At 46.0% G+C, this 284,452-nt stretch overlaps 5 protein-coding genes, 1 long non-coding RNA gene and 1 pseudogene across 16 annotated transcripts; 5 read left to right on the forward strand and 2 right to left on the reverse strand.

The window, feature by feature from the left end:
• The first annotated feature begins 37,414 nt into the window (after positions 1 to 37,414).
• Positions 37,415 to 39,360, forward strand: C3H21orf62 (chromosome 3 C21orf62 homolog). The gene has a single exon (XM_058661235.1). The coding sequence runs from the start codon at positions 37,695 to 37,697 to the stop codon at positions 38,355 to 38,357; it is 663 nt and encodes a 220-aa protein (XP_058517218.1). The 5' UTR covers positions 37,415 to 37,694; the 3' UTR covers positions 38,358 to 39,360.
• Positions 39,361 to 46,839: 7,479 nt separating this feature from the next.
• Positions 46,840 to 83,408, forward strand: PAXBP1 (PAX3 and PAX7 binding protein 1). Its single transcript, XM_004588572.4, has 18 exons — positions 46,840 to 48,257; positions 49,359 to 49,487; positions 55,877 to 56,053; positions 57,585 to 57,806; positions 58,260 to 58,363; positions 59,333 to 59,550; positions 60,060 to 60,249; positions 63,720 to 63,843; positions 67,860 to 67,959; positions 68,047 to 68,162; positions 70,671 to 70,870; positions 71,076 to 71,220; positions 71,876 to 71,997; positions 74,072 to 74,148; positions 74,503 to 74,569; positions 79,008 to 79,154; positions 80,222 to 80,376; positions 83,168 to 83,408. Exons 1-18 carry the CDS (start codon positions 47,930 to 47,932, stop codon positions 83,283 to 83,285), a joined length of 2,739 nt encoding a protein of 912 aa, XP_004588629.2. The 5' UTR covers positions 46,840 to 47,929; the 3' UTR covers positions 83,286 to 83,408.
• Positions 83,409 to 90,456: 7,048 nt separating this feature from the next.
• SYNJ1 (synaptojanin 1) lies at positions 90,457 to 169,120 on the forward strand. Of its 9 annotated transcripts, none has more exons than XM_058661701.1 (30): positions 90,457 to 90,591; positions 91,334 to 91,479; positions 111,407 to 111,493; positions 114,653 to 114,920; positions 119,124 to 119,349; positions 119,729 to 119,812; positions 122,044 to 122,105; positions 122,939 to 123,035; positions 124,464 to 124,633; positions 126,590 to 126,671; positions 129,328 to 129,480; positions 132,347 to 132,512; positions 137,737 to 137,928; positions 138,125 to 138,209; positions 139,620 to 139,760; positions 140,010 to 140,202; positions 140,458 to 140,616; positions 141,390 to 141,546; positions 142,717 to 142,834; positions 142,922 to 143,137; positions 146,024 to 146,102; positions 149,292 to 149,454; positions 152,622 to 152,831; positions 155,859 to 156,002; positions 156,529 to 156,567; positions 159,753 to 159,791; positions 159,931 to 160,007; positions 162,128 to 162,236; positions 162,468 to 162,673; positions 168,016 to 169,120. In XM_058661701.1, exons 1-30 carry the CDS (start codon positions 90,494 to 90,496, stop codon positions 168,826 to 168,828), a joined length of 4,779 nt encoding a protein of 1,592 aa, XP_058517684.1. In that variant the 5' UTR covers positions 90,457 to 90,493; the 3' UTR covers positions 168,829 to 169,120. The 9 variants fall into 9 exon arrangements, with proteins under 9 accessions (XP_058517684.1, XP_058517685.1, XP_058517686.1 ...); XM_058661702.1 differs by having other exon boundaries at positions 132,356 to 132,512; XM_058661705.1 differs by having other exon boundaries at positions 90,577 to 90,703.
• LOC101533106 (protein FAM136A-like) lies at positions 153,667 to 154,066 on the forward strand (annotated as a pseudogene).
• Positions 169,121 to 174,830: 5,710 nt separating the features above from the next.
• Positions 174,831 to 182,852, forward strand: CFAP298 (cilia and flagella associated protein 298). Its single transcript, XM_004588574.3, has 7 exons — positions 174,831 to 175,231; positions 176,608 to 176,775; positions 178,600 to 178,667; positions 180,855 to 181,013; positions 181,270 to 181,401; positions 182,155 to 182,250; positions 182,494 to 182,852. Exons 1-7 carry the CDS (start codon positions 175,093 to 175,095, stop codon positions 182,602 to 182,604), a joined length of 873 nt encoding a protein of 290 aa, XP_004588631.1. The 5' UTR covers positions 174,831 to 175,092; the 3' UTR covers positions 182,605 to 182,852.
• A 15,748-nt stretch (positions 182,853 to 198,600) lies between these two features.
• On the reverse strand, positions 198,601 to 269,044 carry EVA1C (eva-1 homolog C). Of its 3 annotated transcripts, XM_012927983.2 has the most exons (8): positions 267,932 to 269,041; positions 230,843 to 231,027; positions 227,233 to 227,356; positions 219,857 to 220,009; positions 208,450 to 208,593; positions 205,491 to 205,562; positions 204,279 to 204,368; positions 198,601 to 199,160 (listed from the first exon to the last, which is right to left on the reverse strand). In XM_012927983.2, exons 1-8 carry the CDS (start codon positions 268,089 to 268,091, stop codon positions 198,784 to 198,786), a joined length of 1,305 nt encoding a protein of 434 aa, XP_012783437.2. In that variant the 5' UTR covers positions 268,092 to 269,041; the 3' UTR covers positions 198,601 to 198,783. The 3 variants fall into 3 exon arrangements, with proteins under 3 accessions (XP_012783437.2, XP_058517693.1, XP_058517692.1); XM_058661710.1 differs by lacking the exon at positions 208,450 to 208,593 and having other exon boundaries at positions 267,932 to 269,044; XM_058661709.1 differs by lacking the exon at positions 205,491 to 205,562 and having other exon boundaries at positions 267,932 to 269,044.
• LOC131479903 (uncharacterized) lies at positions 266,401 to 267,009 on the reverse strand. The gene is made up of 3 exons (XR_009245153.1): positions 266,842 to 267,009; positions 266,653 to 266,748; positions 266,401 to 266,569 (listed from the first exon to the last, which is right to left on the reverse strand). It is a non-coding gene; the product is annotated as an uncharacterized LOC131479903 (long non-coding RNA).
• Positions 269,045 to 284,452: the final 15,408 nt, after the last annotated feature.

Genomic DNA, 284,452 nt, shown 5'->3' on the forward strand with positions numbered 1-284,452 from the left:
CTCCCTTCCCTCAGGAATAAGTCACAGATGACATCTTGGAGGACTTCTCAGATGTCTGAGATGACATCCTCCCAGCCTCCCCAAACCCAAGCCATACACAGAGGGAGCTGGAAACAGGCTTGCAGAATGGAATTCAGTTAGGAAGCCGCTAAGGTGGGAGCAAGGGTGGATGAGAAGGTGCCAAGGTCATGGTTTGCTAACTTGACACTTGGAGAGTTTAGCAGATCTGTGTCCCATCTTTAGTATATCCAGGAAGTGGATCATGGAAATGCATGTGGGTTTAGGATAAATGGCCCCAGTGTGCCAGGACTCAGCCAACAAGGCCATTGAAAGTCTGCTGCCCAAGGGAGTCACTCTACCTGGAATCACCAAAGTGCATGGCTAAAGAGACCTTGAGGCCCTTGCCCAATTCCTTCACCTTCTATGAGGGGAATCTGAGGCCCCCGTGCTCAAAGAGGGATTCTAGCATAGGGCTACTGTCCTCTGGAAAAAAAAACACAGGCCAGGTGTTCAGTTTGGAGGTTAGGTCGCCCATCTCCCATATCAAAGCACCTGCACTGGATCTCTGGCTCCGTCTTCCTGCTAATGGAGACCCTGGAAGATAGTAAAGGTGAAGTTAGGTCCCCACCAACAGTGTGGGAGACCCGCATTGAGTAGCCAGGCCCTAGCTTTAGCCTCCAAGTCATGGTAGGCACTTGGGGAGTGCTCTAGCAGCTGGTAGTCTTACCAGCTCTCTCTGATTCTCAAAAAAAAAAAAAAAAAAAAAAAAAAAAAAAAAAAAAAAAAACTTTCTGAAAGTCAGACTGACTGAGAGTGGAGGAAACAGAATGTATTCCACATACTTTTTCACTCCTCAAATGCCACCCCAAGCCCCTCCCCCATCCAGGGTTGAGTCAGGCCGAAGCCAGGAGCCAAGAGCTCTATCTGGATCTCCCACATGGGTGGCAAATACCTAGATACTTTGTAGAGCATATCTACTACCTTGCCAGGTGCACTAGCAGGGAGCTGGATCAGAAGCAGAGAAGCAGGGATTTGAACTAGCCATACACTACAGGACCCTGGCATCCCAAGCCACGGTTTAACGTGCTGCACCAAGATGTCCACCCCACTGGTCTCTCACGTCTACTAGAATCCAAAGGCGGAGGTGAGCACCTGCCTCGGCAGCTGAAGCATGCCAGAGACGGCCACAGCCTACACTGCAGTGCCCGGGTTTGGCTCTTTGCTCCCTCCTAGCTTCTTGCGCACCCTGGGGAACAACAGGTGACAACTCAAGGATTAGGTCCCTGCCACCCACACAGAGACCCGGATGGAGCTCTCGTCTCCCGACTCGGGCTTGTCCCAGCTGCAGCTGTGTTGGGAGTTTGTGGAGTGTTCCAGACACTGGGAGTGCTCTCTGTCTCTCTGCCTGTCTGATAATGTAAAAATAGATAAATTAAAAAAAAATCTGAATGTAACCTCCATGTGGGACAGTTGTTTGAAGACTTTTTTTCTCCTGATTTTACAGAGAGAGAGAGAAGGAGAGACAGAAAGATCTGTCCACTGGCTCACTCCCCAAGTGGCCACAACAGCTAGAGCTGAACCAATCCAAAATGAGGAGCCAGGGGCTTCTTCCAGATCTCCCACACAGGTGCAGGGTCCCAAGGGTTTGGGTTGTCCTCTGCTGCTTTCCCAGGCCACAAGCAGGGAGCTGGATGGGAAGCGGAGCAGCAAGAAATGTACCAGTACCCTTATGGGATCCCAGCACGTGCAGTTTAGCCACTGAGCCATCATGCTGGGCTGATAGGAGGTTTTCAGTATCTACTTGCTGAGACAGAGAGAAAGATGAATCCAGGATTCCAAGAAAGGAATGCTGATTAACTTTAGGACATGTTCCTACTTTGTGCTTTATTTAAAACTTACTTACTAAGTGGGTTAAATAGAAACAGGGACGTAAAAGGTATCTGCCAGGAAAAATTGAACTAAAACTCCTATTGAATGGAGTCTGAAATTGATCTATGCTATCTTCATTTTACAAATTAAATGCATTTTAATTACATGCCTTTAATTTACAAAATTAATAAAATATAAGAATTAATAAAATTTGTAAAAATCTTATTAAAATTATAAACGGCATGGCAGCTTGCTGTCTGGAAGGGGTCATTTTCATGCCTCCTATAATGAAAAAAATATTTTAGAAAGGCTGTGATATGCATGCATTCATTTTCCCAGAACATTTGAGAGTTTATATTGGAGTTACTTTCAGTGAAGGATTTGTCCAGAAAAAGTGAGGACTTTTGCCTCCTCTCGAGCACAGAAATGAACGGGCCTCCGGGAGCACAGAAGTGAATGGTCTTCTGTCCATTTCTTTTCATAACACCTCTCACATAAACAGACTTCCTCCAACACGAAGGATGGAGGCACCCAAGGGTGCCTCCCAAGGCTGGGGTTCAGGGGTTAGCCTTGAATCAGCTAAAAAAAAATTAGTTGTTCCCTAATTAGCTAGCACTGGAAAATGCCAACACATCCTTAAGTAACATATATTTGACAGTGGAGAATAGAGAAGGATAAACATTGTTTCGAAGATGTTGCCAGCAACAGCATCAGCCCTTCAAACACTTCATAAAGGAAAAAATAAACTATTACCCAGAGCTAATTGTAATAAAGCAACAAGTTAAATGTAGGGACATCAGAAGCTAAGCTTGAGAGCAATAGATGGCATTTGGAGTTAGCTGTCGATTTAATGATATGAGAAAAAACTTTCTCCTGGGATTGCCCCACCACCTTTTGTTAGATTTGCTATTAAGTGAACAATCACATATCTGCCTTCTTTGCGGATATAAGACATCTAAGTCCAGAAAGAACTGATAAAATCTGCAACCATTTCAAGATAAACAGTGCATAAAATACGCATGCTATCACAAGGAAATGTGTCAAAGCCAGGTTCACAGATGCATGAAGCCACACGAACTCTGCTGGTTGGGCCCTGTTCTTTGCATCACCTTAGAACTATGACTGACTCCTCTTTATTGAACAATTTCAAAGACTGACTGGACACACATGGCACACACATCTCCCAGACACACTCTTAGCTCCAAAGCAACAAAAGGTGTATCCTAATGAAGAATTGCCTGTGTCGGAGCGGACCCCACAGAAATGCAGCCCCTACCTCCACCCCTGAGCAACAGGCTGGCTTGCAAACGCGGAACGCTCACCTCGTCTAATGCCCTTGGACGTGATCAACTTCCACCTCCTGTATGAGGAGTCTTCAAAAATTCACAGGAAATACATATTGTGGAAAAAAAATATGCAGGGGTTTCAAAATCTATTTTGTGTTAAAATAAGCTTACCTTTTAAGGTCATATTCCCAAGAATTTCCTGAAAAATCTTCACATGTATATGTAGAAAGCCTGTTGAGTTTTGCATAATGTTTTGTTACCATGCACTTCCTTATCTTGGTTCTCACAGCTCTTAACATTGTTTCTTTAGGATTGTTAGAGCTGTTTAACAGTATCACCTGCAAATAACTGCCCTCCCATGGTTCCAGCTTGTTGGCTCTGGGCCAATCACATGGACCAGCACCCTCAGAACATAACAAGGAATAGCTTCCGTAATGATTCATATTACTTTTGATAATGTGAAGCTGCTTCTAGCATTTTTATGAAGCATTATAAGAGCTTTTTCAGATAATGTGCACACGTTAACATGTGTGTTCACATTGCCAATTCAATATATCCAGAATTGATTCCTAATTATAGCTTTTTAAATAGAAAAGGGGGCTCTATGATTTTGATAAAAAGTTCTTTGGGATACTACAATCTATTTCTAGGGTTTTCCCCTTATTAACTATTAATATAGTGAATTATGACCACAGATTTTACTAAAGCAAGCCATCCTTTCATTTCTATGTCTTTTTAATAAGTTTCATTTTAGGGTCGTGTGATGGCTCAATTGACTAAATTCTTACCTTGCCAGCGCCAGGATCCCATACGACTGCCAGTTCCTATCCTGGCTGCCCCACTTCCTATCTGGCTCCTTGATTGTGGCCTGAGAAAATAGCAGAGAATGGCCCAAAACCTTTGGGTCCTGTACCCATGTTGGAGACCCAAAAGAAGCTCCTGGCTCCTGGTTTCAGGTCAGTTCAGCTCTGGCCATTGCAGCCATTTGGGGAGTGAACCAGAAGATGGAAGATCTTTCTCTTGTCTCTCCTTCTCTCTGTACATCTGCCTTTCCAATAAAAATAGATAAATCTTAAAATATAGTTCATATTCTGAAAGAAAACAGTGTATTGAATTAACAACAGAAAGCCATGACGTAACACTGGACATAGCACAAAACATCATGGAGAAATGGAATGAGAAGAGATGTCTATCTTAGTGCCCCCCAAATGTTGAAATCATGCATACAAGGGGAATTCAACAACTTCATGCATGAATTTTCATGTAATTAAAAACTGTGCATGGATTTCAAAATCTGCTTTCACAAATATGCACATACCTTTCAATCCCACTATCCTACTAGGTTTTGTTTGTTTGTTTGTTTGTTTGTTTGTTTGTTTAAGATTCATTGATTCTGTCTTGGCAATAGGATGCTGGACTGTTTGCCATTGTGTATACCCACAACATCAGGATACACTTAAATAGCAGAATAGTAGACTGATGCCTGCTTATGAAGGGCTATACTATTGTAATAATATGCGAGAAGTCAGTTTGGGGGAAGGAATTTAGGGAGGGGTAAGAGAAATTCCAGAACCTATGGAATTGTATCATAAAATTAAAAATAAAATAGAACAGTGAGCGGAAGGGAAAAAAGAAAATCAGAATTACAGAGTTGGGGAGAGACACAGAGAAAGATCTTTTGGGCTTACTTCCCAAATGGCTGCAACACCCACAGCTCGGCTAGTCCAAAGCTGGGAGTCATGAGCTTCTTCTGGGTCTCTCACAAAAGACCTCGGACCATCCTCTACTGCTTTTCCAAGCCACAAGCTGGGCCCTGGATAGGAGCTGGATGGGAAGTGGAGCAGCTGGAACACAAACTGGTGCCCATATGGGATCTCAGTAGTTGCAAAGCAAGGATTTAGCCATTGAGCCATCTTGCTGGGCCCCTCCTACAAGTTTTTTTTTTTCCTAAGCACCTTTGTGTTTATGTATGATACTAAAATCATTTAAATCTGTTATTTGAAGCCGAGGAACTTGACTGGACTATAAGATGCTGGACTCTATGTTTAGTTTATGCTTGCAAAGAGGGAATCTCAACTGAACTTGAACTTCGGTTATGCAACAAGGTGGAGTGATCCACCATGGGGGGAGGGTGTGGGGAAGGGTGGGGAGAATCCCAGTAACTATGAAACTGTATCACATAATACAATGTAATTAATGAATTAAAAAAAATCTGTTACTTGAGGATAATATTAGCACGCAGTATCTGGGTTGTGTTCTGGCTGAATGACTTTGCTTGAACATACTTGCTCAATTTCTTCCTTTGTGGGAGTATTGCATATCCTTTCCTTTGACACTGGCCTGATTCAAGGAAAGCATACATTAAAAGATATATCTGCAGCATTTACTTGGTGCCTTCCCACATCCAAAGCACTTTGTCATCCTGAACCCTTATTTTTACAGAGGGAAGCAAGGAGACAGGATATGATGTCAGATCACGTGAGCCAGATTCAACCCATTTGAGTCATCTATGTTGAATGGCATTTTATTTTTATCTGCTAAGCACATGCCAGGTCTTGTGTGAGCCACTTTCCTTTCATATATATATATATATGTATTTGAAAGAGTTATAGAGAAAAAGAGAGATCTTCCATCTGTTAGTTCATATCTCCAAATGGCTGAAATAAGATTTGAGTCAGTCCAAATCCAGGAGCCAGGCTCCCAGCAGATGCAGGATCCCAAGCACTTGAGTCATTCTCTGCTACTCTCCTAGACACACCAGGAGGGAGCTGGATGGAAAGTGGAGCAGGCAGGGCTTGTGACCTGGTGCCCCCCTGGGATGCTGGTGCTGCAGGCAGAGACTTAACTTGCCCAGCTGTTTTCTCATGTCATCTAGCCTCCCAGCTGTGAGACCAAAATTACTCAGTCCTGGGTGACAGAATGACACTGAGGTTTGGGGTAACAGAGTCACCCAAGCTGCACTTATGACCTACCCAGCAAAGGATGGGCCAGCATGGGGAAATTCATGTGTGTGACCTGCCTGGGCGCACAGGCTGACATCAATCCCTCTTTGCAATGACTTGGGTGAACAGGGAACACCAGGAGTTCAGCTGCCTTCATCCCACACAGAGTTCAATCCCAGCAGCCACTGGGTTCTGCAGTGTGTGTTTCTGGGGACATTACCCATCCATGGAAAGCAAACCAAAATCCTGCTGCTCACCCCTAGTCAGGGGGCAGGCAGTGAAGAACTACCACCTCAAAGCGGTCGGCCACCTGAGCTGCTCAGTGAACTAGACAAAGGCTTCTTGCAAGCTTGAAGCCCCACCATGCTTGGTCATGGACCGGCTGGCTGCGAACCAGACTCTCTTCTCAACCTGTTGACTTCTGACCGTGGTGTACTTTGTAAAACTTGAAAAAGTAAAGCGATCACCAACCACAGACTTTTCTTCAACTTTTATTCTTTGAGATTAGGTTGTGATTGTTTTTAGACTTATGACTGATCAAGGAACTTGCTTTCTCACACGATTCCAGAGTAATATGTATTCTTTTTCCTTTTTCAGACTTACTCATATTTGGTTATTATGAATGATGTGGATTAAATGCAATGTACCTTGTTCTTCAGTCTTGTTCCTTCGGCACAATGTGGAAAGGTCATGTTCAAGCTATGACAACAACAACTTTGTGCAGAGCAGGTTTTCCAGACTTCGAAAACTTTAACTTTTTTTTCCCCCAAGGTTTCTATCATCATCATCAAATTGGGAGTGTGTGGGTTCAAATCCCCACCTGGCTCCTGACTCCAGCTTCCTGTCAGTGCAGAACTGGAGAGGCAGCCGTGACAGCCCAAGTGACTGAGCTCATAACAACCACGTGGAAGTCTCAGATTGCATCCCCAGTTCCTGGTTCCACCTGCAGCATCCCAACTGCCCATCCCACCCCCTGCCATTTCAGACACTGGGGACAACAGATGCTAGCTTTCTCTCTCTCTCTCTCTCTCTCTCCACAACAATTTTAAAATGTAATCACCACCAAATTACCAGTCTTCCCATATTCAAAGAGACTCTATCAAAATGTCATTTTAAGTTTAGGGCTTGGCCTTGTGGCGTAGCAAGTTAACCCTCCAGCTGCAGCACCAGCATACTGGCTGCTCCACTTTTGATCAGCTCCCTGCTAAGGTGCCTGGGAAAGCAGCAGAGGACGGCCCAAGTGCTTGGGCTCCTGCATTCATGTGAAAGATCCGGAATAAGCCTCTGGCCCCTGGCTTGGGACAGGGCCAGCTCTGGTCATTTAGGGAATGAAGTAGCAAATGGGAGATATCGGGGGGGCATGGCTATGCCCTTCAAATAAATAAGTAAAACTTTTAAAAATGCAATTTTTAGTTACAAAAGGAAGTGGAAGCTATAGCCAATTAATTTTAAATCTGTTTATATTACCAGCTTTTACAATATGGTGACTTTAAAATGTTTGGTCCTTATACCATGTCTGTGATTATCTAAGTCTACAAAAATATTCCTATTACCAGGAGATTTGAAATATACTGAGTCAGGAATCTATTTTGCTAATAAGGCAAGTTACAAAACACATGTTAACCTTGAACTGTGAATGAATAGTGTTTGTGTAGGGGAGAAGAATTAGAGAGAGAGAAGAGACAGAGAGATAGAGAGACTTTCCATCTCTTGGTTCCCTCTCCCAAATGCTTGCCACGGCCAGAGTGGAGCCTGTCCGAAGCTGGGAGCCAGGGGCTTCCTCTAGATTCCCATGTGGGTTCAGGGGTCCACGGACTTGGACCGTCCTCCGTTGCCTTCCTATGTGATTAGTAGGGAGCTGGATCAAGACTGGAGCAGCTGGGACACACACCAGCACCCACAGAGGACGCCAGCGCCACAGGCAGACATCAGCTTGCTATCCCACAGAGCCAGGTCCTAAATGCAGCCTTTCCTAGATAGAGGCTGGCTGGTAAGGCCTGGGGAACCCAAGATGACTAAACACTGACATTACAGTACCTCTTCAGATACTGTACCTGCCTAGTGTTCGCTCCCGCACTTGTCCCCTCCCTGGCTCCAGCCTGGTCACGAGCCTCAGGAGACCTTGGGCACTGCTCTCACGTCCAGTAGCACTGTGCACCTGCAGGGAGCGGCTGCTGGGAGCCTTGTCAGAGCGGCAGCCTCGGTTTGCGGGGAAACACTGCCATCTAGTGGCAGGCCGAGCAATGCTCTCCCTGCCTTCCCTGAGCTTCGTGTGTTAAGTAGTTGAATGTCAGCTCATTGCTAAAGTACATTTAAGCTTTCCTGGAAGAGTAAGAAAAAGTGTCATCGCCTTTCTTAGAAATAATACTTTAGGGAACTGAATAAAATGTAGTTGGGCACGACTTTCCTATGGGAATTCACAGAAGTCTGAGCTGGCCACGAGAGGAAATGAAAGCATAGATGTCGTGGCGATTAATTGATGTTGCTGTTGGCCTCATCCCCACCGTTCCTTCCTTTGTTTTGTGTCTTTTCCACCAATTATTCCACCTAGTGAAGCCCCGTGGCTGATCTGGAGTGAGGTGCTCTGATGTGGTGACCTTGTTTTTAGAAATACGTGATAGATTATGCTCCTGCCAAAGCAAAACATCACAAAGAGAGAATATTTGGTGGGGTTTGTCCCAATAAGGGTGTGGTTTTTCTGAAGTAATTTTGCTATTATACCATGTTTATTGTCATAAAACGTCTTGCTAGATTTATCAGCCAGTTTAACACAGTTGGCGTATTCCCTGCTGTGACAAATGTACCTCAAATATGGGAAAATTTATTTTGAAGAATCTTGTTAGAGAAATCAGTTAGGACCGCAGCTAGGATGCCTGGTTACGTTCCTGGGCGCTGCGCATCCTGGCAGGCGATGGCGTCGGCAGTTGGGCCCTACTGCCCAAGTGGAAGCTGGTTTGTCTCTGCTTAGCTCTTGGGGAAGGTTGATCTGATTCGGCCAGAATCAAGTGTGACCAGCAGGTGACGCTATTGGTCAGAGAACCACCTGCCCGCATTGCCTGTAGGGGCTGTGGCTTCAAACCGACTCTGAAGCACCACTTGCGATCCAGATAATACAAAACTATTGGGGAGCAGATATTTGATTAGCTGGGGACACAAGACTAAGTGGAAAAATGAGGCCTAAGGGGAGGCTGGCACCTCCACATGGGAGTGGTGCCCACAATTCTCTCGCCTCACTGGGCACCCTCAAAGTCCCCTGGCCTTGACCTGTCCACCCCACTGGCAGGTTCCTTGGAGCACATGAGCCATGGAGTGCCAGTGGCTTCTCTCCACCGGCCCCTTCAGCCAGCAATGTGCAGAACCCCAGCGCAGCCGAAGGCACAGGCAGTGTCTGTGCGGGTGTAGGAACTGGGCAGAGTTCGCAGTCACCCGCTGTCCACCTGCATACCAAAAGCTGCCCATCACATTACACGGGTTGGTGAGCTATCAGGACCCGTTCATCTCCCAGATCTCACAGGCTCTTCTCCCACACAGCTCAGCCTCCATGGCTGGGGAGCCCACCCCCGGCAACAATCACTTCCTATTTATCGTCTCTTAAAGATTTACTTATTTTTATTGGAATGGCAAATTTACAGAGAAGAGATGAGTGAGAGATCTTCCATCTGCTGCTTCACTCCCCAAATGACTACAATGGCTAGAGCTGGGCAGAGCTGAAGCCAGGAGCCTGGAGCATCTTCTGGGTCTCCACATGGATGCGGGGACCCACACACCTTAACCATCTTTCACTGATTTCCAAAGCCATGAACAGGGAGCTGGGTGAGAAGTAGAGCAGCCAGGACTCCAGCTGACGCCCACATGGGATGCTGCCTCTGTAGGTGGAGGCTGTCTACTGTACCACAGAGCTAGTCCCGGTCTTTATTGCTCGTTATACGCTATTGGTCCTGTTTCTCTGGAGGACCTTAAGTCATTTCCATCCTGATTTCTTCAATTATTGACTTCTTTAACACTTCATTGAAATGTCATTCATGTACTGTAGAACTCACCCACTGAAAGGGGAAAGCACATTGCTTTCAGCGCATTCACAGAAGCGTCTCGTCATCACCATCCGTTCCTGAAGCCTTCCTTTGCCCCACAAAGCAGCTGCCCCCCATTAGCAGCCACGCTCAAGTCTGTCCCAGCCTCTGGCCCAAAGCAGCTGCCGATCCACTGCCTGTCTCTGTGGACTGGCCCATTGTGGGCATGCCACACAAAGGACATCATGCCACCTGCAGTACTTTCAGGCCAGTTTTCTAAACAGATGACGCCCTCAGGGCTAAGCTCTACCACAGCACATACCAGCCCTCCATTTCTTTTCATTGCTGTGTAATATTCCATTGTGTGACTATATCACCTTTGATGGTTCCATTCCAGTCCTGGGGCATCAAAAATTGTTGTTGTTATACATCTGCTTCTCCGATTCATTTATTTCAATCTTTTTAAAATCATTAATCATTTTTATTTTTGATGATTTTTACATAGTTGATTAGGGTGATTAGGGTCAAGGACTAAAGGAAGGTGGGTGAGATCACCATTTCTACATCATTTTCCTTCCTTCCTGTATCTGGGAGAAAGGGGGGAACAAGGAGAGAAGCCACACCCAGCCTACAAATGCCTCTGCACCCTGGGATGAGGAACAGCCAACCAACACCACTCCAGGGTCCCCAATGTGGGGCATGCTCTGAGGGTCCTGCTCATGAGGCTTCAATGTTTCAACAGTTCTGAGTTACTGCTGATCTCGCCACTCCAAGCATGATGAAATCTCTCCAAAATCCATTGGTTGACATAGTCCACCTCAGTGTCTCCATTTGCCCAGTTATTCACTGCCAACACATGCCTGGAGTAGTTGATCAATTTGTTCTGTCCTCCGTCCTCTGTTGTGGTACCAGGTATCCTCTGCAGACTCCAATGGACTACCACATCCTCCATGTGCACCTGGACATGCTGTCCACTGCTCTGTCTGAGCCATTGAGGCATCAATGTTCCATGCTAACAAACCCAACTCCAGATTCCCATGTGGGCTGGTGCGTGAGTCTGACCCACACAGATCTTCCAGTCTCTCCCCTCCAGATCACCAGGTCTCAGTTCCCTTGCTTAACCTGCAAGCACAGTGGCCCTGTCTTTGAGTGTCCCTCAGGATTCATTCCTCACCTACACGTATTGTGGACTTACCCATGGATGTCCCTAGGCAACAATTCCAGACCCCCAAGACCCCAGAGCTCACCACCGGGCAGCCAGCAGGCAAAACCTAGCTCCATTGTCACTCTGGGCACCCACAAGCCCACAGGATTCAGCCACCACTTGGTAGCGGTGGACGGGAGCTAGGATCCCTAGCAGGAAGCCTGGCCTGGTATGCGTTCTCCCAGCCACGTGGCTGGGAGATCCAGACACCACCTCTGAGCAAACTTACCTGGACTCCCAAGAATTCTTACACTATGAAAAATCCATGTGCAATTTTTTGTGTGAACATGTGTCTTCATTTCTCTTGGTTACATACCCCATGTTGAAATTGCCAGGTCATCGTCATAACTCTATGTTTAGTCTTTGAAGGAAATGTCGGGCTGTTCTCCACATGGCTGTGCCATCAGTCACTTCTTATCTAGAAAGTTCCTCAGTGTTCCGGAGATGGAATCACTGAGCATGCCGTGCACTCTGCACCTCTTTGTCTTCGCTCCTTCTTTTTCCTTTGCCTAGGATGCTCTGCCTGTCTTCGCCACGAGGGAAGCTCACACTCAACCCTCATAGCCCAGGTCTGATGTCACTGCACAAAGACAGGGCTTGCAGGAAGCGATGGTCTAGGGTGAGGACGGAGAAGGCATGGATGCACCAACTTGAGTTTCCATTTGCCAGAGGGTCACTCCATGGAGACAGGAAGTCCCCACTACTCCCAGGCTGCTCTTAAGAGGATGCCAACAGGTCGCAGCAATGTCCCAAGTCACAGCGATGACAGAGAAACAGAACAGGAGGCAAGAGGTGCTTGCAAGTTACTTCTATGTGCAACTAGCAGCAGTGGTCACCGATGTGGTGGCTCAAATCAGACAAATGTAGCAGACAGGATCTGAGAGATGTGTACGGAGTACCTGATCGCAAAGAATGCTAATTGAAGGCCAAGTGTTGGGGGAGAAAAAAACATGGCATGCTCCTGGCTCCTCCCGGATGCAAGGTCTTCTTACAGACACAGGGACATCAGAACAGGGGTGGGTACTTGATGCAAGAGGAGAATTGTGTGAGTCACTAGGCAAGAAGTGAGTGAGGGGTGGGGTGGCTAGTGGGGTTCATTTTAACCTGAGCAGCAACAATGCTTGGTGGTTTGCCTATTTTTTTATACATATTTTATTATTATGCCTCAAACACCAAAAATGATAGAAGCAACATATAAAGTAAAATTATAAAGCAGCTTAACACATAAATAAAGATAGAAAGATTCTTGACAAAATGTTGTTCAGTCTTGCCTGGCAAAACTTAAAATGATAATACATCAAGACAATATATTCTATATCCCCCAAATGGAAGGTTAGTTCATCTTCTAATACCTATCTAATCAACAAAAATATTATCATAACAAATTGGCAAACAAAAACCATGACTTATTTTCTATGTTTGCCTATTTTCTATGCCAAGTAGAGTACATGCCTTAAGAGTAAGGAATGAGCAAGGAGCTCCCGGGAATCAGTCAGGGGATACCGGCCTAGAACCCGGGTCAGAGGGGATGGGTAGGTGTCATATGAACGCGGGTGAGGCTGATAGGAAAGCAGCTTGCCACGGACTCTAAGGGAAACAGGTGAGGTAAGCCCAGAGGCACTGCTGTGCCCGTGAGGAGCATCACAGAGGTGTCCATGAGAATGGAGCAGAGCTGAGGCCAGGGAGGACGTGGGGGCAGCATCCACACCAAGGGCACGAGGTAAGAACATGCATGCCTGTGCCCTGGAGCCACTTGAGGCAGTGGATGTCGAACTTGCCCAAGAAGAGGGTGGGAAGGAGAGCGAGGACCTGACAGGGCTGCTGAAGTGGCCCAGCATGAAAGAACAGAAATGGAAAGAACTGGGGATGGCTTAGAGGTGGTCAAGGAGGTGGTAGTGGCTCCGGTGGGGAACATTTAGGAAACCAGCAGGCTGGTTAGCTATTGAAGGAGCTGTGAAAGTTTGAAATCAGAGCAAGACTAGCCTCGATACCGACATCACAACAGCCAGTATTTCTGCCAGATATGGTGAAGAGGTGTCCATTTTCATTCTTACTTAATAGGCTAAACATAATTTGAGTATGTGATAAGAAGTCTGTGTGGCTTTGGAGGTGAAAGAAAGAAAATTAGTCCAGAACGAAATGGAAATTCAGCCCCATCGTGAGCCAACACCTGTCCACCACCTACCGAGCCGCAGCTGAACAAAACAAGCAGGCGCTCTAAGGTGTGGCTCTGTTGGTCTCCCCAGGCCTCACTTTCACTGAATCTCCTCCAATCACATGACCTCAATAGTACAAAGGGTGTGTGGAAGAAAGACTTGAACATGACAGAGATGTAAAATCAGTAGTAAATGTTGAACCTGGCATACACAGAGATCCCGCCATACATCATTGGCAACTGTCTGCGTGATTTGCAAACTTCCAGGGACGACCCCGCTTTGTCACACTCTGTCTTCAGCCCAGTGGAAAACCGTGCAAGCCATCAGGGACATAGGCACAGAAAGTGACAACGAACAGTGTTATGACAGTGTTATGTCCAGTTTTTATGTTATGTCCAATTTTTATGTACAAGTATATATTAAGATTCATTTATTTATTTGAAAGTGCTATGGAGAGAAGAACACACCGAAAGAGAGAGGGAGAGAGAAAGAAAATTCTTCCATTCGCTGGTTTACGCTGCAAGTGGCCACAGTGGCCAGAGCTGGCCCGGGCCAAAGGCAGGAGCCTGGAATTCCATCCAGGTCACACACAGCGGGAGAGGCAGAAACCCCCGCACCATGTTCCACTGCTTTCCCAGGAACATCGGCAGGGAGCTGGATGGGAAGTGGAACAGCCAGGACTCAAACCAGCTCTCACGTGGAATGCCCGCCCTGATCATGTAGGGAGATGCATGACCCATCTCTCCAGGCAGTGGAGGCTGCAGCCCCCCAGGGGACCGTCCAGAGCCAGAGCATTCTGTGCCCAGCTGTTCTGCCAGGGGAATATGAGTGGCATCTCCCCAAGGCACTGGAGTTAGAAAGCTCTGGACGTCCAGAAGGACCGGGTGTCCCTGCTGTGACTTGGGCCTGCCCCAAGGTCTCCATTAAAGCCAAGGGAAGTTCTCAAAAAATAAAGTGGAAATGAATACTTTGTAAAAGGGACAGAGAATATGGTATCTTTGGAGTGGGCGCAGGTTCATTTCCCTCTGGATCCATCATTAACAGGATACTGGTGAACACGACATTGACAGGACACATCAGGACAGAAAGAGTGACACGAATTGTGAAAACGGAGTGATCAAGGCGGCTCCCTGACCCTCACTGGTTTCCTTCGATTTCCTGCACACGTGGAACGGCCCTCACAGGTGTCTGTCGTTACTGTGGACCTTCAGCATCCTGGGTTTCTCCTCCAGCCTCCCCCTTCACAGTCCCCAGAGAGCAGCCTGCAAACCACCCTGGCAGGTTATGCCCTGCTGGGTGGTTCATGAAGCTGGGAGGAGGCCCTGCTGCTTCCTGGTTGCCATGGCAATGACCAGGTCATTGGCCCTCGGTAAGCCGGAAGAGCACAGCAAGCAAGACCACGCATTCCAGTCCAGCTTGCAGATCCAACCAGCTGGCAAGCCAGGGCAAAGGCTCCATGGCCAGGCTAACTAGGAAGGATCGACTGAGCTGGGAGGAGAGGCGTCTGGGGGCAATACTGACAGGTAAGTGAATTTCATCCCTTCAAAACAACAACAACAACAACAACAAACCTACTTCAGAATTCCTGTGTGGCAGGAGAACCTGGAGAGGGGTTATAAGGTCACCCTCAAGGTCACCTCCTTCTTGGGGCATTGAAGTTGCCGAACACACTCTACATTTAGGGGTAGTTTCCATTGTGAAACAAGTTATTTTTCAAGCTTCCGGGCATATGCCTTGCTCTTGGCTGAGACGCTGCTTTTAAAAGGGAACCTTTTCAGGGCACTGGGCAAAGCATGAAGTGGTCTTTCCGTGAAATCCAAGGCCAGTGTACCCGGCTGTCTCCACGGGAACAGGCTACACTTCTTGGCTGGTCTTCAACGCTAAATAATAATGGCCCACAACAGGGATGCTCCTATCTCTTTTCCTTCCTGTGGGAACTCTCGAAGCATTGCCTTGCACTGGTATGTTCTCCTCTATCTTTAACTTTTAGCTGGATATTTAGTATTTATTTGCTGAAGTCCATAGAGCTTTTTGGAAAATATTCCAAGACAAGGAGACAGTAAACTCAGAGGAGGGCTGGCATTCGCCCATTGAAAAAAATCAGCCCTTTAATGCAAAGTAGAGACAGGGTAAATAAAGGGAGAATAAAGTCAAGGTAAGGCACATATTTTAGTGCCTATCCACTGCCACGGGCTTTTCATTGGTTAATAAGCATCTTTCGGGATAGTTTTCAACCAAATGTGAGAAAAAGACATGGTTCACAAATATTGTGCGCAATATATATTCTTTTAAATCTCATTTTTAAATGCCACAGAAAGGCCTCCATTGCTTGAAAAAAAATTTCAAGGAAAACAGAAATCCTTGAGAAATTTCTGCTTTTATCCAAAATCTATAATGTAATGTGCTTGAAGGGAAAAAAAGATTTTCATTTTTTTTTAATGACAGAAATTGGACATTTTTTTTTAAAAGGACTCAAGAAACTAGTTACAAGTGTTTGGATTCCCCAACATTCTTTTCTGCACTGATGTTTTTCATTGTTTAGAGTTGATGCATGTGTGGTCTTCAGAATATTCATGAACAATGTGTATTACAGGGGAAAAACCCACAAATTTCAAAAAACAATTTGCATGAAAATAAACTTTCCTTTTAACTCCATGGACTTGATGAAGTGCTCGCCCAGGACCAGCTTTACATTCCAGTGCCCGTGGACTTGGGCCTCTGTCTTTGGAGCACTGCAGGTCAAGCCTCCCTGGGAGTGGCCCAGAAAAACTACCCTGCCCATGGACGTGGCCAGAGGGGCAGCAGGCAGAGTTACCGAGTTGAGTCCTGGGATTGAAGCCAGCAAAGTCTGTGAAGTCCTTCAAGGAAAACTCTGGAAGGGTTTGCAGTCATTGGTGAATTCACTCCGACAGGGACTCGTGTCAGGTAGAAGGGCAAACAGTGACAGACACACAGTGGTCAGGACCTCCAGCGTTCTGTTCTCTGAGATCTCTTGGCTCTCCAGGCCCGCAGTAGCAGTAGCCAGCATCAGGCTCAGATTTTACCATATCCTGTTGAACTTCAACTTGTCTTTCAAGTTAATCATAACAGTTCTTAAAAGGTGTTCCTGGAACATTTATGTATAATGGAACACACTTGTTTTCTTTGGAGACATGAAGTTTCCTTTAAAAAATTTTAGTGGGCCAGGCGCAATAGCTTACTGGCTAAAGTCCTCGCTTTGAACATACTGGGATCCCATATGGGTGCCAGTTCTAATCCCGGTGGCCCCAATTCCCATCCAACTCCCTGCTCATGGCCTGGAAAAGCCATGGAGGATGGCCCAAAACTTTGGGACCCTGCACCCACGTGGGAGACCCTGAAGAAGCTCCTGGCTCCTGGCTTCGGATTGACTCAGCTCCACCCATTGCTGCCGCTTAGGGAGTAAATCAGCGTATAGAAGATCTTCCTCTCCGTCTCTCCTCCTCTCTGTATATTTGCCTTTCCAATAAAAATACATAAATCTTTAAAAAAAATTTTTAACTTTTTACCAAAAAGGCAAATTTACAGAGAGAAGGAGAGACATAGAGAGAAACTCTATCTGCTGGTTCTCTCCCCATACAGCTATAATGGCCAGAGCTGAGCTGATCCAAAGACAGCAACCTGGAACTTCTTTGTGGGTCTGTCATTGGGTGCAGAGGTCCAAGGATCCGAGCCATCCTCCGTTGCTTTCTCAGGTAATAAGCAGGGACCTGGATCAGAAGTGGAGCATTGGGATCCACATGGGATACCTGCGCCGTGGGATACAGGCTGAGGACTGACCTACTACGCCACCGTGCTGCCCCCACATGCGTTCTACGTACTTTCAGGATAGGAGGCACGGAACATCATGTGAGCCTGCACACGACCCTGAGGTGGGAAACAGCCCTGTAACTCCCCTAAGCCCCGTTGAAGTGTATTTGGGTTCAAAGGCTGACCTTTACTAATTGGTTATCTCCATTTAATGGGACAAAAATGTGACCATAGTGTCTTTAGCATTATTGCAAGGATTAGGTAAGATGAAACATGGAAAGTTCCTCGGATAAGTACCATGCATCAGATACTCTTTAAATATTAGCAATAAATTATAAATGCATATGACATCATTCTTGATTTGTCAATTTTTGACATAATGTGTCATAATTTTGTTCTGAAGTGCACTGCCAACAATGACTATTTCTTTTTTTTTTTTTTTAAGATTTTATTATTATTGGAAAGCCAGATATACAGAGAGAAGGAGAGACAGAGAGGAAGATCTTCCATCCGATGATTTACTCCCCAAGTGAGCCGCAACGGCCGGTGCTGTGCCGATCTGAAGCCGGGAACCAGGAACCTCTTCCAGGTCTCCCACGCGGGTGCAGGGTCCCAAGGCTTTGGGCTGTTCTCGACCGCTTTCCCAGGCCACAAGCAGGGAGCTGGATGGGAAGTGGAGCTGCCGGGATTAGAACCGGTGCCCATATGGGATCCCGGGGCTTTCAAGGCGAGGACTTTAGCCGCTAGGCCACGCCGCCGGGCCCAAATGACTATTTCTTACATATAGTTCCTTGATCATAGAAACACTGGCCTGGGGGACAATACAAATATTGATGTTGTAAGGCCCCCCAACAGGGAAAAACCTTACCAAATGTCTCGAGGGAGTGAGTTTCCCCAATGACCACCGAAGACGAGACTTGATGCAAAAGCAAGAGGCTTTATTTGATTACCAGCGCGCTGGGGCCGAGGCCAGTTCCTCACGCAGGAGGTAGGCATCGACCCAGAATCATTAGACAGAGGGGTTTTTAAAAGGCTAAGCTAAGGCTAAAATCATTAACATAAGCAGGAAGGGGGAATCATTAACATAAGCAGGGAGGGGGCCATGCAGTTAGGGGCGGATGCTAGTTGCAGGTGCCCCTTATCTCTCAGGCCCCCAGGTTCTATCATGAAATATTTCACTGCCCTTCACTGTCCTTCCAATCCCAAATGTTCCCTTTCATTCCCCCCTTTTTTTCTTGTAACTAAATCCCAATCATGGGATTTCAGTATCTGCATCATTGGGAATGATGGACTGATACTGTTGTCGTAACATAGGAACATGCACCGCACTAATTCTTTCTCTAATAAAAGTGACTAAATGATTGAGAATAAGGGGTCCAAAAATCAAAAGCATTAATAACCATGGGGACTGGTTAAACCAGGATTCAAATCATCCCTGCTTCTCCTAATGTCTATATAAAAACATAGGCCTCCTTACTAAAGAAAGACCAAGTCCAGTCCTCTTTTCAATGATAAGGAGATCAGCTTGAGGCCCTCTTACACAATGGCCAGAGATGCTTCAGGTGGGGAACTGATATGCCAATGTCACCCTTGTCCCTAGGAAGAGACGTGCTCTGGTGAATCCAAGACATGGTGGGGACCCAGAATACCCTAACTGCCTACTATCCAGTCTAACTCCTCTTACATTCCTCCCCCCAGAAGAAGTGACCTTAACTGCTGTTAAGGGGCACAGGGACGTCGTTCGTTCTTAACTGCTTCCTGCTGACAGAGGACGTAGTTCAAGGGCAGCAGTTAGGTACTCCTCTGGGGGTCGGTCTAATGGTCCCCAGCAGAGCACAGAAGTCATCAGAAGCACCTGGCAGAAGTCATCAAAGGTGCCTGGCAGCAGTCATTAGAGGTGCCTGACATGTTGTCTGGGCTCTGGGTGTTTCTTTGAACACATGAAACTCCTTATCATCGTAATTAAAGAAGGGCAGAGTTTGTCTCCAATCAAACCTAGAATGCATGGCAGAATTCTGGTGGGGCCCCCCCTCAGGTTGTGAAACCACTGTAGCACTAATGAGGGGCACAAACCCACATCATTCCACCTTAACAAGGGCCGAGATGACCCTCATTTCAGTTTCCATGCCAAGCAGAGTCCAAAAAGAGGGCCCTTTCTCATTTCCTCCATGCCTATCTTTTTCCGCAGCCCTAACTCCAGGTCTGTCTGCTGCATGGGGAAGGGAAGGGGAGCCCGTGACCATGACTCCCTGAGGCAAAGGCCATCCAGATTCCCTTTACATACTTGGCACAGTTATTCCTTCCCTGAAAATTGGCGAATCCAACAGTAGGGAACAGGCAAGTGTTAAATTTTTCTAAAACAATTATACTTTACCAATTGTTGCAAGCCCTAAGAGATTCAGGATGACACAGATAACCTAGAACATAAAGCACAGCACTGAAAACATTTTATTGCAAGACCTACTAGTCACACTGTAGATGGCAAAAGATTAAAACAGGTTTTCATTTGCAATAACTCAGTAGTTTGTAGCATTCCAACAAGAATTTACAGAACTTTACACACTTTAAGGCAGAGGCAAGCGATCTACTAGTTATAGTCTAACAGGTGAGCAAAGAAATCCCAAACATTTTGGCAAGTGAGGAAGACATGAGCTCTGCTTCAGAGTACTCAGGGTGTCCTACCCCAATAAGGCTTAACTCTGAAGATACAGGTCCTGCATGGGAAGTCAGTACACAGTGACTCTAGTGAATTTTAACAAATTAGCACTCTTATGTGTGACGTCAGTGATCACCTGAGGCTCCGACACACGATGGTTAGGCTGTGGAAGCCTCTTGAATTCACAGCACTCCCAGTATTCTTAGACAAGGCCACACACAAAGTGGAAGTTCTCTCCTCCATTGAGAGAAGAGCACAACCATCTTCCATGGCTGCTGCTTTGCACTGGGGCATGGACCACAGAGGTCCTTCACGGAGCGACACTCTGCAGCAGTGTCCTGGCTTTCCACATCTGATATGCTTGCTCTCTTGCTGGCTCTCTTGTCAGACCAGAATGCCTTTGGGCTGATTCTGAGGCCACTGAGTGCCACTGAGATTGTCAGTCTATGAGTCTGCTGTAAGAACCATTTCCCATGTTGGAGCATTTTTATCCATGAGCTAATTAAAATAGACTATATAGCTTGCCACATTTAGATAGCGCTGTGAAACCACCTGTAGGATTTTGCACTCTCTTAACACCACAACCAGAGGGTCACTTATTGATCAGGAGGGAAGGTTTGAGGAATTTACATAACAACAAGAGGGAGTATACCAGACAATTTGTTCCTGGAGCAGATGCTTTTTCATGGTCTGTTAGTTCCTGTTCCTCTATCTGGAAGAAAAAGCACCTCTTTTTGATCTGTTATCTGAACTGAGGACCCGGGAGTTCCTCTCATGTAAATTTTCACATTAACCATTCCTGGAGCCTTTCTGACAGGATTGCAACTAATCCTGGCTCCTCACTGACAAGGCTCCTACAAGTCATTTCTATAACCAAACTTTTTTACACAATTATCTTTATCAACCAAAGATGTAATCTTTGACAAATATTCTTATGATTTTGAGATTCCTAGGGGCCCATCTAGGAATTCCAAAAATCAGAAGTCAGGTTGATTCAAACAGTAACAGATCAGTTTTTTTAATCACCTATAAAATGACCACACAAATATTTCTTTTAAAAAATGCAGCTCTTTTAAACCATGAAAATTTAACAACGACAATTAAGTTACCTTACTGAGACACAAAATGTGCATTTCTTTGGTCAATCACCAAAGGCAGATATAACCTTAAACACAGGAATTAGTGCATAATCACATTACTTCTAAGAACTTAACAAATTCAAGGGTTGGAATAACAGAACTTATTGAAATGAAGCTGGATAGACAATTGACAAAGTTACCAATTTGTTTCCATTAACAGTCCTCTAAACTTGAAACTTCCACTGTCAGATATTCAGGAGCACTTCCATAGATGTGCACTTCACAGGCATTTTGCAAACAGATTTAAATATCAGCATATATTAGACATTAATGTTAAATACATAAACAATGCTATAGCAATATCTTAAAAATTATAGCCAGATTCATATCTGAAATCTCTTGATTTGTACCTCTTTCTTAACATGCTTAAACCTTTAGATATTTTGCTTTACCTGTCCCTTTGCATCTTATAATAGCCATACTCCTGTAGGACAAAATATTTTAACAGTGATGTTCTTTTCAATAATTCTCCTACCATAACCTTACCAAGAACACATTCTCAGACTTGCCACCATCCTTCATCTGCCAATTCTTTGGATTTACATTCTGAAACATTTAAAACTCCAAACCAAAACATTTTCTAAATAAAAACAGGTTAAATTTTAAACACAATTGCTTCAGGCAATCTTCAATTCTTTCATATATGGCCAATCTATGAAAACATTTTAAAATGCGAACCCACTTGGACACCAGAAGCAATTACCTCTTTCCAGCTAATTTGGGAACTTTTCCTTTTTTAAGAATCCCAATGGCAAGGACAAAGGCCAGGCTCCAAGCACGCCCTTCCCTTTCCCAGGGCCTGGAGCATCTTCTTATCTTCTGTTTTATTGAAGTCGAGGATATGTAGAATTCCAGTCTTGGCTATTGTCTTAGGAGGTTGCCTAAGAATTTACTGAACTTAGTTAGCAGGTTAGTCATCAATAAAACGCTGTTCTCTGACAAGGGATCAAAGTTCAATTTCAATTCTATTGCTTTAAAGGTTAAATACTTAGAAAATGTACACAGTATAAACAATTTTACCACACATCCTTTAAGAATTCATTGTCTTCCTGTAAGGCAAAGAATCAGAAAAGATGCTTTTTGCAAACTAGAACACAAATAATCCCACAACTTGGTACAGCTTCATAATTAAGACAACTTGACCAATAGACATAACCACCACTATATGCATTAGCAGCTTTTGGAACTTTAGCAAGCACCGCTCTAGGTGTAAACACTTAGGCCAGATCTGATCAGAACTAGGATGGCACTATAAACCAGTAGATAGTTAAAACTTCAAGACCAAAAAGCAACAAAAGCAGCAGAGAACATTGCAGAATACTGAGAGCTCATCACTGAAGTCAGTTGCAATAATACAGAAAAACCTCGATTCCGCACATGTCGTAACCTCACAAATACTCACTTACTTTAATAGAACATATGAAGCAACAAACTTGGCACAATTGTATAACACTGTCACATTATAATTAAATTATCCAAATTTCTCCTCTATCTTTGAGAGGTCCAGGGATCCTGCTGGACATCTCAAAGTCAGAAGGCTTAGTTTAAAGTTTTGAGGAACTTAAATGTCCAATTGAGTTTAACAAACAAGCCTTCTTTCGGCCAGCCCATGTTGAAAGTGGGCCATTCCGCAGAGCAGAGAGTCTGCCAAGATCTTCTTTTAACCTGGAGGGAGAGATTATGAGCCCTATCCTTAACTTCAGTCCAGTGGTTAAGAGTCAAATTAAGGGGTGCCATCACAGTCTGTCCCATTGTTATCATCACAATAACACTCAAAAAGACAATTAATAAAACACACAACCAGACGCATCCCAGAGTTCCTTCCACAACCGAAGAAACACATCAGATGGCTTCGGCCCCTCAGAGACGTGACCAATCTGAACCAGACATACAGATGTTGAGGCTTGGTCACTCTCACATACACATGGGGGGTCGTCACCGTGGAGTTGCCAAGCATCCTCGACACCCCTCTCCTCCTGGAGCGTCCTCCAGGGCCACGACCTGTGGTCTCCCAGGCACGTCTACTGACCACTGTTCACAATTCTCACGAATTAGAGAACGGTCGCATACAGATACTGCTGCAGCTACAGATGGGACGCACAGAAAAAACAGAGTTAGAACATACTGCTGTCCACTATTCTACAAATTAGCAGTCGCAAACAGAAACTGCTACAGTTCCAGAAGGGACACACAGACAAAACAGAGACAGAACATAAGGCGCCTACTTACCTCCAAGTCCGAATTCGAGGGTCAGGGGGTAACACACAAATCCCGGACACGAGCCCCCAAAAATGTAAGGCCCCCCAACAGGGAAAAACCTTACCAAATGTCTCGAGGGAGTGAGTTTCCCCAATGACCACCGAAGATGAGACTTGATGCAAAAGCAAGAGGCTTTATTTGATTACCAGCGCGCTGGGGCCGAGGCCAGTTCCTCACGCAGGAGGTAGGCATCGACCCAGAATCATTAGACAGAGGGGTTTTTAAAAGGCTAAGCTAAGGCTAAAATCATTAACATAAGCAGGAAGGGGGAATCATTAACATAAGCAGGGAGGGGGCCATGCAGTTAGGGGCGGATGCTAGTTGCAGGTGCCCCTTATCTCTCAGGCCCCCAGGTTCTATCATGAAATATTTCACTGCCCTTCACTGTCCTTCCAATCCCAAATGTTCCCTTTCAATGTCATACATCTCTCTTCCAGTTGGGAGTCTGAACTCCCTTCGGTCTCAGGAGCTATATACCCCAAGCTGCTGTTACTACACCAAAATGACCGAGACTGGACAATCTGTAATGAAACGAGGTTTATTGTGGCTCACCGTTCTGGAAGTTGGTGAGGGCTTTCTGCTGCTTTAGCTTGTGGCGGAAAGCAGAAAGACAAGTTGGAGCTGTAATGGGCAGACACCCGGGTCTCCTTTTCCTTCCAACAACCTGCCCCCTGGGTGACTAATCCAATCCCACAAGTGCCAAGAGCTCACTAAAGAGAAGGCATTGATCGGTCCTTGAGTCCTGCATTCCTGTGTCCCACACACCGCCCACTGGGTCCTACCTTCCAACACTGTACCACAGAGGACTACTGGTCACAACACATGGGGAACACGTGGCAGTCCCAGGTGCATGTCAGCTTAACCATATCTCTTAGACATTCAGGAAGAGCTGTCAAGTAACCTGTGGCCTAAGAGAGTGAAGGTCAAGGAAGTGGTTAGCAGTTAGAGACCCGTCTTAGTCCAGGAAAACATCTGATGGTCTTTAAATCAAGGGCAATTACTAAGGGTGTGGATGTCCAGGATGATGAGAGCCAGGCCCTGAGCTAGGAAAAGAAGTCTTGCTGCCAACCTAGGAGGCTGAGCAGGGAAGACCATCAAAGTAGCAAGAAAACCAAGAGAATGTGGCATCCTGGAACCACAATTTCTCCCTGAAGAGGAAGAAGGCAGGACCCGGCATGGGAGCCTAGTGGCCAAGAGATCTGAATAATCTACCTGGAGCCGTGTCCAGACCCCATGTCACAGATGCTCAATGAAACCCAAATTATGATGTCCAGATTCTTACCTGGAGCTCTGCCACTCACTGTCGCCATAAAACCTTCAAGGGGTCTTCCATGAGATCGGCTGACAATCTTTTAAAAAAAAATTTAGGATAGTTCTCGGTTTTCCGAACAGTTGTGAAGATAGTACAGAAAATTCCACATAAAGTTAACATCTGAATCTGGCGCATGTGCCAGGATGGATGAGTTGCTGTTGTCCAACTGCTGTTACAAACTAGAATCCACACTGTGTTTGGATTTTCATGGATTTTGCCAGATGCCTTTCTTCTGCTGGAGGTTTCCATTCAGGATACCACATCACTCTTAGGTGCCATTCCCAGGAGTCATGGGTAATCTCTCGAAAACGTTTTAAGAGAGCAACGCAGACCCAGTGGCCTTTGGTTCCACCATCTGTAACTAAAACCACCAATGGAAAATGTAATTCTTTCCTCAGAAAAGAATGATTAAACTTTCACTTGAAACACAGATGAAAGGGAAAGCGAAGAGTTCAAGGCACTTTATGAGAATGGAATGAAGTAGCCCTGGGAGGGGAAGATCCAAATCCCCTTTTTATTGTTCTGGAAGCAGCTAATTAAAATATTAAAAGTGCTGCCAGCCCTTTCTGCTTTCTCAGCTCCCAGCACAGGAATTAACCTCTGACTCATTTTCCTTGGCAACCTCATACTCAGGCTACAGTGACCTTGTAATCTGAGTAAAACTCTCCCTGGGTTGGCTCTGCAAGGCTGGACTTCTCAGTGTCAGTTGTGAGCGAGTTTTACGACGAAGGCTGTTAGAGTCCTTGAACTACGAGCAGGTGGGGCAATGGCTTGTTGGTGCCCGCAGTTGTGCAGTTAGCTCTTCGTCTCTGTTGTGTTCATGCACAAATTCAACAGACCCCAGGTAGAAAACGTTTGAATATGGGCAAGCTTTGCTTCTTTGTCATCGCTCCCTAAACACTACAGTGTTCACAATTATTTACACAGTGTACACATTGTCTTTGGCATTGTAAGCAATTTAGAGGTGATTTCAAATAGAGAAGAGGTTATGCGTAGCTCACATGCGAATACCACACAATTTAACCCGCAAGACTTGAGCACCCACAGATTTTGGCATCCAAGGTGGTGGTCCTAGAATCCATTTCCCATGGCGAGCAGGTGATAACTGTGTATAAACTCTGCTCTCTCCCTTAGAACCTGGGAAGGATATGACATGAGACACAAGGACAGTGACCAGGAATCCAGACGTGGTGTTTGTAGTCCCCTTTCCAGGAAAAAGTGACCCCCAGCAGAATCAAGGCAACTGTGAGCTTAGAGTCAGTTTTTTGGTAAAGTCACAGGAGGTCAGATACCTCTTGGGCTTTCTTTGTTTGTTTGCTTGTTTGTTTGTTTGTTTGTTTTGCCAGATGTCATTTAATGGTATTCACATACCCAGCCAAGGCACAGGAAGATTAGGTAAGATCTCGCACCCTCTAGCCACACACAAAACCACTGTGCTTTGCCCAACACAGCTGAGCCATGCTATGAAAATGGTGCTGCAGTAGGGTGAATTTTGCTGGTTGACTTGATAATACGATAATGCAATGTGCCCTTGCCACCATCCTAGGACCTAAAAGGGAACAGAGGGAGTTAAGGGCCAATAAGCTACTTTGCTAACTGACTTGGAATATCAGCAGTGGAGCACCTATGTGCATAAGGTGCTGGGCTAAGAACTGGGAAAGCCACAGGCAGCCACAGGACCAGGGCTCTGACACATCACCACATGCCAACAGCCAGGCACTCAGCAGCCAGTCAGCACATCAGTATCCAGCTGAGCTCACTTTCAATGGATCTGCCCTTCAGTTGCTTCTTACTCATCTTGGTCTAGAAGCCCTGTGATTCTAGAAGCCCAATTCTGTGATTCCATCAGTCTGAGCTGCAAGCAGGGAGAGGTTTTGGCTTCAGCAGCTGGCGGGCTTAGGGAAGTTAAATTCACATGAGCAGCTTGTATTTGGCTGGCTGTGCTCCCACCTGCCTGATACAGGTTCTTATTGCCTCTTTATCCCAATCTCCCTACCCTATAGAATCTCCTCCAGTTATTTCTTAGCCAGGAGGTTCTTGTTGATGCTCACTGTGGTCCTTTCATGAGTTTCTGTCCATGATGCACATGGGATTTTGACTGCCCTGACCTTTGCCAATGGCTCTTGATGATCAGAGAGTAACATCCAGGGCTGTTCCCGACTGCTTTCCTGCAGGACCCAAACAGTGCTGCCTGTCCCTCGGTCCTCATGGTGCCAGATCCGTGTTGTGTCCAGTGCATAAGTGCCATACTCACACTTGGTCACCTGGACAAGGTCACTTGTACCTCATATGCCAGAGCTGTTGAAAGCACTTCCTGTGGCCTCTGCCCACAGATCCACAGGATGCCATTCAAGGTGTAAGTGGGGCTGACACAGTTGCCTCAGTTTCCATCCTTCCTCTCATTGCTACCCCAGGTCCTCACATATTGTCTCTATTCTTTCTTCCTTCCTTATCTGAGCGAACAACCACCTTTCGGCTCATTAAGACCTACTGAGATGCACCAGGAACACTTCATGAGAGCATTAGCCTGGTGTTGCAGGACTAGCGAGGGAGACCTTGCTAAGCACTGGTTGCTGATTGCTTCACGTGGCTTGGGGTCTGGACTAGTGAGAGGAATGACCTGCACCCAGCATCTACTGCGTGGCCCTGAACAAAGATGGGTTGAGTTGAATGGTTCAAAAAGATGATTTTTTTTAAAGATTTGAATTCTTGATGTGGTCCTATGCAATATTTCAGCACGTACGTATAGCACAAGCTGACCAAATCAATCAACACTTCCATTTTCTTAGCTCTCCTTTGTGTGTGGAGGCTGACAGCTCTTTACACAGAGTATAACCCATGACCATGATCTACACTCATCTCACTGTGCTAAGGAGTGCCCGAATCCTTGACTTGAACCTCACTGTGTTTTGGTACCCCTCATTCGCCCTCTCTGGGTCCCTCTGCCCTCCTGCTCCCTACTCTGCCAACCAACCCTCCAGGAATTACTAAGCTCAGATTTTTAAAAATTCCACATGTGAGAGAGAACATGTGTCATGTTACACTATGTCTGCCTTTCAGTTTTACCTGTTTTGCTGCAAACGTCAGGGTCTCTCCTTCTTTTCATGGCTAGCTAACAGTGTGTGTGTGTGTGTGTGTGTGTGTGTGTGTGTGTGTGTGTGTACACATACACAAGTCAACACATCAGCAGGGCTAGTTCCTACTGAAGAGCGTTCCTTGCCTCTTGCAGCTCCTAGAGGTGGCTGAAAGCCGTTTCTTTCTGATCTCCTTCAGTTGCCTCAAATGCCCTTTGCTCCTCTATCTCCTCTTGTGTGTCGCTTACAAGGACCTCTGTGATTCTACTGCACCTATTCCGAGAGCCCAGGATCTCCTTGTCTCCACATCCCTCACTAGATCACATCTGTATGTGCCTCTCGCCATAGAAGTTTGCATGGTCACAGGCTTCAAGGGTATCTTTCAATCACATTATGATGCCCATTGGAGTGGGAGGGCAGAAAGAACGAGCTGTTCCTCTAAACCCTCACATGCATTTTTATTAGAAGAAATAAGAATCGGACACTTACTTTTTGTTTCCCAGGCTAGTTCACCACAGGTTAAGCATCCCTAATATATATATATTCTGAATCCAAAGACATCCCAATATGAAACATGTCCTGTCCCAAGTATCTTAACTTCAGGGATACTTGACCTGTAGTCATTTCAGGACCTCCCATTCACCACAGTGGAGAGGAGTACCTTTGCAAATCTGGTTTGATTCGAGACAAGGACAATCATACAAGAGACGACTATGTTTTACACTGAACTATTCCCTAGTCAATGTTTTGATATGGGTAATGTATTATCCGAGACAGTTACTGCAGATTTCTTTGGGCTGCCCTGACAGAGAATGCTATCATATCATATTGTATTACTATAATGCGGAAGTTACGAAGCTCCGAGCTCATGAACAGTACTCGAACACTGTCATGTGTAATTCACTTATGAGTGATAGAATTAGTATTTACAGACTTGCATATATTACCGCACGCATCTTGCTTTATTGTGATTATAGGCTTAGATGGTTGAATTAATATCCCGTGCTACTTTGAGAGAAATGAAACTCAAATCCTCTGACTGCCACAATTTGTTGTTTTTACATTGTGTCCTCTTAAGAACCCAACTGCATGCCTGTTACTAATTTTGCCTAAATTCCAACTTACAAAGACTTGAACTTTTACCTCCTCTGTTTTAGATAGCAAACTCATCAGATGCCATCCCACTGCTTAGATCCCAGTGTGTAAATTAAATGAGGTACGGGTCATGTTGGGATCACAGTAAACTGGGCTTCTGTCCCTCTCAGTGATCTATGTGGTTCCCCAACCAAAAGGAAGCTCTTTCTGTCCTCACAGACTGCACAGTGCAGTGACCTCACCAGCCTGTGAAAGCTTGGTGGCACATACCAGGGTTGGGTGATGTGCTGCTGTGGAATGTGAGGAAGAAAGAAAAGACAGCACTTATCACAGGATGAAAACACAGGGGTGGAGAGAGACCCAACTTCACTTTGAACTTGATAAACTTTGACGTCATTCCTCGTTAAAATACACAGTGCCTCTCACTCACTCACCTCCCCATGGTGCATTTCTGGAACACAGCCACAGAGCAGAAAAATGCTGGACATTCTTTTTTCCCAGGAGACTTTTTCCAAAGCGCTGTGCCTTCCTGTTGCACCTGGATAGGCGTACACAGTAGTCAGTGGTTCCCGGAGACTAGCACAGAAGGTTCACCGTGCAGCCACAGACGTGTGGAAACCAGCCTAAGAACTGGTACCAGCTTGCTTTCCTTCCTGCCCTCCACCGTGTTTCCTGTCTAGCCCTTGCTACTTCCTTAACAAGGAGCCCCTGGAAGGAATGGGCTGGGAACATGCCTTGGAAATGAGGGTGTGAACCACTGATAGCACACTGTGACACAGGTTTCCTCTTGGGGCAACCAGAGAGAACCAACAAGGGGATGACCAAGGAATGAGGAAGAGGGCACCGCGAGGGGAATGGGGTGGGTGGCGGTGACTCTTCTTTCTCCACAGCTTGTCTGTGACCATGACCGGGTCCTCACCAGCAGTTGGGCTTCCTGCCACTCCAGAATGCCCTCCAAAAAATACTGCCTCTGAGAGAAGAAACTGCATTTCTCATAGCTACAGGGAGCAGGCTGCTTGCCTCCAGGTGTGGGCTGCCAGCCAGTCACGTTGGGAACCCAAGAATAAGATAGCAAAGGGTCCCCTGTGTTGCCCAGTTGGGATCCACACCAGTGAATCTGCTCAGGGGACTCTAGCAGGTGTCTCAGCTGCAAGCACACAGGATGGAATGGGCCTCATCCTCATCCCTGTTTTTGGGGATCTCTTTACCACGCCCCAAAGATCCCACCTACTGAATCAGATACACCCAGACAGTCTGAGTCAGGAAGCAGCAAATGGAGTGAAGAAAATACAAAACTTGACAGATTCAATCATCTTCCTTTTTTTTTTTTTTTTTAAAGATTTATTCATTTTATTACAGCCAGATATACAGAGAGGAGGAGAGACAGAGAGGAAGATCTTCCGTCCGATGGTTCACTCCCCAAGTGAGCCGCAACGGGCCGGTGCGCGCCGATCCTAAGCCGGGAACCTGGAACCTCTTCCGGGTCTCCCACACGGGTGCAGGGTCCCAAAGCATTGGGCCGTCCTCGACTGCTTTCCCAGGCCACAAGCAGGGAGCTGGATGGGAAGTGGAGCCGCCGGGATTAGAACCGGCGCCCATATGGGATCCCGGGGCTTTCAAGGAGAGGACGTTAGCCGCTAGACCACGCCGCCGGGCCCCAATCATCTTCCTTAAACAAATGTTTGAGTTACTCACCACTGTTATAAAGTTTTACTAACTTGGTTTTGCCTAATTAATGAGACCCCCTACCCCAAAGGGATTCTGACACCAAAATGGGTGCTCAGGGGCCCAGCACAACAGCCTAGTGCCTAAAGTCCTTGCCTTGCACGTGCCTGTGATCCCATATGGGCACTGGTTCTAATCCTGGTGACCCCGCTTCCTATTCAGCTCCCTGTTTGTGGCCTGGATAGCAGTTAAGGATGGCCCAAAGCCTTGGAACCCTGTACCTGTATGAGAGACTTGGAAGGAGCTCCTGGCTCCTGGCTTTGGATTGACTCAGCCCTGGCCATTGCAGCCACTTGGGGAGTGACTCAACAGGCAGAAGATCTTCCTCTCTGTCTCTCCTCCTGTCTGTATATATGACTTTCCAATAAAAACAAATAAATTGTTTAAAAAAGTGGATGCTCATGGCAAGTCAGAAGGGTAGAGCTGAAAATATTCAAAGTTTCATTTTATTTGTTTTAGTTTTTGAGAGATGAGAGAGAGAGAGAGAGAAGCACTCTGATTCACTGGTTCAATTCCCAAATACCTGCAGTGGCTGAGCTGCTGAAAACAAGAGCCGGGAACTCGGTCCGGGTCTCCCACAGAAATGGTAGAAACCCAGTCACTTGTTGAGCCATTGCTGTGACCTTCTAGCTTATCAGCAGTAGCAAAAACTTGAAATCAGAACCTGGGGGCAACTCTCAGGCACACTCACAGGGGATGCAGATGGCTTAACCACTAAGCCAAATGCCAGCCCCCACTTTTTCTTTTACTCATTTTTATCTTAATTTTTTTTTTTTTTAAAAAAAAGGTTGTTTTTTGTTCGTTTGAAAGGCAAAGTGGCCTAGAGAGCAAGAGATGGAAAGATGAAGAGAGAAGGAGATCTTTCACTTGCTGGCTGACTTCCCTAATGGCTGTAAAAGCTAGAAATGGGCCAAGCCAAAGCCACTAGCCTGGAACTGCATTTGGGTCTCCCATGTGGCTGATGGTGGTCCAAGTGCTCAGGCCATCTTTCATGGCTTTCCCAGGTGCATCAGCAGCAAGCTGAATCTGAAGCAGAGTAACTGGGACTCGAACCGTTGCTTGAATATGGGATGTCAGTGTTGCAGGTAGTAACTCGGGCAGCTGTGCCATAATGCCAGCCTCACATCCTGAACTAAAAAAAAAAATCCTACTGATGATATATTACTTACAATGTAGATTATATATACGGCTTTATATGGAAATATATGTGTATCCCAAAGAAAAAAATTTATCTGTTTGGGAGGGATTTAACAATGTTTTCGTGGCTGGGGTGAAAATCAGAGGAGAATGGGGACCAAATCACTACGGATGTAAAGCGCAAGTCCTTAGTTTGGTCAGCAAAGTCTGCAGTCTCAGGCACCCCAAGCCACCTGCACACACCCTGCACTTGCTATAAGAGGTAAGCTTTCTGCCAGCCTAAGTCAGCCACCTGTTTCTGCACCACACCCTACAGCGCCCCCTTTGGGGGGCTCTTTGCATTTCTCTCACCCAGCACTTCACAAGCAACCATTCACATTGTCTTCACCATTGTTACCTTCCACAATCTCACAGAAAATGTATCCTGTAAAGGCAAAAATAATAATAATAATAATAATAATGAAAACTATGCTTGGATTTCGAAATATTTTGCCCTCCATAAAATTATCTTCCAATTTCCCCTTTTCTGTGCATTTTTTGAAATCCCTCATAGTTGCCCCATTATTTGGTCCCAGAGTACATTCTAAGTCCTTCTTGGGCAAATGTTACATCCCTTGTGAACATGAGGACATCTTTCTCTTTGATTTTTGCAACTATTTAGGTCATTTTCCAACTTCAAACAAACATTCTATAACTGTTGGTTGCTCCTTTTCTTTGGAGAATAGAAGACATCAAAATCATAAATTTTAAGACAACATTAGCACCTGCCATATTAGTCAGGGTAGGCAAACTTCTGTGACCAGCCTCAAGATTCCAGTGGCTTACAGTAGCCAAGATCTGTTCCTTCTTATACCACAGTCTAATGCCATCCCATCAACCAATTCAAGATTTTTGTCTACAGCTCTGCTACTTTCAAGGGCCCCATCCAACACAGAAACTCAGATCGTCCCAAGTCACTGCAAGAAGATTGGGATTGAGGTCCAGAAGGGAGAAAAGGATGGACATGGTATTGATAGACTCAGGAAGTGTCTGAAATTCTTAGATCATAAGACACCGTAAAGGTCTTTATGCAACCATGAGAAAAACTTGGTAGGGCAAGGGACTGTAATGCAGAAGGGTAAACCATCACTTGGGATGTCTGTGCTGCATGTTGGAGTGTGTGGGCACTCAGGTACAGCCTCTGCTTCCAGCCTAGCTTCCTGCTGATGCAAAGCCCAGGAAGTATAGATGATGCTTCAAACGCTTGGGATGCTACTCACACCTGGGAGACCTGCAAGAGGTTCCTGGCATTTAACTTTTTGACTGTCTCCACCCCTAGGATTGTGGGCACTGGAGGAGATTACTAGTGGACAGAAGATACCCTGTCTCTCTCTCTCTCTCCCTTTCAAATGAAAACATATAAATAAAGGAACAAATTTTATAAACACCTCAGATGGCATCCATGCAGTGCATTTTTCAAGGCATGATGTGGAAAACTATAAATGATCATTGCATCTTTAAATAACCAAGCATGATTAAAAAAAAAACTAGCAATCCATTCCAACTCAGTTGAAATGTCATTTTGGAGCAGCTGAAGAAGTCTCAGTGACAGCTGATACTGGCAACTAGATGCATGAGTGCCGGAACTTCTGAATTCAGCAGCTACAGAGGTCAGACTGGCTTCAGAACAAATTCCACCCAGAATCCCTCTCAGTCTAGGATTATACCCGTCATTTAGATTATGTTTATACTGGGCTCCAGAAGGAATATTTTATACCGAATCAGTTGTGTTTATAAGAAGATATTACCACGAAGGAGGTACGGAGTCAGTGGGAGAACAAATCTGCCTTGTTTGCTCCAAACAGATTTGCAATATCCCAACACCGGAGACAGAAAATATAATGGTAGAAAAACCTAGTGATCTTTTCCGATTCCTTTGAGCAATTAAAAGTCCAAAGTGATTCAAAACTTGAATTCAGTAATGGATTGAATTTGAAAGCAGAACTGATGTTTATCTTATACATGGAAAGGCAATTACAAGACTCCAGGAAAGAAGCTTGGAAAATCAGAGAGCCAGAAACTGATGAGTTGCTCCAGCAAGGAGCAGTCAGTCTCAGACTTAAAGCTGAGCAACATGGGGCTGGCACTGTGGTGTAACAAGTGTAACCATTGTCTGCCACACCAACATCCTATATAGGTGCAGGTTCAAGTCCTGGCTGCTCCACTTTCTGATTGAGCTCCCTGCTAATGTACCTGGGAAAGCAATGGAGGATAACCCACATGCTTGGGGTTCCTGCACCCGTGTAAGAGGTCTAAAAGAAGCTCCTGGCTCCTGGCTTCAGATTAGCCTGTGGATCAGCCCAGCCTCAGTTACAAAGGCCATTTGGAGAGTGAAACAGCAGATCGAAGATGTCTATCTATCTATCTATCTATCTATCTATCTATCTACCTATCTCTCCCTTCCTTCCTCTCTTTTTCTCTCTCTGTAACTTTGGCTTTCAGATAAATACATAAAAAAAAAAAAAAAAAAAAAAAACCAGTCGCAACAACACTAAGGGCAGGGAGATAGAGGCTGGGGTCTGAGGACCCAGGGGAACACTCTTTGAAGCCAGGGTTCAGACAACTGGGCAAGGACATTTCCCAGAGATGTAACCCACGAAGTATGTTTTTGGAAAAACTCCTGATGACTGCAAGGAAGTGATGAAAATGAGGGGATCTTCCAGCAAGTGGAGTAAATGAAATCAGCTGTATCCCAAACTCACTCGAATAAAAAAAAAAAAAAGAGGCTTATAATGTTTGTAGTTTCGGAAACTAAAGGCCAGAAAAGCAGGATACTGACTCTAGAAAGAGTCTCAGGGAAGACAGTATCATGGCAGGAATACATGCAAGCGAAAGATCCCACGGCAAGACAGGGAACAAGCTCGGGGAGCGGTCAGGTTCACTTTTACAGCCACCTTTTCATGAGAGCTAACCAGAGTCCCACAAGAGCTGCATTGCATTAGTTCCTTCCAAGGTTAGCGTGTTCAATGACCTCATTGCTTTGCTCTAGGTCCCAACAAGCTCTTAGCATCACTACCCCCAGGGTCTGAGCTTTCATCTCATGGACTTCTGCACAACAGCAGGGAGGCATATGCCTGTACTCAGGGTGTGTGTTTTGTTCAAGTGTGCTCACTCATCATCCATCAAACTCAAAGAAATTCAAGCCTAAAGGGAGAAAAATGCCCGATTGTCCTACTGTACCATGTCCTGTACCCATGCTCATCAGGGGTATGTACTCCACTCAATACACCCTTGGGAAGGCTTCTTGTGCCTGTCCCCTGCGTTCTGGCCTTGGGATTTTATGTTGTCTAAGAGGCAAGGACCACACGGAAGTCCAGCCAGGGCTTAGACTGCTGGGACATCTCTCAACCAAATCCCTTTGGGGACTTCTAGTCCAATGTGTCCCAGCACATCCACGTCCTTCTCCCTCTCCGTCTTCTGCTCTGCTGGACTCTGGCCACTCTCGCCGTGGGGAGAATGAGGCAGATGCATTCTCCCAAGTTCTGAGCTGCCATACGTGTGTCCCTCTCTCCTCCCCCTCCTCCTTCTTCTTGGTAAAGTTTTTGTTTGTTTGTTTGTTTGTTTTTGTTTTTAAAGACAGAGAACCCTTCCATCACTTAGTCCATTTTCTAATTGGTCACAGCTGTGATTGGACTAGGCCATAGCCAGAAGCTCCTGGCTCTCCCACATGGCTGCAACACTTGGGCCACCTTCCTTTGCTTTCTCAGATGCTTTGGCAAGAAACTGGATCAGAAGTGGAGCAGCTGGGACATGACCTGCCACCCTTATGGTATGCTGGCATCGCAGCCTGGAAATGCTGGGCCTCAATGCCAGCCCCCTGCCTATCTCTTAAAGGCTGGGGTCAGAATAAGCCCATAGTAATGGCAGGATTCAGTTTTTCATGATAGGGCTACAGGGACGTGAAGTCCTAGAAACCTTAGACGGAATCTGGGTCTGCTGATCATCTAAAATTATCCTGCAGTGAACAAATTATTCCCTGTACCTTTCTAAGTGGGTAGTTGCCACCAAATCGTAAGACTCCTTACAGCTACTGCGCCTCTTCTTTTGGGAGAACACTGTGTCTCCTGTGTTTCTCAAAGTTCTTTTCTTCATTGCAAAGTGTCCATACTAATAAATAAATCCTGTTCAGAAAGGCCTGTGCCAACTTCAAAGTAAGCACAGAACACTATAAACTGCCTTATTCAGTCCTCCAGTGGAATTTACCATTTCTCTGCTTCTCTCTCTTAACTATGTGTTCAGAGTAACTCTTCCCAGTTCAGCCTTGTTTGCTTCAGAGGGTAAGATCCAGATCTGTCTTATCTTTGTTTCTTCAGCCCAGCCTAGACCATGGCTCTAGCACAGAGCCCGTGCTGGGTCCTGCCTGGCTCTCAACTCTCTCCTGTCTCCCCTCCCCTCCCTGCTGCCACAATCTCTTGGTCCTCTTCTGCAAGCCTGGCCCAGCTTTGGGCTCCTAGTGTCACAGATAATTGGGTGGGTGGCTGGATGGGTGGTTAGATGAGTAGATAAATGAATGGGTGGGTAGGTGGATGGATGAGTGGATAAATGGATGGGTGGGTGGACAGATGGGTAAGTGGATGGATGGATCAATCGATCGATGGATACAGCTGTGGTTTCTGTGAACCAACATCTTATCTTCTGCTCCAGTTTTCTCAGTTGAGCTCACCTTTGTCCTCCTACACTCCAGCCCTTGCTGACAGACTTGCATTGCCTTCCTGTGTACCTGATCCTGGACGCTTTTAGCTTTGCTACCCTCAGATTTGTTGCTTTGTTTTGGATCACGTTGTGGCTTCAGTTTGCCTCACAACTATTTTGTGGCTGCCTAATTCCTGTTGCCGTTCTCTCTGTTCCATGAACACCCATTCATCTCTCAGAATGACCCTTCCCCATCATTCTCAGCCCTCCCCGTATGGCCCTATTGATGACTCTGGACCCTCCTAATCACAGGTTGCATCTTCATATCCAGCCCCACAGTGCTCAATAAATACAGATGAACTAAATTGTATTTTTGTTTTCTCTTTGATTAACAAGTATATCCAGAGAAAATGGACTACTTTCACAAAACTGGACTCTGGTGCCCTATGCCATAATGCCTATCTCATTCCAAGCACCCCATAAATGAGGACCACTCATTTGTGATAGGCCTGGCATTGGAGGGTATTTCCTGTCCCCAGCCCGACCTTGGTATTTCTCTTTAGAATATGATTTGCTACCTTAATTTGATCACTTTCCAGTGCTTATATAATGCTTTTTGTGGGACCCTACAATAAAGTGTGTGACTAAATCAATCGTAAAATTTTATTGTAGGGTAGGAGCAGAAAACTCAGGGTAAGAATGAGTACTGATTTGAGTGAACTGACAGGGCTGTTGAGCGACTAATAAACAGAGCTCACGTCCCAGGCAGAAGGGAATGCAATGGCAGGAATTCTCCTCAGGCTACACAGAACAATGTGAAATCTCGAATTTATGAACTGTTCCCAGAATTCTCCATTCAATATTTTCAATTTCCATCATTAGTTAACATGAATACAATGGAGTCTGAAATGATGTGTACACTGGAGTCAGGAAAAAGATGAATGGAGCTGTGAACAGATGCATACAATGGTGGGAGGTGATGCTGTTGTCTGGTTAGAAATTCGAGTTTATCGTTAACAAAAGGCTTCATCGGTGTTTGTGCTATGCTGTCTGACAGGTAGCACTGGGGACTCTGCCTCCTGAACTTCTGGAAGTTGGATGTGGAGGAGGAGGAGGAGAACATGTACATGCTCCAGGGACTCACAGAAATGAAAGGCCAGTGATTGGGTGTGTGGAGGATGCACCAACTCAAACACCGCCAAATCCCCACCCGTTGGAATGACACTGGAGCCCGAGCAGGAAGCATTGCCTGTCTTTATTAGAACTGTGTGAGAGAGAGGTATACTGTGTCTTTCTCATCAAAGACTGTATCTCCTTTCAGGTGAGTTCTAAGGAATTGGCTGTTGCAGAGGTATCACAGATGCCAGGGGTACCCCGGCCCCTGAGCAAGAATGGTGCCCCCTTCTAGGCACTGTCTCCTTCTGATTGGCACTCTAGGTGTCTTTGTTCTAGAGCGTGCCACCAAGGGGCAGAGGTACAGCACACTGATTTTCACTCTGGAAAACACCCTTCGGAACTGCAGCTGCCCTGTAGATGTCCGGGCCTGTGACTACAGTTTGGCCAACCTGATGTGCAGCTGCAACACGGTGCTGCCAGCTGCAGTGGAGAGAAGTGCCAGCTATGACGGCCGTCTCACCATCTGGTTCACAGACGTGTCAGCCCTGGGCCGCCTGTTGAACTTCACATTGGTCCATGACCTGAAGCTCGCCCTATGCAGCTCCAGCACTCTCCCCTCTGCCTACCTGGCCATCTGTGGACTGAGGAGGCTCCATGTCACCACTGAGGCCAAGTCTCTATTCCCTGAGCAGAGCCTGTTCATCCACAGCGGTGGGGACACTGGCTCCGAGGACAAGCTCCTGCAGTCACATATAAAAGGGCAGCCGTGCACATCTGTCTCCTTCTTGGATGTGGCTCTCTTCAACAGGAACTCATCCTTGAAGTCTTACAGTATAGAGAATGTGGCCAGCATAGTCCACAACTTCCCTAGCTTCTCTTACTTTAAAACCTTCCCCATGGCCAGCAACCAAAGCTGTGTAGTCACAGTCATTTACTGATGTCACGATTGTGTCCGGCCACCAAGAACTCTGTCATGTGATGCACAATTTAAACAAAAAATTGGGGGCTAAGGCCAAGAGGTGGGTGCCTTCCCTGCACCTCCAATGCTAGTACAAGAAGGCTGGAAGACATGCCCACAAATCAAGATACAGCCATCACCACTTATCTAAAATGGATACAGACCAAGACCCCTAGGAGATGCCAAAAAATGGCAGGTAGTGCCACACCTGTGGGTGCTGTCCATACACATCTGTGATATAGTGCATAAACCAGGCACTGTGTGAGGTTAGCCACCATAACTAGCAGTAAAACAGAGCAACTTGCACCTTGCCTTTACTGCAATAAAACTTGGGTGACTGTCAATCTCTCTCGTTCTCTCTCTTCTTTTTCTCAAAATATATTGTACTTTTACTGAAGAAACACCGTACAGCTCTTCTTTGCAATGCCAGATTGCCAGAATCATTTTTCTTGTGTCTTGGGGGCATTATAGAGTAAAACAGGGTGATTGGAATGTAAACCCTGGGGGACTGATAACTGAGACGGCTATTGAGTGGCTAATGAATGGGTAGTGGACACAAGGTGTACATGCTGGACAGAGGGAGAGTTTACATCCCAGACAGGAAGGAATGGGATGGCACAAGTTCTCATCAGGCTACTCAGAGCAGTGTGAAATCTCACATTTATGAACTGTTTCCAGGATTTTCCATTTAATATTTTCAGCTTGCCAGGGACCACGGGAAACTACAACGGTCAAAAGAGAGAGAACTCAGGAAAAGGGGAACTTCTGTCCTGCTTTACATTTTTTTTTCTATTATATTTGGAACTGTGTTTAATTACCCTGGGGACTAGCCTTGGAACCTCACATTCATCTTTAGCACCATTCCTGTGGTCAAAAATGCCCATGTTACTAATCCATCTTTTAACAGGTAGACTCTTAGGGCTCATTTGGATGTTAAAAATGGAAATAGTTTTATGTATGCTGATTAAAGGAATCAAAGCAAAATTTTTTTTAGACTCAAACTGGCTTGTCATTGTTGCACATAGGGATCCTTTCCTCCTAGACACACAGAACACACAGAATCTGTGACAATTGTGACCTACCTTAGGATGCCCTAAAGTGGAAGCACTGTGACATTCATGACACTGCAATGATAGGAGTTACCTTTACAAGGAAGTTACAGACTGGTGGGTTGACCACATTCATCACAGATCTCACTCACCACATTTTTCCCTGCCTTAGCTTTAGTGTAGGGTAACTGAAATAGCCTGACATTTCCACAATTGCTTAATTGATGGGGGATTTGGCCACTCAGGCTAATTAGCATGAGCCCATAAATGTCAGTGTTTAAAACTAGGCCAAATGAAGACCAAAGTACAAAATTTAATTGAAAAAGATGATGACCTCACTACTGACTTTGACCTTCAAAAATAACATTAAAATGATATGGGATTCCCTGTCAGGAGCCATGCACTATAGCCACACTGAAGCCATTTTGAATATAGACCTATGGGACAGTGGAAAACCCCCCGTTGGCTAGATGCTTGGGAAAGAAGTTATGAAACTAATCACACGCTTAGCTTCAATTGTTCCTAGCAACTGTTTCAGAATGTGATTGATGCTGTACTTACCAACATCTTGTTACTGATTACCTACGCTATTGTCGATATGTTGGTTACTATTGTTGATATGGTGGCTGTTCAAGAACAATCGGTCTTGAGACCATGGCTTGCGTCCCAGTTTCTCTTTCCCTGAGCCTTAGTTACTGAATAATATAAAAACCCTCAGTTGAAATCAATAAACTGACAGCTTGATCAGACCTACTGTCTTGCTGTCCATTCTTTGTGTCTCTTGTCCCTTCATTCTCTCCTAGGTGGCTGCGACCCTGTTGACTGTCCTGCTGGACGGGACAATTCCCCTGCGTGTTTCAACTGAAAGCTGGCAAGAAGAGCAGGTGTGTGTACGTGTGCGTGTGTGTGTGTGTGTGTTGTATTCACTCAGCAAAGCCCTAGCCATGACTGAACCAAACTGCAATTCCAATAAGCAATTGTTTTCTACTTTATTTTGCAAGCACAACCTTCAATCAGATGCTCCGTACTACCAGTACATTGTTTTAGTTCATGGCGGAAGATTTTAGTTTACCTCTTTCTGTGTCATATGGATCAATTGGCTAAAAATATGTAAGATTATGAGGTTTGAATGATATGAGGAAACTTTATGGTATATGGAAATTATAGTCCATAGAATTGAAGATGTGCTTATTTTGGCACAAGAAGTCTTGAAATCCATGCTTACAAAGTTCAGGAAAAATGTTTATTATGAAAACATGCATGAATTTCGAGATTTGTAGCATCAAAGTCTACACATCTTTTATACATTTTAGTTTATTTTCTAGGCAGAAAGCTGGGTAATTAGAGAGAGAGAGAGAGAGAGAACACAAGAGTCCTCCATCCACTTGTTCACTTCCTACATGCCCACATGGCTAAGACTAGGCTGCAGAAGACGAGAGCTTCTGCTGGGTTGTTGTGGGTTGAGGAGCTGATTTACATTACATTAGCTGAGCACTCAGGAATCAGGCCTAAGGCAGTAGCACCTGGCCTTTGCAGATTCATTGACGTCCTATTGTCCTGTTACTGGACTTGGGGGGAAGAGGAGATAATATGTAATAAGGAGGCTTGGGAGCAGACGGCTCCCAGCACTTCTACCGCCACCATGGTCTCCATGTGTCGGTGCTTTTCGCTTGGACATTGGCCGCGCCTACTATGCCGGCTCAGCGGAAGAATTCTAATCTGTCCAGGCATTTTTGCTATTGTGAGACTGGCTTTTTACACAATGTGAGCTTGGAGGTTAATGTCAATAATAATGTCTTACAAAAGGGCCTTCTATTATTCCTACTGTCTTGGTTGTCTTCATTGACCTTATGTTAATCAAGGGACCTGTAATTAGGGTTTCATTCTTTTCTTAATCTTTAGGTTCTCCTTTTCCTTGTGACACAAGATTAGGTTGTAGGGTAAGAATGGTAGCAGGAATTTCTATTGTTTTTGGATAAAGCAGATGGCAGGGTTGTTCTTAGAAACACCCATTTAATCATGACGTAAAAAGTCTGAGCCAGAGTTTAACTGATTCTGTATAAATAAAGCGGACGGTTTTATTGCTGTGTCCACTATCATCATGGAATCCTAGTGGTCCGTCTCTTTCTTTCTGCGCCTCATCCACGCACCCTTCCCGAGTTCCGAAACCCAGGCTGGAGCTGGACTCCGGCACTGGGTGAGTACAGGAGCCGGAGAACCCGGACCATCCTCTACTGCTCTCTAGGGCCATAAGAATGGAGCTGGGTGGTAAGGGGAGCAGCTGGAGCCTGAAGTGGCACCCACACGGGATGCGGCACTACAGGCAGAGGCTTAACACACTTTGCCATGGGGCCAGTCCCTCAGCTTATCTCTCTTCCTCTTTTTTTAAGCTTGAATTTTATCAGAAAGGCAGATCAGATTTACGGAAAGGAGAGAAAGATTTTCATTTACTGCTTCACTTCCCAAATGAGCACAATGGCCGGAGCTGAGCTGGTCCGAAGCCAGGAGTTTCTTCTGGGTCTCCCACACATGTGCAGAGTTCTGAGGCTTTGGGAAATCCTCCACTGCTTTGCCAGGCCACGAACAGGAAGTTGGATGGGAAGTGGAGCAGCCAGGACATAAACCGGCACCCATATGGGATCCCAGCGTTTGCAAAGTGGGGATTTAGCCATCATAGTGAGTCCAGACTTTACATTCTTTTGCACCAAAAATAAATTTGTCATATAATTCCATGTTCCACCAACTTTTGAAGTTTCCCTCCTATTTAAGTGCTTTGTTTTGATCCTGGAATATTCTTTTCACTGTTTTGTTAGTTGATCAGATTATGCTGTATGGCTTTACAAACTTTCCTAATAGAGATACTCAACAGACCTATAGCCAATATGAATCAGGATGAGTGAAATCATTAATTCAACTCAGAGGCGAATGAAACATCTTTTGCATAATAGATTCTGGCTGGCCCTAATCCATGACAGAGTTATAGTGTCATTGTGCCTATACTATTACCAACAACATGTTTACTGAATAAAATTGCAATTTCTTTGCAGCTTAAAAGATTCAGTGTTTTATTTCTTACACTAGAAAAATCTTAAGCGCAAAAAAAGTTCTATGTGTCAGTTTTGAAAAATAATTACAAAAGTGTTAGCTACACCACTCATTCTTTTCTTTTTAGAATTTTTAACTGAAGTAGAAAATTTGTACAATAAGCAAAAGTATGACAAGTGAAGTGCTAAGTAAATGTCTACTGATTGGTAGGTATAGCTGATGGGGGCTGGTTACTCCCTGGCATGGCTGGTTTTAGCTTGAGTGCATTCTGCTAGGGCTTACCTAGATGGGTCATCCCATCGGAAACTTCAGTTAAGAGTTTAATCCCCACTAATAAGTGGGAAAAGAGGGAAACAACCCCATTAAAGAGTTTTAGTGGTAGACTTCGTGGGAGGTGATTAGGCTTAGATAAGGTCATTGAGATGAAGGCCCCTGTGATTAAGAATCGAGGGAGTGAGACCCAAGGGTGCCCGTACTCACACCCTCCCCCCATCCCCACACTCTCACTGTGTGATGCCTTTCATCATCTTGAGACACTGCAAGTTATCACTGGGTCTAGCCTGTCATCCTTGGACTAAAGGATTGAGCTGAGACTAACCTCCTTTGTAACTTCCCTGGCCAGTGGTATTGTGCTATTAGCGACAGAGTAGATTCAGAGAACTCTTTGTACTTCAAAGTAACCTCACCACTGTTTCTCCAAAAAGTGTTGTATGCGAATATTTGCCTGCAAACATAACAAAAGTTACTATCAATCATGTACTTTTTTCAAACTAATGAAACAACACATTCCATTGCATTTCACTTAGTAGAGGTGGGCTCTTTTTTTTTTTTTAAAAGATTTATTTATTTCATTACAGTCAGATATACAGAGAGGAGGAGAGACAGAGAGGAAGATCTTCCATCCGATGATTCACTCCCCAAGTGAGCCGCAATGGCCGGTGTGCGCCGATCCCAAGCCGGGAACCTGGAACCTCTTCCGGGTCTCCCACAAGGGTGCAGGGTCCCAGTGCTCTGGGCCGTCCTTGACTGCTTTCCCAGGTCACAAGCAGGGAGCTGGCTGGGAAGTGGAGCTGCCAGGATTAGAACCGGCGCCCATATGGGATCCTGGGGCATTCAAGGCGAGGACTTTAGCCGCTAGGCCATGCCGCCTGGCCCGAAGTGGGCTCTTTTAAGAGTTATTTATTTGAAAGAATTACAGGGAGAGAGAGAGAGAGAGCTCATCCATTGATTCACTCCCCAAAATGGCTTCAGTGACTGGAGCTAGGCCATTCCAAGGCCAGGAGTCAGAAGCTTTATCTGGGTCTCCCATAATGAGTGCTGTGGCCTAAGAACTTGGACCATCGTCCATTGTTTCCCCAGACACATTAGCAGGGAGCTGGATGGGAAGTGGGACTTGAACCAGAACCCCTAGGAAACGCCAGTGCCTCAGGCAGCAGCTTTACCAGCGACAGCACAGCCAAACCCAAGGTAAACTTGCAGATTTGGTTGTTGTCTATGGGTTTCTCCTCATGTGGATTGCAATATTATTTACACTTTTCTACTGGACTGTTAATGTTTTTTCTTTCTCACATTTTGAAATGGTTGTAGGGTTTCACTTTATTATTTCCTAATTTAAAATTATGATTTCAGGAGTAAAGAAATAACTTTACATTGTAAGCACTTGCTCTTACGTTATTTCTTGGTTTATGTAAAAATATTAGAGGTTTTTGAGACGATCCAAGCCTACTAAAATCTTGGTAAGGAAACCACACCTTCAAGTGGGTGGCATGGGAATTGCTGAGCCATTTCCTAACTGGCCAAGAGGCCACCAATAAGGAATATCTTTCCCACAGGTTCCAGCCCAGCCAAAGCGGGGTCAGGGTATGCTTAAAATCCCAGGAGCCTTCTAATGTCTTTCCTGCTTTCCATTCAGTAGGCACCCTGTCTCCTGGCCCCACCCAGGAGGTGCCTTCCGCTTCACTGTTCCTGGCAAATAACGTTTCTCTGCCTGCAACTGATACGTGGCTTTTTGTTTCTATATGAAGCTGTGGAAAGAGCCCACAGAGCTTTTCTGGTAACAATTTTCTCTAGCGCAAACATGGTTGTGTGGTTATGCAAAATTATTAAAAAATCTTGATAGAGGGCCTGGTGCGGGGACTCAGTCCGTCCGATGAATCACTCCCCAAGTGAGCGCAATGGCCAGTGCTGTGCTGATCCGGAGACAGGAGCCAGGAACCAGGAGCCAGAAATTTCTTCCAGGTCTCCCATGTGGGTGCAGGGTCCCAATGCATTGGGCCGTCCTCAACTGCTTTCCCAGGCCACAAGCAGGGAGCTGGATGGGAAGTGGAGCTGCTGGGATATGAACTGGCGCCCATATGGGATCCCAGCGCGTTCAAGGCGAGGACTTTCGCTGCTAGGCCACACCGCCGGACCCTAATCTAGTAATCTAAGAAGATATAAAATACTGAATTAGATAAAATGATTTCAATGATTCATTTTATAGAAAATATGCAGAGTTTTTAAACGGAGATATTCTGGAGCTGTAAATTGAAACCACCTTGCAGGAAAATGTTCTGCCTTAATTCTAAAAATTCTTACATGTTTTTTAAAATGGCCATTGGTGCAAAGGAAATAATGAACTTAAAATACATGTTTTTAGATGTGATTCTTAAGAGGTAGTGCCTTATTAATTTCCTTTATAACAGTAATCACAAGCTTCGGGGTTTATACCTGCCAGTCGGCCCCAAGGTCACCGAGGGTGAGGCAGCAGTGTTCTTCCCTGTAAGAACCACCGGAAACAAGCTGCTGAAGAATGTGTACTTTATTATGCACAGGTTACAGCTTTGGAAGGGTGAGAAAGGTGTCTTCTGGCAAACACTCTCCCAGCCTACACACACATATCAAAGACACTGTAATTGGCTATATGACACATCTATTTCCCTTGACCTTCTGGACATGTCAGAGGTCAAGTTCCACATGTATTCCTCTTGACCTTCTAGTCATGTCCAAGGTCATGCTCCACGTGTAGGTCTCGAAGCTGTGTCTCAGGCCATGGGGAGGTAAGCTGTAAGCCACACCCACCAGGTAGCAGACAGGGGCCTGGAGCTGTTCCACTTACTTTCCAGCAGGCTCCTAATGCACTTGAAAATACAATGGACGATAACCAAAGTCCTTAGGCCCTTGCACTTACTTGTGTAGGAGACTTGGATGAAGCTTCTGACTTGGCAGGGACCAGCCCTGGCTTTTGCAGCCATTTGTGCATGAACTAGTGGGTAGAAAGTATCCTATCTCTTTCTCTGTTTCTCAAATAAATAGAGAATTTAAAAAATTTCCAAAACTAGTCACCGGAATGTCATCCATTTTAGATATTTCTCAGAACCCTGGCACCTGATGGCAGACCCAGAGCAGAAAACAACACAGCTGTTGTTTGCTCTTGGGTTCTTAACAGCCTAGCACACACTTAGAATGCCCAAGCTGCTTGGTGACTTCTGTTGACAGCTGAGCAAAAGAAAACCTGGTCTAAAGAGAGGATACACTTACAATAAATAAATAAATAAAATAACCAGGATGAACAAGGTAACTGTTTCAAAAGATGCTATTTACTTTTGCTTTGAAAGCCCACTTGGATCAAGAGAATTTTACTTTCTTTTAGAAGAGAATATTTCACTTTATTTTGATTGGTTATTTCAGAAAACGAAGGCGTGACTCTTACAGCTGGGTGTCCAATATACCTAATGTATTGAATGATTGTAAGCTGGGAAAATACATGTGGCTGAAATATTCGAAGACACAGTAAGCTCAAAGAGCATGCCGCAGTGGGCCTAGCCACAGTTTGGGATACCCACAACCCATAACAGTGCCTGGTTTGAGTCCTGGCTATCCTGTGATCTAGCTTCCTGCTACTGCTCCTGGGAGAGAGTGGATGGTTGCCCAACTACTTGTCACCCATGTGGGAGATCCAGATCAGAGTCCCTGGCTCCTGGCTCTGGCCTGACCCAGCCCACCGGGCCTTTGCACACTCCACTGATCACGCATGGTGAGTGTCCTTCCTTCTGTTTTCTATCCAACCACCACTTTTACAGTGGAAGATCTCTTTGAAGGTTCAAGCCAATGTATGGGCAGCCTCTGCCTCTGGATCTCATCTCTACCACTTGTTCACATCCATTGCTCTGCTGCAAGTCACTGTCTCAGTGCAGAAGTCTGGCGGCTGACCAAGCATCTGTGATTAGAAACGGGGAATCCAATGCAGCAAGAAAACATTCTGTTGGAAGAACCGAGAGCCCATGTGGGTTTAAAGGAAGCCAAATGTTCACCTTTCCTGTTAACTGGAAGAAAATGTCGGAAGGTGTTCTCAGCACCCAAGCTGGGTACAGGTTAGCAGATCTCAAATCCAACAGAACAGCAGAAGAGAGGTATATGTGGATAAAAATTAATTTCTTGGGCCTGACATAATGACTCAATTAGCTAATGCTTCCCTTGTAAGCGCTGTGTCCCTGCTGCTCCACTTTCCATCCAGCTCCCTTCATCTGGGTCTGCCACGTAGGTGGTGGGAAGGTCCAATCACCTGGGGTATCTTCCACTTTTTCCAGGCCCTTCGCAGGGAATCGCATTAGAGGTGGAGCAGCCGGACACTAGCTGGAAGCGCTGCAGGTGGCAGCTTTCCCACAGAGCTGGCCCCTGGAGGATCTGTCTTCAGGTTGATAAGGGGACTTCCGAGCCATCAGTCATCCTGCCAGGGCTGTACTCTGTGACGCTAAGCCTCAGAACTGTCGCAGCCGTGCCCACCCAAGTCGATCCTCCTTCGGAGAGCGTATCCCACCCAGGCCTGGGCAAGCCATGGGTCCTCGGCGGCAGCGTCAAGAAGGCGCGCTGAACGCTTCGGGACACACCAGGAAGCCCTTTTATCGTCAATGAACATCCACGGGCTCGGACACCAAATATCCCTCCCTCGGGTTACTGATAAGGGGCATCCGACGCATCTCACGCCAAAGAAAAGATTATCTCACCCCGAGAAGACTCCCGAAGCCCAAACACAGCCTCTCCAGCAGCCACCCCGCCACCCCGCCAAACTCAGTCCCGCCCAGCGCTTGGCGGGAGGCTTCCGCACGTGACCACTTCGAGTGGGCGCGGAGGACGCACTGCAGCACCTGAGACCACAGAGGACGCTCTGGGCTCTCGTCTCTATGATCCTCTTTGTGACCCGTCGAACGGCGCCGGAATTCCAGAGCTCCGTGCCAATCGTCCTCCCCTCCGACAGAGAGCACTGCAGCGACCTGACTGGTTTTCCGTCACCGTCTCGAGTCCTGAAGACGAGGGCCAGCGTCGGCGCATGCGCGCCCGGTGGCGGGGCACTGTAGCTGGGGAGAAGCCCCGGCACGGCTGGCACTGCGGGCTGCGCGCGTGCGCCGTGGCGATCTCGGCGCTGGCCTGGGCCGCCGTGCTGAGAGCAGGACTGTGAACGCCGGAGAGGGCCGCGGGGATGTTCCGCAAGGCCCGGCGGGTGAACGTGCGCAAGCGGAACGACTCGGAGGAAGAGGAACGAGAGCGGGATGAGGAGCAGGACACGCCGCCGCTGCTGCTGCCGCCCCCGGGCGCCGGCGAAGATGCGCCGGGCCCCGGGGGAGAGTCGCTGCTGGGCCCCGGGCCGCCTTCGGCGCTCACCCCGGGCGCCGCGGCCGAGAGCGGAGGGGCCGCCGGCTTCCCCGGCGCCGCGGAGCCTGGCAACGGGCTGAAGCCGCGCAAGAGGCCTCGCGAGAACAAAGAGGTGCCCCGGGCCAGCCTGCTGAGCTTCCAGGACGAGGAGGAAGGTAAACCGCCGTGCCGGGGACACCCCGAGGTCCCCCCAGGCATGGCGGGGCGCACCCCAGCCCGCCCCCGGCCGTGCGCTCTGGGCGAGGACGCGTTCCCGCACTGCCACCTGTTCTCCGTCCTCCAGTGCGCTTCTGGGGCGTCGGAGCCGAGATGGGTGGTCCTAGTGGCCACTGGATTCTGTGCGTGTTGAGAGTCAGGGAAACAGAGCATCAGGTCCTCTTTGCGTCCTCTCCCAGCCCTGTGTGGGTCGCTGCACCCACGCCTCGTGGCTGCCCAGCCCAGCCCTGCCCAGGCCATCCTTGGCCAGTGGTTGCGGCCAGGCCTGTGCGCAGACAGGTCCAGGCACTGGCAGCTGTCCTGCTAAGCACCCCTTTCCAGGGCGTCCCCTCACAGTCCCTCGGTCCCTTACTGTTGCAGAGAGAAGCTCAGCTCCCCACCCCTTTCACCTCCCAGTCCACTGGCGCTGGAAGTGGCCCCAGCCTTGGCCGTGGAGACCACTTCAGCGTGCGTAATCCAGCCAGTCCCGTGTTAGGAAGAAAAACGTGGGGAGTAGGAAAAATCCCGTTCTTGTCTTGTTGGTTGCAGACACTTTACGGGTTTCTAATCAAGTAGGCGGTGTGGAGTTTGTTGTGTCGCCGTTGTTACTTTTTCCAAGGGATGCTGGTGCTTTTTCTTTTTTTTTTTTTTAGGATGTGAATTAGTTACTGCTCGGCCTAGGCTTGCAGGACTTGACAGCACCCTCTGGTCTTACATGTTTTGTTTCGGATTCCTTAATAGCTCTGTGGTTGGTTAGTTGGTTGGTTGGTCTTTTGGAAACATTTTGGCTGACCCCTGTCCTAACCCCACCCACCCAATGATTTAAGGGAAACTACAGGAGATAGGAAACTTTACGCCTCAAAGCCTCAACACAGGATTACTCTCGGTTGGTTTAAGGTTGTGGTGTTTTTGAGTGTGCACAACAGACTTGGGGGAACTTCGGACATCATGTAGGGATTTTTCGTATGAACTTAGGTTTGGAAGAATTTGGCTGAAGAGCAGGTGGGATTGTGTGGAAGAAGGGAAAATGTTTACAGCAGACTTCATTTCTTTCTTTTAAGAAAACGAAGAGGTTTTCAAAGTGAAGAAATCCAGCTATAGCAAAAAAATAGTAAAGTTGCTCAAGAAAGAATACAAAGAGGACCTCGAGAAATCCAAGATTAAGACGGAACTTAACTCAGCCGCTGACAGTAAGTACCAACCTGAGGGTATTTGGAAATAGCAAAGATGACAGGCTGTTTTTGTTTTTTGTTTTTTTTTTCCTTCGTGGTTCCTCAGGTGTGAACCTGTGCGGCTGGCTGTGTTTGTCCTTGGGGACCACCACAAGTGACAGCCCTGTTCCTCAGCTGCTTCAGAAGTGTTATTGTAAGAGCAGTCGCTGCTGCCGCACTGCAGGGTTGGGGCTGCTGTGACTGAATTCCCTGCCAGGGTTCCACACTGGTCCTGGGCAGAAGGTAGAAGCTTGTCCCTTCGAGGCGGTGTTGTGCACATGGCTCTGCTTGTGTTTATTAGAAAGGTTGAAATGTGTCTGGTGGCACTTCAGGCTGAGCTGGATTCAAGAGGAACTGGTAGGAATGGCCAGGGGTCATTTTCGCTAGTTCACCTCCCGAGGTGTGGGGCAGGTGCCTTACGGCAAAGCTAAATTTACGAATTTAAATGATTTGTTTGTTAGTCTTTGAGAAAGTGAGTCCATTATAATATGTTATGATGTGTATAGTTCTTAAGCCAATACTTTAGGGATACCTGGAGTTGAAGGATTTAAAAGATGGAGCGAGTGTTTTCTGTGAAAGGGAGATGGTGTAGTTGGAAATGTGCAGTCTGGTTGTGGACTTGGCATCCTGGAGATGGTACCGGTGGTAGGAATGGCCAAGTGTAGGCTGGAGGATCCCTAGCATTTTGTTTTTGAAGGAGGAATGATCCCTTGAGGGAAAAATTGGTGCTTGCAGCTAGATGCTTAAGAAGATTCTTTAGGGCCCAGTGCAGTAGTTTAGTGGCTAAAATCTTCGCCTTGCTTGCACTAGGATCCTATATTGGTGCCGGTTCTAACCCCGGCAGCTCTACTTCCCATCCAGCTCCCTGCTTGTGGCCTGGGAAAGCAGTCAAGGACGGCCCAAGGCCTTTGGGACCCTGCATCCACTTGGGAGAACTGGAGGAAGCTCCTGGTTCCTGCCTTTGGGTCAGCTCAGCTCCAGGCATTGCGGCAGCCACTTGGGGAGTGAATCAGCAAACGGAAGATCTTCCTCTCTCTCTGTCTCTCCTCCTTTGTGTATATCTGACTTTCCAATAAAAGTAAAAAAAATCCTGAAAAAAAGATTCTCTGAGAGTGAAGCTATGTGAGTGTGAGGTGTCATCAAGGATCAGAGTGACCCAGTCAGGCTGTGTAGGGAAGGGGTAGGGCAGCCTGCCAGGCCAAAGCAGCTGACTGCCAAGAAAAGTCCCTAAGAAGGTAAGGGGCAGGTTGCATGGGTTGCTCAGCATGCAGTCCACAGTTTACTGTGGCCCACTCCCGGCCTTGACCTCGTGTTAACCTGCTGAGCGATTGGCCTCCAGAGAGGTGGGGCCTGATGCCGATTACACTCAAGGACCAGCTTGGATTCAGTGAGTTTAAAGGTCCTGGCCAAGGACGCTGGCATGGTGGTCTAGTGAGTAATACTACCACCTGTAACTCTGGCAACTGAGTGGGCACCAGTTCGTGTCCTGGCTGCTCTACTTCCAATCCTGCTCCCTGCTCATGTGCCTGGGAGAGGCAGCAGCAGACGGCCTGACTGGGCCCCTTGCTGCCCACATGGGAGACCCAGTGAAGGTTCCTGGCTTCAGCCCAGCCCCTGTGCGCTTCTGGAGAGTGTGCCAGTAGATTCAGCATTTCTGACTTTTAAATAAGTCATTTTTTAAAAAAAGTCTTAAGTACAATTGAGACTTTTCCTAACTTTGAGGAATTTGTCAACGGGTTGAAAAATATTTGGTGTCCGGGCCAAAACAGGGGTCAATAGGTTGGTCCTCTGCTGGCAGTGCTGGCATCACATGGATGCTGGTTCTAGTCTTAGCTGCTCCACTTCCCATCTAGCTCCCTGCTCATGGCCTGGGAAGCATTCGAGGATGACCTAAGGCCTTGGGACCCTGTACCCATGTCAAAGATCCGGAAGAAGCTCCTAACTGTTGGCTTTGGATTGGTTCAGCTCTGGGCATTGCAGCCATAGCTAGAGTGAACCGAGTGGATGGAAGATTTTTCTTTCCTTCTGCAGATCTGCCTTTTGAATGAAGCTAAATAAATCTCTTTTTTTAAAGATTTATTTTTATTGCAAAGTCAGATAAATATAGAGAGGAGGAGAGACAGAGGAAGATCTTCCTTCCAATGACTCACTCCCCAAGTGACCGCAATGGCTGGAGCTGTGCCAATCCGAAGCCAAGAGCCAGGAACCTCTTCCAGGTCTCCCACACGGGTGCAGGGTCCCAAAGCTTTGGGCTGTTCTTGACTGCTTTCCCAGGCCACAAGCAGGGAGCTGGATGGGAAGTGGGACTGCCAGGATTAGAACCGGCACCCATATGAGATCCTGGTGTGTTCAAGGCGAGGACCTTAGCTGCCAAGCCACTGTGCTGGGCCCGCTAAATAAATCTTAAAAATGCATATTTGATGTTGATGTGGGAAAACAAATGTAAAGGAAGATGTAATTAGAGAAACATTCTAAGGGAAGATTTGATAATCTTGATATAACTGGTTTTGCTACTGGATTTCTTTAAGTCAAAATTTGAGCTGCTTTTTTTGGCAAATGATTCTAGGAGAATTTGTTACTGTAGAGTATAAAAACTGCCTCATTTGTCTCAGGCTCTTGAGAAGTGTTCATGGAAACAGTGTTACAGTGTAGCTAGCTAAGGTGCTGCCTGCAACAGGAGCATCCCATGTGGTCATCCTTTAAAGTCTTGGATGTTCCACTTCAGAGCCAGCTTCCTGATGGTGTGCTGGGAGAAGCAGTGGTAGATGGCACAGGTGTTTGGGTCTCTTCCGTCCACATGGGAGGAGACTCAGCAGAAGTTCTTGGCTCCTGGTTTCAGCCTGGCCCAGCCCCAGCTGTTGCAATCATCTAGGAAATGAACCAGCAGATGGAAGCTCGCTCGCTGTCTCTCTTTCTCTCTGTTTTTCTGTTTCTCTCTCTGCTGTTTTAAATTTATGTAGGTAAAATAATGTGTAATAACAACAGCAAAAAAATCAGAAAGGACTGGCCAATCCTTCACACTTTGGCAGCAATATCCCATGTGGGTGCCAGTTTGTGTCCAGCTCTCTGCTTAGGGCCTTGGAAGGCAGCAGAGGATGGTCCAAGGCGTTGGGCCCCTGTGTCCACATGGGTGATCCAGAAGAAGATGCCTGCTACCGGCTTTGGCTTGGCTCAGCTCAGGCTGTTGCTCCCATTGGGAGTGCACCAGCAGATGGAAGACCTCTCTCTGTCTATCCTTCTCTCTGTAAGTCTGCCTTTCAAATAGAAATGAATAAATCTTTTTTTTTTTTTTTTTTTAGCCAGGAAAATTGGCAACAATGACCAATATTGTCATAACTTTTACTGAAAGAATGGTATAATTAAGCAGTTTAGTTGCTCAATTCCTAGTCCACAAATTTTCCTTCTTCTACTTCTTGAGGCCTGAGAGACATATTAATTTTAAAGCAAGAGCTGTGCTGGCTGGAAAGAACTGTGTTGGTGATATTTCTAAAGTGAGGAGTATATTGCTTTACTTGAGTTTAAGTGAAAATACCTAGTGATCAGTTGGAATTATAGACTTAGATCCTTGTCTTAATCTTAGCCAAAAGGCTAAGAAGCTATGTTTTTTGTTTGTTTGGTTGGTTTTTTGAGATTTATTTTTATTTGAAAGATTTACAAGAGAGGGGAGAGAGATCTTGCATTTGCTGGTTAACTCCCCCAAATGACTGCAATTGCTAGAGCTGATCCAATCTAGAGCCAGGAGCTTCTTATTGGTCTCCCATGTGGGTGCAGGATCCCAAGGCTTTGGGTTATCTTCCCATCCACTGCTTTCCCAGGCCACAGTCAGGAAGCTGGGTAGGAAGTGGAGCAGCCGGGGCACAAATTAGTGCCGATATAGAATGCCAGTGCTTGCACGTGGAGGATTAGCCCATGAGCCATTGTGCTGGCCCCCAGAGATGCATTTGTTATAGCAATAGTTAAGTAGGTGGAATTGACGAAGAAGTGGTGTGAAGGAGATATGAGTTAGGACTTGTGACTTCTGCCCTGTTATAATCCCAGAATCAGAAGTGTTACCAGAAAGGCCAAAGATGAGGCTTCAGAAGATTCCGATTCAGGAGCGGCCAGGAGAAGTGAGAACCAGAACTGTTGGTTGGGTGGCTAGGTTTTTCTTGGGAGAAGGGAGTGTGAGTGACGGGCCTTGGTCCAGTGGCAGACTGGGTGCCCACAGGGCATTTCGGAAGAAGGATTGCCTTTTACGCTCTGGCCACAAGCCATTGTATTTGCTGTCATGCTTACAATGGGAAGAGTCAAGGGTGGTTTGCTATAGCTTGGACATGCTAGTTGGTGACAGTGGCAGAGGAGCCAAGGCACTGCGTGTGTGTCCGCCTCCTGTATTTGTGCCTTCCTCAGTCCTAGCTGTCCTGCGTTCTCTCCCTTGCCTTGCTGGTATGCTTAGGAGGGCAGAAGGGAGTGCCAGGCTCCTGGCTTAGGTCCAGCTAGCCCTGACTGTTGCAGGCATTGGGGGAGTGACCCAGGGATAGGGGTTCTCTGTGTGTGTGTCCCTCTCCCTCTCAGAGAATTGGTACATAAAATCGTGTGTGAGGAAATGGAAGGTAGCAGGTTCACACAGCTTCTTTGACTGAGTCTAGAGGGCCATAGGAAGGGGGACCTGGGGGACCCGTGGGACCCGGAAGTTGTTGTGATGAGGAGAAGGCAATGACCCTAAGGACTGATGGGAGGGGGAGTGTGGCAGGTGGAAGGTCCCTGGGGGAGATGGTGAGGGTCAGTTGCCTGCAGTTGGCGTGACTGGAATGGCAAGGAAGAGTGGATCTGGAACAAGGTTATTGAGCATCTCTGGGGATCTGTGGAAGAAGGTGGGGATAGTAGCAGGCATCTAGCTGATTTGATCAGTTGTAAACATATACTGTGAACTTGAGGAAACGTGAATCTTTTAGAATCTGTAGGAAATCGTCTGTCACCTGATTAGCTGAATGAGCAGTTTTGTTTTCAGTCTACTGAAAGTCATTGATTTTGTGTGGATTTAGAATGGAAGGAAATAGGTAGTTTGTGATTTCAACTAACCCAGCATCTGCTAAAGTGAGTTTTAAGGTTGTAAAGTTTCAGAACACAGGTGAGAAGGGAATCTGTGGTTAAGGAGATAGTGTGGTAGAAAGCTCCAAGACCAGGACGACCTTAGTGCTGCTCGACTTCAAAAGAGGGGAGGGATACTGCCTCTGAATCTTCAGTGAAGGGAGCAGATGTGTGGGGTTTAAGAAAGGCGAGCCACCAAAGCAATTTTTGGGAGAAGAACATGCTGGGAAGCTTGCCTATTGAGAATAAATATCTATTCACTCTTTCATCGTGTTCATTGTGTTTATTGAGAGTGTTACCAGGTTCAGTAATGCCAGGTAAAATATTCTCAGTTGTTTGGTGTGTGTATATGTGGAGGGGGTTGTCTGTTATAAGAGAGCAAAATGAGACCAGCTGTTTGTAAGTGATGTAAGTCAGGGAGTTTTTCGTAAGATGGAGTGAGCCTCCTGGGCCTTTACTGCAGGGAAGCAGCAGTCCTGAGGTGGCCCCAGGAGGGGTGGCAGGGTGGCTGCCGGGAGCTTCCCTTCCCCAGGCCGCCCTGAGGTGGTGCCAGGAAGTGGGGGCCTGCAGCCTTGGCCTGGGGGCTCACACATCCATAGTGCCTGTGGTCCCTGTTTCTGTCCCAGTTCCAGGTTAGTCGAACGTCAGTCGGGTTAGCTCTGCTTCTGTTAGATCCCACCCTGACAACTGTTAGGGCGTTGGGGCTGGCCTGCGCAGGTGCAGTGTGACACGGACGCTCCTCCCGGATAGTGCTAAGGCAGTAAGACGGATCTGAGGAAGCATCCATGAAGGTACTTTGCTCCTAACAGAAGACTGCTTTGAAGAGGCTTAGTACATAAAATCAAACCATGCTTAAAAGAAGTAGAATCAGTATTTTGAATATTTTCACTGTGAAGAAATGTTATGTATCTGAGGAGCAAGTTGTTTCTCCTGATTGGACACTACCTACTATATATATCACAAGGTTATCCCAAAAGTGTTAGGTAAGAGTTGTTTTTAATTCTTAAGGAAGTGTAAGTAGTGACCTCTGGTTGTTTAGAAGAAACAGCTTTGCTGAGTGGCTGAAATTTTGCTAGAAAGCCCTTGAGCAGGGCAACCCTGTGTGCTCCACTCTGTTTTTACCTCATGTCTCCTGTGCTGGTTCAGGTACCAGACAGCCGTGGCTTGAGGCTAATTTTTGCCAAAAGTGAAAATACTTAAAGCTTCAGTGAATTGATGCCATATGGTTGAACAAAAAGTACCTTTTAAATTTATGGATTTCATTTGAAATATATCGTAATTGCCATTGACACTTTTAGATGAACAGCCACTGGACAAACCCGGACACGTTAAGGATGCAAACCAAGAAGATGGAGTTCTCCTCGGCGAGCACGGGGACGATGAGATGGACATGGAGAGCGAGAAGGAGGAGGAGAAGCCCAAGGCCGCGGGGGCCTTCTCCAGCGCGCTCTCGTCTCTGAATGTTCTCCGGCCAGGTGTGTGCTTGCTGATGCTTCTCCCAAGTGGGCCTTGATGGGAGGTGGGAGTAGGGGAAGGTGTTAGGGACGTGGTAGTTCTTAGGCCATTTCTGTTTTTTTTTGTTTTTTAAGATTTATGTATTTTTTATTTGAAAGGCAGATATACAGAGAGGAGGAGAGACAGAAAGATCTTCCTTTTGCTGATTTGCTCCCCAAGCGGCGACAATGGGAGGAGCTGAGCCAATCCGAAGCCAGGAGCCTCTTCCGGGGGTCCCAAAGCATTGGGCCGTCCTCTGCTGCTTTCCCAGGCCACAAGCAGGGAGCTGGATGGGAAGCAGCGCCGCCGGGATACGAACCGGTGCCCATATGAGATCCCCATACGTTCAAGGCGAGAACTTTAGCTGCTACACCATCACACTGGGCCCAGCCCGTTTCTGTTTGAAGCCACACTGTTTCAGTATTAGGTGCAGAAAAGATTCCCAACTCCCACATGATAAATAGTATATAAATAGTCTTAAAGTGTTTTTAAGATGTGTTTTAGGATAAGACAATTTTCTAGAACCATTATTAAAAGGAAAACTAATTAGTCTTAGTTTTATGTGCACACTTTCTATAGGAAATAGTTTTCAAATTTATTCCCTAGCTAGGTAATTAACTTTTAAGTACTTAGCAGCCACATTTGAATTGCAATGAGGTAGTATTTAACTCCTGTTAATATTTGTAACAGTCTACGCCACCTCTATGTTAGGAAAGTTGTTATGAACTGTTTACATGCATCATTAGTGGCAGTCTGATGGGTGCTTTCCTTCTGGAAGCTTTTCAGCTGTGTGAATCAATAGGCTTCACAGTGTTCCTACCCCTGATCTGATAATCCATGTGTAGATTTATAGCAGGAAAATATGTTTTCATGGCAACATTATTGCAGTGACCAAAATTTGCACTAATGTTCAGCAGGACGGGAAAGCCCTAGTAAGCTATGGTACATTTACTTAATGGAAAAATTATGTGGCTATTATAGTGATAGACAAGTAGCAAGGTATTGATTTTTTTTTTTTATTATAGGCAAAAGCCAGTTAAATGAGTGTGTAGTAGATTGAGCTATATCTGGGAAATGTCATGAAGCCTTTAAAAACAATGTGGGAGAAGGCCTACTGTTATAAAGAATAATTAAGCATAAAATTATATATTCCACCTGTTTACAGATTAACTGAAAATACTATTTTGGGGTCATGAGACTGTTTATCACTTTTGTTTTTATCTGTTTTCCAGTTTAGTGATATAGTTTCATTACTTTTATTGCTTAATGAAAAATGAAAAAAATGCTTTGGTGCGTGCCCCCCACCAAATGGCAATGGCAAATGTGTTGCCATTAAATAGTCTTTGGAGTTTCCTCAGTGATTTTCGTCTTGAAGGGGAAGGGGACCAGTAACTGCGTTAAGGCGTCACTGTGTGACAAGGCTGTCTGGAGTCTGACTCGCATTGTCCAAGGCGCCAGGACCTTCATCCCCTCACACCTGCTGCACATTCTGATTCTCACTTTGCTCCCCAGGAGAAATTCCAGATGCAGCTTTTATACATGCAGCAAGGAAAAAGCGCCAAATGGCCCGAGAACTGGGAGACCTCACGCCTCATGAAAATGAGCCTGGGAAAGGCCGCCTGGTTAGAGAGGATGAGAATGATGCCAGCGATGATGAAGATGATGATGAGAAACGGCGTATCGTTTTTTCTGTGAAGGAAAAATCACAAAGGCAGAAGATTGCTGAGGAAATAGGTAACTTGATTGAGTCGCAGAGTGAGCCAGTCGAAAGCCAGTCGAAAGCATTTAACTGCTTTATTAGAGGAATGCTCTTGTTTGAATACAAGTGTCTTGAGATTTTTTGAACGTTAGAATGGCTGTGTTTAATGGAATAATATGCGTAAATAGCCACAATCCTCTCAGTATTCCTGGAAGATCCCAAGGCTTGTTCTCCGGTTATTGAGCTGATGTCAAGTTTATGGAGAGTAAGTAACTCATCTATGTTTTTATCCATTGCAATAGTTCTTTCTGTAGCCTCAAGGGATACTGTTTGTAAGACAAGTGATGTCAGGAGAATCAGCTGAGAGAGGAGGTTCTAGTAGAGTTTGGGTAACATTGAGTAAATAGTCATGGTTGTGTGGGAACCAGGCTAGCATCCCTTGCTACCTGTTTTCCAGCTGTTATTTACTGTGGTTGCCATGGTTGCAGGCATTGAGGGGAGTGATGACGACGCTTTGGTAACAGGCGAGCAAGATGAAGAGCTCAGCAGATGGGAGCAGGAGCAGATAAGAAAAGGAATTAATATCCCGCAGGTAAGACCCAAAGAATAAATGTTACATACTACAAATCAGAAGAGAAGCCCCTTTTGGTCTATTCTGTTAAAGCAGAAACACTCCATATTGACGTTTGCCAAAGTGATACAATCAGCAAAACCACGTGAGGTGGTTTTCCAGTAGGTTTCTTGAGGAAACTGCATGATATTTTGTTCCTTTTAGTTAGAATGATGGACGAATTTCCCGTTTCTTAGGTCCATGATCGGAATAGTCCTTTTGCCGGTAGCGTTAGTAGCACCCAGCTCGTTAGGAATGCAGATTGCCACCATGCGCTTCCCAGGGGTGCAATAAGAGACTCTGGGAGACTTTTCACAGACTTTTCATATGCTGTGGAATAAGCTGATAGATATCAGGTATTTTAGTTAATAGTGTTCTGAGGTGGAATTTGCACTTGGGTGGTATTGAGAACATTGTGTATAGCCCTTGTCTAGACTCGTGAGCAATAGTGTTTTTCTGTTTGCTTGTTGAATTCTTTATTGAGTGGAGAGTTCAGCTTGTGATTTAAAGTGGAAAAATTTTTAAAATAATGAAGGAAGAAGGGGAGGGGAAAGTGGAAAGTATCATTATGTTCTTAAGACTATATATGTAAAATTTCTTCCCTTTATGTAAATTTTTTTTTTTTAATAAGCAAATTGGGAGAATCTCGGCCCTGCTGTCAGGAGTGGTGGAGTGGAATCTCTGGTTTCCCTTTTCTGTGACCTTGGGCAAGTCATGTTCCACGGATAACATGATTATCTTGGATTATTTTTAATAAGACTTCTAAGTCTAAACTTTTCTGAAATCTGTTTTCTTAGAACTATTATTAGAAGTGAACTGCTCCCATCAATCCTGCAATTAACTTATTGTTGACTACATACTGTTTGGGAAGTGGATATCATTTTTGTTGTTTGTGTTTGAACATTTTCACTTATAGCCTCTAGTTTTTATAAACATCCCATTTTTTTCTAGGTCCAAGCAAGTCAGCCCACGGAAGTGAATATGTACTACCAGAACTCTTACCAGACAATGCCTTACGGCTCATCCTATGGCATTCCTTACAATTACACGACCTATGGATCGTCGGATACCAAATCTCAAAAAACAGATAATACAGTCCCTTTCAAAACTCCCAGTAATGAGATGACTCCCGTTACTATTGATTTGGTAAAGAAACAGCTTAAAGACAGGTAGGGCAGATCAACCTCCTGAAGACCTGTCTAGCTTTCCGTTCCCTCAGGCCACATGTAGTCTTGGGTGCAGAGTGTTCGCCCAGAAGATGCCCAAGCCCGTCCTCCAAAGCTAAGCCGAAGATGACTGCACCCTTTATTCTGCTACCTTCTTGGATTACTTCTGTGGAAGCCTCGAAAGTTAGAAAAATGCCACTCCATGATCTTGTTGAAGACAGTTCTGAGTTTGTACCCCTTGGACTCTGAAAAAGTGTAGACAAGATATGGGGGGAAGAGAAAAACAGTGAGATTTTGATAACGCCACCAAGTAACTTAATACAAAGTCTGTAAACTGCCCTTTTCCTTTTTTTTTTTTTGAGGAAAAAAGCAGTACAGATGAAAAGATGCCATTCCAAATATTTTTCTGCTCTGATAGTGGCACTGAATGCATTATTGTGTTATTGCAAGCGTCCTGACAGCCTAAACCCTCGGGTGTAAATGTGTTATATTTATCCTTTTGTGTTCCTAAGGTTGGACTCCATGAAAGAGCTGCACAAAGCAAATCGGCAGCAGCACGAGAGACACCTGCAGAGCCGAGTGGACTCCACCAGGGCCATTGAGAGATTGGAAGGGTCTTCTGGGGGTATTGGTGAACGGTATAAATTTTTGCAAGAAATGCGAGGGTATGTCCAAGACTTGCTTGAGTGTTTCAGTGAAAAGGTAAGAATGCAAAAATACTAATCTCTTTGAATAAGACAAAATCACAGAGTTCTAGACAGCCTTGCGTAGAACATCCTGTAGTTGTTAGAAACTGTCCCCTGGTTCCAACTTTGGAAGCGATGAAAAGTCTTGCTTCATTTTCCTCACTTCATTAATGGTGTAATCTCAGGGTGGAGGGGAATATAGTGTCTTTGTCAGGAAAAGTGATATGCCAAAAACACAGTTAAGTGAGATTGTTCAACCGGCACTGGATTATTAGAACTCAAAGGACCCAGCTGGTGGAATATTATTTCTTATGGTTCAGGTTTAAACTTAAATTCAAACTGTTCCTTTAGTCTAAATATGCATAAAATTACAAGATTTTACTGATTTTTCTATTTTGCTCTGGGTAATTGGTCGCCATTCCGTTAAGATTTTTCATCTAAATGCTTCATTCATTTCAGAAACTGTTCATTGGACATAATTTCTTTTAGGTCTCATTTTTTTTCTAAGTTCATTTTAGTTTGAGTTAATTGGCTCGATTTTTGGTATCCTGTTGTACCTTATCTTTTCACAATTTTTAAAAAAGTGAGCTGTGCACAGCTAATCTCTTCAGTAATGTTTTAACTGGTTGTGAATTTCAGGATGGATGTGTTGTTTGATGGCTTGTAAGCATTTCTGGACTCTACAGCTTGATCTCTGATAAAAAGCAAAAGTATAGTCCTGAAATGTCCTGTTCCTGAACTTTGGACTGGAAGCAGTTTGCCCCTTGTCGTTAGCTAGGATTAGCATAGAGTCTATTAGGCTAAATTAGTATTTTAACATTGTATAACTTGATTAGTGGGTACCCTAAAACCAACAGCTGGCAGAAGAATGCCTCCAGGCTGTGTGTTTCTGGCAGGTCTGGCTGCTTTGAGTTGGCTTGTGCCCTTGCTGGCATTTATTACATTTTTGTCCTTATTGCCCAGTTTCTGGTGAAGTAACAACAGTCTGAATGACAGTATCCCTTGTGCCAGATTGGTCTAGTAGAGTGACATGTACGGGGTGGGAGAATCTCCAACTTGACCTCTGGGTCGGGGCTGAAAAGGGCTGAACTGGCATTTCTGTCCTGATAGAGCCACCGCTCTGAGCCTGACGGGCAGAGTGGGTGCTGGAGAAAGGGTCTTGTCATGAGCCATCCTTGTCTGTGAGGAGCACCTCCTGTATTGTGCCTGTGTTTTGTGTGCGCAGTTAACACTCCATGACTTTCCAGTAATATGATCAGTGAGGTCATATGATGCTTGCATTAAAGATAGTAAGATAACTAGTTCAGAGATTAAAGTTGCTGAATTCTTAGTGCATTTCGCTTGGGTGTGATTACCTTGTTCCTAGAAAAATGCTGAATGAGATTGAGTTGATGTAGTTTTTCACAGTCCCCTAGAGTTTTTGGGAGCAGAATTGAAGCCTTACGAATTATACAGTGACTGCATTTTAATGAAACAGAGGTAGATAGATATCCTGCTTTTTAAAGCTGAGAACTTTGTTTATTCTGACATCTTCACATTTGTTTGGTTTCATTAAGAGATTGCTCCAGTGCTGCTGATTTGATTAAATCATAAGCTGTCTTCTGGAAAGCCTGCCACTAGGCAGACTCGAATATTTAATACCATTAATTATTATGCTATAAAAATACCGTGTTTCCGGGTAAACCATAAAAGGAACACATTCTTTTTTCCTCTTTCTTTATAATAATTTGAATGGCTGTGGACTTCAGCTTTAAATTGCTAGTAAATTATTGTAACTTTCCATTGTTTTCCTTTCCCTGTAGTCAACCTTGCTTGTGTGTTCCTTGCCTTAAGTTTGGTCCTAAAATAACAGTAGTACCTTTGAGTTTGGAGAAGGGAAAGAGGTCAGGGTGCAGACTCTTGAACTGAATCAGTGTTGCTAAGAAACTTGAGGAAGAGCCAGGAATGTGTTTTTAGGGCTTCAGTCTCATAGCTTTTTCTGTAGACTCTGTTAAAATATATTTCAGTTCTCCCACAGAGAAAAATTAGATTCTTAATTTAAAATTGGATAACTAAATTCTATATGATTAGCTGTTAAAGTAAAAGATTGTTAATTTCCAGGGCTTCAAATATTTCAGGTACTTTTGTCTGTTCCTGAATAACTCTTTTAATGGGTGAATGGGAAAGTCTAAAGCATAGTGTGGTAGTAGTAACTACTTAGAAAACAAGTGAATGTTAACGATGAGTCTCTGGACTCAGCTGTCTGAGAATCATTGTAGATTTGGGGACATTGTTGCCTATTGTGTGGCATATGAAAGAACAAAATGACTCCAGTTTTACCTTTTTTGTGGACATTTGCTACTTTTGCAATGGAATCATGAAGGTATATAAAATTGCTTTTATTATAGGCATCTTTGTATTCCATCTGCCTTTTTAAATTTTCCATTTGCAGTCTGTTCAGTTCAGGAAGCTGCTCTAACACTTGGTGCCAGTGTTCCCAAAATCGAAATAATGTGTTTTCCATTTGCACTAACCATCTAAATAATGTGTTTTCCATTTGCACTAACCATCAGGAAACTAGAATTTCTGGTTTCCTCAGGTATGTGTAATGGTCATATTAGTGTTCTGTGCCAAGTTTCTTAGCATCTGGTTATAACATAATATATTCATAAAGGAAAACATTTTTTTAAGTTAGGTCTCATGTTCTATATAAAAATTTCATATTCTAGATGGATCAAGTAAATATTTTAGCTAGGGGCATTAAATAACCTGGGGCAAAAATCACTGATTTTGCAAGCTAACAATTTATGTGAATAATTTTATTACAGATTATGGAACAATTTAAACATTTGATAGGAAGAGAAGAGCTTTCTAAATTTGAGATATATTGATTTATGACAGGTTAGTAATAGCTAGGAATTTCATTAATCAATTTGTTTTTTATAATGTGTGATAAAATAGTATAACCGGTTACCATAAGGTACTTGATATATTTGAATGGTGAAGCAACTTAATGTTCAAAATTGGACAGTTAGTCTTTTCCTCGCTATAGGTAGAGCTATTTTCATTTTTCTTTTGGTTTTGGACAGAGATAATGGTTTGCTTTAAGTTAGAACAATTGCATTGCAGATCATGCTGATAGGAAGTTGCAATGGGAATTAGAAAGGCTGTTTCTAAGTACTTAAATGTTTCATTTTAGAAGAAATATTGAACTTTTTGACAGTTCTTCACTTGCACTGTCTATGAATATGGAAGTGTTAACATTCCTTAACCAAACTTTTACTCCATTAACTTAGGCGCTGCACATTCTAGCTCTGTGGATTAAAAGAAGAAGTGATGTTTTCTAAACATTGTAAAACTGAATTGCTGCTGAAACCCTGTTGGGGATTCATGATTATTCTGACCATAGAGAGGGCACTTTTTCAGAAACCCGGAAATAGTATGGAACCCCCAAAAGAGTAAGCGGCTGAGGAGTTTGGTGTTACGGAGTTTGTTGTATTTTTACAGGTGCCACTGATTAATGAACTTGAATCAGCAATTCATCAGCTGTACAAACAGCGAGCTTCCCGCCTTGTCCAAAGACGACAAGATGATATTAAAGATGAATCCTCGGAGTTTTCAAGCCATTCAAGTCAGTCCATCTTGAAGGTTTTTATTATTCATTAAACAACCTTGTTTACTTAGTGCAGCCTAATTAAAATTAGACATCTTGGAGCAATTTTTTTTTTAAATAAGTTTCCTGACTTGTGTCAGGTAGCTCTAATAGTCACTACAGCACGTAGTTGTATTGTGTTTCAGAAAACACGGCTTCGCAGGAGAGCTTGGAAATATGCGCTTCTGTTCTGTCCGTCATCTCCGCACGTGTTTTCTCCTTCTCCCCGTAGAGGATAGAGAAGATGTTGTTAGTAATTTATCTTAAAGCCATTCTCTGCCCTAATTGATTGTCTTTTTCTACTTTCTTCATGCTCTTAACACCAGGACAGTGCTGTTGTTGATCACAGTGAAGGATTTTAGGGGCTGGGACATTTTGGGTGAAAGGTTTTGAGTTGAGAGACTGGAACGTTTGGGTGTATATGAGGGACAACTGTACTGGATAGCGTTAGGAGTTCGGGGTCTAACCCATTGGATAGGCAGTAAATTTTCATTTTATATATTCCTTTCTGCAGTTTAGCTTATATACTGAGTTTTTTAGAAAGTCAGTGATGCCTATAATTCTTGGAAATTTTGTATAAAAAACAAATAAAACTTATATCCCTTTCATTAGGAGGTGTTAAATAGTGTAGCTAAGACTAACCAGATGTATTAAATCTTTTACTTCCATTTTTTTCCCGTTGCTCTCCATGTTCTTGGTGTTCTAATATGAGTGTTTCTGCTGTGGATTCTTAGTGGTTTGCTTTGTCATCTTTTTGTTCCTTGTGCCAGCAGTTCTCAAGTAGAAATGTGCATGAGATCTAGCCAAGATGTTCACTGCAGTGCAGATTTCCTGATCGTAGCCCTAGAGATTGTTACTAGGTCTTACCTGTCCAGAAATCTGCATGTTATACAACCACTCCAGGTGATTTAAATATAAAGGACTCAAATTTATTGTTTCTGAAACATTGCTTTGCCATACACTGTCCTCCAAGTAAAAAAAAAAAAAAAAAAAAAAAAGAGAGAGAGAGAGAAGACAATGGATCGCTGAAAAATCACTCAGGGCTTTAGGGAGTTGTCACTCGAGTGATGTGACCCTCGGAGCTGAGGCCAGCTCAGCTGTAGCCTCTTTGGTGGCTTCCACTTTCTATTTTTGCTACACGAGTCTTAATTTCATTATTGAAAGTGGTCACTTCAGTGACTAATGCATCCTTCCAGGTTCACTTTTGATCTGGACAGAACCAGATTTCTGGGACTAACTACAGGTAAACACTGTATGACTGTGAAGGAAAAGAATTTCCTCCTAAGTGAGTTGTGTGGGTTGTACATATCATCAAGTACTTTTTCTCCTACGTATAGCCTGTTCTCTGCAACTATTTATGAATTTTGAAATAGGATTGAATGATGTGTTAATTGGATTGAAAGTTGGAAAGAATGTGAGAATGAAAAATCCCATCATAGAGGGTGTTACTATTCAATAAAAGCAAAGATTTGAGGATAGTTACAGGGAGACTAAGAAATCAATTGATTTTCTTACATTAAGAAGCAAAGAATAGCCCAAAATCCATTTGTTTTGTATTTTTAATATTCATCCACAATTACAGAAATGAAGAAGGCTTCATTTCACTTGAGTCATCTACAGTCATACTTCTTTCATAATATACATTCTATAACCATATAACAATAGCAGTATTTTCAGTTTTAATTATAGTGATGGATATTCTTTAAAGCATTTGTTAAATGAAGAATACCCCTTAAAAATTAGGAATCATTTCTGTAGCATGGGAATATTTTTAGCTAGTTCACTTAGGGTTATAATGAACTCACGGTTGAGGTGGGGATGATGTATTTTTTGTTGATTGTAGTAATTTTTTACTAATTAGTGAGCTCTGGAGTGCACCTCCCATCTAAAACAAGCTGTTTTGCAGTCTTAATGAAAACTCTAGTCAGGGCCGTAGGAATTTTAAAATAGGGTTTAGAATAGGATATACTGAAATAGAAAGTTACTTTTTGGTGGTGGTTTTCCTGTTGCTGTTTTTGATGATACATCTCTGATAATGGGAGGGAAAGCACTAACCTTAATTGGATTTGGATTTCTTTCATCTTTTCTTGTGATTTCACCACTTGATATATACCACTTGATCCCTTCGGTTGATAATGTCCCATTCCAAGTCAAGTATCTCTGACTTGAAATGCTTGGGAACAGAAAGTGTGTTTTCATGTCCATACAGTGTCTTGGTGGCAGGCCCCAGAGCTGGTTTGCAATATCTTGGTGGTGTGGCAGGCCCCAGAGCTGGTTTGCAATATCTTTGGTGAGTCCCAGAGCTGGTTTGCAGTATCTTGGTGGTGTGGCAGGCCCCAGAGCTGGTTTGCAATATCTTTGGTGAGTCCTAGAGCTGGTTTGCAGTATCTTGGTAGGCTCCAGAGCTGGTTTGCAGTATCTCGGTGGTGTGGCAGGCCCCAGAGCTGGTTTGCAATATCTTTGGTGAGTCCCAGAGCTGGTTTGCAGTATCTTGGTGATAGGCCCAGGGCTGGTTTCCTCTGTCCCTGATGCTCACAGCCTGAAGGTGATGTCATACACTGTTGTTGTTTTTCATGCCTGTGTTTTATATGTCACCTGATAGAGGTGAGGTTCAGGTGAGAAAGGGTGTGGACATTTTCACTTGTGACATGTTGATGATCAGCAGGTTTTTTTTGAATTTTGAAGCATTTCAGATGTTCAGATTAGGGATCCTCAGCTCTACAGTCCTATTCCTGGGGAACAGTGAGTAGGGTCTTCACAAAGCTCATGGAAAGTGAATATTATGAATAAAAGCTCTACACTGACTTCAGAAGATTTTTGCACTTAAGTGAATTTACGTTTCAGTTATGCTTCTCCATGACATTTTTGAGGTACCTTCATATTTCCCAGAAATTCTTCACAATGTGGAACTGAAATGGAAAAACTAGGTAGTGTAGCAGATAGATGTTGTCCTTAATGATCCTTCTGCCTCAAGCGAGAGACTGGAGAAATGTTTTCTGGGGCAAGAGAACGAACCTAGAGAAAAGAACCTGGAAAAACAGTTATCTCAGCTCCCCTGTAGGAATTAACACTCCGACAATGCTGCACACTCCACTTCCAGTTTCTTGTAGTGATCACCAGAAGGGCCAAAGCAAACAATAGAACAAAAGGTACTAAGGCAACAGGCAAAAAGAACAAGCTTTTAAAAAATATTTAATGCATTACTGATATCAAAGGATGATAGCAATGTGTTAATGCAAGTATGGGATAATTTAGTAGAGGAATATTGTAAGGAGAAGAACCATGTCTTGGAAACTACAGTTATCTACTTGATAACTGAAGCATAAATTTAAATGAAAGTTTTGGTAACCAAAGCCAGAAAATTAACCTAGAAAGTTTTTAAATGAGAGATTGAAAGTGGGAGTGAACAAAAATACAGGAAGTGTGCCAGGAAAGAGTAGTGCTGAGAAAGTGTAAATCTTATTCATGATACAATTTTCAGTCTGCAGTCTTGCTTTGTCTGAGAAATAGTGCTAGGGAATAGAGTTCTACAGATTAGCTCTTGCATCAAAGCTATTATGTCTACCTACCTGTGTTTCTTTGCTGTCATTCCATATCATTCAGCATGCAATGTTAAGTTCTTCTTAAAAGTGTGATCTATGATTTTTCCCTTTTCAGAAATAATTTAGATTTTTTATTTACTTGGCTACCATGATGGTATAAACTAACTAGTCCAGTAACATAGGCATAGGAATAGTGAGTAAGCTCAATTGTGTTTTTGTAGGATTGTGGAAACCTTGAAAACAAAATTATTCTTTGATTATTCTACGTGTTTTCATGGGAATGCAGAATAATACTGAGATTTGTTCTAAACTAAAAACCTACCCAGTTTGCTGGTGATTGCAGAGTGGTGTTGGGATTAGCAAGCAGTCTGTCATGATGGCTTATTCTGTGCAAACTCTTTCCCCCTAATTGCTGAAGAAAGGCTTTTAATTGTAACCATTGTTGTTTTACAGATAAAGCTCTGATGGCACCAAATCTTGATTCCTTTGGTCGTGATCGGGCACTGTACCAAGAACATGCAAAACGTCGGATTGCAGAGCGAGAGGCCAGGAGGTAATTCTGCAAAAGCTTGCTGCTTTGTCTGGGGAGGGAGGAGTCGCTCTTCCATGCTTTGGGAACTTGGGGATGTTTGTTGTTTAGGACTCGTCGTCGGCAAGCCCGAGAGCAAACTGGGAAGATGGCTGATCACCTTGAAGGCCTTTCGAGTGATGACGAAGAAACGTCCACAGATATTACTAATTTCAACCTGGAAAAAGGTTAGGTGTTTATTTGGAAATGAGACCCGTCCGTTTGGTTGCTGCATGGGGGTGGTTTTTACCATGAGGTGATTGGAAAGTTTCATCGTGCATGTGTTAGGGCCAGAAATTTGTATTCATTGTTATTTCTGAGTATTGTGATGAATCCTCAAAGGCATGGGTCATATCTTCGCACAGAATTTATTTATTTATTTAGTACTTGCATACTAAGATTGAAAAGAATGAAAAATGCTTGCTGTGTCACCAAGTTTGTTTTCTTGGTTTGAACATGGATGTGTGTTGCTGAACCATTTGAAGAGTAACTTGTGGGCATCATAACATTTTGCCTGTACAGACTCTGTTTTGTAACAGCAGTGTTGTTCTGTGTGTGCTCAGTACCATCATCATGCATTAAAAAATTAACCTGTGCTTCCTAATATTGTGTCCCCATTAACTATCCTCAGTGATGTCGCCCTAAAAGCACGTTTTGGGGAAACTGTTTTGTAAGTTATTTTGAGGTTTTTGCTTTACATTTTCCAAGATCAGATCTATCTAAGCAAGGGTCATGCTCTGCATTGGAAAGTCAGATATACAGACAGGAGGAGAGACAGAGAGGAAGATCGTCATCTGCCGATTCACTCCCCAAACAACCACAGTGGCTGGAGCTGAGCTGATCTGAAGCCAGGAGCCCAGAACTACTTCCGGGTCTCCCATGTGGGTGTAGGGTCCCAAGGCTTTGGGCCATTTTCTACTGCTTTCCCAGGCTGCAAGCAGGGAGCTGCATAGGAAACGAGGCCGCCAGGATTAGAGCCGGCGGCCATAAGAGATCCTGGTGTGTATAAGCCAAGGACTTCAGCTGCTAGGCTGTTGCGTTGGGCCCGGTTATTGATTTCTTTAAACCTAGAATGTTCTTGAGAGCTTGACACATTTGGTATATCCCTGTTATTAGTTTAACACATTAAATTCTTAAATCAGGCAGCTTATTTATAGAATATCTTGTGTTCTGGATTGATCTGTATGTTTTCTCATTTAACTTCTTCATGTGTTCATTGTGCCGATTGAGTATGATTGGTCTAATTTTAGTATATGTGCTGCCGAAGAGAGCACTTACAAGTGATGGGTATAAAACTCTGGCTCCCAATTCTGAAACCTTTTAGTGTGATGTGACACTAAAAGTTTTAGGTTTTGGAGCATTTTAATATTTCTTATTTTCAGATGCTGAGCAGTAAATACACATTATCCCCAGATTCTAAAAAATCCAAAATTAGGTCCCAATGGTTGTGTTCATTTACTCTATTGGAAAGGCAAAGAGACAGAAGATTTGAGCCATCCTCTGTTGCCTCTAAGGGATACATTAGCAGGAAGCTGGGGTTGGAAGCAGAGCGTGGACTCGAACTCAGGCCCTCTGCTGTATGGTGCACATGTCTGAGTGGGGCCTTGACCACTGCCTCACGTGCTGTCTCTGGCCTGAGGGTTTCAGATAGGAAATATTCACTCCCTGCACATTCAAATTTGGGTCTAGGAACCTAATGAGATTTAGATGAAGCATTTTTTGTTTTGTTGGATAAGATTCACAAGATTCTGCTTCTCATTAATAGTGACACATAGAAAACATTAGCTGTTTCCATTATTAGTGATGTTTAGGCAGTTTTGCAGTGAAGAATGTCAGAATTTTACCTCTCCATTGAAAAAGTCTCTTTGGGGACAGCTCTGTGGCGTAATAAGCTAAGCCTCTGACTATGGTGCCAGCATCCCATATGAGCACTGGTTCGTGTCCTGCCTGCTTCATTTCCCATTCATCTCCCTGGTTATGGACTGGGAAATCAGCAGAAAATGGACCAAGTTCTTGATTTCCTGCACCCATGTGAAACACCCAGAAAAAAGCTCCATGCTCCTGGCTCGGATCAGCCCAGTTCCGGCCATTGCAGCCATTTGAGGAATGAATCAGTAAATGCAGTATCTCTCTCTTTCTTCTTCTGTGTCTCCTGTCTATGACTCTGTCTTTCAAATAAAAATATGTTTTCTCAAAAGGTTTTTTTTTTCCCAAGCCATGTGGGGCTTCATATGAATGTTATTCCCAAATAACCTGTCACTTAAAGATCATAATATCCATTTATCAGCTACGTGACTGTCAGTTATTATAGTCATCTGTGGTCTTTGAAAGGTACAACATAATTGGCCCCTAGTCATGATGCTCATAGGTTATTGACAGAGTGATTGGTAGACTGAAAAGGTAGCAACAAAGTTTGTTCTTTATGGAGTCAAGCTGCCATGGTAACTGAAATTTGAATTATATCATTGGAGAATATTGGAGGTATTGTTTAACCAAATCCTGGCCACAGAAAGTTGTACATGTTGCATCCATGTGAAATAATGACAAATCAAAAACTAAACTTATCTGATTAACTATTGATCCTTCGTTAATGAACTTATTGTGTTTATAATTGAGCTGCTATGAAAATGGTGAACTGTGTTTTTCTTCATAATAAATTATGATTCCCTGATGGATTTTGTCATTACTGCTTGTAGATCGAATATCCAAAGAGTCCAGCAAGATTTTTGAAGATGTCCTTGAGAGTTTCTCCTCCATCGACTGTATTAAGTCGCAGTTCGAAGCATGGCGTTCAAAATACTACACTTCCTACAAAGATGCTTACATTGGCCTTTGCCTGCCCAAGCTGTTCAACCCGCTCATACGGCTGCAGCTGCTCACCTGGACTCCTCTGGAGGTGCGTGGCTGCTGTTCACGGTTAGAGAGCAGTTTTAATCTCAGAGAAGGAGATGTGAGCTCAGGCAAGTGTTTTTCAGGAGAGATAGGACCTGAGTTTTAGTGAACAAAAGATTTTGTCTGAGTATTGTCTTTTACTCTGAAAGGCTAGAAGCAAATATGCTTTCTATTTTAAACCTTTGTGTAACGTTTGGAATGTGTTTTAGGCAAAATGTCGTGACTTTGAGAATATGCTGTGGTTTGAGTCTTTGCTGTTCTATGGTTGTGAGGAACGTGAGCAAGAAAAAGACGACGTGGATGTTGCACTGCTACCTACCATTGTGGAGAAGGTGATTCTTCCTAAGCTGACAGGTAAGTAGCCCGTGTCTCTAGTTGGGTTTCTCAAGCGTATTTGTAAATTTTTAGTCCAGAGTATATTTCCCACAGACGCTCATGCTACGTGATAATTATTAACTGGCCAAGAGATGGCAGAAGAGTAAGGTAAATCTGAACCTTGGACTTGGAGATGACCTTGGGGTGGTCTTGGAGTTAGATATAATGATGGATCCATTAGTGAGTTTCAGAGCTTCACAGACTACCCGAAGTAACATTGAATACATAATTTGGGCAGAAATGTCTCTATCTAGGAAATAATTTCAATAAATGCCATCAGTGTATTACAAGCAAATTAGAAAATGTTGATATGGGAACCTATTTTAAGTAGAAAATTTTGATTTTAGAAATTCTTTGTCACATCTTAACATAATAGAATCTTTTTCACCCAACCTTGATTTTCATTGAGTAGCAAAAGCAAGAGGTTTTGCCTCTACCAACATGTGGATTTGTCTCAAAATTCCCACAGTGGAACGGAGAAGAGAGCTTATATTAGAGGTGGGAACAGAAAGTCAAGACTGGTATTTATCATTAGAAGACTTCTTCACTTCAGATTTAAGTAAACTCCAGTTTACTTCTGTCTGTCAACCTGTTACAGTTTTTTTGTTTTGTTTTTGTTTTTCTCTCTCAATAGTGATAGCTGAAAATATGTGGGACCCTTTTTCTACAACACAGACTTCAAGAATGGTTGGAATTACACTAAAGTTAATAAATGGATATCCTTCAGTAGTAAATGCAGAAAATAAAAATACACAGGTAATATAGTTATTATCTTCCAGAAGTTTTTCCCCCACCTCATTTCTGAAAATACCCAAGATTTGAGAGAATGAGTGGTAATTCTAAACCAGTCAGAAATTTCTGCTGACCTTTCACAGCCCAAAGTATGCAAAGTTGGAGATACTAATTTTCAGCATTAAAGTCTGTATAAAAGTAAGATGTTATTAGTTGAGATAGCTTCCTGTTTGTTTTGTTTATTTTCAAACTACCACACTGCCAACTCAGCCTATCAAATAACCCTTGAAGAACTGTGTTGCTGGGGCCAGTGCTACAGCATAGTTGACTGATCTTTCGTCTGGGATGTTGGCATCCCTTATGGGCACAGAATTGGGTCTGGCCTGCTCTAGTTCTGATCCAGCTCCCTACTAATGTGCCTGGGAAAGCAACGGAAGATGGTCCAAGTACTTAGGCCCAGATACCCACATGGAGTTCCAGGTTCCTGCCTTCAGCCTGGCCTGTCCATGGGGGTTTCAACCTTTTGGGGAGTGAACAAGCAAATGGAAGAGCTCATTCTGACTTCCTCATCTCTAACTTAGCCTTTCAAATACATGTCAAAGCTATAAGCCAGTTTGGACTATCCTAAAATCTGCCAAGTTCAGTAAAAATTATGCTTCAACACAATAAACTGCTAAATACTAAAATGAAAATAGACACGAGACAGCTGAATAGTATCCTATAGCCATTTTAAGGTAGATGGAAGCCAGTTGTATACAAACTAAAATTGAAATGTTAATGAAGTCGTCATAGGATGTGGTTAAGAACCTGCATTTTCTAACATCAGTCACTCAATGTCAATTAACCCCATAATATTGGAAACTTGTTGATGTTATGTTATGGCTTTTAATTGGTCGGAACAATATTCTGCCAGCTATGCCTTTAGACCAGAGTTGGTCTCCCCAAGAAACTGTTAAATTGAGCTGGACAATAAGATGCTGGACTCTATGCATGGCACATGCTTGCATTGAAAGAAACAAGACTAAACGCATGGAGCTTCTCCCTCAATATCCCCCTTTACCTAAGATACATGATGGAAACAATATGGACATAATAGTATTACCCACTTCCCTATACCCCCTGAACCTTTTTTTTTTTTGTTCTTTAACCGTAATTAACTATGTAAAGATTGTCAACAACAATACAATAAAATAGATTAAAAAAAAAAAAAGAAAGAAATAAGACTGGATTTGAACTGTAATACTGCAACAAGGTGGAGCAATCCACCATGGGGGGAGGGCACTGAGAGGGGTTGGGGGAACCTCAGAGCCTATGAAACGTTGTTATAAAATGAAATGCAATAAAAAAATTTTTTTTAATTGTTTAGAAAAAAAAGATGTGTTTCTGGGGAATAAGAAAAACGTTAAACTACCAAGATAGTTGATAAGTGATTGTTTAAATGCTAAAACATTTAAACAGCATATGAAACAAAAGCATATTTTTTATTAAAGCACACAGCAGCTCCTGGCTGTGAGTGGCTGCAGACTGTTAGCTGGTTGAACATGGAGAAGGTGCTCTTCATCCTTGTGGAATTTTCAGTGACCCCGTTTGGGAAAACTAGATGAGTCTGACCTTAAATATTAGACTAAGAAGTATTAAGCATTAATGACTTCAGAGACTTCTATGAAGAAAACAAAAAAATAGAAAAAATGGATAATTCAAAATTAGTACCCATTTGATTTGGAAGAAGGCCTTTTTTTCTTTGTTTTTGTTTTGTTTTGTTAAAGCATAATTACAGAGTGTAGGTGAGAGAGAGATCTTCAGTTCGCTGGTTCACTCCCCTAATGGCTGCAACAGTTGGAGCTAGGTCGGTCCAAAGCTGGGATCCAGGAGCTTCTTCTGGGTCTCTCACATGGGTGCTGGGTCCTAGAACCTGTGTCATCCTCCACTGCATTCCCAGGGAGCTAGATCAGAAGTGAAGCTGTCAGGATTCAAACTGGCACCCGTTTGGTATGCTAGTGCCACAGACGGACGCTTTGCTTGCAATGCCAAGGCTCCAGCCCTGAAGGCCCGGTTATATTATCATTCAATAATATGTATGATCTGCTTTAAACTGCAGGTATTCCTAAAGGCACTTTTATTGCGAATGAGAAGAACTTTAGATGACGATGTGTTTATGCCTTTGTATCCCAAAAAGTAAGTGATTCTTAAGAATTTGTTAAATAACTCTCTTCATTATTTTTCAAAGAAGGCTTGTAAAGTTCTGGAGAACTAAAGATAGCTCAGAATAGAAACTTCACCTGTGCCAGATAAGCCAGTGTCTGAAAGAGACCAGCTGGCTAGGGACTGGGACTGCTCCGTGACCAAAGAAAGAACTTAATGTCTCCCATTCTATCTTCCTGTATATAATTGTTGGAAATTTTGAAGAATTATGTAATTTTTTGCTTATTTTTATTTGTAGAAATCATCTGGTAATTATCTGGCACCTACATATCACATATAAAATATTTAACTGTGGTGTATTTCTCCTCTTTTTTTTTTTTTATTTAGTGTCTTAGAAAATAAAAATTCGGGGCCTTACTTGTTTTTCCAACGACAGTTTTGGTCTTCAGTTAAGGTAGGTGTGCAAAGGTGTCAAGTTTTGTCTGGCTTTATATATTGTATTTTGAAATGTATTTTACTTTTTTTGGTTTTTTATTTGTTTAAGATTCAGTTACTATTTGAAAGACAGGATGTCACAGAGAGAGAGAGACCCAGAGAAAGGGAGAAGTCTCCTTTCTCTGCTGGTTCAGTCCTCAAATAGTGACAACTGCCCAAGCTGAGTCAGACTGAAGCCAGAAGCCAGAAACTGCTTTCCGGTCTCACACACGAGTGGCAGGTCCCAAGAGTCTGGGCCTTCAGCTGCTGACTTCCCAGGCACATTAGCAGGGAGCTGAATTTGAAAGTGGAGCAGCTGGGACTTAACCTCTGATCCAGGGTACTGCAGTCACAGGTGGCAGCTTCGTCTATTACTGTAACATGCCAGCCCTGTGTTTTAACTTTGCTTACCTCTATAGATCTATTTTCTAATACAGAATTTCCACTTTCTAAACTATGTTCTAAAAACTGTTCAGGTTTGGTGTTTCCACAGGAGAAAATTTTATAGTAAGGTCCAAGCTGCTCCAACAAGGTGACTAATTAAGCTACAGTTCATTTATCCAACAAAATTGAGTTCCTTAGGTACTCTGCTGTGTTTTGGTGATGCTTCCCAAGGTAGAAGTGGAGCCTTCATGGCCTTTAAAATCCTGCTCAGTTGGCAGAGAGCAAACCATCATAGGAGTGTTGCTTATCAAAGGTGAAGTTGAAGGTAGAGTGGGAGCATGTGACAAGGGGGATAGGACTTGTCTAGGCAGCTGTCACAGACCTCCTTGTTCTCTGAGGAGGTGCTGCTTCGATTGTTAGAAGACTAAGTGGGAGTGGCCCTCCCCTGAGAACGGACTAGAGAAAGTGCGGATAGAGGAGGAAAGTCTTGATGGTAGCAAGTTCCTGTGAAAGGCTTTGTTCTGAAAGTTCCAGGAAGCTGTAGAAGAGGCTTTGTTTTTTAAAATTAAGGCATAATTGGCTTACACTCACTCTTGAGGAGTTTTGTGAGTTCTACTGAATGAATCTGCTTAACGTCCTCACTGTCGAAGTGAAGATGTGTAACATTTCCATCATGCTTCGAAACTCCCCATGTTCTCTTGCAGTTGAGCCCGGACTGGCCCCTGCCTCGTGTGCTTCATGCCGGTGTTTGCAAGAATGTCAACAATGCAGTCGTGTGGCAGGGATCCTTTGAACTACTGTCTGTTTTTTTAAAGATATTTATTTTTATTGGAAAGCCAGATTTTACAAAGAGAAGGAGAGATAGAAAGATTTTCTCTGTCTACTGGTTCACTCCTCAAGTGGCCTCAGTGACCAGAGCTGAGCTGATTGAAGCCAGGAGCTTCTTCTGGGTCTCCCATGTAGGTGCAGGGTCCCAAGGCCTTTCCTGGTCCTCCTCTACTCTCCCAGGCCACAGCAGGGAGCTGGGTGGGAAATGGAGCTTCCAGAACATGAACCAGAACCTACATGGTGTCCTGGCATGTACAAGGCAAGGATTGAGCCGTGAGCCTTTGTACTGTACTGGGTCCCAGTCTGACTTTTTCTGCTTACCATGATACTTTATGATTTATCTGTGTTTTGTGTTAGCAACACTTCATTCCTCCTTGTTGCTGAGCAGTAATCCGCTGTGAAGTGGATTTTATAGCAGGTTTGATTTTGTTTGCTTTTTTCATCCATTCCCTAACTGAGGGACATTTCCACTCTGAGGTAATGATGAATAAAGCCATGGGAAGGGTTTCCTGAGTACATGTAGACTTTCATTTCACATGGCTAAACCTTGAAGCTGTTTCCCAGGGGTGAGCATTTAGCCTGGCGGTAAGGATGTTGACTCAGACTTGCAGGGCCCACTTCCAAAGCCCTGGGTTCAGAGCCTGGCTCTAATTCCCCATTCCAGCTTCTGCAGTTGCAAAATCTGGGAGAGCGGGTGTCTACTGGGGTCTTGCCGTCTCTCTGTAACATTGTTACAGGGCTTCTGGCTCAGCCTAGGCTGCTGTGGACATTTTGTGTGTGAACCACTCCTGAGGAGCATGGTTTTCCACTTGTCTTGCTACCTCTCACATAAGTAAAGACACAGGGGGAAGAAAACCTTTCCAAAATGACTATGCTACTTTTGTATTGTTTTTCCAGCAGTACTTCAGTGGTCTAATTCTCGACTCACTATTGCTTTTATTATGTCATTCTGCTAGATATGTATTGATATCTCACTGTGGTTCTGATTTGCTTTTTCTTAATAACTGATTCTGTTGAGCATGCTTTTTGCTTTTATGGACTTACTTGCTGTCTGTATGTTCTTTGGTGAAATGTCTGTTCAGATCATGTTTTAAACTGGGCCATTCTTACTGAGCTTTGAATTCTGTCCTAGATGGAGAACTCCTTCCTTTATCCTGTCAGGGACTGTGCTCTAGATTTCATATCTAACAAGTCTTTGTCTAACACAAGGCCATACAATTTTTAATTCTATTATTTCTTCATGTTTTGTGTTTGTTTTGTTTGTTTTTAGGGGTTACAGAGGGAGGGTGATGTCTCGGTTGTTGCAGTGGCCAGGGATGAGACAGGCTGAATCCACAAGCCAGTAGCTTCATCTGGGCCTTCCTGGTGGTGGCAGGGGCACAAGTATTTAAGCCATCCTTTGCTGCTTTTGCAGGGAGCCAGATCAGAAATGGAGTAGTTGGGACTGAACCATAAGCACTCACAAATGTTGGTGTTGTTTGTGGAAGTTAAACCCTCTGCACCACAATCCTGGCCTTTCTTCTAGGATTTTGTGTTTTTAGGTTTGCATTTAAATGTGTAGTCCGTTCCGGATTCATTTTATTGTAGAGTATTAGGCTTGGGTTAAGATTCCTTTGTTCTCGTTTGTGGGAATGATTCCCTTTTCTCCTTTAAATTGCTTGACACCTTTGTTACAAATTAGTTGACCATATATGTATGAGTTATAGGCTTTTAGCAGGGAAGTGACCTGAACAAATTGCTGTTTTTAAGATTTCTCTAGAGTTAGTATAGTGGCATAGTGGATTAAGCTGCTGCTTATGCCTTCCATCCATGTTGGAGTGCCTGGTTAAAGTCCTGGCTACTCTATCCACCAGCCTCCTGCTAAGTCATGGGAGGCAGCAGATGACGGCCTAGATACTTTGGTTCCTGCTACTCATTCAGCACGTCAGGTGGTGTTCCTGGCTGCTGGTTTCTGCCTGGCCCAGTGGTACTGCCTTTGGGGCGTGCATCAGCAGATCTCAGAGGTCTATTTATCTCTATGCCTCTCTCTGCCACTTTGCTTTTCAGATAATCTTGTTTCTTTTTTAAAAATCATGTTCTTATGTGAAAATAGCAGAGGGAAAATCCCAGTACCTATGAAACTGTCACGTAATACAATGTAATTAATGTATAAATTAATTCAAAAAATGCAATAAAAATATTAAAAAAATAGCAGAGGGAAATAGGGTAGACGGGGTATTAATGGTAACAGGAATTGGTATTTATTGTGCATTTGCAAAGGTGCTAAGCAGAGCCACTCTTTATGTAGAATAATTAAATCCTCAGAGTGACTCTCTGAGATAGACACTACATTTGACAGGATAGTAAGATGGAGTCAGCTGCTCAAGGCGTTTAACTGGTAGTGGTCGGTAGGGATGAGACTCTAGCTGAAGACACTCGGACTCCTGAGCAGTTCTTCTCATTGGGGTCCCATGAGAAAACACTTAAATGGCCTAAGGCCTCATTTTATATATAATGAATTTTGTTCTTTCCCATGAATCCAGAATTAGCTATATATTATCCTTGAGAAAATTAAATCTAGTGCCTTCCCGCATCATTTTCAGTAGGTTTCTTTATGCTGAGGATCCTGCTTGAGAGCGCTGCATTCTCACTTCCATTGGTAGTCACTGGAATAGTGGCACAGGAGGGTGGCAGTGGGCACTCAGGTGGACAGACAGGATGGCAGTAGAGTGGAGGGATTTGAGGGAGAGGTTGAGAATGACATGCAGGCTTCTGGCCTGAGCAGGTGACTGGAAGTTAAGAAAACTTAATGGTGGAATGGGGTAGGGCTTCCATGGCACGTTAATGGCTTTCACTGGGTTTATGAAATGTCAGCAGCTTTAGATGTCCCAAGATACAACTCTGTCTAGCTGTTGGAGATCTGTTAGTCGTTGGGGGAGTCTCGGAGTAGCTGAGGCACAATTCTGAATAGAAGACACTCAATGAGACTTTCCGTGGTACTTTCTGTGATGGGGCAAAACTCTGTGCTGACGGATATGGTAGTCACTAGCTACATTGGCCATTAGTGTTTGAGTAAGTAAAATTTAAAGTTCAGATCTCAGTCATTCTGGGAAATATGTAGACTCTTTGACTTTCTCAGTACTTGCAGTGACCAGTGTCAAGGTGCTTAATGACTAGTCTACTTTGTAACTAATTTATGTACTTAACCTTTTTTTTTTTCTTTCTAGCTATTAGGAAATTTCCTTCAGTGGTACGGCATTTTCTCCAATAAAACTCTTCAGGAGTTATCAATAGATGGTCTATTGAATAGATACATTCTTATGGCTTTTCAGAATTCAGAATATGGCGATGACAGCATCAAAAAAGCCCAAAATGTGAGTTTAATGATACATAGTATAATTTCTAAGGCACATTAAATTAAGATGAATTAAGCTTTGCATGAAGAGGGATTTGAGAATACTCCTGTGGCATAAAACTTTTAATAGTATTTGTCCTTGGCACCAGGAATACCTAGATCGTGTCTCTTAGTTTCCCATAAAGTTAAAAAGCTCTCCAGTCTTGTCTTGACTGACCTTCGTAACTGTGACACTTCGGTAGATGGCAGGCCAGATATTTGGTGTGTTTTGTCTGATAACGTCTTGTGACTAGCTTCAGATTCTGTGTCTGACGGGGTTTGTCCCAAATTTCCCTGGTGGAGTGCCCCTAAAGTTGACTTGTGTGACCCCGCACTTTGTGGGGAAGGTTTTCTGCTTCCTGGCCTGAGAAGCTTTCAGCTGCTGTTGCCCTTGGGCTGCCCCATCCCAGATTTACCCATTTCTTCAAGATCATCATTGGCTTCTTTTGCCGCTGAGCCCTTTCTGCCTGCTTGGGCCGATTTCCCACACAAGGCTTCCTGCTTTCAGCCTCACTGTGCTCACCTGGGCATTCTCTACCAGCTGCCATTGTGCCCCATTCGTCCTTCCTAGACTGCAACCCTGGGTTACCCTCTGGTGTGGATACTCTGTTAACCTCCCTCAAAGCCAGCTTGGCTCCTACTCCCAGCACAATTGTCTACTGAAGTGTAAGGGAGAGGCTACAGTTTCATGTCTATACCACACACGGTTTTACAACCAACATTTTATAAAGGAGAATTAATTTTATTTAGGCATCCTGGAATACTGGAAAATGAAGCACTTGGGTATCAATTTTATGTCTAGTTCATTTAAATATCAAATTATTAGTCTTTGATTATGAGTACCTGGCCCCATCAATTGGAGTAAATATTCAAATGTATTGTTACAATGAATGTACAAAATTTAAAAGAATGGCACCTCACAGTATATTAAACACTGTAGTCCAAATCAGGTCTTACAGCTAAATAAATTTATATCCATTATGTAGACTTAACTTTTAATACACAAATTTATTCTAATTATTTATTGTATATTCTTCTTCTGCCTAGGTAATTAACTGCTTCCCCAAGCAGTGGTTCATGAATCTGAAAGGAGAAAGAACTATTTCTCAATTAGAAAATTTTTGTCGATACCTTGTACACCTAGCAGATACAATTTATAGAAACAGTATGGGATGCTCTGATGTGGAGAAAAGAAATGCAAGGTAATGTTTTTGTACTTAATACTAATCTAGGGTTTCTTTGATCAAAATTAGTATTAAAGTGTTTAAAGCAGGCACATTTATATTTTAGTTTAACTTATGTGCTCACTTCATATTATAAATTTTGTATTTGTGATATTTAATATTTTTAAATATGCTGTTTATGAAGATATTATGAGTTCTGGTGAGGAACTTTGCTCTGGAGAGAGAAAAGGCCACGCCTTCCGTGTTGCCTTTGTGAAGGACTGGGCTGACCCCAGGCCCTTAGAACACCAGGGAACTTGGTCTTGACAGAACCATTGTGCACACTTAGACTAAGAGTTCACTTACAGGTTTGGATAATTCATACTTTCATGTTGTGTTTTCTGTTTGTTTCCACATCATAGACTACTGATTTGGGGCACAAACTTAGGCCTCTTTGTGGTTTTTTTTTTTTTTTTTCCATTTCTCTATCACTTTGCCTTTTAATTAAATTAATCTTTGGAAAATTAAAGATAATTTTGGTGACAAATTTTTTGAAATGTGTAAATTTTGATATGAGCATTTCTATGAATTTTCTGAAGTTTCCTCATATATATATATACATATATATGTGCATATCAATACATTTATGCATATATACATATGTATACATATGAACATAAGTATGTATTCACACACACCACACACGTATAACATGTATAGTACCTGGATTTTCTGTAATTATGAACTAATGTATGTTAACCAGAATATAACGTATTTTAAACTGCAATAATATCCTAAAGCTGATTTGGGACTTCTTAGAATTTTTTTTTTTTTTTTTGACAATCTTTGCATAGTTAATTAGGGTAAAAGGTTCAAGGGCTACAGGAAAATGGGTAAGACTATTAGTTCCGTATTGTTTCCTTCATGTATCTGAGGTAAAGGGGGGTTTTAAGGGAGAAGCCCCACCCGGCCCCCCCCCATGCCTCATTTTTGTAAAGGCTGTAAAGAGGGAATGTATGAATCATTATCTTTTTGTGGACGTTTTTATCTCCTATCTTTCTAATGTCAGAGTTTGTGTTTCCATCACATGCGACAGAGCCTTTTTGTGTTTCCTTTTTTTCTTTCTCAAAAAATAGTTTTTCTTGTGACAGTTTGTTGTCTTTTATAATAAAATGTAAAAAGCAAAAGTAAAGCTTTTAGTGGTAAAGATTCTTTGGCAGGTAGTTTTGGTTTAGTTTAATTTTGTTCATAGTGTGTATCATTTTGGTTTTGATTGGTATTCTTGGCACAATCTTTTTTTTTTTCAGTATGTTGCAGTTTTTAACTAGAAAATTTTATTTTTTAGACTTTGATTTACATACATTCAACGTTTGAAGGAGTTAAGTATCAGCAAGTAGTGTTAACTTTTCTGTAGTGTAGTGATTCAGCGACAGTTTGCAAAGCCCATTCCGTGCAGCACACATAATGCAGGTTCTATGTAGGTTGCAGAGTTCATAAAATGTAGTCCTTTCCTGAAAGATGGTTACTACAGTTTGTAAAGATTTATTTGTTTGTTTGTTTATATTGGAAAGGCAGATTTACAAAGAGAAGTAGAGACAGAAAGATATTCCTTCTGCCGTTTTGACCAACTGGCCACAGTGGCCAGAGCTGAGCCAATCCGAAGCCAGGAGCCTGGAGCTTCTTCCAGGTCTCGCAGGCAGGCACAGGGTCTTAAGGCTTTGAGCCATCCTATGCTGCTTTCCCAGGCCACAGGCAGAGAGCTAGATGGGGGAATGGAGCAGCCGGGATACGAACCGGAGCCCATATGGGAGCCCACGTGTGCAAGCTAGGGTTTAGCTAGTAGGCTATTGTGCCAGGCCCTGCTACAGTTTTTAAAGATGATAAGACAATTAGCAATGGCATTGGGTGTGCTTTTTCTCATGATTGGTTTAAATTACATGCTCAGTAAGATGTGGTTCCTGGGCTAGCAGCATCAGCACAATTAAAAGTTTCAGGACTACTGGGGGCATAACTGCCTCCTAGGTCATTCCAGTGTCTGCTACACTTACCTTAAAAGGAGCGTGTGGAGGGCCCGGCGGCGTGGCCTAGCGGCTAAAGTCCTCTCCTTGAACGCCCCGGGATCCCATATGGGCGCCGGTTCTCATCCCGGCAGCTCCACTTCCCATCCAGCTCCCTGCTTGTGGCCTGGGAAAGCAGTTGAGGACGGCCCAAAGCCTTGGGACCCTGGACCCGCGTGGGAGACCCGGAAGAGGTTCCTGGTTCCCGGCTTCGGATCGGCGCGGCTCACTTGGGGAGTGAATCATCAGACGGAAGATCTTCCTCTCTGTCTCTCCTCCTCTCTGTATATCTGACTTTGTAATAAAAATGAATACATCTTAAAAAAAAAAAGGAGCGTGTGGAATAATTGCCAACTGAGATGAGAAGGAGAGGCAGCTTATGCTGTATGTAGTGAGTGCTGCAGGAGCAGAAATTGGGCTGGCCTTGATGTGACTGGTTCTGCATGCATTCCAAAGAGCTGGGACTTGATTTGGGGAGGAACTTGGGGACATGGCTTTGTTTTCATTCTAGATACTAATGGAAACCTTTGATCAGAATAAAATTGTTGTTTGCTTTTTAACATGAGTCCTGCCACTGGACTTCATAAACATGTATAAGCTTTATAACATACACAGGTTTTATATAAACATATTTTTTTTAATTTGCCTTAGTTTGTATATCATAATTATTTTTCTTCTTTAGAAATGTATGGTCAGAAAAATTGGTTACAGTCTCTCAAATGTTCTTTAAATGTACTAATTCATGGATGCTGTTACATATGTTTCTCTTTCAGAGAAAACATAAAACAGATAATAAAACTTCTTGCAAGTGTTCGAGCTTTGGATCATGCTATGACTGTTGCAAGTGACCACAATGTGAAAGAATTTAAATCTTTGATCGAAGGAAAATAGATCTGTGAGACTGAAAAGCCTGTTTCTTTTAATACCATTCCCAATGTATAAATTTTGTATATATGTAAAGTTTCTTAAGCTGTAAAATACTGATTCTTGTTTTAATACAGAAAACATTATATTCGATACTGTGTCCTTAAATTCAATTTCTTCAGAATGAAAGGAATTGAGATTATTTCTAGAAGTCTATGAATGTTTTCCTTACTGCCTGTCATACCTTGTTTACAGAAGTATTTTGTATGGTCACTCAAATGAACCCTTTTACTTAATTGCCCTCTGGAAGCAATGTGTGCAGTGTAAGTAATTATGCGTATATATATATATGTTTATACCACCATGGGCTTACTTTCACACTGGAAATTGGCTGTGTTGTCTGCAGAGGAAGCCTTTTAGCAGAGGGAAATTACTCTGTAGCAAATGATTTTAGGAAGTTACTATACTGTTGCAACAAAAGGGCTGGCAGTGACTAAACCAAATGACCTTTTGATTGGAGAAGTTATCCCTGTAGCTGTCTGTGCTGCCTTAAAATGGAGAGTTGAGTTCTGGACTTAGTCTCTGAGTGAATGTTAAACTTTGTCCCTTGAATTGGCATTAACTTTCAAGTGCAGGTTTAATGTGAACTCTAATATATGCAACATAGTTTTGAATGAAATTTAGAAGTTTCATTTTTGAAATAATGAACCCACAACCTAACTGCATGGTTTGGGCTGACCTGTCTCCACCATTTTTCTCCATGCCCAGCTTATGGATACAGCATTTAAATTTTAATAGTCTCATTATATTTAAAATTCCCACATATGTGAGTTATATATGCAATAAAGGTTATGCCTTGCTGATTAGCCACACCCAGGCAATTTAATATCCATAGTCCTCTATAATGTTTATACCACATTGTAAATATTCAGAGAACTTGTTTTAAAGTTTATGCTTTCCAATTCTGTGATTTTCAAAAAAGGAACTTTTTGGAAATTAAGAACTATTGTTTGATAATTGTATATGTAATTAAGCTGTAGCCAAGCATTAAATTAATTTTTAAGTATATTCTTTGTTGAATTTTACTGGCATTTCAAGTGACTAATATAGTAAGATTAATAGCAGGTCTGTATGCTCCCTTGGTCAGATAATATTTAGAACAGTATCAGAAGCCCTATTTACTCTGTGAGCTATCTTTTTCTTCTTTTTTTTGAGCAGCAAAGGGAGGGAGAGAGAAGGCCGCCCAGGCAAAGGGAGCTCCCGTGCACTGGTTCACTCCAGCTGCCTGCAGTGATGAGTGGGCATCCGCATGGGGAGCAGAAGGCTGGCACGGAGGCATCATGGGGCTCAGGGTGTGCCCTCACAGGAAGCTGCAGCTGTTATTTGGGTTTCAGGCAAGGGTTTAAGTCCTGATCTAAAACTTTGATGTAAAGTGAGTTCAACCATATAACTGTGTATTGAAGAATAGTTTTTCTATTTTTAATCAAATTTCTCATTTCTGAAATAAATGACATTATTTTACGAAAAGAATTTTTTTTTTTGAGAGTTATTTTATTTTTATTGGAAAGTCAGATATACAGAGAGGAGGAGAAGAGACAGAGAGGAAGATCTTCCATCTGCTGATTGACTCTCCAAGTGGCTGCAGTGTCCGGAGCTGGGGTGGCCGGGAATAGAACCGGCATCTTTATAGGATCCTGGCGCGTACAAGGGAAGCACTTTACCCACTAGGCTCCTGAGCCAGGCCCTACGAAAGGAATTTTTAAATTCAAAGGTAAAATTGAACGTTATGAAGGCTGAGGGAGGCTGCTGTTGTGCAGAGGATCAGTTCAACTTGCAGGCAGCTCCACTTTTTTTTTTTTTAATTATTTATTATTTTTATTTCATTAATTACATTGTATTATGTGACACAGTTACATAGGTACTTGGGTTCTCCCCACCCCTCCCCAAACCCTCCCACCATGGTGGATTCCTCCACCTTGTTGCATAACCACAGCTCAAGTTCAGTTGAGATTCCCCCATTGCAAGCATATACCAAACATGGAGTCCAGCATCTTATTGTCCAGTCAAGTTCAACGGCTTCTTAGGTATACCCTTTCTGGTCTGAAGACAGAGCCAGCAGAGTATCATCCCAGTCAATTGAAAGCTCCAACATACTATCAGCAAAAATTTACATCATTATGGAATTAATTGACATAGTAATGAGTAACCAATATGTTAAAAGTAAATGCGAGTTCCCAGCCACCTTCTGTGACCACCTCACCTACACTTCAATTTTAGTTTATACACAACATATAACATTCATAACATAACATGTTATACATAACATCATATCATCTTAAATTAAGGCAAACATGTGGTATTTAACCTTTTGGGATTGGCTCATTTCCCTTAGCATTATGGTTTCCAGTTTGGCCCATTTGGCCACAAAGAACTCAGGCAGCTCCACTTTGAACCCAGCTCCCTGCTGATGTGCTGAGGCATGCAGCAGAAGCCGTCCCGAGTGCTTGGGCCTCTGCCATCCACATGTGAGACCTGGATGGAGTTCTGGGATCCTGGTTTTCACTTGGCTCGGCCCAGGCCGTTGTGGCCACTCGGGGAGTTAACCAGCAGATGGAAGACTACTCTCTTTTTATTTCTTTCTCACCTCTATCTCTTGGCCTTTCAAATAATCTTTTAAAAAAGAATTTGGGCGGGCTTGGCGGCGTGGCCTAGTGGCTAAGGTCCTCGCCTTGATCCCATATGGCCGCTGGTTCTAAACCCGGCAGCTCCACTTCCTCTCTATCTCTCCTCCTCTCAATATATCTGACTTTGTACTGTGTCACATAATACAATGTAATTAATGAATTAAAAATAATAAATAATTAAAAAATAAAATAAATCTTAAAAAAAAAAAAAAAAAGAATTTGGGCCCAGCATGATAGTGTAGTGGTTAAAGTCCTCGCCCTGGGCACCGGTTCTAATCTCAGCAGCTCCACTTCCCATCCAGCTCCCTGCTTGTGGTCTGGGAAAGCAGTCAAGGACGGCCCAAATCTTTGGAACCCAGCACCCAAGTAGGAGACCTGGACAAAGCTCCTGGCTGCTGGCTTTGGATTGGCTCAGGTCCAACTGTTGCAGCCACTTGGGGAGTGAACCATGGGGAGGAAGATCTTCCTCTCTGTATATCTGCCTTTCCAATAAAAATAAATAAATCTTAAAAAAAAAAAGCTGAATTTTTAGTTTTTTTCTTTTTAGTTTGTTTTGAAGTAATCCTCTAAATTCTAAGTAGGTAAGAAGTATTTCTGGAAGGAAGGTTGTTAAAATAATAACCACAGGGACTGGTGCTATAGTGCAGGGGTGGGGTGAGGTTGCCAACTAGTTCTGGCGTTGCATGTGGTAGCAGGTTCTGGACCCGTGTGCTCCAGTTCCAGTCCAGCCTCCTACTGGTGGCCTGGGGAGGTGGTGAGTGCTGGACCCCTGTTGTTATCCACGTAGGAGACCCCGAGGAGGCTCCTGGCTCCTAGCTTAGAACTGGCCCAGCTCTACCCATTGTGCCCATTTGAGGAGTGAACCATTGGATGGATGATTCTCTGTAATTGCCTTTCAGGTAGATAAAGAATGATGAGGACTATCACAGCCACTCGCTCATATCCTCTCCATGCCACTGCTGTCCTAATGCGAGCACCTGCTGCTGTCCCAGGGTTTTCTCTCCTGTGTAAGCAGGCTAAGGTGTCTTGGAGATGTGGTCTCTGGGAGCAGCCCTCAGCTGAGGAAGGGAAGGAGTTGGAGAAGAAATACATCAACATCTCAAGGTGCAGGTGTTTGCTGTCCATCGGGTGGAGCAGCTCTCTAAAACACCGATCTGGGGCTGGGCATTTCATAGCATCTGAAGTCACTGCTTGGGTCCCCCTTGTAGCCCACAGTGGAGCACCTCATTTGTGACCTGGTGACTGCTTGTCAAACAGCTTCCTGCTCAGGTGTTTGGGAGCCACCCACATTGGCAGGCAGGTAGGGTTCCAAGCTTCTTGCTTCAGCATGGCCCAAGGCTGGCTATGGCTCACTCATTTGGGGAGTGAGCCAAGTGGCTAGAAGAGGTTTCTGCCCTGTCTCTTCCAAGTAAAATGAGAATGAAACATTTAAAAAACAAAAAACCACCAATATAAGAAGATATTCACCTCAGTCTCAAGGGATGGAATGTCAGCAAGGCTTTGCTGCGATGGAATACTACGATCTACGTGGCTTAAAGCAACAGAAATTCATTCTTGCACAGTCGAGGCCAGTGACTGGAAAACGTTGGCAGGGCTTTGCTGTGTCCAAAGGCTCTGGGCATCCCTGCTTCCTCATCTTCACCTACAGGTGTCAGCTGGTCCTCCTCGGCTTCTGGCCACCTCGCTCCCATGCTGCTGCTGTCTGCACAGTCTTGTCTCTGTTTTCTCTCTCTGCTTCTCTCTCTCTCTTTTTTGAGATTTATTTTAAAGATTTATTGGAAAATGAGATATACAGAGAGAAGAGACAGACAGGAAGATCTTCGTCCGATGAATCACTCCCCATGCTGTCTTAACGGTCAGAGCTGAGCCAGTCCGAAGCCAGGATCTTCTTCCAGGTCTTCCACATGGGTGCTTTGGGCCGTCCTTGACTGCTTTCCCAGACCACAAGCAGGGAGCTGGAAGGGAAGCGGGTCTGCCGAGGATAGAACCAGCACCCATATGGAATCTCAGTGCATGCAATGCGAGGACTTCAGCCACTAGGCTACCACGCCAGGCCCTCTTCTCTCTTTTATAAGGATATTTGTGATTGTATGAGGGGCCCCAAATAATTCAACATAATTTTAATGTCTTTTACTCAAATTATATTTGCAAAAAGCCTTTTTATACCCAAATTGATATTCATAGCTCTAAGGGATCATCAGCCTACAGGTATCTTTGGGGAATTTGTGTTTATCTTTAAATATTTATTTTTATTTGAAATGCAAATTTTACAGAGAAAAGGAAAGAATGGTCTTCCACCCACTGGTTCACTCCAAATGGCAGCCACAGCTGGAGCTGAGCCAATCCGAAGCCAGGAGTCACGAGCTTCTTCAGGGTCTACCACGCTGAGTGTAGGATCCTAAGGCCTTGGGCTGTTCTCTGCTGGTTTCCCAGGTAATAAGCAGAGGTGGATCAGAAGTGGAGCAGCCAGGACCAGTATCAGTGTCTACATGGGGCTGTTGGTACTGCCGGCAGATGATTAACTTGCCATGCCACAGACCAGCCCCTGCGGCCTCCCATTGCTCAGTTTCAAGGGTCGCCAGGGTGTCAGCCCGTCTCTGCTAATACTCAGGCTCTCACTAAGCAGACTTTTTCATATCAGTAAACCTGCATTCTGAGTTAAAATTTGCTGAACATTGTTTCAGCTGTCTTCAGATGCTACAACCAAAAAAGCAGAAGTATAAAGATAGGGATAAGAGGGGAAAAATAACAAATACTCTATTAATTTGAATAAAGCAGAGTGATAGTGATATAGCCAGCTTTCCTCCACTGGCTCAATCCCAAAATAGTTCTGCTGGTCAGGGCTGGACCAGGCCCACGTCAGGAGCCAAGGACTCCATCCGGGTCTCCTGCAGTGGGGTGGCAGCAACTTAATCTGATGTGCCACAATGCTGACTCCCCAGAAATAAAATTTTTTTTTTAAAGTGACCAATATGTGCTCAGATCCCAGACAGCTTATTTCAGACTGACCCATCTGTGAGGAAAGGATTGGGGGAAGTTGTGCCTTTTAACAACTTCAGCGAGTCCTGCTGCCCTCCACTTGGCCTGGAGAGAAGCAGCAATTCAACTCAATCCAGACATTTCATCTCCATCTCCTTTATCCCAAATTGGAAGGAGGCGGGAATGGGAAAACACCTTCTCCTGAAAGAGGCTGACTCTGGAGCTCCCAGTTTGGGAAATGCAAGTTTGCTTTCAGGTGCCAGCTCTTACTGAAACTCAGAGATTCCAGTTGGCATATGCGCTAATACATTCAATAACACCACCATCTCAACCTGAAGCCAGTTTCTGTTTCTGGAACTGATGGAGGCTGTGGTGAGGCATGATATTGGAAAAGCCAAATGAAAAAAGTTCCATTTGCACTTAAACGTGGTCTTCAGTGGAAATGGAGTTGCGGGGAGCGGTGTGGGGGATGGGAATAGGGGGACAAAAATGAGTACAGATTAATGGGCTTTTTTGACATAAGCTTGATTTTGAACTGCTGTAACAAGCAAGCCAACTTTTCTAAGGAAATCATTAGTGCAATGATTCTCAGAGCTGCACCCAAGTTTCTTAGCATTTATGTTTCTGGTTGTGGAAGTGGCTTTTCTAAAATGCAGCGTCAGTGTTCTGCAATCAGCGTGGATCTTGCTTCCCTAAAATGACATCTCGTGACAGGTCCTGGAAGGAGGGAAATGATTTTGTGCAACGTATCAAAATTAAATTCTGCTTTTGCTGTTAAAACAAGCAAGAAGGGGAAGGAGAGAAGGAAAAGCGAGTGAAAACTGTCGCAGATTGCTGCATCACGTTTCCAATTCCTCTTGGTCCTGTCGTTTCTAGACTTCATTCTCATATTAAGGTCTCTTCCGTGGGAAGAGAATGAGAAACCAGCGGGACACCTGCGTGGTTTCTGGAAATGAGGATGAGATAAAAGGTCTGAGACCTCATCTGGGTGCGGTGACAGCCACAGTCCCCTCCGTGTCAGCACAGCCATATTCTGGTTCTGGCTGAGCCTGGATATCGTGTTTGTTCGTTATCTCCCCTCTTTGCCATTCAGCACAGGCGAGCGCTCTGGAACACACGGTTAGAGAGGAGGTGCCCGAGCTTTCTGCCTGTGACCCATCCGGGCGCTGCCGACACCGTGGACAGCTCTTGCCTGGCGCAGCGAGGCGGCTGTTGCAGCACTCCCCGTGTCAGGCAGCTGGGAGCGGCAGGGGGTGGTCCCGATGCCCTTCTTGGGCGCGTCGCCATACCCAGCCCCCAGAACGGTCCCCATAGTCCCTCCCTGCAGCCCATAGGGGAGCGACGGGGAGCTCTGAAGAGCCCTCGCGCGGGCACCGCGAAGGCCGAATCCTCCTCTCCCGGCCTCCCCGGAGGTAGCATCGACAGCTGCGGCCTCGGGGTGGGAGGTGGGGGAAAAGGACACGCCGCTGGAAGTGCAGGCGTCACTGCTGGTGCAGGCGGTGGCTTAGTGCCCCCGGCCTAGGTAGAGCCTCCCTGCGGACGCCCGCCCCTTCCGCCCCCGCCCGCGGCGCAATGCGGAAGAGATGGGTGTGCTGGAGCGGAAGTGACGTTGCCGGCGGCTGTGGCGGCAGCGGCTGCGGGAGGAGGAGGAGGAGGAGCCGGAGGAAGAGGTGAGGCAGCCGGTGGCAGCGGCGGCGGCGGCGAGCGGCCGTGTTCAGGCCCAGCGGCAGCCGGGCGGCGGGGTGGACGCTGGCCGAGGCGAGGCTCCCGCCGGCGGGAGCGGTGAGCGGCAGTGGGGCCAGGCGGGCTCGTGTGTGAGGTGGGAGGACAGCGGCCGCGGCGGCCGGTGCGGGGCCGGCCGGGGCTGACCGGGGCTGCGGGTGACAGCGGCTGTCAGCGGGGCTGTCTGGGCATCTCCTGTGGCGCATCATGGAGGGCCTCGGGCTGCGCCTCCTCCCCGCGACGAGGGAACGCAGAGCCGTGGTGACACCTGCCGGGGTGGCCACCTGCGCCCCTTCGGCGTGCCCTTGGCCAGCCGGGGTCGGATTATCCTCTCCCTCCCTCGGGCCACCCTGGGGTGCCCTGCCTCCCTCCCACGTGCTGGCCTCCTCCGCTGTCCAGTCAGTCCCTTCGCTTTCCACGGAGGGACGGAGCTCCCAGCTGGCCCTTTCGGTCCTCCGGCTGGACCGGACCTCTCGGGGATTCGCACAGCCTGTACCTCGTCACCGTTCCTGGGTTGTTTTGCTTTACAGTTTTTCCTTTCCTGGGGGGTTCCGGGGGGCGGGCAGCAAAATGCAGTGACGACTAGTGTTTCGGACCGAGCCGTTCCCCGGCCGTCCTCCCCTACGCTGCGGGTCCCCCGCTGCCGAAGCAAGCCTGTGTCCTGTGCCTGGCTCTGCCGGGCGTCCACAGGGCGGCCTCCGAGGAGCGCAGCATGGCTTTCAGCAAAGGATTTCGCGTCTATCACAAGCTGGACCCTCCGCCCTTCAGCCTGCTCGTGGAAACCCGGCATAAGGAAGAATGTCTCATGTTCGAGTCCGGGGCTGTCGCCGTACTCTGTAAGTCGTCGTCCCTGGCAGCCCACGCGCGGCGCGCTAGCGCTGTGGATGGGAGATGCTTCCAGTACAGCTTGTTTATTATTGATTGATTTTTAAAAAGACGCTGTGTTGAGCTGAGTATGCTTTTACTTCCTTCTCCTCCAGTTTATTTACCCTGTGAACTTCTTGTTTTTGTGGGGAGGCAGTCCAGGTTTGGGGTGCGAGAGTTGGCGTACGTGGACTCTTGGGCTGCTGCTACACGTAAATTTTCTTTTTTTACCCGAAGAAATATTTTTGCAGTTTATTTCTTAGTGCACAAGCCCATAAAGTGATTTGCTTGACATCTTAGCAAGTTTTTTTTTTTTTTTTTTTGGTCAGTCATCCATGCTCCTCCTGGTGGATGTTGTCTGATACTGTCAGCAGGAGATATGTAAACAACTGAAATTTCCTGTGAGATACAGGACTCATTTTATATCATTTAAAAGTGTTTTTTGCTAGTCTGTTTTAAAGAAAAAGACAGCAGTACTACAAGGGAAATTGTAGGTTTAGCAAGATTTTGGTTATTTTGTGAGTCCATGGTGAAATTAAAAAGGCTAATATTGTTTTTTTTTGTTTGTTTTTTTTTTTTTTGATATGTGATTTGGGTTGATGGTCCCAGCTTGGGGTTATTTCCAATGTGATACTGTTGTTTTTGACATTTTCTAGTGCTAACTAGTTGTTATTGTTTTGTTATGTTAGGAGCAGTTTAGTTTCTGGTCATACTTTAATAAACTTAAAATATTGTTTGAAAGGCATACTTACAAATAGAAGCATTTAAGTATTTTTTTGCTTTTACATTTTCTCCAGACTCACTAGGGAGGAGCCTACATTTTATGGACAAAATAAAGAGTATTAACATCAGGATTGACTAAAATAGCATAATTTTATCCTAATGGAGAAAAGGGTAGTGATATAATAAAAAATCTTTCTTTTAAAAAATTGATTTATTTTTATTGGAAAGGCAGATCAGATTTACAGAGAGAAAGATCTACCATCGAGTGGTCCACTTCCCAAATGGCTGCAGTAGCTGGAGTTGAGCTGATCTGACGCCAGGAACCAGAAGCTTATTCCAGGTCTCCCATGTAGGTGCAGTGTCCCAAGGCTTTGGAACATTCTCTGCTGCCTTCTCATGCTGTAAGCAGGGAGCTGGGTGGGAAGTGGAGCAACTAGGACATGAACCAGCACCCATATGGAATCCTGGTGCTTGCAAGGTGCGGATTTAGCCGTTCAGCCATCGCTCTGGGCCCAATAAAATGTCTGAAGTACAGAGCAGTGTGTGGGAAGCATGTGTCACATGGATTGCGTGAGGGACACAGGGCTGTCTTGTAAGAAATGTAGTGTTCATAATCAGGATGGGCTTGCTCCAAATTGTGTTTTCTGTTTAAATAGAAATATATCTTGTAATGTCAGTTTTAATACAATTCACAGTGTCTCAATCTACAAGTATAACACTTATGATGATGTGTCACAAATATGGGAAGGGGACAAATGCTGTAGCGCAGTCGGCTAGCCCGCTTCTTGGAATACCTGTATCCCATATCGGTGCTTGGGCTCTAGTCTCCCCTCGGCTTCTCCTAATCCAGCTTTCTGCTGCTACTCTGGGGTGCAGCTGTTGGGCACCCCAGTTACTTGGGTTCCTACCTGTCACCTGGGAGACCAGATTGGATGGAGTTCTGGCTATGGTAGCCGTTTAGCTACAACCTTCTCTTTCTGTTACAAACACTTACCAGCAGAGGTTACAGAGGGCAGGTGAGGTGCAGCCAGTGTTTGCGTGTGCCCCTGGGGGGACTGATGCTGCTAGGAGTCTCAGTGTGAATCAGTCAGAAAGTGGCTTTCAACCCTGTTTGCACATTTTAATCACCCAGGGAACTTTCACAAATACTGTTTCTGGGGTTCTACTACTCAGCAATTTTGATAAAATCAGTTGTGTTTTTGTTGTTTTGCTATTTTGCTTGTATTTGTGTGTGTGTGTGTGTGTGTTTATTTCTACAGTTTTTTTTTTTTTTAAGATTTACTTATTTTTATTGAAAAGTCAGATTTGCAGAGAGGAAAGACAAAGATTTTCCAATCCGCTGGTTCACTCCCCAAGTGGCTGGAATGGGCAGAACTGAGCTGGCCAGGAGCCAGAAGCATCCTCCAGGTCTCCCATGCAGATGCAGGGTCCACAAGGCTTTGGGCCATCCTCTACTGCTTTCCCAGGGAGCTGGATGGGAAGTGGCGCAGCTGAGACATTCCATACAGGATCCTGTCACTTGCAGGAGGAAGATTAGCCAGTTGAGCCACTGTGCTGGGCCCTATTTCCAGACCTTCAATGCCACTGTAGAAGGTATTGGTTTCTTGAAACCTTGAGGCTAAACCAAGTGTTGGTGCTCCTGGAGCTGTTTTAGTATCCTGGTCTCATATGACATGGGATTGTGTTCAGGTGTCTGTGTCTGGATGCTGGGCCCCTGGAGGACATGACACATGTCTTGGTGATGTTTGTGTGCCCAGTACTTAGTAGAGTATTTTACTTATACACTAAGATCAAATGGTTGGTAAGTGAGAATGACGTACACAGGGAGGGTAATCTAAACTCAGTTATGAAGTTGACGCATTTGGTTATTATGTTAGAAAATACAGTTTTGCTTAGGTTTGTTTTTAATTTGTGCACAGTGGTTCAGTGTCCTGGGGTACAGCGTGATGTTTGAACACATGTGTACGTGGTGTTATGATGACTTCACCTCAGACATGTACTGATGGTGATGGAACATTGAAATGTCTCTCTGGGCTGTTTCAAAGTGTGCGTTGTTGGCTGGAGGCACCACACTGTGCAGTAGGAGCCAGAGCTTCTCCCTCCAATCCGGAACTTGGCCCGGGCCCCCTACTCCCTGTTCCAGAATCTCTACTTGATGTAATTGGCTCGACTTCTGTGCAGTCAGCTTTCAAGGTTCCACAAGAGAGTGTGTGTGTCTTTCTTTACATGGCTTATTGTAGCCAACATGGCCTCCAAACCTGTCCATTTGTTGCAAATTACAGAATTTCACCTTTTTTTCCTAGTTGAATAGTTTATTATTTAGTATGTATATTACAAAGTATGTTCTCTTTTCCTATATTTGTTATATTTTAAAGCATGTTTATATTATTGAATGGCTGATGTAAAACGCATTGCACATGATTCAGATTTTTTGGGGGAAATCTTACTGAAAATAGTATTAACCACATTACTAAAATTTTTTTCAAATGTCAATTAAAAATTTATGAAGAATATTATTAGTAGATTGCTTAAAATGTTTAAATGGAAATGATTTTATTATTTCTTCTGGTATAATTTCTTTTTTAAAAAATTCTTGTTTGGGAGATACAAAGGGAGCTTCCATCTGCTGGGTCACTGTCCACATGCCTGTAGCAGCAGTCCAGCGCCGGCGACTGGCGCCTCACTCCTGCTCTTCCTCACTGGGGCCCAGTCCCCAGCCGCATGAGTCCATACCTGCCGCTTCTCAGGAAAGTGGACTTGGGAGCTGGGACTCGAACCCCTGCACTCTGATGTGTAATGCAGGCAGTCTGGTTCTTTCTTGCTTGCTTGCTTTTTTTAAGATTTATTATTATTATCATTATTTTTTGTATTGGAAAGGCTGGGTTTGTTTACCTGTTATTTTTAATATCCTAAAAATATGCGTCAGAATATTCTTAGGTTGATATTCTGGAGATCTTTATCAAGAGTGTAAATGTCCTGTCTTTTCTAGAAACTGTAAAATAAAGGAATAGTAACAGTTAGCACTTACTGGGTGGTGACTGCCAGTCCCAACAGTAGGCCAGAGGTTTCTGAGACTTCTGTTTTGTGGCACTCTTAGTATCTCATTAAGTTTTTAATAGTATGCTAATGCCTAATAGTCCTGATAATTACATGAGGTCCCAACAATAAATATTTATGTCTTAACAACTTTAGTCACTGCTTGAGAAAGTAGTACCACTAAATTTAAAGAACCTTCATTTCCTTTTTAACTAAACACAGTTATTTATTAATGGAATGTGTGTTCTTATTGACTGTTGAGCAACTTTTGAAACCTAGGAATCAAAAGGAAAACTGCCACTCTCATTCCTTTTTTAACATTGTGAGTGATACTTTTTCGAGTTAATTAAAATACACTAATTAATTGTTTGACAGACTGATGGAGAGAGGAAAAGACAGGGGTAGCTTCCATGTGCTGATTCACTGTCAGATGTGTCCAACAGCCGTGGGTAGGCCAGACTACAGCCAGGGTTAGGGCCTCGACCACATGGGCGGCCATTGCTGTCGCCCAGACATATGAACAGGCAGCTGGTTCAAAACACAAAATAGCTGTAACTCAGTCCAGGAAGTTGGATATGGGGGTATGGGGTTCCATGTGGCAGCTTAGCCTACTGTGCTGCAACACCTGCCTTGGTTTTTTTGTTTTGTTTTGTTTTTTGTTTTGTTTTGTTTTTTAAAGATTTATTTAATTACAAAGTCAGATATACAGAGAGGAGGAGAGACAGAAAGGAAGATCTTCCATCTGATGATTCACTCCCCAAGTGAGCCGCAACGGGCCGGTGCGTGCCAATCCGAAGCTGGGAACCAGGAACCTGTTCCAGGTCTCCCATGCGGGAGCAGGGTCCCAAGGCTTTGGGCCGTCCTCGACTGCTTTCCCAGGCCACAAGCAGGGAGCTGGATGGGAAGTGGAGCTGCCGGGAGTACAACCGGCGTCCATATGGGATCCTGGGGCATTCAAGGCGAGGACTTTAGCCGCTAGGCCACGCCGCCGGGCCCTGCAACACCTGCCTTGTATTTGCTTTTCATCACAGTAGTTACCAAACCCCAGCTTCACAAAAAGTGTCTTCAAAGGAGTACACTGCAACCAGAGGTTCAAGCTCTTTGGGCCTCACTGACATGGTCTGGCTGGTGTCCAGCATCTGTTGAGGACTGGAGTGTTTTCTTTGTGTTTTATGGTTCCTCTGAGATCTTGCTGCAGTGCTCTGGGGGCGTTGGAACGTACAGTTTAGGAGATGTGGCATTTGACATGTTTTATTTCAGTCCTGTGGGTTATGCTGTTATTCACATTTCACAGATGTGGAGATTGAGACTGGGGAAGATTAGATAACCACTCCGGTGATACAGTCCTTCTGTTGCATGTTTTTCATGTTTCTGACAGGGTGGTAGCTCTAATTTGGGGGTTGGGTGTTGAGGAATGAAGAACAAAAGGAAGGGAAAACCAATAGAAGAGTTTAGTATTAAGAGTGAAATTGGGGGCCCGGCGCGGTAGCCTAGTGACTAAAGTCCTCACCTTGCTCGCCCCGGGATCCCATATGGGCACCGGTACTAATCCCATAGTCCCCACTTCCCATCCAGCTCCTTGCTTGTGGCCTGGGAAAACAGTCAAGGACCCTACACCCGCGTGGGAGACCCGGAAGAGGCTCCTGGCTCCTAGCTTTGGATCTGCACAGCTCCAATCATTATGGCCAATTGGAGAATAATCCTTGGATGGAAGATCTTCCTCTCTGTCTCTCCTTCTCTCTGTATATCTGACTTCCCAATAAAAATAAATCTTTTTTAAAAAACAAAAGAGGGAAAATGATTGTGTTTTCTATGAGGAACTGTTACTGTTAAAATTGTGGCTTTGTCTTCAAAGTATTGATATAGAGGAAGCACAGTTTAATTTAGAATATTGTCATTAAAAGCATGAACCTAGATTTTTTTTTTTTTTGGGGCTTGGCCAAATTAAATGTCAGGTTCTTGAGTTTTAGATGCCAAGCGTAGTGAGTGGCAGGAACAGGCAGTGTGGATTTTTTTTTTTTTTTTAATTGCCAAATGTTGTCAGCATGATTGCCCTTTAGACAGTTTGCAATAACCTGATTCTTTTTGACAAAAATTTGCAAGTTGAGAGAAGTGACTTTATGGTTGACTTTCTCAACATGAAATTTAGAGTTGTTATGCATCACTTTATGTAAAGGTTGCAAAAATTCATTTTCTTTTTATTCTCATGCCTTTAAGAAATCAAATCAGCATAGCTTCTCTGTCCTGGGCCGGTAGTTGTCTTACCTTCTTAAAATAGGGCTGAACCAGTAGACTTCAAGTGCTTTCTTCTTCTTCTTTTTCTTCTTCTTAAGATTTCTTTTTTAATTGGAAAGTCAGATGTACAGAGAGGAGGAGAGACAGAGAGGAACATCTTGCATTCGATGATTCACTTCCCAAGCAGCCGCAACGGCTGGAGCTGAGCCAATCCGAAACCAGGAGCCCAGAGCCTCCTCTAGGTCTCCCACTTGGGTGCAGGGTCCCAAGGCTTTGTGCCATCCTCAACTACTTTCCCAGGCCACAGGCAGGGAGCTGGATGGGAAGTGGAGCTGCTTGGGTTAGAGCTGATGCCTATAAGGGATTCCAGCACATGCAAGGCGAGGACTTCAGTCACTAAGGCTAAATATCTCCCTATGTACATACAGAGATGGGAACATTAGGAGGTGTGTGGAAAATTTCCGCTACCTTCATTTTGTTTTGTTTATAATCGGAAAGGCTGATCTACAGAACCAAGGAGAGACAGAGAAAGATCTTCCAGCCACCAGTTCACTCCTTAAGTGGCTGCAGCAGTCGGAATTGAGCCAATCTAAAGCCGGGAGCCCAGCGCTTCTTTCTGGTTTCCCATGCAGCTGCAGGGTCCCAAGGCTTTGGGCCATCTTCTACTGCCTTCCCAGGCCACAAGCAGGGAGCTGGATGGGAAGTGGAGCAGCTGGGATAGAAACTGGCGAACTGGGGTCCATATGTTTACCCGATAGTTGGTTACAAAGTAGAACTCTTAAAAACAACTCAAGGAAAAAGAGATATATGTAGAAAGTGAAGGTAAGAATGATAGTAGATTTTTGTTAGAAGAAATGTAAGTGGAGGACCCCAAGCAACATTTTTAAAATATTGAAAAGGAAAAAATAAAAGCCACCAGAATGCCATCTAGCTAAGGTTCTTTCCCAAGTCACAAGTGAAGACATGAAGACTTTCAGACTGTACATAACTGAAAAAATTAAGGCAAAAGGAATAGGTAACAGTTGAGTAGTATTGGTTTTTGCTGGATCCGGTTCCAGCATTTTCAGGAATTGTAAGGTGATAAAATTTTGAATGGGTGCAATTTCAAAAGAAACATGAATAGTTAAAGCAACAATAAACAGGAAGGAATCAGTGCATTTGGTTAGTCTTGTGATTGGATTAACAAAAGGAGGTAGAGCTTTAAAAATTGAATATTTTTATTGGTGAGTTTTAATTTGAGCTTTTTTTTAATTGTACAGATTCAGTTTGTAAGAAATCTCCAGAATAGACAAATCTGTGGAGACAGAATAGAGACTGGAAGAATGGCAAGTTATTTTTTTTGTTAAAAGGATACAGAATTTCTGCTTGGGAAGATAAAAGAAGTTCTGGAAGTTTATCATGATGATGATTGCACAATACTGTGACTGTAGCATAATGACACTGAATTATACATTTAAATGGCAAATTTTATGTTCTAGGTTATTAAAATTCCTGAAATCTTAATCCTAGATTTTTACAAAGAAAACGTAAATTATACAATCTATAGAAAAATTCCAAGCCATTATATCCAAAGCAATCTTGAACTCTTTTTTTTTAACTTTAAGTTACTTACTTTAATTTTATTTGAACTGCAACTCAGTACAGCCCAAGTGTTTAGAACTGGTGCCTAGGGCCCAGCACAGTAGCCTAGTGGCTAAAGGCCTCCCCTTGTATACGCCAGGATCCCATGTGGGCACCAGTTCTAATCCCGGCAGCCCCGTTTCCATCCTGCTCCCTGCTCGTGCCCTGGGAAAGCAGTCGAGGACGGCCCAAAGCCTTGAGACCCTGCACCGACATGGGAGACTTGAAAGAGGCTCTTGGCTCCTGGTTTCGGATAGGCTCAGCACCAACCATTGTGGCTGCTTGGGGAGTGGATCATCGCACAGAAGATCTTTCTCTCTGTATATCTGACTTTCCAGTAAAAATAAAACAAAAACAATTTAAAAAGAAAGAAGGAAAGATCCAGTGCCCATATGGGCTCCCAGTGCATGCAAGGCAAGGACTTTAACTGCTAGGTTACCATGCCAGACCTGGTCTTGAATAACTTTTTATAAATAGCCTGTGTTTACTTTTATTAACTAGATCTGCTTTTATTTATTTATTTGAAAAGCAGAGTTAGAGAGAAGGATAAACAGGAGAGATCTACCATCTGCTTTCTTCACTCCCTAAATCGCCACAGGAGCCAGACTGAAGCCAGGAGCCAGAGCTTTTTGCATGTCTCCCACTTGGCTGCAGGATCCCAAGTACTTTGGGTCATCCTCAGGAGCTTTTTCAGGCACAAGAGGAGGGAGATGGATGGGAAATGAGGTAGTTGCTCAACCTCCACAGTCCCAAGCCAGATACCATGCGCCACAGCTGCAGACCTGTAAGTTAGCTAGCTCTTACCAATAGGCACTTGTTATGGGGTGTGTTTCATTCTGTTCACTAGTAGACCATAGGATTGCTGTAGTTTGCTGAATGCCTTCCTGAAATGTAGCTAACAGACTCTGTAAATACCCTATTGGCCATGTGCGCAGTGTGGGCAGGATGAATCATATAATTCAGTAAATTCCTAACTGGTTATACCTGCATGCATATTATTCATCTCCCCTTGGTCAACACTGGTCAGATATCTGTGGCCCCCTTATTTAACAGCTTCATCAGTCTCTTGAGGGAATGGGAAAGGAAGTACAGTTTTCTAATTTGTAGTTGTTTCAAAGCTGTGTGGAATTAGTACAGAACTTGATAGAATAATTATGCTGGAACTACACAGTTAAGATCCAGCTCTGTCAGTCTGAGGTCATAGATTAGAACCCACAAAATGAGAATATACTTCTGCTTGTACTGGATCAAATCGCGTGTTTATTCCTGAAGCAACTGTCCTAAGATATTGTGTCACTTGAAACAGATCATTGGTAAGAGAAGATTAAAATTAATGATTATTAGGGCTCCTAAAAGGGTTAGGACACATGACTCAATATCTAATCCTCTACTTGCAAGCACCGTCGTCCCATATGGGCACTGGATCATGTCCCAACTGCTCTGCTTCTAATCCCTGTTTATGGCCTGGCAAAGCAGAGGATCATGGCCCAAAGCCTTGAGGTCCTGCACCTGCTTGGAACACCTGGAGGACTTCTGTCTTTGTATGGGCTCAGTTCTGGCTGTTGAAGCCATTTGGGGACTAATTCAGTAGATGGAATATCATTCTCTGTCTCTCCTTTTATCTGCACATCTGCCTTTCCAATAAAAATAAATCTTTTTTTAAAAATCCTTGTACATAACTTGTTGCATAGCTGTAAAAAAATTCTTAAATATACCCCTTAGAATGGTCACCTAATATATGTTGCCTGGGACATTTTTATCTCTTCATTTGAACAACTTCCTGTTATTCAGGTTTCGGTATAAAGGGCACTCCCTGCGCTTAGCCTAGCCACAGTCTTCCTCCAACAAGCCGTTTTAAATCAATTCCTCACATTACAGTTCATTGGAACTCTAACATTGTACTTTACTATAATTCATTCTTTTGCATTTGTGTGGTTATATAAGGCTTATCTTTCTCATCTGACTCCCATGAAGATGCCCTAAGAATTGACTTTTTATTCCTAGAATCTTGTAGGGTTTCTATTACATGGTAGACAGCAATAAATGCTTGTTGTATGAAAGAATGAAAGCTTATTTTTTCTCAAGTGTCACCCAGATTAAATGTGTAGCTTATGTGAGTTTAGACAGTTTGAGACCTTTCATCTACAATCCTAATTATACAAGGAGATACTTACCTTCCAGAATATTTTCTTTCTGTATTGTTTCTTGCAAAGAAGCCTTGTTGCCAGGTTGCTGTGTGATTTTGGATACATCGCATCTGGCCATAGTCTACTGAGAACGGGAAGCTTCCCCTGAACAGTCTTTGTAGTCGTCTTCCCTGGAGGTTCCCTGGTTCTGTACCGAAGTGCTTTCTGCATGCAAATAAGCTGGGCACAAGCTGCCCTGCATGCAACCACAGGCAAATTGTGATTCTAGGAAGTGTGTTCTGATTTGCAGCATTCTCATGTTTTTACTGACTTAGCTGGAAAAGGGCCATCAGATCCTGACCTGGAAGGTTCGAGCCCTAGCAGGATGTTGTGTTGGATAGTAGAACGTTCGCTAAGTCACTGTATTTATAACTCAACAGAAGTAGAGAAATCTGCCTTTAAATTTAATCCTTTCATACCTTTTGAGTTTGATGTGTCTTTTAAATTGTGTTCTAATTTTGACAGTAGATTAATTTTACTTCTTTCTTGCTTAGCAAGGCAGAAATAAGCACGGGCAGGGACCAGCACTGTGACATGGTAGGCTAAACTCCCATCCACAGTTTTGGCACCCCATGTGGGCACTGGTTGGGATTGGAGTCCCTGCTGCTCCACCTCCAGTGCAGATGCCTGCTAGTGGGCTGGGAAAGCAGCAGACGATCCCTCAAGTCCTTGGGCCTCTGCACCCATGTAAGAGACTTGGAGGAGCTCCTGTGGTTCCTGGCTTCGGATCAGCACAGCTCCAGCCGTTGTGGCCATTTGGGGAGTGAACCAGTGGATGGAAGGTCTTTCTCTCCCTGTCTCACCTCCTCTCTGTAACTCTGCCTTTCCATGTTTCAGGTTTCAAATATATTATATTTCATAAATCTCTTGGATTCCCAACTCCTGAAAAAAATTTTTTCTATGCAGTTACATCTTGTTTAGCATTAACAATCATAAATTGATAAAGTTTTTTTGGGGGAGAAAATTAAGCCAAAATTTAAACTTTGCAGTATATGATTAAGCATGGTTTACAGTGATTAAGCATGGTTTTGCAGAACTTTGCATTTTTTTCAATTGAAGGCATTTTAACAGTTAGGCAGGTGAGGAGGGAAATCCCCAACAGCCCAGTGAGTGAGGAAGAATTTAACCCTACATACTACCTAGTAAAGTCCAGGAGAAGCAAATCGGGAGCCTGACCAGTAAGTAGAGGCTGAGTGATTATAGGTTAGTTGGCCTTTTCCCTGGCTGTTCTATATCTGTATCTATGTCTCTCTCTATCTGAAAAGCCAGATGGGAAGCCTGATCAGTGAGGTCCAAGCTGCGTGATTATCAGCTAGCTGACCTTTATTAGTCTCTGTCTATCTGAACTAATTTTGGGGCTCACAAGCAACCCTGATGGTCGGTGTAAGAGATGCCTGGGAGCCAAGGCTGGAACTAAATAAGGACCAGAGAAAGTTCCTGTCCTGAGTCCAGAAGGAAATTTACAATCCTTTTATCTCTGAGTACCACCTGGGGCTCCTGGCGAAAAAAAATTTTTTTTTTTTAAAGATTGTATTATTATTGGAAAGCCAGATATACAGAGAGGAGGAGAGACAGAGAGGAAGATCTTCCATCTGATGTTTCACTCCCCAAGTGAGCCGCAACGGGCCGGTACGCGCCAATCCGATGCCGGGAACCAGGAACCTCTTCCAGGCCTACCACACGGGTGCAGGGTCCCAAAGCTTTGGACTGTCCTCGACTGCTTTCCCAGGCCACAAGCAGGGAGCTGGATGGGAAGTGGAGCTGCCGGGATTAGAACCGGCGCCCATATGGGATCCCGGGACTTTCAAGGCGAGGACTTTAGCCGCTAGGCCACGCCGCAAGGCCCAAAAAAATTTTTTAAAAGTTGTATGCTTCAGTTGTCATCTGAATTGTCCTGGTCTGATCTCAATACCTCATTGCTTGCCTTAAATCTTAATCTGAGAAGGGAGAGTGCGATACAGCAATACTTAATAATCCCAGTCATGCCCTAGGATGTACTATGAGAATAAGCCTCTTCAAAAAAAAAAAGTCAATGTTATAGAAATCAAGTGATGAAATTATACTCCCGGTGTATTCTAAAGTTTATGAGTAGACTGGCTCTACACCTTCTGTTTTTGTGTTCCTTTCCTGTAGTTTAAGAAAAGTTTTAAGAAGGGCTTGCCTTTGGTCATTAACTTGTTCAGGTCAAAGACTTTGAAAAACATGTATGGAGCTAACATATCAGTGAGTCAAGTTATCTGAACTAATTTACAGGATATTACCTCCACATGGTTTTATGTAACTTAAAATTTTGTTAGCTTCTTTGATGAGTGAATCACACTCAGTATTCTCTACTGTTTTCAGTTTCCGTAGAATGTGATACTAAAAAAATTATTTAGGGGAAAGGTAAGAAAAACATCCACAACAGAATACAACAATATTTACCTTTGACCTCCATTCTGGAATTGCCAAATCTCTCCTACTTTGTTATACATTTCTCACTTGGTGAATGTTTGACAGCCATGGGTTGAGTGGGTTGTGTGACCTTTCTTCATTTGAAAGACAGAGAGAGAGGTCTTTTAGCTATTGATTAACTCCCTCAAATGATCACAATGACTGCAACTGAACCAGCTAGAAGTCAAGAGCCAGGAGCTTCTACTGGGTCTCCTACACAGGTGGCAGGGGCCCAACACTTCATCGTCTTCTGCTTTCCTATGCACATTAAGTGGGAGCTGAATTGGAAACACAAACTGGACTGTCACATCACATTCAGTGGATGGCTTAATCTGCTGTACACCATGAAATCAGTCCCTCCCGGAGTTACTCTGTTAAGTTGTGGGATTTACTCTTGTCTTTGGAGTTTATAAAGTTCAAACACCAGATGAATATTTTGGCTGTTACCCTAGTCTAGGGTAACTGAGGACTGTACCCGTCTAATCTGTTAGAATTCTAGTAGCTTCTGACCGCCTCTGTTGACTATTCAGTTACCTTTCTCACTCCTGGATTTATCCAGTACACCGAAGAATGTGGTTTCAATCACTTTTTTGTTTTTTTGGACTTTTGTTTTAGGAGGTATCAAGCATACATCCAAGTAGAGAGAATAGTCTAAGTGCCAGGTACCTGTCACCCAGCCTCAGTAGTTATCAGCTCCTGGGCATTTTTGTTTATGACATCACTAGCTGCCATCACTGTGTCCACATTTAAATTGTAATAAATCCCAGGTATCATAAATATTTCAGCATGTATTTCTAAAAGACAATGACCCCATTTTTCTTTAAAATACATTCATCATGATCACATCTGAAAAATTTTTTAAAGTATCAAATATCTAGTCACTGTTCAAATTTCTTTGATGTCCCAGAAAAGTTTTTTTATGAGAATCAATGTCTCTTTGTTGGCACATTTTATTTTGATCTAAATTTATTTTGTGGCTTTCTCCTGCTTCAGATTTTTATTTGAGAGAGAGGGCTCCCACCCTGCTGTTTCACTATTCCAGTACTCAGGAATCTAGGCCAGTTCAGATATCTGCCATGGATGACAGGAGCCCAGTCGTGAGAGCGGTCACTGCTGACTCAGGTGGTCTGTGGAAGAGCCGAGGGCAGGAGCTGGCGCGGGGCATCATGGGCCTGAGGCTTGTGACGCAGTGACTTCGGTACTACACTCCATACCCGTTCTCATATTCCACATGAGTAGTATTAAAGGACCTCTGTTTGTTGATCAGTTCTAATAAGTGTGAGAATGTCTTAAAATGTGAATGTAGATTTACAGTTAAACTAGCTCAGATGTGACCTGGGAAGGGGAGTTTTTCCCTTTTAAAGTCAGCTCTTGAGGTAGTGAGGTGCTGTTTATCCTCAAGGTGTTAGAGCAGTAACTCCAGAAGCTGGAATTGGCTGCAGCTTGCATGTTTGAACACGTGAATTAAAGCAGTGCAGGTCTCTTTACCTTAGCTGAACTGCTGAAGAGCTTGATTGGTTCTCAGTTACTCCCAAACAATAGGCTTACTGGGCGATCCTATCTACATGCAGCTAGAAATCAGAAACCTGTGAAAAAGAAAGGTTTGCTTATTCTAGCTTCTTTGTTTGTTTAAAAGTCCCCATGACTGGGAGCAAACATCTACACCAAAGGCAGCTTCTTCCTCTTAGGGAAAGCACAGTGCATACCTTGAAAGGCAGCACTAACAGGAAGTTACCCTGAATCTCTCCAACTTTCATTTCCACCCATTCTTTCCATGTCCCCTGAACTGTTCACACACCCTGCCGCCTGTTAAACTCCGCTGGCTTAAACTCTGGCTGGCAATCATTTAACAACCCTTGCTTTTTCCCACTTGTATTCACTCCCCACCACAGAAGTGTACATCTGAAAGCTTGAGGCCTTACTGTGAGGAATGATTAAATGTGAGTGTTTGCGGCCAGCACCGTGGTGTAGCAAATTTAGCTTTTTTTTTTTTTTTTTTTTTTTTTTTTTTATTACAGCCAGATATACAGAGAGGAGGAGAGACAGAGAGGAAGATCTTCCCCAAGTGAGCTGCAACGGGCCGATGCGCGCCGATCCGAAGCCAGGAACCTGGAACCTCCTCCGGGTCTCCCACAAGGGTGCAGGGTCCCAGTGCATTGGGCCGTCCTCGACTGCTTTCCCAGGCCACAAGCAGGGAGCTGGATGGGAAGTGGAGCCACCGGGATTAGAACCGCACCCATATGGGATCCCGGGGCGTTCAAGGCGAGGACTTTAGCCGCTAGGCCACGCCGCCGGGCCCCCAAATTTAGCTTTTGAATCCAGTGCCAGCTTCCCATATGGGTGCCGGTTCAAGTCCTGGGCTGCTGCACTTCTGATCCAGCTTCCTACTGGGAAAGCGGCAGAGGACGGTCCAAAGCCTTGAACCCCTGCACCCACATGGGAGACCTGGAGGAAGCTTCTACCTCCTGGCTCTGGCTTCAAATCAGTTCAGTTCTGACCATTGTGGGCAATTGCAGAGTGAACCAGTGGTTGGAAGATCTTTGTCTCCTGCTCTCTGTAGATTTGACTTCAGATTTAAAAAGTAGTAAATAAATATATATTTTTGAAATGCGAATGTCAATAATGAGGGCATTGAAATACGAGCATTGGTGAGGAACATGTTCATCTTTATTTATTTGGAAATCAGAATTACAGAGGGAGAAGGAAGGACAGAAATCTTCTCCATCTACAAATTCATTCCCTAGGTGGCTACATGGCCAGCACTGGACTAGGCTGAAGCTGGGAGCCAGGAGCTTCTTCTGGGTGTCCAGTATGGGTACAGTGGCCCAAGTACTTGGACCATCTTCCACTGCCCTCCTAGGCCATCAGCAGGGGGGGCTCGATTGGAAAAGGAGCAGTGGAGGTGTTGCAGGGGGCTGCATCACTTGCTGTGCCACCACAGCAACTGCCAAAGCATTTTCTTGTCTATGTGCCACACCTCTCAGTTTGGTTTAGAGGAATTCTTACTCAACAGCAGCAGTGTTGAGTCCAGACTCTGCTAGGTTGCTGAGCTGTCGAGGTGGAAATAAGACCTGATTTCTATTATTGTTAGTATGCAGGAGTCTTTAGTACAAATGAAACAAGAGAATTATTTCCAACTAGAGTGATCAGAGAAAACTTCAGGAAGGATGAGCATTATCTGAAAGCCCAGTAAAGGTTATTCCAGCTGGAAACATCACTGAACAGAGGAAAGGCAATGTAGGATATGTGGAAGGGGCAATAATTAGTCATATTAGCTGAAGTGTTGGATGCAAGGGGATGACATTAGTGGGGAAAGAAATGCAGGTAGCGAGGTAGTTACAAATGCTGTGGTGTATCTAAAGATTATACACATTATCCTGGGGCCAACATATTGACTTAACTGGCTAATCCCTGCCTCCATCTGCAGTTTCCCATATGGATGCCAGTGTGTGTCCATGGTGCTTCACTCCCCATCCAGCTCCCTGCTTGTGGCCTGGAAAAGCAGTGGAGAATGGTCCAAAGCCTTGGGATGCTGCACCACGTGGGAGATCCCCAGGAAGCTCCTGGTTCCTGGCTTTGGATGTGCTTAGCTCTGGCCATTGCAGCCATTTAGGAAGTGAACCAGCCATGGAAGATTTTTCTTTGTCTCTTCTTCTCTCTGTAAATCTGACTTTCCAATAAATACATAAATCTAAAAAAACCCTTAATTTAGAATATGTGCTTGTATTTTTATTTTTGATCATTACATTTTGTTTTTAGAATTTTGAAACTTAAATGTACAACACAGTTGAAGTTCAGTGCAAGAAACTTTTTTTTTTTTTGGAATTGAGAGTAAGTTGCTAACATGACACCATGTTATGGATTTAACATGATACTCTATGTGTGTTTTCTACAAAGACATTTTCCGATGTAACCATGACAAGGCATCATCAAATTTCCGTGGCTGCATTATTGCCATGCAATCCTCGGGCTCCTTTTGAGCTCCAACTACTGTTGTGGTAATGTCTTACAGTAAGAAAGGGTTTTCCCAATGGTTCCTTAGGCTTAGATTTAGGGCAGACATCTTGGACAAGAACATTCTAGAGATGGTGACACATTCTTTCCATTAACAGGTAGTTTTGACTTGGGTTACTGTTAATGTTCACTTTGATTTAGAGGATACTCTGTAGGCACATCTGACAGACCTTAAACATGTATTTACTGATTTGTTGAGAGGTAGAGATGGAGAAAAAGAGCTAGCTCCCGTCTGCTGCTTCACTCTGCTGATGGCTTGGCTGGAATGAAGGTGGGGGTCAGCGTGCAGCCCAGGTGTCCCACGTGGCTGACACAGTCACCTGAGCCTGCCCCACTGCCTTCCAGGGTGCATGTTAGCAGGAACTGGAGCCAGGAGCCAGAGTCGGGTATTGCCTGAGGTACTCCACAGGGAATGTGCATGTCCTGACTGGCCTTAACTGCTAGTTGAAAACCTGTCACTGGCCTTCTTCACAAAGTGCTGTGAAGAGAGGTGTATGTATGTATGTATGTATGTGTTTTAGTTTGGAAAAGTTACAGAGAGAGTGAACCAGAGAAATCTGTTGTCTGGTTCACTCCCCAGATGGTTACAACAGCCAGGGTTGGGGCAGGCCAAGCCAGGAGCTTCTTCCAGGTCTCTCACATGGGTGGCAGAGGCCCAAGCACTGGCTCATCTCCCACTGCTTTTTTCCCTAAACCATTAGCAGGGAGCTGGATCAGAAGTGGAGCAGCTGAGACACAAATCAGCACTAACAGGAAGCTGGTGTTGCATATAGCAGCCTTATGTGCTATGCCACAGTGTCAGCCCAGAAGAGATACTAGAAAGCTATGTAAGCATCCCATTTGTCATCAGACTTTGAATTTATGGGCTTACTCACTGGGTTTAATGTATTATTCTTGTTATTTTTTGTGTGATGCTTTTCTGTTTAAGATTTATTTATTTTTATTTGGAAGGCAGCTTTACAGAGAGAAATCTTCAGTCTACTGGTTCAGTGAAAGTGGCCACCACAGCCGGAGCTGAACTGATCTAAAGCAGTGCGTTTCCTCTGGGTCTCTTGAGTGGGTACAGGGGCCCAAGGGCCTGCCATCCTCTTCTGCTTTCTCAGTCCAGAAGCAGGCAACTGGATTTGAAATGAAACAGTTGAGATATGAACTGGCAGCCTTATGAGATGCTGTTGAGCCACTGCGCCAGCCCCTTGTGGTGCTTTTCAAATTGTTCCAGATTTCACAAGTACCAGTCCCCTTGAGCAGAGTTCTTTGTTTTTGTTTTTGTTTTTTTGTTTTTTTTTTTTTTTTGTCTATTTAAAAGATGAGGAAATCATTGATATGTGGGCCATATTCAGGGATGGAGTAGGCAGGGAGAGTAAAGATGGGAGAGAGAGGTGTCTGCTTTCATCTTGTTCTTTCTTTCTTTTTTTTTTAAAGATTTATTTATTTTTATTACAAAGTCAGATATACAGAGAGGAGAGACAGAGAGGAAGATCTTCTGTCCGATGATTCACTCCCCAAGTGAGCGCAACGGCCGGTGCTGTGCCGATCCAAAGCCGGGAACCTGGAACCTCTTCCGGGTCTCCCACACGGGTGCAGGGTCCCAAGGCTTTGGGCTGTCCTCGACTGCTTTCCCAGGCCACAAGCAGGGAGCTGGATGGGAAGTGGAGCTGCCGGGATTAGAACCGGCACCCATATGGGATCCTGGGGCGTTCAAGGCAAGGACTTTAGCCGCTAGGCCATGCTGCCAGGCCCTTTCATCTTGTTCTTGCAAGAGGAGAGAGAGGACCCCTCCCCAGTGCCTGGCTTCTTATGAGCCTGGAAAGGGGCATGTTGACATGATCCTGTGCCCAGATCTCAGGGGAGGGGGAATACATCCTGGGGAAAGGGTGATTGGATTGACAGGAAGGCAGAGGCAGTAACACATAGGGTGGGGGCGCTATGGCTTCCAATTTGTGACTCCTGACTCGTAATTTTAAGGGTTGCTGAAGGATGTGGATTCATCTAATCTTCTGTAGCCACTCTTTACTGATAAGTAAAGAAGGCATAGGCTATACATGTCCCAGATTTGGGAATCTCTCCATATCTCACCCATTGGGTCCATCTCATCAGCTGGAGCTGTTCTAGTCAGTGCCAACAGCTGTGCCCTCCACGTTGTCATTACCACTTTGAGAAGGCGTGGATTTTTTTTTTTTTAAATCTTTCAAAGCAGCATCTTTTGAAGCCTCCTTGTCTGATTCACCAGAGCAGGCTGACTCATCGTTCATATGCGCCTGGTTGTGATTCTGTCCCCTGATAACGGTCAGCAGATTTGTTGGCACAGCATGGCTCAGAGTGTTCTGATGCCAGGATACCTTCTGCTCTCCCCTGCACACACACACCAAGGCTCTGGTCTCTTGAGATTAGAGATCCTGTCATGTCTGGGGCCAACTGGTCATGGATGCCTGCATTTCTGCCAAAGACCATCAGTGAGGCCCATCACCCCTAGGACCCCAATCTCAGACCTCTGGCGTAGAAGGTGCAACTGCCTAGAACTCGTCAGGCCTCTAGCCTGCCCACTTGCTCCCTGCGTGCTGCCTGTCTAGGACCTGTGAGGCGTTCAGCCTGCCTGTTCCCAGACCTGCCCAGTGGTGCATCTTGGGTATGGGCTGCCTAGGAACCTGCATTGGGTCCCTGTGCTACCACTCCTGCTTTGGACTCCTCAGGCCCCTGGTCTTATGCTGTGGCCATTGGCCTACCTGCTCCTGGCCTCGCACCGTGCTGAGACTTTTGTGATATGTCTTTATTATTGTTTGAGTGTGTTCCTTATGGTCCTGGAGTGGTTCAGGCTTGTCCTATCTGTGCTTACCTCGCCACCTGCCACTTCTCCAAGGAGTCCTTGCTTCCTTTAGTGGGTAATGGTACAAACCAAGATCCGGGTGCCCAGTATGGTCACTGCACTGAGAGTGTTGCTGATCCCAGGCCCTTCAGTGGAGAGTAGTAAGGAATGTATGTAAATATGCCTAAGTGCTATGTCATATGCACCTGTTTTTATGTCTGTGCTCGTAGCTATCTTTATTTAGGAAACTGAGTTCATACCAAGAACTCCAATTCCAAGCAACACACAGTGCCACCCACCCCCCTTTTTTAAAGCCTGACTGAGAGATGATGACCTTGGGAAGATACTGATTAGAGAAGAAGCATTGCTTCTGGTTTTTCTTTTTCTTTCTTTCTTTTTTTTTTTTTTTAGGACTTATTTCTTTTGTGGGGAAAGCAGTTATAGAGAGAAGGAGAGACAGAGAGGAAGATCTTATATCTGCTGGTTCACTCCCCAAGTAGCCACAACAGCCAGAGCTGAGCTGATCTGAAGCCAGGAGCTTCTGCCAGGTCTCCCATGTGGGTGCAGGGCTCAAGGGCTTGAGCCATCCTCTGTTGTTTTCCCAGGCCGTAAGTAGGGAGCTGGATCAGGTTCAGATGTAGAGCAGCCAGGACTAGAACCGGTGCCCTTATGGCTTGGTGGTGCTGCAGGTAGAGGAATCAGCCCACCAAGACACCCCAGCAGCTCCTAATGTAGTGTTTTTAAATTAAAGATAACAGACTCAAAGATTTTAGATTGACACTCTCTTTAAAGCTAAGTAGAAAATGATGTTAGAGGTCATTTTCATAACCAAGATTTTTTTTTTTCCAGCATCTGCAGAAAAAGAGGCCATCAAGGGTACCTACTCAAAAGTACTGGATGCATATGGGCTCTTAGGGGTCTTACGGCTGAATCTGGGTAAGTTTCCTGTTCAGTGTAATTCATCCTTCTAAAAAAATTTCTGCTTTTGTAATACGAGGATTTAAGAGAGATTACCAGTGTAGCATTTCAGATTCCGTATTTGAGCTGAAAGTTTGGTAGCATCTAAACTTTAAGCTTATTTTGTCATGTTTATTGCTTGGAAAGACAAGAAACAAACAAAAAAACCAAAAACTTGAGCATATGCACATTAAACTTTTATGACTTAAGTTCCAGATGCAGTGTCTTTATTGGACACTGTAATAGCTAGATATTGATTATCCAACCAGAATCAGGGCATTGTCCTTTTTCTTTGCTTCAGCACATTTAGGAAGAGGTCTTCTTGGGAACCATACTGATTTCCCTCATTTGTAGTATAAAAGACAAGTTTTGGATTGAGAAGGACCCAGTTATAGCCTGTCTTAATTTTTATAAATATCTGTGTGTGTGTGTGTGTGTGTGTGTGTGTGATGGTGTGATTCCACTTTGTGGCCCAAAGACTGGTGATGATGCATGAATTGTTTTGTGTTGGTCCACCGTAAGATGAGGAACCTGCACAGTCAGCCATACATGGTTTCCTCCCTTGAGAAAATCTAACTGGGAGGGGGGAAAAGCCAGTCAGGTCTGCGGAAGGGTGAATTTGGTGGGAGTGATTGATTGCCACTCTGGCCGATTTGCCTTTTCTCGTTGTTCATGGACATACGTACTGGTCTGGTAAAATGGAGATTTGTTATTTGTTATGCATCTCGTGTGTCAACCACTATGCACAGTGATTTATTGCTTATATTAAGTATCCTTACAGTCAAGTCTACTGCGGTCCTTGTTCTAGTCTCTTCTCATGAGATGCTGTCTCAGGTTACTAGTGCTGACATATTGAGGTTGGCTTAGCGGTAGGGGAGCCAGGATTGAGCGCCCCTTTGTCTGTGTCAGAACCCACACTCAGTATATACTGCTGTAGAATTCCTACCTCATACTGACTTCATTGAATTTTTGTCACAATTAGCTAAAAAATATTCGTGAGACTTTTTCAGATGAAATTGCTTTATAAGTTGTTATTGAGAACTTTTTACCCACTTATCACCAGTTTATTTTATATATCATTTTTCAACTTTATTATTTACAAAAAAATTTCACATTCATTGTCTGAACTGAGCTGTCTAATCATTGTAAGGGAACGGGGCCTGGCGCAGTAGCCTAGTGGCTAAAATCCTTGCCTTGCACGCACTGGGATCACATATGGGTGCCGGTTCTAATCCCAGCAGCCCCACTTCCCATCCACCTCCCTGCTTGTGGCCTGGGAAAGCAGTCAGGGACGGCCCAAAGCCTTGGGACCCTGCACCCGTGTGGGAGACTTGGAAGAAGCTCCTGGCTTCGGGTCAGCCTAGCTCTGGCTGTTGCAGCCACTTGGAGAGTGAATCATCAGATAGATCTTCCTCTCTGTCTCTCCTCCTCTCTGTATATCTGACTTTCCAATGAAAATAAAAAATAAATCTTAAAAAAAAAATTGTAAGGGAAAGAAGTGAAGGCTACACACACACACTTACATACACAAGTGCATATGTATATACTTAAAGGGCAGATCAACACAGAGATTTCCCACCTGCTAATTCACTCCCTTATGGCTGAAGTAGCTACAGCTGGGCCAGGCTGAAGCCAGGCGCCTGGAACTGCCTCTGAGTCTCACGTGGGTAACAGCGTCCCGAAAACTTCATGATCTGCTGCTGCATTAGCAGGAGACTGGACCAGAGTGGAGGTGCTGGGATTCAGATTGGCACTCAGTATAGGACTCAGGAGTTGAAAGTGGTGGCCTGACACCTTGTGCCATGATGCCCATCCCAACCCAACATGCATTTTTTTGCTTGATAGATTTTTATAGCCTCATATTAACTTTATGTAAGATTACGTTTACATGAGATTAGACCATTAATGTCAAAATGCTAACTATAGTAGATGTGGTTTTTTAAGATTCATTTTATTTTTATCAGAAAGTCCGATACACAGAGAGGAGGAGGAGAGAGAGAGGAAGATCTTCTATCTGATGATTCACTCTCCAAGTGGCTGCAACAGCCAGAGCTAGGCTGACCCGAAGCCAGGAGCTTCTTCCGGGTCTCCCACATGGGTGCAGGGTCCCAAGGCTTTGGGCTGTCCTCAACTGCTTTCCCATGCCACAAGCAGGGAGCTGGATGGGAAGTGGAGCCACCGGGATTAGAACCGGCGCCCATATGGGATCCCGGTGCGTTCAGAGCGAGGACTTTAGCCACTAGGCCACGCCACCGGGCCCCACACTTACATTTTTTAGCTGGAAAAAAAACTTTCCTATTTAAAAACATTTAGGAGGGCCTGGTGCAGTAGCCCTTTGGCTGGAGTCCTCACCTTGCATTTATTAGGATCCCATATGGGCGCTGGTTCTAATCCCAGCAGCCCCACTTCCCATCCACCTCCCTGCTTGTGGCCTGGGAAAGCAGTCAGGGACGGCCCAAAGCCTTGGGACCCTGCACCCTTGTGGGAGACCCGGAGGAGGTTCCTGGTTCCCGGCTTCGGCTCAGCGCAGCACCGGCCATTGCGCTCACTTGGGGAGTGAATCATCGGATGGAAGATCTTCCTCTCTGTCTCTGCTCCTCTATATATATCCGCTTTTCCAATAAAAATAATAAATCTTTAAAAAAAAAAAGTAAGTGTGGATTTAAAGATGTTCATGATAGGTTTAAAATCATCAGTGTCAGATTTAAAAGATGTAGGCAGTAAGAACAGTAAGTCAAGGATGTTTTTTGATTCATTTTATTGTAAAGGCAGATTTTTACAGAGAGAAGGAAAAATGAGGAGAAAGACTTTCCAACCACTGTTTCGTTCCACAGATAGCTGCCATAAGCTAGAGATGAGCTGATCCAAAGCTTGGGAGCCTGCAGTTTCTTTTGGTTCTCCCACATGGGTGCAGTGTCGCAAGACTTTGGACATCCTATGATGCTTTTCCCAACCGTAAACAGGGAGCTGGGTTGGAAAAGAAGCCACAGGGACAGGAACTGGTATCCATATAGGATGTCAGCACTTGCATGCTGAGGATTAGCCAGTTGAGCCATTGAGCTGGCTGTTGGAAAGATATTTTACATAGCTTAAGAAATACAGAGATTTTTAATACATTAAAATCTTTGGTTTTTGCAGGTGATACTATGTTACATTATCTCGTCCTAGTCACTGGATGTATGTCTGTTGGGAAAATTCAAGAATCTGAAGTTTTCCGAGTTACTTCCACTGAGTTTATATCCCTTCGAGTTGATTCTTCAGATGAGGATCGCATTTCAGAAGTGCGCAAAGTTTTGAATTCAGGAAACTTTTATTTTGCATGGTCTGCATCTGGAGTCAGTTTAGATTTGAGTCTTAATGCACATCGTAGTGTTCAGGAACACACAACTGATAATAGATTTTTCTGGTGAGTCTTATTTTATCCGTTTGTAATCATATGCAATGCAACATCTTGGTAATCTGGGGCAGAGTATGTTCAGCGGTTGCGATTTCCAAAGACAGCAAGGGATCGTCGTTGCTGCCTGAGCACATGCCCCGTGGGACTGCGGGGTCCCTCGGAGAGAGCGTGGCAGCAGCCGCTCTCAGTTTGTTCACATTGGCGTGTCACAGGAAACCCTTTCCTGTCCCTCATCTAGACTGGTCTTTGCTATACATTTGAAATACTTGATCAAATTTTGGTATGAATCTAGTTATAATAACATTTTTGCTCATAATTATTAATTTTGAGATCTTTCCTCTGGCACTGTCGATTTCTGAAGTCAGCATTCTTTTTCTTTTTAATTTTGAGGTTGTAAATAAATGCTCTTGATTCAAGAGCACTGGGCTGTGAAGAAATAGTGTACTGGGACAAAGTCCACTGGTGTACTATGATACAGTTTATGGTTGTGCGTTAATATGCTGTTCCAAGAAGGCATGAATGAAGAGCAGAGCAGGCGGGATTGTTATTGCCTTTATGCAGCAGGCCAGATTTCTGATACAGTAGTTCTGTCATCTACAACCAGAATCAGTGTTTTTGTTTTTCCTTAATAACACATACAAATTATATTTCATTATTTTGACATATGTGGTAAGGCCCAGGTCCTAGACTCTCTGCTCCTGGCCTCCCATGGTAGTTCCGGTTGAAGGTGCTCCCTCACACTCCCATTGCCATGGTCCTTGAGTAGTACGTTCAGGTTGGAGCCATTTGTCCTGGCTTTCAGAGGAAACAAAATCAGCAGCGAGCTGGGATAGGAAAGTCACTGTAGAACAATATCTTGATCACTCACATGGAAGTGTATTGATCAGCGGTGGCGTAGGGGAAAAAGGCAGGCAGAGTGAAAAGAGCCCAGTTTATCGGAGAGTTGGGCCTTAGCAAAGGAAGAGACAGTGAGGGCAGACAAAGGACAGATAGAGCAGCGATGGTGGAGAGGTTAATAGCACAGATATGTGCACGTCAAGTCCTTGCTGCTCAAAGAAAGTAAAAAACTGGTGAGGATGGGTTGAACCCCCATGGGATGTTCAGAGATAAGGCTTCTAAGAATGAAGTCCATGTTAACGTTAGCCTTCTGCTGGAAGCCAGTGAAACCCGTGGGGAAGGTAAATGTTGCAGCGGTGCCCAGGGCCGCTGTCCTCCCAGTGCTGTTCCTTGCTCATTCCTTCCCACCTCCCGATTCCGAATGTGGAGAGGCAGGAGCTTTCCTGCCACAGTACAGGTGCAAGCAGGTGCAGACACTTTGCTAACCGCAATCAGTAGGCATAATGCATGTGCTTTTTCACTCGCTAAGGATAGTGATGAGAATATTTCAAAGCTAAAAAGCCTGAAGGCATTTCTTCAGTAGGTGACGAGGCTAGTCAGAATACAGAAGGTGAATAAGTATTGTGTTTCACTTTGCAAAGAAAAAAACAAACAAATTTTAGAATTCATCATGTACCCTCTTGAAGTTTAGTAGAAATATATGTGTGAGAATACAGTGAGTTTTGTAGTCAAAGGGTGCCATGCCAGATGCCAGTCACATGCCCATGTAGTTTACTATGTTGGAGACTTAAAAGAGTAGCAGCACATTGGCCTCAAAAACTGACCACAGGAAGCTGTGCAGCAGGACATGCGCAGGACCTGAGGTCCCCTCACGGAGGTGGGTGGGTGTCTGTGCCCTGCCAGATTTCAGCTGTGCTGTTTGATGTAATAGGTCTCAATGTGAGCTTCGCCTCAGTAGGTGCCAGTGAAGGATGGAAGCGGAAGTTTCGATATTTTAAAAAGAAGTAACGATTTAATGTTACCTCAGAAGTAATCTCACCACTTAAGTTTTAGATTTCCATTTAAAATGAAGCAAGAGGGTCCGGCGGCGTGGCCTAGCGGCTAAAGTCCTCGCCTCGAAAGCCCCGGGATCCCATATGGGCTCCGGTTCTAATCCCGGCAGCTCCACTCCCGTTCAGCTCCCTGCTTGTGGCCTGGGAAAGCAGTTGAGGACAGCCCAAAGCCTTGGGACCCTGCACCCGTGTGGGAGACCCGGAAGAGGTTCCAGGTTCCCGGCTTCGGATCGGCGTGCATCGGCCCGTTGCGGTTCACTTGGGGAGTGAATCATCGGACGGAGGATCTTCCTCTCTCTCTCCTCCTCTCTGTATATCTGGCTGTAATAAAATGAATAAATCTTTAAAAAAAATGAAGCAAGAATTTTAAAACTCAGAATCAAGCTTCAATACTGTAGAAAATTCACTGTATAATTAATAAGATTTTTGATCAACAGTAAACTTTAGTTAAGTCTGGTAGAGGTCTACTTCTCTTCAGCTTTCATCATGGAAATTTTATTTTTATCTGTTCTGTAATCACTGGGTTTCTCTGTGTTTATTTAAATAAAACTTTGAAAGATTTATTTATTTTTAGTGGAAAAATTAAATTTTTGTGAGAAAAAGAGACAGAGAGAGATACTTCATCGTTGACTCACTTCCCAGACAGCTGCAAGACCTGGGACTGACCCCCGAAACAGGAGCCAGGAGCTTCCAGATCTCCCACGCAGGTGCAGAGGTCCAAAGGCTTCGGACCATCCTCTATTTCTTTCCAGGGTCGTCAGCAGGGAGCTGGATGGGAAGCAGAACAGCCAGGACACAAACTGACACCAATATGTTTTGCTGGCACTTGCAGTTGGAGGATTAGCTAGAGGAGCCATCACACTGGCCTCTAAATAAAGCTTTTTCCTCTGAAAAGTTTGGAAGCAATCTGTTACTTAGAATGGGTAACAGATCTGGAGTGATGGAAAACCCATCTGTTGTCTGTTGTAATAGCCACATAGCATCTTTAAATCAAATTAATTAAAAATTGTCTTATAAAAGTCAACTCTTAAAAACAGAGCTTTATAAAGTGGGAGTGGGTGTGTGTATTGAGCTCTTTTTGAAACAAGCTAGATTTGATGTATTTAAGACAGGACAGAAATGGGACACAGAGGAGCTGGCATTATGGTATTGCAAGTTAAGCTGCTGCCTGCAAGGCTGGCATCCTGTATTGATTCCTGTACATGTCCTGCCTGCTCCACTTGCAATCAAGCACCCTGCTAATGATCTGGGAACACAGCAGGTGGCCCAAGTGCTTGGGCCCCTGCACCCACGTGGAGGATCTGGGAGAAGTCCTAAACTCCTAACTTCAGCAAGGCCCAGTCTTAGTCATTGTGGCCATCTGAAGAGTGAACCAGCTGATGCAAGAATCTCTCTTTCTGTGTAACTCTGCTTTCAAATAAATAAATACATCTTTTTTAAAAAGATGTGGGACACAGATGCTAATGAAGTTTTTGAAAATGATTTTTCTCTATAGACTGTAGATCGCATATCCAAAGGCCTCAGTTCTTTAAAAGGCTGATTTATAAAAGGCTTGCTATGCAGACAGACAGATAGGATTATCCGTCTGCTGGAATCACTCTGCACATGCTTGCAGTGGTTGTGGCTGGGCCAGAAGCCTGCAACACCATCTGGGTCTCCCGCATGGGTAGCAGTGGACCAAGCATTCAGGCCATGGTTTACTGTTTCCCATGGAGCGGTATTCGAGGTGAAACACCTAGGACTCTTAACCATATGGGATGCTGGTGTGCCAGGCTTGAAGCTTAATTTGCCGTGCCACAGTACTGACCCCCAAGGATCTCATTTTCTAGCCCTCACTTCTGATATGTGGCATAGAAAATGTAAAAAATCATTTCTTCTTGGTGCACTTTAATTTGATAATGTATTATTTGGAAAGCACCATTTTAATTATTTATATAAGATTTATCTTATTTTACTCTGAAGTCAATGTTTCCAAGACAGAGAAATAGAGAATGGGAAAGAGAGGTCTTCCATCAGCTGGTTCACTCCCCAGAAGGCCACAAAGGGCCAGTATGAAGCTGGGAGCCAGGTGCTTCTTCTGAGTTTCCCATGTGGATGAGGGGTCCAAGGCCTCCCTTTGTTGCTTTCCCAGGCTATTAGCAGGGAGCTGAATCAGAAGTGGAGCAGCCGCGACTTGAATCAGTGCCCATATGGGATGTCGGCTGTCACAGGGAGAGGATTAGTGTGCTATGCCAATGTGTCAGCCTCAAGAACACCATTTTAAAATTTGTACTTTGTTATTTAGTACCGAGTATCCTAATGCAGAACATTGCTTTTCTTTTAGGAATCAGTCTTTGCATTTACATCTCAAGCACTATGGCGTGAATTGTGATGACTGGTTATTGCGCCTCATGTGTGGGGGAGTGGAAATCAGAACAATCTATGCTGCTCACAAACAGGCAAAGGCTTGCCTCATTTCCAGATTAAGCTGTGAACGAGCTGGGACCAGGTTCAATGTCCGAGGAACAAATGATGATGGTCATGTCGCCAATTTTGTAGAAACAGAACAGGTATTTAGTGTCTTATATTACTTAATTTGTGTATTACCAGGCGATGTACAGAAAATGCTAGAATAACAGACCTTTATTTTTCAATTATTGAACTAAACAACTTTTAAGGAAATTATACATGTGAGGGAGAAATTGAATAAAGTAAACTCAGTGGTATACATGTGTACTATTTGAAAATTATATTTGTGGCTATGAAAGTATATTTATCCTAGGTCCTAAGCCCAACTTAAGTCTTCATATTTATAAAAATACTTTTAAAACTAAGAGGAAATTAAATATAAAGGTATGTATTTAAATATTGAAATTTAAAATGATCTTTGTTTTTCTAGTACAAAGTAACGAGTTTGTGAGCATGTTTACATGTGATTTTTCTTTGCAGGTGGTGTACTTAGATGACTCCGTGTCTTCTTTTCTCCAAATCCGGGGCTCTGTGCCGCTGTTCTGGGAGCAACCAGGGCTGCAGGTGTGTGCTGGCTTGCTTTTTCCCATTCTCTAACCTTTCAGAACATTTCATTAATAGTGCAACATAATAACCTTATTCTAGCTCATATTATTAGTTAGATTTGCTGATGAGGAGTACCATGTTCCTAGAGTTAGCTTTTTCCCCCTTTGAGTGTTCTTTTCAAGTAAGTATCTGTGTAAATCCAGTTCTGTTTAGTTTTTCAGATGTTGGGGTGTGTTCTATCACATTAATTCCTCGGAGTGTTTCTGTATTTATCATATATATATAGTTTTGTGCAATCATTTAGTCTGTTTGGGTGGAAGAATGTAGTCATTAAAACAAAGCCCCTGGAACTGCACTTCTTGATGGGGGTCCTTACTCTCCCAGCACCAGCTCTGTCGTCTTTCCAACAAGACTTAACTTCTCAGAGCCTCAGATTCCTTGTATGTAAAAAGGAAAGAACACCAGTAGTATCCACTTCATTCGATTGTGAAGGTTAGATGAAAAGTAGTTAGAATAGCATTTGGTGCCCAATGTCATCTAAGTCTAACTGTTGTTATTGCTGGTGTATTTGTTACTGACATTTTGCTTTGCAGTTTTTGTTGAACTGTCATCTTCAGTATGTTTTCAGATAATCCTTTAGGCTCTAAATTGTAAATCCTTCACTGTAGGCTTCTGGGTATGTATAGCAAGTTTTATATCTCAGCCTATAGTATGGGGAAAAAAGGCCGAAAATCTTGCAGCCTTTGCAATTTACATTCCAGATTGACTGTTACGGAGAAAATTTATATAACACTGGAATTTTTTCAGCTGTACAGTTTGCTGAAGACTAGCTGAGAGACTAGCTTTGTGACACAGCACATTAAGCTGCTCTCTGCATTCTGTATTAGAGTGCTGATTTGAATCCTGGCTGTTCTGCTTCTGGTCTAGCTTCCTGCTAGTGTGCAGGAAGGCAATAGAAGATGGCCGTGGGGCCCTGCCAACCGTATGCTAGAGCTACACAGAATTCTTTGGCTCCACACTTTGGCTTGGCCTGGTTCTAGCTTTGGTGGCCTTTTGAGGAGTGAATCATTGGCTAGACAATCTCTCTGGCTGTCCCAATCCCTCTCTATTTTTCTGCCTTCCAAATAAACACATCTCTCACAGTTGTGTTTTAAAGACTGTTGAATAAGCGCTATATAATGAAACTAAATCTAGATTTGAGTTAGGCTAATCCGTTTGTTAAAAGAAAAAAGTCAGTGATTATTAGGATAATCAGGAGATTGACTTAGGACAGCAAGGGTGCATTCTTAATACTACTAGTTCACTTTCAAAATTGGATAAACATGTGGAGATGTTTTATAGTTTCGTTTGATGAGCTGCGTAATTGATTCAGTGTTCTTGCTACTCACAATGCAGAGAGACTGAATTCTGGGCAAATTTGATTCTGGAGTTACAGAAATGTTTAGAAGATTTCAGAAAAATAATCTGTTCTCATCTTTATTTTTCTTCTTATTATCTGTTCGATATTTCTCCACTCAGCCTCATCTCTCTGTGTCCTGTGTGTCATCTCATTTATTTCACTCATATCCAAAATTTCTGCTCCTGCAAAATGTGCTATTACTGTAGTTGTGGCTCTGAGGTTAACTGGGAGACTCTATTTTCCTGGAAGGAATGAGTATCTTATCGCTTCTTGGCCTTTTGGCTAAGATCAAGTGTAGGAACGAGTATCTTAATTTGCCAGAGCTTAGGTGAGGGAGAGGCAAATATCCAGCATGGCAGAGAAAAAAAACCATGGAGAAATGGTGCGGCAGCTTGGTGGAGGAGGGCTTTGTGTCAGGGGACATGAATTCTTATCTGAATAATTCTTGATCTGAGAAAGTATGTCTGTGGTTTCAATGGTTTTTTAAAAATTTCCAAAGGGTGATAGTATCTATTAACTTAAACAGAGCATGTATTTTGGACTTAAAACTAGATACTATATATATGAAATTGTTCTTTTGAATAAAACCCTTCATGAATGAAAATTTCTGTTGGTTTAGAAGTATTTCATAATGGCATACCTGTTAGTCTTTTTATAAAGTTTTTTTTAAGAATGAAAGAGAAGGAAGCCCCTAGAATGTTATGAATATTCCCCTAGATATATTATGAATTAAAATCAGTTATTTTATTTGCTGTTGTGTATTCAACAAATTAATTTTATCGTACACAGTCGTATTTCTTTTGTCTACATATTAGTTTTGGTATGATTAAGTCTGTTTTTCTTCTGTAAGGTGGGGTCCCATCGTGTCCGGATGTCGAGGGGATTTGAAGCCAATGCACCTGCTTTTGACAGGTAAGACTGATTCTTTGAAATTGCTGAGCAGTAAGGCTGTTTCTATTTACTGATTTGTTTAACATTTTTGGCACTAAGTAAGGCCTTCTTTTGGTTTACTTGGAAGCCCATGGCCCTACAGTTAGGATTTCCACAGGTGGTCACACTGAAGTGTGCATTTGATCTCTTCACCTGAAGACTTCCTCTTCGGGTGCACTGACTGGCCAGACATGTGGCCGCTAGCCAGGTGGGCACTTGAACGTGACTAGTAATGTCAGCGGTGGACTGTCAGTGTAGCCTGCACACTGGATTTCAGATTGGAAAATAACTCATTAATTTTTGTTTTATATTGATTATGTGTTGAAGTCTTACATTGAGCAAAAATATATTGAGCATCATCTGTTTTCTTTTATTGTTTAAGATGTGACATTTCTAGAATTGTAAATGCCTCATGTTCTCTTCCTTTGTATGACATTGCTTTGTCTGTATAGCCTCTGGAGTGGTTAGGAGCCGGGCGGAAGAGTCATATTTAGGGCTTTTTTTTTTTTTTCTAAAGGCTAGAGTTAGTAAGGAGGTTCCTGCAAATGCTCCTGGGGTGTATTCCCTCCGTCCTTCCTGCTCAGAGCTGATGTGGTATCTTTGTTGCTGCCAGCCTCACGGAATGGGGAGGAGCTAGGTGACTCCGTAGTCCGGCCTTGGGTGAGAATAGTGTTGGTTTCCACAAGTCAGCGGGAAAATCTCATTGGCCAAGTTCTCATAGATTGAGACCATGTAAAATGAATTTACTGATCCCTTGTTTCAGAAAATTGTCTTAGGCCATCATCTGACATAAGCTTATTTCCTTCCTTCAATAGGCATTTTAGAACACTTAAGAATTTGTATGGTAAACAGATAATAGTTAATTTGCTTGGATCTAAGGAAGGTGAACATATGCTAAGTAAAGCATTCCAGGTGAGTATGTTCATTTCTTCTTTCTGGCCCGTGGATGCGTAGAATGGTGTTACAAAAATAAAACAATGCAATAACCAAATTCTCCCCAGAAGTGAATTAGTGCCTTAGAAGTGTTGGTATTTCCTTTAGAACCTTTAACTTTGTGGGGTTATGGGAAACAGTGAAGCTTATGGGAAGGAGGAATTATGGAAAATTTTCATGGGAAATGGCAATGTTTTCTGTTCCTTTTGTAGAGAAGTAGGTAGATAAATAGATAGATAGATAACGAAAGTTCTGTCCACAAATGGTCTCCCATTGCAGAGAAATGCCACGCAGCTTGCACCCTCTGCTGGTTGTCTTGCTTGCCGCCCAGAGCCCATCGCCATTGTTTCGATGTGTTTGTGTGGATGTAAGACTAGTTAGTCTTCCTGTAACCATGAGTGACAACTTGAAAATCACAGGAAAAAAGAACCCAAGAAATCACCTGACATCTACAGAAGAAACATTTTTAGTAAACTTCATGGAATCAAAAATGGAGTAGTATGTTATGTTACTTCAGATTTTAAATTTAAAATAGCTTTTTTGTAAAGATCAGTCTCCTAAGTCCAAAAGTAACTGAATTACATAGCTATTTTTAAGCCTGTGAGCAGGTTATATAACAGAGAATGACTCTTTATTGTAAACTTAAAAAGTATTTATTTGTATGTATTGAATGAAGGCATAAAAGAGAACCTATCCTTGGGCCTGGCATAGTAGCCTAGTGGCTAAAATCCTCACCTTACATATACCAAGATTCCATATGGGTGCCGGTTCTAATCCTGGTGAGGGCCATCCAGCTCCATGCTTGTGGCCTGGGAAAGCAGTAGAGGACAGCCCAAAGCTTTGAGACCCTGCACCCACATGGGAGACCCAGGGGAAGCTCCAGGCGCCTGGCTTCAGCTCAGCTCAGCTGTGGCTGTTACAGCCATTTGAGGAGTGAATCATTGGACGAAAGATCTTTCTCTCTCTCTTCCTCTATGTATATCTGACTTTCCAATAAAAATAACAATCTTTTTTTAAAAAAAGAGAGAATCTATCCTGACACAGTTTGTCTCAAAAAACAAGATGCTTTATTATGAGTTCCTATAACAGGTCATTAAATTTCTGTTGTAAAAGTGCATGCTCATTATTGGAAGAAATTTTCCATTGTGACGGTAGTGAAGCTCCCTGAAGTCTGTTGTATCGCCTGATCTCTCAGGAGTAGTAATGAGATTTCAAGGGGAAGAAATGTCATTTAGTTTCAGCAGGTGATTCCATTTTTACTGCCAGTGTCAGTGAAATCTGGAAAGATGAATGAGATTTCAAGAGGATATGCTGAGATTGTACCTTGGAGTGTGTGTTTCCGTTCGTCACTTTGATAAGATCATATTTAATCGCTCTCTGATTACATGTTTGTCACTTTCCTTTCAGAGTCATTTGAAAGCTTCTGAACATGCTGCTGATACCCAGATGGTGAACTTTGATTACCACCAAATGGTTAAAGGCGGAAAAGTAGAAAAGTTGCATAGTATTCTTAAACCCCAAGTCCAGAAGTTTATAGATTATGGATTTTTTTATTTTGATGGAAATGAAGTTCAAAGGTTTGATTGTTTCTCTGTTCTTTAAGTTGGAACTTTGCTTTTAAAATTATCCTTAACATGAAACATGTTTTAATTCCTAAATTGAAATTTGTAATGAAGTATCTTTTTTATAGTTGATTTTAGGTGTCTTTTTTGGTTTTTTGTTTGTTTGTTTTTAAGATTTATGTATCTATTTGAGAGAGTTAGAGATCTGTTATCCACCATTTATTTCTCAGATGGCTGCAGTTGCCAGGGCTGGGCCAAGCCAAAGCCAGGAGTCTGAAGCTTCATCTGGGTCTTCCACTTGGGTGTCAGGGGCTCAAGGACTTGGGCCACCTTTTATATTTCCCTTGCCATTAACAGGGAGCTGGATTGGAAATGGAGTGACTGGGACTTGAACTGGCATCTGTATGGGATACTGATTTTATAGGTGTCGGCTTTACCTGCTCTTCCACAACACCAGCCACTGTTTTCTTTCTAGAGAATGCAACAAATCATAATATTAGGTTGCATTATTGAGCATATATTATAGGACAGTACATTTAGTTTTACGTGTATCAGTAGCAAAAATTGCAAGCGTAGATTCTGTTAGTATGCTGATTTGCATATGAGGAGTTGGGGACCAAGGCTGTCATTTCCCCCACGTCACGTAAATAGGAAGTGTTGGAGCTAAGATTGATCAGGTTTCAGATCGTGCGCAGGCATCCATGAGACTATTTCACTTCTTTCAAAAGTGATGTTTTGGGGATGATACTGTGGTGCAGTGGGTTAGATCACCCCCTTGGCCATAGAGGCACTGGTTCAGTTCCCACCTGCTCTACTTTCCATCCAGCTCCCTGCTGGTGTACCTCTTGGAGTGCCTGTTTCCTATTACCCACACGGGAGATCCAGGTGAGCCTCCTGGCTTCTGGTTTCAGACTGGTCCAACTCTGGCCATTGCTTCCAGTTGGGGCATGAACTAGCAACTGAAAGAGCTCTCTCTCTTTTTCTCTCTCTCTCCTTTCTCTCCTTTCTCTCTGTGATTCTGCCTTTCAGAAAGAGTTAAAACAAAAGCAAATGGGCCTGGCGCAGTGGCTCAATGGCTAAATTCTCACCTTGCAAGTGCCAGGATGCCATAGAGGTGCTAGTTTGTCTCCTAGCTTCTCCACTTCCCATCCAGCTCTCAGCTTGTGGCCTAGGAAGTCAGTGGGGGATGGCCCATAGCCTTTGGGCCTGCACTGTGTGTGAGACCTGGAAGAGGCTTCTGGCTCCTTGCTTTGGATCAGCTGAGCTCAGGCCGTTTCAGCCATTTGGGGAGTGATCTGACAGAGGGAAGACCCTTCTCTCTGTCTCCTTCTTTCCATAAATCTGATCTGCCTTTCCAATAAAAATAAATATTTTATTAAAACTAATAATTTGTGGACTTCGGTAAGACTAGTAGATTCTAGCAGGAGTCAAAGGCATTGCCTGCTGTCTGCTTCAGTATGATTTGAAACTACCGGTTCTTCATATGACATAGAGAAAAGTAAATATTGAAAGATCTAAGTTCAGAATATAGTTTTTAAAAAATTAATGAATAAAGCTAGAATTTTTGTTGTTTCTTTTTTTGTTTAATATTCAGTTTTGGTGCCTGGTGATAACATGTTATTTAAAACATTAATTAATTTTTAAAACAAATTAATTCTACAGGTATTTGATTATCTTACATGTAAAGAACTTCCAAAATTATAAATAGTAATATGTAAATGTTTGTTTAGTTCCTAACTGCTAACCTAATGAAAAATACAAATGTGATTGATAACTGATAAGGAATGTTCACAGTGTGGGATCTAGGTAGTTCATGATGTAATTCTATCATTTTTGTATATTTAAAATTGTAATATTAAAAATATGGGCAAGGCAAGTCAGTATCATATTTTAATCTCTTCAGTTATGCTGTTTGTTTTGCTTTGTTTTTCTTCCAAACTAACTTTTTAACCTTATTGGATTTGTTAACAGATGCCAGAGTGGTACAGTTCGAACAAATTGCTTGGATTGTCTTGATAGAACAAATAGTGTACAGGCATTCCTTGGGTTGGAGGTAAAGAATAATTGATATATGTGCCTTGTACTGTATATGTACCTCTTTGGGTGCTTTCTTAATGCTTGTGCTTCTCACTCACATTTAGGAAGAAGTGAGGTTATGCTCATGATAGGCAGAGTTTACTTTTTTTCTAGTTTTTTCTCACAAGTGACCCAATCCCTTTGATGAGAAAGGTTTCCGTTATCTGCTCTCTTTAGGTAGTTGTCTATTTGCTTCATTCTGTTGTTCCTTGACACTCTCTTTACTGTTCACATGATCTCAGTACTATTACCTGCCTTAGTGCGTGCCTCAATATCAGAATGGGGCGGTCTGTATACACATGTGCACAGTGGCTGTACGTTTCTTTGATGCTTTGTAACGCAGATCAGTTCTGCATTTTTAAATCAGTGGCTATGAAAAACAGAATCAGTTATCTTACCAGTTATCCATCAAATTCAGTCTAATAGTTTCAACTTTTTGAAACATTGTAACAAAGCGGAACTTGGTCTTTCCTGTTAGGCACCTTAGGATCATAAAGCTGTGGTGAGTCTGTTTTAGGTCTTTTTAACTTTTTAAAGATGTATTTATTTATTTGAAAGCATATTTACTCGGGGTTGAGGGGGTTTCACCTCTGATGGCTGCAGTGGCAGTGGCTGGACCAGGCTGAAGCTAAGAGCTTATTTCAGGACCCTGACATGGTTGCAGGGGCCCAAGCCCTCAGGGCATCTTCCACTGCTTACCTAGGCACTGTCTTGGCAGGGAGCTGGATTGCAAGTGGAGCAGCCAGGGCTTGAACTGCTCATATAGGATGCTGGCATCATATGTGACAGGCTTAACCCACCACACAACAGTTCTGACCCTAAATCTTTATTTTAGTTTGTGGGAACTTAACTGAGTTATCACATGCTATTTTAAACAGCCACAAAAATAGGAATAGGAAGTAACATCTTATTTCCTCTGGTTAATTATCTTAAATTTGGCTAGAATGTGATTTGCTTAGTTACTCCACAGCTAAGATTTTTTTTTTTTTTGTCTCAAAAATGAAAGTAATGTTTAAAATGTTCGTCTACAAAATAAACCTCTCTTATAACTAAATTCTGTTCTGGCTTTTCATGAAATCTCATGTTAAGATTTGTCACTATAGTTTAGAAAATATGACAGAAAAGAGAAGTAGGCGTGGATACAGTTTATTGTACAGCTTGGGTTGGTTGCTAGTTCTGACTTGTGTGTTAGTATATTACATTGATTCTGAGAGTAAGTCTGTTGAAATACTGAAATTGTATTAAATGGGAAGTGAATCATGGGTAGGAGATCTCTGTCTTTTTTAATGTGTTTCTCACTATCTACATTTCACAAAGATTTTCAAAAATAATAGCTTGAGTGGTTTTTTTAGGATCTAATTTCTCTAACTCTTCATTGGTGCTGGAAGTTAGGTTATGAGAACATTTTGTAGTATAACATTTTCTTGACTGGTTATAGCATTTATTGCTAAGTCAGGTAAAACCAAACTAAAAGGGTTAGTTTTGCCTGGTTTCTTGAAAAGAGAAAGGTTTAAATTATTAAAGAGATCATGGTAACCTACCGTATTGAATTCTACAGGCTAGCAAAGAACAGCTTTGGTACAAGTCTACTAAGTAATAAAATGAACCCAGTTTAGGGTTTTAGTGTTGAAGATTTCTGTAAGTATTTTGTAACCAGACTTATAAGTAAGGTTAAAGAAAAAAGTATAGATGCAGAAGAGTTCAGTAAAAATGCCGCATATAAAATGTGATGGATTCCAAGCAAGAGGAACAAAGGACATAAAGATTGCTACACATCGTTCTAACTCCAGATTTCTGGGCAAGAGTTGATAGAGCAGTGACTGATTGGAACACTTGTAGCGTAAGGTGAAGGAACTGTGTCCCGTAATTCTTAATGCCTGCAAAGCCTTCCTGGCTTTATTTAGAGCTTTAACTTACTTTCTTAATTTTTGTGGCATTTTAAAAGCAGCTCTCCTTTTGTCACAGTCTCTTCATTTTAATTATCCATATTTACGAAATGAAATACAGACGTTTAAAAAATTTAGTTTCTTTTTTAATATGTCTTTAGGTAAGCTTGGTAAACATTTTTCTGTATTCTAATGCATGTTTTTATTAGCTGAGCCAGGTAAATTAGTCCTGTTTATAATACTTTATCATTTAATCAGGAGAAAGTTTTCATTGATGTAAAAGATTACTGTTACAGGTTTTCACTCTTCTGACATTTACTTTAAAAATTGAAATCATGAGAAATATCACAGCCTAGTATTTTCAGAATTTAGTCTCATAGTCATGTAGCTAGCTCTTTTTGGTTTGATTGTTTGTAGAAGTTCTGTCATGGGGCAGGTGCTGTGGGGTAGAAGGTAAAGCCACTGCCTGCCGCACTAGCATCCCGAATAAAGTCTCAGCTGATCCACTTACAATTCAGCTCCTTTACAGTGTGCCTGGGGAAGCAGCAGAGGATGACCCTATGTGCTTGAGTTTCAACCAGTCCAGCTCTGGCCCTGTGGCCTTTTGGGGAGTGACCCAGTGGATAGAAGATGTCCCTGATTATCCCTCTGTCTCTGTATCTTTTCTTATTAAGAAAGAAAAGATGTGTTATAATAATGATTAATAAGTTAGTATACTTAACAGAGGCTTCTTGGTTGCTGTTTCAGATGCTTGCTAAGCAGTTGGAAGCTCTGGGTTTAGCTGAAAAACCTCAGCTGGTGACCCGCTTTCAGGAAGTTTTCCGTTCAATGTGGTCTGTGAATGGTGACTCCATCAGTAAGATCTACGCTGGCACGGGTGCTCTCGAAGGGAAGGCTAAGGTAAATCCAGCTTTGTCACAATCTAATGCAAGTCTCTTTCTTTCCTCTCTATGGAGGTTTTTAAGTAGTCATTTTAAACTTATTAGATTTTTAAATGAATAGTATCTGCTGTTTGCTTCCATATAATCATGCTTTTGGGCCCTGGATGCTGTTTTCTGCAATAGCTACCAGTGGTTAAATGCAACATAGTTATAGGTCTTCCAAATATTTGTGGAAAAGGCATACTTAGATAAGGCTAAATACCAAAATAAGTTGTTTTTCTGTGACCTTTTTGAAGAGCTTTTATGTGAGTAGTCATTTCGTGAGAATCTACCAGGACTGTTTGCACTGCTTGTAGTTTTTACCTTGAATATCTGTTGTACTTTTTGTATTACTTATTTTGATAGTGTGATTTTGTTTGTTTAATCCTTAGTAGAGGGTCCTTTCTCATTTCACTTAGTGTCCCTTGCGGTTGATACAATGCCTCTTTGTAATTCATGTGTGACAAATGTTGGATAAGTTAAAATCAGTCAACAATTTTTGCGTGCAGTGCTTTCTGTAAACCCCAAGTCCCCAGGGCTCAATGGCTCAATGTTGTTTTTATCCCTCTACTTACCTTACTCTGAAAAGGAGGTTATGAGAAAGTGCCCTAAGACATGTAATGTATAAACTTAATCAGAATTTTGTGTCTCATCCTTGCCTTTTTAATTACTAAAATTTGCCCTTACTGAGGGATTTTGAAACCATGCTTGACATATTTCTCCTTGTTTTACTTACTTGTTATTTAACCTTGTGAAGATGCTGGACTTCTTTTTATTTAACATTCCTAATCTCTGCTATTCCTCATGTTATTTTGGCAGTAGAAATGAGAATATATACCACTCCTATGGTTCACATGCAGTTTCCTCACTGTAGCACCTGCAGTTCTTTAAGCCCATTCACTGTCTCCAGGTCTTTGCATTTCCAAATCTCCCTCCTCTCCGTTGTGTCCTGAAACACCGTGCCTCTGCCCAGAGGTATTGACCTTCCTTGTGAAGTTTACTTTGTTCAACCCGTAGAATAATTGGTGTTGAATTTTACAAATACTTACTTCTGAAATGAGCTCTGTTTTTTTGGACACATGAAGTCATTAAAATTTCAGGTATTCTTTCATAAAAATAATTGTTGCAATTAAAAACTGGTTCACTGTAGCTTTTGCTTAAAATGCTCTTAGATTCTTTTTATTTCTTTCATGACTAAGACAATATATGTACAAAAGTTACATATATTTTCAGTGGTCTTTGTATAGCTGTGAAATTTTATATATTACATATACTGCTTTGAAATGAACTAAAGTCTAACATCTAAACTGCTCTTTCTTTTCCTTTCTCTGGATTCCTTTTGATTAATTGCCTGATAATGTGAATGGTGAGTGTCTTTTATAATAATGTCATCTGCATATGTCATCTATGTAAGGAAATAATCCTTTAGTGCAAAATTGAAATAACTGTTTATAGTAGCATTCATTTATTGGTATTTAAAATAACTGGCTCTGTATTCTGAGAAGAAATCTCTGATTTTGTTTCTTTAAAGGATATTAGCAAACTATTTTCTGCAAAGCAAAATGTGTGGGATCTTTTTTGCCTGTTTTCATAGTCTAAGATTAGAATTTTGTTTTAAGTAGTTATTTATTTGAAAGACAAAGTTACAGAGAGAAAAGGAGAAAGGGAAGGAGAGAATAGAAAGAGAGAATGAAAGAATCAATCTTCCATCTGCTGGTTCACTCTCCAAATGGCCACCAGAATTAGGGCTGGGCCAGGTCAAAGCCAGGAACTTCATCTGGGTCTCCCACTTGGGTTGTGGAACCCAAGCACTCTAGGCCATCTTCTGCTTTGTCATGGACATTAACAAAGAGTTGGACCTGTACTAGAGCAGATGGAACCTGAACCAGTACTCCAGTGGGATGGTGGTGTCACAAATGACAGCCTAACATGCTGAACACATCTGCCAGCCCTAAAACAAGTTTTTTAGAACATTTTTACAAGATTTATTTATTTTTATTGGAAAGACAGATCAGATTTATAGAGAGACAGAGAGAAAGATCCTCCATCTGTTGGTTCACTCCCCAAGTGGCCTCAACTGTCCAAACTCAGCCAATCTGAAGCCAGGAGCCAGGAAATTCTTCCAGGTATACACATGTGTGCAGGGTCTAAAGACTTAAATCATCCTTCACTGTTTTCCCAGGGCAGAAGCAGGGAGTTCGGTAGTAAGTGGAGTGGCCGGGACACAAATTGGCACCCGTATGAGATGCTGACACCTGCAAAGTGAGGATTTAGTCCATGAGCCTTACACTGGGTCCTAGAGTGAGTCTTTATTTGTGGCAACTAGCGTATTTCATGGGAAGTTGTAATCATTTCAGTGACAGAATTATTATTTTTATGGTAAGCAATAAAATGATCTAAAATATACATCATTACTTAAATTAGTCTGAGAATTAGTGTGAGCTTTGATCATCTATCAGAGCAACAAAGTTTTCCTTGTAGCTAGGTTCATTTTCTTTACCATCTTGCCTTTAGCCATCCATCCCATGCTCAGGTTTAAGAGGTACGACGTCTCGAGTGAGTGCCCTTCAGTTTATTCCCTGTTAGTGAACATGTTTTCATGGCTCCTGCTCTAGATACTGTAGCTGAATGCTGTGGTATTCAGCTTTTTCTTTGTGCAATGCTGTGACCCAAAAGGAAATGAACAGTGACATCTTTTAAGTATTTTACATACAAGTATGTGTTCAAACACCATGGCTTGGTCCTTTTTTTAAATATTAAAAGGATATAAAACAGTTTAAATTTCAAAACACCTACTGGTCAGCAGTGTTTAGAATGAAAAATCATGCTCCTTTCTCCTCCAACAGGCTGGAAAGCTAAAAGATGGTGCTCGGTCTGTTACCAGAACAATTCAGAATAACTTCTTTGACAGTTCCAAGCAAGAGGCTATCGATGTTTTGCTGTTGGGAAATACTCTAAATAGTGATTTAGCTGACAAAGCACGAGCTCTTCTGACTACTGGGAGTTTGCGTGGTATGCATTCTTTACATTTTATTTGCTTTATGTTTTATAGTCCCAAGGTTTTATAAGTCCAGTGTTTAAACTGTAGCTGAGTAAAGTGGTTGTAGAAGGAATATTTGCAAAGATAATTTTTAAAAATTGCATTCTTATAAAATGTTTATATTAGTGGTATTATGCAAACATAAACTGAACCCCTTTTGTTTTTATGTTTCTATAGATTGTGTTTCAATGGTAGTTACAATATTGCTAACTATGTACAAGACAAGATTTTATAGAATATTTAAGACTTTTAATATTCAGTAATCTATGTAGAGAAATGCTATATTGAGAAAACCAATTTTTATATTTATTATTCTAATAACTTCTCCAAAATTTTTAAATTTGGTCTTTTGATTGTTATTGCTTGAATATACATTAAATCATATTAATTTCAAATAGTGCATATGATTGGACACTAACTACTGCTACCAGTTTTAATATTTGACATAAGTATATGACCTTCAAGATATGTTTTTGCCTACTTTTGTTGTTTATCTTTTACTAAAATCAGATGATTTGAACTTCCTCTCTTAGTGAGCACATAAAAGTCATACTATGTAGAAATGTAACATTCATTGGACAGTGTAATAAGAGAGACTTCCTTTCCCCTTCCAGTTTTATTGAGGTATAACTGACAAAATAAATCAGACATTGCAACTCTCCTCTTTTTTTTTTTTTTTAACTTTGGAAGCACTGAACATTTTGTTTTACTGTCAGTTTTAAACCAGATCTTAAACCCTAACCCTAAACAGATCTTAATCTTTCAAGTAGGAGAAAATTATTCCTGCTTCAAGTAATGCACTTTTGGATAAGTACTTGGTTAACTAGATTATTGTGGATTCTTTTGGAATTCCATGTCGTGAGAATTCTGCAAGACAGTTAACTACAGCCAGTTCCTCAGGGATCTGTAAATGGTAGGCTGGAGGACTGAGACATACCCAGCTCTAAATCTGACATCAGCTACTGCTTTCAACTTCAGGCTTTCTTCCTGGCTTCCAAAAGTAGAGACTTGACTGATGTGTGTTTTGTCACCTCTTTCCACCTGTGCCTACTTTGATGTGGAGGCATTAATAAACAACAATTGAAAGTAAGTGGTCAAAGACAAGAAGAAAAGCAAAGGACCTATGTTACTCTCAAGCTCAAACATCAGTTATTTTAGTTTTCTGCACATTTTACTATCCTGTAAAATATGCCTTTAAAAAAAGAAGTATAGTCAGTTCTGCTATAACACTTGTTCTGAGAATGGGAGTTTGTTCCAACATGGTTGACGTATTAGGAAACAGTGTGAGCATAATCCAGTTTTGCATGAGCTTGTGCATGACTTTGGCAATAAACAGCACTAAGTAAACAGAGAACAGTACCCCACAGAACTGAGTAGGACACCAAACACATGCACCTGTACACATGCTTGAAACATCTTCCCTGCCTTACGTGGCCACGTGTCGTGTGTGCCTTTCCCCCGGCCGCTGGTGTTTCAGCTTTCCATCTGTCTACAGAAAACTTTTCTTCCATCATTCATGCTGATTCACAAGGACACCGCTTCTGAGGCCCACAGCCATAAGTCAGTGTCCTTGTTTTTCAAGATGGGTCTCCTTATGTATTATATTTATGCAATGTTTAACATGCATATTACTGAGCTCCTGTTTTTATGAGGTTCCTATTCTTTTTGATGTGTCACAGTTGGAGTTTTTGTGTGGTGGTGGTGTCCTTAACCCCATTTTCCCATAGAACTTGTGGCTATAGCAATGTGCACTATTTTGCATAGCACAGTGATATTTTCAGAATGCCTGTGTCTTGTTATAGCTGAACTGATGATACTTATCAGTTGGTGAGTCCTGGTAAGAATGCTAAAAGGTCAGTGTAGTATTTCTTCTATCTTCAGTGTCCTGCAGTCTCTTAGGTCTTCATATTCATGTGCTCCCTTGCTCCCACCTGTGTGCGTGTGCACACATACACAGGACAGCCAGAGACCACACCTAGGACCTTCTGCTTCTGAAATGGCAACGGCCCCTAGGCACCGTAGGATTGTCCTTAGATGGAAAGGGTTTTTTAAAATCAGGTAATGTCATTTATTTATAGTCTCTTCTATACCGTAGCCATCAGAAAACATAGTCATCAGATTGGCTTAAAAAGTTCAGCCCTCTCAGGATGTTTTGTCATAACCTTCTAAATTTAAAGTGTAACATGTTGCTTTACTAATGACTCTTTGTTTTCTTCTTGATGCATCCATAGTTTCTGAACAGACATTACAGTCAGGTACAGTATAGACAATCAATGTATAAATAAAAGCAACTTCTTTGTTTTTCTAAAACTGGTATTGTATATATACACACACACAAGCAAAATAATATCTTGTTTTAATCTGAAAAAAGGTTTTTGTTTGAGAAGATTAAGTACTTTTAACCAGAATGAAGTATATACTATTTTTTGTCTTCCTGTGTCAAATACTTAATTCCAATTAAGGATATTAAGTTAATTTTAATTTTGTTGGCCAACTGTTATGAGAGTTAGATCTCACCATTGATAGACTAATATAAAATATCAAGATGTGAAATTCTGGATTGATTTTAGAGTACTTTAAGACTATTCAGTAGTGTTTCATGAACATGATGTTTAAGAAGGTGTTGTCTCATTTTCTTCAATTTGGTTGACATTTTCTATAACTCTTGCCCTGTACTATGATCGGAAATAATTCTAAAATCACCAAGATTTCTAATGAACTTAGAAGTCTGTGCCTCAGGTCTGAAAGTTACTATTTTCCTTGCCTGTGTAGTAATATGAATCTCACGTACTCCTCTCACCAAGATTTATGATGTTTTAAGCATATGACTGTCGTGGGAGAGACAAATACTTATCAGAAATGCATTTAAATGATGCCTCTTCTTCCCCATAATTAAGATTTTATGTCACTGTAAGATTTGTTTTGCAGGGTTATTGTTCTGAATGTTTTAAAAAGCCATTGATGATTATTATGATTATTATTATTTGAGAAGGGTAGGGAAAAGGAGTGTTTAGATGTATTTTTGGGTTATGTAATAAAACTTTTCTGTGTGGTATGTAGGGATAGACATCTGTTCTTTGGGCACAGCCTCATTATTTTCTTGAGTACATTATGGTGCCAGCCAGTTATGAACGAACTAGGAATAGTTTTTAACCTTTTTTATTCTGTGTAAAAGCAGACTTCACTTTGTAGCATGGCAGCATATTTTTGTTCATATAGCTCATTATCGTCTTGCTGAATATATACACACATATATATATTCAAGATTTATTTAATTATTTGAAAGAATTTATAGAGATGAGAAAGGAGAGACAGAGGGATTTTCCATCTGCTGGTTCATTCTCCAAATGGCCACAGTGGCCAGAGCTGGGCCAATTTGAAGCCAGGAGCTTGTGCAGGTCTCCCACGTGGATGACAGGATCTGTGTCATCTTTTGCTGCAATTTCTAGGTTATTTGCAAGAAGATAAACTGCAAATGGTCCAGTCATGGCCTTAACTTGTGCTCTCATGGGATGCCAGCATCCCTGATGGCAGCTTTATTCACTATGCCGCAACACTGGCCACTGAGTATTTTCAACTATGTTATCGTTATAGAGCTTCTGTGTTGATATAAAATAGATTATAGAAGCTATTTTCATAGTAGTAATAATCAACTTAGGAGGATGAGGAGTTTCTGCTGGGAATGTTGCGGATGCAGTTACCATGTGAAACCAGCAGTCCTTTCAAAGGATCCAGATGTAGTCACAATAATTGTAACGTGTTAACTTACCTTGTTTATTCTCATTGCCTCAAGAGTTATGATTGTGTGGTAAAAGGTGAATGTAGTCTTGATTTATTTTTCTTATTAGTTAAGTGCTAATTAAGGACAAAGTCTGTGTTTTTAAGTTGAAGTCTGGCTAAGAGTCTGTCTAATCCAAGAATTTAACCAGAATGGAATGTGGTTTATAACAGGAAAAGATAGAGGGTAGACAAAATATGAAGAGAAAGGTGGAAAGTTCAAAATCTATTGAACATTTGTTCTTTTAGCACTTATCAAACATTCATTGGCTATGAGACAACTCTTTTCAGTTTTACAGATATTGCGATAAGGTACCAATATTTTGTCCTCAAGGTTTTGATTTTCATGATGGGAGAGAGTTACAGCAGAAGCCAGGTGTAGGTGCGGACCAAGAGTGTCACACATTCTGAAGTTACTGGAGTTTGGATTGTTTGTATAGGCTTTCCCAGTTGAGAAGCTCTAGTCTACAGCATCAAAATCCAGATCGCTTCAAAAGCTGAAACATTTTGGATTTCAGATTTTAGGATTAAAGAAGCTTAATCTGTATACAGCTTTTTATATGATAAAAGCAAGGAGAAGGTAAGGGTGGAGTCCAGGTACAAGTAAGGTGGTTAGAAGAGGCCTCAGGATAGATACAGACCTGGAGGAGGTCATGGAGGAGTAGGGCCAATGCCAGGGCCCTGGTCGGCAGCAGGCCTGGGGGCTGGGAAGTGCAGGGAGGCCAGTGGCTGTGCTGGGAGCCAGTGGGGGTCACTGGGAACAGAAGGTGAGGACAGAAAGACAGGCTGAGTTGTCTGGGGGCCTCCTAGTGGCTTCTACTCTGAGCAAGATGAGAAGCCTTTTGTCATGATTTCATCTTCAGACACGTCATTATCTTCCATAATTTGCATTTTTGTCAGGGAACTGTTAGTCATCAAGCCACCTGTTATCAGTAGAATCTTAAATGTGAATGTTCTCAAATGTTTTTGCTTGGGGAAAAATAGGGGTTTTTTTTTCAGCCCCTTGATGACTATTCAATGAAAGTCAATTGCTATATTCCTAAAAATGACACAGTTCTTAGATTTCATACATTATTAAAAAAAAAGTACTAATTATTTGAAATAGGACTGTTTGACCTGCATGTTTTATGATGTTATTTTGATCTCATAATAGGGGTTTGTTTTGTTTTGTTTTGTTTTACTTTGGCTAATATATCTAATGCCATCTCTACTTTGCTATTCAGTGTGTTAGTTAATTTGCCTAATGCTGAGCTTTGCATTCAAGGATGATTTTTTTTTTTTTGGTGCCTGTGCATGTATCTTGTATGTACTTGTAATGATAATTGTTTTTTCTAGACATCGTATTTCGGTTATGACAAATCAGTTTTTGGTAAATGATTTATTGTGCCTGAAATTGTGTTGTACCTTGTTTTTGATTAGCATCTTCTAAAGTACTAAAGAGCATGTGTGAGAATTTCTATAAGTATTCAAAACCCAAGAAAATTCGAGTGTGCGTCGGAACTTGGAATGTGAATGGTGGGAAGCAGTTTCGCAGCATAGCCTTTAAGAATCAGACGCTCACTGACTGGCTTCTTGATGCACCCAAATTAGCTGGCATCCAAGAGTTTCAAGGTTGGCTTTTCTAAATAGTTTCTTTATCTCTCCACAATTTTGATTCCCCATAGCCTGTGAAAAGTGACTTGTTTCTCTGCTGTCGATGGGACAAACCTTATAAAAATGGATTTTTGCGAGGTCTAGTGTTGTATTGGGTGGGGTTGCCATTTGACTAAGGCTTATTTAAAAGTATTTCTTGGCTCCTTGATTATAGATAAAAGAAGTAAGCCAACTGATATATTTGCAATTGGCTTTGAAGAAATGGTAGAGTTGAATGCTGGAAACATAGTAAATGCAAGGTAAGTCAGCTCAGTAACACATTAGAAAATTTTCTCCTTGGGAAACTTGAAGGATAGTTAATTATTAATATAATGATTGACTGAGATTATATATGAAAGGGAGGCTTTTTAAACAATAAAAAAGCAGTTTTCCAACTTCAGAGTCCCTGGCGCTCTCTATACTATTAAAGATACTATTAAAGATACTGAGAACTTTGGTTAATGTGGTTGTATCTCTTGATATTTATTGAATGAGAAGTTCAAGTTGCCGGGTCAGGGGTGGGTGCTGTGCTCTTAGTGCTGCTGCAGCAGCTGTGGGCTCTACCCCAGTCTGAGGGTAGATTCCACTCACCTGCTCATGCAGACCTTGGGAGACAGCAGTGAGGCTCAGCTGACTGGCTTCCTGTCATCCTGTGGGAGACCTGATTTGAGTTCCTGCCTCCCAGCTTTGGCTCTGGCCCAGCCCTGGCTGTTGTGGTCATTTGAGCTTCTCAGAGAGCTCTCTTTGTGTCTTTCTGCCTCTCAAATAAGTAGATAAAGCTTGTAAGATCACTTACTTTAAAATGGCAATAGTAAACCCATTATATTAACATAAATGAAACAATTTATAAAACAAAGATTTACTAAAAGGGTGGTATTTCTTAGTGTTATGGATTTCTTTAACGTATGGGCTAAGACAACTGAATTTTTTTTTTAAGTTTCATTTATTTGAGAGAGAGAGAGCTTCCGTCTGCTGATTCACTTGCCAATGGCTGCAACGGCTGGGATTGGGTCAGGCCAAAGCCAAGAGCCGGGAAGTCTGGTTCCTCTACTTGCATGGCAGAGACCCAAATGTTTGAGCCACCTCCCACTGACTTCCCAAGCACATTAACAGGGAGTTGAATCAGAAGTAGAGCAGCCAGGACTTGAACTGGCGCTCCAATATGGGATGCTGGCACCCAGAGCAGCAGTTTAACTTAACAATAAATCCACAGTGCTGGATTCTTGGATGTACTTCTATTGCTTTGCCAGACACATTAGCAGGGAGCTGAATTGGAAGTAGAGATTTGAACTGGCACCCATGTGAGTGCTGGTTCATATCCCCACGGCTCCACTTGTGGTCCAGCTCCTTGCTGATGTACCTGGGAAAGCAGCAGCAGATGGCCCAAGTACTGGTGCTCCTACTGCCCACATACAAGAAAATTGGGGTTACTTACCTTACCTTGTGAGCAATGATATTCTTTGAAAAGAGCTAATAGATTAGATTTTGAAGTATGGTGTTCTTTTGGTCAAATTTTGGAGTTTTGTTTTTAAAGAAAACAAGCAAAAACAGCTTGCGTGAAGATTTGACAGTCTTAAGAAATTTGAATAGATGAAGGTATAGTTGGCATTGTGTTCTTAAAGAAGCTGTTATAGTCTGTTAAAAGTTTCCCCTTTAATATGTTCCTGTAGCACAACGAATCAGAAGCTCTGGGCTGTGGAGCTCCAGAAGACAATCTCCAGAGACAACAAGTATGTGCTGCTGGCGTCAGAGCAGCTGGTGGGCGTGTGTTTGTTCGTTTTCATCAGACCACAGCACGCTCCCTTCATCAGGTCAGTGAGCCCAGCCCTCTCTGAAGGCCACTCCCTACCAGACTGGCTGCTTGTTGATCCAGAGAAGTGTGCTCATAGCTCTTGCTTTAAACTGTGTTTGTCAAGAGTCACTGCTGGCTTCACTCTATTGGTTCATAGACTTGTTCTCAAAATACCCTATGATGGATAGTCATATTATAACATAATGTGCATTGCTAGATGAAGCTGTTGGAATTTCCAGTCTTTGATTTAGAATTCTTTGCTTTGAAGGGATGTTGCTGTTGACACTGTGAAGACGGGGATGGGCGGTGCGACCGGAAACAAGGGAGCAGTTGCCATCCGAATGCTGTTCCACACAACCAGCCTGTGCTTTGTCTGCAGCCATTTTGCTGCAGGGCAGTCACAAGTCAAAGAAAGGAATGAAGATTTTGTAGAAATAGCACGGAAATTGAGTTTCCCAATGGTAGGTTCTAGTTGTCTATTCTTGAAGGTAACTTTCATCTTATTGTAATTGACCCCAAATTCTAAATGGGGGATTTTGTCATTTTAAGATAATCCCCTAGAGAGAGCAACAATACCCACCTAAATATTTCATATGTCATTGCTCTTGTCTTAAAGGAAGAGGGTACAGAGCCGAGGGACAAGTACATTTGAGGCAAAAAAAAATATAGTTGTAAAACATCGATTGCTTTCACTTTAAAATTCTAAATATTTCCAGGGAAGGATGCTCTTTTCCCATGACTATGTGTTTTGGTGTGGTGATTTCAACTATCGAATTGATCTCCCCAACGAAGAAGTTAAAGAGCTCATAAGACAACAAAATTGGGATTCTCTGATAGCAGGAGATCAACTTATCAATCAGAAAAACGCTGGGCAGGTATGCACATTCTTGGGGAGATGCTTGGATTAGAAAATAGCCTACTTTTCTTAAGCAGAGTGTTTGTTTTCTTGGAATCTTTTGTATGTAAATATGTATCTGAAAGATTAACAGGGAATTACCATTCCTTTAAAAAAAAAAAAGGACACAGAATAATGAAAGAGATAGTTGTGTAAGATTATTCACTTTCAATTTTTTTTTTTTTTAGGTAATAGCTTAAATTCAGTCTTGAGGGCTGTTTGCAGGGGGTTAAGATCCTATGGCAATTATTTTTTCTTTTGTTTCTCAGATCATCTATCTTACTTCTTAAAACTTAGGACTATGAAATTTTGGGAACATATGTAAAACACGAATTTAGAAGGTATGCCACTTGGTAAAATGCCTGGGCATCATATAACTTTAATTCTAATACTCTCAACACCACTTAACCTCTTTTAGTCTCAGCTCCTAATCAAGAATCAGATGCCAGACCAGAGAATTTCAAAAATTTAAACAGTTGTAAAGGGTTCATGTAGCTCAAAGGTCAGGAAGCATTTCCACACTGATGTTTTTGTGTTTAAAAATCTGATGATCAAACAAGTGATGTGATAAAGGCTACACTTTGGATTTTTTTTTTTTAAGCTTTATGCTGTTCAATCAGAAGCATCCATTAGATGCACAGAAATTTCATGTGAGAGTATCTAGCACTTCATTGGTGTTGAATGAATGGTTATCTGAATGAAAACACAACTTTTTTGGATCTGGACACTGTTTGCTTTCTGTATTTATCTTAGATTTTTAGAGGCTTTTTGGAGGGAAAAGTTACCTTTGCTCCGACATACAAATATGATTTGTTTTCCGACGACTATGACACCAGTGAGAAGTGCCGCACCCCTGCTTGGACAGACCGCGTCCTCTGGAGGAGGAGGAAGTGGCCTTTTGACAGATCAGGTCAGGAAGTGGATGTCACTGTTTAAAGGGACTAGTGCAGATTTTATGATGAAGAAGGGATTGGTATAAACATCAGATGAGAGGCCTACTTTCTTTCAGCACAGATTGCCTAGCATAGAACAAAATTTAAAAGTGAAAGTTTAAAAAATGCTTCAAATCTTTTTATAATAGTTTAATTTTTCCATCAATTTCAGTAACATGATTTCATATAGAGAGACATGGACACATTTTTTTGTTAGGTTTTCATTTGAATGCTAATTCATTTGTAACTAGAAAAACTTGAGTGGCTTGCATATTTATTTTGAGTGGCCATCGCCTATCAAATTATTTGTAAAATACTGTTTGCGAGGTGGATGCTGTGACACAATTAGGCTGCCGCCTGTGGTGCTGGCATCTCATGTGAGTGCTGGTTCATATCCCCACGGCTCCACTTGTGGTCCAGCTCCTTGCTGATGTACCTGGGAAAGCAGCAGCAGATGGCCCAAGTACTGGTGCTCCTACCGCCCACATACAAGACCTAGATGGAATTCCAGTCTGTTGACTTCAGACTGGCTTAGCCCATGCCATCAAGGCCATCTGGGGAGTAAACCAGCTGATGGAAGACACCTACTCTTCCTCTCTTCCTCCTTCCCCCTCTTTATCATTATTTCAAATAAACAAAAATATCTTTATAAAGAAGAAAAAAAGACACTCACACTATTTAGTCACAGGCCTTTAAATAATTTCAGCAGTAAAGCCAAGCCTTAGTTTTTCCAAAGTGAAGAATAACATAATAAAAGATAATTCTTACCAAAACCCTTTTTATTCTGTTAAGTATTCCTGGTATTTCAGCCTTAGCTAGGAAGATGGTCTTTTCTGCTCCACTCTCCAGATGTCCACAGTGGCTGGGGCTGTATTGGTCCTGAAGCCAGGAGCCAGAAATCTTATCAAGGACTCCCATGTAGGTGACCAAAAGCAAATGACTTGAGCCATCACTGCTGCCTTCCAGGGTCTGTGTTGGCTGGAAGTTGAAGCTAAGAGCTGGGTCCAGGAATGGAATCCAAGTGCTCCAGTGTGGGATTACCTGGGAGTGGCCAGGAGGGTGGCTGCCAGCCCCAGGAGATAGGTATTACTTACATACTCTGTCCAGTTTATATGGCTTTTCTTGTGTTTCTTCTATTCTGACTGCAGCCGAAGATTTAGATCTTCTGAATGCCAGTTTTCAGGATGAAAGCAAAATCCTCTACACGTGGACTCCCGGCACTTTACTGCATTACGGAAGAGCTGAGCTCAAGACTTCTGACCACAGGTTTGAAAAATCCAGTGTTCACGTGATACTGTAATTCCCAGAAATGTGGTCTTTCAAAAACATGGCTAATGCCTCTCTCTGCTTTAGGCCCGTGGTTGCTCTCATTGATATAGATATATTTGAAGTTGAAGCAGAGGAAAGACAAAACATTTATAAAGAAGTAATTGCAGTCCAAGGCCCACCAGATGGTACGGTGTTGGTCTCCATCAAAAGTTCATTACCAGAAAATAATTTTTTTGATGATGCATTGATTGATGAACTTCTGCAGCAGTTTGCAAATTTTGGTGAAGTTATACTCATAAGGTAAGTAAAATATTTATTGTCTGAAAAAGCCATGACTAATAAAACAGTAAAAATGACTAAAAGTCACTTTATTTAGTGTTTGAATAGAATGAGTTTATTTCCAGTTTGAAGAAAAAAAATGATATATTAGATAGTGAAACTTCATGTGAACAATTAAAGACAAATATGTGAGAGCTTGGATATGACACGTCAAGGTTCCTGTACAATGTAGCATGTAACATCTGAGATGGCTGTTTTATTTATTGAAGGAGAGATAGGCGTTAAGTGCTTTTTCTGCTGTTGATTTAAGTATCTTTGATTTCCATCCAACAGAAATGTAAGGAATGGACTCACCCATTCCAGCTTTGATTCCCCCATTTCCTAGCTTTGAACCATCTGCCTTTGACAGACCCAGGTGTCTCTTCCCTTATTTTAAAAATGTTCTGTACAATTTGTACAATAATTTTGAAAACTGGAATGATGTGTGTGTTTGAATTTCTTAGGGAAAGAGATACTATTAAATTCCTTTCTGCCCTGTTCCTTTGCTGTTGGGTACCTTCTGTACATATTTGGATAGATCTCTGTGCTGGCGACTGGAACAGAGAAGCTGGAGACAGGACTGCTGTGTATTTATAATCTCTCTGGGCGGATCAGCTTGTGTCTAGCAGCTTCCTGAGCCCTATGCAGCACAGCCACAGAGTGAAGGTTGGATGATCTCTGTAGGGTGACACCACAGTCCCTTGCAGACATGGAGCAAATGGAGAAGAAATTGTTTAGACTTTGCTTATATATATATATATATATATATTTTTTTTTTTTTTACCACATTTATCCCAAAGCTTTAAAATGAAACAGAACGAGACATTTGAAATCTTAAGGCTCTAGGAAATACATAAGGAAATTTCCAGGCTTACAGATGGAAGTGAGTTTTGCCAAGTGCTGAAATGCCAAGTTACAGGAAGCATCGAGTGGAGTGTGTGAGTAGGCAGGCAAGCAGCAGATGATTGTCTCCATAAACAGATGTGTAATACAACACTGAGCTGGGAAGGATTCAGATTGCTGAAGAGATGAAGCAGTGATGCAGGAGAGACCCAGTCTCTTAGGACCTTAGTGTTAAAGTACAGCCAGACACCTTCCCCCAAATTACTAGCAAACATATCAGTGAAAAAGCAGGACATCACCCTAGTGTAAAGTTGTCAGGGAGCAGGCGTTTGGCTTGGAAGCTGAGATGCTAATAGATGATATTGAGTCACCTAGGTTGGATTCCTGGCTCCAGCCTGCTGCCACCCACATGGGAGAAGTGGTGACTTTTAGCCCAGTCCGTGCCCCAGCTGTTGTGGACCACTAGGCAGGAACTAATTTTGTCTCTCTCAAGCTTAATTTTTTAGCTTCATAACAAGTGGAGTTAACAGATAAGTTTATAATTGTGTGGTGTTCTCCACACCTCATATATTCTCTTATACTCTATGACAACCAAGTTGGAAAAGAAACAGCAGACAAAGTAACAAGGAGGGGCCGGTTGGAGCGCTAGGTTAAGTTCCAGCTGCTCTGCTTCCAAATCAGCTTCCTGCTAATACTCCTGAGAAAGCAGTAGAAAATGGCTCAGTCATTTGGGCCCACCCACGTGGGATACCCAGATGGAGTTCCGGCCCTGATCTTTACACCATTTGTATGTGAACCTGCAGATGGAAGATCTCTCTCTGAAATGTCACTTTCTCATTTCCTTCCGTCTTAGTAGATTATTATCTTTTAGCCCGGAATCAGACAGGTGTTAAGATGAGACTGAAATCTGTGAACTGCTTTGTGTTTATGTTAGAGGAGCCCTGAAAATGTGGATGGGACAAACTTAGATGCCTATAGATGTTTGTACTGAGAAAAGTCCAAACTTTTTCTCTAGTACATGAAAGTAGGAAGAACATACTGCTAGAACTTGAAGAATTCCTTGTTAGAATTAGATGTGTGAGGGATACATTGTTAATTTGGATAAATGACTAAAAGAAAGATACCTTTATGATACTTAGATAAGAGTGATCTGTATTTCAAATGCACAGCAATAATAGCATCCTGCAGCTTAACAACCTTATGCCAAAGAAATCGAGTCAGTTCTCGGTCGCGCTTGAATGATCGTGGACATTGTTCCCAGCCCTTGACTTTTATTTTTGTTCTTTTCCTTTCTTAGTCCATATGAGGAAATGAGTATGTGTGCAGATACATGTCTTCACTTCTCTCATCTTTGAAAATCTGGCAAGGACTAGGTGGTTGTGAATAGTTAAACCACAAAATTGTTTCGGTTAATGAAACTGATAATATTCTAACCTGGCTTTTCCTTTTTTTAAAAAATGACAAGCTTATTATAAGACCATATTCATCAGAACTTGTACTTATGTCCCCCACACCCTTTTCTCTGAGAACCCTTGTGATTCAGAATTACAAACTTAGTTATACCTAAGACCATTGAAATCTCAAGAGAGTAAATATCTTATCATTGACTCTGTAGTATTTTTACTGACAACTCCCTATCATTTTCCCTGCTCAAATCAATTCTGTCTTGAGTTAGAATATATTGTGCCAAAGGAGACTCGGACCTTAGCCCTGTAATGCAGTCTCCTTGTGGAACCTCTTGAACCAGTTACCTCACCGCTGGCCCTGGTTTCCTTGCCAGTGAAACGCTTGCAGATTTGGATTGGATAGCAGTGATCACAGATGCAGCGACCCGGGACCGTTTCTTTTTCTTATTTTTTAGCCTAGAATTGGAAAGGAGTTGGAGAAGTGTCAGGGCAGAGTGCCCTCCCAGGCCCCACTAGCCCTACTCTTCTTCCTCTTTTTTACTCATCTGCAAACCCTGGGCGGGCTGTGTCAAGAGTATAATTCTGCTTTTGTTTTTTTACTGATTTGTCTTTTTTTTAGATTTGTGGAAGATAAGATGTGGGTTACATTTTTGGAGGGAAGCTCTGCCTTGAATGTTCTGAGCCTGAGTGGTAAAGAGGTAAGGTGGCATTTGTTGGATTCTAAGCTAATTTGAAATTCAGCCTCTGATGATCATATTTTTTAGGCATACAGCAAGATGATCTAAATGCATTTTCAGTTAAGAAGGGTACAAAACCTAGTATGCTTGAGAAACTAGAATTCTGACAGGCCTGGGCTTTTTTCGGTCCCTCCCAAGAGGGAACTGTATGAAGAAGCATTTTTATGAGGATGCCTGTCCTTGACCTTTGTGTTCAACATAGCAGCAATATTCTAACAAGAGAAATAAACAAAATGCATCTGACTTTGAAAAAAAAAAGAAACTAATAAATTTGACTCTTTGCTAAATTAGGGAGGGAAAAAAGAAGAAGAAAGCATTATTACCACCTAATTTGCTTTCTATTATGATGTAAAAGGATTTAAATTTTTAATTGGAGTTGATATTCTGGCTCGTGTAGATAGTAGGAAAGATTTCCAACAAATGAAGAAAATGCTTTATAAGATAACAATGGAGGAAGGTACTCTTTGTTTTTTAGGAACTTAATTTTATTGACTTTATCATGTTACTATTCAGTTAGTTTTTCAAGCATAGATAAATTGTTTTCATACATAAGTCTATCTTACTGAAACATTTTAGAATTTTTTACTTGATGGAACTATTCTTGGCCTAACATGTCTTTATTCCTCCAAGTGTTACTTCTGTCATTTTTTTTCCTGAGTCTATTTATTTTTCTCAATTCTTTCAAAATAATTGCGTTTCTATGTGTGTGGTTAGTACCCAGGACATTTTACAGCATAGCAAAATTCCTTCCATGGTGGGCAACTCTGTTGTGTTACTTCCAGCTCTTGGAGGAAAAAAAAAGTATGCATGGGTGTTGCTTTTTAAATCAGTGTTGTACGAATTTGTTTATTTTCCTGAATGTAATATTCATCTGTTCATGCAAAAGTAGATCAGGAAGGGGCCCAGCACGGTAGCCTAGCAGCTAAAATCCTTACCTGGCACACTCTGGGATCCCATATGGGCGCTGTTCTAATCCCGGCAGCCCTGCTTCCCATTCAGCTTCCTGCTTGTAGCCTGGGAAAGCAATCGAGGACAGCCCAAAGTCTGCATCTGTGTGGGAGACCCCGGGGAGGCTCCAGGCAACTGGCTTTGGATTGGCTCAGCTTTGGCCGTTGCGCTCACTTGGGGAGTGAATCATCGGACGGAAGATCTTCCTCTCTGTCTCTCTTCCTCTCTGTATATCTGACTTTGCATTAAAAGTGAAATAAGTAGATCAGGCAGGGCCAGCATTATGGTGCCCTGAGTTAAGCCACCACTTACAGTACCAACACCCCATGTCAGCATGCAGGCTAGAGTTCCAGCTGCTCCACTTCTGATTCAACTTCCTTCACATTCACTGGTAAGGCAGTGGATGATGGTCCAAGTATTTGGACCCCCCCATCACCCATGTGTGAGACCCAGGTGGAGTCTTTGGCCTGATCATTCAGGGATTGAACCAGCCATAGGAGATCTCTCTCTCGCTCTTTTTAGTAAATAAATCTTAAATATATATATATATATATATATATATATATATATATATATATATATATATATATGAGTGTGTATAAATCAAGAATTCACATTTTTAAAAAGACCATTCTTTTATCAATATGAAATAGTCTCTGCTCACTTTCCATGTATATATGTGTGATGTGTGTAAGCATCATATAATAATACACGTTCACACAATGTAATATACATGTATGCAGTTAGATTCAGAGACACAAATGTTGCCAAGTCATCAACCTTACTGATCTTTACCTGAGTATTATGTTATGGACTTCTTTCAATTCAAAAAATATGTTACTTTTATTGGATGTATGAATTTTGTTGTGTGAACAGTATATAATTTATTTAAGCAAACTTCTATTAGTAGACACTTGTATTTAATTTTTTTTAAAGATTTATTTATTTTTATTACAAAATCAGATATACAGAGAGGAGGAGAGACAGAGAGGAAGATCTTCCGTCCGATGATTCACTCCCCAAGTGAGCCTCAACGGCCGGTGCTGTGCCGATCCGAAGCCGGGAACCAGGAACCTCTTCCAGGTCTCCCACGTGGGTGCAGGGTCCCAATGCATTGGGCCGTCCTCAACTGCTTTCCCAGGCCACAAGCAGGGAGCTGGATGGGAAGTGGAGCTGCCGGGATTAGAACCGGCACCCATATGGGATCCCGGGGCTTTCAAGGCGAGGACTTTAGCCGCTAGGCCACGCCGCCAGGCCCTGTATTTAATTTTTAATTATCTCAAAACCAATATTAACATTGCAAGCTTTGTCATACTATTCATTAGGTTAAATTCCTAAATTAAACTTAATTTGTCAAACAATATAGACATATTAAATTTTGATACTTGTTACCAAACTGTCCTTTGGAAAGCTTTTGCTAGAGTTCGTAATGTACTTGGATTTGTCTGCTCCCTAATGTCCTAATTGGTAGCAGATGTTTGTTTTGACACTTACAGTTGAAATGAGGATTTTTTCCTGGCACACAGTCTGTTTGACTAATGAATCTTGTGGCTAATGGCAGATTTTAAAAAACATTTTCTTGATACATTGACAGAACATGGTATAACTTGGTCGTAATGTATTGATTTTCTTAGATCATACCCAGCGGAAAGGTTGCTCAAATTTATAGCAAAGACAGAGTGGTAGCTTCACAGATGTAAATGGTCTTCAATTCTGTCTGTATTCCTCTGACATTTGAATTGATAAAACCATATAGTTAGCATATAGCAGTTAACAGCATAGCAACTCTTGAGGCCATCACGCCAAGTCAGGAAGAACCAAATCAACAGAACATATGTTTCAAAGATTTTCTGCTGGCTCTTGTAACTGTTTCATGTGGGAGTAATTGTTTAATATGTAGGTTAAAATTGAAACATAAAATTTTGCAGCAGAGTTGTTGGTAAATTTATATCTGGTCATGAAAAAATGCCGACTACAGTAAAGGGAATTTGAATCTGTGAAGTCTGGAAAAGAATGCCTTTATGTAGAACCTCAGTCTTTTAAAGGGGAGATCTAGAACAGTCTTTTAGCTACTTAGACTGTGTGACAGGATTTTGTTGAATCAAGTCTAACTAAACTAGCTGTCTATATCCCAGTGCATTGTATGAATAAAGCAGCCCTTGAATTCCAAAATAGTGAATTTCATCTCTTTTACTTAACTAGTTATTGAATCGGACTATAACTATTACTTTAAAAAGCCCAGACTGGATAAAAAATTTGGAAGAAGAAATGAGTCTAGAGAAAATTAGCATTGTGTTGCCATCATCAACAAGTTCTACCCTGCTTGGTGAAGATGCCGAGGTCACAGCTGATTTCGACATGGAAGGTTTGTGTAGTAAACACATTTACTTCTGTACTTCCTTCCCATCAGTCCTAATTTCCTTCTTTCTGGAGCACACATAGCAGCATTATTAATTAGAGTCTGTGTTTGTATTCTGCTGTATTTATCTTGTTTTTCTTTAGATGTTAATTGTATTGTAATTGTGTCTTACTCAAATATTAGAAGACCTGCATACATATTATATTTGGTCTCAGTAGTTAAGTTTAAATTAAAATCCCATATGGGTGTTTTCAGAGCAGAAATTGATTTTAAATAATTAATAATTACTGTAAAAAGATAACTTTCAAGGTAATTTAAAGAGATTTAGAGTGGCTGGGAACATACATTTGAAGTTTAATCCACCTGTAAGTATAACCAATTGAAGTTTTGAGAATTTGGAACAGATCATTGAGATTTAATAATTTCTTTAAACATGATTAAAATATGCTTTCATGCCAACACTATATGCTATTTTATTCTGACACATTTTTACCATATTATGATACCATGTGCAGCTATGTACCACATGTAAGAGTTGGCCATCTAGCAAAATTATCTTGTTTTTGCCTTCTCTGTTCATTACTTACTTAGGTCACACATGTTTATATGGTACCTTTTATGTACCAGGTACATGTTAAGTGCATTAGATGTGAGAACTGTAATGTTTGTTCTCCCAGAATACTCAGCTTAATGGATGGAGAAGTTATCAGACACTTAAAATAAAGTGAGATTAATACAATGGTGCTGTGATCATTCAGGATAAAGTCAGGAAAGGGTCCATGTTTCCACTAGCGGAAGTAAAAATAATGTTGAGAATCTGAAGACCTGAGCGAGACTTGGATTAAAGACAGTGGATGGCATGACCTAGGGAGGGGCCATGTGCACAAGCCTAGAGGAGACAGGATCAGAATTATTACACAGATATGTTTGTAGGAAGCAAATGAAACATGCCAGAGAAGAAACAGGCAGGAGTGGAACATGTCGGATTTAATATGTTGGTGAGCTCAGTGAGTCCAGAAATGAGCCATTGGATACAGCAAAGTGAGGACGAATCAAGTGGCAAAGAGCTATGAGACTCTTGTAGCTTATAATGAAGGAATAAGGACATAACACGGAAGGAGTGGTCAGCAGTGTCTGTCCCACAGAGGGATGAGAAGAAATGAAGACAGAAACTTCTGGTTTAGTAGCTGGGAGGGAAGCTCTTGGTGCCGTTCCTGAGAGGCCTGCTAGTGGAATGGAAATCCAGGTGAGAGAAACTGGTAGGAAGGGAAGTTCGTGCAGAGGGAGTGCCCCAACTCCTCGGAGAAGTTTGGCAAGGGTGGCACTGTGCTGTAGTGGGCAAAACCACTGCCTAGGGTGTTGGCATCCTTTATGGAATGCCAGTTTGAGTCCCAGCCACTCCACTTCTAATCCAGCTCCATGCTAATGTGCGTGGGAAAACAACAGAGGATTGGCCAGTACTTGGGGCCCTGCATCCGTGTGGGAGACCTGGATCAAGTTCCTGGCTTCCGCCTGGCCCAACCCCGGCTGCTGTGGCCATTTGGGGAATAAACCAGTGGATGGAAGATTGATCTCTCTTCCTCTCCCTCTCAGTAATTCTGCCTTTCAAAAAAATAAATAAATCTTACAAAAGAGAAAGGTTTGGCTAAGATTGGAGAAATAAAAAAGGGGCAGTTGGTCCAGAGAGATTGGAGACTCCACTGATGGTTGTTTTTAAATGGGAGAGGCTTCAGAATACTTCATAGTGATGGGAAAGCTGATAGCAGTAGAAGAATGAGGCAAATAATAGAGCGGTGTTCCTGAGAACACCCGGGGCGGGGAGAAGCACCTTGTTCGTTCGGTCCACAGACACCTGAGGGCCAGCCGCGTGATTGGCCTCCAGCATGGGGGCATGTTGAAGGAAGAATCCTCTTTTCTCAGCTGAAGTGGTGAAGCTGTGTGCAAGCGTGGGACAGTTGAGTGTTGGGAGAGGTGAGAAGCTTCATGATAAAGCTCCTGAGGAGCCTGGGGTGGGGAGAGTCAGCAGGGAGTCCAGGAGAGACTGAAGGCCACTAGAGCAAAGTGCCCGACCGGCAGGATGGTGGGGTTTCTGGAACAGCAACACTCAGCAGGCGAAGGGTAACGATGCAAAGGCCAAAACTAAAGGGAAAAGTGGAATCAGTGCGGGATTGACGTTCTGTCAGGCAAGTACAATGCAAGAGTGGTGAACTTGAGGAAAGATTGAGATCAAGAACCATAGAACCTGAAGCTAGATGTAAAAAAAAAAAAGAAAAAAACTGGGGAGGAGGGATTAGGATGAGGAATGATGAAGCTGTGTAGCTGAGATCGGGAGAAGTGAGAGTGACTAAGGAGAGGGCCTGGACAGTCAGGAGGTGCTGGTCAGAAGAAAGTGTCTCGTTTAGTATTTCAGGTTGGCTGCAGTTCTGAAGGGTGTGTGTTTGAAGTGGAGGTGAGTCTAAGGACAAGGCCAGGGTATTTTGGTTTTTGAATGTGTTACCCCATGGAGATCTGGATATTGTGAGAGATATTAGGACCCCGCTCACTATTTGGCTCTCAAGTCTTTGATGGATGGGTTCAAGTGCCCTGGAGGGTGGAGGCTGGAGATTTGTCTGCCAAACAGGGTGTTCAGTGTTTTACATAAACTCTTGATGGCATAGACCTAAAAGAACAAGAGGGCTTTGTTCAGGATTGAGAGTCATGTTCAGGAATCGGAATTGGGTTGTAAGGACGCTCTTGAGCCACAGGTTTCATTCTGAGGGGAAGTGGAGATGAAAACACCTCAGAGTCGAACTGGTCCTCAGTTTACCCCAAGAGGGTCTGTGCTGAGTCAGGGGAGCAGGATGGGAGATTTGCAGGGAGAGCTGTGAGTTGGCCAACACTGCCAGCAGCAGTGAGGCAGGGGAAGGCATGGGCCTCATGGAGGCAGCCCTGCTTCAAGTGGTCAGTCACCCCGTGCAGCTGGCTGTTGTAAGAGAACAAGTCTGTTAGTATTTTTCTGTAAGAGCATTTATGTTAGTTGTGGCTTGATTTGTATGAAATGTTACGCATGGCTACGTATTTCATCCATGTATGTTTGCAGTGTCATAATGTTAGAATGTTTCTGGGGTGTGTTTTTAAGCCACCTCTGAGGAAGTTACCACAGTGGTACCTTGGCTCACCTTCCTTCTCCCTAGGTGATGTTGATGACTACAGTACTGAAGTGGAGGAACTGCTTCCTCAGCACCTCCAGCCCTCCTCAAGTTCCGGCCTTGGCACTTCCCCGGGCTCCTCGCCCCGGACCAGTCCCTGCCAGTCACCTACGATAGCAGAGTGTCCCATACCTGCGCTTCCCACCAGACCAAGCCGGGCACCCTCAAGAACTCCTGGACCTCCAAGTTCACAGGGTAGGCTGAATTTGAAAGTTTCATCTGGCTATCTCTAGCCAATGTGTCTGATTTTTGATAGTTGTGTGCGTATGCTAAAGTATACCCTGTTTTCTCTACATAAAAAAGAGGAAAATTTGGGGGCCTAGTACAGTAGCCTAGTGGCTGAAGTAACGGCCTGCACGTGCTGGGATCCCATATGAGTGCTAATTCTAATCCCAGCAGCTCTGCTTCCCATCCAGCTCCCTGCTTGTAACCTAGGAAAGCAGTCGATGACGGCCCGAAACCTTGGGACCCTGCACCTACATGGGAGACCTGGAAGAAGCTCCAGGCTCCTCCTGGTTTCAGATTATCTCAGCTCTGGCTGATGCAGCCACTTGGGGAGTGAATTATTGGATGAAAGATCTTTCTATCTCTCCTCCTCTTTGTATCTCTGACTTTCCAATAAAAATACATAAATCTAAAAAAGAGCAAATTTTGGAGATGCTAAGCAGTCCAGGGAAAAGAAATTGTCACCAGATGATATTTATCTTTTTTTTTCTATGTGGTTTGGGTTGTCCCTGACTAACAACTCGATGGTTTTCTGTTGTTATGTAAGAGTCCTTGACTATTTGTAGTTTCCTTTCCCCTCTTGTTACTGATGAGCAAGCTGTAAATGAGTTATTTAATACTTTGGGTTGCCTTGGTAGAACCACTAAATCAGTGAGCTCTCAGTACCTGGGCCTCGGTGACACCTAGGAACATTACTGCGACTGTGGTGCAAAAGGGTGTTTCAGTCTAGACTGCTTTTGTTATTCAGACTGAAAATGTGTGCAGTAGAAGTTTAAAAATGGGTGCTGTGCAGTGCTGGGTCGCCATGGCGGAGCTGCAGCAGCTCCACGTGCAGGAGGTCGTGGACTCTGGTGAGGAATGCAGAGAGGGATGCAGGGCCTGATGTTACAGCGCAGCTCCGACGCCACGAGGACAGCCGGCGGTCCATGCAGCAGGTGCCCCAGTGCATCGAGTGCTGCCATATGCCTCTGGCTCAAGCCCAAGCCCTGGTGACGAGCAAACTGGAGACGTTCCAGAACAGCCCTGCCTGTTGCACCATGCACTGCAGTGACAAAGCCAAAGATTCCATAGATGCAGGGACTAAGGAGTCCCAGGTGAAGAAGTAGCTGGACAGTTGTGTGACCAAGTGTGTGGATGACCACATGCACCTCATCCCAACCATGACCAAGAATATGTAGGAGGCACTGTCGAACATGGGGAAGTAAAAGTGCCAGTGGCCACCGGGGCTGAGGGAAGGAATCTGTTTTAAAAAGAACGGATATTGGGCCCGGCGGCGTGGCCTAGCGGCTAAAGTCCTCGCCTTGAAAGCCCCGGGATCCCATATGGGCGCAGGTTTTAATCCCCGCAGCTCCACTTCCCATCCAGCTCCCTGCTTGTGGCCTGGGAAAGCAGTCAGGGACGGCCCAAAGCCTTGGGACCCTGCACCCGTGTGGGAGACCTGGAAGAGGTTCCTGGTTCCCGGCTTCAGATTGGCGCGCACCGGCCCGTTGCGGCTCACTTGGGGAGTGAATCATCAGACGGAAGATCTTCCTCTCTGTCTCTCCTCCTCTCTGTATATCTGACTTTGTAATAAACTGAATAAATCTTAAAAAAAAAAAGAATGGATATTTACACCTTTTGTACAGAAGTTTATGAAGGAAATCAAGGAAGCCAGCAGGTGTAAAGCATGTCATTTGCCTCTGGACACTAGTTCCCTTATATTCCAGTCCTTGGAACTGAGGTGAACAAATGGTGCTAAAACCCGGTCAGAGATGGCACAGGAGAGTGTTTCCGGGCCTGCATTTCATGTGCCAAGTGTCCGTCTTACAAGTGGGGCCTCCCTTGTACCAGGAGTCCAGGTCTTCCAAAGCACCGGGTTCTCCTTACCTGCACAGGCAGCAGCAGGCTGAGGCTGCATCTGCCTGGCCTGCGTGCTGGTGGAGGGTGCAGGTGGGGCTTCGGTGGGCTGCCAGCATCCCGCTTCCCCGAGGTATCACCACACTATCATCCTTGCACTGTAAACACAATCCATGAGATCACTGGGTTAGAAAAGGAAACTGCCTCTCCGGGTCTTTGTTAGAGCTGTTTTTTTACACACAAGGGCATGAAATAATTTCAGATGTGGAGTTGGAAGGAAGAGTAGTTTCAGGAGGAATTTTGCAGGACTTCCATGGGTGTCGTTTTCTGGCACGAACCTTCATCTCCTGTCATTCTTACTGCATCCCAGCCTGGAGATGTCACTCAGGGGACGGATAGCACAGCTCCCCTCACACTGAGTAACCAGATAAATCTGTCACAGCACTTTCCCTGTCGAAGGGGAAGAACGTTTTCACAGTGGTATGCAGGAATGAACAGTGAAAGATGGTCTCTTGGCTGTATGATCAAAGAACTGAAGTATTGGGCTTTTGGGGAAACATGAATTTGTGTAAGAGTGGAATGAAAGCCAAGCACAGCATTGCTTACTTAGCCCCCAAATTAACACCAAGCAGACAATCCCAACAATAGGAAGGCCACAGGAGAAAAAGCAGCTTGGGCTAGGACGAGCCCCAACTGCCTGGGATCAAAGGCAGGCAGCCGCACGTCAGCAAATGCCATGTTTGGGGGCTTTGCAACAAGCAGTGTTATGCCCCAGCCTGGCACCTTATGTTTAAAAAGTACTTTTTTTTAAGGACTTGCTGAAATGATCATATAGCTTATCTGTTCAATGCTTGAATGCTTGGATATATTTTCCTAATTGTTTGGTTTTAAATGATAAGCAAGGTTAAATCTCCCTCATAGAAAAAAAAAAAGAAATGTTAAAAATGAGCAAAATAGAACATTCATTGTCCATACACACGGTACTTCAAAACATTCCTAGAAGAATTGAATGAGAATAAGCTTGTTTTGGTGCACTTTGAAATCCCTGCCTGGTTTCTTGCTAACGTGTGTTTTTCCTGAAGAGCTCTCTTGTATGCCTGCGTCCCTGTCTGCTGACACACCTTTGGAACCTGGGCTTCTCAGCTGCTGTGCTTGTTTTAGGTTCTCCTGTTGACCCTCAGCCCGCCTCCCAGCAGCCTCCGAAAGATGCTGCCCAGGCCTTGGAACCCAAGAGGCCACCCCCACCCCGCCCAGCGGCCCCGCCACAAAGACCAGCGCCCCCACAGAGGCCGCCTCCACCCTCAGGTAACACACCGCTCTACTTTCATTTCCACTACAATTAGAGCTTTGAACACCATACGTTAAAATATGTTGTTTTAATGTAATTGTTCTTTGGTTTTTCTGCAAAGAACATGGTAGGAACAATAGAGAAAAACTTGCTTGGGAGCCTTCTCAGCCATGTGTTTGTAGCTGCCTTCTTACCTGGGACCAGGTGTTTAGCAGTTAGATGTGTAAGCCGTTCTTAAAACTAGGTTTAATCTTTCTCTTCAAAATCCTGATTTCTGGTTTTTAGATGTATAATATCACTTAATTCTATAAAATTTATGACTAGAACAAAAGGGCACATATAGTTAATATAAAGTTGTATGTGTTTGTTATCTTTACATGTAATTTTATTCTTATGTATTGAATAATAGCTTTTTTGTATTATGTGATAATCATAATTCATACATAATATTTAACACCATGAATGCTGTAGTAAATCCTTGACATTTCAATTCTTTGTTTAATGTCATTTCCTTTGTGCTGCTTATTTCTCATGAACTATAAGGCGCTAGGAGTCCTGCACCTGCTAGAAAGGAATTTGGAGGTAACCATTTATGTTTATTATCCTGTATGAATCTTGGTTCTTCAGTGTTTTGGAGTCAGATGCCTAAAAGTCAAAGACATGTTAGGTTTGTTTGACAAACAGATGACATTTGTTGTCCAAATTAGAAATAGCTCCAAACTTCTGTTACGTTCCTGGTAAGTGAAAGAGTACAGATTAATTTTGTTTGTGAGTAGACTAAATAAGGGATTCCATTTTCCAGGCACACATAGTTAAACTTCTGTCCAAGGACTGATTTCCTTTTTTTTTTTTTTTTTTGATAAATAATAAATTTGTTACAAAGATTGAATTCCCAGACGTCATAATAATTTTGATAGTGGTTCAATTGCGGTGAATGAAGAATATTTCTGAAATATTCGACTAATCATTCCCTACGACATCCTTTTTCTAGTGAAAAAGCTTGTGGAATGCAATTTAAAAGTAGAACTTACTTGGTCTACGTGAAAGATTGTCACAGAGCTCAGTTGGACAAGTATATTTGACAAGTGTTGTGAAGTCCAGTTCCCCAGAAAGGTTGAGACAAGCTGTCACAGTTCTCAGAAGAGCTTCTGCAAACCTGCCTTGTTTTTTTAAAAGATTAATGTATTTATTTGGAAGAGTGATGGTGGTGGAGGAAGAGGAGAGAAAGGGAAAAGGGAGCCTTCCATTTGCTCCCCAAATGGCTGCAACAGTCAGAGCCGGACCATGCTAAAGCCAGGAGCCAGGAACTCCATCCAGGTTTCCCACATGAGTAGCAGGTGCCCAAGCAGTCAGGTCATCTTCTGCCTTCCCAGGCACATTAGCAGGGATAAGGATGGAAATCCTTTCATCTCTTTAGAGTCCCATTGTATGTGCACACATGGTCTATTTCTGTTCTATCTGTTGACCCTTCTGAGCATTTCAGGTCACTACAGACTGTGTGTGCAGTTTTTAGTTTTTAATGATTCTTATTGTAAGAATCATTAACTTCACTGTTTGTAGTCTGGGAAAGCAATAGAGGATGGACCAAAGCCTGGGAACCCTTCACCTACATGGAAGACCCAGAGGAAGCTCCCGGCTTCTGGCCGGATTGGCCCAGCTCTGGCCATTGCAGCTGCTTGGGGAGTGAACCAAAGGACGGAAGATCTTTGTTTCTCCTTCTATGTTGATCTGACTTTCCAATAAAAAAATAAAATCGTAAAAAATGAGTAATTAGTTTGGCATTTCATCATCTGTAAAATACTATCAACTGATCCTTCATCCATTGATTTCAGAAAATCCTAATTTTTCCCACTTCAAACTCTGCTTTTATTTATGTTTTTATAAATTCTATGTGTCATCTGCTTTAATTAGAAATCTAATGTAGAACATAAGTTGTATGATTTTTTGTGAAAGTTTTATTAACCATGAAATAGCTTACTCAGAAATGTATTCTGATAAATAAAATTTATTATTTTCGTATTTCTTTTATAGGAAGTATTTGCAAGATTTTGTTTTATCCTGTAATCAATAATCAAGGCAATAACCTTGGAAAACGTTATTATACTTTCAGAGTTTTTAAAAATAACATATTAATGAAAAAATAACACATTAAAAACTAACTTTTCAGAATCCCATCTAGTCACAGAAATTTAAGATGAAGTCGAGATTTCACTTATAATTGATTTTCCTTTCTGACTGCCAAATACTGCCAAATACGATTTAATTCTGGATATAGGGAATGAGCACCGTAAATCAAAGGCATTCATTAAACATTTTTAAAGTCCTACTACTCTAATCTCAGTTGTAAAAAGTAAAGCATCATCCCACTTCCATTCTTCTGTTTGAGGAAACAGATGGCCTACGCCTGCCCAGTTGTTAGGCATTTGAAGTGCTTTGGTGTGCACTGATACCTTTGAAGAAATTTAGAGCAATAAAAGAATCTTATTGAAACTATACATTTGAACCACAATTGTTTTATGTGCCTGTCTGTCATTCTGAACTGTCGGCCCTGAGCCATGTATAGCTTTTCTTCTTTCTCTGAAAAGGTGTTGGAGCCCCTCCCAGCCCTGGGGTAGCTAGGAGAGAGATGGAAGGTAACAAGACTTGTGTATTGTGGAAATGGTTCCCACATGTTCTAGCTAAATGTCAGCCCCTCCAGTGTTTAAAATGTACTAACTTCTTACTCCAGCTGCAATGTCTGCTCCCAGGTCTAATGTATATCTTGTATTTTTTTTTCCTTTTCTTTGTATGTTATGTCTGTTTCTAATGAGTATCCATATAATTTCCCTGAAATTTTATGTCATTTGTACTCTGTTTCATATATTGCATATTTACTGAGGTTGTGAAATTGCTGTTTAAGAAGAATTAACTTCTTTTCAGAAAAAACTCAGGTGTTTTGAAATGTACTTTATTAACCTGAGGTTTTAAAAACTAGTGATTATAATTAAGTTCCATTAGTTCACTTAAAATGTAGTATTTTGTGTAGTATTTCAGCAATGTAAGATAGGTTTGTGTTTGTTGATACTGAGCTAGATTTGTTTAAAATAACATTAAGACTAGGGACAAACTTAAAATTATAGTAATTGAAGGGCAAATGTATTTTTCAGTAACTGCTTGGATTTCTTTTGAAAAGGGAGAGATCTAAGGAGCCCTCCTACTCATTTGGGTCCCAGAGTGATTTATTGCATTTAATCCTTCAGCTTCTTCTTTCCTAAGGAGTTCAGCTGCCTTTAAACATTGTCTTTCCCCTCTCTATCCACCCCAAAAAAACATTGTCTTCCTTAAGTCAAATATTTGGTAACAAGATACACTTGTCTTCTGCCTTCATCCTAACATTTTGTCATAGAAACCTAAAGAGCTCATCACAAGATAACTTCCATGCACAGCAATGCACACAGCACAGCCCAGCAAATGGCTTGTCTTTGTGACCAGTCCCTCAGCTGACCTTGTTTTCTTGCTTCATGGCGAGAGGTGTGTGGGAAATGGCCCCTGGAGAGATATATCAGACTACAGTCTGCACACACTTGTCTCCTGTTAAGATCTAAGTAGCTCAGGTTTTTAGGACTGATCATATTCTTGGCCATTATTCGAAACAGAGTACTTGTTTTGTTGCTGTCTCGTGCCCGGGTTCAGCTGCTGCAGAGTAGAACCCTAGCTGCTGTTGGGCCCTGTGCCCTGTTGCTTCCTTGGTGACTTAGGACTGATTGTTTTCCCTTCTTGCTTCAAAGCACCCAAAAGCCCTGGGACGACCCGAAAGGATCACGTAGGTAAAAACCGTTTGTAGCTACTTACCCTTTGAAAATGAGCAATGAGGTAGATGCTTGGAATGTAAATGCATGGTTTCTTGTATTTTTTGCTTTTTTTTTCCTTTAAACTTAAATATGTGCTGTGATATCTTTGTTATAGGACGCAATCAGCCTTCCCCTCAAGCAGGACTCCCAGGCCCAGCACCTGCTGGATACAGTGCAAGCACGGTCCGACCGGTAAATCCAACCCGGCCCCGGGGCCCTGGGGCTTTGGTTCTGGGCCTCAGTCATTCCTGCTGCTCTTACTATGTTGGAGAAACCAGGCAACCCTCTGAGACCTTAGTTGCCTCAACTCTCAAATGTAGAGCATTGCAAAGTATCCGTGCACTCTCATGGTGTATTAGTATACTCAAAAACACCTCCTTGTGTAAGGGTGATGTACTTTATTATGATTACCAAACAGAAATCTTGAATCTCTGTACAGGAGGAGGTGGTGGCCAAAATTGCTTCCAAAATTCAAATAGAATAGAATTCAAAGCTAGATTAATTTCAGCGTAAATATTTTGAAATTGTATATGTGTGAGATCTTCAGAGAGCTAAGCGAATGTGCATATTATGAAAAAGCTCCGTAATTTTGGGCTCGACGTGATGGCCTAGCAGCTAAAGTCCTCGCCTTGAACACGCCCAGGATCCCATATGGGCGCCGGTTCTAATCCCAGCAGCTCCACTTCCCATCCAGCTCCCTGCTTGTGGCCTGGAAAAGCAGTCGAGGACAGTCCAAAGCTTTGGGACCAGAGCTCTGGGAGACCTAGAAGAGGTTCCTGGCTCCTGGCTTCGGTCAGCACAGCACTGGCCATTGTGGTCACTTGGGGAGTGAATCATTGGACGGAAGATCTTCCTCTCTGTCTCTCCTCCTCTCTGTATATCTGACTTTGCAGTAAATGAATAGATAAATATTCCGTAATTTCAAAACAATTTTGTACCAAACTAAATTTGTTAAATCCATGAACCTTTTGAAGTACACTCAGGGTTTTTTTTTTTAAGGTTTAAGATCCTCTGTCTGCTGATTCACTCCCCAAGTGGCCACAACAGCTGGAGCTGAGCTGATCTGAAGCTAGGAGCCTGAAGCTTCTTCCAGGTCTCCCACGTGGGTGCAGGGTCCCAAGGTTTTGGGCCATCCTTGACTGCTTTCCTAGACCACAAGCAGGGAGCTGGATGGAAGCAGGGCTGCCGGTATTAGAACTGGTGCCCAAATGGGATCCCAGAGCATGCAAGGTAAGGACTTCAGCCACTAGACTACTGCACTGGGCCTGGTTGTTGTTTTTTTTAAGTGATATTTTATTCTATGATCTGAGTAATTGATGAAGATGATTACAAAATCATCCTTCAATTGAGAAGATTTTAACTAAATTTCAAGGTAAAAATTATGAGCAATTTTTCTAAAATTGGGAGAGCAGATGATGGCGCCCTAATAAGGTTTTTTCCCATCTTGTCCTTTTCTGTGTGTTTATTATGTTTTCTCATATACAGGATTTTTCCATTATGTACCTCAGTGAAAATATTCTCTAGCTGCAACAGGTAGTCAAAAACAGAAAGAAAGTAAAACCCACAATTAGTAACATAGGCCTGCTTCATGGAGCCTGGCATTGGTGAGAGGCCCGTGTCTTCAGTCAGGAAATGGAAACTGCTCTAACTGGGAATGCAGATGCTGAGAGGTCGATGGAGGATGAGCGTGGCCCCTGCAGCTTGGATGTCTGCTCCATCCTCTAGCTTGGTGGTCATGGGCATGTTTATGTTTCTTTTTCTTTCAAACTAGAGATTCTTAGTACCCCACCTCTAAAGAATATTTCAAAGATGAAATTGAAATGCCTATACCATGCTTAATTAAGATAGTACCTGGCATCCAGTAAACAAAAATAAAAATTGGAGGATTTGAAAAATGTGTTAGTTTGGAAATGATAGGTTGATCTAGTAGTTAACATGCTGGGTGGGATACCTATGTCCTGTGTTGAAGTGCCTGGGGTCAGGTGCCCACCATGCTTCGGACTTCAGCCTCCTGCTGCTGCCCACCCTGGGAGGGTCTGACTGAAGGAGTTGGGTCCCCGCCACCTAGCTGACCTCACTGAGAACCACTGTTGATGTGGCCCGTCGCCGGCTATTGCAGGCATTTGAAGATGAACACTCTCTCTCTCTGCCTCTGAAAGAACGAAAAATAAGTCTGTGTGTAAATGGCTATAGAGAAAAATGAAAATGGCAGGATGGGGAATAATACTACAGAGTACAAAAGTAGACATTTTCACAAAATCTTTGCTGTTAAAAATAAGTAAATGTGTTGATGTTGTGTTTCCCATCTTTAGACAATCCCACCTCGAGCTGGGGTTATCAGTGCTCCTCAGAGCCACGCTCGGGCTGCAGCTGGAAGACTGACTCCGGAAAGCCACAGCAAGCCCTCAGAGGCGCCGAAAGGTAGGCAGTGGGTTACAAACACCACTTTTGCTCTGTTTGCTTTTCATTTCTGTAATCTCCCACCATCAGAATGTATTGAAGTAGAGATATTTTTCCTTTATGCCACAAGAAGTGAGGCTACTGGGAAAAACAGCAGCTGCCTGTCTTCCTAATATTTCAGTGAAAAGGGAAAAAAAATGAAAACAGGTTTTCTGGAATGCACCTCCCATCTGCCAGTCGCTGTTTTCCTAGGTCCAGCGCTGCTTCCTGAGCCGCTGAAGCCACAGGCTGCCAGTGCTGTGCTCCCACCGGCTCAAAAGTTGCAGGAGCCGCTCATCCCAGTGGCGGCACCCGGGCCTCCATCTGCCCCCCAAGCGAGTTTGGAAACGCCGCCGCAGCCGCCACCCCGGAGCAGGTCCTCCCACAGCTTGCCTTCAGACTCGCCACCGCAACTGCAAGTACGTCTCACTCCTAAAACTGTGTCTCAGATGCATATGGCATAGTCTTTGAAATACTTATTTTAATTACTAGCTTTTATAAGCGGTAAACAAACATGAGCCTTAATTCTTAAGAGTTTTGTCTTTTGGTATTAATAGCATCTTGAGACTTTAATTATTGAGGGACATTTGGTGCTATTAACTGGTCTCTTGTTAAATTTACTTGCTTATTTTATTTTTTATCTGAATGATAGAGAAAGACAAGACAAAGAGAGATTTCCCATCCACTGATTCACTCCCTAAATACCAAGAATCAAGAGCACAATCTGAGTCTTCTATGTGGGTGAAACCCACAAACCAAGGACTGGAGCTGTCCACTGGTGCCTCTCAGGGTGCATGTTAGCAGGAAACAGGACTGGAAGCCCAGGAGCCGAGGCACAGTCCCAGACGCTCCAATGTGGAATCCTCAGGTCCCAAATGAATTCTGTTTGTTTGACCATCTGAAAGGCAGAATTACTAAGAGAACTGGTGTTTGCTGATTCCCGCCCCAAATGGCTGCAGCAGCCAAGGCTGAGCCAGGCAGAAGCCAGGAGCCAAAAACTCCATCACAGTCGGCCACATAGGTGGCAGGGGCTCTAGCACTCTTCCCCTGCTCTCACAGGCACATTAGCACGGAGCTGGATGGGAAGTGGAGGAGTGGGGTTTGTAGGCAGCGTTCAAATGGATGCTAGAGCCCCAGGTGGCAGCTTACCCCACTGCACTGTAATGTCAACCCCTCAAAGTCTTAAACACTAATCCACATATCCACTCCTGGAATTTCTTTGTAACCTTTGTTTAGATCAAAACTTCTCAGAGAATGACTCTGGAGTTCAGGGGTGGCGAATGGCTGGGCTTTGGGCCACAGAACATCTACAGAGTCATTGGGCTGGCCCTGTCAATACAACCACAGGTGGAACTCAAAATTCAATAAATCTATAGCAGGTTAATTTTTAAGTTGATAATTGTCTTTGGCCTCCAAGTAATGTTATAAATATCTAAATAGTCCTTGGCAGAATAAAGGTTTGCTACTCCTGCCATAGGCCAAGGTTCTTTAGGACCTTTCTAGGTGGTCCCCAGGTTGTTTTCTTGCTCAAAGTTTGTTGCTTTTTGGGTTTTTTGCATAATTCACTTTGGAAAGTTAAAAATTTTTGATAGAAAACAATAATTAATTTTTATTGATCTCAGTAATAAATTTTCTTGTCTTTTTGTGAAATATTTATTTGTTTTACTTAAAATCATATTTACAGAAAGAGGAAGAAACAGAGAGTTTCCATCTAGTATTTCACCCCCCAAATAGTCACAGTGACTGGAGCTGGGCTGGCCTGAAGCCAGGAGCCAGGAGCTTTTTCTAAGTCTCCTACGTTGGTGCAGGGGCCCAAGGCTTCAGGTCATTGTCCACTGCTTTCCCAGGCCATTAGCATGGAGCTGAATTTGAAAGTGGAGCAGCTGGAACTAGAGCTGGTGCCCATATGCTATTCATGTATGTTTTACATGAAATGTAGAGTTACAGAGAGAGAGGCAAAGACAGACAGAGGTTTGCTGTGCTCTGATTCACACTGCAAATGGGCTCAATGACTGGAGGTGAACCATGCTGAAGCCAGGAGCCATGTGAGTGCAGGGTCCCAAGCCCTTGGGCCATCTGCTGCTTTCCCAGGTGCTATAACATGGAGTTAGATTGGAAGGGGACAGCTGGGACTTGAACCATTCCCATGTGGAATACTGGCACTGTAGGAGGTACCTTAACCTGCCATGCCGCAGTACCACCCACAAATTAGTTTATCTTCCAGTTCCTGATATGCCATATCAGTTCCTGACATGTCATATCAGTTCCTGGACCTCTGGCATTGTGGGTAATCTCGATTAAACAGAGCAATCCTTAGTCCTTCTTGATGCAAGTAGTAATTCTTCTCAATGCTGGAGCTCACACTGTGGTTCCTTAGGTGTCTGAAATGGTTGCAGTCATTACTGAGTCAGATAGCTTGGGCTTTCAGCAGCCAAATAGTAGGTCCCCACTTTAGTAGCTTACAGGAACTAATATTGCCTTGGTTTGTTGAAATCACATGACCACGAAACTCTCGTTCTCACTTGGGAAGGCTTGTGGTGTATATGCTCATTTATCTTAATACCGGAAGACCATACAAATCAGATCATTTTCCTCTGATTTCAATTCTGGTTTACTTTATAGTTTTCTATACATTTCAATAAAAATGTTCACATGAAATTTATATTTAGCAATAAGTACTGTTTTTTCTTGTTGCTTCACAATGTGTTAGCTTGAAAATGCCATCAAGACTAAAGAAATGTTTGGTGTTTAAAGGCTTCCTTTAAACTTTGGAAAGATCTAAAATTCAGAAATACTACATACATCTTAGCAGTGTTCATGAGCATATTTATAAGGATAATCTGTATTTTCACACATTTATGGGTATGTTGAAGTAGAAAATCTCAGAATTCTAAATCCATCTAATACAGCAACCCTACCATCTTATTCCTGTTGTGGTAGGCAGGCCAGAGCTGATACAGGGGACTGGGTTATCGAGACACTGTGAACCCACATTCAGGAATCTCGTGTTTAATAGGCAGGAAACTCTGAATTACTGATTATGTTTATCTCTACTTTGTCAAAAATAAGATAGATTTAGGGTTCATGGAACATTTACCTTAGAAGCTGTTTCTTAAAAATACTAGATTTAAAAAATGCATAGTTACAATGAGATTTTTATTTTATTTTTAATCAGCAAAAATAAGATAGTTTCATAGCTAATTAATAATTTATAGGGCAAATAAATGGTCTTATCCTTCAGATAAGGATCCTAAGGCCTTGATCTGCTTGGAGATCCACAGAAAATACCACAGCTTCATCCTCTGAAGCGACTCCATTGTTCTGCAGTTCTGGAGGCTAGCTGTTGTCTGAATGCGGAGTACCCTCGTGGCCTTTCCTCAGTGTGTGTGGTGGCAAGGACAACACAACCTCTCGAGTGCCACTTTTAGCGAGGGCACTGAGCCCCTTATGGGGGTATCACCCGCATGGTGTCCTTTAACCTCAAGTTCCTCACAAAGGCCCTACCGCCAAGCACTACCATCTTTGAGGATCGGGACTTCAATATCTGAATTTTGGAAGGAACACAAACATCCAAACCTTAAAAATCTGAAATATTTTAGAGCATCAGAAACCTATTTGAACTGCCTAGTAATTGAGCTCTTAACAGAATTAAAGCTTAGATCCGAGTTCAACAAGGTTAGAGTAAGGGGAGTTGTCTCTTGCATTCATGCTGTAACCTGCAAAGAGTGCTGCTCTTGGATTCTGTAGTTAAAGTAGAACTTAAAGTGTTTTGTGACTGAATTGTTAGGGTTGCTGATTGGTCTCAGATTATCCTGCTAACTCTTTCCTCTAATGTCTGTATTCCCTTTCTCAAAGCAGGAGCAACCATCAGGGTAACAGGTACCTATTTCTCAGTCTTACATGTGCTTTTCATGTCTTAGCACACTAGATGTATGAATCCTTAGCTTCATACATCTAAGATTTCATCCATTTTCCAAGCCATCTGTCCACCTCAATGAATTCTACTGTCATTCCATAAAACTCACTTTTTCTTTTTCTCAATATTTTGCATTTTTAGGAACCATTTTTAATTGTTCTCGCTAATGCTTTATCATTTTTTGCTTTACTTTTAATGAAAATTAACAAAACTAAAAAGTATAACTTGAAGAAGATAAGGTTTAGTTATATGAAAGACAGGCAAAACCAAATTGGTTCTTTATTTTAACAATGACATCATTACGTAAATACAGAACTCATATTTTTAAATTTCTTTTTTAAAAATATTTGTTCAGATAGTCTAGTTGGCAGCGTTCTCTTTGGTCAAGAAGAATCGATGGTATAGAAAGATGAAAGAAAGTTAAGATTATTTAAAGGTATTTCCAGTATGTTTCTCCATGAAAAACACTACCAATTTTAATATTATCACCAGTTTACTTAATTATAAATTAATTATAATGGAATGGATGGTAATGTGGCTCTCATTGGTTGTAATTTCAAGTCCAGTTGGAAAAAAATCCTGTTTATTTGAAAAATCAAACAAATCAAATTTTCTTTAACTTAATTAAAATGCAAGATTTTGTGAATAAGTCTATTTAAACATACAGCAGCTATTTCGGCAAGTGCTTAATATTCTGAACTGTGCAAAGCCTAAAATTCTCCCCATCTGTTCTCATGTGCACTGCTCTGTCTGCCATAGAGGAATTTGGTCCCAAACCCAATCAAATGTTTCTTTTTATTTTTCCTTAAAATAATTCCTCTACCAGTGTGTGAAATTTCTTCTGAAGAAAGATCATCCACTCTCTCTCTTTTAAGATTTATTTTATTTTATTTCATCTGAAAAGTGGAATTACAGAGAATGAAGGAGAAGCTCTAGGGAGGGAAAAAAAAAAAAGAGAGAGATGGTGTGCAGGTTCACTCCCCAAATGACTGCAGTGGCCAGGGCTGGGCCAGGGCTGGGCCAGGGGCTCCTTGGGATTCCCATATGGATGCTGAGGCCCAAGTGCTTGGTCCATCTTCTGCTTGCCCAGGCACGTTAGTGGGGAGCTGGATTGGAGTGGAGCAGCCGGGATTGGAATCAGCATTCCATATGGGATGCCAGCATCCTAGGCAGTGGCTTAAGTCACGGTGCCATTACCCCGGCTCCTCCTCCTCCAGTTTAAATTGGTCATTTGGTTAATCAACAGAATTTCTATTTTGGAATATTTTGAAAAGGCCAAGAACTTCAAACATTTCAAGTAGGAAAGAATGTAATTTTCCAATTGTTAATGTAAATATGTTAATAAAATTAATTCTATCCATAAATTCTAGTTTGCATAGTCTTAATTTTAAATGAAAAAATTTTTAAAATAGTGAGGCCACATCATCATTATCATCATTATTATCATCACAGATGGGTGATGGAAGTTGACTTTCAGATAGATTCAGCATAAGTTTTGAATATGAGTTTCTAAACTTCATGCTATAATTTGATAGAACCAGGCAGGAACAAATTTGCTCAGTCTGTATATTTCTGTTTTTACTCTTTCAAAACTTGGCCTGGATAAGATGAGCCCTGACTTATCTGGGGGAGGAGCATTAAAAATGGATTTGATTAAAAGATTTATTTAATAAGTTTTTGGAGAATACTGTTTTCATCTTGTTTAAACCATCAGAGTATCAGACCACTCAGAGCTGCTTTTCAGTTTCTAAATTTGCATAGTCTCCCTAAAAGAATAATAATTTAGAAAGGGCCAGTGGGAGGTTGAGTAAATGTCAGCTGACTACTCAGAGCTCTCTTTTCCAGGTGAAAACGAATGGAGTCTCCGGTGTCAAGCCAGAGCCACCATTCAAGAGGGACCCCTTCGAAGATCTGTCGCTTAGCCTGCTTGCTGTATCAAAGGCTCCACTCTCTGTTCAAACGTCACCTGTGCTAACCACAAGCCCAAAGAGGTTGATCGAGTTGCCTTCTGCAACACAAAGTACTGTTAATACTGGGAGTTCTGTAAATTGCATGCCCTCAATGCCTCCAATCCCAGCCCGGAGTAAATCCCAGGAAAACATGCGAAGTTCTCCAAACCCATTTATGAGCAGCTTGACCAGCACAAATCCTTTCCCTGACAGAACTGCTGCCCCTGGAAACCCATTCAGAGCCCAGTCCCTCGAGTCCGAGGCAGCCTCGTGGCTCCCCGAAGCAGACCCTCTTCCTCACAACCCCTTCCCTGTCCTGATGCCTCTGGGTCACCCTACAGGCAACCCTGGCCCTTCCCTGGAGGGCTTTAAGGACAGTTTTCACGTGCAGGGCCCATCCACAAGGAAAGCGAGCAACCCGAAAGGATGGGTCACCTTTGAGGACGATGACGACTTTGGAGTGAGGGGGAAGCCGGATGCCACCTGTTTCCCAGACCTACTGGGAAATCCTCCAAGTTTGTCTTCTGGCTCCACCATGACAACTGATGGCCAAAACAAAGAGACAGATGTTTCTTTTGGTGTCTTACCATCAAGAAGACCACCTCCACCTCCTGTCCCTACACTCCTTTCCAACACCAGTGCTCCGGTGGATCCTTTCGCAACCTTGGCCTCCAAGGCTCCTCCCACACTAGACTTTACAGAAAGATAATCTTAGATGATAGAAGACAGTCGTCATTATTTAGTTTTGGCAGGCTAGCGCCAAAAGAATTGGGCATTAGTTGTTCATTACGTGCAATAAGTTATTGTGAAGCGCACTGATATCTTCATGAAATACCACTATTTGATATGTACAAAGTTGGAATATGTGTATATTGGAAATAAGGGGAAAAAAATCCTTCTAACTGGAGTTTTGATGTAGTGTTATCCAGAAAAATAGGAGACTGGTAGCCATAAAAAGTGCTTAGAACTACTTTTAAAATTAGTCCATATTTAGAAATTCTGTCAATACAACAAGCCCACACAACTTCTAGCTGACATTACTGCCAGCCCTCTCAAACAATTGGTGTTTATGAGTATTTACCAAAGAGCTGCCAGAGTTAGAATGAAACCTTTTTCAAAGGCATCACTTTAAAAAAAGTGTATGTGTATACACATACATGTACCTATTTACAGATGTCTATTTAAATCCTAGGACATAACTGAGACCAAATTAATAAAATTCTAACCAAGTCCCTTTATCAGTATCATCAGAAAGATGACCACAAGTGTAATTTGAATGTTCCATTAATTTCCAGAATTAGAATACTCTCACTGTAGGGCGGGAGTTTTCTGCCATTGCACACCTTCCCTTTCACAAGCACGGGGCCTTACTCCTCTACCCTCCAGCACCTCCACACGCCTCTCCCCGGGGGGAGATGCTTGCAGCTTGGCAGCAGTGTATTTTGTGGTCAGTACCAGGTGGACAGGTGGTCCAGCTCTCAGAACAGCACTATGGCCTTAAACAAAAGGAAGGCACATGTTCCCCCAGTTCCATGTGAAGCACTGGAGCTGACGATCCTCTTTTCCCGGCATACATTAAGCTCTACGCTGCCCATTTGCCTCCCACATCTGTCTGCTGGCGGTTTTTGCTCTCATCGCTGTGTTTAGTAGGGAGAGCAGCTGACCTCGGAGAGCTGTGAGTTGGGACACCCAGTGTGTGTCTGCCCTCTGAAGAGGCCACAGAACACCTCTCTGTGTGATGCTGCTCTACCTTCTTAGAGCTATACCTCAGACTAGCTGTGGATTTTGTCTCCTGCACTGCCAATATGCAATTGATTCTGCTTTTGTTAATTTTATGAAGACATACACAGAATTTTTACAAAATGTAGTATTTTGATATCATTAAGTAAACCACTTAGAGAACTCCTTGAGCAATAGTTTTTTTGTCATTTTAAGTTGAAACTCCTCTTTTACTAAAGCCTGTGTTAATGTCACTTTTTCTTTGAAGAGCTGTACATGTCCAATTTCTGTGTCCCCATCAAACCTTAAAGAAGTGCATTGGGGGAATATTTTTTAAGAAAAGTTCATAGTTAAGAACACGTACATTGGGAAAGCACAGCAGCCACATTGCACTCAGACCGAAAGGGGCTTTTCTAAATGCTCAAATGTTATCAAAATACTATATTTCTATAATTCTGTCTCTCTAAACAGCCAGGATTTGCTGTGAGAAATAACTTTTGTGAGTTATCTATTGTGCTTCTTCAGGTTCTAATCATTTCAGCAGTAGCATCTTTCAAACAGCAGTATTACCGTAAGCAGTGTGCTTCAAAATGTGAATTAACTTGTTGAAACTGTGGCTTTCACCTCTCTGTGATTACTGTAGTTGGTATTTGCTCCCCATTATCGAGATAATTCAGTGCTAGGTACACTTGGCTAGTGCAGAGTGCAGTTCTGTGAGCGGTGTTTCCTTGAGTATCAACTACTGTCTAATAGACATATCAGCAGCAGCTCAGCTTTTATCAGGAAAACTACACTTGGTCAGTTGCTGAAAATGCACAAAGTTTGAGAGTTAAAGGTATGCTGCAAACAACTTGTCCTTACTCTGTGTGTTAGTAAATATTCGCCGGTTCTGTTAGAAGCAGAACAGAGATTAGACACTAAGGAACTCTTTGTGACTCCTTTGTCCTCTATAGTAGATTGCTGTTTATATGTATGTAAGAATTTTACTGCTTATGTGGCACACACTATTTATAACTATATACTTTATAGAAATGCAGTATTAAAGTCAGTGGGTATACAGACATTCTGTACATATCCTGTGAACTGTGCTGTCCTATGAAATAAATATACCTATCTTTACCACGCTGTTTTGCTCAAGAGGCAAAAGTCTTTCTCAGACGTGTTGCTTGTACTTACACACATTTGATGACATTTGGGGCAAATAGGTCAGTTCTTACTGGCGAAACAAGGATTTTATAAAAAAAAAGTTTCTTTACTTGAAAGGCAGAGTTATAGAGAAGGAATGGGTTGAAAAAGCGAGAAAGGGTGGGGGAGATACCTTCCAAACTGGCTATTTTTAATTCAGGATCTTAATTTTCCTCAATTTTGTTTCCCCCAAATCTGCTTCCTCTAGGGTTCCTGCCATTACTCATCATTAAGGAGCCCATGCACTCTCCCTGAGAGGCCCGTCCTCATTCAGAAGCTTGCTGGCTTGAAAATAACACAGGAAGAAGCATGAATGCTGGTTTTCTGAGCCGCCGAAGAGGCAGGGCTGAGGGAAGGCGGGTGCAGGGCTCAGGGGAAGGTGGACCAAAAGACTGACTGAGAAGAACCATGGGCAGAGCCCCGCCTCGTGAGCAGTCTCCTTTTGTCGGTTTGGTCCTCTATGACTGATCATCAGAACCGTGACCTTCACTCCTAAAAGCTGCTTGCATAGGTTATTGAAGCTTTTAAGTTACAGAGACAGATGAGCTTTTTAAAAATGTTTTACAGTAAGGCCCGGCAGCATGGCCTAGCGGCTAAAGTCCTTGCCTTGAACGCCCTGGGATCCCATATGGGTGCCGGTTCTAATCCCGGCAGCTCCACTTCCCATCCAGCTCCCTGCTTGTGGCCTGGGAAAGCAGTAGAGGACGGCCCAATGCATTGGGACCCTGCACCCGTGTGGGAGACCCGGAAGAGGTTCCAGGTTCCCGGCATCGGATCGGTGCAGCACTGGCCGTTGCGGCTCACTTGGGGAGTGAATCATCGGACGGAAGATCTTCCTCTCTGTCTCTCCTCCTCTCTGTATATCCGGCTTTCCAATAATAATAATAATAATAAAGTTTTACAATAACTGTAGAAGCACATGTAACTGTAAGAATCATACAAGTCCCATGTACCCCATTTCCTCCAGCGGGGACGTCTTGCACAGCCAGGGTACAGAAGCGCCACAAGAGTACCTGCGCGGAACCGGGAACATTCTCTTCACTGCAGGACCCCATGAGGGGTTGCCCCTCTCCTTCCCCTCGCACCCAGGCCTCCATCTCTGCCTTTTACCTGTGCTAATTGCAGTCTGCTTGCCAGGAATTACACAGTCTGTGCCTTGTGGAACTGGCTTTTCTCACTCAGCACACCACTCTGGAGATTCAGCTGCGTTGTTCCTTGTTACAGTTGAGTATCTCCCATGGTGTGGCTACATCACAGTGTAGTTAACCGTTCACCTACGGGGGAACACCTGGGTTGTTTGTGGTTCATGGCAATCCCAAATACAGCTGAAGTGGATAGTGGTTCTTTTTCTTGGATAAATGCCAAGGGGTTTAAAATTACTTGGTCATAACTATGATGGTAAATATATACATATATGGTGGTAACATGTTTCAGTTGTAAGAAAGTGCCAGACTTTTCTAGAATGTCTTCCACTTCACATTCCCTTCAGTCAGGCAGAGTGACCCAGTTTCAAGATTTATTTTTATTTTTATTGGTAAGTCAGATATACAGAGAGGAGGAGAGACAGGAAGCTCCTCCATCTGCTGATTGACTCCCCAAGTGGCCGCAACAGCTGGAGCTGAGCTGATCTGAAGACAGGAGCCAGGAGCTTCTTCCACGTCTCCCATGCAAGTGCAGGGTCCCAAGGCTTTGCATCATCCTCAACTGCTTGCCCAGGCTACAAGCAGAGGGCTGAATGGGAAGCAAGGCCACCTGGACAAATCCAGTGCCCATATGGGATCCTGGCATGTGCAAGGTGAGGACTTTAGCCTTTAGGCTACCATGCTGGGCCCACTAATTTTTTTTTTAATTATAGCTGTCCTAGGAAGTCAGGATGGCCAAATGGTCTAATCGTAGCTGTTCTAGCATTTCATTGTGTTTTAATTTGCGTTGCCCTGAGAGGTAATGATACTGAACTTTTCTTCAAGGGCTTCTTCCGTGAACTGTTCAGATTACTTTGCCTGTTTTCTAAATAGTTCATTCTGGATGCTGGGTTCTGAGTGTTCTTTTCAAATTTTACGTATTACCTGTCCTTTGCTAGAACTGTGGTTTGCAGATAGTTCTCTGTAGCTTACTTTTCATCCTTTTCGTGTGATTCATAAGCAAATCCTAGAATCTGAAAGTGCAGAAAATGCAGTGAGGGTGATTGATACAATGAAACCTGTGAGAGACAGTGGCTGAAATCAAAACACTGTTTAAAAGATTGACTTATTTGAAAGGCAGTGTCAGGGAGACGGAGATGGGGAAGGAGGCATGAGGGAGAGATGCCTTCCATGTGCGGGTTCTTTGAAGGACTGTGACAGCCAGGACTGGGAGCCAGGCACTCCATCCTGGTCTTCTGTGGGGGTGGCAGGGGCCCAAGCACTTGTGCCATCTTATGCTGTCTTCCCAGGCGCACTGGCCAGAGCAGGATCAGAAGCAGAGCAGCCAGAATGGGAATCAGCACAGTACAGGATGCCAGTGTGCCACAACCTGTAGCGCGCCATGACACTGACCCCAAAACACCAATTTGTTGTTAGAGAATGAGTCTGACTATATCAAGGTTTAACAAACCCAGAGAAATGGGAAGTCATGTACTGTGGGGAGGAGATTAAGTTGGCACATGAACACTCCAGAGCAGTTTAATAAAAGTGTCAGGTGAAGTTCATATACCCCATCGGCAACCCCAAGTTGAGACAATTGTCTTCTGAAGAAACTAGTGTGTGTGTAAGCATATGTGGCATACACACACCCTGTCATGGTGCAGACACGAAATAAACTCAGCATCCACAGGAATGAAATGGCAGTCACACCGTAGTGTGAAGGGAACCAGAGGACAGAAGAGCCTTCTCTCCTTGAGTCTGATCTGCCTAGCCAATAAAAGTAAATAAATATAAAAAGTAATCAAAACACTGGAAAGAATGTGTAACAAAGTTCCAAGAACTAAGGTATCAATGCTTACAAAGATTAAAGATACTGTGGCCATTTTCTATTTAATGATTATTTATTTAAAGAAAATTGAATAGTAGTGATACATGGGAGCTTATTTGACATGGTTCCACACTTTTCTATGGCTTAAAGTTGCTCCCAGGGTTTCCGTCACCCCTGAGCTTCTGGGTAGGTGGCTCTGTGTACCAAGAAGGCCACACAGTGAGCCAAATTGCCAGCAGAAGCTAACTTGGATTCAGCAGAAAAGGATCAGAACACGGAGCTCAGACACCACCAGTGGCCTTTGTCCCGATGGGGAGCCCATCGGACCATCCCTTCTCTCTCCAGTGTAGACAGTCCATCTGTCCCCATGGGAGACCCGGCACTGGCTGTGGGCAGTGTCCGATTACAGCACCCGCGCACTCCAGGGTGCGTGGCTTCTGCGGAGAGACCCACGGCTCCCAAAATGCTTGGAGTACTCAGCACCATCACTCTCCTCCAGAACCACAGCTGGAAGCTTCCCACAGCCTCACCAGGTTAGCTCCGGGCACCCGTGACCCCGGCTAAGGGCCTGCTTTGGCCATCATCGGACCCCAAAGACAATGCCCCTGTGTGGTTTTGCCTGATGCCTCGGCTTGAATCCCAGGAATCACCCGCTAAGAAGACACCCGGGCCCCTGCCTGGACCCTCAGCCCTGGCCCCGGACCCGCCTGCATTCTCCCAGCTACCCCTGCCCTCTGCCTGGGTGGCTTCGCGGGGCGGTAGGATCTGAGTCCCTGCCTGCCGCGCGTCTGTTTGCGTTGCCCTGACAACCGCCACTTCCGGGCGCGGCCCTCGCAGACCGCGCAAGTGGCGGTCCTGGCAGCAGCTTCCTGCGGGAGAGGTTCGTCAAGGACTAGCCGCACCGACCTTGCCCTCCCTCTGCTTCTCAGCCGCGGCCCCTGACCCTCTGTGTTTACGTGATGCTCCTAGCAACAGCCACTTCCGGTGCGGAGCCATTTCTTCCCCTTCCGCCCAGCGAGAGCACAGTCCCCCGGATTCCGGCCTCGGAACAGCCGTTAGGGCCGCTCTGCTGTCCGCACCCCCAGCACCCCGACCCCTCGGGCGGGCCTCCGGCACCGCCATGGTCCTACTCCACGTGAAGCGGGGCGACGAGAGCCAGTTTCTGCTGCAGACGCCGGGAAGCGCCGAGCTGGAGGAGCTCACGGTCCAGGTGACCCGGCTCTACAACGGGCGGCTCAAGGTGCAGCGCCTCTGCTCAGGTGCGTGGCCCTGGGGGTGACTCGGGCTGGAGTACGTCAGGCCGGAGGTGCTTGCTGGCTTAGGGGGTCGGAGGGGTGGGAGTGTAAAGTTTGGGGAAGGTTTGGCCCGACCGAGGTGGGTAATAGCGGACCCCGGGGGTGGCCAGAGGGGAATCCAGAGATGGAGCGGGAATTTGGGGGTGACAGGGGATTGGGGGAGGACCTGTAAGGGGTAAAGAGACACCTGGAGGGGAGCCAAGAAACCCCGGTAAGCCGCAGGGTGGGCCCCGGGGCTGAACCCTCTGGGCAGCCACCGAGCCTCGGCCCCATTTGTGCTGTCCACGTGTGCCCCTTGAAATGTGGCTGGTGCAACCCAGGAAATTGAGTTTTAGATGGAAACTATCCCGTGTAGATAGCAGGCACCCTGTTAGCTCACTCCAGAATTTGGAAGAGGAGGTGGGAAAAGGTCAGCCTTGCACCCCGTCACCCCCACACCTCCCCCCAGACCACCCCCAGTGGCTCAGAATCTGGTAGACAAGTGTCCGTTCAGTTGCACCAACACCCCACAGCTGTGCCATTGCACAGTGAGCGTGAGACTGGGGGAAAGAGTGGGGTCTGTTCGCCTCCCTTATCCTTCCTGGCCTGTGTATGGCCTTGGTTTGTACCAGCCAGTTGTGAGGTTTTAGCCATCAAGTATGAGTCATCCGTTAAGGTGGGGGGCGCCGGCAGCCCCTTTGTGCATCTCGCACAGGATTCAGTTAAATGAGATCACCCACATGTACATGTTTGGGAAAAGGGGAAGTCACCAGGTGCTGTTGTTTTTTTAAAGATTTATTTACATTTATCAAAAAGTCAGATTTACAGAATGATCTTCCTTCTGCTGGTTCACTCCCCAAGTGGTTACAGTGGCCAGAGCTGAGCTGATCCAAAGCCAGGAGCCTCTTCCAGGTCTCCCAAGTGGGTGCTGGTTCTCAAGGCTTAGGGCCGTCTGTCCTATACTGCTCTCCCGGGCCACAAGCAGGGAGCTGGATGGGAAGTGGAGCAGCTGGGATATGAACCAGCGCCCATATGGGATCCGGTGCATGCAAGGCAAGGACATCAGCCACTAGGCTGCTGCAGCCGGCGCATTTGTCAGGTTTTTAGCAAGAATTCATTTTCCCTTTCAGCAGAGTTGGGAACCAAAGTGCCTAGGCCCCAGGCCAGTGGCCAAGCACCCTGAATGTGTGGGCAGGGACTGCCTGGTACAGGCAGGGCTTGGCACACAGCGAGGTGTAGCCGGATGCCCTAAACCCTCACTTTTTAGGAGTTTGCCTTCCAGGGGGAGATAAGGTGGGAGGAAGAGGAGGGGGAGAATGGTGATACATATTGTCTGGCCTCCCCTCTGCTTTTTCTTTAAGAAATGGAAGAATTAGCAGAACACGGCGTGTTTCTCCCCCCTAATATGCAAGGACTGACTGATGAGCAGATTGAAGAATTGAAGTTAAAGGACGAATGGGGCGAAAGGTGCATCCCCAGCGGTGGGTCCGTGTTTAACAAGGACGACATCGGGCGAAGGAACGGGCAAGGTAACCCAACGTCCATGGCCCCTCTGTGCCCCCAGGCAGGCACACGGGTGCATGCTGGCCTGGGCACTTAATTGTGGTTAGGTGCCAACCTATGAATAAGATGTATACAGTCTTCTAAGATGCAGCTAGTTAAACCATGTAACATGGTATAATTGTGGGTCAAAAATGACTAAATACCAAAAAAAGGGGTGGGGGGACTAAAAATATGGGAAATCTCTGATGGAGCCTGGTAAAATGTTAGCAGCTACCAGCTCAAAATAGATTGGGGTGCTGTGCTTGGTACCCGTCAGCAGATGTTGGGGCTTGTTTTGAGGCCATGAGGGTCACACCTCTGGGGTGCAATGCCTGCTGGCCAATCTGTGGCAGAACTTCAGCGGCCAATGCCCTTCCCAGGACACGATTGGCTGGGCAGGACTGGAAGCCGTTCATCCTCTGGGGTAGCATATGCCTTTTGTTTCTGTCCTGCTTCAAAAGCTCCGCTCAAGGAAACTGTGACCCTCCCCCTTATCAACAGGCTAAGTGGCCCGTGTCCTCTGACACTGTTGGGAGAGGATGAAAACACTGATTCCTACAGGCCTGTGGACTCCAAAACACATTGTTATTTTCACTTCTTTTTTTGTAAAAGATTTTTATTTTTAAAAATTTGTCCTAAATAACTTTCCATAAACCGCCATTCTCTCTCCCCTGCCTCCCCCTGCTGCTACAGGGCAGGAGGGTGGATGTGGGACAGTATGAGGATGAGGGTGGAGTAAGCCCTGCCCCCCACTTGCCCCCAACTCGTGCAGGCAGCGGGTGGCCAAAAAACATTTGTGAATATCTAGGCGATGCCAGGAATCCCCGGTGTTGTTTCTTTGGACTTAGCGGCGAATGGTCGTCTACATCTCTTCATACCTTGAGCTTGTGCGCTGTCTAGACAGACTGTTGGCTTTTCAGAAGGGATTTCATCGGTGAAACACACTCACTCCTAAGGACCAGTACACACTTCATCCTTCATCTTTAAGCCAGCCTGGGCCTTTAATTGACTGTGTCCGCTCTGTGGGGGTTTGGCGTTGCCACAGTTCCCAGCGTCTGGCGAACACTGTAGTTAAGGCGCAGTTTCAGCTTGTCCCAGCTTCCGTGGATTTGAACATCGCATCCCGTCATTTTTGCTTCTCAACCAGCAAGTTGTCTGTTCCTTTCTCATCAAGGTGGTCCTAGACAACAGCCACATGTCACATCCAGCCAGTTGCCTATGTTTGTGACATACATTTTTAATTGGGATACAGCTACCCCACTCATTGAAGAGCGAGGGTGCTTTAGAGAAAATTCATGGGAAATGAATGAATGAAAAGTTACATTGGTTTTTGGTGCGAAAAAAAAAAATTGAATTCCACGCCCGTGGAAATTAAAAATTTCCCCAAAAGTAGCAGTATTTGACGTGTAATAAATCTGTCCTGCACAAAGTTTAGCCAGAGTGCTCCCTTTCTTATTGTAGAATGTGCTCAGACAGTGAGACAGACATGAAAGGCTGTGATTCTTTTAATGCTCTTGTCCAATTATGTGGAGCAACAGAGATTCATGATCCGTATCTTTCCATGAACTTGAAGAGCCCACCTGTTTGGCCCAAGAGGCGTGTCCCGGCACGAGTGAAGCGTGTGCCCGCTGACCCCGGCCCGAGGACCTCCCCGTGCAAGAGCAGGTGGCTCATGCACATCTCATACTCACACATCCTGCTTTACTTGGCTTGTTCCCGAATCACACAGAAGGGATTGAGCGAAGCAAGAGGACGTTTAAGGAGACTGTGCATTTGATGTTTTCTCTCTTCCTCTCTCCTTTGTCTTGTAGCCCCAAATGAAAAAATGAAGCAAGTTTTAAAGAAGACTATAGAAGAAGCCAAAGCAATAGTATCTAAGGTTAGCTTCTTTTTTTTTCTCCCCTCCCTTTCTTCTTAGATTTTTAAATATTTTCCATTGTTACTTGAGTGCTAGAGAGACAAACGGAGAGCCCTCATATGCTGAGTCACAACCCAGGTGCCTGCCGTGGCAGGAGTTTTTCCATGCTGAAGCCAGGAGCCAGAAGCTCCCTCTAAGCCTCCCACATGGCCGCCAGGAACCCGGTTACTTGAGCCACCACCACTGCCTCCCAGCCACCGGCAGGATCAGGAGGCTGGAGTGGAATGCAGGCATCCTGCTGTGGGAAGCAGGCATCAGAACAGGTGTCTCACCTGCTAGGCCCAACAGGTGCACTCTGTTTCAAAAATGAAGCTCTAAGTAGTTTGTCCTTTGGGATACACACACTTATAAGGTATCCAGAATTATTTTTTGACCAGTTTTTTGCTGTTGTTAAATACCTTCCAGAAGTGAAAGAAGTAAGCAGGGCTGAGGTGGACCCTAGCTTTTCCTTGTTTTAATTAATGTCAAGTGTCCAGAGTCTTCCTGGGGCAGATGTTTGCTGGCCACGTCAGTGGGGGTGGATCCTAACGTAAATACGGGGTGATCTGAATGTGTGGCCTAGAGTAGCTCTCAAGACACTGGACCCACATAGTACATATTTAATATTAAATAGTCCTTTAACATTTATTTATTTATGCAAAAACTGTGTCATAAAAGGACACGCAGGTAATGGATATTTAAAGACTTGGGATGGGGCCAGCATTGCAGCGCCACAGGTAAAACCACTGCTTGCAGTGTCCCCATATTGGAGTATCGGTTCCAGTCCCAGCTGCTCCGCTTCTGATTCAGCTCCTGGCTAATGTGCCTGGGAGAACAGCTTAAGACGGCCCAAAACCTGGGACCCTGCACCCACGTGGAGACCCAGAAGAGGCTCCAGGCTCCTGGCTTTGGATAGGCTCAAGATCTTTCTCTGTCTCTTCTTTCTGTAAATCTGACTTTCCAATAAAAACAAATAAATCTTTTTTTTTTAATATTCATTTATTCATTAATTACATTGCATTACATGACACAATTTCATAGGTACTGGGATTTCCCCCCCCTTCACCCCAAACCCTTCCCCCATCATGAATTCCTTCACCTTGATGCATAACCACAGCTCAAGTTCCGTTGAGATTCCCTAATTAAAAGTTTACACCATACAGAGTCCAGCATCCCACTTGTCCAGTTCAAGTTCAACGGCCTCTTAGGGAGGCCCTCTCAGGTTTGTAGGCAGAGCCAGCAGAGCGTCACCTCGATCAATTAGAAGCTCCAACATATCATCAGCAACAGTCCAGGTATGATGAGGCTGGTGCAGAGTCCACTAACAAATAAATCTTAAAAAAATGAAGAAAGAAAGAAAAAGGCAGGCCTTTCCGGATTGGCCACAAGGAGGAGCTGGCACCATGTGGAAGTAGGAGTGAGCACTCAGCTTGGTGGCCTCTGACCATCCGCACATTCACTCTCCACACCGCTCCTGCCTGCCAGGATGGGGACTGTGGCTTTGGTGGGTAGCTGTGAATGGAGCATTGGCCACGGATCACATGGGTCTTTAAGCCCTCCCTCCCTAAGCCCTCCCTTCCTGTGCAGGTAGCAGGGGTGGCGTGAGGCTGAAGGCCTGGACACTGCTTTGTGTGCCTCTGTGGCCAGCCTGCCAACTAGTCCGCTTCCAGCTGGGTCCAGTTCTGTAGGATCACCTGGCTGCCTTGTTCCTTCCCAGAAAAGCTGACCCTCGCCCACTGTCTGAGGGTAACTGCAGACTCGGAGCCTGCCCAGCCGCCCCAGGAGCCCTGTCCGCCCCCTCCTGCCCATCCTGAAAGGGCTGTTGGCTGCTTCTCCCGGCTTCTGCTCATTCTGAAGCTCCATGCCCACGGCTCCATCTTTTCCACACACCTGTATTTCGGGGTGTGCATGATCAGTCCTCTATCCCACTCTGTGTCTGCTGACCCTCTCCCACCACGGCTTGGCTGTGGGGTCTTCCCTCTTCAGCCTGTTATGCACTTGGCCGTTAGCCTGCTGTGCGACCCAGGCCATGGCGTGCCGGGCTCAGCCCCTGAAGCAGACAGCAGTCATCAGGGAGTTCCTCGTTACCGTGCAGGCAGCCTCTGGCAGTGTCTGCTGCGGGACCCTGTTTATAGAATCCATGAGGCACTAACACCTGTCCACCTCCAGAAACAGGTGGAAGCCGGCGTGTGTGTTACCATGGAGATGGTGCAGGATGCCCTGGACCAGCTCCGAGGTGCAGTGATGATTGTGTATCCTATGGGGCTGCCACCATACGACCCCATCAGGCTGGAGTTTGAAAACAAAGAAGACCTGGCGGGGACTCAGGTAGGGGGTGGGTTCCAGTACCCCTCTTCTCTCCCCTCCCTGCAGCCTTGCAGGTTTGACCACCTGCTTCCCATGCAGCAGGGTTTGGGGTGCAGGAGAGGACTGCCCCTGTCCTTGCCAGGCAGGAAGTGACCTGAGTCATGGCAGAAGTGGGATGACCCTAAAAGCTGGGGAGCTTGGAGAGAGGGCAGGGGGCGGGGCCGCACCCAGGGCAGTCCCTGACACTCCTGACGTGGCTGCTGCGCCCTGGCTGCAGGCAGGCCTCCAGGTCATCGCCGAGTCGGAGGCACAGCTGTGGTGGGCCGCCAAGGAGCTGCGGAGGCAGAAGAAGCTGGCCGACTACGTGGGGAGGAACGAAAAGACCAAGATCATCGTCAAACTTCAGCAGGTGCGGGCTTCAGCTCGGGGGACAGCAAGTGTTTGCTCATCAAGGGTCCACCGTGAGCATGTACTCTAATGCTGGAAGACCGCAGCCGTGTGCAAAGCTTTTGTCTTGAAGGTTTATGTGAGAGGCTGAGTGATAGGTTTGGTTCACTCCCCCAAATGGCCACAGCAGCTGGGCTGGGCCAGGTCAAAGCCAGGAGCCTGGAACTTCATCCGAGGTGCCTGTGTGGGTGGCATGGGCCCCAGCGACAGTTAGGAGAGAAAATGGACTGACCAGCAATAGGTGATTCTGCTGTCGCTTGGGGGCAAGAAGGGATACACAGCCGAGAGCAGCGCTGCACGTAGCTCCCACGTCGGAGGGCAGGACGCTGCCCACCGTGCGTGCTCCGTGTGTGGGCGGAGGTCTCGAAGAGCCTCGCCTATAGAGTGGCCTTGGCTCTCTGCCTGCTGTGAAATCTTCCCTCACTGCTTCCCTGACCCTGCACTGGCCACCTTGGGCACACCCAGGATAGACATGATGTATCACGGCCTCGGGCCTCCCCTCCTGCCCATCCCCCCTCCACGCCCAGGGCGCAGGCACCGCCGGGAACAGGGCTGGCCTGAATGCCCACTCTCTGATCAGACCTAGGTGACATGCCCAGCATAGGCTGTGGTAAAATGGAGGGATGGGGGGAAGCTGTGACTTCCTGGATTGCCGCCTCTCCGCTTGCCAGGAGTAGGCCTTGACCCACCCTCTCTCCTGCCCCGGGCTTTGCAGAGGGGACAGGGGGCCCCTGCCCGGGAGCCCATCATCAGCAGTGAGGAGCAGAAGCAGCTCATGCTGTACTACCACCGGAGGCAGGAGGAACTCAAGGTACCCGCCCCTGGGATGGGAAGGGGGGAGGCTGGGAGGCGGGGTGTGCAAGGTAGAGGCGTGGCCCCAGGGAGTGGCCTCTGTTCTGCTGGGAGGTAGGGTAGGGGCGGGACCCCAGGGTGGGGTCTCTGTCCTGCCGGCAGTGGGAGGTGGGGTGTGCCAGGGTGTTGGGCATGGTCTGGGGGCATCCCTTCCTGCTCTTTGCGTAGTTGTCTTTCTTGCTGAGACCTTTTTTCTTTTCAGAAATTGGAAGAAAATGATGATGACTCATGTTTAAATTCTCCGTGGGCTGATAATACCGCTTTGAAAAGACATTTCCACGGCGTGAAAGACATCAAGTGGAGACCGAGATGAGGTACACCTGTTGATCAAGCTGTCGGAATCAGCCGCTTCCTGGCAGGGTAACTGACAGGGAAGAACTGGCCACGCTCTGTGCAGATGGGGAACTTCCTGGTTTTCCTATGGTCTGGATCTTTAAAATAACAAGTATTCAATCAATTAGACCCAAGTAAATACATCCTCATACGAAGGTGTGTAAATTACTTTGGTTTCAGGGCAACCATTTAGTTTCTTGGATTGTTCTTTAATAAAATACTGAAGATGTAATTATGGACATTTTTAACTTTCTGAGCTATTGGGTTGTTTATCTTATGAGACAAAAAAGACCAAATGCACCCCCATGTGTTCACTCATATTCCTGTAGAAGCTGAAACGGGCCAGGCCTGAGCCAGGAGCCAGGAGCCAGGAGCTGGTTCTGGGTCTTCCACACAGGCGATGGGCCCAAGCCCTTGAGCCACAAGCTGCCTCCCAGGATGTGTTGGCAGGAAGCTGTAGTGGAAGCAGTGCTCCAGGGACTAAAACCAGACATTCTGAAATGGGATGCAGCTGTCCCGGGCTGAAGCTTAACCTCCTGTACCACAAAGCCAGCTGTCATTTCTTTCTTTTTTTAAACGGTCAGGACTAGGCCAGGTTGAAGCCAAGAGCCAGGTGCTTGTTCTGTGTCTCCCCTGTGGGTGCAAGGGCCCGGGCCATCCTCTGCTGCTCTCCCTGGTGCATTAGCTGAAAGCTAGATCAGGTGGAGCAGTTGGAACACGAACTGGCACCCACATGACATGCCAGCACGACAGGCAGTCGTTTCACGTGCTGCACCAGCCCCACCACAGGCTTTCTGAAGCATTCTGATCAGGGGCTGAATTCTCAGTCTTGTTGGAAAAAGGCAGCCAAGCCAGCCTTCCCTTGACATTCAAACTGCCCTATGGTTCTCAGCTTTCTAAGCCTCCTTCCCTGGGAACAAGCTTCCATGTGGGCCAAGGGCAGCCATCCCTGCAGACGGCAGGGTCTGAGTGCAGGACCAGCTCCTGCTTCAACCTGCCTAGTGTCCTGCTGTACTCCTCAGGGACCTTTTAATTATAAATGCTGTGTCTCAGCATCCACAGTAATCCTGTGCCACAGTGTCCAAAGTGCAACTGCCAGGCTGGCTGTGGCAGCTGAAGATTCTGAAAGTTCTAGAAATTTCTAGAAGGTTCTCTCAAGCTTGACTTTTGGTCTCTAAGATGGGCTCTCCATAGGGGAGTCACAGGGCTGTCCCTGAGGGAAAGTGACCACGGCAGCTAATGTCTCCTGCCTCAGGCCTGAGCCCCATCATGGCCACGATTAGGAACTGTGGGAGCCAGTACAAGGGAGAGATGGTCTGGGGACTGTGCACCTGTTGGGGTCAGAGGTAGCATGGGGACGCAGCTGTAAGATGCTGAGAGCTGTTGCCACCAGCAGAGGACGACTCGGCTCCTGCAGGAGTGACAACGGGCAGCTACTGACCCGACCGCTGGGGGCTGCCCTGAGCTGGCTAGTAGGAATCAACACTGTGAGCAAAGCTTGTCTTCCCCAGCAGGATGTAGATGGCTCTGTGTATCAACTGTGCCTTTGCAGATAAAATTTTGGGTTGGTCGTCAAATTTTGTAGGGCTGGACTTGCATCTATTCCTTTATTAAAGAAAAAACTTTATAGTGGCAAATGTCTGTGAAGTGTCTGGCCTCGGGTGTCATAATGTTTGTCACAAGGTGCTCTGCGCAGGTCAGAATCAGGTGGGTTGAACTCACGCTCAAATTTGTCAGGAAGGTTTTGTCCACCCAGGCAACGTGGGTTCAAGAGCCATCACTTGGTATCATCAGGAATTCCAACGCAGTGGAAGAGCTCCAGGCCATGCTGTTTCTTCTATTGCTTGCTGCGGTTGCAGGACTTAGCAGCTCATGTACTTGGAGACTCGAACCAGCGTGTGACATGATGGATCAGTTTAAGTGTGGTATTGGGGCTACTATTTTTTTTTTTCAAGTAAGTTCATCCCTGGATCAGTGTCAGAAGGAAAGGGAAGGGCCTGGTGGGATGGCTTAATTGGCTGATCCTCCCTTTGCAAGCACTGGAATCCCACATGGGCACTGTTCATGTCCCGGCTACTCTACTTCCCATCCACTTCCCTGACTGTGACATGGGAAAGCAGTGGTGGACGGCCCACTGATGAGGCCCCTGTACCCATGTGGGAGACCTGGAAGAGGCTCCTGGTTCCTTGCTTCAGGTCAGGTCAGCTCCAGCCATTGTATCCATTTGGGGAATAAACCAGCAGATGGAAGATCCTTCTCTCTAAATCTGCCTTTCCAATAAAAATGAAAATAAATCATTTTCAAATAGTAATAAAAGAACAGTGCCTGCTGGGTATCCAGTCAATGCCCTGTGGCTCTCCAGTTGTGCCTCAGTCCAGGAAGGCCAGTACCAAACCTAGAGCCGAAAAACCCTTTCCTCCAGCCGGCCAGGCAGCTGGCAGCACCAAGGCAGTGTTGTCACAAGATTCCCCCATCCTTGGACAATTGCTCCGTGAAGAATGTACTGTTCACTTTGAACTTCACCACCTGGAGCAAATCTAAAAAAAGATAAAAAGATAAATGCTTTTTATTGATTTATTTATTTTTTATTGGAAAGGCAGATATATAGATACGAGGAGAGTCAGAGAGGAAGATCTTCCATCCTCTAATTCACTCCCCAAGTGACCACAAAACCCAGAGCTGAACCAGTCTGAAGCCAGGAGCCAGGAGCCTCTTCCGAGTCTCCCACATGGGTGCAGGGTCCCAAGGTTTTGGGCCATCCTTGACTGCTTTCTCAGGCCATTGGCAGGGAGCTGGATGGAAAGCAGAACATCCAGGATACGAATCTGTGCCCTTAAGGGATCCCAGCATATGCAAGGTGAGGACTTTAGCTACTAGGCTACTGCTTCAGGCCCAATAAATTCTTTTTAAAAGCAGAAAATAGCACACAGGGCACGTGGCTGATGCTGCCAATGGCAGGAGCAGGTGAGTGGTGATGAAAGCTTTGTTCTTGAAGCCTTTGTGCCGGAGTCGGGCCACGTGTGAGCTCTGCCGAGATAAGGGCTGGGATTTGCAGGCGTTGATGGATTGTTTGCAACCCACCCCTCAGGAAAGCTTCCCTTGTGAGCCCCACACCCAGCCACCCAGCCACCCAGCCTTTATGCAGGAATCAGGATGGGGGGCAGCTGCTGAGCATGCCAGGGAAAGTCTACATGACAGTCAAGGAGTCCTGTGTGCTACGAGCAGGAAGGGCTATGATGACACGGACATCAAGAGGCAGGAGATGGGCAAAGCCTCGCACCCCTGCCTGGGGCTCAGGCAGGAGACAGCCAGGGCAGCCAGGGCAGCCTGCGCAGCCTGGGCAGCAGCCAGCGTCCTCCATGCACAGCACCTGTCCCTGGGGCCACGTTCCAGGGAGCAGGGGAGATGCCGGCTTGCGTCTTTCTCAGTGCAGGCTGGAAAGGTGCAGTTGGTGTTCATGCACTTGACCTTCGAGACTCCAGTGAATTTTGCTGAAATACATACGCGCCCTTGGGTTCTGGCCAAGCCTGTGAAGTTTCAGCCTCTGGATGGTTTCTGTTTCTTGCTTTTTTAGGGAATATTAGAAGTGACTGACAGCAGGGATTTGGGCCTAAATGGCTGCTTTTCAAGCCATCTCAGAAAATGAAAAGGCGTCAACGTGATGGAATTTCTCCAGGAGACAACTTCAAGGAAAAGGAGATTTGGAAGTCGGGGGCTGTTTAATGCAATGGGAGATACATGTCCTTGCCAACTGGGGTCTTAGGCATTGGGGCAGGAGGAGGGGAAAGGGCGGGGGTCCCAGGGAGGTGAGGCTTGGGATCCCCCAGGCCCAGACCCCACCTGGTAGCCCTGGATGTGTTGTGTCGCAGAAAGGCCTTTTGGTACCAGCTGACCCGGATGTGTGGTCACCCCAGCAGAGTCCCAGCCTCATGAGAGGTGCTCCTAGCCCCACCCCCAGGGCACCCCCTAAGGAATCGTCTCCCAGCTGGTGCAACGTCCCATGACACCTGTGCCACTGGGCGCAAAGCTGGGGTTGAGTATTTGCAAGAATGTCAGTATTTCCCACTCCGGTTCTCCATGAACTGGCAATCACCTGTCCTGGGTGGACCAAGGCAGCTGACAGTGGAGGCCAAGGCTGAGGCAGAGGGGGACAGAGCGCTTTGAAATGGCCGCGTGGGGGCGCTCTCCCGGCGCGGTCACCACTCCCAGTGAGTGTGCAGGGTGCGTACTGTCTTTGACACACTTCCGAGGTGTGCACTTGGGTCTCTGTCTTTAGTCTCTCTTGGGAAGCAGGAGCACCTGTTTACGTCCCATTGTTCTCGCATTGCCACGGGCCAGCACAGAGTGGAGCTCGCTGCGGATTTGCAAGGGGCATCAATGAAGAAGTAAGTGAATGAGGGAAGGCAGTGGGAAGCCGATTCAGACCTAGGAGAGGGAGAGAGGAAGGGACCAGCATCTTCTGGGGTGTCATGGAATGTGGCAATGGCCACACCTCCTTTGGCAAAATGTCTAGTGACCAAATCTTCTGTTAGCTTCAATCAACATGGATTTGAGTTCTGATCCCGGAGTCTGTAGCGGAAGGGAAGTCATGGAGGGTATGTGTGGGGGTGGGGTGTTCAGGATTAGCTTGTGTGCTAGGGTCCCCAGCTTCTTCACTTCTGGGAATCCCTGTATGACTTCCCTTGTGCTCACAGATTCCTTGTGGGTTTTTTTGTTTTGTTTTGTTTTGTTTGCTGTTGTTGTTTTAATATTTAGGATATTGCTTTTTGAATTTTTAAAATTTTTATTGGAAAGGCAGATATACAGAGAGGAGGAGAGACAGAAAGGAAGGCCTTAGTTCAGTGGTTCACTCCCCAAGCAGCCACAACAGCTGGAGCTGAGCCAATCCGAAGCCAAGAGCCCAGATCCTCTTCTGGGTCTCCCACACAGATGCAGGGTCCCAAAGCTTTGGGTCGTCCTCCACTGCTTTCCCAGGCCACAGGCAGGGAGCTGCTGGGATTAGAACCGGCGCCCGTATGGAATCCTGGTGCATTCAAGGCGAGGACTTCAACTGCTATGCTATTGCACCAGGCCCAGTTCCATGTTTTAAAAGTATACATAGGGGCTGGAGCTGTGGCATAGTAGGATAATCTCTGCCTGCAATGCTGACATCCCACAAGGACACCAGTTTGAGTCCCTGATGGTCCACCTCCAATCCAGCTCCCTGCTAATGGCCTTAGAAGGCAGCAAAAGAAGGCCTAAGCCCATAGGCCCCTGCACGCATGTGAGAGCCCTGGAAGAAGTTGCTAGTTCCTAGCTTCCAACCAACCCAGCTCTGGCCATTGCAACCATTTGGGATGTGAACCAGAGGGTGGAAGATATCTCTCTCTCTCTCTCTCTCTCTCTTTCTCTGTAACTCTGCCTGTCTGTGCCTTTGTGTATCTTACCCTGTGCTCAAGAAAGTAAGTCACTAGCACTCCTTCACAGGAACTCCTCCCTCGAACACCATAGTCAGGTTCACTCTCCACCGTCCTCATGCCACCAATACACAACTTTGTGGATTAACTTCCTGTGTGAGGCCCATGGAACATGCTGGTTGCCCCTGGATTAACTTCCTGTGTGAGGCCCATGGAACAGATGCATCCTGGTTGCCCCAGGGGGTTTTGACGAGGGTCTTGGTGCAGAGCTAGCAGGTCTGTGAGTTTATCACAGTAGGATGAGGGTGGTCCATTGATGCAGCTGCTCGACGTGGAAGGATTTAATGACAGGTGGAAAGCTTGACTCCAGATGTGCTCTGGCTCCGTGGGTGGAGGGTGAGTGAGGTAGTTCAATGCACAAAAGATTTGAGTGCCATCTGCATGTGGCTTAACGCTGGCAGGTGGAGAGCCCACCTTTGGGAGCTTTATAGGGAACCCCAAGGCCCTCTTTCTAGGGAGCTAGTCTTTGCACTGTTGAAAGTGATTTAAAACAAAACAAGCCAAAGCTCCATCTAAGGCAGGAAATTGTCCTGAGGACATCGAGCTTATGACAGACGCGCTGCAAGGGAAAGTAGGGAGGGTGAGGCTGTGTGAGAGTCAGTGGAGGTGGTGAGGACGCGTGTGCCTGCCGCCCCAGCCCCTCCCACGCCAGGGGGCAGAGCGCCACTCTGGACCCTCCCCTGCCTCCTCTCCCCTCTCCTCCTCTACCCCTCCCCTCTCTTCCTCTACCCCTCCCCTCTCCTCCTCCTCTACCCCCTCCCGTCCCTCCTCTCCCCTCCCCTTCACTCCCCTTCCTTCCATTCCCTCCTCTGTCCTCTTCCCTCTCTTCCCCTCCTCTGCCCCTTTCCCTTTCTTTCATTTTCTTTCCCTCCCCTCCCCTCCCCTTCCCTTCCTCTCCTCTCCCTTTCTCATGTTGAATTACAATAGCACCTCATTTGCTGATGCTTCCCCCAACAATCTCCGGACACAGGTACAATACTGATTTCATTTTACTGATGAAGACACTCCAGGCTGGAATGGGGTTAACAAATGGCCCGAGACTCATGGCTGGCAGATCCTGGAGGTGGAAAGCAAACTCAAGGCCCTGCTTCCAGACCTGCCGTCTCAGAGGGCCTTCTGCTGCAGGCCCGTTGAGCTCTGCATGGGGCTTTGCTGTCGGGTTTATCTCAGAGGTGGATGAGACAGGGCAGAGGTTAGAAGGACAGCTGGTGCTGTGCAGGGAAGACAGCTGCTCAGGTGCCCAGGCATTGCTGCCCGACCTAGCCCAGGGCCTCACCTCAGCTCTGGAGTGGGGCAGCATGTGCACGTTGATTCTGGGGACACACAGACCATGTCAGCGGCTCTCGTGTGAGGGACTGAGCTGTGTGGATGGGAAGGTCGCCTGGGGCTGGAAGCCATGGCTGCCGACCTCACTGCCTCCTCACCCCACCCAGAGCCAGATCTGACCCCAAGCCCTGAAGAGTCTGGGTTTTGCCTGCGGCTGGCAGGGACCCAAGCACTTGAACTACGGTCTTCTACTTCCCAGGGTGTGCACTAGCAGGAAGCCAGGCTGAAGTGGAGCCGGTACTGAAGCCTGGGCACTTGGGTGTGGAATGTGGCATCCCAAGCCATGTGCGAACCTCTGTGCCAAACACCTCTTAGGTCATTTGTGCTGGTTTCTGGGTAACTCTTTAATATTCCACTCCATTAAATCTCTATTTTCTCAGACCCCGCATATGTTAGGGGCCAGATTTATGTACATGTAGGACAAACAGGATTATCTCTCTCTCTCTTTTTTTTTTAACATGCATGGTATCCTAATCCAGATGTCCTTTTACAATGTGAACATATATATAATAAATTCAAGAAATTTTTGTGTCGGCATATAGGGCTCCACCTCCTTTAAAAGCACAACTTAGTTTGTGGTGTAGTAGGCTAAGCTTCTACCTGTAACACCATAATCCCATACAGTGCCAGTGTGAGTCCTGGCTGTTCCACTTCTGATCCATGTTCCTGCTAATGACCTGGCAAAGCAGCAGAGGATGAACTAAATCTTTGGGTTTTGGTAGTAACATGGAAACCCAGAAGAAGCTTCCAGCTCTTGGCTTTGGATCAGGTTAGCTCTGGCTTTTATGGCCATTTGAGTAGTAAACCAGTGGCTGCAAGATCTCTTTCTCTCTGTAACTCTGTCTTTCAAATAACAAAAAATTAAATACACACACACACAAATACAAGGCGTCTTCATTGTCATCATTGTTTCAGAATTCATCCCAGACACCTGCAGTGAGAACTGGGTCCCAGGCATGAGATGAGTGACAGTAGCCAAGCTGGGGGCTCTGCCCCTTGCCCTCTGCCCCTTGCCCTCTGCCCCTTGCCCTCTGCCCCTTGCTGGGCTGCCCAGCAATCGCTCTCCCAGGGTTAGGTCACTTTACCAGGGTGAGGTCAAACTCTAGGGAAGGAAGTTCAAGGTCTCCAAGTGGGAGGCCACTCGGGCTAGTGAATTCTCCATGGATTAGTAATGCATTCTCCGCTGGCTCATTGTTAGCTAGTGGGACTGCTTCCCTTTCCCAGCCTCGGGGAATGAGGTCATGCCAGGATTTGATGTGTGCCTGTAACCGGGTGCTCCCTCCCTTCCCAGGTCAGCCAGAGGCTTAGTCATCGGAGCATGAGACCCCCTGCCCCTCCCTCAGCCTTTCCCAGGCGGGTTCCGTCTTAGAAACAGTAGGAAATGACAAGCTCTAATTAAGGCCTCAGTCCTTGGAGTGGTGAGCCTTGACCAAGAAGAGTGGGGCATGGATCAGTACCCCCATGCTCCCAGCGGAAGCCAGCAGCTTTTCCTCCGTTTGTTCTACTGCCCCTGCCCTGGGCTCTGGGCTGTCAGACGTGCCTTGGAAAAGCAGGCAGGCGGCATCCCTCCAGATAAAGCCCCTGTCGAATATTCTGCTGGACCCTTGCGAGGGCAATGCAATTAGGTGCTGAGCCATCTTGGAGCAAACCAACCCAGCAAAAACAAAATGATGATTTCCAGAAGGTCAAAATTAATGATACGGACTAGCAGCCTTGCAGGCCTTTGACATGGAAGCTGAGTCCCACATGGGGGCATGGGTTGCATCCCAGGTGCCAGCTTTGGCCTGATCCAGCCCTGACTGTTGTAAGCAGATGGGAACCTTTATCTCTCTCTCTCAAAAACAAAACAAAACAACAACAACAAAAACAGCAGCAGGTGGGTATCCTGGCATTGTAGGTTAAGCCTCTGCCTGTGGTGCCAGCATCCCGTATGGGTGTTGGTTCAAGTTCCAGCTGTTCCACTTCCAAAAGCAGTGGAGAATGGCCCAAATCCTTGAGCCCCTCTACCCACGTGGGAGACCTGGAGGAGGTATCTGGTTCCTGGATTCAGATTAGCACAGCTGTGACTATTGTGGCCATTTGGGGAGTGAGGCAGCAGATGGAAGATCTCTCTCTAACTCTGCATTTCAATTTAAAAATAAAATCTTTTTAAAAAGAAAAACCCACAAATAGCAGATAGTACTCCAAGTCAACGCTGGATGCCAGGCCAACCTGTTCGTGACTGTGGTCCATTCACTGACTCTGAACATTGTCTTGCACCTCAGAAAGATGGAGGGAATGGGGCCCACAGCAACCCTCCCAACAGCGGGCAATGCCATCCTCCCAGCCACAGCCTGGAAGACAAACCTGCCTGCCAGTGAGTGTATCCTGTAACCTCATCCCCACTCCCCAGAGATCCAAGTCCAAGGCATTCCATTTCTGTTCCCACCTTCTGGCCTGTTGCTTCCCCAACACACCCTGCTAGTCCTTGGAAAGCCACGGTGCATGATGGGTGCTGGCTCCCCAGCCTGGCCCCTTTGCACATCCTAGGACACAGTGTTGACCATTCACTGCCCTTTTCATAGTTAATGTGTGTAATCAAAACTTCTGAAACAACTTCGACTCCATGAAGACAGCAGGGAGAGAGAGGGGAGGGCTGTGTCCTGGGAAAATGGGAGGTCAGAGCGGGATGAAGATTCCCTGGACTGGTCCTGGGGTGCTGATAGGCTTGGAGATCACTCTTAGGCAGTCATTAAAAAAAAACAAAAAACTTATTTATTTTCATTGGCAAGTGAGATATACAGAGAGGAGGAGAGACAGAGAGGATCTTCCATCTGATGATTCACCCCCCAAGCAGCCGCAATGGCTGGAGCTGAGCCAATCCAAAGCCACAATCCAGGAGTTTCCTTTGGTTCTCCCACATGGGTGCAGAGTCCCAAAGCTTTGGGCCGTCCTCCACTGCTTTCCCAGGCCACAAGCAGGGAGCTGGATGGGACACAGGACCGCTGGGATTAGAATAGCACCCATGTAGGATCCCAGTGAATTCAAGGCGAAGACTTTAGCCACTACACTATCGCGCCGGGCCCTAGGCAATCATTTTCTTCTTGGAGAGGTAAAGGAAAGAGCAGTAGCGGTGTCCAAGGAAGGCAAAGATGGTGGGCACAGCAGGTACACAACCTGTGGCCAGGAGCAAGAGGGAACTGGAGTATAGGTGGGGGTGGGGGACAGGGGAGTGTGGACACAGCTGCTCAGGCTGTAACCCTGCTGGGTATCAGGACCCACAAAGAGGATGCTTCAGAACTGGCACTAGGCTTGTGCCCTGGAGCTTAGGGGACATGGGGCAGGGAGGGGGCAGCTCTGGGAGTGTGAGCAGAGGTAGGGATAGGGCAGGTAGGACTGCAGCCCCACATAGCTATATCTGAGAATTCCACATCTGATTACACCTTTGGTTGGTGAAGCTGGAGGAAATATCTATTATTTTATTTATTTGAAAGGGAGAGAGAGAGAGAAAGAGAGCCTCTATCTGCTGATTTTCTCCCCGGATGCCCACAATAGCTTGGGCTGGACCAGACTGTATCCAGGGGCCAGGAATGCTTATGTGGGTTTCCCATGTGGGCAGAGGGGCCATTAGCAGGAATTGAGAGTGAAACCTGAACTTGACTAAACCCAGCCACTCTAGTACAAGCTGCGGGTTTCACAAACAGCATCTTGATTTTCAGGCCAAATGTCCACCTCTGCTCTCTTTTGTCACACTGAGTCGGGCAGGTATCTCCACACCTGGCAGAACTCCCTTGACCATCCAAGACCGCAGCCCAGGCTATGTGGCTGTAGGCAACTTGAACGTGATTAGTGCAATTGAGAAGTTGGTAATAGGTTTCAGTTGTGAATTTCAATCAGCACATGTGATTAGGGGCCCTGCCCTGGACCCTGGTGTTCCCTGGTTGTTGCCCTGAGTGACAAACAATCCCTGTTATTCATTCTCCGGGCAACTCTGTGCTGCGCTAGGCAGAGTACCTGTGCTTTGGAGATTGGAGAGTCCCGAAAAGGAAGTGATGGTCCTTGGCTCTGGCCTGTTTTCCTGTACCCCCCTCCTTTTCTGTGGTAGTCAGATACTGAACTCTTTGCTGTCGCCTGCTCAGCTGGGGATAGTCAAAAGGACATTTAGCCGGAGTTTCATCTTGACGCCCCCATCCAGTCTTGGGTTAGAGTTGGCTAACTCTGGCTCACACTGGGCTCCTTAAAACCAAGTGAGCCTAGCTGTGACTACAGCTGTCCTACCAGAAGTGGCCATGCCTTTGTAGTCTACGCGTGGGTGCCTTGACAATGGACTGCGCCACACTGCAGCTTCCCAGGAGGTTCAGAGATTTTTTTATTTTTAACAACAACAAAACAAAAACCAACCATCCCTCCTTCCCAACTTCTCTCCAGCAGAGTTGTGGGTGCCTGCCGCATCTTTTCTCCCTCAATCTCACAGGTTCTGATGATGCCTCGTGTTGCGTGAAATGTTTGCTCTGTCATGGGCTGGATACAGCCACTGGGGGGACGGGGAGACAAGGAAGAGAAGTCATTGACAGAGGAGCTGAAATGCCTTGTTCTTATGGGTAAAGCGTACTTCACTCTCCACTAGGAAGTCGATGTTGTAGGAAGTACTAAAGGCACTTGCTAGTCTTGCATCCAGTTTACAGATCAGCAAACTGAGGAGTCACCCCAAACAGAGCAGTCACCCCAAGATCAGTCAGGACCAAGTCCAAGCAGAAGCAGGAGGAAAAGAGGAGCCTGGTGGCTGAGGAAACCTGGGTCCAGGGGCGGGGACAGAGCCGAGTCCTGGCCTGTCTGTGTAGGGGTCAGGGGGTGGCGTGGACATACCAGCACCATGGTGCTCTTCCGGAGAACCCATGAGGCAGGGTGGCTTGTCAGGAGCCACCCCAAACTTAGAGGAACAGAGGTGCAAGGTCTGTAGCTGGGTTTGGCCCCTAACCAGAGAGCTGGTGACTCGGTTCCAAGTACAGGGTGTTGAGAGGTGACTAGACCCTTGAGAGGGAGCTGGGTCGAGTGGACTCCACACTTACAAAAGGATGGCAGTGTCTCCCCGCAGTGTGGCTAACTTGTCTTCCACTGGCTCCCACTCCCCATGTGGTATTTCCTTCACATGCACCCACATCCTTCTTGGCTTTTCTGCCATGCATGGGGCAGTGCGTGGTTGCCACCTGAGGCTAAGCAAGCCTACACGCCTGGCTCTCCTGTACTGTGAGTCCAAAAAAGCTCGTTTTTAAAATCAGTGTCCCAGACAGCAATGGAAAGCAGGAGTGCTTGCTTGCTCAGCTCCCTGCCCTGCCCTGCCCTGCCCAGCCCAGCCCAGCAGGATGCAGGCTGGGAGTTGGTCTCCCAGCTCACCTGCAGGACAATAGTTTTCAGGGTCTCTTGGACTCGGACTGGTCTAGGGGAGAGGGCCTCTTCCCAGAGACTCAGCAGGTGCAGAGGGTGTGGGCAGTTGAATAGTTGACTCTTCTGCCACCACCCGCTGGAGAGGGAGGAACCTGTACATTCCTTGGGGTCTGGTTCCCATGGAGACTGCAGGAGAAGCTGGTCAGGGCCACCCAGCGCTGACAGCCACAGACCCTCCCTGTTGGTGCTTTAAGCAGGTGTCCTGGGAGGAACTTTAGGGGGGAGAAACACCTGTACAGAAAGAGTGAGGGCCAAGTTCTTCGCCAGGAAGGACAGGTGTGAGCCATTCACAAACACCGACTGGGGAGAAGGGGTTCTGTCTGGGGCACCTGCTGTGGGATGCCAGGGAGTGTGCTGGTGACTCTAGGACAGCAGGCAACTCACATCTTCCAAGTCAAGCCCTGGCAGCAAGGAATGCCACTGTGTGCACACGGCCCAGTGAGGCCTGGCTGCTTTTGACAGCGCTGCTGGGAACTCCTCCCTTATCCCTCCACCCCACACCCACTGGCATAGATTGGAAACAGCAGTACTCTGCCACCCAGAGAGGCACAAAGCCACCATAAATGCAGCAGCCCATGTGTGTGCCTCAAGCCCCATCTCCACCCTCATCCCCCTGGGGTGTACTTCCACCCGGGAGTTTCCTCCCGGTCCCCACGGTCCAGTGGCAACCTCTCACCCACATCTGCTTTGGTTGTTCTCCTCCTGGGCTTTGTGCCCAGCCAAACACAACCTCGGCAGGGGCTCCGGGCTGCCTCCAGAGGAACAGGGCATGCTCCGTGTGGGCTCGGAGATGCAAACAGGTGACTTGCTGTGTTTGCACAAGTCAAAGGCTGACCTTGGCCTGGGCAGGCCTGTCATCCAAATGCCTGTACACGGGTCCCAGGAGGGCTGTGTGTGTATGTGTGCACACACGTGTCTATGCATGTAGTGTGTATGTGTGCACCTGTATGTATGTGTTTGTACACATGCATGCTTGTGTGTAGTGTGTTTGTGCATGTAGTGGGGACTCAGCTCAGACAAAGCTTTGTCACTGAGACCAGTGTGGGCGCAGTCCTCTGTCTACCTGGAACAGTGAACACCTTGGGCCACCGTATTGTCTTGAGCCCCACGAAGACAGCCAGCAGAACGGGGTGGGGAGGGTGTTTATGTTCAGGGATCCAGACCAGACGTGTTGGGAACTAGAATAGAGACGATCGGAAGAGGTGATGCTGGGAGCTGGGATCCAAAGGAAGTGCTCCCTGGTGTGTTGCCAGAAGTCAAAGGACAAGGGTTCTCCTGAGTGGGAGCGGTTATGGAGGTGTCCTGTCATGCAGTAGGTGTCATTCTCAGCTGTGCTAAGAACACACATCTCTCAAAGCAAAGACTTCAAACATGCCCTCCCCAACCCCTGCAGCCTCCACTGCCCTTGTCCCCGACACCTGGAAGCCTCAAGCAATTCAAACCTCTGCTCAAACCACCCAGTATCTCCACGTGACACTTCTCTTTCACATACCTTTTTTTTTGAAAGGCAGACTTACAGAGAGATCTCCCAACCACTGGTTCAATCTCCAAGTGGCCATAACGGCAGAGTTGAGTTAATCCAAAGTCAGGAGCTTCTTCCGGTGCAGGGTCCCAGGGCTTTTGGCCGTCCTTCCCTGCCCTTCCAGGCCACAAGCAGTGAACTGGATGGGAAGTGGAGTAGTAGGGATATGAACAGGTGCCCACATGGAATTCCAGCACTAGTAAGGGGAGGATTAGCCAATTGAGCTGTCATGCCACCCCCCCCCGTACTTTTAAAAAATGATTTATTATTTACTTTGGAAGTCAGTGTTACAGTAGAGAGAGGAAGAGACACAGAGAGAGGGGAGTCTTCCATCCCATGGTTCATTCTCCAAATGACTGCAATGATGGGCTGGGCCAGATCAAAGCCAAGAGCCAGGGACTCCATCCAAGGTCTCCCACATGGATGGTAGGGATCCAAGCACTTGGACCATGTTCCACTGCTTTTCCCAGGCTGGGACAGGAATTGGTGCCCATATAGGATCTTGGTGTTTGCAGAGGGGAGGATTAGCCAAGAGAGCCATTGCATGGGGCCCACTCCAGCTCATCTTGAAGTCCCCCTCCCATCCGCTGAATGGGCACCATAAGGTTGTGAACCACTGGGTCAGCAGTGGGATCTGAGTGCACAGCCTCATTGCAGGTGAGGTTAAGGAGTATTCATGGCAGCATCATTCCCAACGCCCACCCAGTGACAAGTGGATGGACAAGTTGCAGTTGATGCAGGCGCTGGAATACTAGCAGCATCTAAACTATTGGAGTCGCAATAACCTCTAGACAGCTTGAGCGAATATCCAAGGACAGCACATCATGGTCAATCAGGCAGTCTCAAAGGACTCCAAAGTGTGTGACTCCCCATGAATGATGCAGGTGAGTCTGCGGAAGGCAGGTGCATGGTTGCCAGGCACTGGAGTGGGGAGCGTATAGGGGGTGACCACTGAATACGCACAGGTGATGTTGGAGTGGGATGAGGCAGGGCGAGTCAGTCCACAGCAGGCGTTTGAGCCATTGTTGTACTCACTGCAGGGGAGAATGAGAGCAGTCAATCTTTTCTGATCCCCTGCTTAGCTCCAGGGCTCCTGTCCGGCCTGTGGAACCTGTCACCAGCTCTCTCCACGGAAACCTGCTATCCTTAACTCTTCCTCCACCTGTTCCTTCATCTGCCCTCTCTCCCCAGAAGCATCCAAGGTTGCAATGATTGGAAACCTGACTCCACTACTCTTGGTTGGGGGACTAGGGTTCTCTGGCTTTCACCTTTTTCTTGGCAAATGTATTCTGTTCAGGGCAAGAAAGTAAATAGTTTAAGTCTTGGAGACCCTGGATTCTTAACAACAACAGGTTACGGTCACACCCAGTCTGCTGTTTTCAGATAGCCCTGGTGCTAAGAACTGTTATTGCCTTCTTAAGTGGTTGATTAACAAAAAGGAAGGAGACTGCATGGCATGTGAGAATGAAATGAAATTCCAATTTCAGTGGCCGTGTGTACAAGTTTGCTGGGACACTGGCAGGTTCATTCATTATGTGTCACTGATGGTTGCCATGGAGTTGTCTTGGTGGAACTAAGTGATTGTAGTGGAGACCATGTGACCTGCAAGGCACTGTGGTTCAACAAGCCAATTCTCTACCTTCAAACCATGCTCACATCATTTTATGAGCACTGGTTCATGTCCCAGCTGCTCTACTTCCCAACTGGCTCCTTGCTTGTAGCATAGGAAAGCATTAGAGGACAGCCCAAAGCCTTGGGACCCTGCACCCACATGGGAGACCCAGAAGAAGCTCCTGGCTTCAGAACGGCTCAGCTCTGACCACTGTGGCCATTTGGGGAGTGAATCAGTTGATGGAAGATCTTTCTTTCTGTCTCTTCTCTCTGTAAAATCTGCCTCTCTAACACTAGATAAATAAATAAGCAACATTTTTAAAGGGTATTCTTGCCTCTTGCTCTAAATATATAATAAACAAATCATGTAAGAGATTAAACTCACTTCTGATTTTCATCTTACATCACATTGGCCATCATATAGGTCTGAATTCTCAGTGGACACACAGGCACCTTCTGCCAACTTCTCTGCAACATGCGGATGGAAGTTGCAGGTCAGGGCATTGCTATGAGGCAAACACGGCTCAGCCTAAGACAAGGAGACAGACCAGTACCTGGCAGCATGAAGGCTCTGGCACAAGCAGATACTAATGGTGCGTAGGCTGATGCACCACGGGCAGACACGTCTTCAAATAAAGACAGGAGGCAAAGGTGTCTCCCTTTGTCCCAGTTTATTTGGGCATATGCTGTAAACAATTTGACAGGTCCCAGACGCCAGGCTAGCTTCTCCTTCACAGAAGGCACAGGGCACAAACACAGGGCCAGGGCAGATCTCCCTTCCCGAGAGAGTGTGACGGCCTTGCACTGACGTGGCTGGCTCTCAGTAGAACTGGCCCACGTGTCTGGGCAGCGAGGTGTCCAGACCGCTGTTCATCCATATCTCCTGGATGATCTGCTCCCGCCGCTCGATCCTCTCGGCCAGTTCCGCCGCCTCCAGGGAGCTGTAGACGGGATAGGAAGTCCTCCGGAAGGCTGACAGCTCCCCTGGAAAATCCGTGTCGGAAGAGTGCTCCTCCTCCTGGCCCTGCTCGCTGTCATCCCCCACCTGGTCACTGCCTGGTACCAGGGGCTCCTTCCCCAGCTGCAGCTCCCGGAAATCCTTGGCACAGGACACCCTGATGACCAAGGCGCACAAAGTGAGCACCAGGCCAATGCAGACGCTGGACACAAACAGGAGGGCGGCTCTCTCGGGGTGGGCTGCAGGAGGAAGACAAGGTCAGAGGCCAGCCTGGTGACAACCCTTACTCATCCAAGACCCTCAGAACCAACGTCTGTCTACCCAGGTGGGAGATGAACTGAGCAAGGGTGCCAGTCCTGGGTGGCAGCCTTGGGAGCACCCAGTGCCCACTGGTCATAATCATGGTCATTCAGCATAGCCAGCATCTATGTGTTTGTAGGAATCAGACAGCAGAGGACAAATCCAGAGTTTAATCCCGGATCTGCTGTTCCTTTGCTCTCTGCACTGCATTCCCTATTCCTCACACACCTGCCTTGTTCACTCTCCGATCCCACTCTGCCATGCCCAGCTGCCCAGCCTTTAGGGGAGTCACATGCAGCTCCTCCTTCCAGGAAAGGAAAAGTTCACCTCCGCCCCTCCGCTGCAGAAGAGGAAACAGAACCCCAGCCACTGACATCCTTTTCCGGCCGCCCACGGACAGGGCAGGGGTAGCTGCAGACAGTGAGAATTCTATCCTGAACAAGCCTCTGGGGGACAAAGGCTCACTTGCAGCCCCTCCCTCCTCTCCCAGCACTGGCACAGTGGCAGGACCATGCCTGGAACTGTCATCAATTCAATTAAGCCTGGTTCATCACAGATTAAAGTGAATGATTCTCCGCTTCCTCCTTCACAGCTGCACCCTGGCCAATGGTCTTCATGGTCACTCTCCAGCCTGGATCCTGGGACTGACCCAACGCTTAACTCAAACTTATTCTTATCCAGATAAGACCCCCCAGAGGCCGCAACAAGGGTTCCACCTGATGGGATCCTGTTGTCCTTGGGAGGATTCAGGCAGCAGAAGGGCCTGGGGGTGCCCCAGAAGAAAGCACATGTGACAGTGACCTTGCAAGGCACAGGTGCGTTTCTATTTCCAGTGGGCTTGTCCCCGGCCTGGAGCACCTTTCATAGCAATGGTGGTGCTCCCCCAGCCCAGAAGATGCTGCAGTCTGGCCTGTCTGACTCCTTATTTGTGACCCACCCCCCCCAGTACCTTACACACACCCAAAGTCCCCAGCAGGGCCTGCTGGAGACCTAAAGACACACACTTGCCACAGTCCCAAGGGTGTAGGAGCAGAGACAGAAATACTCAGTTACAAAAGTCGTCCAAGAGTGCTCATGAGTAAGTGCACACAATTAGTGCCCAAGAAAACTCTTCTTAGTGGGAGGCTGTGTTCTGAGGTGGGCCTCTCTCAGGGGTGGGGCTCACATCATTTGTTCCAGCCCTGCCAAGGCAACCACAGGTGGGAGGGAAGCAAAACTTAATAAATCTGGGGCCAGTGTTGTGACACGGGAGGTTAAGTCGCTGTGTGTCATGCTGGCAGTCCACATGAGTGTCAGTTCTAGTCCTGGCTGCTCCACTTCTGAGCCAACTCCCTACTAACGTACCTAGAAAGCGCCTGAGTGTCTGCCACCCACATGGGAGACCCTAATGGGGTTCCATACTACTGGCTTTGGCCTAGCCCAGCCCTGGCTGATGTAACCATTTGGGAGGTGAACCAGCAAATGGGAGATCTCCATTCTAAAATGAATTCAAGGAGCAGGTCAACTTCACTGATGCAAGAGGCTATTGAAGCATACCTAGGGACTCCCACCACTGGGAAAACAACCTCATGGATCCTAAAGTGGCCACAGGATTGAGTTAGCTCAACAGAGACATGCTTAGGTCCCTCTGCCAACCTATACTTCAATGTCCACTGGCTATGAGCTCTGACCTGTTTGTCTCCCATGTATACTTGATGACATAATATATAGAGGCTACTGATGGCCAAAAATGCCCCCATGGATTAGCAACCAGTTAGCTGGTGGGGCCGATCCCTGCCCTTCTCACAAACTTGACTCCCAGTGTCTCCTGTTAAGGTGGTCCCCAGGGGGCCCGGCGGCGTGGCCTAGTGGTTAAAGTCCTTGCCTTGAACGCCCCGGGATCCCATATGGGTGCCGGTTCTAATCCCGGCAGCTCCACTTCCCATCCAGCTCCCTGCTTGTGGCCTGGGAAAGCAGGAGAGGACGGCCCAATGCATTGGGACACTGCACCTGTGTGGGAGACCCAGAAGAGGTTCCTGGTTCCCGGCTTCGGATCGGCGAGCACCGGCCCGTTGCGGCTCACTTGGGGAGTGAATCATCGGACGGAAGATCTTCCTCTCTGTCTCTCCTCGTCTCTGTATATCTGACTTTGTAAAAAAAATAAATAAATAAATCTTGAAAAAAAAGGTGGTACCCAGGGACCCAGGCTCAGCTTGTGGATCACACCCCACCATGGACCCAAGGGTACCTCTGAGGGTTTGGCCAGACAGCTCTCCCGAACAACAAGGATGGCACCCGACATTGACACCTGCAGTTGGCTCATGATCTACTTAGCTGGACCTGGTCAGGCTTAATGCCCACGCAGACCACTGCAGGGTGATGACCTGCAGACTGCTGGCCCACTGCTGTGTGCTGCACATGTCCAGGGCAGTCATCCCGACAGCAACATGGTCATTCCTAGGAAATTTACAGCCTGGCCAACAGCAGGTGCTCCACCAGGCCTCCATGCACCTGGTGATCTCAGTGGTGAATTTCCCAAAAATCTACCACAAGCTGTTCTCTTGGACCTTGTTCCAGGGTTCAGCTGTGGCTTGCTGAGACAGAAATGTGGCTCCTCTCTCAATAAAACCAAAGAAGAGAGGCTGTCTCTGTGTGCAGAGAGCAAAGCTGCTGCCTGTGGAGCCAGCATCTCATGAAGGTGCTGGTTCAAATCCTAGCTGCTCCACTTCTGATCCAGCTTCCTGCTAATGTGCCTGGGAAAGCAGCTGAAGATGGCTCAAGTGCTTGGGGCCCTGCAGTCACATGGGAGAACTGGAAGAAGCTCCTGGCTCCTGGCCTGCCCAGCTCCAGCCATTCCAGCCATGTGGGAAGTAAACTAATGGATGGAATCTCTCTCCTTTTCTCTGTATGTGTGTCTCTGTCTTTCTCTCTCTCTCTGTAACTGCAGAGTTGGGTTAGATAATTTAAGTATAGGATGCCTCTGGACCCAGGGAATCCCCAGGGGCACAAATTCTTGTTCACAGAGCCCAGAGCATGGCTCTGCATGGGGGCCTCTGGCCTGCCACTCTCCACGGTGTCCACAGGCTCTCAGCTCAGCCAGGGTGACCCTGCGCCTGGGGCTCTTTCTTGCTGGGCTACTGTTACGGACTGACTGGCCTCCCCCTTGCCCTGACTCACGTGTCAATGCGAGTTGAATTCAACTCCTGGCTGAACTTGGAGCCAGGACTCTCAGGAGCTAATGACAGTAAAGAGGGTCATGGGTTACATCTCCATAGGACTAGTAACTTGACAAGAAGATTCTCTCTCTCTCTCTCTCTCTCTCTCTCTCTCTCTCTCTCCATTAAGGCCATGGTGAAAAGGCAGCTAGCTATCTACAAGCTGGGAAGAAGAGTCCTCAGCAGGATTCGCATCAGCTAGTGCCTTGACCTTGAGGATGGACTATGGGGCTATGAGAGAATAAATGCTGTTTTCTGCAGCCTCCCAGTCTACGGAAGCTTGCTACCACGAGCTTGGTGGTCAGAGGAAGCCCCCTGCTACAGGAACCCACAGGGCACCTTCCCGCAGCTCAGCCAGTAACCCTGACGTCATTCCTCTTACATCCTTATTCTCTGTTGGAAGAATGCACGCCATGCCTTCTTCCCCCAACAGGTCCTTTGGGAATTTGCAAAGTACGAGAGTACACCTCACAGCGAAAGTCCTCAGCTTTCACAACTTTGGCAATGACCAGGCTGAGCAAAACAGAGACCTGTGTGGATGGTTAGAAAAGAGCAGAATGGCAGCGCAAACCCCAACAGATGACAAACACTCAGGAGGGATACTGATGGGGAAGAGGCTGCAGGGGCCCACAAGGCTCTGCCTCCTGTTCTAAGATGTAAAGAATCTTCAAGTCATTCATGGGAATGCATATTACTTCTTGAAAATGCATGAATTTCAAGCATTTTTTGGCATCAAAAGGAACTCATCTTTCAGCCCCATTTTCCCATGAGCTTTGTGAAGCCACCTCCTGAACCCCAAATAGACCCAGCCCTAACAGGCTTTACCTAGTAATTCTGGGGTACAAGAAATGACATGTATGATATAGAAGGTCTCAGGGGTTTTTGCCTCCCTAGAGTCAGACAGGGATGGTTAAAGGTCACTGTTAGTAGTTCTGCAATGTAATTCTTCTCAAGATCCACAGAACAGGCAGGGAGGAAAGCTTGCTCGCACGTCCTCTCATCCAAGAGGACTGGCAGCCTGTGTCTCGTCTCCCTGTTCTTTGCAGAAAAGATGAACCAAGAAACCTCAGCAACCATGGGAAATAACACCAGTCCCTCAGAAAAGAGGCACCATGTTTTGCTGACTCTGCAATTTCCTGACTCACTTGTCCTCACAGCAGGTGGAATCCAAGCATCCTACAGCCTTTTCAAATTCTAGGCCAGGTAATGCACTCCTCTAGTTCCCATGTTTCAAAGAGGGTGAATGCCCAGAGAACCCTGGTCCTACATCGCCTATCTTCATCTGGCCACATGATTTCTCCTGTTTGCTGGCCTGAGTACAGCTGGACCTGGGTCCAGACTTTGGACTCGGAAGCCTGCAGCTGCCACATCAAACTCAAAGTCATTTTGTCTGGGATCAGTGCTGTGGTATAGTAGGTTAAGCCCTGCTTGTGACTCCGGCATCCCATATGAGTGCTGGTTCAAGTCCTGGCTATTCTACTTCTGATCCAGTTCCCAAAGTGCTCACTTCGGCAGCACATATACTAAAATTGGAACGATACAGATCCAGCTCCCTGCCAAAGTGCCTGCCAAAGCAGCAGAAACTGGCCCAAGTACTCGGGCCTCTGCACCCACCTTGGAGATCCAGATGGAGTCCCAGGCTCCTGGCTTCAGCCTGGCCCAGCCTTGGCCTTTGTGGTAATTTAGGGGCATGCACCCAAGTAGATGGAAGTTCTCTCTCCCTCTCTCTGTCTGTAACTCTGCTTTTCAAATACAGGCAATAATTTTGTTAAAAACAAGTTACGTCCCCATCATTATCTGAATGTCACAATGCAGTGGCACGTTCATTCAGAAGACTTTAAGAAGCCCAGTAGCTTGACCTACCCCGGATGTAAGCAAACGCCGCCAGAGAGTTGCTGACAATCACCCCATCCTTCCTCAGAATCTTCGACTCACTCGGGTTGAAGCTGACCCCTGTTTCATAAAAAAATGCAAGACCAGTCAGTCCCAGCACCTCAGGGCTCACCTGTCCTAAGCATCCCTGCCACTCCTGACCCAGCCCTGCCATGATCATTGAAAGTCACAGAAGTCAAACATACAAGATCACAAAAGACGAAGCCAGTGAGAGCACACAGAAGGCAGGCCCGGTAAATGTGAAATGACGAAAGGGACTAGGGAATCAAGCCAGTAAACACACAAGTTAAGCAGGCATCAGCCTTCTCTGCCGCTGGGTTTCCCACCCTTGGGGCCAGCCAGGGATTGGAACATTCTGGGTCTGGAACCAAAGATGGGTAAATTTTCTTTCTTGACATCATTCCCTGAGCAATTAGGCATAGTGTGAACACAGTGCAAGGTATGCTGGTCATCCAGAGGGGCAAACCTCAGCACTCATGTGCAGAGACTGTATGCAAATGTGACACCTTTGATAGAAGCAACTGGGGCACATGCGGGTTTTGGTACAGCTGGAAGGAGAACCTGACACCGCTTCCCCATCCCCAACACTGACAGGTGACTGTCCTTCCCTCTAACACTTAAGGATGTTACACCTAATAAATATCATAATAGTAACAGAAGACAAATTTCTTGCCACCCAAATCTTAACACCTCAGATGCTCTGCTGGGTCTCAGTAGCGTCTTCTGGAACATCACGTGTCTGAGTTTCATCCTGGCACTGATGAGAAACCAGAATGCTTTAAGGAAGTGACAACAAGGATGGAGATGGCTGGGGCATGGAGGCGGTAGGTCCATCCCGGTTCCTGACGGCATCAGCTTTGCAGCAAGTTTATTCTATTAGCCAGGAACCCCAATTTACTGCTGAGCACACCTCTTGTTGAAAATGATTTTCCTCCAGGAAGTGAAAGGAAAACGGAGGGAAGGTTTAGATGACTTTGATTTTAAAAACTCAAAATAAAACCAAAGGTTGGCCATCAATGGCAACTTTTAGGTACAGCACAGCCATGAGCAGAACAAGCAGCTCCGAGGCCCCCGCTGTCGTCTGTGTGCCCTCTGCCCAGTGCCCGGCTCGGGTCCTGGCGACGGTTGACCTGTCCTTAAAGACGAATGCTGAGGGAGGGGCGTACACATCCCCACACTCACCATCTCTCTGCTTTGGAGAGGGTTTGAGGTTAGCAATTGCGGGATCAATCGCTGTGAGGATGTTCTTCGGAACTAAAAACCAAAAAGAAAGATTTTTAAACACTTGCTGTCTTTTGTAAACCTGTACACTTAGCATATTAGTTGAGTACCATGTAAATAGGGCTTAAAAAAAACTCTTTCAGGGGGCTATGGTGTAGTAAGCAAAGCTGCCTCTTACAATAGTGACATCCTGTAAGGGTGCCAGTTCGAGTCCCAGCCGCTCAGCTTCCAGCTCCCTACTAAGATGCCTGAGAAAGCAGAAGAGGACAGCCTAAGCGCTTGGGCCCTAAATACACAACAGAAATCCAGAAGAAGCTCCTGACTTTGGAATGGCCCAGCTGTGGCCATTGAGGCCATCTGGGGGAGTGAACCAGCAAGAGTTCTCCGTCTCTCTTCCTTGCTCTAACTCAATAGTCAAATATTTTTAAAAAAAAGTTTTCAAAATTGTTATATTGTTACTTTTCCTGTTATTTATGCGCCCATATGCCCAGTGCCCCATGGTAACCAGGAGATCACTAAGCTCATTTAGCCAGCATATGTAGAAGAGACATGCGAGAGGCCGTCCATGCAATGGAACACCACTGAGTAACAGAAAGGACTCCAGGGCTGACACACGTGGCAATGATGGACTTCAGACCAGTATACACTACACAAACACACACACAATTCTCTGTTGCCTGATTCATTCTGTTGATAAAGAAACATCCAGAAAAGGTGAATCTAGAGGCAGAAAGGAGATGATTAGTTCATAGCACCAGAGTAGAAAACAGAAGTGTTTGTAACTGGAGTCAAGGAACCTCTTGGGGCTGTGGAAAGGTTTTAAAGGCAGAGTGTAGTGATATTTGTATAACTCAAAGTCTACTGTTGTTGTTTTTTTAATATGTGTGTGTATATATAAGATTTATTTATTTTTATTGTAAAAGCAAATTTACACAGAGAAGGAGAAACAGAAAGCTCTTCCATCCGCAGATTCATTCTCCAAATGGATGCAATGGCTGGAGCTGAGCTGATCTGAAGCCAGGAGCTAGGAGCTTCTTCCAGGTCTCTCCCATGGGTACAGGGTCCCAAGGCTTTGGGCCATCCTCTACTGCTTTCCCAAGCCACAAGCATGGAGCTCGATGGGAAGTGAAGTAGCTGGGACACAAGCCAGAGCCCATATGGGATCTTGGAGCATACAAGGCAAGGACTTTAGTCACTAGGCTGCGGTGACAGAGCCCTAAGTCTACTGTCAACCACCGAAACACACTCTTAGTATGTCTGTATTTTAAGGCACATAACTAACACGTAACTGGCAGCATGAAACTCTTCTATGAGGTAGCAAAGCCAATGACCATGGCCAGTTCCTGACCACTCTCTCCATCTCCCCCCAACCTCTGCTCCAGCTCTCTGTCTCTTCACTTCCAGAATCATCTGGAATGGCATGCTCATATCCACGCTAGAGTGAATGTAAGAAAGAACTATGGGTAGACAGGTGCAGGAAGGCCTCAGGGATCGGCATCATGCCTTAGGAGGCAGCAGTGGCTGCAATGGGTAGCCCAGCGAGAGATGGGATGTTGGATAGGAGGGAAGGGGATTCAGACATCCCCACGGCAGAAAACTGCTCATGTGTTTGTTCCCGACATCCGGGAGAAGAGGCAACAGGGCATAGAAGCAAAGCCAAGGTAAACTGTGCCAGGCCGATCATACCACTGCTTGAGAAGAGAACTGGAAGGACTTTTCCAATTACAAGAAAAACCTCACTTCCTTTTCCGGGACGTGCTCAGTGAAGGTCTCCCGGGATGGTCCCAGGAGCTGCAGCATTTCCCTGGAGCCTTTATGCTCAGCATCAGGGAGGGTCACCTTTGTGGAGGCATCATGAAGATGTGCAGGTGTCAAAATGAAAAATGAGTATACAAGACTGGCCTCGCGAGCTCTCTCTCCTCCCTCCCTCCCTCCCTCCTTCTCCTTCTTTCAATGTCACTCCGCCTTTAAACTTAATAAATAGATTTTAAAGGCAGGATGGCAGACTGGAAGTTCACACCACACAACCATGACTATCCTCTCACATTTTGCAGTTTGAGGAAGTGCAATCCAAGCAAGGCAGGTGTTTTGCTTTCTGATCTAGAGACACTGGGGTGGGGGAGAAAGACATACTGTTGGGTTTGGGGGTTTTCATTGTTTGAGGGTAAGACTTTTATTTTAAAAGTTTTTCTTTGACGTAGATTTACAGAGACAGAGAGAAAGACCTTCAATCCACTGGTTCACTTCCCAAATGGCCAGAGCTGAGCTGATCCCAAGCCAGGAGCTTCTTCCAGATCTCCCATGGGGGTGCAGGATCCGGAGGACTTGGCCCATCTCCTCTGCTTTTCCAGGCTATAGGCAGGGAGCTAGATCTAATGTAGAGCCACCAGGACTTGAACCAGTGCTGATATGGGATGCTGATGCTGCAGGTGGATGTCTAGCTTGCTGAGTCACTGTGCCAGCCTCGAGGCTGAGCATTTGAGGCACCAGGACTCAGGGCTGTGGGGGGTATGGCCCGAGTAGCGGCTGGCACTTCTGGGTGGTTTAATGGGAGCCACACAACATTCACTGCACCTGTGCAACCAACCGCTGGCACTTCCCACAGTCTCCAAAATGAAAACTCCTGTTTCCAGTGACATCATTCTTTTTCCCCCCTCACTAGGAGGTTTTCTCCCTGGCTCCACCTGCTGTCAATGTGATGACTAAGAGTGCTGGTACCACTCACTGGATATCCTAAACAATACTATCACTTATCTGATGTGAATAAAGGATGGGGGTGGGGTTCTTGAGGGTCTCAGAATGCCAGGAGCCACTGGGGGCTTTTTCCACATGAATTCCTTTTGTGGAAAGGGCCACCGCCAGCCGCCCAGAGGTAAGGGTTGTGGGTGGGAGGAGGGTGGACATGGGGGCTGGCTCTTACCACAAGCGTAGGTAACAGTGAGGTATTTTTTCACTCCTGGCAGACAGGGGCTTCCGAAATGGTGGTTGTTGACAAGGATTTTGCATCTCTGCTTCCCGTAGCACCTTCTGGATAATACGTGTAAAGCTGAGTAAGACAAGCAGTCTGGAAGGCAGGAGACACCAAGAGGCCGGCGTTACCATCCGCACCTGCGCACACGCGGCGTCCGCCCTGCACACCACGCGGCTTCCAGGACTCTCGGCACCTAAATGCATGGCGGGATTGCCAATCACTCCTCTGCGCGCTCTCTGTCAGCCATGAGCATGGGAGGAGCTGGAGCTGGCTTTACTGCTGTGCTTGGTGGAATGCGCTGTGGAAGTCCCCTTGAACTTCTAAGATTGTTCCGAGCAAGGGATCCTGTGTTTGCACCGTGCCCTGAGCCCTGCAAATTTTCTCACCCATCCTGCATCCAGAACGCGCAGAAGGTGTGGAGCCTCGAAGGACCCTTACCACTCTCACGAGTATTTTATTTGTTTGGGAATCTGCCACACGTGAGTACAAGCTTCCACGAAGGACGATTTCTGTCTCTCTCATCAACTAATTCCCACGGCCTGGCCCCGGGTGGAAGCCCCAACAACAGGCAATGAATGAATGACTGGAAGCAGTTAACAAGCATGAGGGTGTGTTTTTCCACAACCTGACACAATGCTGTCAGAATTAGTAAGCAGTACTTAAAACATTTACTTCTATGGTATGATAGAATGGTCATTCTATGAATGATCTCCCGGAAGTTCATGTGGTGGAAACTGAGTTTCCAAGTTCACAAGTCAGTGGTATTGTGAGGTGGAAGCCTTGGTAGATAATAGGATTAAATGGGGTCTTGAGGGGTGGGGGACCCTGTGGTGGTGTTAGTGGTTTCGTAAGTAAAGATGGAAAGAGCCGTCTGATGCACCTGCTCTGTCTCCATCAGGTGATGCCGCTACCAAGTTATAAAGCTGCAAAGAGTACCCACACCCCTTTCCAACTCTTGGTCAGCTTCCAGGGCCATGCACTTGGGCTCCCAGCCCCCAAACTGTGAACCATACATTTCTGTTCTTCATAAACAACCTAGTTGTCAGCTCTTTGGTCCTAGCAACAGAAAACAGGAAGAAAGAGTCCACCTTGTACTATATGTGTGTGTGGGAGCTGCAGAGGCAGAACCAGTATGTGGGAAATAAGGAATGAGTGACAGCAGGGAGTGGTCCAGACGAAAGGTGGTGGGGTCTGAGCACAGACTTGGCTGTGGAAGAAAAGGCACGGGTTGGGTCACAGCACGCAGGAGAGAGAGGAATGGCTGAACACTGAGGCACGTGGGCCAGGAGCACGCGGAGGGCTGGAGTGAGAGCTGCGTGAGCTGGGGGCAGCCAGGCCAGCTGCAGTGAGGGACAGGGAAGGCCACGGCTGGGCTGCCTTCCAGGGCTTAGGACAGGGACAGGATGTCCTGAGAACAAGAGTCAAAGACAGCAAGTGCATGAAAGTGCTGTGGCATATCAGGCTAAGCCTCTGCTTCAGTGCTGGCATTCCATATGAGCACTGGTTCAGGCCCCGACTGCTCCATGTCCAATCCAGCTTCCTGTTAATGTCCTAGGAAAGCAGTGGCAGATGCCCAAGCGTTTGTGCCCCTGCCACCCATATGGAAGAACTGGAAGAAGTTTCTGGCTTTGGCTTGGCACTGGCTGATGCAGCCATTTGGTGAGTGAACCAGCAGGTGAATGATCTCTGTCTCTCTGTAACTCTGACTTTCAAATAAATATTTTATTTAAATGCAATCTTCAAGTGATTTTACAAATTCTAGGAGAGCTTGAAGGATAGAGCTGGGAGTGGAGAAGGAGGCAGATGGTGAGTAACTTGGTGGCTTGGTGATGGGATAAGAGCTATGGGTGTTGTACACTATTAGCACTAGTATGCTGTTAGTTTCAATGTTCCCAGGGACACAATAGGTAGCTTCTAACACATGCGTTCACACCACACACACCCCTCAGCTTTGTGGGTGAGGGAGCAAACCCAGCATGTTCTAGAACCTCACAACATTTGGAGTGGGGTCCCCAAGTGTGTAGGTGGCAGCATAGAGTACAACCCTGGAGGGGCTGGGGGGACTGTGTGGGAGGCTCCTAGTCCTTCAGCTACAGGCCTGGGCCAGGGCAGGGCTGTTTGTGACCGTGAGCAGGGCAGCAGGGCTAGTCAGGGTGAGGCGGCCACTCATACAACATCAAGCGCTGCCTACCCTGGAGATGGGGCATCTTAGAGAGCAGTGAGGTTTGGGGGCGCACTGGGTGGTAGCTGTGCACCAGGGCGTGGGTCCCAGTCAGAGGAAGTCCTGTGTAGGTCTCTCCACTCCCTACAGAGGACGACAGCCAAAGCTTTGTACTTCCCATGTTCCAGAATCTTCCAGTCTTCCCTTCACAGTCAGGCTTCCAGAAAGGTGCCACCCCAGCCTCTGCTGCAGCTCCCACCTCCATTCCTGCTGCAGGCTCCCACACATCCTGGAATGGATTGCTTCCTGAGGACTGCAGGCACTGGTCACAGTCTATGCTATGCCACGGAGGGTAGCCTGTCCCACCTCTTCCCACTCTGGGCATTTCTGGAGGTCTGAACACTCCCACAGGAGGGTCCCTCATCAACCTTGACTCCCTGGTGCCCCCTACTGGGGAGCCACAATCTTTCCCCTATGCTGTGGCTGCTGAACCAAGTCCCACCACCAAACTATAGCCATGGCTGTCTGTCCAGGAACCTCCAGCCCCAGTACTTCATGTCCTTTGCCTGCTCTCCTTCTGCTCCTACCCCACTCCACAGCCCTCCTGTCTGGTGGGTTCTGGCAGGCTGAGGAGCCAGATGGAGGAAATTCTTAAGGGAAAGAAGAGCCATTGGACTTGAAGAGCAAGCATGGAAAGTGAAAGTCGAGGGCATTCCTTGTGCTGCGACTAGGCACCCAGGAGTAGACGGCTGAAGGCAGGGGTAGGTGTGTGACAGGTGAGTCTGCTGCGTTCAGCATGGGCCATGGGAGAGCATGGGTGGGGCTCTAGAAAGATCTGGAAAGGAGGGAGGGTGCCCAATCATGTTTGTGGAGTTAAACAAGCAAACAAAAATCACCAAGGAAGGGAATTTCTGTGCTTTGGCAGAAGCCCATCCCTCCCTGTAGGGTGAGGGAGAATGCAGTGGGTCTGGAAGTGGCAGGGACTCAAGCTTCCTGCAGCGGGGTCAGCTGCTGGGGCACAGAGCGTGTGTGAGCGGGGGGCAGGTTGTTGGGGGGGGTGATGAGCCCAGAGGATGCACTCTGGGTCTTATGGAAGCCAGGTGCCTGTGCGGGGGACTGACTGGGGCTGAAAACACACATGGTTGCACCTGCTCAGAGTGTGGGTGTGAGTGGGGTTGTGGGGGGGACCTACAACCTGGACCACCTTCACAGCCCAGGCCACCCCTGTGGCTGACACAAGGAGATGTGAATGGGCCAGCCCACACACGTCCTCAGAAATCAAGGGTTCCTTTCCCAAGAAAATGAATATATATTCATATTTTACAATTCAGACAGGTCAAAATTGGGGGGGGGCGAACCTCTAGTAAATCCCACTACAAAAACCTCAAAATTAAAATAATGTTTAAGAGCTTGTTCACCTTGATAAAACATCTAGTTACTTTCCTGTGTTTAAGCATCCTTCTCCCTCTGTAAAATGGTACACAGATAACGTCATTATCTATCTCTCTGTATCCTAGTAATTCACCAATTTGCAAGTGGTTTACACATAAGCATTATTCTAAAGAGCTGTACGGCTGTGGACTGACTCTCCTTGCTGGTTCTCCCTGTTGACGGACACTTGATGGTTTTCCGTTTTTGAACGCTGCAGATAAGCAATGCTGTGTGGGACATCTTCGGGCTGCAAGGTGCATGTGAGTGTGATGGGTTCCATGGAAATCCCTGAAAGCAGAGTGCTTTCTCAGGGGGCTTTCAAAATACTGAGAAGCTTGATACAAACTTGCCAAACTGTTCAGGAAAGTTCTGCCAATGCTGGAACTGCAGCAGAGTGGCCTAGAAGTTATATTTTCTTTTTAAAAGACTTTTTTTTATTTGAAAGGCAGAGTTACAGAGAGAGGAGAGAGAGTGTGGCAGAGAGAAAGAGAGAGAGATCTTCAATCCACTGACTTATTCCTTACACGGCTGCAATGACCAGAATGGTCCCAGTATCACTTCTCGGCCATTTGGCTAAGATTAAGTGCAGAACAGGACTGGTCTGAGGCAGCCAGAATGGGACCAGTCCAAAACCACAAGCCAGTATCTTCCTCTGAGTCTCCTGTGTAGGCGCAGGGGCCCAAACACTTGGACCATCCTCTTCTGCTCTCCCAGGCACATTAGCTGGGAGCTAGGTGGGAAGTGGAGCAGTCAGGACTTGAACTGGTGCCCATATGGGACACTGGTATTGCAGGTGGAGACTCAGCTTGCTGCACAGAAGCGCCAGCCCCAGAAGCTGTTTTCTTAGAGTCTGATTGCATTCTTTAAGGCTCAGGGAAGACGGAAACAGAAAACCACTGCCACTTGTAAGACCACAATGCTCTGGGGCCGAGAAAGCCTGGCAGCCAGTGGTGATGTAGAGTGCTTGCCCATCTCAGCCACCCTGGGGCAGGAAAGTCACCTTAGTGAAACAGGCCAGGCAAGTACAGGACGGGTCACTGGGGCCTGACGCAGGTCTGACCACAACTTTGTTGACCTTGAGCTCTCAGCCAACTGCACTATCTTGCTTTTTGTTTATTTTAAAGCAGTTATTTCCTTCCCAGGCTCATCCTGCCTGCATCCTCCCTCCCTTTATAGCAAATTCCCCTCCACCCCCAATACATGTCATAGCAAGGAGTTCAACCCTTCCAAGTCTAAGCTCTTGGCCATTGTCAGCCACTGAAATCACAGCTAATCACCCCTTACGGCCTGTGTTTATGTAGATAATTGGGCTGGCTGCTGTTAAGTGGCCCCAGTCTCGGTAGTGTGGACTCCTAAGGCACCTTGATCTTTTTGGCTAAAGCACCCAGGCCTGCCTGCACTTGGCCCTGGGCCAGCCATGGGCCAGCCTTTGAGGCACCTCATGTGATTTTCTCATTCGCTTATGAAGGAAACAGCAAACTCCCTGGAACCCACCCAGAAATTGTAACTACAGCAGGAATCAGTGGACGCCCAGCCAGAGGAACCTTCTGAAGCTGGTGTGCTCAGCTCCAGGTCCCAAGAAAGCCTTTCAGCTCATGTCCATCGGGAACCCAGATGAGGCCCATCATGGGCACACCAGCCCTCTGCATTCTCTGTGTCTGGCTATGGGCTCTGTTCTGATGGCTCCGACTGCTGGCAGCCTATCTCTGAGAAATGCCTTTCTTCGGCTCAGCAGCCTTGGGTAAATCTAGGAAGCAGCGGGACAGGAAAATGGCCCTTTCTGACCGGCTTGCTCATTCACCTGTCTGCTTCTTCCCTAGTCGCCCGAGAGCTGTGGTCATCTGTCCTTGAATCGGGCTGCTGGGCTGCTGTAACATGTACCCCACCCCAGATGGCTTCAACAGCAGCAATGCATTTTCTTAGATACTTCTGGAAGCTGCAAGTCCAAGTTTAAGGTGTTGGCAGGGCTGGTTCTTCTGAGGTCTCTCTCTTCTCTCTGCTTGGTTTGTAGATGGCCACCTTCTTACACCTTTGCAGGGTCTCTCTTCCTCTTCTTCTCTCACTCATATCCTCTTTCCCTTTTTCCCTTTCTCATTCTCCCCCTCTCCCATTTATCTAACCTGAAGCCAGGAGTTTCCTCTGAGTCTTCCATATGAATGCAGGTCCCAAGGCTTTGGGCTACACTCCACTGCTTTCCCAGGCCACAAGCAGGGAACTAGATAGGAAGTGGAATATCTAGGATTTGAACCAGTGCTCATATAGGATGCAAGCACTACTACAGGCAGAGGTCTATCCTACTATGCCATGGTGCCGGTCCCTAATCTTCTCTTCTTACAAGAACATTCATCATATTGGACTAGAACCCACACCTATGAACTCAGTTGCACTGAATTACTTTTCTACAGCTTTTACAAACCCTGTCCTTCATCAAGGCCACATTCTGAGATACTGGAGGTACAAACTTCACCATAGAAGCTTGGGGACATGCATGACTTGTGAGGCGAACGTGATAACCGCTACACTACAGAAACAAGTGACATGCATGACTTGTAATAGCCTTCAAGGTGGCCCCAAAGAGCCTCACTTCCTGGGCTTCATGCCTTTGTACAGTCTCCATAGTGAGCAGAGTTGATCTATGTAACCCACTGGGGGCACAGTGAAGGTCTCTGAGTACACAGTTTTCACCCAATTTTCCCCATCAGTCTCTGGAAAAAACCAGCTATCAGGCCTTGAGCACCTGGAGAAGAGCCAGCTGGGGGAAGAACAGAACTTCCTGCCAAGACCAGCACCAAATCATGAGTCCATGAGTCGCCCCCCCGGGAGAACCAGTCCCCCACTGACAGCAGCCCCAGCCAACACCTGTGGCCCCAAGCAGGAGACCCTGTGAGACCACCCTGCCCTAAGCAGCATCTGCCAGGTTCATCCAGTGTTGAATCCCCATCCCACAGAAACAAGAGACGAGACAGACTTGACCTCAAGCTGTCCATTTGGGAACCTGTTGCCACACAGCTACAAAAGATGAACACCAGCTAAGCACCCGGAAGCACGTGGCTGGGTTACATCAATTAAAACAACCCCTCAAATCAGTAGGAGTGGCCTTGGGACTGGGCACTGGGCATGAGTTGGCAAACACTTGAGGGGAGAGCTATGAAAAGCCTGAGGGTCCTGTGTCAGCCAGCTTTCTACCCTGAAGCCGAGATGTCTACAGCGCAGAACTCCCAAAGGTCTTCCTGGCCACTGAGCTGTGAGCAGCTGTCTTTCTCTGCCCCATTGTGCCATGCAATGGGTGTGAGAAAGATGAGGGTGTTTTGTGAGACCCATGCAGGTCTCCACTGCACCTGCTTCCTCATGGCTGGGTCTGACCTGAGACATTGCAGGTGGAACATGGTGGGGGTATTGGATGCAGAATGCTGTGACGTGGGCCGCCTTCTTATGGAGCCAGCACCCAGGGGCTATTTAGAGGCAAGTGGAATGCCCTCCTGCCCTGAGGCAGGTAGGGACAGGTGGCGCTGAGACTGCCTCTGGGGTCCAATGGTGTCACATCTACAACTCAGGTGAAGGCACATAGGTCCCCCTCAACACACACACACCCTGAACCCACCGGGTGACTTACTCCCTGTATGACACAGAAGCAAAGAAGGGAGCAGCCCTGCATATCAAACCCAAACTACAAATCCAATAAAAAAAAAATACAGTCATTCCCTCTCACTCAGTTTTGCTTTCTCCTGCTTCAGTTACTCATGATCTATCATGGAAAGATGTAACGTGGATAATTCTCAAAATAAGTAACTCCAAGAGTTGTGCGCTCTCGGAGAAGGGTGATGACGTCACAGGCTGCCCCACTCCCTCCCACTCGACAGGTGAATTTCCCTTCTGCACAAGCAAAGCGCTAGTCACTTAATTATCAGATGAACTACATTGTTGCAGTCCCGGGATGCTTGTGCTGCAACCTCACATAGCAACCTAAGGCTGCATCACAGGGCCTGCCTGCCTCACATCATCCTGCCCACACTGGGTCATCCCACCAGGTCACAGCACACTGAGTTGGCTTTGAGAGTGAGACCACATTCACAGAACTCTTACTGCGGTCTACTGTTATATTGGCCCTATTTTGTTGTTGGTTATGATTTGATCATCTCTTACTGTACCTAACCTATACATTAAACTTTATCATAGGCATGATTGTATGGGAATAAAGATGTATTATACAAAGGGGACCTCAAAAAGTTCATGGAAAGTGGAACTAAAAGATAGCATGGGGGCCAGCATTGCAGCTTAGTGGGGTTAAGTTGCCATCTGCCTGTGACACTGGCAACCGCTGTGGGTGCAGTTTGAGTCTCAGTTGCTCCACTTCTGATTCAGGTCCCTGCTGGAAAAACAGTGGGATGGTACGAGTGTCTGGGCCTTGCTGTCTGCAAGAAAACCCTAAATGAAGATCCTGGCTTCTGCCTGGTCCAGCCCTGGCCACAGTGACCAACTGGGGGATGAACCAGCAAATGAAAAATCCTCCTTCTCTCTCTTTCTTTCTCTCTTCTCCCCTTCCTCTATCTCTCCCTCTTTCTCTGCAACTAGGCCTTTCAAATAAATACATCTTTAAAAACCATGTAAATTTTTCAGAAACTGTTTGAAGTCTCTTCCTCTAGGACTCCAGCATCCCTGGGAGCCCCAGATGCATCTACTACAGAGACAGCCTTGGGCTGCGGGAGGAGAATCCCGACAGCAGGAAGAGCTTGCAAAGAGCTACTGGCTCTACTCTGCTGCAAGCCCATCACATTTAGTAAAATTAAGCAAATAGAGATCCCAAGGGTAAACGGCTAGAGAGAGAATGAGAGCTACCAGAACAGGAACCAGAACCAAGGCAAGATCACTGCAGACATCATTAAAGAACCACATTAAGGCTCCTGAATTGGAAACACTCTGAAAATCTGTACCAGAAGAACTGCCAGGGTCGTTTGGGCTTCCTCCGCTGCGCCACCATTTATACAGATAACCCGGTACAGAAAGCTTTTTGGAAAGCACTCTGATGATGCATACGGAAAAACATAAACATCCCAGTGCCTTCTCTTGATGTGAAACTTCTGGGAATTGATCCCAGGGAAAACAATCCCAAAGAAAGCACAGGCTACAAGCACAAGCTTGTGTTAGGTATACTAATTGAAAACTGGAAGCCACAACAACAAAATCCAGCCATTAGGGAACAGGTATGTAAGTTGGGAAACCTATCCCTTTAATGAGGTGTCACGAAGTGATGGACACTGGTGGGATCTGATTGACCAGCTGCGGAACACCCCTGCTATAAATCTGCAGATAGCGATGAGCCTGCATTCGAATTGCCATTACGTACAACCATGCTCAACCCTACACCCGAACTTGGATGCAATGCAGAAAAATCACTATCTTCTCCTTTGCTGGGTAAACTGTGGGGCTGTTCTCACGTGTGTGTGCAGAGCCATCACAACAATGATAATGATGATGAAGAAGAAGATGACAGTGGTGGTATTTTAGTGGTAGCATCTGAATGACAAAGCCATGCTCAGCTGCTGTGCAAACTGTAGGGGTCCCTAAACATTTAAAGATTCAGCAAGATCTTCGGAGATGCTTCCACACAGCCAGAAGCGTGTGAGGGTGGGCTGTGTCACACGCATCCCATGCCGCCCCCAATGAGAAGTTCCAGGGTTCCCACTGCTGTGCACCCTTCCAAGCCACCCTCCACAGCCACCCTACCAGACTCACGCCAGCTTAACTCTCTGGTTAAGAGTTAATAGATCTTGTCTGTCTTCCAAGCACTGTGGCTGGGCTGCCGGGATGCCTGGGAACACACACTGGCAGTGTGGCCCGGATGTGGCCTGTAGGCATGTTTTGTTTGGCTCACATAGTGTTTTAGAAGTTGGAACAGTTCACTTAGAAAAAATGAAACTAAACATTTCCAGCATGTCATGGGAGACTAAAAGCTGTGACAACACCAGATCCATATTCCCAAGCTATGGGAACCATCTGCGCCCCTGCAGGGGCCCGGTGGGGTGTTCCTTACAGGGGCCCTGATTCATGTATATACTCCCAGGTTCCCATGGTCACCCATTTTGTACCAGGTACTGCTCCAGCTGCTGGGTTAGGAATTCTACAAACATTGGGTTCCAGAGAGCCTACATGGGCAAGGAGGACCACACTGGCAGGTGGCTGGGGCAAGCTCTCTGAGGTGTGGATGAGAACAATTCAGGCTAAAGAATAAATTTGTGTAAAAGCTCAGAGATGGGGGGCAGAAGGGACAAAGCACAGCTGGAGACCAGATGTGGTCTTGTCATCAGTGGTGGGAAGTGTGGTGTTTGGCATGGAGTGATGTGATCCAGCCCACTCAAATGAAATCCTCCTGCTACTTCACTGGACAGCCCCAAGGGCTCCAGGTGAGGGATGCCCTGAGTGGGCTGGGAGCCAAGTGGCCTGCTGAGAGGTAGTGCTGCTGGCAGCCTGCAGGGAGTGGATGAGGAGCAGGTGCAGGACAAGTGTCAAGAACGTGCTTTTCCGATCAGGGAACATGCTGACAGGTTCCAACAAGAGGAACAATCTGGTGATTTTGTGGAGAGAACATACCGTGTGCTGCTTAAACCCATACGTGTGGTTCCTGTGGGCCCAAGAGCAAAAAATGGCCTTGCATTTAGTGCAGCAGAGAGAACGCCTCAGCATGGGACCACCCAAGATTCAGATAGACACTACCCAAAAATTATGTCGCTAAGCAACTTTGGTTGTTGAGCGCACATCGTCTTGTATAAGCAAAGGGGCCACAGTGTCATAATGTGGAGTTACTGTTGTAGCTGCTGTCTTGTCTGTGACTGTACATGTGTAGTTCTGCCCTGTAGGTGCCCCCTGAAAGTTGGGAGCATGGCTGAAGCTTCCTTGGGAAGCTGAGAGTCACAATGAGCTGGGAGTCCTCCCATGCCCTATGATGCGACAAAGCACGGGGCTGCAGGAGCTCTAGAAATTTGGGCTGGTGTGTTGGCTCAACTAGCTAATTCTCCACCTGCAAGAGCCAGGATCCCATATAGGTACTGGTTCGAGTCCTGGCTGCTCCACTTCCCATCCAGCTCTCTGCTTGTGACCTGGGAGGGCTGCTGCTCCGGCTCAGAAACCAGATCAATCCAGCAAGCCCCGCGGGACACTAAGAAGGGCAGTGAGGAGGGCCCTGGGAACCCTGGAAGGGAAGCCAGCCTGGAAAGGGGAGACACCTGGAGTGGTGCAGGTGTTGTTAGCCTTCTCCTAACACAGGGGCAGCGAGCAGGGAGAGAGACCCCAGCAGCCTCTCCTGTACACTTGAGCTCTTGCCTAGGTTACTCCTAACGCTGCCTGAGTGCAAGGAGAGTTGTTAGCCTGAGTCATTTATAGAAAGTGGCAAAGACAAAAGTCTGCACCTGTTGGGTACAGATGTGATGTGTCCGTGGTTGATGAGTCTATGGATACAGACTGACCACTGCATCAAGTCATTACAGACTTCCCTCTGTCCAGGGCTGAAAGTCATCTCCACCAAGCAGGTAGCTTCTGTCTGAGTCCGCTGGTGCCTTCCCTGCACCTTAATCTTGCACATATCAGGCTCAATCACAGCGTGGTGCGGCCGACTGCACAACTTACAAATGTGGGAAGGTGATCTTGGAGACGCTCCTGCCTGCGATGTGGCAGTCCCTCTCTGGCCTTGCCCTTCCCTCTAAGGCAGGTATCTGCCGCCAGCATGGCTTCCTTCCTATACCCTGATTATAACCGGGTGACAACACCTACCAAACGGGGGGAGCCACCCAGCCTGTGAGGCGCAGACATCCCTCTCCTGGGTCCTCCTGCCATAGGTCGCGGAGTAGATGTTGAGAAACTTGGACTCATGACAGTGAAGCTTCAGCTCCTGGTCTTCACACACTGTTTTGTTTTTTAATTCATCTGCAACAAACACAGACAGCACCATCAGCTTCCTTCCAAAGAAGTAGGCAAGCCCTGCGTCCCCACTGGACAAACACAGTCAGTTCATCCCACACTCTACCCCGGAGACTAGGGCCTAGGAAGGGGAGACTACCAGGATGCCCCAGCCAGCCTTGGGGAGCCTCTTCGGGAAGAAGATGTGTCCCATCGAGAGACAGCACAGGTAAACCTGACCCTGAACTCCACAACTTGCTTCCCCATTGGGGAGTTTAAAGAGAACAAGATAATTTGAAAGCAAACCCTGCCCCATCAAGAATTGCTGCTTACGGCTGGTGCCACTGCATGATAGAGTAATTCTCCATTTGCAGCCCTGGTGTCCCATACAGGTGCTGGTTCATGTCCTGGCTGCTCTACTTCTGATCCAGCTCCCTACTTACGGCCTGGGAAAGCACAGGAAGATGGTTCAAGCCCTTGGATCCCTGTACCCATGTGGGAGATCTGGAAGAAGCTCTTGGCTTCTGCCATCAAATTGTCCTGGCTGTGGCTGTGGTAACCATTTGGGGGAGTGAACCAGTGTGTGGAAGATCTGTGTTTCTCCTTCTATTTCTGTAACTCTACCTTTTCAATAATAATGAAAATTTTTCAAAAAAAAATTAGGGTCCGTTGTTGTGGGTTAGCCACCATCTGTGATACCAATATCCTGTACGAGTAGCAGTTTGAGTCCTGGCTGCTCTGCTTGTGATCCAGCTCCCTGCTGACATGGCTGGGAAGGTGGCATGTGTGCTGGGCCCTGCCACCCAATGTGTGACCCAGATGGAATTCTGTATCTTCTCTCTGTACGTCTGACTTTCCAAGAAAAATAAATAAATCTTTAAAAATTCTATGTATGTATCTGAGATGTTGAATTATTATTATCGCTGAGTTGCAACAACAGCTTGAAGGCTCCTGCCTTACGAAGTGTGGAAAGGGTGAGTAGCACACACTGGGGCTGCAGGGCTGGAGCCCTGGGCCTAGATGAGTAGCACACACTGGGGCTGCAGGGCTGGAGCCCTGGGCCTAGAGTCAATGGCACCTGAACTCCAAATTTAACAGGTGAAAGAAAGGAACCAATATTGTGACATAACAGGTTAAGCCAACACCTGCAATACCAGCGTCCCATATGGCACCTGTTCCAGTCCCAGCTGCTTCACGTCCCACTAGCTCCCTGCCAATGTGTCTGGGAAAGCAGCAAAACTTGGCCTAAGTTCTTGGGCCCCTGCACCCACATAGAAGACCTTGAAGGACTTCCTGTCTCTTGGCTTTGGACTAGCTCTGCCTCAGCCATTACAGCCATTTGGGGAGTCAACGAGTGGATGGGAGATGCTTTCTCTCTCTCTCTCTGTTTCTCCTTTCTCTGTAATTCTGACTCAAATAGATTAAAAAAAATCTAAGGTGAAAGAAAGTGATTTCCAAATATAAAGCACATCTTTCTGAAAGTGGCCAATTCCCACAACTTTCTACCAAAAACAGAGAGAGCAGGAATGAGGCCAAACTTGAACTGCACGAGGGAAAGCTTTTGGGGACATCATGATGACCACCAGCTTCAGTGATGCTGGTCTGTAACACAACAGTTTCCCTCTCTCCAACTGTAGCCACTCAAGGTCAATGGCAGTCCAAAAATATCAAATGCAAAATTGCAGAAAGAAATCATTCACACCTTTTACATCACCTGCCTTTCTGAGCAGCATGATGAAATCTCTCATCACCCCTCTCTGACCTGGCCAGGACATGAGTCTCCCCTTGGTCCAGCGTATCTACACTGCATATGCTACCTGCCTGGTCACTTACCAGTTAGTGGTTACCAGAGCGACTGTCAGATTGTGTTCACACAATCCTTATTTCCGTTGATGAGGGTCTCAGAGTGGTGATGCTGCTGGTTTTATTGTATTCCTCACCTGTTTTATTACTGGGCTCTATTGTTGATCATTTATGATGACTAACTGACCAATAAGTCTTTATCCTAGACACACAGGAAGAGGAGAAACAGATACACAGGACAAACTTTCTGGAACCCCGAGGGGGACTTGGAACGCATCCTGTGCGGATCAGGAGCACAGCTGGGTGTGATCATGGCGGCGCAAGCCCATCCCAGGAGCCCAGAGTGGACGACAGGCTCACATCAAGCCCATGGTCTCTAATCCAGAAAGGCCCACTTCACCGAGGGAAAATGAGAGCGCCGGCCAAGTACAGGTTCTGGAGGCTCCAGCCCCACCCGCGCGCCACACAGCTGAGACCTGGAGCCGTGCGAAGCTGTGTTTTGTTTCTCTAAAAGCAGCAGAGTCTGACCCGGTCTTCGCAGGGCTGGACTCTTTCAAATGAGTCACATCCGCCCTGGTGCAGGCTCCCCAGATCGTGCGCAAGCGGCTGGGTCCCAACAAAGCTGCGAAACCTTGCCTGACTTCAAAGGGCCTGAGTGAAGGCTGCGCTTGAGTGCAGAAAAGAGGGCGTGAGCTGGCCACCAGCTGAGTTGACGCACCTTCCGACCTTCCGACAGCACGGATGGCAGGCTAGCTCTGGGATGCCTTGTAGCTGCTGAGCTGGTCGGAAAGCCGGGAGGGAAAAGGCGGGACGAAACTGAGCTTTATCTCAGTGAGCTGGGGACTTTTTGAGCAGGAACGCTTTTTTCTTTTTCTTTTGGTCGGAATTTTAAAATATTATACTTTTTAAATACACATTGTGAAATGCATCTAATAGTGACATCGCTTTGACTAAAACCCATTCATTGTAAGGAGACTGGATGCCAGCTATAATCCACCCAGGGTAACCCAGCACCTGCCTGCAAAACCTCCAGCGATTTTGTCCCCAGATTATGGGCAAATCACCTCCTAGAACAGACAGGGCCTGAGCGTGTCTCATTACATACTCCTGGGCTACTGTTGAATCACTGGGTTCCCTGGGAATATGCTAACTCACGGTCACTCGAGAGTGACATTTCTGGATTCAAGAAAAACAACGGGACGGCTAACATAACTGCTGCTTTTCTCAGAGAATGAAAACTTGTTTCAGAGTCGGGTTGGGGTTCTCAGTTGGTGTTGGCTTAGAGGAGGAGTGGGCAGCTTTCCCAGAGGGGGGTAACCGGCACTCTGTGGGCTTAGCCCTGGAGGGGACAGAGTGGGGGGCGGGTAGCAGGTGCGTGGGAAGGCAGGACCATGCCTCAGTGTAAATGACACCAGCCTTGAAGTTCTCCCTCTTAACTCTTAACAAGTGCATGTGTCCTCCCAGATGCTCCCTTGCCTTAGCAGGGGGTCGCATCTCCACAGACTCATTGCCAAGTGAAAACACCTAAGCTTAGAATGTGTTGGATGCAGTTGCTGTACCAGCTGTGCTACCCAACCCACAACGCTCACAGCCGAGCACCGGATGTACACCCTTCTGACTGCTGCTGCCAACTGTGTGAAAGAGGATGGAATGGTATTTCACTGGCCTGAGGAAAAAGACACAAATTCAAAATGTGAAGTACAGGTGCCACTGGACCGCTCAGCACTTTGGCGCCACGGGTCAAGTTGGAGACACCCACGTCTGTCTCTCCTAAGCATGAGACCATCCGGGAATGAATGAGTGATGATCAGCAGTGTATTCCAATGTCAGAGCGGGCTGACATCAGGTGGCGGTCATTTTGTGCTCTTACCTTCTCGACAGACAATATACCCTACCTTGTCTGCACCCAGACCACACCACTCCCTCCCACCCTGGCTTCCACCTCGGTCTATCATTCTCAGCCTGAGCTAGGATTCCTTGAGCCAGCTCCAAGGACTCACACACCAGCGCCCGCTGACTGGCCTCAGCTCCCTGACAGCTCCTTGACAAGCATTTCCCTTGCAGCGCTGTCATGTTAGCCTGACAGTGGCCCTGGGCAGAAACGTCACAGTCTTTCACTTTCACAACTGGTGTCAGAGCCGCAGCAAAGTTCCTGCTGCCTCCTCATGGCCCAAGGTCACACTGCAACTGACCATGTCTGCCCATTTCCTGAGTGTAAATATCTCCACCAAAGTCAAGTTCATAGAACCTGGGTTGAGCCATGAGGAGCTGAGGTTAAGTGACTCTCACAGTAAAACTTGGCTCTGGGCACCCCTGGGGCACTGAGGCAGCAGGCAGGGGAGGCTTGGGCCAATCCATGTCCTGCATGGCCTGGAGCTGGGAGCAAAGGAGCCCCAGGAGAGGGGAGGACGTGGAGACCACGTCACTGACCCCCGTGTTTGATGGCCTCAATGGGACCACCTGCCAGGCCTGCTGCAGGCTGCCAAGGGCCTGGTTGCCCACGGGTGCTGCTCCCCATCCGTCCTCCATGGGCAGGCCCCGGGGCTTTACAACCTCATCATAACTCTTTGCTGAAGATGCTCCCCCAAGCTCTTTGCCACCAGGGCCAGTTCTGCCCCAGCTTCTGGCCTGAGCTCTGTCCAGCTCCTCTCCTCCAGCCACCCCTTCACTGTCTGTACCTGTACCCCCTGCGCTCATAAGCCACAGGCTGTGTGGGGAGTGCACTTTCTGTGTCCCCAGCCCTACCTTCTCAGCATCACCATGGCTTCCTTCAGAAATCTCTGCCGATTCTCCAAACGAGACTAATCCCTCCCAGGAGCTCCTTGCAAAGAGCCGAACAGGTGTCTCTCTGTGGGAGCCCCGTCTCCGCCCAACAGTTTATGCATACTTCTGTGATCCCACAGAAACGGAAGGCCTCCTAGACTGTACAGTCTGGTTAGTTAGGATGTGCTTGCCTGTGTTTCCCCAGGGCTGAATGCAGCACCTGGCCCCGGCGAGGTGAGCATTGCGCCACATACACGCCCTGTGCACCTGACACTCTGGAATGACAATGGTCAAGGGTAGTGTCCCTGTGCTCAAGATTCTTACACTCTGATGGGGATAGGAGGTTACAGAGGAGCCCCAAGGCAAGATGCTGTGATCAAGAAGGGTGAGGACACAAGGTTGGGGCGGGGTCATCATTCAAGCATTTGGATAGACAAGGCAAATCTCTTTGCAAAGGGGGCAGAAACTAAAGCATAAGAAGAACAGACAGGGGATGACCCATTCATGTTTCAATATTGCAAGGTGGCCAGGAGAGGGTGTTGCACCTGCTCAGGACAGAGAGACCCTGCAGGACACCCCTGACCCAACACCTGGTAAAGCAGGCACTTAGCCCTGTGTGCAGAAAGAAAATGAAGATGCCACCTGCATGCTGTGGTCAGGAGGCTGAGGCCCAGCAGCCACGGAGCCAGGGCCCAGACAGCTTTACGAGGACCAATGGCTGGGGTTTCCCTACTTTTTATTATGCAAAATGTCAAACATACAAGAAAAGGAAAGACTAGCACAAGAAAGAGTTAGAGTCCCCCAGTTGCTAATATTTGAAACAAGGGCCACTTTAAAAAGGGGGTGGGTTTTCTATGTTCATGGGAGGAGAGAAGAAGGCAAAGCTAAGAACAGCCAAGGTGCTCTCGCTCTCAGTCCTGGAGACCCAGCCTGGAGGGACACCTGGGGGAGCTCTGGATGAATGTCCCTGGGATCTGTGGGCAGAGGCAGTAGCTGGTAACAGCTTCTAGAGGCTGCTCTAGGGAGGGAGGGCCAATCATCATTCCGCCAGAGCACAGTGGGTGATTGTGAGCATGTGTGATGTGTGGGGTAAGGTTGAGTGTGCATGTGCAAGTGAGTGTGTGGGTGTGAGCATATGGATACGTGTGAGGGGATATGACACCATAAGGCACAATGGTATGTGTGACAGTTTACGCAATGGTGTGTTATGTCAAGGTGTGTGTACAACTGGCTCGCATGTTGTACAAAGGTGTATGTGATGACCTGTGTATCCATTGAGCATGTAGCGTGACAGTGTATGTGTGAGTGTGTGTGACTACCATGCATGTTGGATGATAGTGTATGTGTGTGTGATAGTGAGCATGTCCATTGTGTACGTGGTGTGACCGTGTGTAGCTACCATGTGTTCTATGAAGGCAGGCATCTGACCACATGTGTGTCATGCATGTGGTATAATAGCATGCATGCACACGCATGCATGTGGGTGTCTGAGTGTGTGAGTGAGTGTGACTGCACATGCACAGTCAACCAGTGCCACAGAGACCTGGGTAGTCAGTGAAAGCCACAAGACCTAGGGCACCAGGGTCTCAGGAATGCTGGGCTCAGACAAGAATGGTCGGGGAACTAAAGCCAAAAATGGGTTGTGCTGGGATGCAGGGAGAACTTGAAAAATGGTTGCCGCTTGGGTTTTGGTTCGTAATTGTTGTCATTTTCTAGAGATTTATTTTTATGTGAAAGCTAGATTTACAGAGAGAGAAAAAACAGAGTGAAGATAGTTCCATCTTCTGGTTCACTCCTCAAATGGCTGCAAAAACTGGAGCTGAATTGGTCCAAAGCCAGGACCCAGGGGTTTCTTCTGGGTGTTCCAGAAGGGTTGAGGAACTCACGGACATGGACCAGCCTTCATTGCTTATCCAGGACATTAACAGGGAGCCAGACTGTCCCCATGGAATGCCAGCACCTCATGTGGAGGCTTAACCTACTATGCCATAGCACCATCACTACTGTCATTTCTTTTCAACCAGTTGTCTGGGCTGCTGTGATGCTGTGGCCCAGCATGTGATGTGTGCCTCTCAGGAAGCCCTTCACTCTGGGAGGTATGGCCCAGTCCCTAGGGTGAGGTTATTTCTGGTGAGCAACAGGCTAATCACAAAGACCTGTGCACCCTGGAATGACCATGAGGGTCCATAGCGAAAAGTAGAACAATCAGAATAAAAGGCATTGCTCAGCCATGTCCTCTCTCACTCTCTGAGGGAGCAAACCCAGTCCATGACAGCCTGGCCAGCACTGAAAATGGGAGAAGCAGCTCCTGAGGGTCAGAGCCAGTGGCTCAGGTGGCATCTGCTCTCCCGATCCTCTAGGACAAAGGGCACACAGCAAAGCAGCCTGGGAAAGCAGCACTGGGTGTTCATTCTGAGGAGCCCTGGATGCAGTCTCCCCACTCCTGACGGTTCCAGCATCAGGAAGGATGTTTTACCTTCAGGCACCTGCAGGGAAGCATGCGCATGTGTGCACACACCATCAACCTCTGGCTCTCTTCCCGCCCCCCCAAGCTGACTCTGCATGTACCCGGATAGTCCTAGGAACCTCTCCTGTTGACCAGCGGGTGACTGCATCTGCAGTGTGCAGGACTCAGAGAAGAGCATCCCAAGCCTACGGTCCAATCCCCGGTGGAAGTTACTTACTAGGTTGGCATTTAAAGGAGACCAGCAGGTATTTATTGCTTCCTGGACAAAGGTCAGGTCCAAAGACACGGCTATTGACCAGAAGGTGGCAGGCCCGCTGGTTCTGGCACTCATCCAGCACCTTCTAGAAGGAGGGGACAGGAAAAGGCACAGGCTTGAGAACAGCATACCATGTGCTATGTCCACCAGACCCCATACCCAAACTGCGCTGGGCTGTGGGGAGGGAGAGGTGAGGACGCCTCACTGCCTGGCTGGAGCACATGCGTGAGGGTGACAGGGTAGCCCCTGGCCCCCTGCCTTCCCCTGGGGGTGGAGGGCTGGTGGAAGCCCAGCAGGAAGCAGCTGCATGGCTGGCATTGCTGCTGAGGCCTTTGACAGGAGCAAGGCATTGTGGGGGTTCGGGGGACACAGATGAGATCAGGGTACCTGCTGGTATTATCCAGGGGCCCTTAAGGAGGCTCCCCTAGCTGCCTAGCTCAGCAGGCCATGGCGGCCAGGAGTCACGGTCATGGCTCCTTATCCTTTTAAGTAGCCAGCTGGATCCAGGGCATGGTCTGGGAATTCAAGTCCTTGTCAGCTCACGGCCTTCCACCCCGGCCAACACGAAGCCGATTCTTGCCCTGACCAAGACTCTACAGGTCCTCTGTTCCCTGGTAGAGTGATGTTCTTTCTTCTTCTTCTTCTTCTTCTTCTTCTTCTTCTTCTTCTTCTTCTTCTTCTTCTCCTTCTCCTTCTCCTTCTCCTTCTCCTTCTCCTTCTCCTTCTCCTTCTCCTTCTCCTTCTCCTCCTCCTCCTCCTCCTCCTCCTCCTCCTCCTCCTCCTCCTCCTCCTCCTCCTTCTTCTTCTTCTTCTTCTCCTTCTCCTTCTCCTTCTCCTTCTCCTTCTCCTTCTCCTCCTCCTCCTCCTCCTCCTCCTCCTTCTCCTCCTCCTCCTCCTTCTTCTTCTTCTTCTTCTTAAGGCAGATTTACAGAGAGAAGAGGAGACAGAAAGAAATGTCTTCTGTCTGCTGGTTCACTCCCCATGTAGCCAAAACAGCCAGAACTGAGCTGATCTGAAGCCAGCAGCTTCTTCCAGGTATTTCATACAGGTGCAGGGTCCTATGACTTTGGGCCATCCTCTACTGCTTCCCCAGGCCACAAGCAGGGAGCTGGATGGGAAGTGAAGCAGCTAGGGCATAAACCAGCACCCATATGGGATCCTAGTGTTTGAAGGGGGATTAATTGATTGAGTTTTTGTGCTGGGTCCTAGAGTGACATTCTTAGCCAAAAACCATTGAGCACTGGGTTTAAAAGCTTTCCTTGAACCTCCTCTCCCTCTCCCCATCTCCCTCCTGCTGTTGTCCCGGAGACACCCTTATCTGTTTGTGAAACTGCCCTGTGGCCACTGCTGGACCTAGCCCCCATGGGCCCATGTATGGACCAGCACTTGTGTCTGTGCAGGTTCCCGCCATTCCCAGTCAAAACCAGCACGGCCCATGACAAACACAGATGCCCTGGGCTTGCCTACAGAAACTAGGGCCTCCAAGGGGCCATGCTCCCAGAGAGTCAGGAAAGGGTTAGGTGTCCCCCCACTCCCTAGGTGTCAGCCCATCCTCAGGCCTGGGGCAGATGCATGTCCACCAGGAAGAATGTTCAGACAGGGGACCAGTGTTGTAGTACAGCATGTGAAGCTGCTACATGTAATGCCAGCATTGCACATGAACACTTGCTTGAGTTCTGGCTACTCGGCTTCTGACCCAGCTTCCTGTTCAAGCTCCTGGGAAGGCAGCAGAGGATGGTCCAAGCAGCTGGGCTCCTGCAGTCCACATGGGAGACCTAGATGGAGTTCCAGGCTCCTGGCTTCAGCCTGGCCTACGCCTGCCATTGCAGTCATTCAGGGAGTGAATCAGCAGATGGGAGATCTCTCTCTCTCTCCCCACTTTCAAATAAATAATGGTTAAAATGCCCAGGGAGACTCCTTGGGTCTTGAGGCGGCATGAGGCCAAGGGTTCTGTTAAAGTAAGTCAACCCTCACAAGTCCCTGGTCGGCTCCATGCTGCCAAGCCGGGCAGGGCTGTGTGCTAACTGTGTGGTGGGAAGTGCAGAGCAGGGTGGGGGTTGGCAGAAACCTCCTATGTTCATGGATGTCAGTGTCTTCCTGTCTTCAGGAAGCACCTCGTCTGGGCTCCTGGGGGACCGCAAACCACCCCTCCAAGGGCAGGACTCTTGATTTCAGGATGAAAGTTCAGCAGCCCACAAGAAAGTTTCTGGAAAGCAAGCTCTGACCAGCATCACAAACATTAACTTGTAGGACAGATGGAACTCCCATCTCATTCAGGGGTGCCTGGTTGAACTAGCAGGCCAGTTTATGCTTCCCCTAAATAGGCACTCCCACCCTTCGGGCATCGGCCAATGCTCCTTTCCTACACTGGGAGGGCAGGGAGTGGTCTGGGCTCCAGACTGGGCTGGGCAGGAGGTTGGGTAAGGGGACAGGAAAGGCCAACAGGGTTCTAGCTTTTGGAGAGTACTCAACAGCAAGAACTGAGCATAAAGGTGAGGTCCACAGTGCCAGTCACTGCTCAATGCCTGGAGAAACACATCGCCACTCCTCAGGGTGTGGAAGTCACGGCAAAAAATTCACGCAAACGCGTTGCTTTGGGCTGCTTGGTTGGGACACTGGCCAGTCACATGGCTGCCCGGCCTTTGGTTGTCAGAAGAGAGCTGATACACAGTGCCAGAAGCACAAAACTCATTCACAGCTCTATACTATCGGTGATTCTCCTCTTTGGGCCTTAGAGTCCGACACCTTTAAAGCTGGTTGTATTTCTCCTTACTTCTCCTGCTAAATTGATCTCTACCCCTAGTTCCTGTGATTGACAAACTCCAACTCACCCTTCTCTGGCCACCTGCTCTGAAATGCCCTTCCTTCTTCGCAAATGGAACTTGGGAGATGCCTATTTCATTCCACACAGTCATCCTGAGCAACAAGTTGTGCATGTTGAGGAGCCAGAGATGGCACAGCACAAGTTCACTGGCAAATGGAACGTTGCCATCATGGTCTCCTCAAGAATCAAGTGTCTTCCAAATGTGCCAAGCCAGAGGAGCTTACCCAGCACCAGCTTATCATACCATGCCAGGAAGGGATGAATTCAGCAGAGGGTGTCTCCTAATAGCCCCAAAAGATATGACAACGAGTATCTACAGCTGCAGGCAGAAGCAAGCCCTAAGAATGAACAAGACAGATGTTGACATGTCCCTTCCTTGAGTCTGTGAACTCTGTCTGGCAGATACCTGTTGTCCCCAGTGAAATATCCCCCTCCCTTCTGGGGGTACTAAAGGGAGCTGCGGAACCCCCTGCCTCCCCACAAGGTTGTTCTTGGCTTTAGGGGGTCACCTGGAATAAGGTCGTAGTGCAGGTGTACTCATGGAGCCATCTAAGAGGTGGGACTTCTAACTCAACTTGTTTGGGTAGAGAAGCAGCTAATACTCACTTGCCAATCGGTGATTTATGTTAATTGGAATTTTCATGGAGTAGGTCTGCCTTGAGGCAAGTGCCATTGTCACACACAGAGAGAGAGAGAGAGAGAGAGGAGAGATCATCAACATCTTGCCACTTCTACGCAAGGCAGTACCTGCAAGGTGGTGGGTGCCACACAGGCTAAGTGGTCTTCCTTCTGCTGAGACCCACACATTTGGAAATCTTGCCCGTAAAATGCCGATTGGACACTGATGGTGGAATGCCGAGGGCACTGCAGGTTCAAGTGGTCCCCGTCACATGCATAGGCTGTGTGGTTCTGCAGCAGCTTAGTTAGGTAGCCTGAAAAACATGCAGCTGGGTTACAAGAGGCCCAGGAACTCATGGATTCTTCCTGGGTGCTGGAGCAATGTGGGGTAGGGGAGAGCAGGCATCCATTGCCTCCCCTTGGGTGGGAAGGGGTTTCTAGAGGAAATAACAGGGAGCAGGGGGCAGAGTAGATTCCATAGCAGTTCCCTGTGTAAATGGGGGATCTCCTGCCTAGTCTGAGAGTTGATATGCAGAACCCAAAATCTGGGGTTGGTCCAATCTAAGGGTTGCAGGGCAGGGGTGGGCTGGGGAAATTCTTTCCTGGGCAGAAAACACCAAGGCCCTGGCTTGCAAGAGAATATTCTGAGTGGGTGCTCCCCACCCTGGGCAAGACCATGCTTGTCCTGACACTCGTTTGATCTGGCCACTGTCAAGGCCACGTGTTCCTAGGGTACAAGGATGCAGTTTGGTTTCAGGAGATTGCTTGGGACAACCTGCCTCTCACACCCCTGGAGAAAGCAAGCGGTGGTGGTAAAGATGTATGTTGCATTGCCAGGGGACAGGCAGTCAGCACTGGTTCTCACACACATGTGCACCAGGACCCTCAGAATGTGGCCTGCTTTGGAAGCGAGGTGGGTGCAGACGTGCGTAGGGCTGGAGTGACACTGGAGACAGCTGTCCACGTCTAAAGCCATTCTTTGCAGCAGCCCTGTGGAAAGCTGTCTTGGGCCTCCTTGCAGGTTTCTCTCTAGGGGGCCATGGAAATGGCCCGATAGGTACAGGGGATTCAACGGGGCAAAAAGGGTAGGGTAGAACTGCACCACTTCTCAGCAAAGAGGAATGAGGGTTCATACAAAATGTGGATTCCTTTCTGCCTTCTTCCACCTTCCAGGGTCAACATCAAGGTCACTGGGAGCACAGCCAGGGACTTTCTGCCTGAGGTGTGTGGGAGACAGGCTTGGCAGGCCTTGGCCTCCGATGGGGAGGAGGGAATGTGAGGCAGGGCTGAGGCATGACTGCTAGCTTTCCACATAAGCAGCCTGTGCTGAAGTCATGCCTGTGTAGGTTTCACAATTTCTATGAGGCAATGCTGAAAATCAGGCTCTCAAACACAACCCCCAGAACTTCCCCCAAACTCACGGCCAGGGGGATGGACAGAACCAGGCCTGGCACTGTCCCCTGAGGCCATCCAGAACGGCCCGAAGATGAAGACTCTAAACAGCCCGCATGTGGGCTGTCTCATTGAAAACCACCAGAAGAATAACCATGAGCTTCCCTGAGCAAGTTCACGGGTCCAAGCAAAGTCTAACATGAGTGGTGAAGAAACCCCAGGCATGGGCGTGTGGGTGACAGTCCCGCCTGTCATCGCCACCACCATGTGCTCCCACAGGCAGAGGAGAGTGCTGTTCCCAGCATGGGAACTAACATGGCACAGGTGCCCAAAAGGTGCTTCGTCACCTACTCTTGCTCCAGTCCCTCTCCCCTGCAACGGCTTGTGCCTCCATCAGTGACAAAAATAAATGAGCTATGAGGCCACAAAAAGCTACAGAGGGACCTTGCATGCCCATTAAGAAGCAAGAGAAGCCAGTCTGAAGGGGTAATCACACAACGAGTGATTCCAACTCTGAGACATCCTGGAAAAGACAAAACCATGGGAGCCAATAAGAAAAGTGCAGCAGCTGCCGGGATTTAGGGGGTAGGAGGGAGAGGGAGATGGGGTATGGAGCTTGCTGAGGGCAGTGCGACTGCTGTGCATGGAACAGTGGATGCAAGTTCACACCCATTTGTGCAAACTCCAAGAACGTGCCACACTGGGACCAAACCCTGATGGGAAGCACCGCTTCTCAGACTCACCAGCCAACGCCAAGGCATCCCTGTGGTTTGATGATGTCGCGGAGACCTGAGGGTGTGTGTGTGTGTTGGGGGAGAGATGTGTATGGGACACTGTATATTCCATTCCATTTTGCTATGAAGGGGCTGGTGCCGTGGCACAGCAACTGAATCCACTGTCTGCCTTGCTGGCATCCCATATCTGAGCACCAGTTCAAGTTGTAGCTGCTCCACTTCTGAGCCACTTCCTTGCTAATGCTCCTAAAGAAGCATTGGAAGATGGCCCAAAGGTTTGTGCCCCCTGCCACCTGAATAGGAGAGCCAGCTACAGTTCCTGGCTCCTGACTTCAATTTCGCCCAATCCAGGCTGTTAGGGCCAACCAGGTAGGGAGCCAGTGAATGGAAGGTGTTTTTCTCTCTATTTTGCCCTCTCTCTGTGTCACTCTGACTTTCAAATAGATAAGATAAATCTGTGTTTAAAAGTGTCTAAGAGGCAAGCACACACAGAACACCTATGGCTCGCCAGGCCAAGCACTGCCATTGGGAGGAGTGAGGGATGGGAGGGGACTGAGTTAGGGAAGCTGCTCAGGCTCTGCTTTCAGGCCTGATCAGTGGGCACACCTTTTCCTTGCAAAAGTTCATGTACAGTTTGTACGTAGTTTTAAAATTTACGTTATTTGTGTACACATTTTAGTAAGTAGAAATGAAAAGATTTTCTCTTGGGGGGGTGGAGTAGAAACCAAGGTTGGTGCTGTGGTGTAGCTAGTTAAGCCACTGACTGCAGCCCTGGCATTCCATATGGGTGCCAGTTGGAGTCCCAGCTACTTCACTTTCAATCCAGTCCCCTACTAATTGGCCTGGGAAAACAGCAGAGGATTGCCCAAGCTGAACTCCTACATCCATGTGGGAGACCCAGAAGAAACTCCAGGGTCCTGGCTTCAGCTTGGCCCAGCTCTGGTCACTGCCATCATTTGGTGAGTGAACCAGCAGATAGAAGATCTCTCTAGTCTCTCTCTCTCTAGCTATGCCTTTCAGATAAATAAAAATAAATCCTAAAAAAAAAGAAAAAAAAAAAAAGCAAACCAAACTTCACCTGCAAGTATCCCACCAATCCTTTTAGACAATTAAAGCAAGCCTTGTGTTGCTTACTGCACCAGCTCCTTGGGCCTGCTGCCTGCCAGGGTCGGCCCTATTAGGAAGTCAGGTGGAGAGAAGAGGAACCAACCCTTGAACGAGGCACTCAAACAGCATGTGCAGGCTTCCCAAGGGCTGTGGCTAACACCTATGCATGAAGCTTCTTTTTATAAAGGCATTAGTCCCACCTGCAGTTGAGTGGGGACGGTGTGCCCTCATGCCTCGTCATCAGAGAAGCCACTTTCCAACACCATCATCCTATGGCCTCATTTCCAACATAGAAATTTTAGAGGGACATGAGCGTTCAGACCCTAGCACTGAGTAGATGTGTGTATGTGTGTGTAAAAACACACGAGTTCCAAGTCAAACACAAATTATTTCTTACTGTACACTGTACTCCAGCACAAGTTGGAAGGGAGTGTTTGCAAGAGGTTGCTTGAAATGATGGCTAGTAGGCTCAGTTCAGGAAGGAAAGGAGTGGGGAACCTCAAGGTTCAGGTGTCCACTTGTGGCCACCAAGGTTAAGGTGAACAATTACAGGAGCCAGAAGCCTGTACCCAAACATCACTTGAAAAAAAAAAAAAAACTATTTTCTGGAGAGACAGAGTTACAGAAAGGAGAATACAGAGAGAAAGAGAGATTTTTTATCCACTGGTTCCCTCCTCAAATGGCTGCCACAGCTGGGGCAGAAGTCAGAAACTGGGAGGGTTTTGTTTGTTTGTTTGTTTAAGATTTATTTATTTTTATTGCAAAGTTAGATATACAGAGAGGAGGAGAGACAGAGAGGAAGATCTTTCATCCAATGATTCACTCCCCAAGTGACCACAACGGCAGAAGACAGGAGCAGGAACTTCCTCCAGGTCTCTTACACGGGTACAGGGTCAGGGAGCTGGATGGGAAGTGGAGCTGCCGGGATTAGAACCGGTGTCCATATGGAATCCCAGCACGTTCAAGGTGAGGACTTAGACTGCTAGGCCACTGAAACTGGGAGTTTTAGCTGGGTCTCCCATGTGGGTGTGGGGCCCCAAGCACTTGGGTTGTTTTCTGTTGCTTCCGCAAGTGCAGCAACAAGTGAGCTGGACTAGAGGTGGAGCAGCCCAGATTCCGATCAGTGGATCAGTGCCCACATGCGATGCTGGGATCACAGAAGCTTAACCTTCCAGGCCACAACGCCGCCCCCCACCCCCTTGCAACAGTCATTGGAAGATGAAGCATTCCTGGTGATGGCAATGCTGAAGCCTGGCCATGGGAGAGGACTGAAGCACAGAGAGACGTTTGCAGGAAACGTAGGCCCCAGACCTGAGCTTGAGGTTGCCTCGTGGATTAGGTGTCTTGCAAGGGGAGGGCAGGAAGTAGGGTGGGGCAGGCTGCCAAGGTTGTCTCTGAACAAAGGGTAGGCCACAGATGAGCCGCTCCCCATTGGATGCCCTTCCCCAGGCAAATCCACTACCCTGGGGCACACACAAACACGCGCTTTGCCACGTGCTGCACAGTCAGTGCACTCCTCAGCTCCCCCACGCCCCTTGGCTGGTTTAGCAGAAAACCTTTTGAAGAAACAACCAGTAATGCAACTGTTGTGTGAATTATTCTCTCTGGATCAAATTCTCCATCATGTTGGATCAGCCAAAAATGCTTTATTTCTTAACTGTCTCAGCCTGAGATCTTACAGGCTAATTCTGCGTTTGCAAGTAGATGTGTGCTGTCACAGTTGGTTTAAAAAAAAAAAAAAAGAGGGTGGGAGGGAGGTCAGTGCGGTGGCTCAGTGGCTAAATCCTCGCCTTGCAAGTGCCAGTATCCCATATGGACGCTGTTCATGAACCAGTTGCTCCACTTCCCATCCAGCTCTCTGCTTGTGGCCTGGGAAAGAAGCAGAGAATGCCCCCAAAGCTTTGGGATCCTTCACCCACATGGGAGACCTGGAAGAAGCTTTGGATCAGCTCAGCTCCAGCCTTTGCGACCATTTAAGGAGTGAATCAGCGAATGGAATAGCTTTCTCTCTTTCCTTCTCTCTTGTAAAGATTTACATAGATTAATCTTTTTTTGAAAAGTAGGCAAAGCTCCTAGAAAATAAACCATGAGGATGGCAGGAGCTGTTATCTTCCAAAGATGCAGGGATACTTGTGTGTCAGGGGTGAACTGGTGGTGGTCCTTACTGCAATTACAGGCAGAACCCATGTATATAAAAATTAATCCAGGCGGTTTTGAAGGACTGATTTTGTCTAAGTGTCCTATGGGAGTAGCAGGTGTTATGCAGAGAGAAGGCTCTATGGCAAAACCAGCTGGTAAGGCCCCAAGTTCAACACAGGTCTTCCCTGTGGGACTTCTCAGGGCCACAAACATGCCACTGTGTGCTGGAACTCCAGGGGAGGCAGAGAAGGCACACCACCGACTCCCCTGCCCTGCCACTCCCTCCTGCCCTGTAGGCTTTTTGACTTGAAGCATTTTTTTTTTGTGAGATGCACCCTCCTTAGGAATATTTACCTGAGCCCTTTTAAGTATGACCCTGGGCCAAGAGCTACATCTAACACGGACGACATCCCATCCGCTCATTATGAGCGGGACAGGGATGCAGAGGAGGGGACAGAGTCTTGGAAAGTCCAGGAGCAAGGTTCAAACTGGGTTGGGAGGGGTGTGACTGGCAGGGTGCCCTCTCAGAACAGAGTCCCACGCTCTGCTGAAGATCTCACCTCTGTGATCATCAAATGACAGGAGGGGTCCCTAGCTCCACACCCGAGGCAAGTGCACCACCTGAATCCTGTCAGCTTCCAAGTCAGTTCAGCATGGCTGAAGACTTAGCTCACCTAGGAGTCCTCATGCAGCTATGCTTGCTTGCCATCAGTGCTGGAGCGCCACTTACCCTGCAGTCTCCTCCCACGCCCACATCCTGCTGTCTCCTCCAGGACTTCTCTCAAGCTACCCTCCCTGCCAGCACTGCTGCCTTACCCTACACAAGGCTGACCGCAGCCCGGAGGAGGGCAGTTCTCAGCCCTGAGGTTGTGCCCTTGCATGGGAGAGTGTCCACTGTCCCCCCGCCTTGCAGGAAACCCTGCTGTTGTGTCCACCTCAAGCGACACCTCCTGGTTGTACTCCCCTCCTTGCAAAACAACAACCTGGACTCCGAGCCCAGTCAGGATTCCTGATCCCCACAACCTCATTTGGTGATCCCTGTCCCTACAACCAAACTATGGCGCTCACCAGCAGAGAGCACCAACGGGAGGCAATGCTGAAGGGCTGTCTCCAAGCAAGCCTGAGGCCCAGTCACCTCCTTGGCTCTGAACGTGATGATGCAAGCATGTCAGGTGACCAGCTCAGAGACAGCACCCAGCCAGGGCTGCCCCATTGTCCCAAAAGGGTCATTATGGGGCCCCTCTTCCCCTTCCTCCCTCCCTCCCTCCATTTATTCCTCCCTCCCTTCTTCCCTCCCTCCTCCCTTCCTCTCTCCTTTTCCCCTCCCTTCCTTCCTTCCATCCCTTTCTCTTTCTTCCTAATAATCAAGACTTCTTTCTTTAATTTCTTTCTCTTTCTCTGCTTCCTTCTTTTTTTCCCTCCTTTCCTCCCTCCCTTCCTTCTTCTCTCTTTCTCTCCAATAATGAAGGTCTCTTTCTTTCCAGTGATTAAGTCACTAATATTCAGGAAATTCCAAACTGGGCTGTAAATTCTCCCTTATCTCCTCTGAAGCCGCAGCCCTCCCATGTGATGCAGGATTCTCCAGCTTGCTGACGCTACCGTTGCCTGAGTCACGCTCAGCACAGGATTCAAGAATCTCAGCCACTTGCCCTGCATTTGTGCCCAAGCTCTCCAGGTGCGGGGGCGGGCTGCAATCTCACAACCTTACTTCTGGGAAGAAAATGGAATTCAATTATTAAGCTTCCCCCTTCTCTTAAAAAAAAAAAGCAATAAAGTGGTGCCCTGCGCTCACCAATTCTTTAGATGGGGAACCACACCCTTTTATTCACAAAGGCTGCGAGGTGTTGCTACACGCTTGAGGTCCTTTTCCAAACATGGTGTTTTTCTCTTGTGTGCTGGGAGTGTGTTTAGAGGCATGAGTCAGTCAGTGTTCCGTAGGATGCAGGAAAAGCCCAGGTCCCAGCATCTCTCGCCTAGAGGCATAAGGATTGCAGTGAAGTGAGACCCAAGTCCAAGCTGTATTTGGCATAAAGAAGCTGAGTGTGGAGACTCATGGGGAAGAGAATTAGAGCCTGTTCCTTAGGTTACAGAGGGTAGCGGCCTCCTAGGAGGGTAGGGACGACCGAAAGATGTTCCAAATGGTGCAGCTCAGACTCTGGTCCCAAAACAGAGGGGCGGAGCAGGTGAACTGAGAACCTGACCAGGGCTGAAACCACAGTGAGGGACTCCTAAGAGTCCGCTGTCCACTGGTTAACTCCCCAAGCACCTACCATGGCTGGGGTTGGGCCAAGCTGAAGCTGGGAACTCCACGCAGGTCTCCCACGTGGCTGGCAGGATCCCAGCTACTCGACACCTGCTGCCACCTAGGTGTTCCTCAATAGGAACCTAGGATGGGATTCAAACCCAGGCACTGGGACATGACATACGGGCATTCCTAGCAGCACCTTAACTGTGGCATTGAACACCTGTCCCCATGAACTTGCTGAAGCCCTTTCTACCCATGAGGGGCGAGATGGAGAGGAGATGGAGAAGGGCAAGGAGAACCCCAAACCCACTGCTTTCCTAGGTTAGGCTAAAGGACCCTGGTATCAACGAGAAAAATACAATGGATATTTGCTTTTATACTTTATAGAACCACCGCTAAGGACTTATTCTGAAGGAGTCTCGGGTTCACCGAAAGGGTTATGCCATAAGCCATTAGCCCCTGGGGCCTAAAGGTGCAGCAGATGCAACTTAAACAGAAACAAGCAGAAAGCTCCTGGAAGCGCAGTGACTGGGAGCCGAGCTGGAACAGTCTGCCACTTTCTCTTTCTATCCCGCACAGCCTGCAAATTCCTGAGGTCCAGTTTCTTAGACACTTTCTCAGCAAACACAGCCACTTGCCTTTTCTTTAAGGCAAATCACGACACTTCTGTATTTGCAAGCACATAAAATGCACAAGCCTTCCTTCCACACATGTCATTTCAAAAGCATTTAAAGAAATCCCTAAGTGAATGTGACTAGTACATTCCAGAATTTCCAGGGCCAGCATTGTAGCACACCAGGTTAAGCCACCGCCTATGATGCCAGTATCCCACACAAATGCTGGTTTGAGTCTCAGTTGCTCTGTTTCTGATTAAGCTCCCTGCTAATGCTCCTGGAAAAGCAACAGAGAATGGCCCAAGTGCTTGGATCCCTGTAACACATGTGAGGGACCTAAATGGCTTGTGGCTTCAGCCTGGCACACTCTGGGTTGTTAGTGGCCATTTGGGGAATGAATTACAGTACAGGTCTCTCTCTTCTCTCCCTCCCTCTCTGTCACTTTGTCTTTCAAATAAATACAATAAATATTGTGTATATACAGATATAGATATATATATATGTATACATTCCAGAGAGAGAAAGCTCTCCAATCTGCTGCTTGCTTTCCCAAGTGGCTACAATGGCTGAGACAGGAGCAAGCACTTGGATCATCCTGCGTGGCTTTGCTAGGCATATTACTAGGGAGCCAGGTTGGAAGTGGCACAGCCAAGAATCGATATGGATGCCATCACTGCAAGTGGCAGCTGTAGCTGCTGTGTCACAAGGCCAATCCCTCCCTGGATTTTCTCCTTGGGGAGTGCCACATAACAGCCATGGCTACTGTGACCCACGTACAGGGCACTTTGCCCTGCTGCCCCTGGAGTTTGGGTTCTGGCCCTGAACACGGCTTTGTGCTACCCCCTACCAGCCATCCCTTCTATCACCTTCCCTCCCCTTCCTTCCTCCCTCTGTACACGGCCTCTGACGTATGGAGCCCATACTCCCTGCACAGCATCAGACAGATTTCAAATGGGCTCCTTCTGTGTACACGCGCACGTGTGCAACCTGTGTGTCCCTAGGCTTTCGTCTACACATGTTGATCCATCGTACAGCTTTCCAGCTCATTCAAAGTCTCAGCTCCTTTTCACCTGGGGGCCCCTTGCAGCCTGTCCACCTCGTGCCCCACATTGGGCTCTAGCCCCAAGGGGCCCTGTTCCCTGTCTCTTGGCCATCATCTTTGCTGTGTTCTCGGCCATTAAGTATCTTCCTCCAGGTATCCAGGTCCTCCTCTATTCCTTCCTTCATTCAGACATAGCCTCATCAGGCAGGCCTTTCCTGGTCACTCCATGGGATGCCGGAGCTCCTGCTGCACCACCCTGACCCTGCTATGTTCAACCATGGGGAGGCAGAGAGGCTGCTCTCCCCTTCTGGAGGTAAACGGGGACTTTGTTTTGCTGGCTGCTTTGTCCCTCACATCTACAAAAAGTCTGACATAGAGTAGGAGGGCCATGAGTGAATCACATTAGAATGAAAGACTGAGATGGTCAGGAGATCAGCAAAGCAAGAGCAGACAGAGACAAAGAAGGGCCCAGCAGGTGCTGCTCCTTCTTCAACAGCAACCTGTATCCCTCGGGATGTCAAGATTTCTCTGTGAAATACATAACACACAGTGTGGCATACATGCACATGGCCCACACATGTTTATGCACAGACACATACACACATGAGCACATACATGTTTATGCACATATGTACATATGCACAAACATGCGTGCACATGCTCCCACTCACTCAGCTGCCTTTCCTGAGAACTTGGAGGATGGCTCTAGGACTTTCCGCAGACACCAAAGCCCACAGATACACAAGTCCCTCCCATGAAGCAGTGGCACTTGGGGATATAACCCACACACAAATCCTCCCACATTTTTTCAAAGCATCCCTAGATTGTCTATAATATCCAGAACAGTGAAAATACCACGTGCACAGAGTGCTCCTGCATCGGTTAGGGAGCAATGACAAGGAAAAAAAAGGTCTGTATGTGTGCAGGATGGGTTAACTTTTTCTAAGTTATTTAGATATTTTAGGATGTATTTATGGCTTTGGAAAGCAGTTACACAGAGAGAAGCAACAAATGACAGATGAGACTGGGCCAGGCTGAAGACAAGAGCATGATGCTCATCCGGGTCTCCCACATGGGTGTCAGAGACCCCAGCACTTGGACCAGGTTCTGCTACTCTTCCAGCAGCATTAACAGGGAGCTGATGGGAAGTGGAGCAGCCAGGACTTGAGCTGGGACAGGAACAGTGCCCATACAGATGTCAGCATTAGAGATGCTGACTTAACCCGATATACCAGTCCAATTTTATAATATTCTGGAGATGTGGTTGATTGTATCTCTGGCTGCAGAATCATGTTGCGTGTATACATATGCATATGTGTGTGTGTGCAAAGACAGAGAGAAGAATGCTAACCAATCAATCAAAAATCACTGAAATGTACTATGCCAGCCCCGACTGATAAGCCGAGACTACATTCACCGTCGCGTTTCCAACAGGTCTGACAGGAGCTACTTTATGTCTTCCACCAAAGATTCCAACCCCTATAAAACTGAGCACCTTGTGTGGCAATGAGGTACCAGCTCTGAAAGTCACCCTAGAACCCCACATGGCTGACATGCAGGTTGATCCTTGTTTGTTCCCCAGCATCTCAGTGGGTCACTCTTCCTTCTCTTTGGGACAGGCAGTCATTCCGCCAAGCGACAGGGCCACTTGCTGAAGGAAACCCAAACTTGATGGGACTTGCACCAGTACTTAGCACTCAGATACAAAATCAACACTTGGTTTTGGGGGCTTGGAGTGTGGCCAATGAGTGGCTGTCTCTGAGGCCACCACAAAAGGCTCTCCAAGACACACGGCATCGCTGGGACCAACCAGAAGGAACCCACAGAGCTGGAGGAACCCAGACACAGCGGCGGGTGTGGCAAGATGCCGGATGTCACCCACCCCCCACGACAGCCTTTCAACTCTGGGCAGCTCCTTGCTCTCTACCCACCTGCAGGATGTGTGGGATGATCAAGGGGGAAACTGAGGCTCGAGGGCTTTACTCAGTTAATTAGAAAATCACACAGTAATTGAACCACTCATGATAATGCTGTCTTTTCCCCCCCCGAGACTAGAAGGTTGGTGCTTTTTGGTAAATAAGTCTATAAACCCACCAAAAAATATCTTTTTAAAAATATTTATTTTTATGTGAAAGGAGAGAGAGAGACAGAAATTTTCCAACTGCTGTTTCACTTGCCCAGATGGCTACAATGGCTGCGGCTAAACCAATCCAAATCCAGGAGCCAAGGGCTTCTTCCAGGCCTCCCTCATGGAAGAAGGGGTCTAATGTCTTGAGCCTTCCTCCACTGCTTTCCCAGGCCATCAGCAGGGAGCTGGATGGGAAATGGAGCAGCCAGGACACAAACCAGTGCCTATTTGGGATGCCAGTTCTAGCAGACAGAGACTTACAACTAGTATGCCACAGCACCAGCCTTCAAAAAAAAAAAATTGTGCCCTGTGCGGTAGCCTAGCAGCTAAAGTCCTCACGTTTCACACACCAGGATCCCATATGGGCGCCATTCTAATCCCGGCAGCCTTGTTTCCCATCCAGCTCCCTACTTGTGGCCTGGGAAAGCAGCAGAGGACGGCCCAAAGCTTTGGGACCCTGTGCCCACATGGGACACTGAAAGAGGCTTCGGGCTCCTGGTTTCAGATCAGCTCAGCTCTGGTCATTGTGGTCACTTGGGGAGTGAATCATCAGACAAAAGATCTTCCTTTCTGTCTCTCCTGCTCTCTGTATATCTGGCTTTCCAATAAAAAAATAAATCTTTAAAAAAAAATTCTGGAGGTGCAGTTCTGAAGGTGGTTGTAGGAGAGAGGACAGGTTTGCTGTCCTCACTTTAAGCAGGGATCCAAGCCAGAGCCTAGAAGTTTCAGAGTGGAAGCAGTGGTAAACAATGTTTCGGAGAGGCTTCGTTGAGGGTACAGGATGGGTGATCCTGGTTCTGTTACGGCCTCCTCTTGGGCTTTGTGGAGGGTTTAGGACAGGTTACCCAGCCTCTGTGACCTTGACATGCCCTCGGTATATGGAGGAGTCACAGCATGGCTACCTGGGGGCATCTCATAACCAGTACAGGCTACCTGGGCAGGTGCAGACTCCATAAGAAGGCCGGGTGGGCTGTAAGCTCCACATTTGCCCTGAACTTCATTCCCCAGGCCACAAACAAACCTCCTATAGCCGACCCAGCTTCATTGAGTAGTCCCAGGGCCCGGGCAGCTTTATTCCTCTGAGAGCTCTTTTTCGCCACCGCCTGCTGCCTGCTGGGTGCACACGCACAGGAAGCTGGAGTCAGGAATCGAACCCAGGTACTGGTACAGGATGAGGTGCCCCAATTTCCCATCTCAAGCACCAGGATCAGCACCAGCTCCTGCCCCATCCTTTCTTAGCCCTATCAGTTGCCATATTGGCAAACACATGCTGAAAATGATGACACGGACGGTGAGGGAAGAGGGAGCAAGCCACAGCTCTTTTTCTCACACCCCATTAAACCAAAGAGTCAGAAGGTGGGGAGAGAAGGGACAGGGACACAGATTGAAACCAACAATAGGTGGTTTCTCACTGTTGCAGTGAGAACAAAGCTGAGGTGTGAAGCAACCACCATGTTGGTCCTGTGATCTCACATGCTAGTGAAATGCTCTTACATTTCCATCAGCAACTGGATTGGTAGAAAGAAAAATGCAGATGAAAAAATTCAAACCCACCCTGATTCTTCAAAGTGTTTATATCTGTCTTGGCTTGGAAGAGCACTAGATAGTAAAAAGAAAAACATGACAAATAGACCACAGAGAAAAGGGAGCAAGCTTCTATCGGAGTATCTTTAATAGTGCTTTTCCTCTGGGTTTCAAACAAAGGGTCCACATTTTCATCCTGCAACGATTCTTGCACATTATAATAAGACAGAGGTGCCTTTGTGGGGTCAGCAGGAGTAGCTGGTGGCGACATGTGGCAGAGGCTGAGAGGGAGGTAGGGATACCTCCAAGTTTGGAGCTGGTGCTGCCCTTCGCCTGGGAAATCCAGTATCAAAGAGCACCCTTAGGGATGGGCCTTGTGGCATAATGGGTTAAGCTGCTCCTTGGGATGCCTGCATCCCATATAGCATACTATAGTCCCACGTCAGCTTCCAATCTCACTTCTTGCTCATGCACATCCTTGGAGGCAGTGATGATGGCTCAATTACTTGAGTTGTGGATTTTTGCACAGTGAACAGGCTAATGGAAGATGTTTGTATCTCTCTCTGTGTCTTTGTGTGTGTGTGTATCTGTCTCCTCCTCTCTGTATAACTTTGATTTTCAAATCAATAAATAAATATTTTTAAAAAGATAGAAAGAGCTTTAATGACTGTGTTCTGGAACAAGCTGAGCCTGCCAACCCTGAGGGGCAGCCTGGTGGTGTCCCAGGTCAGAGGCTTGGAGAGGACCCTTGGGGAAGGGAGACCAGCAGGTGCGGCTGAGGCCCGGGAGAAACCACAGAAGCCTGGGGACCGCAGACATTTAAGGGATAGGACCAGTAAAGGAGCCAGAGGAGGGATGCGTGAAGTGTGATTACAACCAGAGGCAGAAAGCTCGGCTTTGTTCATGCACATGACCTTGAGCTAGGTGTTCAGGCTCCCAGTGCCGCCAAGCAAAGACGGAGGGGTGGGTAATCTGGTCGGTAAAAGTGGCTGCCTGTGACACCTGCATCCCCAAATCACAGTGCCTGGCTTGAGTCTCCACTTCCTCTTCCAGTCCAGCTTCCTGCTAATGCACATCCCAGAAGGTGGCAGGTGATGGGTCAGGTACCTGCTCCCTGCCATCCTCACCAGAGACCTGCATGGAGGCCATGGCTTCTGGCTTTGGCCTGAAGGAGCCCTGGTTGTCATGGAAATGTGGAGAAGTGAACCAGTGGGTGGAGCATTTCTTTATGTGTGCTGCATTGTCTATCAAGTATATACACAAATCCTTTTAAAAAATGAAGGTGGAAATAGAAATGAGGGGCAAGATGGTATGGAAACTTGAAACAAGCAGTTACCTGTGATGTAATCAGAATTCTGCTTTCTCTACTGTGGTCTGAGAGCTGCCACGAGCGGCCTGGGTGGCCTAGAACACAGAGGGGATATTTCACACTGCGGAGGCCGGGTGTCTGACATGGAGCCATTTCCAGCACTGCCCCTGGCTCCCAGCTGACCCAAGCCAGCCTAGCTGCAGGCTCCACGTGGAGGCCTCTGGGTGCTCACGTCTCTGGATCCAAGGTTCCCCCCGGGAACTCACAGGACACAGGCTTGTTGGACCAGGCCCACCCAAGCAACGTTGCTGGAACTTGATCACCTCCAGCGAGTGACTCCATCTCCAAATAAGGACACACGCTTAGCCATGAGGAGTTAAGGGACTCCAGCGTCTCCCTGTGTGGTCTAGGAGGAGCACAAACAGCTCCATCCCTGACCACTGCTCCTCCCAGGGCCAGCAACCTGCAGAAGTTCAAGCTCATGATTCTTCCCCATATGTACTATTTTCTCTAGCGATATGAAGGAGGGAACTAGAAGTCGGGGACCGAAATCCATCCTGGCCACCGCCAGCACAACAAGGCCACGTTTCTCCTGTGGTCTCTGGGGAGCCCAGGTGAAGCTCAATCAGCTCCACTCACCTGCAAGGGGCCAGCAGGGGTCCGGCAGCAACAGGTATACAAAACAAACACACCCTTCTCCACCTCAGCCAGCTCCCTCCAACAAAAGCCAGACTGTGACCACGGGTTTAGATGAAAAGCGGCTTCAAGCTGTGCAGTAGGTTCAGCAGAAACACGGCATTGCTTTTGACCGACACGTTCTCCTACGCTGCTTTGAAACAGTAAGAATCAAGCAGAGCTGAGATGAGCAATGTATCTGAGTGACTACAAAGGGTCAAATTGAGCCTCATCTTAATGGAAACAGTTCCTGAGGGCAACTGGGCATTTATCAGTCCCAGAGGAGAGAAAGGTAGAACCCTGGAGTGAGCCAGAGCGTTGCAACCCCTGTCTCATTTACCTTGTTTATTGGAAAGGCAGAGATGAACACATAGACAGAGCTCATCCTCCTCTGCTCATTCCCCATACACCTGCAACAGTCAGAGGCAAGGCAAGGCCAGGCTGAAGCCAGAAGGCAGGAGCCAGGAGCTGCAATGGGGTCTCCCATGTGCATGGCAGTGATCCAGCTACCTGTCACTTCCTAGCCTGGCACATGAGCAAGAAGCTGGCATTGGGAACAGGGCTGGGACTGAAACCCAGGCAATCCAAGGCCAAGTATGGCAGTCCCAAGCCTAGCCTTCAGCTTGGTGCCAGACACGTGTCCCGTGCTGTTTCAGATGACAGGGCAGTTTTGGGAGCAATGAGAGACCTGCAGGCAGGGGTGGGGGCCTCAGCCCAGCCATGGGATACAGGGTCTTGCTTGCTTGTGCTTTGCACCCTAACCAGAGCCCCTTTCCGGAATGAAATGCTCTCCCATGACTTTGTCCCAACACCAGGAGCACCTGCTCTCCCTCGCCAAGCTCCAGGTTCCTCTCCTCTTCTGCCACAGCAGTTGCTTATCCTTCCAGGTTCGTTGAATGGATGGCTGAGCATGATGATGAATCAATCTGAGCAAGTATAGCTGACGATGGCTTTTGCAACCTCAGAGGTCCATGTCTCACCTTGACCACAGGGTCGACATTCCCTTCTGGGTAATGGGATGGAGCAGCCTGGTGTTCTTCCTGCAGGAAGGTACAGAGAAGAACATGCCAGCCATGCTCTGACAGCCCTGCCCCTGGAGCACCAGAGGGCACGCAGGTAGAAACATCAGACGACACATGACGGTCACGCTGCACACTGTTCATCCTGAGTTCTCCAACATGCCATTATCATGAAACATAAATACTAAGGGACAGTTCCAGGTTAAAAGGAGATGCGAGGGGGTTGATGCTGTGTCTTAGTGGGTCAAGTTGCCATCTGAGACCTTGCATCCCATACCGGTGTTGGTTTGAATCCCAGCTACTTCAGTTCTGACCCAGAACCCTGCTAATGGCCTGAGAAAAACAGCAGCTGATGATTCAAGTGTTTGGGCTCCTGCACCCACATGGGGGACCCAGAAGCAGCTCCTGGTTTCTGGCTTAGCTTTGAGTATTGCAACTATCTTGGGAGTGAGCCAGGGAACAGAAGATTCTGTTTCTTCTTTGTCTCTAACACTGACTTTCAAAAAGTAAATAAATCTTTAAAAGAAGAAGATGACAACAAAAGAAAAAATATCTGAAAATAATGTATATACTGGGGTCTTTCTTTGCTCTATACATCAGTGCCCTGGGTCCAACCCAGGGATTCAGAGGAAATCGGGCATGAAACTCCAAGCATCCGGATGCTGGAAACACATTTGCCCAGGATGAACTCTGAAGGCTGCTGAGTACCTGGAATGGCCCTGGGGTCTGTCAGGTGAAGAGAGAGACTCTGGCCCCTGGACATCTGCTGTTTTGGGGGTGAGGAACGGGGGGTAGATCCTGAGTGTAACTTGGAGCACAGCTGTGGGTCAGATCGTGGTCCTACTCTGTGCAAGATGAATACTGTACCAGGACTGGCTCTTTTTTTCCTTTAGACTGATTTATTTTTATTGGAAAGGCAGATTACAGAAAGAGAGACAGAGAGAAAGATCTTCTATCTGCTGGTTTATGCCCCAATAGCTGCAACAGCCAGAGCCGGGCCAATTCAAAGCCAGGAGCCAGGAGCTTCTTCTGGGTGTCCCCATGTGGGTACAGGGTCCCATTGACTTGGGCCATCCTCTGCTGCTTTCCCAGGCCACAAACAGGGACCTGGATGAGATGTGGAGCAGCGGGGACATGAACTGACGCCCATAAGCAATCCTGGCACTTGCAAGGGGAAGACTGACCATTTGAGCCATCACACCAGACCCAAAACTGGTTCTTTTCTGTTGAGAGAAGGAGGTCAGGCAAGAACTGCCTCTCAGTCTCATTAAATATTCTTGGGGGACTCCCCACTCTGATGAGGAAAGTCCATATTGGGTGACAGCCTGACACTCTCACGCCTCAGGATGGTTGGGCTGGGAAGGAGGACAGACAAGCATGCGACTGACTGAGCTCTGGGGTTGCTGATGGAACCTGCCATGGTTTGGGCGACCCCTAGCACTCCTCTCTCTTCTCTATGATAGAAACCTGGGATTTGTATTTTCCCATGAATGCTTCAAAGCACCCTGGTAGGTGAATTACATTGCTTCTACGGACAGACCGTTCCAATAATTCCTCAGTGATAGTTTATTAACAGTCCAGAGAATTTATTAAACAGTTCAGGAAGGGCTTGGTATGCAATAAAATCAGCTCTGGGCCCAAATACGCCACAGTAAGAATTCCCCCTGGGTTCTGACTTGTCTGAATTCCAGTAAATACTCTCTTCCCCACAATCTTCTGAAATGCAGATGTTGTCAGCCAAGGCTCATCTCTCACTGCTTGCTTGAATAATAATCATGATAATAATGATAATTATACTAATTCACCACCTAACATTCAAGAGGCTGCAAGGTTAACCCAGTCTGTGAGACTGGATCACAAACACTTGACATCCTTTAAAGTCAGGCTTTCAATTAACACATCAAACTGCAAAAACTACTTAACAATTTACCTCCCCACAGAAGAGACCATGCGGGTGATAAAAATAAGTGGTACACACCAAGACTTGCATCACTTTGGCAATAGAGTTATATTCTAGAAGGTTCCACAAGATTCCAAGTAAGACATCCCCTTTTATTCACGCCCTAGGCAGTGGAAAGCCTGGTGCCTCTATCCATGTCCTTTTTCCTGACTTTGTCCACCATCTGGTTTTATTCTGACCCCCAGCCCAGGGCAATCTATGCTATGTGTGGGGTCTTAACATTGATTTTTCATTAGGAAAACAAGACAAAAAACCAAAAACCTTGACATTCAGTGATTCTCCAGGGGTTTAAGGAACTTTCTGGAAGCCAGGGAGAAGGAAAGAAAGGCTGCTTTGCTGAGAAGGGTGACACTGGATACAGGACAGAAGTGACAAGTTTGTGGGTGAAGTCACCTGTAAGACACAGGCTGTCAACACTGTGAGAAAACTTCCTCGCCCGGAGCTCATCTCTCCCAAGGAACCAAAGACCTAGTGGTTGAAGATCAGGCATAGGTTCTTTAAAAAACAATAGGCAATAATCACTATTAACAAGAGAAGGCATGAGGGCAAAACAGGCACACTCCATCAAATATAAATGCAATAAGAGTAGTCACTGTTCGTAACGTAGTGTCCCGGGGAACACTACAGAATGACATCTTCATAAATAAGTCTCCCCTGCTTACTTTGGGTAAGATCTAAACCCAGAAGGAAGGACTGAGTGCGTATGGCATTTGGGAAGATCCATGCTAACCCTAGGGTTGTACTAAGAAAAATCCCCAATCAAGTGGGGATGGGAAACTTTGAAGCATGTTTGTGTGTGTGTGTGTGTGTGTGTGTGTGTGTGTGCGCCTGATCTTAACACGTACAGACCTTATCATTAGGTCATGCATTCAGTACTTACTTCTGGTATAGGTTTTATAAAAAAACCAACAAGAGGCAGGTGCAGTGGTATAGCGGACTAATCCTCAACTGTTGGCACTTACATTCCACATGGGTGCCAGCTCAAGTCCCAGATATTCCACCTCTGATCCAGCTTCCTGCTAATGGCCTGAAAAAACAGCAGTGGAGGATGGCTGGGCCCCTGCACTCATGTGGGGGACCTGGAAGAAGTTCCTGCATTTGGATAGACCCAGCTCTGGTGATTGTAGCCATTGGAGGGGGGTAAACCAGTGGATGCAAGATCAGTCTCTCTCTGTCCAGGTCTCCTTCTCTCCCTATAACTCTGACTTTCGAGTAAAACAAATAAATCTTTTTTTTTTAGAGCCAGCAGGACAAACTTGTTTGTGAAAACGCCTGTTTGCAGTTTTTTGTTCCCTATTATTATTCCCTATACAATAGAGTATAGCAACTAGTTTTATTTCTTCTCTCTCTTTTTTTTAAAGATTTATCAATTGATTTGAAAGGCAGAATAACAGAGGGAGAGAGGTAGAGACAGACATCGATGGCTAGGGCTGGGCTAGTCTAAATTCAAGAGCCTAGAACTCCAGGAGGATTCCCACGTGGGTGGCCAGGGAGCCAAGCGTCTGAGCCATCATTTGCTACTCTCCCAAGCATTTGGCAGGAAGCCGGATTGTAAGCAGAGCAGCCAGGACTTGGACTGGCACTTGTACGGGATGCTGGTGTCACCAGCAGCGGCTTAACCTGCTACACCACTGTGCTGGCTCCATAAACTGTTTCCATACAATTTACAACGTATTCAGTGTTGTAAGTCATCTGCAGATCATTTAAAACATAAGGAGAACATTGGTATGTTCTATGTAAATATTTCATTTTTTACAAAAGGGGTTTGAATAACTGAATTTTGTCATCTGTGGAGGTCTGGGAGCCGGCACAGATCATGAAGATTGCTGTAGATTTTTATAGACAAGGGTGCTGCAGAAATGTTGTGGAAATCAAAAGTAAACATTATGTTTATCTGGGTTGAAATGCTTCTCTCTTTTTAAACCTGTGAAGTGTTTTCATTATACAGCTTTCCCACAAAGCCCTCACAGGCACAGATTTCAGAAAGCTTTCCACCCAAATAAACTTCTTTGAATTCCATCTTTCACAATGTCTGAAGCACCCACGTATATTACGCGGCAGATATTTATACACACAATCAGATGTGCCTCTTCCTCTCAGGGCAGGAAGCGCCATTCACTGAAAAAGGCGTTGCAATCTTTACTTTGGAACATGGCATCTCTTTACTACACGTTTTAGGAGCCAAGGGCAAAGACGCTTGGGTTTCTGCACATGAGCTGACGCTGCAAGGTGCGGTTCTGCAGTGGGGCAAAGGGCAGGAAGGGGGAAAGGAGTGAGGAGCGCCCTCCTGTTGGACAGCATTCTTCCATCACCCACTTGAAAATTAAATCTGCAGCAGCGTCCTGACAGGCCTGCTATTTTACTCAGTGCCAAGAGCCACACAATAGACTTTTTTTTTTTTTTGGACAAAGCCCTTAAAATACTTGGAAATTCAGATGGACTGAGTCACAGAACTGTACAAATACTGCACAGCCGTTCCCGCTGGTGCCCCCGCCTGCTGTCTTGGAAACAATCTCAATTTTTCTCTGTGTTTGGCAGGAGAGAAAAAAAACTTGCATGAAGCAGAATTACAACTTGTCTCAAAGTGGGGTGGGGAGGGCTGATGGAGCAGGGCACAGCAGTGGCTGTTCTTCCAGGGGTACTGTGACCTGGACAGGACAGTCCATAGGAGAAGACTTCTGTGCCCTACCACGTGCCCAGCCTCATGAGCGTGTGAATGTCTTAATCGGTGTGCTCTACATGACCCAGAGAAGGGAATGCATGATCATGCAGAAGCCACACTCGTGTGTGTGTGTGTACCAGAATGTGAGGGAGAGAGGAGGGTGGGCTGCTGGACAGAGGGCTAGGAAGAGTAAGAGTGGGAAGGCAGGAAGGCGGGAAAGTGGGAAGGCAGGAGGGCAGGAAGGTGGTGAAGTTGTGGGTAATAAAGTCTTCACCACATTGCCCTTTCCCTTTTAAGAGCTTAGACCACACTCCCCTGCCCCCGGGCGCTGGTTTCGCTGTGATGTTGAAATAATGGGGATGTGTTGTGAAGATTCCCTTGCGGCACAAGGGAGCAACTGACTTCAAGTCTGGACACCTCTCCAGTGGGGTGTTCAACTTTGACGTTCCTGTTGGCAAATGGTCTAGCTGGAAGTCAGGAGGGCACAGGGGCCGAAGACAGAGGTGAGTTCCTTAAGAGGCAAGGAAGAATGAGTCCACTGCAGGCAGGGGTGAGGGGATACGGAGAGCACCAGGCTGGCTGCATCTCCCTGCCATTGGCTTTAAGAGACTGACAGCCCCGTCTGGCTGTAGAAAGGAAGTGGGTTGAAGGACCGGAGCCACTGAGCTGCAACATGAGTCTCCAGACTCAAATCTATGTTAAAAACAATAATAATAATAACACAAGGCCTTTGGGCCTGGAGTCACAGCATGAGCATTGGAGGTGTGGGCTGGCTCTAGGCACTGTCAGATACTGGCAAGCAGACTGGCTCCCAGCCTGGATTCCAGTAGCTGCATCTCCAGCAGCCATAGCAGGTAAACTCCCTCTGGACATTGCCGAACGTTCTCCAGGAACAAAACTGTCCTGAGTTGAGGATCACCTGTTTTGACTGACCTCTGGGGTAAAGATAAAGCTAGTGACCCCAACACCCAGGAGGCATTTGGGAGGTAGGGGTAGGGGGGTGATGAAAGTTGCCAAACCCGAATAACCTGCCTTGAATAAATAGCCAACGCTGAGCACCAAAGCCCAGAGGAGGGGAAAGCCTGGGCTTCCACACACCTGTTTGTGGCTTTAGGGAACCATTGTGCTTTTTGCAACTAATCCTGGGAACACCCAACGTCAAAGAAGACAGCAGTGCCCTTTGCACTTGAACCCCAGCACTAGAAAACAGAACCGGCAAGATGACAGGATATGTCATTCTGTACTCTGGGACTTGCCTCATCAGCACCCATCAGCTAACTAGCTCGCTTTTCAATCTGACAGTGTGGATGGCACTGAGCTGTCCATCTCCAGTCTGTCCATCCACCAAACATTGCCCCACACTTAGCTTAGAAGGAGTTTCTCCCTTCGGGCCCCAGAGGATAAATGTGCTTAAAAATGACTATCCCTGGGCCCGGCGGCGTGGCCTAGCGGCTAAAGTCCTCGCCTTGAAAGTCCCGGGATCCCATATGGGCACCGGTTCTAATCCCGGCAGCTCCACTTCCCATCCAGCGCCCTGCTTGTGGCCTGGGATAGCAGGAGAGGACGGCCCAAAGCCTTGGGACCCTGCACCCGTGTGGGAGACCCGGAAGAGGTTCCTGGCTCCCGGCTTAGGATTGGCGCGTACCGGCCCGTTGCGGCTCACTTGGGGAGTGAAACATCGGATGGAAGATCTTCCTCTCTGTCTCTCCTCTCTGTATATCCGGCTTTCCAATAATAATAAAATCTTTAAGAAAAAAAAAAATGACTATCCCTGAATTTCATAGCTAATCGGGAGAAAAGAGCCATGGGGGCTGAACTTGGGCTGTGTGTGTGTGTGTGTGTGTGTTAAATAAGAGAAAGGAACCAGTGCTCATGTGCATTCCTTAAAGGCCAGACCTCAAAAGCGGCTACAAATTGGCCTTGGAGATAAGATCACCCTGTCTCCCTTTCACCCGACAGGCGGTGAGCGAAGAGGGCTCCGCGACCTGGCTCACTCCTGCTACTCGGGACGGTACAGTAATTTATGATTTCTAAGCCTGAGCGTCTCAGAAGCCGCTGGACATGAAAAGAGTGAAAAATCCTCCAAGCAGGGAGAAAAGAAAGGTGATGATTCGATAGAGTACGCTGTTCCCGGACCCTGGAACACAACTCTGACAGCATCGCTGGGATGCGTGGCCAGGGTCCTCGCAGACAAAAAAGGGTTATTTTATCCAGATGATTCCCCCCCTCCACCCCAAAGCAGAGGAAAGAAACTCATTTGTAATCATCAAAGGAATGCTGACAGACTTGAAACGGGATTACACTCTATTATACTCATCCGCATTAAAGATTTGTTTTGGAGATCAATCTTAGGTTTCCTGCTTGCTCTTCCAAGCCCCCAAAATGAGGCAATTTGTATTCATGGGACATCCCAGGGAGACTTGAAATCAGACAGTTCACAAACATGCACCCTCGGACCCAAAGCCCTGAGTTCTGAGTTTGTGTTGCCTGGCTGACTGTGCATGAAAAGCTTGGCTGAAAGCACTTGGCTCTCTAACTGGTTAATGCAAGAGAAGTTCAAGTTCAAGGGCCCGAGCGAGCAAAGAAAGTGTCAGAGAACGGATGCTTCAGAGATGTGCATTTGGAAATGGAACAGCAGCGTGTGAGCGGGAGTTCTCTGCAGGTCTGTGGGCACACTCCTCGTGCTGAGGGTCCTGGTGCTGTGGCTTGGCTGTTGTTTTAGGAAACCACACTCACTGCTTATGCCCCATTCTCCTCCATTATTATTCATGTTATCTACACACCCACCAGCTCAGCATCTGGCATCTGAATGCTTTCCCACTCCTTCCTGTAGAACACACACACCACTGTAGCTGACCAAGGGACAGCATGTGAGTGCAGGCACTTCTGTTGCAGGAGTGCCCGAGTTCAAGGGCTAGTTCCCTTCTCCCGCCAGCCTTCCTGCTCATGCACCTCGAAGGCTGATGGCTCAAGTACTTGGGTTCCTGCCACCTTTGTGGGAGACCTGGATGGAACCCTGGGCTCCCGGCTTCAGCCTGGCCGAACTTTAGCTTTTGCAAGACATCTGGGGAGAGAACTCACAGATTCTCTGTCTCCCTCTCATAATTTCTTTTAAACAAATATTTATTTATTTGTTTATTAATGTTTTCTTTGATAAGGTAGATACACAGAAAGAAGGAAAAACAGTGAAAAAAATCTTATATCTGCTGGTTCACTGCCCAAGTGGCCTCAACGGCTGGAGCTGAGCCAATCGAAAGCCAGAAGCCAGGAGCTTTTTTCGGGTCTCCCACATGGGATCCCAGCATATGCAAGGTGAGGGGGATTTAGTCACTAAGCTACTGTGCCAAGTCCAATAAATACATACATTTTTAAGGAAACAAAATATCTTAAAATATCTCTCTTAGGTGACACTAATTAGGAATATAGAAGAAAAATGGGAGTCAAGTGCGTTAGAAGTTACATCATTTCTGGGGCCCGGCGGCGTGGCCTAGCGGCTAGAGTCCTCACCTTAAACACACCGGGATCCCATATGGGCGCCGGTTCTAATCCCGGCAGCTCCACTTCCCATCCAGCTCCCTGCTTGTGGCCTGGGAAAGCAGTTGAGGACGGCCCAAAGCTTTGGGATCCTGCACCCACATGGGACACCTGGAGGAAGTTTCTGGATCCTGGTTCGGATTGGTGCAGCACCGGCCATTGCGGCCACTTGGGGAGTGAATCATCGAATGGAAGATGTTCCTCTCTGTCTCTCTTCCTCATTCTATATCTGACTTTGCAATAAAATAATAACAATAATAATAGTTACATCATTTCTTTGCTCACCACTTCTTACTCTTCTTTCTTTCTTTTTTTTTTTTTACTCTTCTTTCTCAAACATTCATTCTAAACTCAGTATTCTTCATCAAATATACCCATTAGCTTTTTTTTCAATAAAGATTTATTGGTAATAAATTTGTACTCACTTCATACTCATGCTTAAAAATAGGTTCAGAAATTATAAGAAACTTTGCCTCCAGTTCCTTGCAAATATGCCTGGAAAGCCAGCGTGGTGGTCCAAGAACCAGATCGGATTCCTGGCTCCTGGCCTCAGAATGCCTCGCCCGAGTATTCAGGCGAGTGAACTCAGAGAGAAGATCTTTTCTTGCTCTTTCTCTCCTCTCTCAGTCACTCTGGCTTTCAAGTAAATAAAATCAATCTTTTAAAAAATAATACATTAACTGGTTATTTAGTTCTGATTTGATGGTTGTTTTTCTTTTCCCAAGAAACTAAAAATCATTAGCTCCTACTATAATGATTAGAAAATCTTTAAGGATTAAATGCCTGTGCTCTCTGATTTACTTGAAGACAGTTACTTTGGTTCCATTGTTGTAGCATAGTAAGTTAAGCTTCTTTAATTCCTGGCTAATCAATTCCTGACCTAACTCTCTGCTAACACACCTGGGAAGCCAGATAAAGATGACCCAAGTTCCTGGGCCCCTGTCAGCCACGTGGAGGACCAGAGGCTTGCTTTGACTTGGTCCAGACCTGACTGCTGTGGCCATTTGAGATCTGAACCATGGGTGGGAAAGTCTCTCTCCTCTGTCTCTCTTTCTCTCAATGTTGCTCTTTGCCTTCAAAATAAGTAAACAAATCTTAAAAAATAATTGCCATTTAGGGGCCCGGCGGCGTGGCCTAGTGGTTAAAGTCCTCGCCTTGAACGTGCCAGGATCCCATATGGGCACCGGTTCTAATCCCGGCAGCTCCACTTCCCATCCAGCTCCCTACTTGTGGCCTCGGAAAGCAGTAGACGGCCCAAAGCTTTGGGACCCTGCACCTGCATGGGAGACCTGGAACAGGTTCCAGGTTCCTGGCTTCAGATCAACGAAGCACCGGCTGTTGCGCTCACTTGGGGAGTGAATCATCGGACAGAAGATCTTCCTCTCTGTCTCTCCTCCTCTCTACATATCTGACTTTGTAATAAAAATAAATAAATCTTTAAAAAAAATTGCCACTGTAGGCAAGTGTCTAGATTGCCTTGTAGCTAGGCAAGTGTTACATTATAGAAGAGCAGCCAATAGCAGGTAGGCAATCTGGGCCTGACTAATGCCAAATTTGTGTTAACTATACCAGCATATATATGCCAAAAGAATAGTTTTCTTTTCAACATGTGTGGATTTTCCACACGAGAGGTCAGTCTAGGGGTAAGCCAGCTAAGGTGTGGCTATAGCTGGATTAATGTGGGCCAGTCGGGCAAGGCCACAGTACCCACCAGTGAATGGCAGGATTTGAGATAGGCCATGTCTGGCTGGGTTGAGCATCCAATGGAGGATGTGAGATCTGGGGCTGGGAGCTGATCTGATAGAGGAATTTATGGAACTTTTCTGTTTGACCACAGCTCCTGTTGGTGAGCATGAGAGGCGAGACTGAGGTAAGCCCAGGCCAGGCTAGGCCATAGTACCCATCAACATATATGTGGCTTGGATCCAGGTGCCAGTTGGCAGAACCCACTGGTAGGTGTGAGAGCCAGGATGGGGTACAGACTGGGCTGGGTTGGACCACAACACCGGTCAGTTCACATGAGGGCTGGGACTGGGGGCAAACTGAGTTGGACAATGCTGTAATACCAGTTGGCCCACATGTGAGCTGGGTTTGGGGGAGGGCTGGGCTAGGCTAGGCCACCACATTTGCTAGCACATGCAAGAGCCCAAATAAAAGTGGGTCAGCTGGGCTTCCCTGCAGTGTCCACTGGTAAGTACCAGGACTAGGTGCCAGTCATGTCAGGCTGAACCACTATACTCCCTGGCAAGAGCAAAATCTGAGGCTGGGAGTGGGCCTGGTAGGAGAACTATGGGAACTCCTCTCTAGGCTGCAGCTCCTGCTGGTGAACATGAGAGCTAGATCTGGAAGAAGGCTAGGCTAGATAAGGTAACAATACCCATGGGTATAAGTGTGTGCTGGGTCTGGGGTAGGGTCCGGCTAAGCTAAGCCACCACACTCATGGGTATGTACAAGAGTTGGCTGGAGTGTTCCTGCTGGGACATGAGGTGAACTGAGTAGGGCTGGCTCAAGGACCCCCTGGTATGTGCAAAATCTGGCATTGGGAGAGGTTCTGATGGAGGAGCCTGGGCAACTCCTCTGGCAGGACACAGTCCCTGCAGGTAAGCACAAGAAGCATGATAGGAAACAGCCCAGAATAGGCCATGGAAAGTTTCCCACTGGCATACATTTGGCATGGGTCAGGGGCAGACCAGGCTGAATCAGTTCATGTCATACACTGGTAAATCCAAACACCAGAACAGAGTGTGGGTCGAGCCGGGACTGGTCACGACAAAACCAGTGCACACTATGGAACGCTAGGGTGAGGTTGCCTGTACTGGATTTGACTGCAGCACCCAACCAGCACACATGAGATCCAGGAAGGGAGGGACAGAGCTGGCAGGGGGATTAAGGGGCTGGTCCCCTCGCCGGACAGCTACTCCCACCGGAGAGCTTGGGCTGGGATGGGGACAGACCAGACTAAGCAAGGCTGCAACACCTGTGCGCTGCACGTGGACTAGATCAGGGAAAAGCCAGGCTAGGCAGATTATTCCTGCCGGTGCAAGCATAAATTAGAGTGGGTGAGGGATGTTTGGGTTTAGCCACAGCATCAACTGGCACTGGGGGCTAGTTCTGTCAAGTCAAATCAGAACCACCCGAAGAGTGCATAAACCGGGACTGAGAGAGACCTGGGAGGGAAATAGTGGGCTCCCCACTCTTGGGTCACTACTCGTGCGGGAGGGCATGAAAACTAGGTCGGGGGTTGGGGTGGCTAGACAGAGAGGCACTCAGCAACATCCATGAGGGCTGGATAGTTGAGTTGGTTAGATGGAACTAAGCTTTAATACCCACTGACAAGTACAAGAGCCAAATAGGATGTGGGACAGACTGGACTAGTCTGCTACTGGCAAACCAGGGTAGGGGGCGGGCCTGGTGGGGATTATTGTGGGTCGCCCCAACTAGGCTGCAGCTCTCACTGCTTGATGCAAGCGCCGAGTATGTGCCGGGCAGAACCAGACTGGACTGCAACACCCATTGGTTCCAGTGCAAGTCAGGACTGAAAACAGAACCAACCCAGCAATTGAAACCACCAGCTGATCGGGGTGATGGACTGTGCCGGGCCCTGTGCTTGCCAGAACATACAAGAATCTGGTCTGGGAATACCTCAAAGTTTCTTTGGGGATCTCCCCAACTGAACTGCTGGACTCAGAACCCTAGCCAAGAAAAGACAGAGGACAGAGCAAGTCAATCAACCACCTCAGCTATATGTTGACAGCGAAATACTAGGCAAATGAAAACTCTATGATGGGCTGTGTCAATCAGTGGACGACCTCATCGAGTGAAACTGGCAGCGATTCATAACTGGAGAACTATTAAAACCATTTGAGCAAGGATCTCAGAGCATGCCCCACATCTGGGACTTGGAGTGGGTAGGAAACTGGGTGGGGCTTCTCCATCAATATCCCCCTTTACCTCAGATACATGATGGAAACAATATGGACATAATACTATTACCCACTTCCCTATACCCCCTGAACCTTTTTGTTGTTGTTGTTGTTTACCGTAATTAACTATGTAAGGATTGTCAACAAATATACAATAAAAAAAAATATTGGGAATAAAAAAAAAGAGTTGGCTGGGATGTGGGAAGGGCCAGACTAGATTGATGAACATGCCAGCATATGCAGAAACCAGGCTGAGGGTAGACCTGGTGGGGGTTATTGGAAGTCACCCTGACTAGCCTGTAGTTCCTGCTGGTGTGTAAGGGCTGGGTTTGTGGTAGGCTGCATTAGGTTAGGCCACAGCACCCACCAGTTTGTGTGGGAAATGGCTATGGGGATGGAACTGACCAGGCAATTACATTCACCTGTATGTACATAGGCTGATGGACTAAAACAGTCTCTGTAACAGCTTACACACAAAGGAGTTAGGTCTTAAACCCTGGCCACAGCGGAAATCACAGGATATATCATCTGACTTTGGAGTACCTGTATCAGGACTGGTCCTCAGTTGCTGATACTCATGCAGTGGACAGCATGCCCAGATGCACACAAGGGACATAATGACCAGCTTATCTAGGTCACAAAAAGATGTTGAGTGCCTCATTGGAAGATGGAAAGCAAAACAGGTTAAACAACTCTCCTGGCCAAGCTTTACAGCAAATGTCTGGCTCTGTGGGTGCATTAAGGTGGACTTGGTCAGCCAATAGACCTTGGAAAGATTTTCTGAACTCTGGAGCAATTAAACCAACCCTGTCTCAGAATTGTCAAAATTCTTCAAGTAATAGCCTCAGAATATTCTTCCCCACATTGAAGTCTCTAAGATGACATCAAATGACCGTCCCCCATCCCCAGGGCACTGATGTAATTTGGCAGCAAGGAATGGTCCTTTCCTTCTCCTTCCCTCTGCAGTTATAGAAGAAAAAGAGAAAAATTGAAAACATGTGTTCCACCCATCTTCCTCTATACTTGACCCTCCCCACCCTAATCAGTGGCGCACATGGGATACATCCTTCTCAATTAAATAAAATCCTCCATTAAATAAATCCTTCTCAATGAAATAAAATAATAAAAACAGTGTAATTTTATCTTTGTGTTTTTCAGTTTCAATAGGCTACACATAGGCATAGATTGATAGTATTTATTTTGCTTGAGAAGTTTTGAATCTGAATCTTAATTACTGAAAGTTAGTTCTAGACTCCCATTACGTTGAATGCTACCTATTGCTTTACCTGGCTTATCTTTCTGGAATCTATCCTTTATGCATTATGAGTTTTCTTCCCTTGTTTCCATGTCTTTACTCTTTCTGCTCAGTTCTGGATACTTTCCCTCCTGTTTAACTTTCCAGCTCACTGCTTCTCTCTTCAGCTGAATCTAATCTACTTTTTAACCTATTTTTGAAGCTTCTAATCCCAATGCATACAGTTTGCCATAGCTATCGATATATTTGTTTCTTTTTTCTCTATTTCCTTTCAGTCCCTTTTCCACAGATTCTGTATTTTATGTCACAAGAACTCAGTGGTTGCTGCTGACCACTGCTCCACAATGTAATTTAGAATTCTGTGTTTATAAATAGCAGGATTTATCCTATCGGAATCTTGAGAGCCCTGTGTGTCATTTCTCTACAGAAATATCCATGTGTTTGTCTTTGCCATACCTGAGATAACTCTTAGTTTCTTATCTTAGGATTCCCAGCAAAGGTAGTATGAATTCAAAATCCAGTCAGGCTCCTGGTTACACATTTTAAAAGGAAAATATTAAAGAAGGATAAAAAAGGGAAAATATTATTTTAAAGATTTAGTTATTAGAAAGATAGATGATCAGAAGGGGATAGCAAGAGAGAGATCCTCTCTCTGCTGATTATTCCCCAAATGATTGCAACAGCCAGGGCCAGTCCAAAGCCAAGAGCCAGGAAATTCCTCCAGGTATCCCACAAGAGTGGTAGGGATCCTAGAATGTTGGCCACATTCTGCTACTTCCCCAGGCATATTAGCAGGAAGTTGTGTTGGAATCAGAGCAAAAGGAACTCAAGTCAGTACTTTGATATAGGCTCTTGTGATCGTAAGCAGCAGCTTAACCCACAGAGCCACAGCACCAGCTCTAGGAAATTATTTTTTTCTCCAGTCTTAACCCAGGTTGAGATGATTGTCATTCTTTACAAAAAGACTGATTTATTCCTCATTCATCTTTTTTTTTCTTCCACCTTGCTTTCACCTTGCTTCCACCTCTGTACTTCCAACTCCTGTTCTTATACACCTGTTAGATTCTGTTTGTCAAGACCATCAAACCCCAGAGTAGCCACAGGGTCAGCACCAGCTAAACCTTCTGGTTCTCTGCTCCCTGCTTTATTTCCAGAATATCCCTTATATTCAATCACAGACACATTCAGTGGATGTTTGTATTTATTTATTAGTTCTAGATGTTTTCTTGGGAGTAATAACTTCAGAGCATCAGTCCCACCATATTTCCAAAAATATGTTACCGAATCTATTCTACAATTAGTTCTTGATAGCTGGAGAATGCTATATGTAGCATGATATGAAATTAATAATACCTGTAAGAAATGCAAAAGAGTTGACTATTGCAGGTCAAGAAATAAACAATACATAAGTAATACTAAACTATTCATAACATATTTCTTTTATACTTTAGTGTTAGAAAAATGGCCTTGGAACCTGGTGCAGTAGCCTAGTGGCTAAAGTTCTCACCTTGCATGTACTGGGATCCCATATGGGTGCTGGTTTGTATCCTGGCTGCTCCACTTCCCATCCAGCTCCCTGTTTGTGGTCTGGGAAAGCAGTAAAGGACAGCCCAAAGTCTTGGACCCTGTGTCCACATGGGAGACCCAGAAGAAGCTCCTGGTTCCTGGCTTTAGATGGGCTCAGCCCGGCTCAGCTCCAGTTGTTGAGGCCTCTTGAGGAGTGAACCATTAGACGGAAAATCCTTCTATCTCTCCTTCTCTCTGTAAATCTGACTTCCAATAAAAACAAATAAATTTCTAATAAATAACTAAATCTTTTTTTTAAAAGGAAGGAATGAAGGAGGAAAGGAAAGAAAAGAGAAAGAGAGAAAGAAAGAAAGAAAGAAAGAAAGAAAAAAAGAAAGAAAGAAAGAAAGGAAGAAAAAAGAAAGAAAGTTGTAAGCACTGAGCTGCTGAGTGGCTATGAAGATGTCATCTCCAACATTTTTTAAAATATTTATTTATTTTTATTGCAAAGTCAAATATACAGAGGGGAGGAGAGACAGAGAGGAACATCTTCTGCCTGATGATTCACTCCCCAAGCAGCCGCAATGGCTGGAGCTACGCTGATCTGAAGCCTGAAACCTCTTTCAGGTCTCCCACGTGGGTGCAGAGTCCAAAGGCTTTGGGCCATCCTTGACTGCTTTCCTAGGCAGGGAGCTGGATGGGAAGCAGGGTTGCTGAGATTAGAACCGGTGCCCATATGGGATCCCGGCACATTCAAGGCGAGCACTTTAGCCACTAGGTCACCAGGCCCAGTGATCTCCAATTTTTACGCATATGAACTTCATCAGTAAAAACATTTTGAGAATATATCTCTAACATACACACAATTACTTATAAATTATGTGCTATTCTAGTGTCAACTTGTGTTCATTCTAAGCAAAACCTAAGTCCGTTTGTTTATTCATTTATTTGAGAGACAGAGAGAACGGAGAGATGTACAGATTCACTCCTTTACATTCCTTCAGTGGCCAAGGTCGGGCCAGACTAAAACTGGAAGTCCAGGGCCCAACCCAGGGTGTCACGTGAGTGTCAGAGACCTCATCACTGGAACTATGACTATAGCCTCCCAGGGTCTGCATAAGCAGGAAGCTGGAGCCAGGAGCAGGAGCTGGGAATTGAAACCAGGCACTCTACTGTGGGTCATGGATATCTTAACCACTAGGCTCAATGCTTGTCCCTTAACATCAAGTTACATCCCTCTGGATGCCACATGAGTGTACCTGCTTTGGGATAATCATGAAGAAAGATACAGAGGATGGATGGGAAGAGGTCAGACTCCTCAGTGGGCACCAGAAACAGCTGTGTTCCTTCCACCTACCACAGTCATGTGTAGATGGACTGCAAGATTACAGTGGAGCTGAGACATCCTTATTGCCTAGTGACATAGAAGACACCGCAACATCCCAGTGCAAACCATTTTTAATGTGTTTGTGCTGATTCTGGTGTGATAGGCACTACATTGCCAGTACATAAAAATACACATATTATGTAATACATAGTAACACTAATAAGGCACTGGGTTGTGTATTTATTGCATTACCTATTGATTATCATTTTGGAATGAACTCTTACTTAGAAGTTTTTGGAGGACAGCATGCATGTTACAGTGGCAGCAGCTCATGCTCTCCTGCTCACTGAATCTCTTGGTTGCATGGACAAGCCACACAGAAGGCCTCACCCACACCAGCCATGCTCCTGTGAGTGCACACTGTAATCTTCCCATAGTGACTAAATCACCTAATGACCCCCTCACTCAGTGACATGTGACCCTATCTACCCAGGTGACGCAAATTGCAGCATTTTTTTTTTTGACCTGCTTTCCTAGCTCAGTACCCTTAGAGGCCAAGACGTCCCATGTGGCCTGACCCCTGGGTTGCAGGCTGCCTCTATCCTGCCTTGGTGGAGTGAGTGGTCTCTCTCTGGGGCTGACCACTCGCCTACAAGAAAGGTGGTACCTGTATTGGGACGCAGAGGATTAAGCCATTGCCTGTGCTAATGGCATCCCATACAGATACCAGTTCGAGTCCTGACTTTTTCACTTTCCCTCCAGCTCCTTGCTAAAGTACCTAAGAAACTAATGGAGTATGGCCAAAGTGCCTGGGGCCCTGAACCCACATGGGAGACCCAGATGGCCCGGGTGCCATCACTGTAGCCATTTGGGGAGTGAACCAGTAAATAGAAGAGCTCTCTTTTTCTCTCTGCAATTCTGCTCTTTAAATAAACAAACAAATATTAAATATATACGTAAGTGAGACTACTGCCAGAAGGAGCTCCCAGAATGCCTTCCAATGCGGTCCCTGTCTGTGCATATGCAGCATTATACTTGCACTCTGCTTCTCTTGGGTTATGAGCAAGCTTTTCAAGCCATGAAGTGCTTTTAAAGCAAAAATAACCTCAGAATACAAGGATGATGTGACTGAGGCATAAAACAGAGAGGAGTGTGTGCGTGTGCACACATGCATGCCATGGGCACAAGTGCTGGAAGCTGGTGACCAGCTGGGAGCATGTCACCATAGTCTCCGTGGGGATACCCAGCTGGCCACATAGGCCTATATGAACTGTACAAGCTAGGTAGGAGGCAGCTCTCACCTCAGGGCCCTACCACACATTTGAAACATCCAGTAACTTTCCAAATGAATCCAGTGCCTGGCTTTCTCCTGGTAAACGAAACTGGAATCCCTGGGTGGTGTGGGACCTGAACATGCCTTCCCTCCCCCAGGTCATTCGTTGTGTGCAACCAGGGCCGCTTGCTGCCTGTCAGGAGGAAGAGGAAGCACTGGAAGGTTTGGTCCATCCAAGCCACCTGTGCCTCTATGCTCCCTCCAGCAGGATCTACTTCCCACATCCAGCAGCCCTGAAATGATGGCATCCCACGTACACACATGCCTGACCAACGTCAGTCAAGTTTACATGTTGGGTTAAAAGCGTTGATGTTGTAAACTCAATGTGGATGTATCTGAAAAGAAAGATTTTAAATTAGGTGACCAAATCCAAATGAGGCCACCAGCGTGGGGCTCTAATCCAAGGTGATGGTGTCCTTCCTGGGGGAGATCAGATACAGTCACACACAGAAGGCTCAGTCATCGCTGAGCCCAGGAGGGAGACCTCAGGGGACTCGAACCCTGCTCTCACTCTTGCAGCTCCTCTCTGTCCTGCTTCCCGCATTCCCACTGTGCATCCCATGGCAAAACCAAACAGGTTGACGCATGGTCGGGACTATTGTGTCCAAGGGGCAGGAGGTCTCCCAAAATTCCAGGGGAGTTTTCCTGTCCTTCCTTCCTCCCTCCCCACTCCTACACACGGTGCTGTTCGCTTTGACTCTCTTTGAGAGATAATAAAGCAAAGACTAAGAAAGAAAGGGAAGGGATAGAAAATGAAGAGCCAGCCAGTTCTCAGCAGAAAACCCACCCAGTAAAACACAGGGACATGTTGAGAATCACCCTTCAAGGCAAGGCAAGAATTGGGGAATCCCCAAAGAGTACCCTCCCTCACCTCCCCTCCAGCCCTCGGCTTTTGTTCTCAACCAAGAGGGTGATAAGGACACTACACTTTTACTGCTGCCTTTTTCGTAAGAAAAAAAAAATCAGTGATCAACCTGGATATCTTGAGCCAAATGCTTAAATTGGGAACATGGTCAAAAGAACAGAACTCTGTCCCCGGAGAGGGAAATGGATGCGAGCCAAGCACATTTGGAGTACAGGATTAAGGATCAGAGATGGTAATTTTGTGTGAACCTCTTGCCTTTACCAAGATGTGTTTTTAATGCAGTGATGATAGCCTTCCACTGGCCGCTGGCAAACTCTCAACACCTTGGAGATGGAGAGAGGAGGGAGGGCGGTGGTGTTCAGGGGCCTGTTTCCTAGCAGGCTTGGGGGTGATTAACCACAAGTCACAAGCATGTAGGGGCGGAGGAGGCCGCCTCTAGGTTATTCAGAGCGAGATCTGATGCTGGAATCTTTGGGGAAAAAAAATCAGGAGCCAGGAACACAACAGCAGCTGACAGCCCCAGAGAAAGGCTCCAAGAAGAGTTGCAAAGAAGAAAAGGGCTTAAGTGACTTTTCAGAACTCTGTACTGGCTGATCCCCATACTGGACAGACAGTGGCTGGGATGTTGTACTGCTGGTTTATTGTACAAGGATGCACCATGGCTTCCCCCACTCCTCCACAAGGCAGAGAGACCCAAGGTTGGCTCAGTTTGTCACCAGTGTTTGGTGTTTGCCTTATTTAGAGAACTAGCATCTACCTTGTCAAGCAGTGCTGTCCAGACCTGAGCAACAGCACCAAGGCCGGTAGGGAAGGGTCCGCTATCTCTTTATGGGCCTCTTTGGAGCTTAGACTGCCCGCTTTTATGCCGTTCATCACATGGTTAAGGGGTTCCCCCAAACATCATTAAGCTTTAAGTCAATTTAGCCTGTTTTGGGAGACTGATCTTTCTTTGTTCCAGAGATTTTTTCCTAATGTGTTCTAACCCATACTGTAGCAAAACTTAGGTTGCAAATCTTGAGCATGTCTGATGTTTGGGTGGACATTGATGTTTCTGTCCTTCTCCCTAAAGGGCTCCCAGCTAACATTGTCCCAAGTCTTCCTGGTCTTCCACTTCCTTCATGGAGAACAGCATGTATCAGGAAAACGGGGGCCAGGCTGGGGGTGGATCCAGCACCATCACCACCTACTGCCGACTCAGCGGCTTTCCAAAGCTTGTGAGGGGAAAGCAAAAGGGATCAGCGTTTACCATTCCTATTTCTTAGACCTGCCCCTGTCCTAGCATGGTTTCCCTCAGGATATGGCCTCCCAGCTTGATAGTTCAAGTCCACTTTGAATAGTTGCATAGATCGCAAACTTGGATGGCAGCCTGCAGACTGTTACAGCTTTGTGTCTGTGATTTGTGAAAACAACATAATAGTTACATCGCCATTTGCCTAAAGCAATATTTGTTCAGTTCCAGTGATGTCACACAAAACAGGGGCTTGTCAGATCCCAGTTCTCAGATTTTTCCGAGTCACAGAGTAGCTCAGCAAACTCAGAGCTTTCCTTGCAGCCAAGAAAGTTCTATTCAAAACAAAAATAAGTCAATAGCATTTGAAAGATGAGAAGTGTTCCTCCCTCCATTGCCCCCCTCCCCGGATATTTACCACAGAGTTTTGATCTTGCAATGCTGGATTTTAAGGGCCCCGGTTTGCTTGCCAAGTAGGCATATCTTGGCTTCGTCTTGCAGGCAGGATCCCTGTCTTGATATTAAATATTCAAAGCAAAGGACCTCTGACCCAAGGCTCTCAGTGAACAATGGCATTCTCTCTAAGTGAACCAGAAACCCAACTCACCTTGGAGTTGGCCAGTGTTCCTCCCCATGTACTAGTCTACTGCTCCAACAGGACCAAGGACTGACTCCATTTACCATCTTATATTGCAAGAGACTTGGCCCTGTTAACTAGCCAGTGCACAGCCTGGCAGTCCCTGGGGAAGAAGGAAGGAGCTGCTGCTTGGGCTGGGCTGGGAAACTGAGAGAGAGAGAGAGAGAGAGAGAGAGAGAGAGAGAGAGAGAGGGAGGGAGAGAGCGAGCTGGAGCAGTTATAGTTGCAAGGACAGTTGGTACCCAAAGTGAATGCAGTGGCTAATCCCAGCAGGTGCTGAAATAGGCAGTCAACTCAGAAACTTTTAGCGCAGTTACCTCTGCTAGCCCAGAACAATCTGAGATGCCCTGTCATGGCACGGGCTAGAAAAGCCCTGTGGCTGATTAGGTGGTGGCTATGCTTGCTAAAGGACAGTTGGGCAGACGAACAATGGCATTCTCTGTCAAGTGCCCACCGCGGCGGCAAACCCCTGGCTCTGGGTGTTCCGTCTGTGGCGTGGGCTGCTCACAACTACATCGCCAGCCATCACATGCCGGTCCCTGCCGGCTCCCTCTGCTCCCTTTCTGTGTGGGTTTCGGGTCCGTGTGCTGTAGGCTTTTCTCCTTAGGCGGATTCGCCCGCAGGCGGGCTGCGGCGCCCCAGACTATGCACCCAGTGTGGGGGACCAACCCAGCGGGACCACAACACGTACACTGAGCTGCGTGTTGGGCGCGGCACGCGGCTCAATCCAGGGCCCCCCCAGCGACTGCGCGCCGTCCCGGCCAGGGGGTCAGTGCTGACGGGAAGTGAAGAGGGTAGAAGGCGGGCGGGCGGGGGGCGAGAAGCCTTGACATCACACACCCTTCTTTGCCCGGGGTCTCCTCTGCCACCCCACCCCAACACACACACACACACACACACACACACACACACACACACACACACACACATTCAGACACGCCAAGGACTCACTCTGGGCAAGAAGACTGGGAAGTTTACTTCAACTTGGCCGTGGCAGTTGCCCGCCATCAAGGGTTCACCTGGGCGTCCCAGGGCGAGGGTTAGGGGGGCGCGCACTTACCGGAGAAGTCGGTGAGCGCGGCGATCTCCCTGGAGCAGACCAGGACAGTACAGTAGAAGAGGCGTAGGAGCTGGCCCGGCGGCTCTACCTGCCTGCGGAAGCCGGGATGCTGAGCGGGCTGGGGCGCGGGCGGCGGGCGCGCGTGTCCCGGCTGGAGCATGGTGCGCGGCGCGGGGCTCGGGGCGGCGTCACATGGCGGGGCGAGCGGGTGGCAAGCGGCTCAGTGGTCTCCCGCCGCTTCCCGGCCCCGAAGCTGGCAGAATCTCCTCTCCCCGACGGCGGCGCGGCCCAGCCCGGGCTAACCTAGCGAAGGAGAGGAGGCGGAGACCTGGGGCGGGGCCGAGGAGCCCCGGGAAGGATCCTCGTAGTTTCCCCGAGATTTCCTCTCCGCTTGCCCGCCGCACCGGAGGAAGCGCGGGCGGCCAGCGGGGAAAGCGTCACCTTCGCACTCCGGGCCGCTAAGCGAGGCCAGGCCCTGGCGCGCTGCCCGCCGCCACCGCCGACTAAGAGCGCTCAAAATAACGCTCCAGGGCCGAGCTACCAGAGCGCTTTCCACGCCTGGGTCGCAGCCTGGGAGACGACCTGTCGTCACCCCCCTCGGCCCCAACCTTGGCCCGGCCCGCTCTGGCCGTGTGCCAGCCTCACCCTGGCCGCGCTGGAGGAGCGCGCCCGGTGCCCGTGACGCACTTTGGAGCCAGCGCCCGCGCGTGCAATCCGGGGCGCCTCCAGGGCGGGGCGGAGCGGGGAACCGAGGGAAGATGGAGTTCTGGAGGCTTGTGGTCACACCGCCCCTCTATATGCCAAGTCCCCGAGCCCCCGCGCGCTTATCCCGTGTGGTGGCAGGCGACCCCGAGACCCGGATCGTTTTTGCCCAAGTTCACGCAACCAGAACAGGGGCCCACCAGGAGTCTAACGACTCCTGCGTTGGTTTCTTCTCCATCCCAAAGCATCTCCTTTGGGTACTCTCTGTCGGCAGAGCCGGGAGAGCTGACGCTGGAGCGGTGTAAACAAGTCGCCAAGCGCGAATAATTGAGCTTTGTTTTAAAAATGGGCCTCAGCGTCTCTCTAAACCTTTTTGATTCCGCGCTCGATGTGACCCTACGTCTGGACGCGGAGCCCCTGGAAGGATCTGTCGCCCCACGCCCCCTCGCCCACACACACCCGGGAACCCAGAATAAATGTGTTATAAAAGGGAACCCGGGCTGCCCGCTAGGAGCGACCACCTGGGACCTGCCCCACCCCTTCCCGCCACCACCACCCAGGGAGACCCTAACCTTCTGGGCTGGGCGGGACTGGGCGGCTCCGGCAGGAGGGAGGAGGGCCCGGCGGGTGGGCGGGCGCTGGGCACAAAGTGTTCCTGAACGTGGTGCAGGGCCTGCCAAGTTCGCGGCGGGTCTGACTAGGAAACGGAGATAATGAAGCCCAAGGGCGGGGCCAAGAGCGTTGCTCGAGCGGCCTCCGGGCTTCGTGGGCCCCAGTGTTGCCGGGTGAGAGTAAGTGCGGAGGGAAGCCCCGCGCCCTGCATCCTGCACCGGGGATAGACCCCAGAGATTCCTATGGCAGCGCCGCCCAAGGGGGGCTGGGTCGGCAGAACCCCTCACCATCACCACTCGGTCTAACTGGGCAAGATATGGCCAATGCCAAGCATGGGCGTTTGTAGACTGGGGAACTTGTGTTCAAGGCACAGTGCACTTAAAAGAATAATCTACTAGCAGGCTAATTCTCTACCTGCATTCTGGCATCCCATATGGGTGCCAGTTCGAATCCTGACTGCTGTGTTTCTTTTTTTTTTTTTTTTAAGTTTTTTTTTATATAATTACAAAGTCAGATATACAGAGAGGAGGAAAGACAGAGAGGAAGATCTTCCGTCCGATGATTCACTCACGCCGCGGGATCCAGGAACCTGTTCCAGGTCTCCCATGCGGGTGCAGGGTCCCAAGGCTTTGGGCCCTCCTCGACTGCTTTCCCAGGCCACAAGCAGGGAGCTGGATGGTAGAACCGGCGCCCATATGGGATCCCGGGGCGTTCAAGGCGAGGACTTTAGCCGCTAGGCCACGCCGCAGCGCCCAGTAAATGTATGACTTTCAAACAACGCATAAATAAATCTTCAAAATCTACCTTAAAATAAAGATTCTATCTTCTAAGTAGCCCAAGTTAGAGGCATAGCTGGCTGGGGGCCATTCCTCAAAGCAGTGTTTACTCCAAAAACTCTGGTCTTCACCTGACGCCAGTAAGATTGGCCCACATACAGGGAAACACCAACAACACTTGCTGGTGAGGATGCGGGGAAAAGGGAACCCAACTCCATTGCTGGTGGGGCTGCAGGTTGGCACAGCCTCTGTGGAAATCAGTATGGAGAACACTCAAACATCTCAAAATCTGCATACCATATGATCCAGCAATAGCACTCCTAGGAATATATCCAAAACACCTGTTACACGAGAAACCAACATGCACCCCTATGTTCATAGCAGCACAATCAGTAACTGCAAAAACATGGAACCAAAATGCCGATCAGCAAAAGACTGGATAAGAAAGCTATGGCTCATTTACTCCATGGAATACTACTCAGCTATTAAAAAAAAAGATGTAGTTCTTTGTGGCCAAAGGGGCCCAACTGGAAACCATCATGCTAAGGGAAATGAGCCAATCACAAAAGGTTAAATACCACATGTTTGCCTTAATTTAAGATGATATGATGTTATGTATAACATGTTATGTTTTGAGTGTTATATGTTGTGTATAAACTAAATTGAAGTATAGGTGAGGTGGTCACAGAAGGTGGCTGGGAACTCGCATTTATTTTTAACATATTGGTTACTCATTACTATGTCAATTAATTCCATAATGATGTAAATTTTTGCTGATGGTATGTTGGAGCTTTCAATTGACTGGGATGATACTCTGCTAGCTCTGTCTTCAGACCAGAGAGGATATACCTAACAAGCCGTTGAACTTGACTGGGCAATAAGATGCTGGACTCTATGTTTGGTATATGCTTGCAATGGGGGAATCTCAACTGAACTTGAGCTGTGGTTATGCAACAAGGTGGAGGAATCCACCATGGTGGGAGGGTTTGGGGAGGGGCGGGGAGAACCCAAGTATCTATGTAACTGTGTCACATAATACAACGTAATTAATGAAGTTAAATAATAAATAATTAAAAAAATACCTTATGCTATTCCGTAATGGGGTGGGAGAGCAAAGAAATCTTCCATCACCCTAGAAGGTGTGAGGAAGACATGAAATATTAGTTACTTCTCACTAGGGTATTGAGGATTTCTCTGCACACCCCTCCTAAAACTGTTCTGCACCTAAACTGTTGACATAAGTCTTGTTGGAGTTATGAGCTACTCAAAAAAGCTAGGTTCAGCAAAATTATGCTTCAATGCTATAAAAGGCTAAATATTATAATGAAAATAGACACAAGACAGCTGAACAGTAATCTATAGCTATTTTAAGATGTATAAGATGTTGTATATAAACTAAAATTGAAATGTCAATGAAGAAGTCACAGGATGTGGTTCAGAACTTGCATTTTTTTCTCTTTTAACATATTGGTTATCAATACTACGTCAATTAATTCCTTAACATTATAAATCGTTGCTGATGTTATGTTGGGGCTTTTAATTGATCGGGATGATACTCTGCTGGCCCTACCTTCAGACCAGAGATGGTCTCCCCAAGAAGCCGTTGAACTTATCTGGACAATAAGATGCTGGACTCTATGCTTGGTATATCCTTACAATGAAAGAATCTCAACCGATCTTGAACTGGGGTAATGCAACAAGGTGGAGGAATCCGCCATGGGGGGAGGGTTTGGGGAGGGGAGGGGGGAATCCCAGTACCTATAAAACTGTGTCACATAATGCAATGTAATTAATTAAAAATATATATATATATATATAAACTCTGGTCTTTCCGATGTTTTCTGTCCTCTTGGTTCACGCATCCAATTGAGGATGAACTGAGCTCGAGTGCTTCCTGACTGTGGTTTCACCTGTGTAGTGAGTAAGGCATGACCATGGGTATGCGGTGAGGACTCTGCGGGCATAGGTGATGTGTGTGCGCATAGTGGGTACAGGTGATGTGTGTGCGCATAGTGGGTACAGGTGATGTGTGTGCACATAGTGGGTACAGGTGATGTGTGTGCACATAGTGGGTACAGGTGATTTGCATAGCAAGTGCAGGTCACTGTCAGTTTTTATCACAGCAGGAATGACACAGCCTGAATTGCCCAGGCTGCTTGAGAACAGTCTCATGAGTGACAACGGGTGGTGAAAGCGAAGAAGAATCACGGGGAGTGGGGACGGGGGGATGAATCAGAAGGAAGATGGGAGATGTTAAGAAACAGGTTTAAGACAAAATAAATGAGGGAGACAAAAAGAGATGGCCCAGCCTAGAGCCAGCACAAACCAGGAGTTTGTGGGACATGGAAGGTCAAGGGAGAAGCAAGTGGCATGTTGAAATCTAAAAGGAACATGGTGCCTTGGAAGGGTAGGGAGAAGGGTGGGCTGGCAGGAGCTGAGGGAAAGGTAGAGCAGGGCAGAATCGGGTAGGCCAGAGCTCAGGGCCCTGGCAAGGTGGCAAAGCATTGTCAGCAGCAGTGTGATGTGATTGGACAATGTCTGGCAGCTGTGCGTCAATGGGCTGGAGGGCTCAAAAGCAGGTTCAGCAAAAAGCAACCATTCCTTGGTATCCGCAGCAGGAGGACTGCCTGGGAATATCAGGGTCTGCGGAGGCCCACATCTTTAGATGAAAGGATGTGGTATAGAAGCTAGGCACAAAGCTGGCATCACTGGGACAGCGGGTCAACCCATGGCTAGTGATGCTGACATTCCGTATCAGAGCACTGGTTCAAGTCCCAGTCTGAACCACCTTCCTTTTGACGCGCCTGGGAAAGCAGCAGGTGATCGCCCAAGCACTTCAGTCCCTGCCATCCACACAGGAGAACTGGTTGGCGGGTCTGGCTCCCTGCCACTTGGGGAGTGAAGTAGCTGCTGGAAAGAAGAGGTATTTCCTTGTGGCCTCTCTGTATGTGTCACTTTGCCTTTCCAATAAATAAATCTTTAAAGAAGAGCCATGCCCATCCTTCTGTGGGCTTTAAATCACCTCTCAATGACTCATAATATCTAATACATTGTAAATACACTATATAGATACTTATTTCACTATATTGTTTAGAGAATAAGAGCCAGGAAAAAAAGATCTCTGCAGGTTCAATACAAATGCAGACTTTGCTCCTCCCTGTACTTCTGTTATTACAGTCCCAAATAGATTTTCTGTGGAAATGGAGAGCCGACTGCATGGATCTCAAAGAATATGGCGATGCACTAACATCTATTGCAGTATTATTAACAATGGCCGAAGGGTAGAAGCATCCCCCACGCTGACCAATGGGTGAATGGATAAACAAGGGAGGACCCATTGAGCACCTTAAAAAAGGAGGTGGTTTTGATACCTGCGACAGCACGGGATTCTCAACCAATACTGGTGCGGTCTCCTCTGGCACTTACACTTCCAAGTACTTTTGTGTCCCCAACCAAAGGGACATCTGTGCCACCTGCCCTGGTTCCCTCATCATGGATAGTAAGAGACAAATGCAAATTCCAGGACATTATGAAATCTCTTGGGACTGAAAAGTGGGGATGGATATACCTGCATCCAAAAAGGGAAACTTCGTAAAACTCACATGGGATGTGAGAAGAAATAATCTTCTCTACCAAAGTAATTTCCTCTACACTCTTCTATGATGGAATTTGGGGATTTTTTTAAGATTTATTTTATTTTTTATTGGAAAGGCGGATATACAGAGAGGAGAGACAGAGAGGAAGATCTTCCGTTCGATGATTTACTCCCCAAGTGGCTGCAACGGTTGGAGCTGAGCCAATCCGAAGCCAGGAGCCTCTTCCGGGTTTCCCATGCAGGGGCAGGGTCCCAAGCTTTGGGCCGTCCTCGACTGCTTTCCCAGGCCACAAACAGGGAGCTGGATGGGAAGCGGGGGGGCCGCCAGGATTAGAACCGGCACTCATATGGGATCCCAGTACGTGCAAGGTGAGGACCTTAACCACTACGCCATCACGCCGGGCCCCTATGATGGAATTTGAAGATTAAAAGATTGTCCAAGCGCTTAGGTCTCAATTTGCATGAGGAACGTTTGATTCCCAAAGCTTGTGGAAGGAGGTCATGTGGGCACGTACAGGTCATAACCTGTGGTTATTGCTGCCTGGCTGCATTCCTGACTCCAGCGTCCTGCTAACTGACACAGAGTGAGGCAGTGATGATGGCCAAGTGACTGAGTCCCTGCAATCAAGGAGAGATCTGGATGCAGTGCCCAGCTCCCATCTCCATTCAGTTCACAGCTCAAGGCCACTGCAGGCATTTGGGGAGCAAACCAGTGGACGAGAGCACACACACTCTTCCTGTCGAATTAAACACACACACACAATGTAAACAACAGTCATTGTGACCAACACTCCATCCAAGGTCAAAGGCATTCTTGTCCAATAGTATCCACTCAAGTTCAAAAGCCACGTGAATGACTTTGGGTCAAGTCCCGCCTCAGTCACTTGAAAGCAGCTGGCCAGAAAGTCTTCATCTCCCTGCCTGTCACCTTTGCCTATCTGGGGATTGGGAAGGTTCCATGTTAGCTTTAGGAGCCCAGGACCCAATTAAAATTGATATAGGATGTTAGGAAATTGATCTAAATGCATCATGACTCCACCATGCATCTTTCCAGGTGGCTAAGTATGCGTGGTTTGTTTGTTTGTTTGTTTGTTTGTTTTTCACTTACTGTTTGCATAAGCCCTTCCTTTGATTCTGAGTCTGGGAATTCCCAAGGATTCAGTGGCAAGCCAAGTTTCTGGAAGAAGGTGCGGAGCCCTTCCCGGAGGAAGCAGATACTTTCCCCCTTGGAGTCTTGGAGGCTGGAAGCCCTGAGACTTCAGCCAATGCTACAGATGGGCCAGCTTGGGCTCCTCCTGGGAGCAGAGGGGCCAGTTTGTCTCCAGCCTGTCCTGTCTCCTTTCACTTGGGGACCAGGCAGGCTTGACGCAGCTCTGGGTCTCAGGAGCTGAGCTTGCCCTGCTAGCAAACAAAGCTGAGAGCAGTGGCAATTGGTGTAGGCACTTTGGCTGGTGCTCGAAGGTCCAAATCCTGGCTCTTCCAGGACCACTATGGGAGCTGTGACCTGTGGTGACATTTACAGCTAGAGCGAAAGGCACATACAGGTTAAATGAGACTGGCTGGTGCACTCTGCATTAAGTAAATATATTTTAGAAATTATTTTCATTGTGGTACAATTCACTTAACATAAAGTGCACTCTTTTTAAGTACAGTTTAGAATTTAGTGCATGTGCAAGCCCCCGCAACATGCATCTTCGTAACTTCCATCTCACGAAACTGGGCCACAATTCCTCCTCCCCTCCCCACAACCCCTGTGCACCACCCTAGTGTCCTAGCGGGAGCCTACCAGAGAAGCCTGGGATCCTGGGATCAGGCGACTCCTGCACACCGACCTGGGAAGTGCAGGAGGCATTGCCAATGGCGCCCTCTGTAGGTGGGACTTTTATGTCTTCTCAGTGGTGAGTTGCCCAAGAACTTCAAGAATAAGGGTTTTAAACTGTGGTGAAAATCTTCCTAAGGTAGAATACCCCTTCCCAGGACCACACACTATAGCCTAGTGGCTATTTTCTCGCCGTGCAGGCACCAGAATCCTATATGGGCACCGGTTTGTGTCCTAGCTACTCCACTTCCCATCTAGATGCTTGCTTAAGTCCTAGGAAGTAGAGGATGACCCCAAAAGCCTTGGGATCCTGCACCCACGTGGGAGACCCAGAAGAAGCTCCTGGCTTTGGATCAACTCAGTACTGGCATTGAGGCACTTGGGAAGTGGACCTTAATATGGAGGATCTTAGCCACTTGCAGGATCCAGTGTAGTGACATTGAGTATATCTACATGCCAGAACATCCCAGAACACTGTTCTTGTCCCCATGTGGCAAACTCTTGAGCATTAAACAGCAGCACCCCATACCTCCCCACACTTCACCTTTTCTCTCTCTCTTCCTCTGAATTCAGGTAGCACAGGTGCCTTACGTACTAAACTTACACTGTACTTGCCTCTGGTTACTGCATAGTTCACTTATCATAATATCTGTAAGATAGTAGCCTGGATCATGATCCATTTTTTAAACTTTTTTTTGGTAAGATTTAGTTGTGGGCCTGGAGTGATAGCCTGGTGGCTAAATCTCACCTTGCATATGCCTGGATTCCATATAGACACTAGTTCATACCCCAGCTGCTCCACTTCCCATCCAGTTCTTTGCTGTGGCCTGAGGACAGCCCAAAGCCTTGGGACCTTGTACCTACAATGGGAGACCCGGAAGAAACTTCTGGCTCCTGGCTTCAGATTGGTTCAACCGACCATTGCAGCCACTTGGGGAGTAAACCATCTGATGGAAGATCTTTCTGTCTCTCCTGTCTGTAAATCTGCCTGTCCAATAGCAATAAGCAAATCTTTAAGGACAGACACAGAGGGAGAGAGAGATCTTCCATCTACTGGCTCACTCCCCAAATGGCCCCAATGGCTGGATCTGGGCAGATCTGAAGCCAGAAGCTTATTCAGGGTCTCCCACATGGATGCAGGGCCTCAAGGACTTGGGTCATCCTCCACTGCTTTTCTAGATGTATTAGCAGGGAGCTAGATTGTAGGTATACTCACAGTATATACAGTATGTATTAGTGTATATTAGCATACACTAGATATCTAATATATAGTGCTGCACTGTATATTGCAGAGTATATTAGGCCCTTAATAATTGGGTAAAAGGGTATTTCTCAGGCAACTGTTCTTGCCACCAGTAAACAGAATCAACCCAAAAAAAGCACCACAAAGACACAAAGAGCTACAAAACAACTTTGGGAAGGTGATGGATTTGTCTGTTACCTTGGTTACGCTAAGGGTTCCACAGTGTATGGTACAAACATGCTAAGTTTGAATGTATTATTGTGTATCAATTACATCTCAACAAAGCTATTTTGAAAACCAGAATAAATAAAAGTCCCCATCCATGCATAGGTCTGTGTTTTGACTACGCGGTTGACTTTCAGAATAATCCTCGATCTACAGAAACAATGAAGAGTGAGAGACCCCATTTCCTCTGACGAGTTCATTCTTTGTGGTTCTATGGTCCATTTGCTAAAACAATGAAACCAGCACTGGGACGCGACTGTTAACTAAGCTGAGCCTCGCCAGCTTTCCGCTGGTGTCTTTTTCTGTTCCAGGATCCACGCCAGGACCTCATGTCTCCCCAGTCCCCCTGGGTCTAGAATAGTTCTCCAGGCTTTCCTTATTTTCATGACCCTGATAGCTGTAAGGTCATGAGATGCTTCAGCTCATGTAGCTTTGAGACTGTGCATTCATTTAGGTTTTCCTGATGTGTTGTCACATAATTGGGAACAGTAGAGATAGAGACTGTGTGTCCTTGTCACAGCACATCTGGGGTCCAAAATACCTGGTGTGATGGCTTGAATGCATCCTCTGAAGTTCATGTTGGAAAGTGTAGGCACCCACTAAACAGGCTAATGATACTTGGGGGTGATTAGGATGAGATGAGGCTGACAAAGAGGGAACCCTGTGATAGCTTTACTGGAAGAGGAGGAGATCCAACTGGGATGCCAGTTAAGGTACAGCCAGGAGTCCCTGACAACATGCTGGCTACCGAACTGGTCATCAATTCCCTCAGTCAGTGCAATTTCGTTAGAACAAGGAAGATCAGACTAGATAATCAGTGATGTTAGCCTCACTCACTTTGTCAGGTAGTTTGTGTGTGTGTGTGCGTTTTGTTTTTGTGGATCTTTTTCTGCCATGTTTTTCATAAATTTACCATGTTCATGGCCCAGTGCAAAGGCTCAATGGCCAATTCCTCACCTTGTAAGTATGGGGATCCCATAGGGGTGCCAGTTTGTATTCTTGCTGCTTCACTTCCCATTCAGATCCCTGCCTGTGGCCTGGAAAAGCAGTAAAGGATGGCCCAAAACCTTGGGGCTCTATTCCTGTGTGGGAAACCTGGAAGATATTCCTGGCTCCTGGCTTCAGATCGTCCCAGCTCCAGCCATTGTGGTCATTTGGGGAGTGAATCAGTGGATGGAAGATCTTTCTCTAGGTCTCTCCTTCTCTTTGTGTTTAGGATTACATTAGCCTGATACGAAAAGTCTTGGAATGCCTTCCTCACTCTCTGTTTTGGGGGACACACTGAACTAGGTAAGGGTTTTCTGTTTCTGTTTCTGTTTCTTTTTTAAGATTTATTTTTAATGGATATTAAAAGAAAGATATACAGAGAGCAGGAGAGACAGAGATGAAGATCTTCCGTCCACTGATTCACTCCCCAAGTGGCTGTAACAGCCGGAGCCAAGCCAGTCTGAAGCCAGGAGCCTGGAGCCTTTTCCAGGCCTCTCACAGGTGGCAGGGTCCCAAGGCTTTGGGTCACCCTCGACAGCTTTCCCAGGCCACAGCAGAGTGCTGGATGGGAAGTGGGGCTTTCGGAATTAGAGCCAGCGCCCATATGGGATCCCGGCGCATGCAAGGTGAGGACTTTAACCACTAGGCTACTGTGCTGGGTCAGGGTTTTATATTTTTTAGGCGATCGTTATACGTGCTTAAAAAAATTATCTTGATGAGTTTATCTTTTTCTTCAGTAGTCACTGATGTATTCAGATATTCTAGTGCCACTTTGGGGGGAATTTTCGCCCTTTGACAAAAAAGTAATTTCAAGGCTTTGAGTGAGCAATTGTTTATAGTGTTACTGCTTTAAAATGTTTTGTTTGTGTACTGATTTCCTTCCAAATAAGAAAGGCATGTTGGAGCATCTTTAAAACCTTTGATCTTCCCAGTTTTGTCCTGTAGCTTTGTCCATAGCACACTAAAATCAAAGCAAATCAACTTTTGGTTTATGAACATTCTTTGATAGTTTTTGCATTCTGTATATAACTGATTTCTATTCTGATCTTTGCTTTTCCTTCTTCCTTGTTTAGGCAATTGCACTTTTTCTGATTTCCTGATTTGAACATTTTATGGTTAGCGCATATGTTTTCAGTTCATTTTGCTTTCTGAGAAAGATATATAAAGCAATCAAATTTTCTCTAACCATATTATGTTCAGATTTTGCAAATAAAATGTTCATTTTGTCACATTCTAAGTCTTTCGTAACTTCTTTTATGTTTTCAAAGGAATATTTACTAAAAATTACCTCTACTCCATCCCACTTAGATGTATGGGACTCAAAAAACAAAACAATCTTAGGGCTAGTGCCGGCATAGCAGGCTCGGTCTCCAGCTCTGGTGTCAGCTCTGGTTTGAGTTTCCAGTTGCTCCTCTTGCTGTCCAGCTCCCTGCTAATGGCCTGGGAAAGCAGCAGAGGGCTCATGTTCTTGGATCTCTGCACCCACGTAGGAGATCTGGAAGAAGCTCCTGGCTCCCAGCTTCAGATTATTAGCTCTGGGCATTGTGGTCATTTTGGTAATGAGCCACTACATGAAAGTTTCTCTCTCCTTTTCTCTTTAACTCTGCTTTTCAAATAAAAATAAATCTTTAAAAAAAAAAAAAAACCCTTGGGCCCGGCGGCGTGGCCTTAGTGGCTAAAGTCCTCGCCTTGAACGCGCCGAGATCCCATATGGGCGCCGGTTCTAATCCCGGCAGCTCCACTTCCCATCCAGCTCCCTGCTTGTGGCCTGGGAAGGCAGTCGAGGATGAGCCCAAAGCCTTGGGACCCTGTACCTGCGTGGGAGACCCAGGAGGAAGCTCCTGGTTCCCGGCTTCGGCCATGGCAGTCACTTGGGGAGTGAATCATCGGACGGAAGATCTTCCTCTCTGTCTCTCCTCCTCTCTGTATATCTGACTTTGTAATAAAAAATAAAATCTTAAAAAAAAAACCCTCATTCTACTATTATCACTGTCTAATTTTATTGTTGATCAGAGAACATGTCTGTATAGTGCTGATTTTCTGGGGCTTGTCCAGGCCTCCTATGGGCTTAGATCATGGTCATCTGTTATGACTATTCCATGTTTGCTTAAAAATAATATATCCTTTGGGGTCAGGAATGTAGCACAGCAGATTTAGAGGGCACCTGTGATGTAAGATCCCAATGGTACGAGTTCCAGTTCCAGTCGCTCCATTTTCAATCCAGCTCCCTGCTGATGCATCCGGGGAGGCAGTGAGAGATGGCACTGGGGTCTGGCCATTGACAATGGGGACCCAGAAGTTCGTGGCTCTTGTCTCAGCCTGGCTCACCAGGATTGGCTGTTGTGGCCATTCGGGGAATGAATCAGTGAACAGAAGATATTTTTCTCCCTCTCCCTCTGTCTCTCCTGGTCACTGATCTTCAAACAAATCAGTAAGCAAAGGGGCCCAGCACGGTAGCCTAGTGGCTAAATTCTTGCCTTGCTGATGCTGGGATTCCATATGGGCACTGGTTCATATCCTAGCTGCTCCACTTCTCATCTAGCTCCCTGCTTGTGGCTTGGGAGGGCAATTGAGGACAGCCCAGGGCCTTGGGACCCTGCCACCTGCATAGGAGACCTGGAAGAAATTCCTGGCTCTTGGCTTCGGATTGGCTCAGCTCTGGCCACTGCAGCTACTTGGGGAGTGAATCAGTGGACAGAGGATCTTTCTCTTTGTCTCTCCTTCACTCTGTAGATCTGACCTTTCAATAAAAATAAATGAATCTTTTAAAAAATTAGTAAACAAACCTATTAATCAATTGATCAGTGTTTTATTATTTTTTTTAAGATTTATTTATTTTTATTACAAAGTCATATATATAGAGAGGAGGAGATACAGAGAGAAATATCTTCCATCCGATGATTCACTCCCCAAGTGACCACAACGGCCGGTGCTGCGTCAATCCGAGACCAGGAACCAGGGGCTCTTCCAGATCTCCCACGCAGGTGCAGGGTCCCAAGGCTTTGAGCCATCCTCAACTGCTTTCCCAGGCCACAAGGAGGGAGTTGGATGGGAAGCAGAGCTACTGAAATTAGAACCAGCGCCCATATGGGATCCTGATGCATTCAAGGTGAGGACTTTAGCTGCTAGGCCACAGTGCCAGGCCCAATCAATGTTTTAAATGAAGAACATATTCCGTTTTGCAGATAGAATGGTGTTTATTAACATCAACAAATTTTTATTCAAACTCTATTGGTTCATATTTCTAACTTATGATTGACATGTTGAAGTAGTCTACACGATACCTTATATTTTATTATTTATTTGAGAGGTAGAAAGAGAACCCCCATCTGTTGATTCACTCTTCAGATGTCCAGAATGGTTGGGCTGGACCAGGCTTAAATTAGGTCTTGGGAAGTCAATCTGGTTATCAAAACCCAGTTCCCTGAGGCATCCCCAAGGTCTGCTTTGGCTGTTAACACTAACTTGAAAGGAGTTTTGATGGAGGTTGTCCTTTCTTTCCTCACCAGAATTTGAGTTCACCTTTGTGTAGACTGAGATGCATAAGAAATACACTTCGCATGTGCGAACATGAAGTGTAGCCACCAGCGATGAACTGGGGGGCTCCTTGGATTGGAAATGTCCCTGGGCCAGTTTCCCGTGTCCAGGAGCTCGCTCAAGGGCTTAGCAACTCAGAAACCTGCATCCGGAGGGTGTTGGACGATGTCCTAGGAATCCACCAGTCCTTTAAGACTGACAGAACTTAAGCACAAGGGTCAGGTCTATGTATCCATTCATTCATAATCAAATCTATATAGACAATCACAAAACAGATAAATTTTGAGTCCCCTGAAAAACTACAGGATGTGTGATCTGATCTTGGAGTGCATGCATCAGGGCTAGGCCTCCTCAGTTGCTGATGCCTGTGCAGTGGACAGCATGCCCAGGTGCACAGAGGACAGGATGGCCAGCTCATCTAGGTCTGCAGGGGACAGCAAGTGCCTTATCAGAGGATGGAGAGCAGAACAGGTTGGACAACTCTCCTGGCAAGCTTTGCAGCATGTTGCTGGGTCTGTGGCTACACTAAGATGGACTTGGTCAACTAACAGACCTCAGACAGACTTTAACACTGGAGTGGCAAAACCAACAACTTCTCATAACTATCAAAACCATTCAAGTACCACCCTCAGAGCATTCTTCCCCACACTGGGGTGTCTAAGGCATCATAAATAGCCATCCCCAATCCTGGTTGCTAACGTAGTTTGACAGTAAGGAGCAGCCCTCTGCCCCTACTTCCCCTCAGACACAGGAGGAAAAAAACAAAACAAACTGAAACATTTGTCCCACCCACCTTCCTCCACAGATTACCTCCCCCACCCTAAGTGGAGGCCCAAATGTGCATGCAGCCCTCTCAACTACATAAGCAATATTAAAAAGGAAATTAAAAGTTAAAAATATACATTTATTGGGTCCTGTGGTATGTGTTCTAGACAAGGGAAAGGCAAGATCAAATTTTGCTTTGTGCTATAATGCAGTAGATTTTAATAAAGAAGTCTGATGGGGCCCGAGTCATAGCGTAGTAGGGTAAGCGTCTACCTGGGGTGCTGGTATTCAAAATGCTTGCTGGTTTAAGTCCTAGCCACTCCTTTTTTTCCTTTTTTTTTTAGATTTATTTATTTTTCTTGGAAAGATATACAGAGAGGAGGAGAGAAAAAGAGGAAGATCTTCCGTCCAATGATTCACTTCCCAAGTAGCCGCAACAGCCGGAACTGAGCTAATCTGCTGCCAGGAGCCCGGAGCTTCTTCTGGGTCTCCCACACAGGAACAGGGTCCCAAGGCTTTGGGCCGTCCTCAACTGCTTTCCCAGGTCACGAACAGGGAGCTGTTTGGGAAGAAGGGCCGCCAGGATACAAACCGGCGCCCATATGGGATCCCAGTGCATAGGAGGCGAGGACTTCAGTGCTAGGCTACCGCACTGGTCCTGCTGCTCGACTTCTGATCCAGCTCTTTGCTGACTTGCCTGGGAAAGCAGCAGAAGATGGTCCAAACCCTTGAGCCCCTCTCACATGGGAGACCTGGATAAAGCTCCTGGCTCCAGCTGTCGTAACCAATTGGGGAGTGAACCAGCAGGCAGATGATCTGGTTTTCCTTCTCTTTCTGTAAATCTGCCTTGGAAATAAAAATAAATAAATATTGGCCTAGCATAGTAACTTAGTGGCTAAAGTCCTCACCTTGCATAAGCCGACATCCCGTGTAGGCGCTGGTTCGTACCCTGCACCTTTCCATCCAGCTCCCCGCTTGTGGCCCGGGAGGGCAATAGAGGATGGCCCAAAGCCTTAGGGCCCTGTAGCTGCATAAGAGATCCGAAAGAAGCTGCTGGTTCCTGGTTTCAGACTGACTCAGCTCCGGCCATTGTGGCCACTTGGGGAGTGAAACAGCAGGTTTTCTCTGTGTCTTTTTCTCTGTGTCTCTTTTTCTGTCTGTAAATCTGATTTTCCAGGGCCCGGCGGCGTGGCCTAGCAGCTAAAGTCCTCGCCTTGAAAGCCCCGGGATCCCATATCGGCGCCGGTTCTAGTCCCGGCAGCTCCACTTCCCATCCAGCTCCCTGCTTGTGGCCTGGGAAAGCAGTCGAGGACGGCCCAATGCATTGGGACCCTGCACCCGAGTGGGAGACCTGGAAGAGGTTCCAGGTTCCTGGCTTCGGATCGGCGCGCATGGTCTGCTGCGGCTCACTTGGGGAGTGAATCATCGGACGGAAGATCTTCCTCTCTGTCTCTCCTCCTCTGTGTATATCTGACTTTGTAATAAAATGAATCTTAAAAAAAGAGAGAGGAGAGACAGAGAGGAAGATCTTCTGTCCGATGATTCACTCCTCAAGTGACCGCAACGGCCGGTACTGCGCCTATCCAAAGCCAGGAACCAGGAACCTCTTCCAGGTCTCCCACGCGGGTGCAGGGTCCCAATGCATTGGCCTGTCCTCGACTGCTTTCCCAGGCCACAAGCAGGGAGCTGGATGGGAAGTGGAGCTGCCGGGATTAGAACCGGCGCCCATATGGGATCCTGGGGCGTTCAAGGCGAGGACTTTAGCTGCTAGGCCATGCCACCGGGCCCTATATCTGACTTTGCTATAAAAATAAATAAATCTTTTAAAAAAACCAGAAAAATAAATCTTAAAAAAAATAGTAAAAGGGTTTGATAAGGAAAATCTACCCTCACAGGCAGGTGATAAGGTTAAAGGTAAACGGAGAGGGTGAGGTGTTAAGGATGAGGGGCTGAGGGGTTGGATAGATGGTGCCCTCCTAAAGCAGGACTCTGAGCCACCGAGGTCAAGTCAGAGTCCCAGAGGGAGGGATCATGCCTAAAGTCCCGGAGCAAGCGGGCTTCCGGCTGCGGCAGACTGGAGAACAGCACTTTTAGCGGAGTTTCCCAAGGCAAGCCGAGCCCTGCCTCGAGGTCAGGTGAACTAGCGTTGCAGGGAAGAGTCTGACCTGGTGCCGAGCATTCCTGGCACCCGCTGTATTCCTGAAGCATCCTTCTGTACTCCTACAGCCACTTCTTGCCCATCTGGGTTGTCCCTGACTGA

Source organism: Ochotona princeps, chromosome 3, assembly GCF_030435755.1.
Source record: "Ochotona princeps isolate mOchPri1 chromosome 3, mOchPri1.hap1, whole genome shotgun sequence".
In the NCBI taxonomy this organism is placed as follows: Eukaryota; Metazoa; Chordata; class Mammalia; order Lagomorpha; family Ochotonidae; genus Ochotona; species Ochotona princeps.

Excerpts from the sequence above, each read along its gene's own strand:
- C3H21orf62 (XM_058661235.1), top strand. The coding sequence starts at position 37,695 with ATGGTGCCCCCTTCTAGGCACTGTCTCCTTCTGATTGGCACTCTAGGT.
- PAXBP1 (XM_004588572.4), top strand. The coding sequence starts at position 47,930 with ATGTTCCGCAAGGCCCGGCGGGTGAACGTGCGCAAGCGGAACGACTCG. Across the intron at positions 56,054-57,584 it reads TCTGAATGTTCTCCGGCCAG|GAGAAATTCCAGATGCAGCT; the intron begins GTGTGTGCTTGC and ends TTTGCTCCCCAG. Across the intron at positions 63,844-67,859 it reads GGAGTTTTCAAGCCATTCAA|ATAAAGCTCTGATGGCACCA; the intron begins GTCAGTCCATCT and ends GTTGTTTTACAG.
- SYNJ1 (XM_058661701.1), top strand. The coding sequence starts at position 90,494 with ATGCGGAAGAGATGGGTGTGCTGGAGCGGAAGTGACGTTGCCGGCGGC. Across the intron at positions 140,203-140,457 it reads GGAAATTGAGTTTCCCAATG|GGAAGGATGCTCTTTTCCCA; the intron begins GTAGGTTCTAGT and ends AAATATTTCCAG. Across the intron at positions 156,568-159,752 it reads TGCTAGAAAGGAATTTGGAG|CACCCAAAAGCCCTGGGACG; the intron begins GTAACCATTTAT and ends CTTGCTTCAAAG.
- CFAP298 (XM_004588574.3), top strand. The coding sequence starts at position 175,093 with ATGGTCCTACTCCACGTGAAGCGGGGCGACGAGAGCCAGTTTCTGCTG. Across the intron at positions 178,668-180,854 it reads CCAAAGCAATAGTATCTAAG|AAACAGGTGGAAGCCGGCGT; the intron begins GTTAGCTTCTTT and ends GTCCACCTCCAG. Across the intron at positions 181,014-181,269 it reads AAGACCTGGCGGGGACTCAG|GCAGGCCTCCAGGTCATCGC; the intron begins GTAGGGGGTGGG and ends CCCTGGCTGCAG.
- EVA1C (XM_012927983.2), bottom strand. The coding sequence starts at position 268,091 with ATGCTCCAGCCGGGACACGCGCGCCCGCCGCCCGCGCCCCAGCCCGCT. Across the intron at positions 208,594-219,856 it reads TGGGTGGCTCCCCCCGTTTG|ACTGCTTGTCTTACTCAGCT; the intron begins GTAGGTGTTGTC and ends CCTGCCTTCCAG. Across the intron at positions 199,161-204,278 it reads GGCGTTTGCTTACATCCGGG|CCCACCCCGAGAGAGCCGCC; the intron begins GTAGGTCAAGCT and ends TTCCTCCTGCAG.